The sequence below is a fragment of the Stegostoma tigrinum genome, unplaced genomic scaffold (assembly GCF_030684315.1).
Source record: "Stegostoma tigrinum isolate sSteTig4 unplaced genomic scaffold, sSteTig4.hap1 scaffold_104, whole genome shotgun sequence".
In the NCBI taxonomy this organism is placed as follows: Eukaryota; Metazoa; Chordata; class Chondrichthyes; order Orectolobiformes; family Stegostomatidae; genus Stegostoma; species Stegostoma tigrinum.
In genome coordinates this window covers 202,539-477,500 of record NW_026728056.1, presented here as the reverse complement: position 1 = coordinate 477,500, position 274,962 = coordinate 202,539, and the positions used below count along the sequence as shown (strand labels likewise).

General features: G+C 49.2%; 2 protein-coding genes and 1 long non-coding RNA gene across 5 annotated transcripts in view; all 3 read right to left on the bottom strand.

The window, feature by feature from the left end:
- Positions 1–2,943, bottom strand: part of LOC132207579 (utrophin-like) — a 101,482-nt gene extending 98,539 nt beyond the window's left edge. For 2 of the 3 annotated variants that reach the window (XM_059643538.1, XM_059643535.1), the window contains exon 1: positions 2,795–2,943. The gene's annotated coding sequence lies outside the window, so the exon portion shown is untranslated. Of the gene's footprint in view, positions 1–2,710; positions 2,732–2,794 lie in introns of those variants that run through there. The other variant, XM_059643536.1, reaches the window with a different exon arrangement.
- A 28,490-nt stretch (positions 2,944–31,433) lies between these two features.
- Positions 31,434–194,447, bottom strand: LOC132207582 (utrophin-like). The gene is made up of 5 exons (XM_059643540.1): positions 194,349–194,447; positions 189,829–189,938; positions 50,751–50,887; positions 40,546–40,814; positions 31,434–32,062 (listed from the first exon to the last, which is right to left on the bottom strand). The coding sequence occupies exons 3-5, from the start codon at positions 50,821–50,823 to the stop codon at positions 31,901–31,903; spliced, it is 504 nt and encodes a 167-aa protein (XP_059499523.1). The 5' UTR covers positions 50,824–50,887; positions 189,829–189,938; positions 194,349–194,447; the 3' UTR covers positions 31,434–31,900.
- On the bottom strand, positions 64,155–70,713 carry LOC132207584 (uncharacterized). The gene is made up of 3 exons (XR_009443597.1): positions 70,555–70,713; positions 65,699–65,758; positions 64,155–64,186 (listed from the first exon to the last, which is right to left on the bottom strand). It is a non-coding gene; the product is annotated as an uncharacterized LOC132207584 (long non-coding RNA).
- Positions 194,448–274,962: the final 80,515 nt, after the last annotated feature.

Here is a 274,962-nt window from a genome sequence, read left to right as displayed (position 1 = left end):
ATGGTAGATGCCCTCTCCTTGGCTTTACACATATCTCTGGAACGTCCAGATAACATGGGCATCTACGTCAAGCTCCTACTTATTGACCACGTCTCCACCTTCAACACCCTAATTCCAAACAAACACATCTCCAAGATTGTGAGCAGGATTAATTTCTTAGATTTTTATGCCAATTATATGGCTGAATTAAGTAAGTCGATTTAATTTTCAAACAAGTCTAGGTTCCTTCTTATTTTATCAGAGTCCAAATGTAAATTTATTCACATTAAAATTATTTGTATGTTGAAGCCATTCATCTAAGTTCTTATGACACTGAGAAAACATGATGTAGCAAAGACACCCAACATGTGCTGTCTCTATGATAACAAGGGGTCGAGCTGAATGAGCACAGCAGGCCGAGCAGCATCAGAGGAGTCGGAAAGCTGACGTTTTTGATCTAGATCTTTCATCAGAAAATGGACGCAAAAGAATCTGAGATAACAGGTGTCGAGCTGGATGATGCTGCTTGGCTTGTTGTGTTCATCCAGCTCTACACTTTGTTATCTCAGATTCCCCAGCATCGGCAGTTCCCGCTATCTATGTGGGCCTCCTCCTACGTGGGCGCTCCAGTTTCCTCCCACAGACCAAAGATGTGCAGGCTAGGTGGATTGGCTATGCTAAATTGCCCGTAGTGTTCAGGGGTGTGTGGGTTCGAGGGGGATGGGTCTGGCTGGGATGCTTCGACGGGCGGTGTGGACTTCGTGGGCTGAAGGGCCTGTTTCCACACTGTAGGTAATCTCATCTCTGATCATGCGCCTCTGTCTCAGTTCTGTCACAATTACATTGAGACTTACCCTTCGTATTGGCCCTCTAATAATGGGGCACTTCCTCAAAACTGACCATACAGAATTGAGTCGCTGCCTCAGCATTGACCGCTTGACAACGAGCCACTGGTTCTGAATAGAGCTGCAATACCTCAGTCCTGACCCTCCATTCATGGGGCATGCCTTGAATTCTGACACCTGCATAATGAGGCACTGCCTCTGACAGCAATGCACTCCCTCAGTTCTGACCCACTCAGCACTGAAGATCTAACAGTGCTTCAATATATCAGTGTTGATCCTATGAGAATGAGGCAGGCAGTCAGTGCTGAGCCTCTGATAGAGCTGCATAAAGCTCATTCCTGATGAGTTAAACATGTGCATACCCTCAATTCTGACACTGAGGCACTGCCTCAGAATGGACCATCTGACAATGATGCAATACCTCAGTTCTGACCCTCTGACAGTTCTGCAACACCTCAATCCGCACCCTTCAATCAGTAGGCACTCCCTCAATTATGAGCCCTTTGTGGGCTCGTTCTGTGACAATACCTCATTGCTTCAGTGTCAGTGCTGAGAGAGGGCCTTTTTATTCACTCATCAGTACCTAAGGCACTGGCTAATTGTCAGCAGCTCAGTTCTGAGGCAGCGTCTCTTTGACAGAGTGTCAGCACCAAGGCAGACCGTCACTGTTATGGTGTCAGAATTAAAAGATTGCCATTTAGAGGGTCTAAGAAGTGGTGTTTCAGATTAGTCAGAGGATTTATACTGAGGCATTTCAGATCAGTCAGAGCGTGCCTCATTTTAATGCAGTAAGACTTGAGAGAATGCCTCATTGTGAGAGGGTCAGAACCAAGTCAGTGCCTCATTATTAGACACAGTCCAAAGATGTCAGTCGCTCTGTTATAAGGTGATACCTCAATGAAGGATCATTCTTGAGTGTGTGCCTCATTGTTCATGGGTCAGTACAGAAGGAGTGCCTCAAAACTGGGGAGAGCCAAGTAATTAGAGATTTGGTGCTGAGGTCAGTGCCTCATTGTTACAGGGTAAGTTCTGAGGCAGGCTCACATTGCTAGAGGGTTAGTTCTGAGTGAGTATATTACTTGCACACAGTAAATACTGAGTCAGTACCTCAATGCATTGGGTTCAGAGTTGATGGAGTACAACATGATTAGAAGTTCAGTCCTGAACGATTGCAGCTCTGTCAGAGGGTCAGAACTGAGGGGGCAGTGCTTTACTGTCAGCGGATCAGTTCTGACACAGTACCTCATTGCTGGAGGATCAGATCTGAATGAGTACCACATTGTCAGAAGGTCAGTACTCAGCCAGTGCCTCAAACAGAGAGTACCCATGCAAATAAGCAGTAAAAACACCCATGTAAATTAAATCTTAAAACACAGAGGATCCTGCAAACAAACCCTAAAACAGAGAGCCTCCTGGAAATAAACCCCAAAACACAGAATGCTCTGCAAATAAACTCAAAAACACAGATGGCACTGCAATTAGACCATAAGACACGGAGCTCATTGTTTCAGGGTTTTTTTTAAACAAAGACCCAACCGTAACAAAACCATGAAATGAAGATCCTCCTGTAAATAAATGCTAAAGCCTAGAGCTCACTGGAAATAAATCCTAAACTACACTGCTTTCTGCAAATAAACCTTAGAATACAGCCTTTCTATGTAAATCTTAAATCACAGAGCTCTTTGTAAATAACCCTAAAACACAGGCCTCATTGTAAATAAACCCGAAAACAGGGAACTCCCCCCCGCCAGTGTATAAGCACTGCAACACAGAGCCCCCTGCAAATAAGCCATAAAGCACAGATCTACCCTGTAAATTAAGTCAAAAACATACAGGACACTGTAAAACACAGAGACCCCTACAATTGTACACTCAAACACACAGACCCCTTTAAAAAGAACTCGAACACACATCCCCCAGGAAGTAGACAGGAAAAGACACGGCTGAATAAAGCCGAAAACACAGCGCACCTCTTCATGCACCCGAATACTGAGCCGACCTGTAAACTATCTGTAAGGCAGGGCCCTTCACAAATAAACCCTAAAAGACAGAGCTCGCGATAAATGAAGAGCGCCCTGTAAATAAACCCTAAAACACTGAGTAAAAACCCAAAAAAACTGCGGATGTTGGAAATCAGAAAAAAAATACAAAGTTACTGCAAAAGCTCAGCAGGTCTGGCAGCATTTGTCAGTTGAAAAACAGAGCTAACCGGTTCCGGTTCGGTGACCCTTCCACAGAACCTCCCTCAGTTCTGCTGGGCTTTTCCAGAAACTTTGTTTTTGTTCCTGATTTGCAGCATCCGCAGTTATTTCAGTTTTCAATTCACCAGGCAGTCAGTAACATCAAATGGTGTATCACATATTTACCAGTCAGACTCAAACACGCCAAACTCGTTCGCTCACGTGGTCTGAGAGAACAAGGTGTTGAGCCGGATGAACACAGCAGGCCCAGCAGCAGGAAGGCTGATGGTTCGGGCCTAGACCCTTCTTCAGAAAAGTGGTCACTTGTTAATCTTGTAACCTTTGCCCCTGAATATCCTGTGGTCTGCCCTGTTTACTCATATCGGTTAGCACTTAACAAGGCTTCCGGAGGCTGGCTGGTGTGTCTTTAGTGATACAGGGCCCATCGCCTTCAAATATCCTTTTGTGTGGTTTTTCTGTGACATTATATCATAAGCCTCTTGACTGTTGTACTAAATATCCTCTTCACCGAAGAACCCACAGCGCTCCATGTGACCACGATCGCGCTCTCATTCATTCATAACTTTACTGACCACTCACTAGGGTCCTCTGTTTCCTGTTACGCATTTCATTCATTCATGATCTTGCCATACTTTTCACTCATAAAGGGAGACTATAAATTAAAATGTTCCTTCCACGCATTACTGCCTTTTCACAGTTTGAACTCGTGTTGCTGACAGTGTCCAAACCTGTGTCTACATCAGAGTCAATCCCTGACTATGTTAATTTTCTAATCTATTCAGAACAATATCTTCCCATCCATCGTGTCACCCGAAACTATGAATAATTATAATATTAATCAGCCCTCAACAAACGTCTCCCAGGACTTGAATAGCTGGCGGGACATCAAACAAGTTTCTGCTTTACCACATCTCTGTTAGATACATATTGAATAGGGCCCGCGATCAGTTTCAGAAAGTTCCTACTCTCTCTCAAAACAGCTCTTCCGTGAAATTGAGTGAGAAGAATGAGAAGGTCGGCAAGAGTGAAATCTCAAGTCCCGGCCGCGGTAATCAGGCCACTGACCTTTCTGCTGTCATCAACTGATTGTCAGCCCAATCACATCACATCGGGTTGATAATCTTTCTGGTGTCGTCTAATTTTAAAAAAATAAAAAGGATCCACACCAGTCATTGCCCTATTTCAAATACCTCAGTCCTGTCCCTGTAAGAGCCCTCAATCCTGACCCGATTGGCAGTCAGACAACACTGCACGTCTACGGTACTGACCCTCTGACCATGAGGTACTCTCACAATGAGATGTTATTGTATAACATCCCATTGATTTCTATACTTCTACAAATTAAAGTCTTTTATCTGCCTACGCACAGGGATGCAGGCACTGCCCTGAAGCTTCCTGCCTAGCTAGGAATTCAGTGTAAAACTTTTGTAACTCTTTGTCTTCCCACACATCGGTATGCAGACACTGTCTGAAGCTTCCTGACTGAATACAATTAGAATTAAACTGTGTCAAATAGGGTTCGGTGGGGAACATTTGTAAAGGTGTGAAACTTCTAAAGCATGCAATTTCTGTCGCTGACAAAGGGGCCAGGGCACTGAATTTGTGATTTCAAGTTGCCAGTGTGTCTGGTTAGAACAATCTGTCCGGATAACAACTTGAAATCGCCTCATGCCATCAGCAGCCACTTCAAGAGCAATCGATACTATATCCTGTGAAAATGGGAACTGCAGATGCTGGAGAATCCAAGATAATAAAATGCGAGGCTGGACGAACACAGCAAGTCCAGCAGCATCCTGAGATGTGCTGTGTTCATCCAGCCTCACATTTTATTATCTTCGGGACTACATCCTGGTCTTTCACGTTCTTGATGTAATAATTGTTTGGTATCCTGTCTTTGTCTGTTGTAGTAATTATTTTAGGTATCATGTCATTGTAAAATGTGTAATTATTTTATGTATCATGTATTTTGTAAAGTATGAAGAGCGGGGACTGTCCGCTGCTCGGGGAGAATTACCTGCGAGACTCTGCGCTCTGTGCCGGGTTAAGTACTGTGATTCTCCACAGCTTGTACTTGCTTGGTAATAAAAGGATTCGTGTTTTCCGAAACAGGTCAGTGCCTTGTTATTGCAACAAATCCGTGAGGGTCTCCGAAAACGAACATGACAACAGTACTGATTCGCTGACAGTGAGGTCCTCCATCAGTACTGACCCTCTGACAATGAAGTGCTCCCTCAGTACTGACCCTCTGACAGTGAGGTTCTCCCTCAGTACTGACCCTCTGACAGTGAGGTTCTCCCTCAGTAGTGACCCTCTGACAGTGAGGTTCTCCCTCAGTAGTGACCCTCTGACAGTGAGGTTCTCCCTCAGTACTGATTCTCTGACAGTGAGGTACTGCCTCGGTACTGACCCTCTGACAGTGAGGTACTCCCTCAGTACTGATTGTGTGACAGTGAGGAACTCCCTCAATGCTGACCCTCTGACAGTGAGGTACTCCCACAGTACTGATTCTCTGACAGTGAGGTACTCCCTTAGTAGTGACCATCTGACAGTGAGGTCCTCCCTCGGTACTGATTCTCTGACAGTGAGGCACTCCCTCAGTACTGACCGTCTGACAGTGACGTACTCCCTCAGTACTGATTCGCTGACGGTGAGGTACCCCCTCAGTACTGACCCTCTGACAGTGAGGTGCTCTCTCACTCCAGTACTCTCACAGTGCTGCAATAACCATCATCCAATGGTACTCCCTCAAATCTGACTCTTTGACAAAGAGGCCCTGCCTCAGAACTGACTTGCTGACTGAGGTACTAACTCAATCCGACTAATTCGCAGTGCTGCAGTGGGAGCTGTGTTTTTTCATGTTGATTTACAGTGGGCCTTCTGTTTTAGGCTTTATTAAGTGGAGGTCCTGTGTTTTGGGGTTTGTTTACAGTCGCCTCTGCGAGTTTATTTGCAGGAGGCTTAGTTTAAGGGAGGATTTGCAGGGGGCACTGTGTTTCAGGATTTATTTACTCGGAGCTCTATGTTTTACACTTTATTTACAGGGACTCTGGCTTTTATGGTTTCTTTTACATTTTATTTCCTGAATGACCCTTCTTAGGATTTATTTAAAGGGGTGTCTGTGCTTGAGAGCATATTTACAGGGTTAACAAGGTGTAGAGCTGGATAAACACAGCAGGCCAAGCAGCAGCAAATGAGCAGGAAGGCTGGCGTTTTGGGCGAGACCCTTCTTCAGAAATGGTAGGGGGAGGGGGATCTGAAATAAATAGGGAGAGGGGGGAGGCAGACAGAAAATGGATAGAGGAGAAGATCGGTGGAGAGGAGACAGACAAGCCAAAGAGGCAGGGATGGAGCCAGTAAAGGTGAATGCAGGTGGGAGTTAGGGAGGAGATAGGTCAGTCCAGGGAGGATGGACAGGCCAAGGGGGCAGGATGAGGTTAGTAGGTAGGAGATGGGGCTGGGTTTTGAGGTGGGAGGAATGACAGGTTAGGGACCCTGTACCCCAATGGTGTCAATGTGGACTTGACAAACTTCAAAATCTCCCCTCCCCGACCGCATTCCAAAACCAGCCCAGCTGGTCCCTGCCTCCCTAACCTGTCCTTCCTCCCACCTATCCCGTCCTCCCACTTAATTTCTCCTCTATCCGTCTTCTATCGGCCTCTCCTCTCTCCCTATTTATTTCACAACCCCCTTCCCCTCCCCCATTTCTGAAGAAGGGTCTCGGCCCGAAACGTCAGCTTTCCTGCTCCTCTGTTGCTGCTTTTCCTGCTGCGTTCATCCAGCTCTTCACCTTGTGACCACAGTCACAATGATCTTTAATTGTAAACTAATCTGTCATATTATTTGATCTGTTAAGGTTACAATGGTTCCCGTGCCTCCTATGGAATACACAGATGCTCTCCCTCAGCTCTGTCTCTGGGAATGCAACGCTGCTTTCTTCCACGCTACCCTCAGAGATAACACCAGCTTTAAACCTAAGCCTAGCCTCAGCCCTAATGTTCACACTTGCATAAACATGAAACCTAGCCTCAGCCCTAAATCTTATTTACTGGGGGCTGTGCGTTTATGGTTATGTACTTTATGTACTTGAGCTCTGTGCTTTAGGTTTTATCTAACGTGGGTTCTGTGTTTAAGAAGAACCAAAAGAACTGTGGATGCTGTAAATCAGGAACAAAAACAAAGTTGCTGGAAAAGCTCAGCAGGTCTGGCAGCATCTGTGGAGGAGAAAAACGAGTTCACTTTTCAGGTCCAGCAACCCTTCCTCAGAATGGAAGGGTACCCAGGCTCGAAAAGTTAACTCATTTTTCTCCTCCACAGATGCTGTCAGACCTGCTGAGCTTTTCCAGCAACTTTGTTTCTGTGTTTAATAGTTTATTTACAGAAGGTTCTGTGCTCTAGGTTTTATTTACAGGAGGTTCTGTGTTTTCGGGCTTTTTACAAGGGACTCTGTGTTTTAGGAAAATTTACGAGTGGCTCTTTGTTCTGAGTTTCTTTTTTACAGTGATCTCCGTGTTTTAGGGAATATTTACAGTGAGCTCTGATTTAGAGCTTGTTTACAGAGGGCACTGTGTTTTAGGGTTTATTTACAGCTAGCTTTGCCTTAGGGTTTACTTACAGGGAGCTCTCTGATTGAGGGTTTGTCGGTAGTGAGATCTGTGTTTAGGGTTTATTTACAGTGAGATCTGTGTTTTTAGAGTTTATTCACAGGGTTTTCTGTATTTCATGGTTTATTTACAGGGTTTTCTGTGTCTTTGGGTTTGTTTACAGTGATCTGTGTTTTAGGGTTTATTTGCAGTGAACTCAGCGTTACAGGGCTTATCTTCAGGGCCCTCTCTTTTTTGGGCTGATTTACACGGTACTCTGTGATTTAGGGCATATTTACCGGAAACTCTGTGTTTTAGGGTGTACATACATATTCGAGGGTCAGTATGGAGGGAGTGCCAGGCATCAGCCCTCACCCTAACCTCAGCCCAAACCCTAACCTTCACCATTGGCCTAACCCTAACCAGAACAGGAAAGAGCCTAAGGGGCCAAATTGTGGGTACGCACCCTTAAATGGAAGGAGAGGGGCACCTTCTTCCCCCTCTCCCCCAACCCGACCTACACCCCCACCCCCACACCCACACCCTATCCCATCCCCCATCCCAAAACCCTATTCACACTCCCCCTCTACTTTTTATTCGAAAGAGGAATCCAAAATTAGCGGTGTGCACCCATAATCCCTATTTCTGCGGGTGCGGGAATGCTAGATAACCCCCAGATTAGGGTTGCGCCAAAATAAAAGCAGCCTCTGGCACCCTCTCGCCGTGCCCCCCCCCCCCCACCCCGCAACCTGACCTTTATGATAAGGGGTGGGTGCCTTCCGCCTTTAAAGGGTTGGTTTGTCGGGAGGGCGGAGATGGGGAACCGATGCTGCCTTTCGGGGACCGAGCCGGCAGATCGCAGCAAAGATGAGCACCACCACGGGCGGGCCGCCAGGGGGCTGCAGTCACAAGAAACATCGCATGGGCCCAAGCTATGCCTGCCTTTTTGTGGGTTGCATGGAACAGTCCCTCTTCCGTAGCGACACTGGCCCGAAACCCACCTCTTCCTCAATAACTTAACGACTGTATCGGCGTCGCCTCGTGCTCCCACCAGGAGCTTGAACAGTTCATCCACTTCACCAACACCGTCCACTCCAACCATAAGTTCACCTGGACTATTTCTAATACCTGTTCACCTGGACTGTTTCTAATACCTGTCTCACCTTCCTGGACCTCTCTGTTTCCATCTCCAGCAACCACCTAGAAACTGATATCTATTTCACCGACTCCCACAGCTACCTAGAATACATCTCCTCCCACCCACCTTCCTGCAAAAATAACATCCCCTGTTCTCAATTCCTTCACCTCCACCACACCTGCTCCCAGGATGAGGCATTCCACTCCAATACATCTCAGGTTTCCTAATATTTCAAGGACCGCAAATCCTCCCCACGACTCCCACAGTGGTCGAGAACGCCCTTGACCGCGTCTCCCACATTTCCCGTAATTCATGCCCCCTCTCCGCAATAACAACCAAAACACAATCCCCCTCATCCTCACGTACCACGCCACCAACCTCTGGATCTAACGTATCATCCTCCAACCATCATCTTCAATCCGACTCCACCAAAGACATATCTCCCTCCCCACCCTTATCTGCTTTCTGGAGGGACCACTGTCTCTGTGACTGCCTTGTCTGCTCCGCACTCCCCTCCAGCCCCAATACAGCTGGCACATTGTTCCCTGCAACTGCAAGAAGTGCTCCACCTGCCCCTATACCACTCCCCTCACTCCCCATCCCAGGCCCTAAGAACACTTTCCACCTCAAGCAGATGTTCACTTGCACATCTGCCAATGTGGTCTCCTGCATCCACTGCTCGCGTTGTGGCATCCTCTACATTGGGGAAACCAAGTGGAGGCTTGGGGACCGCTTTGCAGAATACCTACACTTAGTTCGCACTGAACAACTGCGCCTCCCAGTCGCGAACTGTTTCAACACCCCCTCCCATTCCTCAGACGACATGTCCATCTTGAGCCTCCTGCAGTGCCACAACGATGTCACCCAAAGGTTGCAGGAACAGCATCTCATATTCCGCTTGGGAACCCTGCGGCCCAATGGTGTCAATGTGGGCTTCATAAGCTTCAAAATCTCTCCTCCCCCACCGCATCCCAAAACCAGCCCAGCTCGCCCTTGCCTCCCTACCCTTGTCCTTCCTCCTACCTCAAGCCCCAACCTCCGTCTCCTACCTACTAACCTCATCCCGCTCCCTTGACCTGTCCATCCTCCCTGGACTGACCCAGCTCCTTCCTACATCCCCATCTACCCTCACCTTTACTGGCTCCATCCCCACCTCTTTGACCTGTCTGTCTCCTCTCCACCTACCTTCTCCTCTATGTATCTTCTATCCGTCTCGCCCTCTCTCTCGTTATCTCAGAACCTCCTTCCCCTTCCCAATTTCTGAAGAAGCATCTAGGCCTGAAACATCAATCTTCCTGCTCCTCTGATGCTTGACCTGCTGTGTTCATCCACCTCTACACCTTGTTATCTCAGATTCTCCAGCATCTGCTGTTCCTACTATCTCTGCTAATGCAGAAAACTTGTCTGATATCCTGCAAGCTATTCAAGTCCTGGGAGACGGTTGCTGAGGGCTGATTAATATTATGCTTCTTCAAACGATGACACGATGGTATTGTTCTGAATAGGTTAGAAAATTAACATGTACTCAGGGATAGACACTGATGTAGACACACGTTTTGCAGCTGTCAGCAAAATAAAGCCGTGAGGATTAAAACTGTGAAAGGGCTGTAAATGGGGTGGAAGGAGCATTTTAATTCAGCCTCCCTTTCATAGTGAAAGGTATGACTAGCTGGCAATTTTTTGAATGAAATGCGGTAATATTAAACAAGCTATGCCAGTAAGAGGTCAGTAAAGTTATGAATGAATGAGAGCGTGAGAGCGCTAATATGTAGTGCTTGTGGGCGCATTGGTAAAGAGGACCTTTTGTACAACAGTATAGTAAAGAGGCTTGCACCAGTAATTATTTACCAAAATTCACTGGAATCTGGGCTGGTTCCCGCAGATTGTAAACTTCCTTTTTAAACAGTGGTGTCACATTGGCTGTTTTCCAAAAAGCACGTAACTATAGGTCAGTTAGCTTAATTTCGGTTGTTGGGAGAATGCGTGAATCCATCATTAAGGAAGATAATAGCAAGACAACTGGATATAAATTGTCTCATTGGGAACAGCCAGCATGGGCTCATGAAGGGGAGGTCATGTTTAATTAATTTGGTGGAATTCTTTGAGGACATACTTGCATGGTGGACAATGGGGAACCTGTGGATATCATGTATCTGGATTTCAAGAAGGCATTTGACTAGATGCCAAGGCTGCGACATGAGATAAAGTTGCATGACATTACCGGTAATGTATTGGCATGGACAGAGGATTGATTGACTAGCAGAAAACAAAGAGTAGGGGTAAATGAGTGTTTATCTGGTTGGCGGTCAGTGGCTAGTAGTGTGTCTCAGGGATCAGTGTTGGGACTGCAATTGTTTACAATTGATACATATGATTTATAGTCAGGGATGAAGTGTGGTGTGTCAACATTTGCAGATGACACTAAGATGAGTGGTAGAGCAAAGTGTGCAGAAGAACTGAAGGCCTGCAGATGGTTATACAGTCTAAGTGAGTGGGCAATGGTCTGGCAGATGGAGTTCAATGTCAATAAATAGAATTTTGTCTGTCATTGCGAGAAGGATGGAGTTTAAAAACAGGGAGGCTATGCTGCAGCTGTATAGGGTCCTGATGAAGCTCCACCTGGACTACTGTGTGCAGTTTTGGTCTCCTGACTTGAGAAGGGATATACTCTCACTGGAGGGGGCACAGCGGAGACTGACTTGGTTGATTCTAGAGTTGAGAGGGTTGGAATATGAGGAGAGACTGAGTTGGCTGGGATTATACTCAGTGGAATTCAGAAGAATGAGGGGAGAGTTTATAGAAACATACAAGATTATGAAGGGAATAGATAAGGTGGAGACAGGGAGGTTGTTTCCACTGGCAGGTGAAACGAGGAGGAGGCGGGTATAGCTCAAAATAAAAGGAAGCAGATGTCAGACTGAGGACAGGAGGAACTTCTTCACCCAAAGGGTTGTCAATCTGAGAAGTACCCTGCCCAGTGAAGCAGTTGAAACTACCTCGCTGAATGTGTTTAAGGCAAGACCAGATCACGTTATGAACATGAAAGGAATTTAGGCTTATGGTGAGCGAGTGGGTGAGTGGAGCTGAGTCTCAAAAAGATCAGCCAGGATCTTATTGAACAGCGGGGCAGTCTCGAGGGGCCGGATGGCCTACTCCTGCTTAGTTCTGATGTTTTTCTATTATAATGTTATAGAGCCTCACAGAAAAAGGATATTTTAAAGCAATTCACCCTGCATAACTGAAGACGCACCAGCCAGAGGTTCAGAGGAAGGATCACCTGACCCAAAACGTTAACTCTTTCTTTTCCCTCACAGATGCTGTCAGACTTGCTGAGCTTTTCCAGCAACTTTGGATATTTTCCCTGATTTGCAGCATCCACAGTTCTTCCGGTTTTGGTATTTATTTACAAGGGGCTCTTTACTTACAGCCAGCTCTGTCTTTTAGGGTTTATTTGTAAGGGGCCCTGTTTTACGGATAATATACAGGTCGGCTCGATGTTGGGGTGTATTGACAGGTGCTCTGTGCCTTCGGCTTTATTGAGAAGGAGCCCGGTATTTCACCTTTTACTTCCTGGGGGATATGTGTTCGTGTTCATTTAAAGGGGTCTCTGTATTTGAGCGTATAATTACAGGGGGTGAAGTTGATATTGTAGAAGTTTGATTAAACAGGACTCTGTGTTTCAGGGGTTATTTACAGTGAAGCCCGCTTTTTCCGGATGAGAGAAAGGCGTTTGAGGGTCTCTGTGCAGGCGGCTCCGTGTGTGAGGGCGAGGAGTGCGGCTGAAGCTTGGTTTAGTTTGGGCCTGAGGCTCTGCTGAGTGCCGGATTGGGCTAGCGCGAGGGCTGAGCTTTTCCAGCAATTTTGTTTTTGTTCCTGATTTTACTGTATCCACAGTTCCTTTTAGTTTTTACTTTTTTTTAGTGTTTATCTACAGGGGGCTCTGAATGTCAGGGTTAATACACTGGGGTTCCTGTGTTTTCGGCTTTATTTCACGGGTGCTGTTTGTTTTAGGAGGCTCTATTCTTGAGTGTTCATTTACAGGGCCATCTGTGTTTGGGGTTTATTCACAGTGAGCTTCGTGTTTTAGGAGTAATTTAGTGGGTTCTGTGTGTTCGGACTTAGATACGGGGGCTCTGTTTTCGGGTTTAGTGAAAGGGGCCTTTTTTTTAAGGAGTTATTTACAGGGCGCTCTATGTTTTAGGGTTGGACATCAGCGACCATCTCACAATGATCACTCCCACAGATCTGACCCGCCGACAGTCCTGCAATCTGTTAGTCCTGAGCATCTAATCATGTAGCACTCCCATCAATTCTGACCCTCTGATAAAGAGGCACTTTCTCAGACCAACACAGTGACAATGCCACAATTCCTCACTACTGACAAAGTACTAACTTCTGACAGAGGTAATTCCTCAGTATTGAGCCTCCAATAGAAATGCAATACTTCCGTACTGACCTTGTGAATGTGTTGCTCACCATTAATTCTGAACCCGTTCCAATGAAGCTCCTCCTCTGTGTTCAGTCTCATAATAATACACTCTGGCTGTTCTGATCCTCTGACAATGCTGCAATTATGTATGAATTATTATCTTGTATTATCAGTACAGGACTCCCTCAATGCTTCCTCCATTACACTGAGGTCTATCGTTTATATCGGCTCCAACAAACCTGCTCTTATTTAACGGGCCAGGCATTGCTTCACTTGTACAGATTTTGTCAAGTCCTGCTGATGTTTCTGGGAGGACTTTTTCTGACACCTCAGAATTGACCCCTGACAATGTTGCACTCCCCCCTCACTTATGACCGCACCTGAGCTGCAATACCTCGGGGCTAACCTCCTAATTATGTAGCACCCATGAATTCTAAGCCCCTAAAATGAGATGCTGCCTCAGTATTGACCCTCTGTTACTAATGCACCAAGTCAGAACAACCCTCCAGCAATGTGACCCTGCCTCAGAACTGACACTGAGAATGAGGCACTCCTTCAGCACTGCATCTCTAATCATACACTACATTGAGACATTCCTTGTGTACTGACCCTTTGAACAATCAGGCATTCCCTCAGTACTGACAGTCTGACGATTGTGCACTCCCTCGGTACTGGACCTCTGATAATGAGGCACTCCCGTAGTACTGACCTCTCATAGACCTGTAACACCTCAGCCCTTCTGCTCTGACAGTGCTGATCTCCTGACAATGAGGAGCTCCATCAGATTTGACCACCTGACAGAACTGAAAGACCTCAGTATTGCCCCCGTAATCAAGTGGCACTCCCTCAATTCTGACCCGATCACAATGAGGCTCTGCCTCGGTACGGAGTGCCTGAAAATGATGAAATCGCTCAGGGCAGACCCTGTGACAATGAGGTCCTCTCTCATTCTGACCATCTCACAATGCTGCAATACATCATTACTGATTGTGTAATGTGTGGGTCTCTCGCAATTCGAACCCATTTTTCATGAGGCACTGCGTCAGTTTTGACGCTGTGACAATAAAACAGCCCCACAGTTCTGATACGCTGACAGTGATTCAATACCTCCGTACTGACCCTCTGACAACGAGTCAGTGCCTCAGAACTGTCCCCCTGTCAATAAGGGAAACCGTCATACTGACCCGCTGCTTCTGAGGCCCTTCCTCCACACTGACATCCCAGTGCAAAACTATTTCAGTACTGGCCCTTGAAATGTGAGCAACTTCCTTAATTCTGTCCCCCTTAAATGGCAGCACTCCCTCAGCATTGACCCTTTGACAATAACGCACTCCCACATTTCTGACCCTGTGACAATGAGGCACTCCCTACCCCTGATGCTCAGACAGCGCTTCAATACCTCAGGACTGATACTCTGGCAATGAGGCACTCTGTCAGGACTGACCCCAGGATAGAACTGTAATATGTCACAACTGACTTGATAATTGTTTAGCAGCCTCTCAGTCTGACCCCACGACAATGAGGCACTGGATCAGTATGGATCGCCTCTGACAAATGCGCTCCATCAGAACTAAACCTCTCACAAAGAGGGACTGCCTCAAGACAATGCTGTGATTGAGTCAATCCCTTAGCCCTGAATCTCTGATCATGTGGCTCTGTCTCAGCTCTGTCACCATTACCTTGAGACTTACCCTCCGTAATGTTCCTCTAACAACGAGGCACTTCCTCAACACTGACCATCCAGCATGGAGTCACTGCCTCAGGACTGACCACTTGACAACGAGACACTGGTTAAGAACTGACCTGCTCACAGAGCTGCAATACCTCAGTACTGACCCTCTCATCAAGGGACACGATCTGAATTCTGACACCTGCATAATGAGGCGCTGCCTCAGCGTTCACCCTCTGACAAACTCCTGACGACCCCCTGTAAAGACTGACAGTCTCCCTGGACGTCCTATAAATACTGACAGTCTCTCCTGGACTCACAATGAACACTGACACACTCCCCAGGGACTCTTTGTAAATACCCACACACACACACACACACACACACATACACAGGGACACCCTGTAAATATTGACACACACACACAACCTGTGACACCCTGTAAATATTGACACACGACCTGGTAATCCCCTGTCAAGACCAACAGAGTCCCCGGGGACACACTGTAAATATTGACACATCTGTGTGACCCCCTGGAAATACTGACAAAGCCCCTGAAATCACCTGTCAAACTGACACACTCCGTGGGACCCCCTGTAAATATTGACACAGTCCCAGCAAATCCTGAAAATACTGACAGTCCCTGGGACCCTCTGCAAAGACTGACGCATTTCCCGGGGCCTCCTTTAAATACTGAAAAATTCCCGCGACCGACAGGGGTTCAGGGACTGTGTCAGTATTGACAGGGGCTCTTGGTGAGAGTGTCAGTATTTACAGGGTGTTCCGGGGAATTTGTAATTATTTACAGGTGCTCCCGGGAGTGTGTCAGTAGTTACAGGCGGTCCCATGGAGGGTCAGTATTTACAGGGCATCTCAGGGATTGTGTCAGGATTGACAGGGAGACTTGGGGAGAGCGTCAGTAGTTACAGGGGGGCCCGTGGACTTTGTTTTTTCAGCGGGTGTTAGGGAGAGCTACAGTATTTCAAGGTGGTCCCAGGGAGTGTGCCAGTGTTTACAGGGATTCCAGGGGAGTGTGTCAGTATGCACCGAGCCCCTATAAATTCTGACACGCTCCGCAGGACTCCCTGTAAATACTGACATAGCACCTGAGAATCCCTGAAAATGCCACCACACTCCCAGGGACCCTCTGTGAACGCTGACACATTTCCCAGGGCCCGCTTTATACACTGAAAAATTCCCTCGGCCTCCTCTGTATACTGACACACATACCCGGACCCTTGTACGTATAGACACACTCTGCGCAACTAACCACAAATACTGGGATATCCCGTAAATACCGACACACACCTCACGACACACTGTAACTACTGTCACATTCCCTGGAATCCGCTGTGAATACTGAGAAACTCCCTGGGGCTGCATGTAAATACGGACACATTTCCCAAGGACCCCTCTAAACACGAACACATTCCCTGGGACTTCACCGAAACACTGACACATTCCACGCAACCCCCGTGAACACTGATAAACTCCCAGGACCCCCTGGAAATAATTACACATTCCCCATTCCCCCTGTAAATACCGATACACAGCCCGGAACTCCCGTAAACACTGACACACTCCACCCCCGGATACCGATACTCTCCCTGGGACACCCTGCAAATACTGATGCAATCACCGGGACCCCTGTAAATTCTGTCACACTCCTCGGGAAGCCCTCTAAATACTGACATATTCCCTCGACACCCTTTAAATACTGGCAAAGTCCCAGAGAACCCCTGAAAATACTGCCACACTCCCCAGGACCCTTTGTAAATACTGATATATTCCCCGGGACCAGCTGCAAATATTGACACATTCCCTGTCCCCGCTTTTAGTACTGAGAAACTCCCTGGGACTCCCTGTATATAATGACACATTTCCCAGGGTCCCCTCTAAACACTGACACATTCCCCAGGAGCTCCTCGAAATACGGACACACAGCCCCAGATCCCTGTACAGACAAACTCCCTGCGACCCACTGTAAGTCTTGACATACTCCCTGAGACCCCCTGGAAATACCGACACACCACCCCTCCCGGGACCCCCTGGAAATACCAAAACACTGTAGGGATTCTCTGATTCTATTCTATGATGCCCTTGTCCTGTGAATGAATAAAGAAAGAAACCTGGTGAAGCCGCCAAACAGCATAGCCAGCAAGTGATAGACACAGCAAAGTGATCCCACCATCAATAGATCAAATCTGAGCTCTGCAGTCCTGCCACATCTTGTCATTTACTGTGGTGCACAATTAAACAACTGAATGGACGTGAAGACTCTACACATATCCCCATCCTCAATGATGGAAGAGCCCAGCACATCAGTGCAAAAGATAAGGCTGAAGTATTCATAGCAATCTTCAGCCAGAAGGGCCAAGTGGATGATTCATCTCGGGCTCCGCCAGCATCACAGATACCGGTCTTCAGGAAATTCAATTCACCCCACGTGATGTCAGGAAACACTTGCAGACACTGGATACTGCAAAGGTCACAGGCCCTGACAATATTCTGGCAATAATACTGAAGACTTGTGCTCCAGAACTTGCCGCTCCCCGTGCCAAGCTGTTGCAGTGCAGTTTCAACACTGGTATCTACCCGACAATGTGGAAAATTGCCCACGTATGTGCTGTATTTAAAACATAGGACAAATCCAACCTGGCCATATACTGCCCTATCAGGCTGTACTCAATCATCAGGAAAGTGATAGAAGGTGTCAGAAACATTGTTATCAGGCAGCACATGCTCAGCGACGGCCAGTTTGGGTTACGTCAGGGCAGCTCAGCTCCTGACCTCATTACAGCCTTGGTTCAAACATGGACAATACAGCTGCATTCCAGAGAGGAAGTGAGAGCTCCAGCCCTTTACAACAAGACTACATTTGACCAAGTGTGGCATCAAGAAGCCCGAGCAAAACTGGACTCAATGGGTATAAGGGGACAAATTCTCCACTTGCTGGAGTCATACCTGGCACGCAGAAAAATGAACGATCTTATTGGAGGTCAGATATCTTCGCTCCAGGGGATCCCTGCAGGAGTTTCTCGTGGCAGTGTCCGATATAACCATCTTCAGCTGCTTCATCAATGAACTTGCGTTCATCATAAGGCCAGAAGTTGGGATGTTCCTGATGATTGCACAATGTTCAGCATCATTCATGATTCCTCAAATCCTAAAGCAGTCCTTGTCCAAATGCAACTAGATCTGGGCAATACCCAGGCTTGGTCAGACAAGTGGAAGTTACATTCACACCACAGAAATACCAGGCAATGACCGTCACCAACAAGAGACAACCACCCCTTGACAAACAATTTGTTACATTCACTGCATCCCACACTGTCACCGTCGTGGGTGAGCTTTGAACAAAAACTGAACCAGACTCACCACATAAACACAGTGACTACAAGAGCAGGTCAGAGGTGAGGAATGCTGCGGCAGCTAACCCACCTCCTGATTCCCCAGAACGTGTCCACTGTCTACAAGGCATAAGTCAGGACTGTGATGGAACGCTCCCCATTTTCCAGGATGGCTGCATCTGTAACAACATGCAAGAAGCTTGACTCCATCCAGGACAAAGCAGCCCAGTTGACTGACACGATATCGACAATCATCCACTCCCTCCACCACCAATGATGAGCGGCCTCAGCAGCACTGTGTACGATCTACAAGATGCACGGCAGAAATTCGCCAAAGCTCCTCATGCAGTCCCTTCCAAACCCATTAGAGCTTCCATCTCGAAGGACAAGGGCATCAAGTACACGGGAACACCTCCTTCAATCCCACTCCAAGCCACTCGTGATTCTGATTTAGAAATATATCCGGAATCCTTCACTGCGACTGTTCAAAAGATGGGAATTCCCTCCCTCATGGCACTGTGGGGGCAACCCACAACAGGCGAACTGCAGCGGTTCGAGGAGGCAGCTCACCACCAACATCTCCAGGGCAATTAGGGATGGGCAATAAATGCTGGACCAGTCAGTGACACACACATCCAACAAATAATTGAAGAAACAAACTCTTATTAATTACAGTGATTTTTCACAGTCTCACAGCCAGCCATGCCTCATATACACACATCTTAGTGACAATGTGGTGACCGTAACCAGACCCACAGTGAGCATGGGCTCATCCACACTCCTCCCAGTCACATTTCTGATTTGAAAAATACACCTTTTTCACAAGAAATCTCTTTGTATATGTACAATGTCACAACTGCAGTTGCGTTCTGTCCAGCTGCATATCAAATAAACAAATAAAGCATTGGACTTTGGCTCCACCCAATGAACCAAAGACCTCTCATAGACATACAACAAAAATATTTACATACATGTGAGACACGGGGAGGGTCCGATAACTAAATGGACCCTCATTTCCCTTCAGCAGGAAAACCTCAGACAGTGGTCCTTCCCGACTGTGCCTCGGCAGCAGCAGCCCCATCGTCCCAGTTATGCCCCAAGCTTTTAGTGCATCCCAGTTATGCCTCGTGGACACACCACCTGGCTACTGACAGGGAGCCTGGCAGCATCTACACGCTTCCGCGTCATGATGCGGTGACTGTAAATGACAGTGGCCCTGGCCTCATTCGCACAACTCACAGGAAGTCCTACTTGACTGTAAACGGTCTGACAATTGCCCTCACCTCATTGACACACCTCCAGTAATTATACAGGGACACAAAACAGTCTCACACCGAGCATGGCCTTATTTACACTCCTCCCAGAAACTAAACAGTGATTGTAAACAGTATCACAGTGGGCCTGGCCTCATCTCCATGCTTCCGACTTACTATACGGTGACTGTGAACAGTCTCACAGCAAGTCTGTCCTCATCCGTGCACCTCCCAATAACTTTTTGCTGAAGGTAAACATTGAGCCTGGCCTCATCCACACACTCCCTGTAACTATACGGTAACTGTAAAAGGTCTCACACTGAGCCGAGAGAGAGTAGGAACTGCTCATGCTGGAGTCTGCGATAACTAGGTGTGAGCTGGATGAACACAGCACGACAGGCAGCATCAGAGCAGCAGGAAAGCTGATGTTTCGGGTTTCACCCACAGCCACTTCCAGGGCAGTGTACTGTGGCACAGGCCAACAAGGTGTGCATAAACAATCTGACAGGATTCTCACCACCCGCCAATCTATGTTTTGTTGTTTGTTGGAAAGTTCTGATGATGACACATTGTACCAAATGACTTTGTCAGTCTGCTCTGGGAACTACACGACAGGATCCAGCCTCTCCTTTTCCCACAGGGTCTCGAGCATGCTGCGTGCTGACCACGACCTGATGGACTGGAGGTCAGAGGTTTGTTTCTTTGCAAATTTCACAACAAAGGACATATGTTATAGAACGGTCCAACTACTTGGAGCTTTCCGTGGCAGAGAGGCCAGTCCCTTCGTTCGCAACACTGGGATCAGGTCGGACCTCAGGACATAGTGACACTTGGTCTTTACGTACTGAGAGTCTACACACAGCTTAATGCACAACAAGGTGGACATCAGGATGAGGGTGACATTGGGTACGTTCTTCCCCCACTTAGCCAGAGCTTAGTACATGGAGTTGTTGCAGGCACGGTCTATCTTAGGCTTCCAGTAGGAATGGAAGATGGCTCGGATGAGGGAAACAGTGCAGTGTGGGTGATGGGCCAGAACTGTGCCATGCACAACAACAGAGAGAGTGCCTCACACCTGATGACCAGGATTTTACCCACAATGTGCACCTAGAACATAGAACATAGAACAGTACAGCACAGAACAGGCCCTTCAGCCCACAATGTTGTGCCGACCATTGATCCTCATGTATCCACCCTCAAATTTCTGTGACCATATACATGTCCAGCAGTCTCTTAAATGACCCCAATGACCTTGCTTCCACAACTGCTGCTGGCAACGCATTCCATGCTCTCACAACTCTCTGCGTAAAGAACCTGCCTCTGACATCCCCTCTCTACTTTCCACCAACCAGCTTAAAACTATGATCCCTCGTGCTAGCCATTTCTGCCCTGGGAAATAGTCTCTGGCTATCAACTCTATCTATGCCTCTCATTATCTTGTATACCTCAATTAGGTCCCCTCTCCTCCTCCTTTTCTCCAATGAAAAGAGACCGAGCTCAGTCAACCTCTCTTCATAAGATAAGCCCTCCAGTCCAGGCAGCATCCTGGTAAACCTCCTCTGAACCCTTTCCAAAGCATCCACATCTTTCCTATAATAGGGCGCCCAGAACTGGACGCAGTATTCCAAGTGCGGTCGAACCAAAGTTTTATAGAGCTGCAACAAGATCTCACGACTCTTAAACTCAATCCCCCTGTTAATGAAAGCCAAAACACCATATGCTTTCTTAACAACCCCCCTGTCCACTTGGGTGGCCATTTTAAGGGATCTATGTATCTGCACACCAAGATCCCTCTGTTCCTCCACGCTGCCAAGAATCCTATCCTTAATCCTGTTCTCAGCTTTCAAATTCGACCTTCCAAAATGCATCACCTCGCATTTATCAAGGTTGAACTCCATCTGCCACCTCTCGGCCCATCTCTGCATCCTGTCAATGTCCCGCTGCAGCCTACAGCAGCCCTCTACACTGTCAACGACACCTCCGACCTTTGTGTCGTCTGCAAACTTGCTGACCCATCCTTCAATTCCCTCGTCCAAGTCATTAATAAAAATTACAAACAGTAGAGGCCCAAGGACAGAGCCCTGTGGAACTCCACTCACCACTGACTTCCAGGCAGAATATTTTCCTTCTACTACCACTCGCTGTCTTCTGTTGGCCAGCCAATTCTGTATCCAAGCAGCTAAGTTTCCCTGTATCCCATTCCTCCTGACCTTCTGAATGAGCCTACCATGGGGAACCTTATCAAATGCCTTACTGAAGTCCACATACACCACATCCACAGCTCGACCCTCATCAACCTTTCTAGTCACATCCTCAAAAAACTCGATAAGGTTTGTATGGCATGACCTACCCCTCACCTCCCAAGGCTTTCTGCACGCCCCAGGCTCTCTGAACTGTGTGCCCAGCACTTTTGGGTAATCTGCCCTGACGGTGAAGGGAATGAAGGATCATTCAGGCCAGATCCCAAAGAACATGGCCTCACTCTTGTCTCGATTTACCGTGGCTCCCGAGGCCAGTTTGAAAGGGTCACAGCTGCTCATGAACCTGCGCACTGACACTGGGGCTGAGCAGAGATTGGTGACATCGTTATCTTACAGGGACGCTTTGACCTGCAGGCCCGCTCTACCTGGAATAATCACACTTCTCAGGCTCACATCCTTACTGATGGACTCAGCAAAGGGCTCGATAGAGTGGGCAGCCCTGCCAGACCCTGGATCTGATGGGTAAGCTCTGTGATTCCCATACGCAGATTGAGACTGCGCGAATGATGTCGGTGTAGATCTGTCGGGCCCAATTGCAGATTCTCTCCCCAAAGCCCATTTTATAAAGCACATCCCACATGTTGGTATGCAATATCCTGCCAAAGGCCTTCTCTTGGTCCAGGCTGATGAGGCAGGTATCCACCCCTCTGTTCTGCCTGCCGGTGATCGTATCCCTAGGAGCGCGAGGCTCTCAGAGATCGTCCTGTCCGCTGCAGCACAGGTTTGGTCAGGGTCAATCACCAATCGCAGAGCAGACCTGACCCAGTTACACATGACTGAGACAGGATTTTGTAGGCTACATTCGCCAATTATCTTGGTCGCTGATTTCTAACTTCCTCCCTCACTCCCTTCCACTTGTAGGTCAGGGTGATGATACCATTCCTCATGGATTTGCGCATAGTACCTGACAGAAGCATACTGTCGTACAGCTCCAGCAGCCTGAAGGATGAGCAGAGCTCGATACGTTTGTCTCAATCTGACATCCTGACAACACCAAGCTCCAGCAGGCCCTGGCCACTCAACCCCCAAAGAGCTGAATACAACTCAGCTGGAAAGGCATCACCTCCCACAGTTTTATTCTTTTCTAAGGACTCGAAGGCCTTCCCCAGCTCATCCAGAGATAATGGTCAGTCCAGGCTCCCCTGCTTGGTGTTGTCAAAGACCCCCAGGATCGAGGACAGGAATGACTGGGAGTCACGGCACTGTCTGTGGGCATCGTGTCATAGGGACTGGCTTAAAAGGATTTGCTGAGCTTCAGGATGTCAGATTGAGACAAACTTATCGAGCTCTGTTCATCCTTCAGGCTACTGAGCACAAGGCTCTCCTTTAGCCTCTTCAAGAAGGAATGTGAACACATCTCATTCGGTCACATGCAGCTGTAAAGGACACTGATTAGGCCTCCATTGGAATACCGTTTCTAATTCCAGTCTCCCTGCTGTCGGAAAGATGTTGTGAAACCGGAAAGGATTCAGAAAAGATTTACAAGGATGGTGACTGGGTTGGAGGGTTAAAGCTAAAGGACGAGGCTGAACAGACTGGGGCTATTTTCCCTGGAGCATCAAAGGCTGAGGGATGACCTGATAGAGATTGGTAACCGCATGAGAGGCATGGATAGGGTTTATAGACATTGTCTTTTCCCTGGGGTGGGAGAGTCCATAACTGAAGGGCATAGGTTTAAAGTGACAGGGGAAAGATCTAAAAGGGATTTCAGGTACATTATTTTCATGCAGAGGGTGGTGCATGCGTGCAATGAGCTGCAAGAGAGGGGACGAGAAGCTGGTACAATTTCAACATTTAAAAGCCATCTGAATGGGAAAATGAATAGGAAGAGTTTAGAGGGATATGGGCCAAATCCTGGCAAATGGGACTACATTTATTTAGGATATCAAGTCAGCATGAACAAGTTGGACCAAACCGTCTGTTTAAGTGCTGTCTGTCTCTGACTGTTATGATCTCTTGCTGCACAGTGCAGACCCTGAACCGCAAGATTATCTTGGAGGCCTCCGAGGCAGAGAGTGGGGATTGCTGCCTCGACACCTCCTGGGGCTCCTCGGCGACATTGACCCGATTGTCTGTAGTAAGAGTAGGTTTTGCACGGGTTTCTGGAGTTTGAACAGTTTTGCCCAACTCTCTCTCATCTTCTGAACACTTTTCAGGACAAAGAACTTCTTGATGTTCCCTTTGACTGCCTCCCACCAAGTGCAAAAAGGGTCTTCATCCTTCTCCAACCTGTGTGCTCTCTTTTGAGCTTCTTAATGATTTTTCTGGGGTCAACAGTTTCACATTCAGCTTCCATGTTCCCTTGCCAGCCCACTGGTCATCCTGTAGGTGACAGTCAGCCAGCAGGAGGCAGTAGTCAGAGAAGAACACCGGCTTGACTTCAATGGATACGATCGAGGACGTGTGGGCGCAAACAGGAAATCTGTCCAATGGGTGTATAGACACATCTGGCTATGACCAGGTGTTTCTACTCTGTGCTCAGTCTGCAGGGGTGCTGAAGATGTTATGCAGCTTGGCAACTTCAACCGTTTCCATCAGAAATCTGGACGTCGAGTCCAGTTCACTGTCATACCCTCCATATTGTTCATTCGTGCCGATGATGCAGCTGAAGTCTCTGGCCAGAGTGACTGGCCTGGACATGACCAGCAGCAGTGGAAGCAGGACGGCCAACCCCTCACTCTTTCCCAGTGGGGTCTCCATGTTAATTACTCCGGGAAGCGTTTCTATATGAGCCTGGCCTGATCTGCACATCTCCCAGAAACTATATGGTAACTGTAAACAGTCTTAAAGTGAGCCCGATTGATTCACCCTCCTATCAGTAACTTGCCAATGATTATTGCCTGTTTCACAATCAGTCTAGTCTGATCTTCTGTTCCTCTGAGTGAATCCTCTGTCCTCTTCCATTCAGCCCGTGCCTTTGAGAATACAGCCAGATTCCCCTTCAGGCTGCATTTCATTCTCCTCACTGTCTCGGTGCTGCCACATACATCACCTGTCTCTCCATTTCCGTCTGCAATAGTTCTGTGAAACCCATCCCCCTCCCCGCCCCACCTTCCAGCTGCAATGTTGGAACATCACCACATTGGGCATTGCCATTAGTGGTCCAGCTCATTCATATTTCTTCACAAAACAGAAACACAACTCATCAACAAGACTAAGTGGCAGGCAAATGAGATACATCATACATCTAAAAACAGTTTGTTCTTCAAAAGTGGAACTAACTTTAATTTGTATGCGTACAATAGAATCAGGAAGAATAATACATATATAGCATGCAACTCATTTCACTGAACACATTTGTGCAAATAAATGATATCTCTGCAGTTCAACCAATTCCAACAGCATAACATTAGAGACAGAGCATTTGGAAATGATACAGAAATTTCAGATACTAATGATTTGAAGAGGAGCACAGATCGGGGAAACTGAACATGGTGTACACACAAAAATCCATTTCGCAATTGCAATGCCTCATTCAGGCAATTACATCTCTCTCCCTCAGTCTCAAATGGTCATCTTCCCATTCGATTTTCTTCGACTCTCTGGGCCACCCCCACTTAGCAGTTCCCTTCTCTCCCCAGTTTAGCGTCATGCCTTCCTTTACACGAGTATGTAATGGTACCTTTCTAGTACATGTTTGATTTTCGATGAACACACCGCACTGGTTTGTGACCAGGTCGGCCAGTTGAACCTCTCAGAATGAGAGTTGACTGATTGCTCCATATGAACAGCCCAAATCAGGGAGCCCTGGCTGACAGATAAGAAGTGTGAGGGTCAGAGACGCTGACACCCTGGCAACTATCTCTGAATGAGGCAGTGCTAAAGTTGAAGACAGATCATTTGTAAATAAAAGTTGAATTGAAGATCGACACTGGCCTCTGTATTTCAAATACTCATTTAAATTACATTTCCAGCACTGGGTTTGAATATTATTGTTATCCTTTTGTTATCAAACATCTCTGTGTGCAGTGATCAGCAGGGTTATAACATGGAGGTGTCGGAACAGGATTGTTTAGATTCCCTACAGTGTGGAAACAGGCCCTTTGGCCCCACAAGTGCACACCAAACCTTGGAGCATCCCATCCAGACCCACGCCCCTGAACACTATGGGCAATTTAGCATGGCCAATCCACCTAGCGTGCACATCTTTGGACTGTGGGACGAGACTGAAACACCTGGAGGAAACCCACGCAGACACAGGGACAAGGTGCAAATTCCACACAGACAGTTGCCTGAGGCTGGAATTGAACCTGGGTCCCCAGTGCTGTGAGGCTGCAGTGCTAACCGCTGAGCCACCGTCTCGCCCCATATCGTGTTGCTTTTGCACAAACTTTGATGAAGAGGAAAATGCCACTGATAATGGGAACCGCAGATGCTGGAGAATCCAAGATAACAAAGTGCGGAGCTGGATGAACACAGCAGGCCAAGCAGCATCTCAGGAGCACAAAAGCTGACATTTTGGGCCTGGACCCTTCATCAGAGACGGGGATGGGAGAGGGAACTGGAATAAATAGGGAGAGGGGGGGATGCGGACCGAAGATGGAGAGAAAACAAGATAGGTAGAGAGGAGAGTACAGGTGAGTAGGTAGGGAGGGGATAGTTCAGTCCAGGGAAGATGGACAGGTCAAGGAGGCAGGATGAGGTGGTAGGTAGGAAATGGAGGTGTGGCTTGAGGTGGGAGGAAGGGATGGGTGAGAGGAACAACAGGTTAAGGAGGCGGAGACAGGCTGGGCTGGTTTTGGGAAGCAGTCGGCGGAAGGGAACGGCTGGGCTGGTGTCGGGGGAAGGGAACGGCTGGGCTGGTTTTGTGATGCAGTCGCGGGAGGGGAAGAACTGGGCTGGTTTTGGGATGCAGTTGGGGAGGGGGAGTTTTTGAAGCTTGTGAAGTCCACATTGATACCATTGGGTTGCAGGGTTCCAAAGCGGATTATGAGTTGCTGTTCTTGCAACCTTCGGGTGGCATTATTGTGGCACTGCAGGAGGCCCATGATGGACATGTCGTCCAAGGAATGGGAGGGGGAGTTAAAATGGTTCGCGACTGGGAGGTGCAGTTGTTTGTTGCGAACCGAGTGGAGGTGTTCTGCAAAGCGGACCCCAAGCCTCTGCTTGGTTTCCTCAATGTTGAGCGGGTCAGGAGTGAGGGGGCAGGTCACTGTGTCGGGGCCAGGACTGCAGGGGCAAGTCACTGTGAGCGGGTCAGCACGGAGGGGGCAGGTTGCTGTGAGCGGGTCAGCACGGAGGGGGCAGGTTGCTGTGAGGGGGTCAGCACGGAGGGGGCAGGTTGCTGTGAGGGGGTCAGGACAGAGGGGGGAGGTCGCTGTGAGTGGGTCAAGACTGAGGTGGCAAGTCGCTGTGAGGGGCTGAGGACTGAGGGGGCAAGTCGCTGTGAGCGGGTAAGGATGGAGAGGGCAAGTCCTTGTGATTGGGACAGGACTGAAGGGGCGAGTCTCTGAGAGGGGGTCAGGACTGCAGGGGCAAGTCGCAATGAGCGGGTCAGGACTGCAGGGGTAATTCGCTGTGAGTGGGTCAGGTCTGCAGAGAGAAGTCGCTGTGAGCGGGTCAGGACTGCAGGGGCGAGTCACTGTGAGCGGGTCAGGACTGCAGGCGCTAGTCGGTGTGAGCGGGTCACGATTGTAGGGGCAGGTCGCTGCGAGTGGGTCACGATTGTAGGGGCAGGTCGCTGCGAGTGGGTCAGAACGGAGGGGACAATTCGCTGTCAGCGGGTCAGGACGGATGGGGGCAAGTTGCTGAGAGCGGGTCAGGACTGGAGGGGGCAATTCGTTGTGAGCATTTCACTGAGGCACTGTATCCCATTTCCATCTGTCAGTGCATCCCATTTGTCTCAGTCACTGCATCCCTATTTCACTCAGTCACTGCATCCCTATTTCACTCAGTCACTGCATCCCTATTTCACTCAGTCACTGCATCCCTATTTCACTCAGTCACTGCATCCCTATTTCACTCAGTCACTGCATCCCTATTTCACTCAGTCACTGCATCCCTATTTCACTCAGTCACTGCATCCCTATTTCACTCAGTCACTGCATCCCTATTTCACTCAGTCACTGCATCCCTATTTCACTCAGTCACTGCATCCCTATTTCACTCAGTCACTGCATCCCTATTTCACTCAGTCACTGCATCCCTATTTCACTCAGTCACTGCATCCCTATTTCACTCAGTCACTGCATCCCTATTTCACTCAGTCACTGCATCCCATTTCACTCAGTCACTGCATCCCATTTCACTCAGTCACTGCATCCCATTTCACTCAGTCACTGCATCCCATTTCACTCAGTCACTGCATCCCATTTCACTCAGTCACTGCATCCCATTTCACTCAGTCACTGCATCCCATTTCACTCAGTCACTGCATCCCATTTCACTCAGTCACTGCATCCCATTTCACTCAGTCACTGCATCCCATTTCACTCAGTCACTGCATCCCATTTCACTCAGTCACTGCATCCCATTTCACTCAGTCACTGCATCCCATTTCACTCAGTCACTGCATCCCATTTCACTCAGTCACTGCATCCCATTTCACTCAGTCACTGCATCCCATTTCACTCAGTCACTGCATCCCATTTCACTCAGTCACTGCATCCCATTTCACTCAGTCACTGCATCCCATTTCACTCAGTCACTGCATCCCATTTCACTCAGTCACTGCATCCCATTTCACTCAGTCACTGCATCCCATTTCACTCAGTCACTGCATCCCATTTCACTCAGTCACTGCATCCCATTTCACTCAGTCACTGCATCCCATTTCACTCAGTCACTGCATCCCATTTCACTCAGTCACTGCATCCCATTTCACTCAGTCACTGCATCCCATTTCACTCAGTCACTGCATCCCATTTCACTCAGTCACTGCATCCCATTTCACTCAGTCACTGCATCCCATTTCACTCAGTCACTGCATCCCATTTCACTCAGTCACTGCATCCCATTTCACTCAGTCACTGCATCCATGCTGCATGGTATATGCTATGTATAAATGTGGCATAAAATCCTGACTTGTATGTTCATTTCCTCTTGTAATAAAATGTGGCATCATTAGCATCCTTAATCACTTGCATTTAATCGGAAAGCCTGGTACAAACACCAGATAACATGACAGTCCGAACAGAACGCATTTTCCAATGCTTTAAACATATAGTCATGTGTGTCTCAGTGAATAAAAATCCTCCTCATTTTACCGCAATTAAATTTCATAATAAAGGGAGTATGTCTGAAAGTCGTCTCATCCGAAGGAAACCAGACTTGCTCCAGGAAAGCTGCGAAATATATCAAGAAAAATAGAGATGAAATGATTCTAGAAATTTCTGCAACACAAAGATCAAAGGAAACAATAGTTTGATGAACACACTGTTAAGTGTTGCACTTACACATCACATTTTGGAAAACAAACCACACTGATTTTCTACTTTATAAAAAAAAAATTGTTCCAAGTCTTCATTATGCAGCACTGCAGTGAACTGAAAATGTGTAGAATTTTAACATGCATAGAAAGTATGTGCACAAGTCAAAGCAAACAAAAAAAAGCCACTTCTGTCCTAAAAAGACAATATTATATGACAAAAAGGCAGGGAAGTTTGAGAACACAGCATCATGCTTCCTGCAGAGATAGAGTTTTGCCTGCGTCATAGGGCCGATCAGGGATGGCATAGGGAACTTGTGTGTGGAGCCTGAGGAGGTAGGGGAAGCCCTAAATGAGTTTTTTGCTTCTGTCTTTACGAAAGAAACCAACTTTGTAGTGAATGAAACCTTTGAAGAGCAGGTGTGCATGCTGGAATGGATAGAGATAGACGAAGCTGATGTGCTGAAAGTTTTGTCAAACATTAAGATTGACAAGTCGCCAGGCCCGGATCAGATTTGTCCTCGGCTGCTTTGGGAAGCGAGAAATGCAATTGCTTCGCCACTTGCGAAGATCTTTGCATCCTCGCTCTCCACTGGAGTCGTACCTGAGGACTGGAGAGAGGCAAATGTAATTCGTCTCTTCAAGAAAGGAAATAGGGAAATCCCTGGCAATTATAGACCGGTAAGTCTCACGTCTGTCGTCTGCAAGTTGTTAGAAAGGATTCTGAGGGATAAGATTTATGACCATCTGGAAGAGCATGGCTTGATCAAATACAGTCAACACGGCTTTGTGAGGGGTAGGTCATGCCTTACAAACCTTATCAAGGTTTTGAGGATGTGACTAGAAAAGTTGATGAGGGTCGAGCTGTGGATGTGGTGTATATGGACTTCAGTAAGGCATTTGATAAGGTTCCCCATGGTAGGCTCATTCAGAAGGTCAGGAGGAATGGGATACAGGGGAACTTAGCTGCTTGGATACAGAATTGGCTGGCCAACAGAAGACAGCGAGTGGTAGTAGAAGGAAAATATTCTGCCTGGAAGTCAGTGGTGAGTGGAGTTCCACAGGGCTCTGTCCTTGGGCCTCTACTGTTTGTAATTTTTATTAATGACTTGGACGAGGGAATTGAAGGATGGGTCAGCAAGTTTGCAGACGACACAAAGGTCGGAGGTGTCGTTGACAGTGTAGAGGGCTGCTGTAGGCTGCAGCGGGACATTGACAGGATGCAGAGATGGGCTGAGAGGTGGCAGATGGAGTTCAACCTTGATAAATGCGAGGTGATGCATTTTGGAAGGTCGAATTTGAAAGCTGAGTACAGGATTAAGGATAGGATTCTTGGCAGCGTGGGGGAACAGAGGGATCTTGGTGTGCAGATACATAGATCCCTTAAAATGGCCACCCAAGTGGACAGGGTTGTTAAGAAAGCATATGGTGTTTTGGCTTTCACTAACAGGGGGATTGAGTTGAAGAGTCGTGAGATCTTGTTGCAGCTATATAAAACTTTGGTTAGACCGCACTTTGAATACTGCGTCCAGTTCTGGGCGCCCTATTATAGGAAAGATGTGGATGCTTTGGAGAGGGTTCAGAGGTGGTTTACCAGGATGCTGCCTGGACTGGAGGGCTTATCTTATGAAGAGAGGTTGACTGAGCTCGGTCTCTTTTCATTGGAGAAAAGGAGGAGGAGAGGGGACCTAATTGAGATATACAAGATAATGAGAGGCATAGATAGAGTTGATAGCCAGAGACTATTTCCCAGGGCAGAAATGGCTAGCACGAGGGGTCATAGTTTTAAGCTGGTTGGTGGAAAGTAGAGAGGGGATGTCAGAGGCAGGTTCTTTACGCAGAGAGTTGTGAGAGCATGGAATGCGTTGCCAGCAGCAGTTGTGGAAGCAAGGTCATTGGGGTCATTTAAGAGACTGCTGGACATGTATATGGTCACAGAAATTTGAGGGTGCATACATGAGGATCAATGGTCGGCACAACATTGTGGGCTGATGGGCCTTTTCTGTGCTGTACTGTTCTATGTTCTATGTTCTAACTGTGGGCACTGTAAATCAGCAACCAAAGCAGAAGTTGCTGGAAAAGCTCAGCAGGTCTGGCAGCATCAGTGAAGAGTGAGATCTGAGGAAGGGTCACAGGACGCGAAACATTAACTCTGACATTGTCTATGTCATAGTGAGTTATGTCTATTGCTTCAGCAAAATCCAACCAACTCTGAATGAAAATCAATGCTTAAGAAATATCCAAAACATCCGCTGTCCCCGTTGTGGCTTCCTCCACATTGGGGAAACGATGCAGAGGCTTGGGGACCACTTTTCAGAACACCTACGCTCAGTTTGCAATAAACAACTGCACCTCGCAGTCACGAACCATTTCAACTCCCCCTCCCATTCCTGAGAGGACATGTCCAACCTGGACCTCCTGCAGTGCCATAATGACGCCACCCGAAGGTTGCAGGAACAGCAACTCATATTCTGCTTGGGAACCCTGCAGCCCAATGGTATCAGTGTGGATTTCACAAGCTTCCAAATCTCCTGTCCTCCCACTGCATCCCAAAACCAGCCCAGCTCGTCCCTGCCTCCCTAACCTATTCTTCCTCTCACCCATCCCCCCTCCCACCTCATGCCGCACCCCTATTTCCCCTCATCCCGCTCCCTTGACCTGTCCGGCCTCCCCAGACTGACCTATCCCCTCCCTGCCTCCCTACCCATACTCTCCTCTCCACCTATCTTCTCCTCCATCCATCTTCCATCCGCCTCCCCCTCTCTCCCTATTTATTCCAGAACCCGCACCCCCTCCCCATTTTCTGAAGAAGGTTCTCGGCCCGAAACGTCAGCTTTTGTGCTCCTGAGATGCTGCTTGGCCTGCTGTCTTCATCCAGTTCCACACGGTGTTATCTCGCGTTCTCCAGCATCTGCAGTTCCCATTATCTCTCCAAAACAAAGGCTGCAGTCTTTCAAAACCCAATCTCAGATTTTGCAGATAGTCCTTACCCTGAAAAAATACCAAATATGTATAAACAGGAAAACTGGAGGTGAAACCATTCAAAAAATTTTCATTGGCACAACAAATGTTCCAACTGTAAAAGCAGGTTAAGCACCTGTATATAAGGAAACTTTAAACAGACACTTACAGCCAACAAATGTGAGAAATTTCCATTTCTTGCTGGATTACCAATTTTGCTGTTGGGAAAATAGGCCTCGGCTTAGCAATGTAAATTCAAACAAGATAGCCCCCTCTCAGAACTCAACACTCTCAGTCGTAGAGTTCTGTTTTCACAGGTTGGCGTATAATAGCATCAAGCACAATACACCAAATCTTCTTTGGTACCTTTTCCTTCCATAAAACTGCTTTTAGTAGATGCACACAGAAATCATTTCATACACGTTGAACAGTTGGTAAGTTCAAGAGGCCAGTTCCAGCACTTCGACTTGCATCTGCTTCATCATCAAAACAGAACAAAATAAAGACCCACTCTTTGTGAGTCACATTTTCCATTTTTAGTGACGAGGTGAAGTGCGAGAACTGCTCACTTGATGTTAAAATCTCCTAAATATGTACCTATATATTTCAATTCTGTGAAATATGTGGAATGAGTTCGAGAGAAGGATTAATTTTCTTGTGCTGGGAGAGAGCTGGGACAGATAAAATAGGTTGAATGGCCTCCTCCCATGCTAAAAATGTCCATAACTGTTCTTGGCCCTGCGAAATTGAAGTGGCCATCCTTTCATTATGACTGTGAGACGCAGCATGTTACGATAGATGGTACAATGAAGAAATCCTTTGTTATTAATGAATTTTTCAGCACTAGGCATTCTTCCGAAGTCAAATGTTCGATATGTACCTGTTGCACTGACTTGGTTCCAAACAGCTATAATGTGGAGGTGCTGGTGTTGGACTAGGATAGACAAAGTCAGAGCTCACATGACATCAGGTTATAATCTGACAGGTTTATTTGAAATCACACAAGCTTTGGGAGTGCAGTCCCTTCATCAGGTGCGGTCAGGGAGGTAAACACACAGACACACAATTGAGAAGCAGACAGATCAAAACATCAGCTTTTTGAGTGCGAGCAGCAGCGGAGGCAAGACGGACCCGGAAGACTGCAGCTAAGGTAAAGCAGTTTATTTTTAAAATTACTTACCGGTAGCGGGCAGCGGTGTTTTTTTTTCCTCTTTCAGAGAAGGAGCGGGAGCATCAGAGCAAGTGACGAGGACCAGAGGGGCAGCCGGGAAGGAAAGCAGTGAGTATAAATACTCACCCTTCGACGCCAACGGCCTTTTTGAGTGCGAGCAGCAGCGGAGGCAAGACGGACCCGGAAGACTGCAGCTAAGGTAAAGCATTTATTTTTAAAATTACTTACCGGTAGCGGGCAGCGGTGTTTTTTTTTCCTCTTTCAGAGAAGGAGCGGGAGCATCAGAGGAAGTGACGAGGACCAGAGGGGCAGCCGGGAAGGAAAGCAGTGACCATATATATCAGCAAGGTGGCTTTCTGCTTTAGTATTGAGTGGGTGTTCAGATAAGTGGGGTATGGATGCTAGGGCAGTTGCTTGCTCCTCCTGCAAAATGTGGCAGTTGGGAGATGTGGCACACGTCTCCGCTGGCTACATCTGCGGGAAGTGCACCCAGCTACAGCTCCTTGAAAACCGTGTTAGGGAAATGGAGCTGGAGCTGGATGAACTACGGATCATTCGGGAGGCAGAGGGGGTAATTGAGAGGAGTTATCGGGAGTTGGTCACTCCTAAGGCTCAGGGCGAGGATAGATGGGTTACAGTTAGGGGGAGGAAAGGGGACAGACAGACAGTGCAGAGATCCCCTGTGGGCATTCCCCTCAGCAATAAGTATACCGTTTTGGATACTGCTGGGGGGGTTGACCTACCAGAGGAAAGCCATAGTAGTCAGTTCTCTGGCACTGAGCCTGACACTGTGGCAAAGAAGGGAAGGGGGCAGAATAGAAAAGTACTCGTGGTAGGGGACTCGATAGTTAGGGGAATCGACAGGAGATTTTGTGGGCAAGATCGGGATTCCCGGAAGGTATGTTGCCTCCCTGGTGCCAGGGTCCGGGACGTCTCCGATCGGGTGTATAAAGTTCTGAAAGGGGAGGGTGAACAGCCAGAAATCGTGTTACATGTTGGCACAAATGATATAGCCAGAAATAGGTTTGAGGATATAAAAAGTGATTTGCTGCAGAGCAGGACGAACAGAGTAGTGTTCTCTGGTTTACTACCGGTGCCACGAGATAGCGAGGTGAGGAACAGGGAGCGGGCGCAGCTGAACACGTGGCTACGCAGCTGGTGTAGGAGGGAGGGTTTCAGATATGTTGATAATTGGGATGCCTTCTGGGGAAGGTGGGACCTGTACAAGAAGGACGGGTTGCATCTGAACTGGAAGGGGACCAATGTCCTGGGTGGAAGGTTTGCTCGAGTAGTTCGAGAGGGTTTAAACTAGTATGGCAGGGGGGTGGGAACCTGAGCTGTATACCAGAGGTGAGCGTTGATGCAGGTGAGGCAGTAGCAAGAGGTAGACCAGCTAGTGGGAAGGATTTTCCTGGGAAGGAACCAAGGGATCGGTTAAAGTGTGTTTGCTTTAATGCAAGGAGTATCAGGAATAAAAGTGATGAACTTAGAGCATGGATCAGTACCTGGTGCTATGATGTTGTGGCCATAACAGAGACATGGGTTTCTCATGGGCTGGAATGGTTGCTGGATATTCCACGGTTTAGAACATTTAAAAAGAATAGGGAGGGGGGAAAAAGAGGAGGGGGTGTAGCACTACTAATCAGAGAGGGTATCACAGCTACAGAAGCTTCCATTGTCGAGGAAGATCTGCCTACTGAGTCAGTATGGGTGGAAATTAGGAACAGCAAGGGAGTAGTCACCTCGTTAGGGGTTTACTACAGGCCCCCCAATAGCAGCAGGGAGATTGTAGAAAGCATAGGTCGACAGATTTTGGAAAAGTGTGGACGCAGTAGGGTTGTTGTAATGGGTGACTTTAACTTTCCTAATATTGATTGGAACCTCCTTCGAGCAGAAGATTTGAATGGAGCTGTTTTTGTAAGGTGTGTTCAGGAGGGTTTCCTAACGCAGTACGTTGACAGGCCGACGAGGGAAGAGGCCATTCTAGACTTGGTGCTCGGAAACGAGCCGGGGCAGGTATCAGATCTTGTGGTGGGAGAGCATTTTGGTGATAGTGACCATAACACTCTCTCATTCTACATAGCTATGGAGAAGGAGAGGATTAGGCAGAATGGGAGGATATTTAATTGGGGAAGAGGAAACTATGATGCGATTAGACACGAGTTAGGAAGCATGGACTGGGAGCAGTTGTTCCATGGTAAGGGAACTATAGACATGTGGAGATGGTTTAAGGAACAGTTGTTGGGAGTGATGAGTAAATATGTCCCTCTGAGACAGGCAAGAAGGGGTAAGATTAAGGAACCTTGGATGACGAGAGCGGTGGAGCTTCTAGTGAAAAGGAAGAAGGTAGCTTACATAAGGTGGAGGAAGCTAGGGTCAAGTTCAGCTAGAGAGGATTACATGCAGGCAAGGAAGGAGCTCAAAAATGGTCTGAGGAGAGCCGGGAGGGGGCACGAGAAAGGCTTGGCAGAAGGAATCCGGGAAAACACAAAGGCATTTTACACTTACGTGAGGAATAAGAGAATGGTCAAAGAAAGAGTAGGGCCGATCAGGGATAGCATAGGGAACTTGTGTGTGGAGCCTGAGGAGGTAGGGGAAGCCCTAAATGAGTTTTTTGCTTCTGTCTTTACGAAAGAAACGACCTGTGTAGTGAATGAAACCTTTGAAGAGCAGGTGTGCATGCTGGAATGGATAGAGATAGAGGAAGCTGATGTACTGAAAATTTTGTCAAACATTAAGATTGACAAGTCGCCAGGCCCGGATCAGATTTGTCCTCGGCTGCTTTGGGAAGCGAGAAATGCAATTGCTTCGCCACTTGCGAAGATCTTTGCATCCTCGCTCTCCACTGGAGTCGTACCTGAGGACTGGAGAGAGGCAAATGTAATTCCTCTCTTCAAGAAAGGAAATAGGGAAATCCCCGGCAATTATAGACCGGTAAGTCTCTCGTCTGTCGTCTGCAAGGTGGTAGAAAGGATTCTGAGGGATAAGATTTATGACCATCTGGAAGAGCATGGCTTGATCAAATACAGTCAACACGGCTTTGTGAGGGGTAGGTCATGCCTTACAAACCTTATCGAGTTTTTTGAGGATGTGACTAGTAAGGTTGATGAGGGTCAAGCTGTGGATGTGGTGTATATGGACTTCAGTAAGGCATTTGATAAGGTTCCCCATGGAAGGCTCATTCAGAAGGTCAGGAGGAATGGGATACAGGGGAACTTAGCTGCTTGGATACAGAATTGGCTGGCCAACAGAAGACAGCGAGTGGTAGTAGAAGGAAAATATTCTGCCTGGAAGTCAGTGGTGAGTGGGGTTCCACAGGGCTCTGTCCTTGGGCCTCTACTGTTTGTAATTTTTATTAATGACTTGGACGAGGGAATTGAAGGATGGGTCAGCAAGTTTGCAGATGACACAAAGGTCGGAGGTGTCGTTGACAGTGCAGAGGGCTGTTGTAGGCTGCAGCGGGACATTGACAGGATGCAGAGATGGGCTGAGAGGTGGCAGATGGAGTTCAACCTGGATAAATGCGAGGTGATGCATTTTGGAAGGTCGAATTTGAAAACTGAGTACAGGATTAAGGATAGGATTCTTGGCAGCGTGGAGGAACAGAGGGATCTTGGTGTGCAGATACATAGATCCCTTAAAATGGCCACCCAAGTGGACAGGGTTGTTAAGAAAGCATATGGTGTTTTGGCTTTCATTAACAGGGGGATTGAGTTTAAGAGTCGTGAGATCTTGTTGCAGCTCTATAAAACTTTGGTTAGACCGCACTTGGAATACTGCGTCCAGTTCTGGGCGCCCTCTTATAGGAAAGATGTGGATGCTTTGGAGAGGGTTCAGAGGAGGTTTACCAGGATGCTGCCTGGACTGGAGGGCTTATCTTATGAAGAGAGGTTGACTGAGCTCGGTCTCTTTTCATTGGAGAAAAGGAGGAGGAGAGGTGACCTAATTGAGGTATACAAGATAATGAGAGGCATAGATAGAGTCGATAGCCAGAGACTATTTCCCAGGGCAGAAATGGCTAGCACGAGGGGTCATAGTTTTAAGCTGGTTGGTGGAAAGTATAGAGGGGATGTCAGAGGCAGGTTCTTTACGCAGAGAGTTGTGAGAGCATGGAATGCGTTGCCAGCAGCAGTTGTGGAAGCAAGGTCATTGGGGTCATTTAAGAGACTGCTGGACATGCATATGGTCACAGAAATTTGAGGGTGCATCCATGAGGATCAATGGTCGGCACAACATTGTGGGCTGAAGGGCCTGTTCTGTGCTGTACTGTTCTATGTTCTATGTTCTATGTTCTATCATACAACTGGTGTGAGTGGAGTGTCAGATAATAAGTCTTCATCCAGGATGTTTGTTTGTTTGCAGATATTTTGTTGAAGAAACACACAACTTGTCGTTACAGTCAGTGTGGTATCTTATAAATTCTTGCTTTTGAAATAAAGGTTAAAACTCTAAGACAGATTCTGAACACAAGCCTCGAAACTACAAGTCAGAGTCTGACCTGAGATGCCACCTTTTGTACATTCCTGTTGCGCTGCCTGATTATCATGACAACACAGCACTGACATGGACTTTATAAACGCTTTACTTGCCTCTAACACTCTTGGTCACCTGTATAGAGTTATTATCTGACACTCCACTCACGCCAATTCTATGATCTTTTGATCTCTCTGCTTATAAGCTGTGTCTCTCTGTGGTCACCTCACTAACTGCACCTGATGAAGGGGCTGCACTCCAAAAGCTTGTGTGATTTCAAATGAACCTGTTGGACTATAAGCTGGTGTCATGTGACTTCTGACTTCAAACACTTACAGAATGTGTCTTCAATCCTACCGTGACTTGACAATAAGTCAACTTCTTAAAATTTATAAAATGAGAATGTCAAGTGAAGTATGTCTAACCTTGAGCGTTTAAAAAAGGAAATATTACAACCACAGTCCAGTCAGACAGTAAAGACAGAAGGAATGATTGAATCGACTGTGTCTGACACCACACAATTAATCCCCCTGATGGAAGAAAGGTTGGCTGCGTTCTCTTTCTTCAGGAATGTCCAGCTAATACCACCTTACTACTGCTTGTTTTATTCATCTCATGTTCCATCTAATTCCTTGCAGTCTTGGTCAAACCTTCATGTAATTTATTCAAATTTTCAAAGAAATAAATTTAACTTTATATTCCACAATTTTAACATCTCCTTTTAAGGTTTGAACAGTTCAGTTCGTACAGTGCACATCTTGTGTTATTAACTGGAGAACATGGTGGAAAAATCAAGATATATTGACAAGTAAACAAATGGCTAACTTCTGTTTCCTTGTCAGTAATGCCTTTTGAACAGAACATTAAGTTGTGCAACTATGTAGAGATAACAATTTAAAACTGGGAAGACCACTTTGTGGTCCCCACACCAATCTCTATTCACGACCTACTGATTGCATTACTCCGCCTTGGCAACAATGTAATATTACGCTTGTCTCAGCACAACCTTCGCATCTTGTTTATCCCATGATGAACGTCCGACCACACATTCATGCAATCCCTAAAGCTGTCTCTTAACATCTTTTCAATTCTGCCTACCTGTCTCTTGTCTTGGCTCATTAGCAGTGAAACCTTCATCTGGAACTACTTCACTTCTGGACCTGACAATTCCAATGCATTCCCTGTTGGAGTCCCACATTTGCCCATTGAAAACTTGACGTCGTCTAAAACTCCACTGCCCGAGTCTCACCTTGAACCAAATCCTCTTCTCTGTACTTTCGACCTGACTGATACTATTAACAGTAATTTTATTAAATTCTCATTTTTGTTTACAAATCGTTCCTTGGCTATGCCTATCGCTATTTTCGTAATCTCCACCAGTCCAACCATACTTCAGGATATCTGCACTCGTCTAATTATGTCCTCTTGCCCACTCTTGATTTTAAACGGCCCACTACTAGTTGCCAAACATTTAATTGTGTCGGCTTCAAACCCAAGAAGAGACTTCCTACACCTTCAGCGAGCAAACTCACATCCCGAACCTCAACCCGAGCAACAAATCTTCTCAAAACTCGCTAACTTCCTACACCTCTTAGCCTCTGTACGTTTTCTCTTTTAAGGCACTTTTTAAAACAATCCTCTTTCATCAAGCTCTTGACCGTCAGAACTAACAACTTAATAAGGCTCAGTTGTATTCTGGGATTGTGAATACTCCTTTCAGACGCCTTCAAAGTTTCCCTCCATTAAAGAGATTTTATAAGTGGTTCAAGTCATTGCCAAGCAGAGGGGGACGAATTGGGGAGTTACTTCAAAGAGCTATGATATGCCAAACGACCTCCTTCCACACTGGCCAACTCTGATTCTACAAAAACAAAAATGATTTTCAGACTTGGGAAGATCCCTCAAAAATGTCACATCTAACCAGCTTATGGGCAGAGTCGAGCTGCTGAGATGATAGACCAGGATTTAGGGGTACCAGGAGTGATAATATGCTGAACACAATCAAATTTTGAGGTTGTAGAATGATGTGGTCTTCATCATTTTTGACACTTGGACCATTTTCCTTCCTTTCCACAGAACAAGTCAAATAGCGGCAGCACAATGTTGCATGGCCGCTCAAGCATGCTCCACCGTCGATGATGATTGTGGCTGGTCTTCCACATCAATTAAACTTTTGCTCATATCTCATCCTCTTCTCAAAACATCGATCTATTCACGTGTAGTATCCCTCTCGCTAACTTCATGAGAATTCATTCCAATCACTGAACTCCTAACGCTGACCCACCCCAGGTCAAAAAATTCAGCTGAGATCAGGAACTGATCTCGCCTGTATGGCTGAGCTGGCTTTTAAAAAGTTTGCCGGTGAGAAAGTCCCAGTGAGAAACATTCATTAAAAAAAATAATTGCATGGATTGCTCTCCAATCCTAAACTCTATTCAAATTCAGTTGGTTTGTGATGCAGAGTGATGCCCTGCAGAGAGGGCTCAATTGCCATACCAGTGAGCTGACCACAAAGGGTCTTCGCCTCAACCGCTCTACTTGGCTGAGGCGTGGTGATCTTCAGGTTAAATCATAACCAGTTGTCTCTCTCTAAGGAGTCGCCAAATGGCGTGCTAAGACTTTACCTTTAACCCTGATAACATGGCAACAAGCAGATAACTCAGCTGATGTCACTGACTAATAGAATCCTCAATTATACTGATATTCATGTTGTGATATCATCAGAAGGCATGCTCAACTAACTTTTAATTTGCAAATTCAGTTAACAACCATTCAATCAATATTACTGAATACTCATATTACTGATCGTCTCGATACAACATTCTGGTTACATCTGTTCATAAGTGAAGTGTAATGTAATTGCACTTACTGTGGTTTTATCAATGTGATCCTGCAATGAGTCAAGAAGCAGGTCACCCACAGGTTGCCAATCAGTGTGGACCCCCTCAGCTGTTATCACATGAGCCTCAAGATCATCCAGCGCTTTCTGCAGTTCTTGAAGTTTCTCCAACGCCTTTTCCACCTGTTTCTGCCAGTTGCTCGCACGGGTTTTCAATTGCTCCCAATTTTCCTTCACTTCTGTTGACTGTTTGCGGACAGCTTTGGCAATTCTCTGGGCTCTCTCTTCCGGGGTAGGTTCTGGAAATATGAAGTGCAAATAATTTATCAACTGTTCATGATTTTGATCGATAGATTTTCTTTCTAAACCCCTTTCCTTTAAAAGGTCTCTCTGGACTTTCTCCTGAAATTGGGATATATAAGACTGAAGCACATCAATGATAAATTCTGTAATTAGCTAGCAGGTCGTGGAGCCATGAACAGAGAATCACAGAGAACCAATCCAAAGCCAAATAAAATTTCGCAGATATTTGAAATTTGTCACTACCAAGGAAGCTTTACTAAATGGGTACAATTCTCAACAAAAGATTTGAAAAATCCTTTCAGTGTATCTTTCGTAGCTATGAGACAAACATCCAACACAAACCAACTTTCATCTTTCAGGACTGGCAAGTTAGAATGATAAACCCAAAGTCTACCCTGCATGGTTCGCTCTAGAACTCACTTAATGAGGTTGTTAAGAGATGTAGAGATAACAAAGTGTGCAGCTGGATGAACACAGCAGGCCAAGCAGCATCTGAGGAGCACAAAAGCTGACATGTTGGGCCGAGACCTTTCATCAGAAAAGGGGGAGGGGGAGAGAGTTCTGAAATAAATAGTGAGAGAGGGGGAGGCGGATCAAAGATGGATAGAGGAGAAGATAGGTGGAGAGGAGACAGACAAGTTAAAGAGGTGGGGATGGAGCCAGCAGAGGTGAATGTAGGTGGGGAGGTAGGGAGGGGAGAGGTCAGTCCGGGGAGGACGAACAGGTCTCTGGGGCGGGAAGAGGTTAGGAGGAAGGAAATGGGGGTGGGGTTTGAGGTGGCAGGATGGGATAGATGGGCTGGTTTTGGGATGCGGGAAGGGGAGGGGTGATTTTGAAGCTTGTGAAGTCCACATTGATACCATGGAGTGCAGGGTTTCCAAGCGCAATATGAGGTGCTGCTCCTGCAACCTTCAGGTGGCATCGTTGTGGCACTGCAGGAGGCCCAGGATGGACATGTTACCTGAGGATTGGTAGGGAGAGTCGAAACAGTTCACGACTGGGAGGTGCAGTTCTTTAGTGCAAACTGAGCACAGGCGAAGCGGTCCCCAAACCTGTTTGGTTTCCCCGATGTAGAGGGGGCCACAATGGCAACAGTGGATACAGTCTACCACATTAGCAGATGTGCAGGTAAACATCTGTTTGCTGAGGAAATTCTTCCTGGGGCCTGGGATGGGGGGGGAGGTATCGGGACCAGTGAATTTTAAACGTTTTGATGACAACATTTATGGATATGCAGGGAAAAGTGCTGGGTGTCGGGAGTGCTAGAGGGGAGTGTGGAGCGGATAAGGGGGTCACCTAAGGGTGGTGGGAAAAACGTCTTTGGTGGTGGGGTCGGATTGCGGATGGCAGAAGGGTCGGAGGACGACGCATTGAATCCAGATGTTGGTGGGGTGGTACGTGAGGGCGACGAGGACACTGTTTTGGTAGTTATTATGGGGTGCGGGTGAGAGGGATGAGTTGTGGGAAACGCGGGTGACACGGTCGAGGGTGTTTTTGACCACTGAGGAGGGGTAAGTTCCGGTCCTTGAACAACCCTCAACAGTTTCTCTTTCAATTCCTCCCACTTCCTGCAGTCAAAGAGGGTGGCCAGGGTAGCCAAATGGGCCCAAGCTATGCCTGCCTCTTTGTAGGTTACATGGAACGCTCCCTCTTCCGTACCTACACTGGCCCTCAACCCCACCTCTTCCTCCGTTACATTGATGACTGTATCGGCACCGCCTCGTGTTCCCACAAGGGGCTCGAACAGTTCATCCACTTCACCAACACCTTCCTCCCGAACTTGAAGTTAACCTGGACAATCTCTGATACCTCTCTCTCCTACCTGGACCACTCTATTTCCAACCACTGAGAAACAAATATCCATTTCAACTCCACCAATTCCCACAGCTACCAAGATTACACCTCCTCCCACCATATTCCTGCAACAATTCATCCCCTATTCCCCATTCCTTTGCCTCTGCATCTGCACTCACAGGATGAGGTATTCTATTCCTGTATATCTCAGATGTCCTCATTTTTCAAGGACCACAACTTGCCCCGCTCTGTGGTTGATAACGCCCTCGATCGTGTCTCCAGCATTTCCTGCAACAAATCCCTCTCACCCCACCCCGCAACAACAACCAAAACAAAGTCTCCCTCGTCCTAACGTACCACCCCACCAACCTCCGGATACAACGCAGCATCCTTCGAAACTTTCAGATTCTCTGGGAGGCTACGGAGGTGGTGACGGAGCCTTTGGCCTTGATCTTGGAATCCTCATTGTCTACAGGTTTAGTACCAGAAGGCTGGAGGGTTGCAAATGTTGTGCCCTTGTTCAAAGAGGGCAGTAGAGATGATCCAGGTAATTATAAACCCAGTGAGCCTTCCGTCTGTTGCAGGAAAAGTTTTGGAAAGGATTATAAGAGATAGGATTTATAGTCATCGAGCAAGCACCAATTTGATGGGAGATAGTCGACATGGATGTGTCAAGGGCAGGTCGTGTCTCACAAGCCTCATTGAGTAATTTTGGAAGGTGACCAAGCACGTGGATGAGGGTCGGGCAGTTGACGTGGTGGACATGGACTTCAGTAAAGCCTTCGATAAGGTTCCACATGGTAGGCTATTGGAGAAAACATGGAGACATGGGATTGAGGGAGATTTAGCAGGTTGGATTAGAAACTGGCTTTGGCTAAGGCGGCAACCATTGGTGTTTGATAGAAAATATTCAGCCTGGAGTCTGGTGACTTCTGGTTTGTCTCAAGGATCTGTTTTGGGACCACTGCTGTTTGTCATTTTAATAAATGACTTGGACGGAGGCATTGGGAGATCGGTTAGTAAGTTTGCAGATGACACTCAAGTCGGTGGAGTGGTGGACAATGTGGAAGAATGTTGCAGGTGACAGGTAGACTTGGATGAACTGCAGAATTGGGCAGAAAGGTGGCAGATGGAGTTCAATGCGGATAAATGTGAGGTGATTCACTTTGGGATGAATAATAGGAAGGCAGAATATTGGGTCAATGGAAAGATTCTTGGTAGTGTTGCTGTGCAGAGGGTGTCCATCTATGTCGATCCCTGAAAATTGCCATCCAGGTTGATAGTGCTGTGAAGGCGGCTTCCGGTGTTTTAGGTTTTATTGGCAGTGGGATTGAGATCCAGAGCAACTGTCCAAAAAACTGGTGCGGTCTCATTTGGAATATTGCGTACAGTTCTGGTCGCCCCATTACAGGAAGGATGTGGAAGCATTGGAAAAGGTGCAGAGGAGATGTTGCCTGGTCCGGAGTGAAGGTCTTCTGAAGAAAGGCTGAGGGACTTGGGTCTGTACTCATTGGAGAGAAGGTGGTTCAGAGGGGATTTAATAGAGACATACAAGATGATCAGTGGATGAGACAGGGTGGACAGTGTGGGTCTTTTTCCGAGGATGATGACGTCAGCTTGTATTCGGGGGCACAGCTTAACAGTGAGGGATAATAGATTTGAGATAGATATCAGAGGCAGGTTCTTTACTCAGAGAGTGGTAAGGATGTGGAACCCCCTGCCAGACAATGCAGTTAGCTCAGCCACATTCGGGGCATTTCAACAGTCCTCGGATAAGCATATGGATGATAATGGGATCGTGTAGGGGGATGGGCTTAGATTAGTTCAGTGGTCCATCCACATCATCGCAATGAGCAAAAAAGCACACCGTTGTCTCTACTTCACAGGAGGCTAAGGCAATTGCGTGTGCCCACAAGGGCAACTTTCATTGATGTACCACAGAAAGCATCCTATCTGGATGCATATCACAGCACGGTTCCTCTAGCAAAACAATCCCTAATTATTATGGCTCCTGCCTTTCTTCTTCCAGGCAGAATTGGTTCGGCTTTGTCATAACTAATTTGGGAGAAAATCCACGCTCAGTCTAAGTTAATACTTCCAACAATTCAGATACCATGGAATACTGAGCAATGAGTTGGTGTGTGAGAAAAAGAGAGAGAGAGAGAGAGAGAGAGAGAGAGAGAGAGAGAGAGAGAGAGAGAGAGAGAGAGAGAGGGAGAGGGAGAGGGAGAGGGAGAGAGCCAGAGAGGTTGGGGGGTGGGGGAGGAAGAGAGAGACAGCGCGAGAGAGAGAGACAGCGCGAGAGAGAGAGACAGCGCGAGAGAGAGAGACAGCGCGAGAGAGAGAGACAGCGCGAGAGAGAGAGACAGCGCGAGAGAGAGAGACAGCGCGAGAGAGAGAGACAGCGCGAGAGAGAGAGACAGCGCGAGAGAGAGAGACAGCGCGAGAGAGAGAGACAGCGCGAGAGAGAGAGACAGCGCGAGAGAGAGAGACAGCGCGAGAGAGAGAGACAGCGCGAGAGAGAGAGACAGCGCGAGAGAGAGAGACAGCGCGAGAGAGAGAGACAGCGCGAGAGAGAGAGACAGCGCGAGAGAGAGAGACAGCGCGAGAGAGAGAGACAGCGCGAGAGAGAGAGACAGCGCGAGAGAGAGAGACAGCGCGAGAGAGAGAGACAGCGCGAGAGAGAGAGACAGCGCGAGAGAGAGAGACAGCGCGAGAGAGAGAGACAGCGCGAGAGAGAGAGACAGCGCGAGAGAGAGAGACAGCGCGAGAGAGAGAGACAGCGCGAGAGAGAGAGACAGCGCGAGAGAGAGAGACAGCGCGAGAGAGAGAGACAGCGCGAGAGAGAGAGACAGCGCGAGAGAGAGAGACAGCGCGAGAGAGAGAGACAGCGCGAGAGAGAGAGACAGCGCGAGAGAGAGAGACAGCGCGAGAGAGAGAGACAGCGCGAGAGAGAGAGACAGCGCGAGAGAGAGAGACAGCGCGAGAGAGAGAGACAGCGCGAGAGAGAGAGACAGCGCGAGAGAGAGAGACAGCGCGAGAGAGAGAGACAGCGCGAGAGAGAGAGACAGCGCGAGAGAGAGAGACAGCGCGAGAGAGAGAGACAGCGCGAGAGAGAGAGACAGCGCGAGAGAGAGAGACAGCGCGAGAGAGAGAGACAGCGCGAGAGAGAGAGACAGCGCGAGAGAGAGAGACAGCGCGAGAGAGAGAGACAGCGCGAGAGAGAGAGACAGCGCGAGAGAGAGAGACAGCGCGAGAGAGAGAGACAGCGCGAGAGAGAGAGACAGCGCGAGAGAGAGAGACAGCGCGAGAGAGAGAGACAGCGCGAGAGAGAGAGACAGCGCGAGAGAGAGAGACAGCGCGAGAGAGAGAGACAGCGCGAGAGAGAGAGACAGCGCGAGAGAGAGAGACAGCGCGAGAGAGAGAGACAGCGCGAGAGAGAGAGACAGCGCGAGAGAGAGAGACAGCGCGAGAGAGAGAGACAGCGCGAGAGAGAGAGACAGCGCGAGAGAGAGAGACAGCGCGAGAGAGAGAGACAGCGCGAGAGAGAGAGACAGCGCGAGAGAGAGAGACAGCGCGAGAGAGAGAGACAGCGCGAGAGAGAGAGACAGCGCGAGAGAGAGAGACAGCGCGAGAGAGAGAGACAGCGCGAGAGAGAGAGACAGCGCGAGAGAGAGAGACAGCGCGAGAGAGAGAGACAGCGCGAGAGAGAGAGACAGCGCGAGAGAGAGAGACAGCGCGAGAGAGAGAGACAGCGCGAGAGAGAGAGACAGCGCGAGAGAGAGAGACAGCGCGAGAGAGAGAGACAGCGCGAGAGAGAGAGACAGCGCGAGAGAGAGAGACAGCGAGCGCGAGACAGAGAGAGAGAGCGCGAGACAGAGAGAGAGAGCGCGAGACAGAGAGAGAGAGAGCGAGACAGAGAGATGGGCGATGAGGGAGAGACAGACAGACAGAATAGGTGACAGAATGTGAGTGTGTGAGCGCCTGCATCAGACACAGAGAGATGTTGCTGAGGTGGAGATAGTTGAGAGTGTCGATCACCAACAATCTCTCCTGGTCCACCCAGATCGTCGCAATGGGCAAAAAAGCACACCAAATGTCTCTATTTCCCCAGCAGGCTAAGGTAATTTGGAGTGTCCGCAAGGTCAACTTTCATTCATGTACCAGAGAAAGCATCCTATCTGGATGCATGTCACAGCATGGTTTGGCAACAGCTCTTCCTAAGATCACAAGAAACTGCAGAGTCATGAACACAGCATAGTCCATCATGCAAACCAGCCTTCCATTCGTTGATTCCACCTCTATTTCCCGCTGCCTCGGGAAAGAAACTGACATAATAAAAGGCCCTTCTCACCCGCCAATTACACTCTCTTCTCCCTTTTTCTGAAGGGAAGATGTAAAAAAAGTTTGTATACATGCGTGAAAAGATTCAAGAACAGCTTCTTCACTGCTGTTATTGGACATCTGAATAGGACACTGAAAAGCTTAAATCTAATTTTGATCTTGCTCTCTGTGCATCTTCTCTGTAGCTGTCACTATGTTCCGTTTCACTAATGCGCCTTGTATGATATGACCTGTCTATACTGCATGCAGAAGAAAACTTTTCACTGTACCTGGGCACATGTGACAATTATGACTCAAATCAAGATAATAAAATGTGAGGCTGGATGAACACAGCAGGCCAAGCAGCATCACAGGAGCACAAAAGCTGACGTTTCGGGCCAAGACCCTTCATCAGAGATGCTGCTTGGCCTGCTGTGTTCATCCAGCCTCACATTTTATTATCTTGGATTCTCCAGCATCTGCAGCTCCCATTATCTCTGACTCAAATCAAATTGACTGTGTGCAAGAGAGAGGTGAGCATATGATTGTGCTCAAGAGTGCAAAGACAGTGCATGAAAGTGTGTGTGTGCGCACGACAGAATGTGTGTGCCAGTGACTGTGCTTGAGAGTGTGTGAAAGGGAGTTAGCACAAGAAGGGAGTGTTACAGCATGCATGAGGGAGTGAGTGTGTCTGTAAGTGTGAGTGAGCTTGACAGCAAGTGAATTTGCAAACCTAAGTGTGTGAGGGAGAGATTTGTGGTAGTATGTGTGTACTTGAGAGTGAGAGCATTGGCAAAAGATCCTGCAACAGTGCATGCAAGTGTGCCACAGAATGTGTGCAAGACCGTGTACGACTGTGTGACGGTATGGAGTATGAATGAGTGAGAATGTGACAGAGTGTGTTCGTGAGAGACTGTGTTCCTGACTTTTTTTTGTGTGTGTGTAGTGTGTTTGTGCATGAGGGACAGAATATGCATGTGCAACATAGTGTGACTGTGAACCTCTGTTGGTGCCTGTGAGTGAAGTGATGGGGGAGAACAGGGAGAGGAGAGATAAAGACAGAGAGAGAGAGAGACAGAGAGAGAGAGACAGAGGGAGAGAGAGAGAGACAGAGGGAGAGAGAGAGAGACAGAGGGAGAGAGAGAGAGAGAGAGAGCGCATGAGAGAGAGAGAGAGAGAGAGAGAGCGCATGAGAGAGAGATGAGATGAGGAATTAGAAATGATGGGTGGTCAATACCTGGAGGAAAAAAAGAACAGTGTGTGAGTGTTAAGAGAAGCCGCTGGATGTAATATGGAGGCTATTGTTTTTTTTATTGTACTAAATGAAAAGCAAGTGTCACCTCTCAGTGTTGGGGGACAGGGGATGTGCATTCGAGAAGGAGATATCGTCAGCCTTGTCAGAGACAGCAGACAAGTTGCAAATGCATAGAAACTGACATTAAAGCTTTCTTATCAATGTGTAAAGAGGTGAGACAAATATGACGAGTCAATATTGTACCTTTGCGCTCAGTAAAATCATGGAATCATGAATCAGAGAACCCTTACAGTGTGGAAACAGGTCAGTCAGCCCAACATGTCCACACTGCCCCTCACAGCATCCCACCCAGACCCATCCACCTATAACTCACCTAACCTACACATCACTGAACACCTTGGGAAATTTAGCACGGCCAATCCACCGACCTTGCACATCTTTTGACTGTGGGAGCAAACTCGAGCACCCAGAGAAAACCCATGCAGGCACATAGAGAATGTGCAAACTCCACACAGAAAGTCACCAAAGGGTGGAATTGAGACAGTGGTGTTAACCAGAGCCACTGTGCTCTATATTATGCGAATTCAGCTGCAAGCATTTTTTTTTAAAGAAGGGAAACTTACCATCGTCACAGGATTAGAGTGGTTTCAATCTTCTATCAGCTTTGAGAACCTTATCCATATCTGCCTTCACAAGGGCAAGGTGATGGTAATGGTGTGAGACCGGTTAGTGTGCAGCAGCTCGCCGTGCAAAACATTAACGGCACTTTCATTGCTTTTTTCCTAGGGGCATAACAGAAAGACAAGAACATGAAAAAATCCTGAAATCTTTCTCCAATTTCAATCTCAAAGGGACCATCCGTTCCTCAAAAGTCATAACCAAACTGAACATGGGCCTCCTGCAGTGCCACAAATGATGCCACCCCAAAGTTGCAGGAACAGCAACTCATATTCCGCTTGGGAACCCTGCAGCACAATGGACGTGGCTGACAGCTCTGTCAACCACGAATGCAAGGAATGCTCAGTTGAGGAAGAATGCAGACATTTCGGAATCCCTCCAGCAGAAGATGATATCATTAGAACAAATCGATCTGTCTGGACAGTCCTGTTTGTAGATTTTGGGAAGTAAGACTCTATTGTTTGTCATCAAGGATATGGTTGAGTGATCATATTCAGACTGAAGAGACCAAGAATGTGAGGCTGGAGAACGGGTGCAGAACCATGCCTCTCGGAATTCCTGTGCGTGTCTATGCTTGGCTTGGGCTACTACGGTTACCTTGTCGCAGTGTCCTCTGAGAGGCGTGATTCTCCACCCATAATGCAACCAACAAACAGATACAATTGGACCCCCACACACAAACCCATACAGATCAAAACCGGAAATGACAGTACTCATGGTAACAGACCGGACAGTGTCAATTCCAGACAGAGTAGAATAACATCGTTTCATTGGAGGCTGTACCCATGATGTCACCGATCATGGTGACGAAACGTCTGAATGAGAAGAAGCCAGCTCGGCGAGCAAGTTCACAACCTCAATCAGAGAACTGGCTGTTTTGAACGACCTTGTTCAAGAGTTTCAGTTTTGATTTTGAATGTTAAATCTCGCTCCCACATAGGGATGGAGGATTACTGTTAACAGCTGCATTCTAACTAATTCATATCGAATCATTATTGTTTTGACCAGTCTTCGGGTCAGGCTCCCTCGGTGACTGAGTCTCCCAAATTGTTAAGTTCCCTCGTGAAAGACTCCCCTTCTTTACACACCCAACTAGATCTACCTCAGTTGGTATGAATTAAGCTGACTAAAAAGGATCTTTGTCTTGTGGATACCTTCCTATGTTTCAGAAGGAGTCAAGATAACTCAGGGTGACACGGTGACTCAGTCGTTAATACTGCTACCTCACAGCACCAGGGACCTGAGTTCCATTCCAGCCTCCGATGACTGTCTGTGTCGAGTTTGCACATTCTCCCCTTGTCTGTGTGGGTTTCTGCTGGGTGCTCTGGTTTCCTCCCACAGTCCAGAGATGTGCAGGTTAGGTGGATTGGCAATGCTGAATTACCCACAGTGCCCACGGATGTCTAGGTTAGGTACATTAGCCATGGGAAATGCAGGCTGACAGGGATAGAGTAGGGGAATGGGGATGGGTCTAGGTGGGATGCTCTTTGGAGGGTTGCTGTGGGCTTGTTGAACTGAGTGGCCTGTTTCCACACTGGGGATTCTATAAAACTAGCTTCTCCTGAACTCGTGAGAGAGTGAGTTTTATCAATTGCTAAATGCAAGAAGTCATAAGGCACCACAAATATGCACAAGTTAGAAACAAGAAATTAGCTCAAAAACCATAAAAGTTAAGAGGGATACGGATACTTCAGCCTTTGGATTGTTTGTGAAGAATAGAAAGTGGGATGTTGTGGCCACTAAGTTGGGCGATGCCCGTAATGTTGATATGAATTCAGCAGTTAATTTTGAGATTCTTGTTGAAATTCTTTTGACCTTGTTTCCCTTTTGACATTGCCCAGGTTTGCAGAGCTCAGAGCAAGAGATTTTCTTTTCTTCTTACCTGCAGCATAGAGCGATGAAACGGCTGTCCCAGAGCCGTGACCTCCGCAACTCCTGAGACCACACGAGCACATTCGCCCAGGAATACACACGGACTGATACGAAAGAACTATCGGGATAACAATACTCAGCGTGCTACTGGAAAAGACAGCATGTACAAACAGAAAACAGCTGTAAATAGTGTCAAGAGGTGAAATCAAGTGATAAAGCTAAATTCATGGCTCTTTGCTTGCGTGCTCATTGTATTCAGAACAAAATCAACAAATTAATAGCACATTTCTAGGTTGACGGGCATGATTTTATAGCTATTACAAAGACATGGTTACAAGGAGATCAACACTGGAGCTAAGTGCGCAGGGCTATACGGCACTCCAAAAAGACAGGCAGGAGGGAAAGTGACTGTAAGCGAAGAAATTAGTATGAGAGCAAGAAACGATCTTGGATCGGAAGATCTAGAATCCAATTTTATTTATTTGTTAATGGGAGGAGGACATCCCGAGCTACGCAGTGTTTATTGTCCATCCCTAATTGCCCAGGGGACAGTTCAAAGTCAATCATATTGCTGTGGGTCTGCAGTCACATGTAGGCCAGATCATGTAAGGGTGGCAGTTTCCTTGCCGAAAGCACATCAGTGAACCAGGTGAGTTTTTCTGACATTTGGCAATGAATTCATGGTCATCATTATATTCTTAATTCATGATTTTCTTTTATATTGAATTCAAATTCCACCATCTTCTGTGCTGGGATTTGAACACAGGTCCCCAGAATGTTATCTCAGTCTCTGAATTAACAGTCCAGCAATAATACCACGAGGCCATTTCCTCCCCCATCGTGGAACAAGAAAGCCTGTAGCTGATTCCCACTTGGGAAAAACAGTGAACCAGGAGCTTCTTAAATGGGCGATCGTATCTCCTTACATTTTAAGACAGCCATGGATAATCAGGACCTTGTGGGAAGGGACGAAATTGGGGGAGGGAAAATTACATCAGTGTTAGGTAGGAGCTGAGCAGTATTAATTGGGAGGAGCTTTTATTGAACAAGTCAACATTTGATACGTGGGAGTTATTTAAAGACCTACTGATCAGCGTTCAGATCTGGCCTATTCCAGGGAAGGAGGAATGACAAGGATGGCAATCTAAGGACGTACGGACATAAGAAATAAAACAGGAGTAGGCCATCTGTCTCTTCCAGCTCGTTCCGCTGATCTTTTTTGCGGACTCAGCTCCACTTACCCTCCCATTCACCATAACCCTCAATTCCTTTCCTGTTCAAAGATCTATCTGTTTTGGCTTTCAAAACATTCAACAAGGGAACCTCAACTGTTTCAGTGGGCAGAGAATTCCACAGATTCACAACCCTTTGGATGAAGAAGCTCATCCTCAACTCAGTTTTAAATCTGTTCACACTTATTTTGAGGCTGTGCCCCCAAGTTGGAATTTCGCCCATCAGTGGAAACAATTTCCGATCCATTTGTTTCATAATTTTAAAAGTTTCTATTAGATCACCCCTCATTCTTCTAAATTCCAGTGACTGCAATCGGAGTCTACTCAATCTCTCCCCAGACAGCAACATTTTTAATTCTGGAATCAACCTCGTGAACCTCCTTCGCACCCCCTCCAGTGCCAGTACATCCTTTCTCAAGTGAGGAGACTAAAACTGTACAAACTACTCCACACCAAGCCTCACCAGCACCCTATACAACTGTATACACCCATTTCCATCAGACACCGCATCCCACCTCCCGCAGACACCGCATCCCACCTCCCGCAGACACCGCATCCCACCTCCCGCAGACACCGCATCCCACCTCCCGCAGACACCGCATCCCACCTCCCGCAGACACCGCATCCCACCTCACGCAGACACCGCATCCCACCTCACGCAGACACCGCATCCCACCTCACGCAGACACCGCATCCCACCTCACGCAGACACCGCATCCCACCTCACGCAGACACCGCATCCCACCTCACGCAGACACCGCATCCCACCTCACGCAGACACCGCATCCCACCTCACGCAGACACCGCATCCCACCTCACGCAGACACCGCATCCCACCTCACGCAGACACCGCATCCCACCTCACGCAGACACCGCATCCCACCTCACGCAGACACCGCATCCCACCTCACGCAGACACCGCATCCCACCTCACGCAGACACCGCATCCCACCTCACGCAGACACCGCATCCCACCTCACGCAGACACCGCATCCCACCTCACGCAGACACCGCATCCCACCTCCCGCAGACACCGCATCCCACCTCCCGCAGACACCGCATCCCACCTCCCGCAGACACCGCATCCCACCTCCCGCAGACACCGCATCCCACCTCCCGCAGACACCGCATCCCACCTCCCGCAGACACCGCATCCCACCTCACGCAGACACCGCATCCCACCTCACGCAGACACCGCATCCCACCTCACGCAGACACCGCATCCCACTTCACGCAGACACCGCATCCCACTTCACGCAGACACCGCATCCCACTTCACGCAGACACCGCATCCCACTTCACGCAGACACCGCATCCCACTTCACGCAGACACCGCATCCCACTTCACGCAGACACCGCATCCCACTTCACGCAGACACCGCATCCCACTTCACGCAGACACCGCATCCCACTTCACGCAGACACCGCATCCCACTTCACGCAGACACCGCATCCCACTTCACGCAGACACCGCATCCCACTTCACGCAGACACCGCATCCCACTTCACGCAGACACCGCATCCCACTTCACGCAGACACCGCATCCCACTTCACGCAGACACCGCATCCCACTTCACGCAGACACCGCATCCCACTTCACGCAGACACCGCATCCCACTTCACGCAGACACCGCATCCCACTTCACGCAGACACCGCATCCCACTTCCCGCAGACACCGCATCCCACTTCCCGCAGACACCGCATCCCACTTCCCGCAGACACCGCATCCCACTTCCCGCAGACACCGCATCCCACTTCCCGCAGACACCGCATCCCACTTCCCGCAGTCACCGCATCCCACTTCCCGCAGTCACCGCATCCCACTTCCCGCAGTCACCGCATCCCACTTCCCGCAGTCACCGCATCCCACTTCCCGCAGTCACCGCATCCCACTTCACGCAGTCACCGCATCCCACTTCCCGCGTCACCGCATCCCACGTCCCTCAGTCACCGCATCCCACGTCCCTCAGTCACCGCATCCCACTTCCCGCGTCACCGCATCCCACGTCCCTCAGTCACCGCATCCCACGTCCCTCAGTCACCGCATCCCACTTCCCGCGTCACCGCATCCCACGTCCCTCAGTCACCGCATCCCACGTCCCTCAGTCACCGCATCCCACTTCCCGCGTCACCGCATCCCACGTCCCTCAGTCACCGCATCCCACGTCCCTCAGTCACCGCATCCCACTTCCCGCGTCACCGCATCCCACGTCCCTCAGTCACCGCATCCCACGTCCCTCAGTCACCGCATCCCACGTCCCTCAGTCACCGCATCCCATGTCCCTCAGTCACCGCATCCCATGTCCCTCAGTCACCGCATCCCATGTCCCTCAGTCACCGCATCCCATGTCCCTCAGTCACCGCATCCCATGTCCCTCAGTCACCGCATCCCATTCCACTCAGTCACCGCATCCCATTCCACTCAGTCACTGCATCCCATTCCACTCAGTCACCGCATCCCATTCCACTCAGTCACTGCATCCCATTCCACTCAGTCACCGCATCCCATTCCACTCAGTCACTGCATCCCATTCCACTCAGTCACCGCATCCCATTCCACTCAGTCACTGCATCCCATTCCACTCAGTCACCGCATCCCATTCCACTCAGTCACTGCATCCCATTCCACTCAGTCACTGCATCCCATTCCACTCAGTCACTGCATCCCATTCCACTCAGTCACTGCATCCCATTCCACTCAGTCACTGCATCCCATTCCACTCAGTCACTGCATCCCATTCCACTCAGTCACTGCATCCCATTCCACTCAGTCACTGCATCCCATTCCACTCAGTCACTGCATCCCATTCCACTCAGTCACTGCATCCCATTCCACTCAGTCACTGCATCCCATTCCACTCAGTCACTGCATCCCATTCCACTCAGTCACTGCATCCCATTCCACTCAGTCACTGCATCCCATTCCACTCAGTCACTGCATCCCATTCCACTCAGTCACTGCATCCCATTGTCCTCAGTCAGTGCATCCCATTGTCCTCAGTCAGTGCATCCCATTGTCCTCAGTCAGTGCATCCCATTGTCCTCAGTCAGTGCATCCCATTGTCCTCAGTCAGTGCATCCCATTGTCCTCAGTCAGTGCATCCCATTTCGCTCAGTCACTGCATCCCATTTCACTCAGTCACTGCATCCCATTTCCCTCAGTCACTGCATCCCATTTCCCTCAGTCACTGCATCCCATTATCCCTCAGTCACTGCATCCCATTATCCCTCAGTCACTGCATCCCATTATCCCTCAGGCACTGCAGCCCATTTCACTCAGGCACTGCAGCCCACGTACCTCAGTCACTGCGTCCCATTTCACTCAGGCACTGCGTCCCATTTCACTCAGGCACTGCGTCCCATTTCACTCAGGCACTGCGTCCCACTTCAGTCAGTCACTGCCTCCCATTTCAGTCAGTCACTGCGTCCCACTTCAGTCAGTCACTGCATCCCATTTCAGTCAGTCACTGCGTCCCATTTCAATCAGGCACTGCATCCCTATTAAGTCAGTCACTCCTTCCCAGTACCTCCGACACAGCATCCCGTTTCCACCAGTCACTGCATCCCGTTTCCACCAGTCACTGCATCCCGTTTCCACCAGTCACTGCATCCCGTTTCCACCAGTCACTGCATCCCGTTTCCACCAGTCACTGCATCCCGTTTCATTACCCAATGCATCTCATTTCCCTCACTCAGTCTCAGCGTCCCACTGCACTCAGACAGTGAGTCTCATTGAACTGTGCCACCGCGTCCCGTTTCCACTCAGACAGTGAGTCTCATTGAACTGTGCCACCGCGTCCCGTTTCCACTCAGACAGTGAGTCTCATTGAACTGTGCCACCGCGTCCCGTTTCCACTCAGACAGTGAGTCTCATTGAACTGTGCCACCGCGTCCCGTTTCCACTCAGACAGTGAGTCTCATTGAACTGTGCCACCGCGTCCCGTTTCCACTCAGACAGTGAGTCTCATTGAACTGTGCCACCGCGTCCCGTTTCCACTCAGACAGTGAGTCTCATTGAACTGTGCCACCGCGTCCCGTTTCCACTCAGACAGTGAGTCTCATTGAACTGTGCCACCGCGTCCCGTTTCCACTCAGACAGTGAGTCTCATTGAACTGTGCCACCGCGTCCCGTTTCCACTCAGACAGTGAGTCTCATTGAACTGTGCCACCGCGTCCCGTTTCCACTCAGACAGTGAGTCTCATTGAACTGTGCCACCGCGTCCCGTTTCCACTCAGACAGTGAGTCTCATTGAACTGTGCCACCGCGTCCCGTTTCCACTCAGACAGTGAGTCTCATTGAACTGTGCCACCGCGTCCCGTTTCCACTCAGACAGTGAGTCTCATTGAACTGTGCCACCGCGTCCCGTTTCCACTCAGACAGTGAGTCTCATTGAACTGTGCCACCGCGTCCCGTTTCCACTCAGACAGTGAGTCTCATTGAACTGTGCCACCGCGTCCCGTTTCCACTCAGACAGTGAGTCTCATTGAACTGTGCCACCGCGTCCCGTTTCCACTCAGACAGTGAGTCTCATTGAACTGTGCCACCGCGTCCCGTTTCCACTCAGACAGTGAGTCTCATTGAACTGTGCCACCGCGTCCCGTTTCCACTCAGACAGTGAGTCTCATTGAACTGTGCCACCGCGTCCCGTTTCCACTCAGACAGTGAGTCTCATTGAACTGTGCCACCGCGTCCCGTTTCCACTCAGCCACCGCGTCCCGTTTCCACTCAGCCACCGCGTCCCGTTTCCACTCAGCCACCGCGTCCCGTTTCCACTCAGCCACCGCGTCCCGTTTCCACTCAGCCACCGCGTCCCGTTTCCACTCAGCCACCGCGTCCCGTTTCCACTCAGCCACCGCGTCCCGTTTCCACTCAGCCACCGCGTCCCGTTTCCACTCAGCCACCGCGTCCCGTTTCCACTCAGCCACCGCGTCCCGTTTCCACTCAGCCACCGCGTCCCGTTTCCACTCAGCCACCGCGTCCCGTTTCCACTCAGCCACCGCGTCCCGTTTCCACTCAGCCACCGCGTCCCGTTTCCACTCAGCCACCGCGTCCCGTTTCCACTCAGCCACCGCGTCCCGTTTCCACTCAGCCACCGCGTCCCGTTTCCACTCAGCCACCGCGTCCCGTTTCCACTCAGCCACCGCGTCCCGTTTCCACTCAGCCACCGCGTCCCGTTTCCACTCAGCCACCGCGTCCCGTTTCCACTCAGCCACCGCGTCCCGTTTCCACTCAGCCACCGCGTCCCGTTTCCACTCAGCCACCGCGTCCCGTTTCCACTCAGCCACCGCGTCCCGTTTCCACTCAGCCACCGCGTCCCGTTTCCACTCAGCCACCGCGTCCCGTTTCCACTCAGCCACCGCGTCCCGTTTCCACTCAGCCACCGCGTCCCGTTTCCACTCAGCCACCGCGTCCCCGGTCACTCAGCCACCGCGTCCCCGGTCACTCAGCCACCGCGTCCCCGGTCACTCAGCCACCGCGTCCCCGGTCTCTCAGCCACCGCGTCCCATTTATCTCAGCCACCGCATCCCATTTATCTCAGCCACCGCATCCCATTTATCTCAGCCACCGGATCCCATTTATCTCAGCCACCGCATCCCATTTATCTCAGCCACCGCATCCCATTTATCTCAGCCACCGCATCCCATTTATCTCAGCCACCGCATCCCATTTATCTCAGCCACTGCATCCCATTTATCTCAGTCACTGCATCCCATTTATCTCAGTCACTGCATCCCATTTCACTGAGTCACTGAATCGCATTTGTTGTTCTCACTTGAATGCAATGGTCATGAATCTCCTCCAATGGCTGGTCATGTATTTCCAATGCAAAATTTTACCAAGTTTTGATTTTCAATTTTGATTACCTGTGTCTCCTCTAATCTATAAGATGCTGCAATAAACTCAAATTTGATCAATCATAATTCAACCACCATTACCTACAGAGTTAATTTCATCAAACAGATCCAATTAGAATTGTCACATTCCCAAATCCTGATTCAAGTTTTTCTAATTATGGGCCACGTGGTTCAGAAAAAAGACACATAGAGTCAGAGAGATGTACAGTAGGGAAACAGATCCTTTGGCCCAATTTGTCTATGTTGACCAGATATCCTAAATTAATTTAGTCCCATTTGCCAGCATTTGGCCCATATTCCTCTCAACCCATCCTATTATTGTACCCATCCACATGCCTTTTAAACGTACAAGCCTCCACCACTTCCTCTGGCAGCTCATTCCATACATGCACCACTATGAAAAAAATCCGGTCCATTTTAAATCTTCCCTCTCTCATTTTCAACCTATTCTCTCCAGTTTTGGATTCCAGCAACCCGGGGAAAAGATCTTGGCTGTTCGCTCTATCCACGTCCCTCGTAATTGTACAAACTTCTATATGGTCAGCCCTGAACTCCAAAGTTCCAAGTAATCGCTGCCTGTTCAAGCCCACGGTATACCTTCAACCTCCGATGCTGGTAACATCCTTGTAGATCTTCTCTGAACCCTTTCAAGTTTACAACATACAACAATCCAGCGCAGAACAGGCCCTTCGGCCCTCAATGTTGCGCCAACATCCTTCCTCTCGCAAGGAGACCAAAAGCGATTGCAGTATTCCAAAAGCAGCCGAACCAACATCCTATATGGCTGCTAAGTGATCTCCTAACTCCTATTCTAAATGCACTGACCGATAAAGGCGAGCACACCAAATGCCTCCTCAATATCCTTTTTACCGGTGGCTGTACTTTGATGGAACTACGAAACTGCACTCCAGCGTCTCTTTATTAAGCAACACTCCCCACAACCTTCAGTGGATACGTGCTGCCCTGATTTGCCTTTCCAAAATGGAGCACCTCACATTTGTCTAATTTCAACTCCATCTGCCACTCCTCAGTTTATTGGCCCTTGTCAATGTCCCATTGCATTCTGAGGTGACCTCCTTGGCTGGCTACTACACCTTCAATCATTGGGCAACTTACTAACCACACCTGTTTTCATATCCAAATCATTGCATCACTTCAACTCCCCCTCCCATTCCCTGGACGACATGTCCATCCTGGGCCTCTTCCAGTGTCACAACCAGACCACCCAGAAACTGGAGGAGCAGCACCTCATATTCCGCCTCGGGAGCTTCCAACTCAATGGCCTCAATATGGACTTGGCCACCCTCAAAATCTCCCCACCCGCCAGCCTCATCCCAAGACTAGTTCCTCCACTCATCCCCGCCTCCATGACCTGTCCGCCTTCTCTCCCACCTATCCACTCCTCCCACCTCACTGACCAACTCCCACCACTGCTTGGAATTATTCTTCTTTTCACACTTCATCAGCTCGATGTTATTTCTAAAATCTATTTTCCAATTTTGGAAAAAGTGAGATAAAGAGAAGTAAAAGAAGTGACATTCTTACCACTTGTGAAATCTCTGAATATTCTTCTGTTGAAAGGCCGCCAAGGAACAATGCAGCTCTTTTGTCACAAACGCTGTGAGGGAGACATCTTTTTCGGTTCCACTAACTCCACCCTAAGGAAGACAAACCCACGTAACATATCTAGTGACTTAAAACATACTCTATTGTTGCCCAAGGTGGAGAGCTGGATGAACACAGCAGGCCAAGCAGCATTAGAGGAGCAAGAAAGCTGATGTTTCGGGACGAGACCCTACTTCAGAAAATTGGCGCTGGAGAATTTGAGATAACAAGGTGTAGAGCTGGATGATACTGCTTGACCTGCTGTGTTCATCCAGCTTTACACCTTCTTATCTCAGATTCTCCAGCATCTGCAGTTCCTACTGCCTCTATTGTTGCCCTTTCACTTTACTGAACTAATATGAGCCAGTAGTTTTGTTTAGGCCCGTGTAATCTTACAGTTATTGGCCTGTACAAAATTCTGAATTAATTTTGATCGACTGACGGGAGGAGAGATTAATTTTAAAGAAATTTTTGTTTTCTACCAATTTGCAGAGGGCATCGTGGGCGATTGAAGGACAGTGTTATTATCCTCCAGGTCTGTGGACTGCATCATTACCAACTTGTCCATTTGCATATACATACAATATTCATTATGTACCAATGAAACATAATAAACCATTACTGTGTACGAAAAACAACGCTCACATATCAATGGAAATTTAAATATTTATCATAGAGTTTGAAGGATTGAATTCAATGATACAAAGCAAAAACCAGTGAAGATGAGTGCAGTTGGTCAGCACTTTTGCCACTAAGTGGAGGTTGGCAGTTTGAGGCCACCCAAGAACAAGCAAGCTCTGTCTAACTCCAAGGGCAGCACGGTGGCTCAGTGGTTAGCACTGCTGACTCACAGCGCCAGGGACCCAGGTTCGATCCCACCGTTGCGTGATTTTCTGTGCAGAGTTTGTACATTCTGCCCATGCCTGCATGGGTTCCTGCTGGGTGCTCTGGTTTCCTCCCACTGTCCAAAGATGTGCAGGCTAGTTGTATGGGCCATGCCAAACTTGCCCATTGTGTTTCGGGATGTGTAGATTAGGTGTGTTAGTCATGGGAAATGTAGGGTTACTGAGGAAAGGGTCGGGGAATGAGTCAGGGTGAGATGCTCTTTGGAGGGTGGCTGTGGACTTGTTGGGTCAAAAGGGGCTTGTTTCCACACTGTAGGGATTCTATGATATGGAAGTATCTTTTGAAGTGGGCATTCATGGGTATGCTGTAACAGAGACCTTGTAATACTACACAACAAATATTTGGAACTAGACTGTCAATTCAGACAGAGCATCAAAAAAGGTCATGGAAGTTGTCACCGATATAAAGCAGGATTGATGAAAATCCAGCAGGAAATGGTGTCAAAAGGCACAGTATCTTTTATTCATCTCCAGTTATTTTGTCCAAGGCACTGGATGCTGGCAGGATTGAAACATTTAAGAAATGCTTCACAAATCACATATAAGGACCTGCACATCTTTGAACAATGGGAGGAAACTGCAGCACCTGGCGGAAGCCCCTCGCAGACGCGGGGAGGACATGTCAATTCCACACAGATCGTTACCCAAGACTGGAATCTCAATTGGCTCCCCAGTGCATGAGCAGCTCTAACCACTGAGCAATTACCTTGCCCAGAAGGGGTTTTATAAGCGCATACATTATTTCCATTAATAGTTGGGGTAAGACAGATCCAAACCTCTTTGTCCAATCAAAATAACATATCGTAGATATCATGACAACAATCATAAATGATTTTGAATAAGTAAATCAAAAAAATAGAAATTGTTTCCAAGCCTAAATACGAGATAAGGTGCAGTTAAGATGAACAGCGCAACAACAAAAAGGCCATATTTTATGTGACCATCGGTAACACTTGAAAACTTGCAACAATATAGTCACCAGTAGAGATCTGGAGTGGTTTGATGATGCACTCCTTCATACACTGGAATGAAACTCCAAAGATCACAAATTCTCCTTCAATACCGTGTTATAACAGTGACTGCATCAACCTGTGTTTATGGGCCTGACTGGAAACCCACACAACACGCACAAACAAAAATATAATCTAAGGTGATAGGAGAAATAAATGTATGTATGCAACGTCTTTGAAAAGCAATCATTTCTAGCGGATGCAAGCCCATAAGGAATCTCGTTTCGCAGATTATATTCATTTGCACTGCAGTTCACGCCAGTCAGAATCAGTTTCGTTTCATGACAGGTAACTAAAATGTCCAAAACAATGAACTTTGTTTGATCAGAAGATTTTAAGTAAGGACTATGTCTTGTGTGAGCTAACGGCATTAGGGGATGGAGAAGGTACACTCACTGCTGGCATCTTGACACCATTGAATGAGCAAGCGTGGACGCAAAGGTTGTAACAGGTAACAATTGTACAGGCAATATCTTTTGAGCTCCTTCCGAGCAGGCCTGTAATACTCTAAAGCTGTGCTAGACCCTCACTTCCTCCACCTTACGTACGCTGCCTTTTTCTTTTCGACAAGAAGCACCTCTGCACCCGTCATCCAAGGCTCCTTAATCTTACCCCTTCTTACCTGTCTCAGGAGGAACAAATTCATACATCACTCGCAACAACTGCTCCTTGAACAGCTCCACATGTCTGCTGTGCCCTTTCTGTGGAACAATTGCTCCCAATCTGTACTTCCCAACTCCTGTCTGATAGCATCATAGTTTCCTTTTCCCCAGTTAAATATCTTCCCCTGGTAACTGCTCCTTTCCCTTTCCATGGCTATGGTAAATGTGAGGCTGTTGTAGTCACTGTCGCCAAAGTGCTCTCCCACCACGATATCTGACACCTGTCCTGGCTCATTGCCGAGCACCAAATCCAAAATGGCCGGCCGCCTCGTCGGCCTGTCCACGTACTGAGTAAGGAAACCCTCCTGAACACACCTGACAAAAACGGCACCATCCAAACCATCTGCACTCAGGAGGTTTCAATCTATATTGGAAAAGTTGAAGTCACCCTGAACAATAACCCTGCTATGTTTGCACTTTTCAACTATCTGCCGGCCAATGAGTTCTTTGATCTCCCAACTGCTATTTGGGGGCCGTAGAAAACCCCCAGTGAGGTGACTGCTGCCTTGCTGTTCCGAACTTCCACCCATACTGACTCAATCGACAAACCTTCCTTGGCAACCTCAGCCCATACCACCTCGGTAGACGAGTCCTCAAAGGTTCTTTCAGCCGCCGTTATACTGTCCTTGACCAACAAAGCCACACCTCCCCCTCTTTTACCACCTTCCCAGACCTTAATCAAAGATCTAAACCCTGGAACCTGCAACATCCATTCCTGACTCTGCTCTATCCATGTCTCCGAAATGGCCACAACATCGAAGTCCCAGGTACCTATCCAAGCTGCAACCTCACCTAACTTATTCCGGATACTCCCGGCATTAAAGTCGTCACACTTCAATCCAGCTTGCTGTCTGCCAGCACACTCCTGTGACAGTGAGGTCCTGACCATGTCCTCCCTACGCTCATCCTCCCGTGTACTAGGACTACACCTCAGTTTCCCATCCCCCTTCTGAGCTCGTTTAAATCCACCCGAATGGCACTAGCCAATTTCCCACCCAGGATATTTGTGCCCCTCTGGTTCAAGTGGAGACCGTCCTGTTTGTCCAGGTCCCACCTTCCCCAGAATGAGCCCCAATTGTCCATGTACCTGAAGCCCTCCCACCTGCACCATCCCTGCAGCCACGTCTTCAGCTGAAATCTCTCCCTGTTCTTTGCCTCGCTATCACGTGGTACGGGTGACAAACAGAGATGGCCACGCTCTTTGTTCCAGCTCTCAGCTTCCACCCTAGCTCCCTCAAATCCTGCCTGGCATCTCTATCCCTCTTTCTACCTACGTCGCTGGTGCCTACGTGGACCACGACTTGGGGCTGGTCACCCTCTCCCCTCAGGACCCTAAACACACTATCCGAGACATCACGGACCCTGGCTCCTGGTCGGCAACACACCAATCGTCAGTCTCTTTCGTTCCCGGCAAATCTTCTATCAGTCCCTCCAACTATTGAGTCCCCAATGACTATCACTCTCTTCCTATCCCCGCTTCCCTTCTGTGCAAGAGGGACAGACTCTGTGCCAGAGACCTGCACCCTACTGCATACCCCTGCTAACTCGTCCCCCGGAACAGTATCCAAAATGGTATACTTGTTTTTCAGGGGAGCGACCGCAGGGGATTTTAGGGGAACGACCACAGGGGAAGGTTGGTCGAGCTACACCGGGTAAACGTACATTTTTGGCTGAAGAAACATGTGTTTCAATGTGAGCTAATGGAAGAAGCCATGGAGTCAAAGCTAAACATTTCGACAGTAAGACAACCATTCTTAAAAGCAGCAGACAGCATGAAAAAGAAATCAGCGGCTTTAATATCCACTTAAAATTTGTGGAATATCAGATGGAATTTTCTTATTGACTCCATTGTGCAATCATATCGATCTAAAAATGTTAACTGCATTAATTAATACTAACCAGAAACGGACTTTGTAGTAAATGGTTTGACTATTTTCTCTATCTGGAACATCCAGATGTTTTTGGTCACAGAAATTTGAGGGTGCATACATGAGGATCAATGGTCGGCACAACATTGTGGGCTGAAGGGCCTGTTCTGTGCTGTACTGTTCTATGTTCTATCCCTTTTCCTTCTCCAACGAAGATCGTACCAACCTATGGTACCAAACTGTGAGTCAAACGGACGGGACTCTTAATCTTTAAGTTCCTCATCAAAACAGTCTAATTGTATGGTTCTGTGCAATAAAAGAGAAAGAATAAACATGTTTCCCACAATTTTGCTGATGTTTACGAACAGAATGCACAAATTCAACAAGTTTGAGCTGGCATGTCTGCTTCCTCCAGCCTGTTTAAACTGTTCCATTCAATGTGAAATTTGTCATAAGTTTTAGCACACAGGTCTACTTGATCTGTGCCACCACCTTCTATTAGTCATACATGCTTTCCCCACCTTCCTGTAATACATTCCTTGAAGTGTTCAATGAGATTTTGATTTTAAATCTTATCGTCATATTCTTTTGATTCTCAAGCATCAATGAATCTGATGTCGCCACCATTCCATGCAGTGCATAGCACGTCAAACAGGAGTCTTACTCTTGCCATGAGCACTGAGGGAGTACGGGATCATAACTGTCTCATAGTTCAGAACAAAATTCTACATATAGGGCTATGTAGAGTCATGCAGTTAATTTTATTTGACATGCTATTTCTTTTTTTCACAAATATGCTGGATTTAAAGTGATCTTCACCCTCATTTAAAATGAATCCAATATCCAACCATGTGTAAAACAAGCAGATCCAAATTTTAATTGGAGTTTAGTGTTTCACAAATATATTACTTTCTTAAAAATTCTATTTGAGTCAACATTATCATTTCATTCCCTGACAGCGGGTGAACTTACTTTTAAACTCCAATTTTCCTTCGGTATTAACGGAGAGGTGAGCCTTTTTGCAAGCACCGAAAGGCTGCACCAGTTTATGCTAAAACTTACGGAACTGTAAGTTTCACAAATATGTTCCTATTAAACACTAATTCCTATTGAAGCAGTATGAAGCTAAATTCATTCAACTGGACAGCAAAAATGGTCAAGATTTTAAAAGCAAGCAACGATTTTGAAGTCACTCTTTGAACTAAATTCCATCTTGGTGTGTGAGAGTCCATAGGTTCCTCACTCTCAAAGAACCATTCAAACTGTCATGCAATTACTGAAACACACAGACAAAAAACATGAATGTTAACAGTCACTAAGATTTTGAGAGTGATTTGGAATTCATATTCAATACCCGCTGGGGGAAATCTGTTCCAATCTGGATAGTACTCACTTATCACCATCCCACCTACCTTCCCCAGCACCTCCTCCCACTCCACACTGTTTGTTTCTGAGCTCCCTTCCACCCTCCATTTCTGAGGAAGGGTCCTGACCCAAAACCTCACCTTTGTTGAGCCTCTGATGCTGCCTGCCCTGCTGTGTAACTCCAGCTCCACAATGTGTTATCTCAGACACCAACATTGGCAGTTCTTACTATCTGGATAACTCATTCTCACCTTGTAACAAGTGATTTATACTCATTATCTTTTCAGATTACGCATGTACATGTATATACTTAAATATACATATTGCACTTTTATGCCTGAACCACTAACCTAGAGGATATTTTAAAAGAGTCTCTTCATATCTGCATGAAAGAGAAATCATCAAGGTCATAACTTTCATTTTAGGAATAACTCGAACATTCAAAGTACTCACAGTCAGTGTCCCATTTACTTGACCAGTCAACTTGATGTGAATCTTTCTTCCAAGCGGAAGCTATAACAACAATTATATTTGAGAATCAAACTCTTCATTGCATCACCAATATTTCCTTGTCTGTTTGAAACATAAGATAATGAAATAATCATGGACAGATTGGCCAACAGTGTAATTTAATGCGTGTTACAACCATTGAAGTGATCTTTAAAAAGCTGTTGTCACACAACACACCACTTTTTGAGATGCAGTGATGAACATACTTCCTGAGATGTAAATAATATATGCCGAATTAATTCCAAAGAATACATTTACAATTAAAAAGAAGCTAAAAATCTCTTTACATTGTGATGCTTGTCAGATTGCTATTCGTCAATGGAAATCGTTCAGAACAGTTATTTATTCCCAGATGAAAAGGAAGCGTATACATTTCATTTTCAAATCTTATCCAAGAGAGAAAAAAAAACGCCTTCATGAATGCATTGTCAAACAAGAAGACTCAGAAAAAAAGTCATTTGGCCCATTGAATTTCCTCCATCATTCGCTGAGATCATGGTTGATCTCATTATATTTATCACGACACAACATTTCCACCAAACCCACCTTACAGCTAATACATTCCGATCCAAGTCACATCCTGGTAAATCTCTGTTTCTGTGCCATGCCTTGTCTTTCTAAATATTTTTTCAGTCATCTACAAATTTAGCCACAGCACATGCACCGCTTTCCTCCAAGTCATTAATAAACAAGCACAAGAGCTGTGGTTCCTTCAGCGCGACCTCATTTCTTACTGACAAGCCAACCCTGGCATCTCTGTCCATTTGTATCGGAGATAATGGGAACTGCAGATGCTTCAGAATCCAAGATAACAAAGTGTGGAGCTGGATGAACACAGCAGGACGAACACACAGAAGTAGAAGGGTCTCGGCACGAAACGTCAGCTTTTACGCTCCTGAGATGCTTCTTGGCCTGTTGTGCTCATCCAGCTCCACGCTTTGTTATCTCTGTCCACTTGCCTGTTCTTTCTATCGGACATGAATCATTGGATATTTCGTTCCCAACACTTATCCCCTAACAACCACCTCTCTGTGATACCCAGAGTGATGTATCTGTCAATTTCAATCTGCTCCACAAACTCATTCACTTTGTTTCATACACTCCCTGCAATTCAATACAAGATCTTCAGTCTGGCATTTACAGCCACCCTTCTTATCTGCTGCAGCTGAAGTGAGATTCCAGACCATTTCGATACTTTTTGTCCTATTACTTGCTCTGGAAACTTTGCTGAGCACTTACCAGCTTCTAACTCTTTCCACAATTTTCCATGCAACTGAGCTCACCCGCTCCACACTTTTTATTTTAACGCCCTACCCCAAGACCGAGCTCTGTATTTTGCCAGGATACTTGTCCCAAAATGATTCTCGTCGAGCCTATAACAACAGAACGACTCCCTCCTTCCCCATACCGATGCCAATGTCCCATGAATTCAAACACATTTCTGCCATGCCACCATTTGAACAATGCATTTGCATCTATAATGATGCTCACACCGTGCCAAATTGCTCAGATAATAATCCAGAGATTATTACCATTCTGGTTCTGCTTTCTCATTCAGCACCTCAGTGCTCATAATCCCTCAGCAGAACCTCTTTCCTCTTTCTTCCATATCAATGGTACCTGTGTGGACCACAAAAGCTGGATTTCTACTCCTCCCACTTCAAGTTCCTTTGTAGCCGAGATGGAATATCCTGAACCTGGGCACCAGGCAGGCAACACTACTTTCGAGACTCTCGATCCTAGTCACAACGAACAGTGTTCATTCCCCAAACTACACTACCTCTGATTATAACTACATTTCACTTTTTATCCCCTCCTGAATGTCCCCCCTGTACCACAGTGCTACAGTCAGTTTACTCATCTTCCCTATACCCTGCACTCTCATCCACACACGAAGAAAGAATCTCAAACCTGTTCGATAAGATCAAAGGCCAAGGTTCCTTCTGCACTACATCCTGGATCCTTCCACCTGCCCTCTTCTTTGTCACACTCTCACGTCTCTGGCCACTGACCGAGTTTCAGCTAGTTAATCTAAGGTGTGTGACTGCCTCCTGAAGCACAGCATTCCCTGGTAACTCTGCCCCACATGATTTGTTGATTGGTCGAAACTGAGATTCCAGTTCATCAACCCTGAGCTGGAGTGTGGGGTCTGACCACTCGCCCGTCATGTAGGAATAAATCATCATCTGGCCTGGCATCTCCATTTCAATTACTTGGATCTTAATTTGATTTGAAAACATTCTGGTCTTTTAGTTTGTAGCCTGTAAATATTTCTCCGATTTACTTTCAATCTGAAAGCTACCGATAATAGATTCTTAAACCAGTAGCGATCACCAACCAATGAACCTGGTTCACCCTCTCGGTCCCTGATTATGGCTTCAATTCACCCTGTCTCAACAAAAACTGCTTACGAACTATCAGGCAAAAAAAAGCAAGCAAATGGCACCTCTTACCCTCTGCGCTGACTTGCCACATTGCCACCAAGTTCCCCAAAATATATATTCATTTCGTGCATTTCACTCGAGATGTGATCTCTCCTTCCAGAACGTGCAAAGCATACTGAACCATCGCAATGTACTACCTTCAAAACCTCAGCTCTCAGCTTATTACTTTTGAGTACATTCTCAAATGCTTTCTCCAAGTCCAAACACAACACATTTACTGGTTTTCCTCTATTAATTCTCCTTCCAAAACTTCCTCCAAAAACCAAAACAAATTAGCCAGACATAATTTCTCTTTCAGCAGGCTGTGGTGATTCTGTTTGATTAGATTCTGATTTTCCAAATGTCCTGCTATTATTTACTTCACAGTTGATCACCACATATTTCCAACAATAGATGTTAGGCTGGTTCGGTTGTAGTTATCTTCTTTTTGCCTCTCTCCTTTTTAAATAGGAATGTCACATCAGCATTTTTCCAGCCCTCAGATGCTACTCTCGAATCTAAAACTTTTTGGGAAATTACAATCAATGCATACACCGACTCTGAAGCTCATTGTTCAGAATCTTAGAAAGTAAACCATCACGGCAAAGAGTCTAATCTGCTTTTACTCCATTAGATTGTCTACTACAACTTCTCTCATGGTAGTGATGGTGTGGTAGTGATGTGTTTAATTCCTCCCTGTATTCTTTAGTAATAAGGGGATCCTTGAAGTATCTTCCGCTGTAAAGACTACCCTTTTCTCATTGTCGTTGTTCCTTGATTTAACAATTAACCTGGCCATCTCAGCCGAGCATATAATTAATGGCATTACCTCTAAAACCTTCTCTGCCAAAGTGTTCAATAGATTGCTACAACCTGAAAGAAGTAATTCTTCCCCTAAATTAATAGGCAACCAATTTGAAAATGTGGCCTCTGGTCGTAAAATCTTTCACAATGGGAGTAATCTCTACGGATATACACTATCAAGCCTCTTCAGCATCTTAAATGTTGAAAAAATAAGATTTGTTTCAATCTTATAAACTCCAATGAATGTCGTCCCAGCCCGCCCAGCTTTCCTAAGCATGGCAATCCCCTACGCCATTTCCGAAATCAACCCAGTCAACATGAGGTGTATGGCATCCGCGGCATTCGCTCTGTGGCCGTACATGACTTGTCAGTTACCATCTTGCTGCTACGACTCTACTTCTATGTACGATGCAGTCCTCTGTCCATCCTAACATACTACTCTTGAACACGTGGGCTCTTTTCTTTTGAGACACCTTATGAGCTGTACCTTATCAAATGCTTTGTTGAAATCTCAATGTACGACATCAACTGGTGTTCCTTCGTCAGTAATGTTTGTTTCCTTCTCAAAGCACTGTAGCAAGTTTGTCAAGTATTATTTCCCCTTTCTGAAAGGATGTTAACTCTGTAGGATGTTATAGCACACTCAGTACCCTGTTATTTCATCTTTCATTGCCGGCATGAACATCTTCCCAGGTTGACCTAAATTGGCAATACTTGCTCACTATTTTATTGAAGTATCTTTGTAATAAAGGTGTTATGTTCACAATCTTTCAATCCTCTGAGAATTTTCCACAATCTAAGGATTCTTGGAAGATTATCATCAGTGCCTCCATTGTATCTGTAGCTGCATTGTTCAACATGAGAGGATACAACTCATCATACCCCTTGGATATTTTCTCGACTGATTGGAGTCATGTTTGGAATTCTGTGCAGTGACATTCACTTTTAACAGTTTGCTAAATACTACCAGGAACAGAAATTGTGATCCAGCTGCAACTAAGCTAAAGCTTTCAGCACAGAAGAAAGTCTTTGAATTCATTTTGACCCAAATAACTCCTGAAAAGGGCAATACAATTTGCCTCAGTCCATAAATGTTCTTTCTCCAACATCCTGAGATGCATTATCTGTATTTCTTCAAATTTACCACAGAATCTGTTTCAATCACCCTTTCAGCAATACGCATGACAACAATTCGGCATTCTTAGTCCCCCTGTAGCCTCCGTTGCACATGTGCATTGTTAGCTGATTATTTGTTTGTGTGCCTGCTTTTTTGCTCAAATGGATCAAGTTAAGTTCGTGTTCTTTTGTCAGCAGAACTCTTGCCTCCTCACTCTCATCTTCCTTGTTTTATCCCTCTGCTGGAATATTTAATTTGTCGACATATCTGAAATATGTTGTCGAATGGATTGGGTTTTGTGCCATTGCATTCCCCATAGCCCATCTACCCATCCTGTTGCTTGTTCTAACAGTTATTATCTTGCAGAGTGGAAAATGCAGTTTGAAAGCAATGGAACATTACTGATGAAGAAGTTGATGCATAAATTGCTGCGATCTTCCAAACTACAAACTCACCTTCGATTCTTTCTCGGTCAGAGCATTATGCCAGCGCACATGAATCGTGTTCTCAATGGGACTTCCAAAACCATGGAATTGAATTTGCATGTTGATTTCTTCTTCCCTCTTCAGAAATGCAAAGTAGTATCGTGATGAAGCTTCCAAGGCAATGATTGTGTCCTTCAATGAAGGGAAAAGTGACTTTTAGATTCATGGAAGTATTTCAGTACTTCCACATACATGAAATGCAAACATTCTCCCTGCATGCTGACCCAACTCCGCAAGACTAGGGCATGACCCAGTCTCATTTTATCGAATCTTTCTGATTTTACATGCCACGGGATAATCATTGCAGTGGAACAGAAATGTTGATCATGGAAATTTATCAGTGTTTTAATAAATAATGGCAAATTTTCAACATCTTGCAAGTGCATGAAGGCTCAATCTCATGACACCTTGCCTGCTGCACAAAGACATTCTTACACTGCTTTGAATGTTAGGACTCAAACAAAACACAATCATTACACAAATGCATCAACACGCTACTTTCAATAGGATCTGGCGCAGGCTTGGAGGGCCGAAGCGCCTGTTCCTGTGCTGTAATTTCCTTTGGTCTTTGACCAGATAAAAAGGAATAGGGAGGTGTATAACAGTCATCAAGGGAACAAGAGCCCCTGTGGACGCACTAACGTCAACCAGGCCAACATCCCCAGCACTGAGGCACTGACCATCCTCGATCAGCTACAATGGGCTGGACACTTCATCTCTATGACTGACACGAGACTCTCCCCATGTTCTCATCCCAGCTTCAAAAAAGCAGGCGAGACCCAGATGTGCAGAGGAAGCACTCGGTGATAAACTCAAGTCCTCAATGGTGAAGTGCGACATTCCTGCAGACACCTGGGAATCGCCGGCCTAAGACGGCCCAAAGCCTGAAGAGCACCTGGGAAGGCATCAAACACTTTGCGGCTTGCCTTTGGAAGCAGCGGAAGCCATGCAGCCACACCAACACCTCCCTCACCCCTTCCCACGACTGCCTTCTGCCCCGAGTGCAACAGAGCCGACGGTAGCTGCATCGGTCTGTGCAGCCGGCGGTCAATTCAGCCTGAGAGTGGGAGAGTGTCATCCATATCTGCGAGAAACCACCATGATGATGATGATGTATAGTGTGCAGGGGCATCTCGTCACAGCAAATCAGAGAACAAATACAGGGCAACAGAACACTGGTGACCAAGATTAGGATGAGGGAGAATCTCAAAATCTTCTACAAGTGTCTCAGAGGGAAAGAGAAAACCCAGGGAAAACCAGGTCTCATTAGGGATGAAGAGGCAAACGAACGGTTTGAACTGGAGGGCAATGTCAGGTGTTAAACGAGAATTTCACATCAGCTTTTACATGTGAGAAGGAGCACACAATTCTCGGACAGAATTAACAGAGACTGGGGAGATGTTAGGTGTTTTGGTGAATTTAAAATTGGACAAATCCCAGGTTTGGATGAGGTGTATGCCACGATGCCCAGGGAGATGAGAGAAAAAATTCCACTCGCCCTCATACAGAGCTTTCAAAAGTACCAAAGGACTGGAGAACAGGTAACATAGTTCCACTTATCAAAATGCGTGACAAACAAAAAGCAGAGTATTACAGACCAGTGAGTATCACATCAGTAGATAGGAAAATATTGGAGAAAATTCTGAACGGCAGACGTAATTTGCATTTCAAGAAGTGGGGTCTGATCAGCGACCGTCAGCATAGCTTTGTCAGAGGGAGGTCACGCCTCACAAACTTAGATGATCCTTTCAAAGAGGTGACAGAGTGTGCAGATGGGAGTTGATGTAGTGAAAATAGATTTCAGCAAAGACTTGGACAGGGTCCCAAATGGGAGCGTGGCAAAGAAGGTAAAGCTCGGGGGGTCCAGGAAAATACAGCAAGTTGAATCCAAAGTTACAGATTGGTCAAATGGGCAGGTCAACGGTAGATGGAATGTTAACCCTGATCAATAAGGCAATTTGGACAAACTAACAAGGCAAGGAATCATTCAAAGAAATGCCAGGACACTAGGAAGATCAGAGGAATGGTGTGATCTTGGGGTGCTTGTACACAGATTCCTGAACATGGAATGGCAGCTTAAAGGGACAGTTCAGAAAGCATCTGGCTCAAGAGCTGTACAGGACTTTTGTTAGGCCCCAGCTGAAGTGCTCAGTGCAGTTCTGGTCTCTCCATTATAGAAAGGAGGTGTTTGCATTTGAGCATGTGTGGAGGACATTCATCAGGATGTTCTGAGGGGGTGAAGCATTTTAACTCTTTGGAGAGTCTGGATAAGTTTGCGTTAGCAATAACTGCCAATGCTGGAGTCTGAGACCACACAGTGCGGAGCTGGAGGAACACTGCAGGCCGGGCAGCATCACTGTTGCCGATCTCTGATTAAAGGTCTAGGCCTGAAACATCAGCTTTTGTGCTCCCGAGATGCTGCTTGGCCTGCTGTGTCCAGCCAGCTCCACACTTTCTTCTCTTGGATTCTCCAGCATCTGCAGTTCCCATTGTCTCTAGCATCACTGTTTTATCTGGATAAGGTTGGATTGTTTTCTTTCGAGTAGAGAAGGTTGAAGGAGGTCCTGAAAAAATTGTTTAGATTAATATGGGTAGGGGCGAGGTAAAAAGAAGGTCCATAATGGGGTCGGTCGGGGGGCGGTGGTGGTAGAGGAAGAGATACATACATTTAAGCTAAAAGCTCAGAAGGAATTTCAGGAAAGAAAAGACACCCAGAAGGTGCTGGGGGGTTGGAATTCATTGTCTGGGACTTCAGTTGAGGTGGATAATCTTTTCACATGAAAGAAAAAGGGTTGGTACAGCACGTAAAATGAAATAACATTCAAGGCAATAGGCCTATTGCTAGAACATGAGCCGAATGTGAACTTAGTGTGGCTTCAGTGGTTACAGACACAATGGAATGAAGTGCTTGTTCAATTCTGTACAAATCTCTGATTCTATGATTCTGGAGCAGGGGACAGTGAGTGGACAGCACGGGACAGTTCACCTATCTTCTACTTTCTCCATCTTCTGTCTGCCGCCCAACTTCTCACTATTTTTTACAGAATCCCCTTCTCCTCCCCCATTTTTGAAGAAGGGTCTCGATCTGAAACGTCAGCTTTCTTGCTTCTCTGATGCTGCTCGGCCCGCTGTGTTCATCCAGTTCGACACCTTGCTCTCTCAGATTCTCCAGCATTGGCAAGTTCCTACTATCTCTTGAGGAAACTTACTTGTTTCTGCACCCAACCTGTGGTGAGAATGTGGAACGCACCGACTGTGTGGGTGGTAGAGGCAGAAACCGTGATAACATTTAACAAGTCTGTGATTGGGCATTTGCGATGCCAAGGCATACAAGGCTCTGGGTCGAGTGCTGGGAAATGTGATGAGAATAGTTCGGGACTTGCATCTTGTGAGGGCACATACAATTTGCTGAAGGGTCTGTTCCATTGCCATAGCACTCTATTATGCTGTCCCTCAATGATCCTGTGACAAGCAAGTGAAGGTTTACAGAAACAGGCACTTTTCAAGGACAATGCCAAAAGGAAAAGTGATGCACAGGCAAAGTGCATGTCAGAATTTAACCAAGGATTAACACCACTGAAGAACTGGAATTTGTGCCAATGCACCAAACCTGCAGATGAAAATGCAGTGTCCAGTTTGATTGCAAACAGCAACAACCACCAGTTAGTAACATGATCCATGGAAATATCTGAATGCCTGTTCTTGTGATCTCAAGCATTTACCTGCGTCGAGTGAAATCCACCACCATAGTTCTGTTGCATCGTTGGCCACCTCGCAATCGGTGTTGCATAGTCAATATCATTCCTTCACAATGCTTGAAGCAAGGCATAAGCAGTGGTTTCCACAGTCATCGCAGAAGCCTGTGCTGCTTCAAGTGGATACGGCTTCTCGTCCTCCAACAATGGAGGCTTTCCAGGAACCAACATCACAATCTGTCATTTGAGAAAGGGATTGGCTGAGAATAAAGTTTACATCATATAGATTTTTGTTTGCATTTCACCAACATAACAATGGTTTTCTGGTCAAGATCCACCATTGTCTCACCACTGATGTCAAGAACATGCTCCATACTTCCCACTCAGTGATGGGTCCTTTTGTTTGTGAAAAATAGGCACCTTCGAATGCAAATGAATCAAGATGAGCTTTAGTTTCTCATCAGGCTACATGGCAGTTATTACAAGATGTTACGAACAAAAGGTGAAGAGGCAGATGAAACCATTCAGAGCATCAGTCTGGATGATCTTCTTGCCCTCATCCTGAGGAGGCATCACAGATCTTAACTTACACGCAATTCAAGTTATTTCACGCAATGACAAAACTGAATGTTCTGGATACTGCAAATGCCATGGCACCTGGCAGCATCCGACAAACTGTATTGGAACAATGTGCCCCAAGGTCAGCACACCAACAGTAAATGTTTTCCAGTACATTTTTAAACACTTGCGACACTCACATTTCAGAGAAAGATGACCTATCACGTAATAGTCAGACAAATTGTGCTGACCAATTATGGCCTCAATGTATTCTCAATCATCAGCAAAGTAATGCAACATCTGGATGACAGTGCTGTCAAACAGTTGCACACTAAGGCTCAGTTTACTTTTCGTCAGGCTCACACTTCTCGTAACCTCATTCAGGATTTACCACAAATACGATCAGAGATCCTGAGCTTGAAAAGGAAGGAAACTGCAATCTGTCATTTCCACCAAGCCAACTTCTGATTGAATGTGGTGTGAAGCAGACGAATAGAAAATTGAGTCAGTGGCATTCACTGGATACCTGCACTGGTTGAAGTCATGTCTTCATTTGAACCAAAGTGAAGACATGAATGTTCATTGAATATTGTCCAGGTGTCCAGCAGAATTCATGACTTTTCCAACAGTGAAATCAACGATGAGAAAATACAGTGAGACTTGCACAACGATCAGGCTTGGCCTGATAAACGATAAGTAACATTTGCACCACACAAGTGCTAAGCAGCAATCAGCTCCAACAAGAGAGAATATGACCACATGACAAAATTCCATGTCCTTACCTGAACATCATCCTTACATTTTTGTTTTAAATGTACAAGTGCTATCCAAGCCATGCAAGGCTATGCGCCAGGTGTTGGAAATGAGGTTAGAAAAATTCACTGCTTCTCTTTGACTGTCACAGAATCCGTGAGCTTAAGAATTTAATTAAGTCTATCCAAGAGAGTTTCTTGACACAGTATATGGATAGAAGATGGGCCATGCTGGACTTTGTCCTGGTCAGGTAACTGGTGAGAAGTGTGGGAAAGCATTTTGGAAATAGTGATCACAACTCCTTCAATTTTAAGATTGCTATGAAGAAGGATAAGTCAGGACCTTGGGGGAGAGTAAATTATATCAATTTTAGGTAGGAGCTGGGGAGTGTTAATTGGGGGGAGCTGTCACATTTGCCATATGGGAATTGTTTAAAGGCCTGCTTATGAGTTTAGGATCAGGAAGGAGGAAGGACAAGGATGGCGAGGTAAAGACCCTTGGATAATTGGGGAGGTTGTGAAGTTAGTCAAAAGGGACAAAAACAGAAATATGTCAGGTTTAGGAAACTAAAATCGAACAGGGTCGACATTAGAAAAAGCAGAAAAAGAAAGGGCGATGAAATGACCTTGGCAAGGAGGGTTGAAGGAAATCCCAAGGCATTCTGTGCATACATCAAAAACAAGGGGATAAATAGTGAGAAAGTAGGATCATTCAGGATAAAGGAGGGAACTTGTGTACGGAAGCAGAGGATATGGGCAAGATCCGAAATGAGGACTGTGCATCACTATTCACTCAGGCGAAGGGTGTGGAGGATAGTGGGATTTGTGTGGAGCATGCTCATACGATAACAGCATTTTGAGATCAAGAAAGAGCATTAAGGTGGATAAGTCCTCAGGACCCAATGGTATCTACTCAAGGATTTTGAGCGAGGTGAGAGAGGAGATTGTCGGGGCATTCAGCAATATCTTTGTATCCTTGGTAACCACTGGAGATGTACTGAGGACGAGCAAGTTGCCAAATGTTCTTCTTCTGTTCAAGAAGGTAAATCGGGTCAATCCAGGAAACTATAGACTAGAGAGTCTCTCATCGTTCATTGGGAAGCTATTGGACAGAATTCTTAGGGATTGTATTTATCTGTATTTGGAACAGCATGGCCCAATTAGGGACAGTCAGCATGGCTTTGTGCAGGGCAGGTCATGTCTTAGTAAATTGATTGAATTTTTTGAGGAGGTAACTAATGTGATCATTGAAGATAGAGTGGTGGATATTGTTGACATGGATGTTAGCAAGGCTTAAAACAAGGCGCTTCACCGTAGGATCATCCAGAAGATTAAGATCCATGGGGTCCGTGGTCACTTAGCTGCTTGGATTCACAACTGGCTTGCCCAGAGAAGGCAGAGGGTGGTGGTGGAAACGTGCTTTTTAGGCTGCAGATCCAGGACTATTGTGTTCTGCAGGGATCTGTACTGGGACCTCTGCTGTTGTGGTATATATATAAAATGACTGAGGTGACAAGATAGATGGATGGGTTAGTAAGTTTTTAGACGATAGAATGATTGGTAGAGTGGTAGTTAGGGTAGAAAGTCATAAAAGGATACAGAAGGATACAGATCCGTTGCAGAAATGGCAAGTGAATTTTAATCCATTAAGTGTGAAGTGCTCCACTTTGGGAAATTAAATGTTAAGGAAAAATATACAGTTAATGGCAGGACCCTGAGCAGCATTTGTGGACACAGGGATCTTGGGATTCAGTTCATAGCTCCCCGAAAGGGGCCACACAAGTTGATAGAGTGGCAAAGAAGACGCATGGCATGCTTGCCTTTATTAGTTCGGGAGTCGAGCACAAGAATCAGGATGTCATGTTCCAGCTTTAGAACACTTTGGTTCGGCCTTAAGTATTGCACTCTTAAGAATTGTATCCAATTCTGGTCGTCATGTTACAGGAAGGACGTGGAGGTTTTGAATAGGGTGCAAAAGAGGTTGCCTGGATTTGAGGGCTTGAGCTAGAAAGGAGAGGCTGGAAAGACTCAGGCTGTTTTCTCTGCAGTGGCAGAGGTTGAGGGAAGACTTGATAGAGGTTTACAAATTTATGACATGCATAGACAGATTCTGACTGTAACCCTTCTCCCAGATTTGAAATGTCTAAAACTGGGGGCATGTATTTAAGGTGAGAGCAGGAAAGTTCAAAGGAGATGTCAGAGACAATTCTTATATACAGAGAGTGGTAGGAGTCTGAAAAGCACTGCCGGGGTGGCTGTGGAAGCAGATACAATAGGGCCGTTTAAGACACTTTTATATACGTACATGAATATACAAGGAATGTAGGGATATGAATCAAGGACATTCAGAAGGCTTTAGCTAAATTTGGCATCATGTTTAGCACAACATTGCATGCCAAAGGGCCTGTTCCTCTGCTGAAGTGTTCTCGGATCTATGTTAATCAATGTGACTGGAACCGTAGATCAGAGACAATAGATTCTACAGCAAGTGGACTTCTCAACATCTGTCCACTGCCGATAAACTCCAAATCCGGGTGTCAATGAAATACTCTTCACTCAGCTGAACGAGTGCGACTCCGACAACACTATCGATAAACGACAGCAATGCAGTCAAATCATCCCACTGATTGATCCCCCTTCTTACGTAAGGATATAGGAAAACAAGTCAGCCATTCAACCCTTCAAACACTTTCTACCATCCAATGAGGTCATAACTTAATTGTGGCCTACCTCCATATTGCCTTTGGTCCATATCCCTCAATACTGTTCTTCCTTTCGGTCGAACTGAAAATTTACAATTAACAATGGATCTAGAATGAACTGTTGTTTGAGATGGGGAGTTACAATGAGACAATGTACCAATTCATCAAACTCCTTCCACAGTACCTGATAATTGTGTGAACCCTACCACCCAAAAATATTTAAACAGCAGCTCCAGAATCTGCATGTTCCCTGTCAAAATCAGCAGAATCCTGATCTGGAACTGTATGACTGTTACTTCATTTCCACTGAGTAAAAGCAATTCATCTCCTGTCCTCAGTAGTTCATTGATATATTCATACCACGTGCATTGCAGCTATTCAACAGGCCAATTCTCCACAACCTTCTCAACAGCAATTCTGGATGGATAGCAAATGCAGCCCAAGAAAGCAACATCAATGACATGCTCGTGAATTTTAAAAATTATGACAATATTTGCGGATTATAACAAATCTCCGACTTCATGACGTCTCAAATCCATTCTCACCCTCTCCCCACTGCTTGGATGTGCATTCATGATTGTGATTTACAAAGAACAGCAACTAATTTGAAACAATTCACTTGCAAAAATAGAACAGAAATCTAGTTTTGTGCAAAACCGATGCAAAACAGATAGTAGCGGATAGCGAAGGGGACTGTTGGACAATGCAGAATATAGACAGATTGGAGAGTTAGGTGGAGAAATGGCAGATGGAGTTCAATCCGGGCAAATGCGAGGTGATGCATTTTGGAAGATCCAATTCAAGAGCGAACTGTACGGGAAATGGAAAAGCCCTGGGGAAAATTGATGCACAGAGAGATCTGGGTGTTCAGGTCCATTGCACCCAGACGGTGGCAACGCAGGTCAATAGAGTGGTCAAGAAGGCATACGGCATGCTTTCATTCATCAGACGGGGTATCAAGTATAAGAGTTGGCATGTCATGTTGCAGTTTTATAGGACTTGGATTCACATTTGGAATACGGCGTACAGTTCTGGTCGCCACATTACCAATAGGACGTGAATACTTTGGAGATGGTGCAGAGGAGGTTCACCAGGATGTTACCTGGTATGGAGGGCACTAGCTCTGAACAGAGGTTGAGTAGATTGGGATTATTTACATGAGAAACACGGAGGTTGAAGGAGGGGACCTGATTGATGTCGAGAAAATCATGAGAGGTATAGGCAGGGTGGATAGCAAGAAGCTTTCCATCTCAGAGTGGGGGGATTACTAGACGTCACAATTTCAAGGTGAGAGGGGAAAAGTTTAAGGTATATGAGTGGAAAGTTCTTTATGCAGAGAGTCGTGGGTGCCTGAAACGCGTTGTCAACGCAGGCGTTCGAGGCGGGCACAATAGCGTCATTTAAGATGTATCTAGACAGAAACATGAATGGGCAGGGAGCAAAGGGAACAGATCCTTGGAAAACAGGCGACAGGTTTACATAAAGGATCTGGAACGGCGCATGCTTGGAGGGCCAAAAGGCCTGTTCCTGTGCTGTAATTTTCTTTGTTCTTTTCCTCTTTGAAACAGTTTGAAGGCTGGCTATCAGCTAGACAACAGCAGCGAAACCTGGGATTCGTCATTAGAAACATGAAGGAGTTTCCAACATCAATTGGAGAGAGAGCGTACTTGAAGATTCAAGTCACTATTTCATCTTCAACTTTCCACTCACACCGGTGAAATGCCCTTTCAGAACTACAGTGCACGTTAGTCCAGAACCTGCTGCACTCAAGCCACTTCCATTTTTCCACTTCCTGAACTACAATTTGATCCCTTCATTTCCTGCTTTGTTTGCTTTTAATGTTTTTCTCGTCTTGAAGATTTCTACAGTACAAATTTACAGTTGCCCTATTTTAGAAGGATATTATTAAGCAAGAGTGGGCACAGAAGAAATTTACCAGATTGTTGCTGAGCATGGAAGGTTTCAGTGATAAAGGAAGGTTGGGTCAGCTGGAACTTTTTTCACTGGAGCAAAGGGGATAAAAGGTGACCTGATCGAGGTTTATAAATAGGACAAGGCTGAAGGGATATGGGCCACGAAGAGGCAGTTGGGACTAGTTTAGTTTGGGATTATGTTGGACCTAAGGGCCCATTTCCACGCTGTACGACTATGACTCTATAAAATAGGCTGACAAGGTCAGGTAACACATACCGTACCAAAACGAGAAAAAAAAAGCACAGCATCACCTCCAGTGGAATTGAATAGTTTTGCATTTATCTTGATCAGTCAAACCACATTCTGTTCTCCAACCCTCTGGTACTTCCCTTGTGAGAGGAATTGAAAAACTGGTCAGGGCCACTGAGATTTTCTTTGAGGTAACAAGGTGTACAGCTGGACGAAAACAGCCGGCCAAGCAGCATCAGAGCAACAGGAAGGCTGACGTTTCAGGCCTAGACACTTCTTCAGAAATGGAGGAGGGAGAGGGGGTTCTGAAATAAATAGGGAGAGAGCGGGAGGCGGATAGAAGTTGGTTAAAGGAAAAGATAGGTGGACAGGAGACAGGCAGGTCAAAGAAGCATGGATGGAGTGCAGGTGGGAAGTTAGGGAGCAGACAGGGCAGTCCAGAGAGGACGAACAGGTCAAGGGGGCGGGAAGAGGCTAGTAGGTAGGAGGTGGGGGTGGGGCTTGAGGTGGCAGGATGGAATAGGTGGGTTGGTTTTGGGTTGCGGGAGCAGGAGGGCAGATTTTGAAGCTTGTGAAGTCCACATTGATACCACTGAGCTGCAGGGTTCCCAAGCGGAATATGAGGTGCTGCTCCTGCAATCTTCTGGTGGCACTGCAGGAGACCCAGGATGGACATATAATCTGAGGATTGGGAGGGAGAGTTGAAACGGTTCGCAACTGGTAGGTGCAGTTCTTTCGTGCATTAGTGACTTGCAAAGGTCCCGAAGCCTCCGCTTGGTTTCCCCGATGTAGAGGCGGCTACAATGGGAACAGCGAATACAGTATATCACATTAGCAGGTGTGCAGGTGAACATCTGCTTGATGTGGAAATTTCTTCTTGGCCCCTGGGATGGGGGTGAGGGGGGAGGTATCGAGACAGGTGAAGCACTTCCTGCAGTTGCAGGGAAAAGTGCCGCGTGTACGGGGTGCTGGAGGGGAGTGTGGAGCGCATAAGGGAGTCACCTAAGGGTGGCGAGGGAAAAAATGTCTTCGGTGGTAGGGTCAGAGTGCAGATGGCAGAAGTGTCGGCGATGATGCATTGAATCCGAAGGTTGGTGGGGTGGTACGTGAGGGCGAGGAGGACTCTGTTTTGGTTGTTGTTACGGGGAGCGGGTGTGAGGGGTGAGTTGTGGGAAATGTGGGTGACCCGGTCTAGGGTGTTTTCGACCACTGCGGGGGGGTGGGGGGTAGTTGCGGTCCTTGAAAACTAAAACTTCTCTTTCAAATCCTCCCACCTCCTACAGGCAAAGTGGGTGGCCAGGGTATCCACATGGGCCCAAGCTATGCCTGCCTCTTTGCAGGTTACATGGAACGATCCCTCTTCCATACCTACACTGGCCCTAAACCCCATCTCTTCCTCCGTTACATTGATGACCGTATCGGCGCCACTAATGTGGTATGCTGCAAAATGTGCTATGTGGTAATCCTTTCACCATGTATATTTCGTAATCAAACAACAAACTAAAGGAAGACAACAAAATGTGGGGCTGGATGAACACAGCAGGCCCAGCAGCATCTCAGGAGCACAAAAGCTGACGTTTCGGGCCTAGACCCTTCATCAGAGAGGGGGATGGGGAGAGGGCTCTGGAATACATAGGGAGAGAGGGGGAGGCGGACCGAAGATGGAGAGAAAATAATATAGGTGGAGAGGAGAGTATAGGTGGGGAGGTAGGGAGGTGATAGGCCAGTCCAGGGAAGACGGACAGGTCAAGGAGGTGGGATGAGGTTCAGAGGCAGAAAATGGAGTTGCGGCTTGAGGTGGGAGGAAGGGATGGGTGAGAGGAAGAACAGGTTAGGGAGGCAGAGACAGGCTGGGCTGGTTGTGTGATGCAGTGGGGGGAGGGGACGAACTGGGCTGGCTTTGGGATGCGGTGGGGGAAGGGGAGATTTTGAAGCTGGTGAAGTCCACATTGATACCATTGGGCTTCAGGGTTCCCAAGCGGAATACGAGTTGCTGTTCCTGCAACCTTCGGGTGGTATCATTGTGGTATTGCAGGAGGCCCAGGATGGACATGTCGTCTGAGGAACGGGAGGGGGAGTTAAAATGGTTCGCGACTGGGAGGTGCAGTTGTTTATTGTGAACCGAGCGGAGGTGTTCTGCAAAGCGGTCCCCAAGCCTCCGCTTGGTTTCCCCAATGTAGAGGAAGCCACACAGGGTACAATGGATACAGTATACCAACTGCACCTCCCAGTCGCGAACCAATTTAACTCCCCCTCCCGTTCCTCAGACGACATGTCCATCCTGGGCCTCCTGCAGTGCCACAATAATGCCACCCCAAGGTTGTAGTAACAGCAACTCATATTCCGCTTGGGAACCCTGCAGCCCAATGGAATCAACGTGGACTTCACCAGCTTCAAAATCTCCTCTTCCCCCACCGCATCCCAAAACCAGCCCAGCTCATCCCCTCCCCCCACTGCAACCCAAAACCAGTCCAGCCGGTCTCCGCTTCCCTAGCCTGTTCTTCCTCTCACCCATCCCTTCCTCCTACCTCAAGCCGCACCTCCATTTCCTACCTACTACCTCATCCCGCCTCCTTGACCTGTCCGTCTTCCCTGGACTGACCTATCCCCTCCCTACCTCCCCACCTATACTCTCCTCTCCACCTATCTTCTTTTCTCTCCATCTTCGGTCCGCCTCCCCCTCTCCCCCTATTCATTCCCGAACCCTCTCCCCATCCCCCTCTCTGATGAAGGGTCTACACCTGAAACGTCAGTTTTTGTGCTCCCGAGATGCTGCTCGGCCTGCTGTGTTCATCCAGCTTCACACTTTATTATCTTGGATTCTCCAGCATCTGCAGTTCCCATTATCTCCTGGGGGTTACCACTGACTAGAAACTCAACTAGGCTTGGCACACAAATAGATTGGCTACAAGAGCACATCAGAGGCGAGGAATACTGTGGTGAATAATTTACCTCTTGACTCCCTAAAGCCTGTGCATCGTCGACAAGACACAAGTCAGGAATATGATGGAATACACCCTTCTCGCCTGGACAGGTGCAGCTCCAACATTCAAGAAACTTGACACCTTCCAGGACAAAGCGGCATGCTTGATTGGTCCCATATCCTTTCCCACGACTACTGACACTCAGTAGCAGCACTCTGTACTATCTACCAGATGCACTGCAGAAATTCACCAAAGACTCTCAGACAGCACCTTCCAAATCCACTACCAATTCCATCTAGGACAAGCACAGCAAATACATGGGAACACCACCACATGCCTGTTCCCCTCCGAGCCACTCAGCATCCTGACTTGGAAATATATCACTGTTTTTTTTCCACTGTTGCTAGGTCAAAAGCCTGGAATTCCCTCCCTAACAGCATTGTGGGTCAACCTACAGCATGCGGATTGCAGTGGTTCAAGAAGGCAGCTCACCACCACCTTCCCAAGGGCAACCAGGGACGGGCAATAATGCTGACCCAGATAGTGATGGCCCACGTCCCACAACTGAATAAAAATAAACAAAAGAACACACACACACAGTAACATGACAACGACTAGAAAATCTGTTTTTTTTTGTTTGCTTTCATGATACTTATTGTGGGAATAAATCCCAGCCAGATTAGCAAGAAGAATGTCCATGATTACATGTGGGATTTTTTGCATCGAGCTGAGAGGGTTAATGTTTCATCTTAATTACAATACCTCAGGCAGTGTAGCACTCTATATGTCGTCCCCTGCTGTGGGATTTGAACCCCTGAACTACCAGGCAATATATCTCATAAATTTCACTTCTGAGGGTAGGAGATAATAACTTGCAGAAACTATCCTGATGTATCAATGGATTTCCCCTTAGACACAGAACCTTTTCATCATGTTTGTGCAGAAATGACCAAGTTTCTGCATTCAAAGGACAAGCAACAGCTAACACTGCTGGAGAGACTCAGAGAGAGAGAGAGAGAGAGAGAGAGAGAGAGAGAGAGAGAGAGAGAGAGAGAGAGAGAGAGCACCAAAAGATGAAAGCGCCATGCGAAGAAATTTCAGTGAGAAATGCAAAAACGTTCGAAATGAAAATTCAAACACAGAAAGCACAATTGCAGTATTATACTGAACGCTGAATTTAATGGAAGTGATGGACATTAGGCGAAGAAAAAAAAACAACACTGAACGGTTTGTGTCTTGTATTTTATAGCTGTACTAGCATGATAGATTTTCATACAGCTCCTGGTCCATTATTAGAACATAGAACATAGAACAGTACAGCACAGAACAGGCCCTTCAGCCCACAATGTTGTGCCGACCATTGATCCTCATGGATGCACCCTCAAATTTCTGTGACCATATGCATGTCCAGCAGTCTCTTAAATGACCCCAATGACCTTGCTTCCACAACTGCTGCTGGCAACGCATTCCATGCTCTCACAACTCTCTGCGGAAAGAACCTGCCTCTGACATCCCCTCTATACTTTCCACCAACCAGCTTAAAACTATGACCCCTCGTGCTAGCCATTTCTGCCCTGGGAAATAGTCTCTGGCTATCGACTCTATCTATGCCTCTCATTATCTTGTATACCTCAATTAGGTCCCCTCTCCTCCTCCTTTTCTCCAATGAAAAGAGACCGAGCTCAGTCAACCTCTCTTCATAAGATAAGCCCTCCAGTCCAGGCAGCATCCTGGTAAACCTCCTCTGAACCCTCTCCAAAGCATCCACATCTTTCCTATAATAGGGCGCCCAGAACTGGACGCAGTATTCCAAGTGCGGTCTAACCAAAGTTTTATAGAGCTGCAACAAGATCTCACGACTCTTAAACTCAATCCCCCTGTTAATGAAAGCCAAAACACCATATGCTTTCTTAACAACCCTGTCCACTTGGGTGGCCGTTTTAAGGGATCTATGTATCTGCACACCAAGATCCCTCTGTTCCTCCACGCTGCCAAGAATCCTATCCTTAATCCTGTACTCAGCTTTCAAATTCGACCTTCCAAAATGCATCACCTCGCATTTATCCAGGTTGAACTCCATCTGCCACCTCTCAGCCCATCTCTGCATCCTGTCAATGTCCCGCTGCAGCCTACAACAGCCCTCTACACTGTCAACGACACCTCCGACCTTTGTGTCGTCTGCAAACTTGCTGACCCATCCTTCAATTCCCTCGTCCAAGTCATTAATAAAAATTACAAACAGTAGAGGCCCAAGGACAGAGCCCTGTGGAACCCCACTCACCACTGACTTCCAGGCAGAATATTTTCCTTCTACTACCACTCGCTGTCTTCTGTTGGCCAGCCAATTCTGTATCCAAGCAGCTAAGTTCCCCTGTATCCCATTCCTCCTGACCTTCTGAATGAGCCTTCCATGGGGAACCTTATCAAATGCCTTACTGAAGACCATATACACCACATCCACAGCTCGACCCTCATCAACCTTCCTAGTCACATCCTCAAAAAACTCGATAAGGTTTGTAAGGCATGACCTACCCCTCACAAAGCCGTGTTGACTGTATTTGATCAAGCCATGCTCTTCCAGATGGTCATAAATCTTATCCCTCAGAATCCTTTCTAACACCTTGCAGACAACAGACGTGAGACTTACCGGTCTATAATTGCCGGGGATTTCCCTATTTCCTTTCTTGAAGAGAGGAATTACATTTGCCTCTCTCCAGTCCTCAGGTACGACTCCAGTGGAGAGCGAGGATGCAAAGATCTTCGCAAGTGGCGAAGCAATTGCATTTCTCGCTTCCCAAAGCAGCCGAGGACAAATCTGATCCGGGCCTGGCGACTTGTCAATCTTAATGTTTGACAAAATTTTCAGTACATCAGCTTCCTCTATCTCTATCCATTCCAGCATGCACACCTGCTCTTCAAAGGTTTCATTCACTACACAGGTCGTTTCTTTCGTAAAGACAGAAGCAAAAAACTCATTTAGGGCTTCCCCTACCTCCTCAGGCTCCACACACAAGTTCCCTATGCTATCCCTGATCGGCCCTACTCTTTCTTTGACCATTCTCTTATTCCTCACGTAAGTGTAAAATGCCTTTGTGTTTTCCCGGATTCCTTCTGCCAAGCCTTTCTCGTGCCCCCTCCCGGCTCTCCTCAGACCATTTTTGAGCTCCTTCCTTGCCTGCATGTAATCCTCTCTAGCTGAACTTGACCCTAGCTTCCTCCACCTTATGTAAGCTACCTTCTTCCTTTTCACTAGAAGCTCCACCGCTCTCGTCATCCAAGGTTCCTTTATCTTACCCCGTCTTGCCTGTCTCAGAGGGACATATTTACTCATCACTCCCAACAACTGTTCCTTAAACCATCTCCACATGTCTATAGTTCCCTTACCATGGAACAACTGCTCCCAGTCCATGCTTCCTAACTCGTGTCTAATCGCATCATAGTTTCCTCTTCCCCAATTAAATATCCTCCCATTCTGCCTAATCCTCTCCTTCTCCATAGCTATGTAGAATGAGAGAGTGTTATGGTCACTATCACCAAAATGCTCTCCCACCACAAGATCTGATACCTGCCCCGGCTCGTTTCCGAGCACCAAGTCTAGAATGGCCTCTCCCCTCGTCGGCCTGTCAACGTACTGCGTTAGGAAACCCTCCTGAACACACCTTACAAAAACAGCTCCATTCAAATCTTCTGCTCGAAGGAGGTTCCAATCAATATTAGGAAAGTTAAAGTCACCCATTACAACAACCCTACTGCGTCCACACTTTTCCAAAATCTGTCGACCTATGCTTTCTACAATCTCCCTGCTGCTATTGGGGGGCCTGTAGTAAACCCCTAACGAGGTGACTACTCCCTTGCTGTTCCTAATTTCCACCCATACTGACTCAGTAGGCAGATCTTCCTCGACAATGGAAGCTTCTGTAGCTGTGATACCCTCTCTGATTAGTAGTGCTACACCCCCTCCTCTTTTTCCCCCCTCCCTATTCTTTTTAAATGTTCTAAACCGTGGAATATCCAGCAACCATTCCAGCCCATGAGAAACCCATGTCTCTGTTATGGCCACAACATCATAGCACCAGGTACTGATCCATGCTCTAAGTTCATCACTTTTATTCCTGATACTCCTTGCATTAAAGCAAACACACTTTAACCGATCCCTTGGTTCCTTCCCAGGAAAATCCTTCCCACTAGCTGGTCTACCTCTTGCTACTGCCTCACCTGCATCAACGCTCACCTCTGGTATACAGCTCAGGTTCCCACCCCCCTGCCATACTAGTTTAAACCCTCTCGAACTACTCGAGCAAACCTTCCACCCAGGACATTGGTCCCCTTCCAGTTCAGATGCAACCCGTCCTTCTTGTACAGGTCCCACCTTCCCCAGAAGGCATCCCAATTATCAACATATCTGAAACCCTCCCTCCTACACCAGCTGCGTAGCCACGTGTTCAGCTGCGCCCGCTCCCTGTTCCTCACCTCGCTATCTCGTGGCACCGGTAGTAAACCAGAGAACACTACTCTGTTCGTCCTGCTCTGCAGCTTCCATCCTAACTCCCTGAAATCACTTTTTATATCCTCAAACCTATTTCTGGCTATATCATTTGTGCCAACATGTAACACGATTTCTGGCTGTTCACCCTCCCCTTTCAGAACTTTATACACCCGATCGGAGACGTCCCGGACCCTGGCACCAGGGAGGCAACATACCTTCCGGGAATCCCGATCTTGCCCACAAAATCTCCTGTCGATTCCCCTAACTATCGAGTCCCCTACCACGAGTACTTTTCTATTCTGCCCCCTTCCCTTCTTTGCCACAGTGTCAGGCTCAGTGCCAGAGAACTGACTACTATGGCTTTCCTCTGGTAGGTCAACCCCCCCAGCAGTATCCAAAACGGTATACTTATTGCTGAGGGGAATGCCCACAGGGGATCTCTGCACTGTCTGTCTGTCTCCTTTCCTCCCCCTAACTGTAACCCATCTATCCTCGTCCTGAGCCTTAGGAGTGACCAACTCCCGATAACTCCTCTCAATTACCCCCTCTGCCTCCCGAATGATCCGTAGTTCATCCAGCTCCAGCTCCATTTCCCTAACACGGTTTTCAAGGAGCTGTAGCTGGGTGCACTTCCCGCAGATGTAGCCAGCGGAGACGTGTGCCACATCTCCCAACTACCACATTTTGCAGGAGGAGCAAGCAACTGCCCTAGCATCCATACCCCACTTATCTGAACACCCACTCAATACTAAAGCAGAAAGCTCACTTCAAGTAATAATAACAAATTAATAACAAACTTATGTTCAATAGAGAAAGTTTAGAATGAACCTTACCTTATTAACTAGGTGAGAGGAGGAGGGCGGGTGGGAGACTCTACAGTTGTAGAGGCTCGGGTTAAGCCGCCTTGCTGATATATATGGTCACTGCTTTCCTTCCCGGCTGCCCCTCTGGTCCTCGTCACTTCCTCTGATGCTCCCGCTCCTTCTCTGAAAGAGGAAAAAAAAACACCGCTGCCCACTACCGGTAAGTAATTTTAAAAATAAACTGCTTTACCTTAGCTGCAGTCTTCCGGGTCCGTCTTGCCTCCGCTGCTGCTCGCACTCAAAAAGGCCGTTGGCGTCGAAGGGTGAGTATTTATACTCACTGCTTTCCTTCCCGGCTGCCCCTCTGGTCCTCGTCACTTCCTCTGATGCTCCCGCTCCTTCTCTGAAAGAGGAAAAAAAAACACCGCTGCCCGCTACCGGTAAGTAATTTTAAAAATAAACTGCTTTACCTTAGCTGCAGTCTTCCGGGTCCGTCTTGCCTCCGCTGCTGCTCGCACTCAAAAAGGCCGTTGGCGTCGAAGGGTGAGTATTTATACTCACTGCTTTCCTTCCCGGCTGCCCCTCTGGTCCTCGTCACTTCCTCTGATGCTCCCGCTCCTTCTCTGAAAGAGGAAAAAAAAACACCGCTGCCCGCTACCGGTAAGTAATTTTAAAAATAAACTGCTTTACCTTAGCTGCAGTCTTCCGGGTCCGTCTTGCCTCCGCTGCTGCTCGCACTCAAAAAGGCCGTTGGCGTCGAAGGGTGAGTATTTATACTCACTGCTTTCCTTCCCGGCTGCCCCTCTGGTCCTCGTCACTTCCTCTGATGCTCCCGCTCCTTCTCTGAAAGAGGAAAAAAAAACACCGCTGCCCGCTACCGGTAAGTAATTTTAAAAATAAACTGCTTTACCTTAGCTGCAGTCTTCCGGGTCCGTCTTGCCTCCGCTGCTGCTCGCACTCAAAAAGGCCGTTGGCGTCGAAGGGTGAGTATTTATACTCACTGCTTTCCTTCCCGGCTGCCCCTCTGGTCCTCGTCACTTCCTCTGATGCTCCCGCTCCTTCTCTGAAAGAGGAAAAAAAAAACACCGCTGCCCGCTACCGGTAAGTAATTTTAAAAATAAACTGCTTTACCTTAGCTGCAGTCTTCCGGGTCCGTCTTGCCTCCGCTGCTGCTCGCACTCAAAAAGGCCGTTGGCGTCGAAGGGTGAGTATTTATACTCACTGCTTTCCTTCCCGGCTGCCCCTCTGGTCCTCGTCACTTCCTCTGATGCTCCCGCTCCTTCTCTGAAAGAGGAAAAAAAAACACCGCTGCCCGCTACCGGTAAGTAATTTTAAAAATAAACTGCTTTACCTTAGCTGCAGTCTTCCGGGTCCGTCTTGCCTCCGCTGCTGCTCGCACTCAAAAAGGCCGTTGGCGTCGAAGGGTGAGTATTTATACTCACTGCTTTCCTTCCCGGCTGCCCCTCTGGTCCTCGTCACTTCCTCTGATGCTCCCGCTCCTTCTCTGAAAGAAGAAAAAAAAACACCGCTGCCCGCTACCGGTAAGTAATTTTAAAAATAAACTGCTTTACCTTAGCTGCAGTCTTCCGGGTCCGTCTTGCCTCCGCTGCTGCTCGCACTCAAAAAATTAATTGGTGGGTTTTCAGTGATGGTAGCTATACCCATATTTAAAGCCCACCTCTAGCTGCCCGCAGTGAATTGTATTGAATTATTTATTGTCACTTGCAGTGAATAATACGGTAAGATACAGTGAAAAGCTCCAACTGTTTCCGCAATACAGTGCCATTATGGATGGTCTGAGACTAAAAAGAGTAAAAAGAAAGTTTTTGTTCCACTGCCTCCAGGATGACTCTGAGCCGGCTCACCAAAGACATCTGCACTGCCAGCCCTCTTGCGCCGTCTTGCACCATCTGTGCCAGGTCCACCAACATAGGTGTCGCCACTCTTCAGGAGCCTTGCCACGGGGCTCACATCACTGTCACCAAGTCCCGTGCTCAACACATAATCGCCCCACATACGGGAATTCCCGATTGCAATCCGTCGCCACCTTGCCAATAACCAGGGGTCCCTGCTCCAGGCCTGCAATCAGCGGTGCCTGCCCGCACTGCCACCTTGATGATGCCAGGAGTTCCCACTCTAGGCCCACCACATCCAGGAGTCCCTGGCTCTGCTGGCGACCACCTCGCCAAGAGCCTCGCTCTGGCTGCCTTCACCCAAGGTGTTCTCTTGCCGGTGCCGCCATCTTGAAGCGTGCACAGCAGCTGCTGGCCCCACGTGAGGACGTCCCTGATGCCATTGCCATGGTTTCTGACTGCCAGGAAGCAGCTACCAGTCTTCACGTGGCCCGTGCTCACTGCAACGTCAATCCGGGTGACTCACACGTCAAAAAGATAATCCAGGAAAAAAAAGCAGAAATAAAAAGAATAAAAAGTGAAAGAAAACAGATGGGAGTGGGTGAGCCCCAGGCAAGAGCCCAGACACAACCCTGCTACTCCCTCCTACAAGCAGTGCAGTGGTTTCAGGCACTTGAAGAGTTTGAGTAACAGGCTGAGGTCCAGTTCCTGTTCCTATCTCAGCCAGAGATCACAAGGTGTAGAGTTGGATGAACACAGCAGGCCAAGCAGCATCATAGGAGCAGGGAAGCTGACGTTTTGGGCCTAGGCCCTTCTTCAGAAATTTATGAAGAAGGGCCTAGGCCCGAAACATCAGGTCTCCTGCTCCTATGATGCTGCTTGGCCTGCAGTGTTCATCCAGCTCTACACCTTGTTATCTCAGATTCTCCACCATCTGCAGTTCCTACTGCTTATGTCAACCATCTTGTGTGGAAATGTTGTTCACTGCAGAAAATACAACAAATGCAGACTAGCGTGGTGGCTTGCCTGACAGATATCAGGATGCCATTTAGGAGTTTGCGACAAACCAAAAGCTTTTGTCGTCATTTCCTGATGCTAGTCTGTTGTTTCCAGCATGCACTGAGAGACCACTTACTTACTGATTTTCAATCATGAAGGAGCCACGGGTTTCCATGAAAGACACTTGGAACATTGAAGGCAATGCCAGAGGCAGTCATGTCTAAAATAGACCAGCAGGTGAAGCAAAGTGATAATGGGAACTGCAGATGCTGGAGAATCCAAGATCATAAAATGTGAGGCTGGATGAACACAGCAGGCCCAAGCAGCATCCTGAGATGCTGCTGGGTCTGCTGTGTTCATCCAGCCTCACATTTTATTATTAAGGTGAAGCAAAGGGCAGTTTTCAACCTTAAAAGCTCCAACACGCAGCCACAATCAGCAGCTCTCACTGCACAATGGACGGTTCCTGCTTATTATTTCACGTTTGGAGTGCGCTCTAATGAGTACAGTTCATTTTTAATACACGAATTATTTCAAACATCAATTCAGAATGCGTAAACATTTTTGCATTAATTCAGCTTTAATTGGCCAATTTGCTCTCATAACAAGCATTGTTGCAAAACAATCTGACCCAGATCTGAAAGATTAAAACATCCTGTAAAAGCCAACACATGAGAATTGTTAAGAATGATATTTACTCGTTCACATCACCCATTTGGATCTTTGCAGCTCTTAAAAAGGTGAATCCTGCTCTCTGTGTTTAAATAGGTTTCCAGTGGATGCTTCTGTTGCTGGTCATGAATGCCTCTGTTGGCATTGCAGAGATTTGACTGCTCTGCGCTAACCCTCTACTAATTTTGCATTTATGGGCCTTATATCATACTAATGTACCTATCACAGCAACTTTATTCAGAACTGCAGATCATCCAGCTTGTTTAAATCTGAGCAAGGTGAAGAACTTTGAATATGGGAAAAGAAAAGCATACTTTGTGTATCATTGTCAGCTGTTTATCTCTAGCATTAGAAAGTTAGGCAGTTCTGAACAGTTTGATTAGAAAAGTAGGTCAATCATAATTTCTATTTAAAAAATGGACCGAAAGAGTGGGCACTGCAGGGGATAGGGTGCTTTATTTCCCCATGAGAAGAAAGAAAGCAAAAAGGGGAAAAAATCTCGGCAGTTATGATTCCATTATTTCCCACTCCCAGACTTAGAGTTCCACTACCTTGAATCAGTATTCAACAACCTTTTGTCATCCAACCATCCTGAGAGACTAATTGGAACAGTCTTAAAGAAAAACTGCATTAGTGCAATGCTTTTCACAAGTTCAGGGCATCTCAAAGCAATCAAAGCCAATGAAATACTTTCTGAATTGTAGTCACCACTGTAAAGTAGAAAACAGCAAACTACTGCAAGCAACAATGTAACTATGTTTTGGCCATGAAAACACAAATTTTGATTGTATTATGATAACTGTTGAGCTCAATGACATTCAAAAAGAAAGCCAGAATTCCATTTAATAGTTAAAAACAGTAACACTACTGAAACTTATATTTTAAAACCTGTACTGCAACAGATGACCAAAACACCATTGATTAAGCATTATTATGAAAGACAACTTAGATTTTGAACTACAAAAAGGATCATTTGCCTTTTAAACTTACCCACACATTGCACATTCCATGCACATTGTAAACCATATGCAGTAGCTCCAACCCTACAATGGATTTGTATTTCCATGTTTTACATTCTAGCAGCTTCAAGTGGCCCTCTCCATGTACTTCCCTCAATTTTTATAGTTTCCTAATCCACCAGGAGTAGTAAAGTCTATCTCAATGGATTTTCTTCCCCGACCATGTCGAGACAAATCTCCTGCAATCTTTATATCTCTATGCCTATGAAATGCATCTCTTCAACTAGAGTTGGTCTCATACCACAGCCAGTTCACAAAGTCAAGTGATAATGGGAACTGCAGATGTTGGAGAATCCAAGATCATAAAATGTGAGACTGGATGAACACAGCAGGCCCAGCAGCATCTCAGGAGCACAAAAGCTGACGCTTTGGGCCTAGACCCTTCATCAGAGAGGGGGATGGGGTGAGGGTTCTGGAATAAATAGGGAGAGAGGGGGAGGCACACCGAAGATGGAGAGAAAAGAAAATAAGTGGAGAGGAGAGTATAGGTGGGGAGTTAGGGAGGGGATAGGTCAGTCCAGGGAAGACAGACAGGTCAAGGAAGTGGGATGAGGTAAGTAGGTAGGAGATGGAGGTGTGGCTTGGGGTGGGAGGAAGGGATGGGTGTGGTGCAGTCGGTGGAGGGGACGAACTGGGCCCAGTTCGTCCCCTCCCCCCACTGCACCACACAACCAGCCCAGCTCTTCCCCTTCACCCACTGCATCCCAAAAGTTTAGGGAGGCAGAGACGGGCTGGACTGGTTTTGGGATGCAGTGGGTGGAGGGGAAGAGCTGGGCTGGTTGTGTCGTGCAGTGGGGGGAGGGGACGAACTGAACTGGTTTTGGGATGCGGCGGGGAACTAAAAAAAATTATACAGGTTTTAATCAAACAGAGACACAAAAAAGGAGTGGGTTGGAGGTGACGTTGGTGGTAGGAAAGAGCTCAGAGGGGCAAAATCAAATGATGTTACAAAGGGGGAATTGGGCAGGTCTGACTCTACGTTGTGGATAAGTGATTGGAAGCTCATCTCAGAGTCACATATGACACCACCGAATGCGCAAACAGGCTCCAGCCTCTGACAGATGCCAGGAAAAGGAATCTGTGGCCAGGAAGCGTAGTTTGTTTTGGGTTTGAAGATAATGGTTTGCAATACAGAATAGAATCACGACAAAAGGGAGATGAAAAATCGAGCACAATATCAGATTCCTCATATAACGAAAATCTCATAACAATGACGTGATTGCAAGCTTTCAGGATCTCTGCCATATATTCATTAAGTGGTCATGGAAAACAATGTTGCATTGTTTGGATACTAGTGCATTTTTACAGTAGAAACATTAGAAAAAAAATTATACTGCAATATAGACAGATTAGAGAGAAGTTAAAAATAGTCTTCTGAACTTAAGTTGATGAAAGCTCCGTTAAGCCGATGGTTATGGATCTGTGCCGTTCTTTGCATTAAATCTGTCAGTGCTGGAATTTCACAGAATCTCAAACAGGGCTTTGGGTCAGCTTGGATTGAGGTGAAGTCCAAGACAAATATACAGCTATTATCACAATTCTCCAGCACAAAATAGCCACAAAACATTTGGAAGCAAACAAGACCCCATTTTCTGTTGTCAAAATTGGTTCTGCACCAACAGAATATACAGATGCAAAGACGGCATTCTGAAAAGATTCAACACTGACCAGTGGGCCGTCTAAAAACTGGATTGAGGCCATTGGCTGTTGTGTGTGAACAGTCCTTCCACCTCTCTGGAAGAAACTTGTGAAAATGGCAAAGGAAATGAGAATGCTTCTTGGCCTGTAGCAATGTAGAACCAATGAGATAAAGGAGAAAAATTGGGTTTCTGATATACAGCGGAAGGGGCAGTATGGTGACTCAGTGGTTAGGCCTCAAGTGCCAGAGACCCAGGTTCGCAGATGAGTGTCTGTGTGCAGTTTGCACGTTCTCCCTCTGTCTGTGTAGGTTTCCTCCAGGTGCTTTGGTTTTCTCCACAGTTCAAACAAGTGCAGGTTAGGTGGATTGGCCATGCTAAATTGTCCATAGTGTCCAGGGATGCGCAAGCTGGGTGGGTTAACCATGGGAAATGCAGGGTGACGGTGATAGGGGGTTGGGTTTGGGTGGGATACTCTTTGGAAGGTCAGTGTGAGCTCAATGGGTCGCATGGTCTGCTTCCATTCTGTGGGGATTCTACGAACTGAATTATCAGTGAGGAGGACCTGATCTTCAAACTTTACATGAGACAAATCAAAATATCTTCCAGCCACACTCTGATAAATGAGCACATATTAGAAATCAGCATTTAGCATACAAGAGCAGCTACAGCTAAATGCATTGTTACTGTTGATTACTGGCTTTAGATATGTAGAAGTAGTACATCCAACAGATTTTCATGTAGGCAGTGTGGTATTCTGCAAAGCTGCATTTGGTCAGTTGATGAGGACACTACTTCTACAACCTCCTCTTAAACAAGCAGATCTCTGATCTCCTACAACTCAGGCCTTGTGTGCAAGCCTTACTCCTTTGACCCATTGCTGGTCAAGCATTTAGCCATTTCCAACCCGAGGTTTGGAATTCATTCCAGAGACCTCTTTATCCCTGTCTCCTCCTATAAGATACTTCTCAAACACTTTCTTTCACTCAGTATGGCTCCCTGTTTGATTCTGCTCCTCTGACATACCTTGGGGCTTGGTAGCTATGGCAAAGGCACTATACAAATGCAACTTTGATTACAGATGACAAGTGAATGTGAAGTGTACAGAATCTGTTAGTTTGTGCCAGTTTTAGCAGCTCTGCTGATAGGTTCCTAAAGATAGGTTCCTTAGGATCATCCAGACACTTGACTGCATTTACTTAATCCTGGAAAGCATCATTTTGGTCCACTTATCAATAACATTCACACTCGGAGAGAAACAAAAAAAGTTGCCAAACCAGAAGTTTGTTGATTTAACAAAACAGAAATAAATCAAGAGTTAAAGAAAAATCTGCTCTCATAAAGACAGATCAGAATATCTGTTTATTTGACAATCATCCAGGACACTAAGGGCAGAGATCTTCACCTCGTCATTGAGCTAGCTAGGAAAACACATTGCATTGAACGGAACTAATTACAATGGGAAACAAAAACACTTGTCAATAGAAGGGTGACAACTGATAGTCGGCATGTGACATTGCTGTGTTGCTGTTGCCAGGTCTATTTAAGTCACCGTAAACCTTTAGGCTCCTTGTGTCTTAGAAACAGCAGCAGCTTTCCTGAATAAAATACTATATCAAAGTCATTACATTTCTGACAGCCTGGAACAGTAGCAAGGCCAGATTTGAAACAATAGCTGGTTGAAAATAGGCCACATAACAATCTATGCATGAGGTTTTTCTGTACTTGGGATGAAAATCTAATGTCTCATTTAGTTAAAGAACTAAGCAAAACAAAGGTCATTTTAAAAAATTTAAAAATGCAATCAAAGTTCAACAATGAAGAGAAGGAACACTTGCACTCAAACAGGGAAGTTGGTGCTTAATTGTACAAATTGATTGCTTTGGTTTTGTGTGAATTATAATGGCACTTTTACTTCACACTTAATTTTCAACCTTTTGACTGAGGCGGTCAGTCATATCCAGGAAAGTTGAGTTGTGTGTGCACGTGCTCTGTTTTATCTGTCCAGAAAATAAGAACAGGAGGCCATTCAGTCCTTGAACTTCTTCCACTGTTCAATTACATCATGACTGTTCTCTGATTTAACTCCAAAAGCCCAACTTGCTTCAATAAGACTCTTATAAAATCTCAATCACCTTCCAAACTGGTGATCACTACTATTTAGATAAACAAGGAGAACTGACTCATGGGAGCACCACCTTAAAATCACTCACTATACGTACTTGGAACTATATCGCTGCTTCTTTGCTGCTGAGTCAGATCCTTCAAACTCCCTCCCTGACAACACTGTGATGTCCTACACCACATCAAAAGCAGACGTTCAAGAAGGCAGTTCATGACCTTTTTCTCAAGCGCAGATAGGGATGAACAATAAATATGCATTCCAAACTCAAACAGACAAAAAGGATTGATCTCCCACCTCGATAGGTTTTGAGGGGAAGAGCTTTCCAATGCTTTCAGCAACCTTTGTTCAAGAAGTACGTCTGGAACAGCCTAGCTCTGATTTCAAGGTTACACGCTCCTTGAGCTGCAATAGGATGAAACTGACATTGAGGGTCCTGAGCTCGCTGGGCCTGACATCAGTGAGTTCCAGCTGGTTTCAGAGCTCCATGTGTAGAAATTGCATTGTAAATGCATGTTTTGCAATGAGTTCGGAAACCACCCCATCTATCAGCATCACTGAGAGCACTTTCACTGCACAAACTGCCAGCAATTCAGCAAGGCAGCCCCTTTCGCAAGTTCAATAAACAATGATCAGCAAATGTCGACTTTGTCACCAACATCCCATGAGTTATTTTTTTACAAAAACACATTGCAAAACATTGAAATTTCTTTTACCAAGATAAAGATCTTTTACCGCATGACTGTCAACCGGAATTGCCACTGAACATATTCTTGGACTATAATCACACAAGATGTCCAAGTATTGGACTGTTTTCCTCTATTTCCAAAATTTGTTTAATTAAGAAATTGAAGTATTTAAAGAAACACCATTTTCAACGTCCCTGGATTTTTCTCTCACAATCTTCAATCCTCAAGGAATTCCAGAGAAATCCGAGAAGGTTGGAAATCCTACTCTAAGCCATGTTGATTACAGTTCAGCCACATGAAGACCCACAGCAGAAATTTGCAATCCTGAGTAGACATCATCCTCAAATGCAGGGATAGCTGATGATGGTGACTGACAATGGTGGGCTTACAATGGAAGTTAGACAAGTACATGAATAAAAAAGGAGCAGAAGGACGTGCTGATAAAGTGAAGATGAGGAAGGTATGAGGACTCATACGAAGTATAAATAGCAGCTTACCCTAGTTGAGCAGAATGGCCTGTTTCTGTGCTGTCAATTCAACATAATTCTACACAGGAGTCAGGAAATATATCCTATACGATGAAACATTGAGAAGGCCATGATGAGACTGAGCTGGCAAAAACCAATTCTATCATACTCCCATATTAAAAAAACCTGAAGAGTTCTGAGGAATGGTCACTGGACCCGAAACATTAACTCTGTTTTTCCCTTTGCAGATGCTGCCAGACCTGCTGAGCTTTTCCAGCATCTTTGTTTTTGTTCTATTATACCCTTTCTGGAGAGAAACACAAAAAAATAGGAATAGGAGTAGGCCATTCAGCCCTTTGAGCCAGCTCTGCCATTATGATCGTGCTGGTCATCCAACTCAAGTACCCTGTTCCCTCTTTTAACTATACTGTCTCATCCCTTTCACTGCAGGAACTATGCTTGTCTCCTTCTTGAAAATATTCAATGTATTGGCCCCAGCTGATTTCTTTGGCAGTGAATTCCACAGGCTCACCACTCTCTGCGTGAAGGAATCTCTCCTCATCTAAGTCCTAAATGGCCTACCCATATCTTTACATTATCATTCCTGGTTCTGAACTCCCCACTCCTCAGAAATATCCTTTCTTGGGTTTACTCTGCCTATTCCAGTTAGAATTTTACAGGTGTTTCGGACGCACCCCTCCCCCCCCCCCAACCCCCAATCTGCTGAACAGCACTGAATACAGTTCTAATTGATCTTGACTCTCTTCATACAACAATCCTGCCATCCCAGGAATCAGTCAATTTCAACCTCAACATTGGATTGAATATTTCATGGTATTATTTCAAGAAATTCAGTAGCAGTGCCCAAGTTTGAATACAGTGTAGGTCAATATTTTTCTCTCAGCTTTGCTTAACAATTCCAGATTATCAGAGGGTATTTGGGATGTTTTTGTCTGCACAATGATATTGGGGCTACAAGAGTTAAAGTGTGGGGCAGGCTGCAAAAACTTGGCTTAATTCCCAAATTTAGAAGATTAGGGAGTTTACAAATTGATCTGCTTAAAATGATTTGATGAGGTATATGAAGAGAAACTATTTTTTTCTGGTCATACAGTCTGAAATAAGGGAATATAATGTTAAACTTAGAGCTAGGCTGTTCAGGCTGATGTCAGAAAGCATTTCTTCACCCACTGCAGAGTTGAATCCTGAAATTGGGACCTCACCCCCACCAACTCAAACCCCCTCAAAAAGCTGTTAAATGTGAGGATCAACTGAAAATCTCAAATCTGAGTTTATTTATTTAGGTAAGGGTAGTAAGGAATACAGAATCAAGTTAGGAAATCTATTTTTTTAAAATTCATTCACGGGACCTGGGAATCTCTGGCTACATTAACATTGATTGTTCATCGATAATCACCTTTGACTACCAGCGAAGGTAGTGAGAAGCATTTTTTGAATCACTGCATGTTCTGAAATGTAGAAACACCACATGAAAGGAATTTCCAGGATTTTGCCCCAGTTGACAGTGAAGGAATAATGATAAATATTTCTGAGTCAGGATCATGTGTGACTCGGAGGGGAACCTGCAGGTGGTGGTGATCCTATGTATCTACTGGCCCAATCCTTCGAGCTGGGAGAGGTCGCAGATTTGGAAGGTACTGTCAAAGGAGCTATAGAGAGTATTTCACTGCTTTTTCCACATGGTAGCTGTCACTGTCCATCCTGTGGTTGGAGGGCATGACTGTTGAAGTTGGTGGATGGGGTACCAATCAAGTGGGTTGTTTTAGCTGGGCTGGAGTCACACTGCTCAAGTATTGTTGGGGTTATACTAATCAAGACAGTGGCCCCAGTTTGCTGTTAGCTGTTTGAATGTGCTGGGAAAGCAGGGCTTAGAGCTGATTTGTTTCTGGGCTGACCTTAGCTCTGTCTATCACTGAATGGCATGCAAGTAGTCCCATGTTGTGGCTTCATCAGGTTGACACCTCATTTTTAGCTATGTCTGGCATTGCTTCTAGCATGTCCTCCTGCCCTTTTCACGGAAGAAGGGTTGTTGCCCTAGTTTGATGGTAAGGGTAGAGTGGGGGATATGTCTGGATGTGATTATGTAAGAGTAAAATTCCGCTGCTGTTGATGCCCCTTCTGAATGCCCAATCTTGAGCTGATGCCCCTTCTGAATGCCCAGTCTTAAGCTGATGCCCTTTTGGAATGCCCAGTCTTGAGCTGCTAGATGTGTTTGAAGCCTGTCCCATCTACCATGGTGTTAGTGCCACATGACAAAATGGAGGGTACACTCAAAGCCAAAACAAGACTTTGTCTCCGCAAAGACTGTGCAGTGGTCTCTCTCACCAATACAATCAGGGACAGACACATCTTGGTGAGAACAAGATCAAATAGATTTTTCCCTCTTGTTGGTTCTTTCAGCACCTGCCGCAGATCCAGTCAAGCAGGCTCATCCTTTCAGACTTGACCAATTCGATCAGGAGGGTACTTAATGAAACAGTCCAGAGCAGAGTTAGTAGTGAAGTCCGTCACCCAGAGAGCCCTGTGTGCCTTTAACACCCTCAATGCCACCTCCAAGTGATGTTCAACATGGAGCAGCTGTGGAGAAAGGGTGAGGAGTGGTTGTAGGGAGTAATCAGTGGGATGTTTCCTTGCTCATGTTTGATTTGACGCCATCAGACTTCATATGGGCTAGAATCAAAACCAGGGACTCGCAGGGTAATTGCTTCTTGGCTGTAGTTTCTGTGCTACCATCTCTGTCAGGTCTGTCCTGTTGGACCGGGCACACCCACGGTGGTAATGGTGGTGTCTGGGTTATTGTCTGTCCGCTATGACTCAGTGAGCATGAGAATGACAGGTTGTTGATTGCCTCGTTTGTGGAACAGCTCTCCCTATTTTGGTGCAGATGTTAATAAGGAAGGCTTTGCAGCGTCAGGGGGGGTTAGGTTTACCATTGGTTTGACGCTGACCAGTCAATCTACTTTAGTCCCTTTGTATGGGCTTTGTAGTAGTTTGACTGGCTTGCCGAGCCATTTCAGGGGGCAGTCAAGAGTGAACCATATTGCAATGGGTCTGGAGTCACATGTAAGCCAGTCCAGGTAAAGACAGCAGATGTCGTATCCTAAAGGACACTGGCAAACCAGCTGAATTTTCATGACAATTAGCAATAATTTGATTGCTGCCATTAGTCTCTTTTTTATCTCCAGATTTTATTGAATTAAAATTTCACCATCTGCTGCCTTGGGATTTAAGGCCAATCAACCTTAATCTAACTGCATAATAGCACCAGCTTTAGAATGATGTGTCTTCTAGATATGATATGGTCTGAGTGCTGTCCTATATGTTAGCTCACATAACATTTACCACAAAGACTGGGTACTCCTTGAGACAGATGTCTTGAAGTTCATTAACAACACTAACTATTTACACTGCTATAGCATCTCGTACTCATAGTCTGGTTTCAGTGCTTATTGATGTAACTACAAATTACATGCACGTAGCTGACTGAACATGCCAGACTGACCTAATTGTCTGAGAGCTTGACTGAAGGTGAGGTGGGTATCTTTATGCAAGAGTGTTACACATGATGTCAAGTAACTGTTTTAAAGGTACACTGCCTGTCTGCGCTGGAATCTCTGTAATAACAAACAGAAAAGCTGATTGGCCTACACCAGTTCATATGTCAGACAAGGAAAGGCAGCAAGTTAGCCATGATTTGAGGTTTTTTAGTCAATATGCATCTAGCAGTGCAGTGTAGGCACAGCCATTATACAAAAGCAGTGTTGCACTCCAGTATCCCACAAAGTCTTTAACAGGCTGGTAGAGCTTATAGGCACCACTGCAAAGTATTTAATTTCCATCAGATGGTGTCCTTTCAAGTGCAAGAATTTGTTTGCAGACCATCAGTCAAACCTGGCTGTTAAAATTATCCCCATTACTACAAAACACCAATTCTGCAACACTCTTTAAAAGAACTGCTGAGGTGGGAGATCAGCATTTATTCATAGTGATAATGGGAACTGCAGATGCTGGAGAATCCAAGATAATAAAATGTGAGGCTGGATGAACACAGCAGGCCAAGCAGCATCTCAGGAGCACAAAAGCTGACGTTTCGGGCCTAGACCCTTCATCAGAGAGCATTTATTCATACATCTGTTTAAGGTCACGAGTGAGCCGAGTCGAAAAACATCAGGCTCCAAGGTTGGGTACACATAATTCTATGTTTCTTCCCAAATCTGTCCTCCCCGCTACGTCTGCAAAACTATAATTATTCTTGGCATTTAAAAGCCGGAAGAAAAGAGTGGTGTTTAGAAAGGTGGGGGGACGGGGGGGAGAAAGAGGGAGAGCTGCACATCTTATTTGTCATGAAAGGAGAAGCTTCAATTTGTAATTAGATTCAGTGACAGCAGTCGCAAATATGACCATTCTTATCAACAACTCCTCAAGTCAATTAGCTGTAGAGAGCTCTTTTCCAATCGAGTGCTGGAGAGAAAGAGTGATAAAAAGCTGCTTCATTAAAAAAAAGACAGAATTTTAATAGCCTGCCAGAGAAGAGTGGACTCACCTCTTAAAGGAACAATGGCAAACATGGACAGATGATTTTTTTTCAGGCAACTTTAGTTCGTGGGAGTTGTCATGTATTAGAGTGTCATCCCAAACCCTGCAGTAGGTACATTTTTGTTTATTTAAAAATATAATGCTGCTTTATTTGAAATGAAATGTCTGTGTGGATTTCCTCCAGGTGCTCCAATTTCCTTCCACAAGATGTGCAGGTTAGGTGGACTGGCTATTCTACGTTGCCCATAGTGTCCAGGGGTGTGTGGGCTAGCCATGGGAAATGCAGGGTTATAGGGATAGGATGAATTGGGTGGGATGCTCTTTGGAAAGTCGGTGCAGATTCACTAGGCAGAATCTTGTAGGGATTCTATGATTCTAGGAAATTCCAACAAAAGTGAAGTTGTGGTTGATCTGAAGTCAAGGACAATGATGTTGTTGTCAGCAAATATGGCTGCAAGAGAAGTCACCCTTTAAAATGAAATAGCCTTTCTGCCAGCATGAAGCTTATTTCTGAATAGAACAATTAAAACTAATAGCAAACTTGCATAAGTATTGCTTAAGAATGTATTTCTTCAGGAGGGAAGTTTCAAATTGACAGTGTACTTGGCAACATTTCTCAGAAATTATTATGTTTTCTATATGCCAGGATGTCTCAGGTGAGAAAAGGAAAGGCTTTCCAGACCTTGCATCTTGTACCAATATCAAGCACTCCTAGGTCAGGTAGAATATGGGTTGATAGTAGGGAATTGGTCCCATACTGAAAATGTATGACATTATCCATCACATGAACTATTGTTTTCGAGATTCTAAGACTGCCAATGCCGTGCCAAGTAATTCCAAATCAGAATTACAGCAGCAATGGTTTACTTTATGTGGACCAATGAATAATCTAATTGCATATATTTGGTGGTTTTCACCACTGTTCTTTTTCAACGAGCATCCTATCCTCCCCATCTGAAATAAGCATCAACCAAATGCACCAAAATGGACCACATCAGCTGAATAGTTAGTTTCTATGCTGTAAAAATCTATGTAAATGTGAAATCACTCCATTCCCTATTTGTGGGATCTTTCTGTGCATGGGTAGCCACCAGCTTTGTCTACGAATTGTCATTGTACTGTAAGATGATATACTCTAAGAGTTACTTTGAAGGATTTCTGAGGGCTAGGCATGTTTTTTTTTCTTTCGAAACTGGCTGGCTCGATGGAAGACATTGGAACATATTCATTGGCTTCCATCATTGTAAAAGATTTCTGACTTCCCGTTGCTCACTGAGGACAACTAGTGGCAGAAACTCAGTGCTGCAGCTTTAGCACAGCACTCCATGTGATCTTTCCCAAAATGATCTGAAATGTTGAGGCCACAAGTTCTGAGGTAGGAATGATATTCACAAAGTTCTGACCATGTTCTATCAACTGTGTGCCTATTCTAACAGTTTCCTGTTCTCACAGGCCACCCAACAACTCACAACTTCCCCCAATGACCCGCACCCATACATGCCTCACAGAGGGGATGCAAGATGTTTTAGGCCTCAAAATGGGTCACAGTGGCAAGATGTTTAAGGAGCACTGGCTCATTGGATCCTAACTCAGTTCCCAGTGTGTACACCAGCCACAGACTCCAGTTTTAGACAAATGTGGCTATCTGACATCACTATTAATATGGCACAGTGGCTCAGTGGTTCGCACTGCTGCCTCACAGCACCAGGGACCCAGTTCAATTCTAACCTCTGGCAAATGTCTGTGTGGAGTTTGCACATTCTGCCCTTTGTCTGCGTGGGCTTCCTCTAGGTGCCCCAGCTTCCTCCCACAGTCCAAAGATGTGCAGGTCGGGTGGATTGGCCATGGTAAATTAAGACCGTAAGACCATAAGACATAGGAGTGGAAGTAAGGCCATTCGACCCATCAAGTCCACTCCGCCATTTAAATCATGGCTGATGGGCATTTCACCTCCACTTCCCTGCACTTTCCCCGTAGCCCTTGATTCCTTCTGAGATCAAGAATTTGTCGATCTCTGCCTTGAAGGCATTCAACGTCCTGGCCTCCACTGCACACCGTGGCAATGAATTCCACAAGCCCACCACTCTCTGGCTGAAGAAATGTCGTCTCATTTCAGTTTTAATTTTACCCCCTCTAAGTTTAAGGCTGTGCCCACCGGTCCTAGTCTTCCCACCTAACGGAAACAACTTCCTAGCGTCCACCCCTTCTAAACCACACACTATCTTGTAAGTTTCTATCAGATCTCCCCTCAACCTTCTAAACTCTAATGAGCACAATCCCAGGATCCTTAGCCGATCACCATATGTTAAACCTACCATTCCAGGGATGATCCGTGTGAATCTCCGCTGGACACGCTCCAGGGCTAGTATGTCCTTCCTGAGGTGTGGGGGCCAAATTGACTGTCGTGTCCAGAGATGAGCAGGCTTCGTAAATGCTGGGTTACAGGGATAAGGCAGGTGCGATACTCTGCAAAGAGTTGGTGCTGACCTGATGGGCTGAATAGCCTCTATCAGTACCGTAGGGATTCTGTGGTATCAATTACAAAACTTACACTTCTAAGGGGTTAAGTACAGTAGCTATCTTGAGTTGGACAAGGGACTGAAATTTTGTGCCTTTCTATTTTCAAGGAACTGCCAGAAAACCAGCCCCATTTTACCTCAGTACCAATCACAGACATTAATGCTTTGCTCTGACGTGTTGAAAGAACAAATCAAGTCCTGCTCGGCCCTCTGCAAGTATAGGCAGAATGGTTTTGATCCAGATAGGGAGACCCAGAAACAGTCCAGGGTTCGTTGTTTTGACCATACAGTGGTCTATTCTTTTCTTTAGGTTTTGTCAAATTTTGATGTAACTGGGTGCCTTGCTAAGCCACCCCAGAGAGCAGGCACCCATCGCTGTGGGTATCAAGTCACAAGCAGGGGGCAAGTGACCAGCTAAGAATAGCAGTTAAAGGGTACTAGTGAACCAAATGAGTTTTCACAACATTCAACGTGGTTGCCACTAATTCCATTTCAGTTACTGCCATGGCAGGGTTTGAACCAACGACCTCAGTACATTGCCCTCGTCCTCGGGACTCCTCAGACAGTAAGACTGTCTTCGCATTGCCGCCTCCCCATTTTCTCAGCACTTCTGTATGATGATGCTTGGCATAAAGGATCCCATGGCTGCTGTTGTCAAGTTTTTCCTGGTATCCTTGCTATTACTGGGATCTTGCTGTGTGCAGCCCTGTCAACCTACATTTCCTCCATCACAACCGCACCTACACTTCAGAAGTGTCTCTTAGGTTGTAACACATCCCAAAATAATGAAATATGCCAAATAAATGCAAGAATTGTCATTTTTTCATCTTTTTGTATAAGGCTAAAACCATGATAAAAGTAAAAGTAGAGGCAAGCTCAAATTAACTTAACTACAAAAGGTTCTGACTACGAGAAGCCACATTGATGCATTGATTAAAATGAATGGCTAGGTCATCAAGCAATAAGGTGAAACACACAAGAATCATGGAGCCAATTAAATTTGTGTTGCATGTGTGACAGGGTCACGGGATCATAACACACTCCTTTACAATGGGCACATATTTCACAGAATGTTACCCGATCAAAATAAGTCAATTTTTTCTCAGATTGATGCTGCATATAATTAACACAATGGTTTCCATCTGGAAGTGTTTTAACACATGAACATTCTATTTTAATATGGGACGGGAGACAAGAACTTCAATAAAGCCAGTCCATACTGGATGTAAATGCTGTTAAATACAACAAGAATAACTTGTTAATAAAATGTGAGACTGGATGAACACAGCAGGCCCAGCAGCATCTCAGGAGCACAAAAGCTGATGTTTCGGGCCTAGACCCTCCTGAGATGCTGCTGGGCCTGCTGTGTTCATCCAGCCTCACATTTTATTATCTTGGATTCTCCAGCATCTGCAGTTCCCATTATCACTCAAGAATAACTTGTTAATATGTAGTGTTTTTAGAGTCCCAAGTTGCTTCACGAGAAGTCATTGGGTAATTTTTGACATTGAGCTACATCGTGATATATTAGGACAAGTGACCAAAAGGTGAGCACTTTAAGTGAGCAGAAACAGATAGTGGAGATTCAGAGAGAGGTTTGTGAGGGAATTACAATGGTAAGGCAGTAGGAACCTGAAGCTAAAACTGCTGGAACAGTGAAGACAAAGCAAAGTTAAGTACATTTAAGACGTCATTGGACAAGCATATGGAATAGTGTAGGTTAGATGGGCTTCAGATTGGTCTGGCTGGTCGGCACAACATCAAGGGCCGAAGGGCCTCTACTGTGCTGTAATGTTCTATGTTATATTCTATGAAATTAAGGATGTGGAAGAAGCCAGATTTGAAGGAATGAAAGAATCACAGAGAGTTTTAGATTTGGAGGGATTGACCAAGATAAGGAGGAATGGGGCCAAGGAGGGCCTTGGACTGTGTAGCCAAAGACCCGAGTAATATTCTGGGCACCTGGATTCATATCCTGCCGTGACAGACGGTGGAATTTGAATGTAATTTAAAAATCTGGAATTAAGAGTCTAAACAATGACCACGAATCCATCGTTGATTGTCGGAAAAAGCCGTCTGGTTCACACATGTCATTTAGGGAAGGAAACTGCTTTCCTTACCTGGTCTGGCCTACACGTGACTTCAGACCCACAGCAACATGGTTGACTCTTAACTGGCCTCTGGGCAAATAGGGAAGGGCAATAAATACTGGCTTAACCAGCAACGCCCCCACCCTGTGAATGAATAAATAAAAATTTTGTTTCCCGAATCCTTCAGTTCTCTGATCTTTCTTTGTGTTTCCTTCACTGCTTCATAGGAGGCACAGAGTGACCAGTTCACAAATTACAAAGTCTTTGGCTTATCGGTTAAAAGCAACAGCTTACAACAAGTGTTGAGCGAAACAACTGGTTTTCTTTTAGTTCCAAGTATTATTTACTGCAGAGACAAAGAGAGACTCTACCTTCCATTTCTGAGGCCTGAAGGCTTCCACGGTATCATTCACACCCACAAGCTGTTCACTTTCCCAGGAACCAGAGAGCTGTCGTCAGGCTGATGACCTGTAGCATCCACAACTAGTCACAATTCCACAAACCAATCAGCAACCACAGCATGTACTGCATGATACGGCCCAGGCCATAAGCAGCAGGAGGCTGACTTGGGTTTTCAACTTGTGAAAGAAATAGAAAACTGGGAAAGCTAAAGACAATTTAATTGCATTGAAGAGGGAGTGAATTAGCTGAGAGAATGTGTTTTGAACTTTAATTTCAAAAAGAGGCAAATTATTCCACAAGTAAGTCCATGTAATGGACATAACATTACAGGTTCAATATCTGCCTCAGTTTCGAATACCTTCTACCCCAAGGTACCAACCTGAGGCAAGACATTTTGCTGAGGGGAATCAACAGATCTCCCATTGCTTCCTGGTATGTATGGTGATTAAAGCACTCTATTGGGTAGACAGGGGAAAATGAAATAATTGAATAGGCTAATGGCCTTACTAGAATGCAACATGATAGAAATCATGCTTCAGTGATATGAAGCTCCAGACAGACCACATCTCAAGAGGAGTTTTGGACACCATGTCTTAGAAAGGATATTCTAACCTTGTAAATGTAGGTTTATCAGAATAATACTTCTAAAAACCGACAAGGGTGAAATAATGAAGAGAGATTACACAAACAAGGGCTGTACCTGCTATAATTCAAAAATATTAAGGCATAAATTGATTGAAGATTTTAAAATAATAAGGGGAAAAGTCGTAAAAAGATGTTTCTGCTCATTTGAAAGTCTACGGCGGCGAGCGTCTTCAAAAAATTTGAGTCAGGCCTTTCAGGAATAATTGTTTTATACAAAGGGTGGCTGCATTTAGACCTTACTTCACAATTGTCAATTTTTTTTAAAAAATGATTGATTTATTTTTGTTAGCTGAGGGTATCAAAGAACATAGAGCAAAGGTGGCAAGACAGAGTTGGGTCACATGTTGGCTATGATCTCACAAAGTGGCAGAACAGGCTTGAGAGACTAAATGGCCTCTTCCTGTTCCAATGTTCCGGCTGTTTCATTTGGTTTGGGAATTCTGAACAACACAGCATAAACGTAACATCAGGGCTAGGCCGATCTTGGGCACCGTCAGGAAGCAGCGTTGTACACAGTGTGACGGAAATCTGGAACTCTTACATCCAAAAAGGTTAAATTTCAATTGAAAGTTTCAGAACTGAGAGACTGGTAGATTTTCATTTGGCAAAATGAAGCAATATGGAATCAGGGCAGGTCAATGGAGTTCGGATTCAGTTTGTCCGTTATCTAAGTTAAAGGTAGAATAAGCTTAAGGAGCTGTAAGGCCTCCCATGATACAGAAACACCAGTTTGTGTGTGTCTGAGCAGTTTGCCTTCCTGCCATTACCTGTTCAATTGATTCAGTGATCCACTGGGGTTTAAATGAACAGAGAACAGTAAAATAATGTGAGAATTCATAGTGATAAGGAGATAGAGCCTTACAGTCATTACAAATGAGGGGGGCGTTCCATCAATAGTACTTAATCATCATCCATGAGTAATTCCTTCAATCTATATAAATATCATACTGAACAACAGTTAGATTGTCCTATTCCTATTAATAAAATATAATACTTGAGGCATTTGGAGCCTGAAGAGCATATGAAGCAGACACAGGGCACACAGTAATTCCATCAGAATTATAAAGCAATCAAATAGAGAGAAAATAACATCTAAAATCCAGGTTCACCTATTTTAGTTCCACTGTAAAAATTTGGCCCAATATAATTTTAAAAATTAATATAACGAAAAGCATCATATTAAGTTGTCAAAACATAGTCTTTGAAATTAACCTCGAGCTACAGCTTTGAGAGGTTGACTGAGCTCGGTCTCTTTTCATTGGAGAAAAGGAGGAGGAGAGGGGACCTAATTGAGGTATACAAGATAATGAGAGGCATAGATAGAGTTGAAAGCCAGAGACTATTTCCCAGGGCAGAAATGGCTAGCACGAGGGGTCATAGTTTTAAGCTGGTTGGTGGAAAGTATAGAGGGGATGTCAGAGGCAGGTTCTTTACGCAGAGAGTTGTGAGAGCATGGAATGCGTTGCCAGCAGCAGTTGTGGAAGCAAGGTCATTGGGGTCATTTAAGAGACTGCTGGACATGTATATGGTCACAGAAATTTGAGGGTGCATACATGAGGATCAATGGTCGGCACAACATTGTGGGCTGAAGGGCCTGTTCTGTGCTGTACTGTTCTATGTTCTATGTTCTACAGGGAAACTTTGGCAATATTCTGCAGTGGTGTATGAATAATATGTTTTCCAGGAGCAAAGCAGAGTCCTCCCACTGAAATACTAATGCACACCTTTTTTTTTATCTTTTCTGAATAAAGGCAAAAGTCTATGGTATTTGCATGCAAGAGAAAACACCCTGACCTCTGTATCGTACACACATTGTTTGTGCATCTTATATCATTAAAAAACAAATACTTTATTCTTCCTGTAATTTAAGGTATTATAACGGGCACCCTTGCATTTAGTCTTCACATCGTCAACTTTTTCACTCCTCACCAGTGATTTCTTTGCTGACATTTACAGTAGCATGTAGATGTCCTTTGGTTTCCTACTAATCGGAAACAAAGGCACCAAATGACATGAATCAGTTTCAATTGTGGGTTGACTGTTGATCACAAGTTTTATTGACCATAACTGATATGTGTCAGAGTCGTCAGTTCATCTTATGTCCGTTGAGATTATCGTGGGTTTCATATCACATTGATGTTGCCAATTGAAAATACTATTGTATCTGAGCCCGAGTACATACTGAGTTAATTTGGTTACATTGCTTTATTTTAAAGTTCTGTCTTTCTCAGTTTGAAGAGATTAAAGCAAGACATCATCACCTTGAAACCTCTATGTGATGTACACGCTTCACAAATAATGTTCATTAAAACATTCAAATAGGCCGGCTCCATCATTCAGTTGGATTATTGATGATCCCAGCTCAACTTCATCTTCCCACGCTTTGCTCTAAATTCCTTCAAAACCTCACTGAACAAAAGAAAACTATCAGAAAATTTATACAGAGATAGTAGGAACTGCCGATGCTGGAGAATCTGCTGTGTTCATTCAGCTTCACACCATGTTATCAGAAAATTTAAAATGATGCACAAACACAGCCTTCTGGAGAGAATTTCAGATTTCCCCTGTCTTCTGTATAGACAGCTGCTCCTGCTCAGCTTGGGTTCCAATATTAAGTATTAATCTTTTGTTCTGGATTCACCCCAAGAGGAAACAGTTCCTCTATATTTATCCTAATGAATCTATTCATCATGTTAAATATTTTGTTGAGATCAATGTGGACCATCTAAACTGAAGAGATAAGCTATGTCCAGACAACCTGTCTCCATAACTTAACTCTTTAAGCCCTGCTATCATTCTGGTGAATCTACAATTTACCTCCTCAAAAGGCCTTCTCTGAGGCATGCTGACCAAAACTGAACATTGAATTCCAGATGCAGTCTGGCCAAGCTTCATGAATTTGAACTGCCTTGAGATAAAAGCAATCTTTTCTACTTGAAATCTATCCTGTAATGGTCTGTTTGTCTTGACACACCAATCTTTTAAAGCTCCTGGTCTCATCATTAAGGAGATCGGCCTCAGACTTGTCCACATTGCGATGCTTTGACCCATTCCCCTTCTTTTTGTTTCTGCGCTGTATCCTCCTGACTTTTGAAGAGATAACTCGGTGAAAATGCAGAATTTCCTATTGACAGCTTTGTTTTTTCAAATATTATTGAAATTACAACTTCTCCCTGGCATACAGTCCTTCACGGTAAACTCAGCCGGTACAAGAATCGGACTCACACTATTGGTATCATTTTGCATCCCAAACCAGCAATCCAGCCAACTCAGCTAACCAACCAAGTATATGCTGAAATATTTCAAGTTGAATGTTATGGAAAGTGCATTAGAATTCAACTTTCCTCCTTACAACATATTCCGCTCTGAGGCATCTCAGAGAGCAATTTCCGTACTATTAGTATTTACTGCATACATACCATGCCAAACGTACAACCTTCGGGAATCTATGTCGTTTTGGCCACTAGGGTAGAATAGCTAAATGGCTATGGTGATCCTTCCCCAGTACCATCTTTATTTTATATCCACCAAAGGCTCAGGCAGTACAAAAACTGTCTGGTTTGGAATTGAATGACACAGACCAGTCTGTGATATGTTATCTGATCTAAGTGATGAAGAAGACATTACTAGTAATCTCTGCATGCCAGATTTAAAGGAAGGAATGGGAATCAGAGCTACCCACAACCGCTGCTCATAAGTGATATCTCTTTTCAAAAGGTTGCTATGCACAGTCACTCGGAGATATCAAGAGCTGCAGATGTTGGAGTCAGAGTCAACACAGTGTGGAGCTGGAGGAACATGACAGGTCGGGCAGCATAAGAGGAGCAGAAAAATTGACGTTTCAGATTTACAGCCCTGATAGAATGTATGGTCACTATTCTGTGCCCTGTGATGCTCCCACTGAGAACAAGTCAATTCTTGGTCTCATGACACTCCTGCAAATAGTGGGTGCTCAATTGGAGAACCAAATCCTGGCAGCTGGTGTTCTTTCTCAAATGTTGGCCTCATATAAGATGTGTGAAAGATATGTGAGCCCTCCGATGTTTGCTGGATGATTGTGCATTCTGCTACATTCAAATACCATGCCTCTTAACCTTAATCTTGAATAGCTTATACAAAGGAATAATGCAATGATGCACATTAGTATTTAAGACTGCAGACTCAGCTTTACTCGTGAAAAAATACATTGCTCATACTTTGCAGTACTGCCTCATTTTAGTTTGTAATTTAATTGTAAAAGGCTACGTTTTGACTAATCATCGTTTCTTAACATAGAACTTCTATTTCACTCCACAAGAAAGGATCTTCAATGCAGCTGAAAGCTGGGTGAACTTCGCTTTGAAATGGTATTATTTCTCTGTCATTTGATAGTGATTGGTTCATCATGAACCACAGCTCTGGTAAATGCCAGTGTCTTCAGTCAGGGAAAAGGATTGGTTTTGTGCCTTCATACATGTGTTCCAATATGGTTATGAAATGCAATTGCGATATTAAAAAGAAACATCCACCAGCTCTGACTATTGGATGTCACAGTCATTCAAATTCACTCACAAGTAATTGGCTACAGCCAGTCATCAAGCATCAATGGGCAGGAGTCTCTTGCTTCTGTCAGGGAGGATCATTCACTCTTCAAACACCAATAAAACATGTCACTCAATGATACAAACTCATCTGATGTTTGTCTGATAGTTCAATAGAATAAAGCACTTTGTTTTCTTTGCCAGAAATTCTTCACTGAACTATAACCCACATTAACCATCAGGATTGTGAGAGTGTGGGGTAGAAATTACATGTAATTCATTCATTTTATTACAGCATCTGGTACTTTCATAACTTTTCTTTCCACTGGTAGATAGGTCAACACATTGAAATATCAAGCACTACTCTGGTTTGATAAGCTCCAGGCTTCTGGAAATAATAATAAATACAGATAAAATAAGGCCAGCCTCCTCCTCCCATCCAATCGCCACTCCAAATACAATGAGCATCTCTGTATTTTAGATCATAGGAGGACTCTGTAAAGCTGCACCTACTCATCCAAATTACACTTAACTGCTCGATGTACCCCACATTATTAAAAAGCACCTAATTTGTATTATCATGACTTCTGCAAAGTGAAGCATGGTGTTTAGTTATTAAATATGGTTGTAATCTCATCATTTTTCTAAATGAAATTATACTATGTCCAATATTATAGAAGCCACTGGAGAATCCTCATGCAACAGAATTCCTCTTCTTTCGTTTTTAAAAAGATGAACAATACATAGTGCCTTATAGTGCATCAAACATTTCAGGAATAGATTGTAAAATTTGAAAGTTACGAATATTAGCTTCAAATCACACAGAAGAATGAGCTGTTGAGAAAATATAACTGGAGCCAACTCTCCGACAGAAATCCACAAATAACTTGCCTTTATATAATCTCTCTCTGAGCTTCAGGACATCTCCAAAGCATTTTTTTCAGCCAAATAAGTACAATATTTGGTGAAGGCCAAACCTTAACTTAATTTCTCACCCAATAAAAAGTACCTCTGACATTGCAGCACTCCTTCAATACTGCAGTGAAACGTGCTCATATCTCTAGAAAGTGACTGAATCCACAACCTTTTGACTCAATGGTGATATTTCTACTAAGCCAATACAGTAACAATGGAATCTGTCATGTACCTTCACATCACAGCTATTTCTTTTCTCCGTGACTTCATCTTGATTGGCAGCTTGTAAAAGTCAGCACCATGCAAAACTAGCATAGTAAGTGGCTCCCTACACTCAGAATAGAGAATCTCGAATGAGGATGCAAGTAGATGCCTTAAAGTGGATGCTCCAACTGGAATCTACAAGATACAGTGCAGTAATGCAACAACATTTCTTCAAAGGTTTCTCCAGAACCCACAACATCTACCAACCAGCAGGGCAAGGACAGCAGGCACATGGGGGCATCACTTCTCAGTTTCCCTCCAATCTTCGGATGTACACACAATCCTGACATGAAAATGTTGCCATTCCATCATCTTTACTGATTGAGAATTCTGCAGCTCCCTCCTTATCATCGCTTTGGGAATACTGTGGTTTTGGAAGGCAGCTCAGGAGCATCTGCTCATGAGCAATTAATGATGCCCACATTCAATAAATAAATAATATTTTAAAAAGAGGCATTCAGAATGAATCACCTCTCTTGCCACCTACTTTGCCAATAGTGTTTCTAGGGCAACCCAAGCAGCACAATGAAAGCAAGATGCTCTGAGGCAGGAGGAATGAAGTAGTTTAAAATGGGAAATATTTGCAGTGGTGCAGAGAAAAGACTGGCAAGTGGGGCAGATCAGAAATCTCTTTCCGCCAGTCAACCCAGGCATAATGGATTGAATGGACTCATTCTGTGCTGTACAATTTAATGATTTTAACCATTGTGGGAAGTGGATGGCAAAGCACAAAGCCATCTATACAAAGTCTAAGTGCTTCAACAAGCAGCTAGGCTGCCACATTACTTTCTGATTTATTGTGCAATTCCATTTCTTTGGTTTAATAGCTTTTTTAAAAAATAAATCTGTATGTACTTACAATGTGTTCTGCAAAACCCACAGCAATTGCTATTCTCCTTCCTTGAAGTTATAAGCAGTTTTACGACAAGGTACGAGAGGCAAGCAAAATCAATAAGGCCATACAAAGCAACCAATTCTGTTCAGGCCAGCATTCATTTCCTCAATCTGAATACACCTTTTACTTTCCCTCACCATGATACAGTACATTCCACATGCACCCACAAAAAAACTATTCATTTCCTGAGTTAGATGCTATAACACTTAAAAGACACTTAGAATCGTACATGAACAGGAAAGATTTGGAGAGTTATGGACCAGGAGCAGGCAGGTGGGACTAGTTTAGCTCGAAAATATGTTTGGCACGGGCTGGTTTGACTGAAGAATCTGTTTCCATGCTGTATGATTCTATGACTCTGTTTCTCAAGCAGTTCTCAGAAATATTATAAAAAGATTGAATCTAAAATGAGAAGAACAAAAGGTACTCACATACTCCTTTTTCCTCTCTCCAAGTTTAATAAGTGACACCCAGAAAAAAAAGAGTCACAACTTTGGCTATTTGATCTGAGCTTACAAGCTAAGAGATTCTGGACAGCAGCAGGAAGAGGGGTCAACCTATGTGCAGTTGGATGATGGATGTTAGAACGGAATATAGGAACATGTCATTTGAGAGCAACAGAAAGCCATTCAGCCCTTTAACTCTGCTCCACCATTCAGTGGCTGATCTGCTTGTGGACTCAAGCCCCGCTGTCCCTTTTCCCCAAGCCTTCGTCTCCCACATCTATCAAAAAACCATCTAACTCAACCTAGAATAAAGTCAATGGTACAGCCGCCAATACTTTTTGGGGAAGAGAATTCCACAGACCCATACCCCTCTGATGGAAATCCTCCTCGTCTCCATCATAGAAAGAAGACCTCCTGTTCTTAAATTGTACCCCCTTTTTTGAGATTCCCTCACAAGAGGAAACATTTTCCCTGTACACAATGTATCAAGTCCCCTCAGGATTTTATATATTGCCATAGGGTCAATTCTCATTCTTCTAAGTTCCAACCGGTACAGATCCGATCATTCCTCACAGGAGAACCCTATCTTCCCAGGAACAGGTCACAGAGTGGTGTCACAGAATGGCTGCCAACAAACCACAACCGATGTATGAGGGTGGCATAAGACAGACAGAATTGGCACACCATGACAGCAGGTCTCCTGGCAGGAGCGGCTACAAGCAGCAGCTTAATAAGAAGGTGCACTCACAATCTACTGGCAAGTTTCTGAAAATTTGCTCCGAGTGAGTGAATGAGAGCAGGCTGCACAGTGTGGTGTTTACACCATTTTCCTTTCACTCACTATACAGATCAATCATTGGATATTAGCTGCAGCTCAGTGGGTTTCACTCCAACCGTTAAGACAGAATGTCATTGTTCAAGTCAGGATCTATCGACCTGAGAAGAAAATCTCGGCTAACATACCCAGTGCTCCATTGTTGGAGGTGCTGACCTTTGGATGATACCATTCGAACCAACACTCTACCCTTGGAAATTGTGGCTTCAGGTGTCTAGTTGTTCAATACTCGTATTCCCTCTCAGGTAATATAATGCCTCTGTTGTCAAGCAGAGTTATCCTGGTGTTTTGGTCAATACTAAGCTCTGAACTGATATTACTGAAGGGGTTTTCTGGTCACTGTGATGTTGCCGTTTGTGAGATCTCACTGTGCACAAATGGACTGCCATGTTTCCACATTACGACAGTGACTCCAATTCTCAACTATTCTCTTGGCCAGAAGTTGTTTGGGATATCCTAAAGCTGTGAAATGCACAATGTTAAGAAAGAAAGCCTTCTCTTTCTTCCCTTTCATGACCTCAGGACATTCCAAAGCACTTTACAGCCAATGAAGTATTTTGGCAGTCATCAGTTGGTAATACAGAACTTGAAAAATATACATTTTGTTTATCCTTTTCATCTTGCACTTATTGGGGCAATTTGCAAGAAGTGAAGGGAAAAGCTGTACACAAAGAGAGTGCTGATTCATTTGGAAGTGGAACCACATCAATATTTAGGAACAGGTACAGCAAATGGTTGAAGTAAAGATGAATAAAGCAATTACAGTGGACTCTGAGGTGTTTCCACAGGGAAAACACCAGGACTCACTTCTTATTTACTATAATAGTTGATCCTTTTACATTGTATTTGATGTGAATTGTCCTGTTAAGTGCAAGTTGAAAAACTGGAGCAATATATGCCTTTTCTCAGCAGTATTCATATTTTGGAAGTGTAGTCACTATTGCAATGTCAGGAAATGCAGCAGTCAATTTAGGCACAGCAAGCTGCTACAGTTAACAAAGCAATAGCGAGAAAAATTCATTCCCTCCACCAGTGATGGGAAGTAGCAGCTGTGCACATCATCTACAAAATCCCCTGCATAAATTCACCAAGGCTCTTTAGAAACCAACACTTTCATAAATACTACCATCTAGAAGGATAAGGGCAGCAAATTTATGGGAATACCACCACCTGCAAGTTGCCCTCCAAGCCATGGTTCAAGAAGGCAGCTCACCAACACCTTGTCAAGGGCAGCTATGAGTGGGCAATAAATACTGGCCAGCCAGCAGCAGCTCCATTCTAAGAATGAATACAAAAAAACCCCAGGTAATTTATTCAGTGCCAGTTCTTCCTTTCTTTAATGACTATTTAAAGTCTCTATTGATGGTATAACTAAAGCAGCACAAGCCCTTGTTTCCAACTGCTGCATCAAACACATAGAGTTCAAAACGTGCAACCAGAATTAATGACTGAACAGGCAGCCAAGTCAATATTTAGGAATAGGTTAAGCAAGTGGTCAAAGTAAGGATGAATAAAGCATTCACTGGAACAGAGTGGGCACATGGGATTAAGACTCATGTCCACGTAGAGGGTAAAATCTTTATACAAAAACGTTGGTTAGAGTGAGTGGCAACTGTTTGCCTTTATTCACGTCTTTAATGGATTCTAAGGCATGTCTCAGAAACTGATACTGCAATAACAAGTAGATAGTAGCAAGGGGAAGAGGGAGGTTTTCATCAGACTGATGTTCTATGTCATGAGCGAACTTCTGGAAGAGCTTTACATTCTACTTCAATATTCAAAGGGGAGATCAAAACCTCTCCAAAGTAACGCCACTGATTATATCAAATGATTATATCAAATATCACAAGGTATATACACACACACACACACACACAGTATCCATATTGTAATTTCCACGTCATTTTCATTGTGATTGTGTTGAAGGTCAAAAGGCATGGAATTGTCACAGCAAACCTCAAACTGCTGAAGTCTGGCAGAAATCCAAGAATCATCCCAACTGAAATAAAATGCACCTTTCAATCTGTAAAGACATGTCACAGCACAGGAGTTGACATAGGTGCAGTTGGAATTTTGAGTTTTATCATTAAGAGAATAAAAATGTCTCATCATTTTAATTTGTCAATCACTGTATCCGATTTCTATCAGTCACTGCGCGCATTTCCCTCAGTCACTGCATCTCATTTCACTCATTCACTGCATCCCATTTCACGCAGTTACTGCTTCCCATTCCACTCAGTCACTGCATCCCATTTCCCTCAGTCACTGCATCCCATTGCCCTCAGTCACTGCATCCCATTGTCCTCAGTCACTGCATCCCATTGTCCTCAGTCACTGCATCCCATTTCACTCAGTCACTGCATCCCATTTCACTCAGTCAGTGCGTCACATTTCACTCAGGCACTGTATCCCATTTCCCTAAGTTACTGCACCCCAAGCCCGCTTGGGCACTGCATCCCTATTAACTCAGTCACTCCTTCCCAGTACCTCCGTCACTGCATCCCATTTCACTCAGTCACTGCTTCCATTTCCATCAGTCACTGCATCCCATTACCCTCAGTCCCAGCAGCCATTTCCCACAGACACTGCATTTCATTTCCACCAGACACTGCATCTTATTTCCACCAGTCACTGCATCCCATTTCATTCCCCACTGCATCTCATTTCACGCAGTCACTGCATCACATTTCACTCAGTCACTGCATCCCATTCCACTCAGTCACTGCATCCCATTCCACTCAGTCACTGCATCCCATTTCACTCAGTCAGTGCATCACATTTCCCTCAGTCACTGCATCCTATTTCCTCAGTCAATGCATCTCCTTTCCACAGTCACGGCAATTCCATTTCACTCAGTCACCGCATCCCATTTCCTTCAGCCACTGTGTCCCATTTCACTCAGTCACTGCGTCCCATTTCCATCAGTCACTGCATCCCATTTCCCACTGTCACTGCATCCCATTTCCCAGTCACTGCATCCCATTTCCCTCAGTCACTGCATCCCATTTCACTCAGCCACTGCATCCCAGTTCACATAGTCACCGCATCCCAGTTCACACAGTCACCACATCCCAGTACACAAAGTCACCGCATCCCATTTCCTTGAGTCACTGCATCCCAGTTCCAACAATCACTGCATCCGATTTCTATCAGTCACTGCGCGCATTTCCCTCAGTCACTGCATCTCATTTCACTCATTCACTGCATCCCATTTCACGCAGTCACTGTTTCCCATTCCACTCAGTCACTGCATCCCATTACCCTCAGTCACTGCATCCCATTAACTTCAGTCGCAGCATCCCATTAACTTCAGTCGCAGGATCCCATTTCAAACAGACACTGCATCCCATCTCAGTCAGTCACTGCATCCCATTTCCCTCAGTCACTGCATACCATTTCCATCAGACACTGCATCTCATTTCACTCAGTCACTGCATCCCATTTCCGTCAGTCACTGCATCCCTATTAACTCAGTCACTCCTTCCCAGTACCTCAGTCACTGCATCGCATTTCACTCAGTCACTGCATCCCATTTCACTCAGTCACTGCATCCATTTCCATCAGTCACTGCATCCCATTACCCTCAGTCGCAGCATCCCATTTCCCACAGACACTGCATTTCCTTTCCCTTCGTCACTGCATCTCATTTCCACCAGTCACTGCATCCCATTTCACTCCGCACTGCATCCCATTTCACTCAGCCACTGCATCCCATTTCACTCAGCCACTGCATCCCAGTTCACATAGTCACCGCATCCCAGTTCACACAGTCACCACATCCCAGTTCACACAGTAACCGCATCCCACTTCCGTCAGTCATTGCATCCCAGTTCCATCAGTCACTGTATCCGATTTCTATCAGTCACTGCGCGCATTTCACTCAATCACTGCATCTCATTTCACTCATTCACTGCATCCCATTTCACGCAGTCACTGCATCCCATTTCACTCAGTCACTGCACCCCAAGCCCACTCGGGCACTGCATCCCTATAAACTCAGTCACTCCTTCCCAGTACCTCAGTCACTGCATCGCATTTCACTCAGTCACTGCATCCCATTTGACTCAGTCACTGCATCCATTTCCATCAGTCAGTACATCCCATTACCCTCAGTCACTGCATCCCATTACCCTCAGTCGCAGTATCCCATTTCCCACAGACACTGCAGTTCCTTTCCCCTGGTCATTGCATCTCATTTCCACCAGTCACTGCATCCCATTTCACACCCCACTGCATCCCATTTCACTCAGTCACTGCATCTCATTTCACTCATTCACTGCATCCCATTTCACGCAGTCACTGCATCGCATTTCACTCAGTCACTGCATCGCATTTCACTCAGTCACTGCATCCCATTTCATTCAGTCAGTGCGTCACATTTCACTCAGGCACTGTATCCCATTTCCCTAAGTTACTGCACCCCAAGCCCGCTCGGGCACTGCATCCCTATTAACTCAGTCACTCCTTCCCAGTACCTCCGTCACTGCATCCCATTTCACTCAGTCACTGCTTCCATTTCCATCAGTCACTGCATCCCATTACCCTCAGTCCCAGCAGCCATTTCCCACAGACACTGCATTTCATTTCCACCAGACACTGCATCTTATTTCCACCAGTCACTGCATCCCATTTCATTCCCCACTGCATCCCATTTCACGCAGTCACTGTTTCCCATTCCACTCAGTCACTGCATCCCATTACCCTCAGTCACTGCATCCCATTAACTTCAGTCGCAGGATCCCATTTCAAACAGACACTGCATCCCATCTCAGTCAGTCACTGCATCCCATTTCCCTCAGTCACTGCATACCATTTCCATCAGACACTGCATCTCATTTCACTCAGTCACTGCATCCCATTTCCGTCAGTCACTGCATCCCTATTAACTCAGTCACTCCTTCCCAGTACCTCAGTCACTGCATCGCATTTCACTCAGTCACTGCATCCCATTTCACTCAGTCACTGCATCCATTTCCATCAGTCACTGCATCCCATTACCCTCAGTCGCAGCATCCCATTTCCCACAGACACTGCATTTCCTTTCCCTTCGTCACTGCATCTCATTTCCACCAGTCACTGCATCCCATTTCACTCCGCACTGCATCCCATTTCACTCAGCCACTGCATCCCATTTCACTCAGCCACTGCATCCCAGTTCACATAGTCACCGCATCCCAGTTCACACAGTCACCACATCCCAGTTCACACAGTAACCGCATCCCACTTCCGTCAGTCATTGCATCCCAGTTCCATCAGTCACTGTATCCGATTTCTATCAGTCACTGCGCGCATTTCACTCAATCACTGCATCTCATTTCACTCATTCACTGCATCCCATTTCACGCAGTCACTGCATCCCATTTCACTCAGTCACTGCACCCCAAGCCCACTCGGGCACTGCATCCCTATAAACTCAGTCACTCCTTCCCAGTACCTCAGTCACTGCATCGCATTTCACTCAGTCACTGCATCCCATTTCACTCAGTCACTGCATCCATTTCCATCAGTCAGTACATCCCATTACCCTCAGTCACTGCATCCCATTACCCTCAGTCGCAGTATCCCATTTCCCACAGACACTGCAGTTCCTTTCCCCTGGTCATTGCATCTCATTTCCACCAGTCACTGCATCCCATTTCACACCCCACTGCATCCCATTTCACTCAGTCACTGCATCTCATTTCACTCATTCACTGCATCCCATTTCACGCAGTCACTGCATCGCATTTCACTCAGTCACTGCATCGCATTTCACTCAGTCACTGCATCCCATTTCATTCAGTCAGTGCGTCACATTTCACTCAGGCACTGTATCCCATTTCCCTAAGTTACTGCACCCCAAGCCCGCTCGGGCACTGCATCCCTATTAACTCAGTCACTCCTTCCCAGTACCTCCGTCACTGCATCCCATTTCACTCAGTCACTGCTTCCATTTCCATCAGTCACTGCATCCCATTACCCTCAGTCCCAGCAGCCATTTCCCACAGACACTGCATTTCATTTCCACCAGACACTGCATCTTATTTCCACCAGTCACTGCATCCCATTTCATTCCCCACTGCATCTCATTTCACGCAGTCACTGCATCCCATTTCACTCAGTCACTGCATCCCATTCCACTCAGTCACTGCATCCCATTCCACTCAGTCACTGCATCCAATTCCACTCAGTCACTGCATCCCATTTCACTCAGTCAGTGCATCACATTTCCCTCAGTCACTGCATCCTATTTCCTCAGTCAATGCATCTCCTTTCCACAGTCACGGCAATTCCATTTCACTCAGTCACTGCGTCCCATTTCACTCAGCCACTGCGTCCCATTTCACTCAGTCACTGCGTCCCATTTCCATCAGTCACTGCATCCCATTTCCCACTGTCACTGCATCCCATTTCCCAGTCACTGCATCCCATTTCCCTCAGTCACTGCATCCCATTTCCCTCAGTCACTGCATCCCATTGCCCTCAGTCATTGCATCCCATTGTCCTCAGTCACTGCATCCCATTGTCCTCAGTCACTGCATCCCATTACCCTCAGTCACTGCATCCCATTACCCTCAGTCACTGCATCCCATTAACTTCAGTCGCAGGATCCCATTTCAAACAGACACTGCATCCCATTTCCGTCAGTCACTGCATCCCATTTCCCACAGTCACTGCATACCATTTCCATCAGTCACTGCATCTCATTTCACTCAGTCACTGCATCCCATTTCCCTCAGTCACTGCATCCCATTTCCCTCAGTCACTGCATCCCACTTCCCTCAGTCAGTGCATCCCATTTCAATCAGTCACTGCATCCCATTTCACTCAGTCACTGCATCCCATTTCGCTCAGACACTGCATCCCATTTCCGTCAGTCACTCCATCCCATTTCGCTCAGACACTGCATCCCATTTTCGTCAGTCACTCCATCCCATTTCCCTCAGTCGCAGCATCCTATATCCGACAGACACTGTATTTCCATTCCTTAAGTCACTGCATCGCATTTCACTCAGTCACTGCACCCCAAGCCCGCTCGGGCACTGCATCTCTATTAGCTCAGTCACTCCTTCCCAGTACCTCAGTCACTGCATCGCATTTCACTCAGTCACTGCATCCATTTTCACTCAGTCACTGCATCCCATTACCCTCAGTCACTGCATCCCATTACCCTCAGTCACTGCATCCCATTTCCCACAGACACTGCATTTCCTTTCCCTAAGTCACTGCATCTCATTTCCACCAGTCACTGCATCCCATTTCACTCCCCACTGCATCCCATTTCACTCAGCCACTGCATCTCATTTCACTCAGCCACTGCATCCCAGTTCACAAAGTCACCACATCCCAGTTCCGTCAGTCACTGCATCCCAGTTCCATCAGTCACTGTATCCGATTTCTATCAGTCACTGCGCGCATTTCACTCATTCACTGCATCCCATTTCACTCCCCACTGCATCTCATTCCACTCAGTCACTGCATCCCATTCCACACAGTCACTGCATCCCATTCCACTCAGTCACTGCATCCCATTCCACTCAGGCACTGTATCCCATTTCCCTAAGTCACTGCACTCCAAGCCTGCTCGGGCACTGCATCCCTCTTAATTCAAACACTCCTTCCCAGTACCTGAGTCACTGCATCGCATTTCACTCAGCCACTGCATCCCAGTACACACAGTCACCGTGTCCCAGTTCACACAGCCCCTGCATCCCATTTCAAACAGTCACTGCATCTCATTTCACACATTCAATGCTTCACATTCCACTCAGTCACTGCTTCCCATTTCCCACAATCAGTGCATCTCCTTTCCTCAGTCACTGCATCCCATTTCACTCAGTTACTGCAGGCCATTTCTCTCAGTCACTGCATCCCATGACCATCAGTCACTACATCCCATTACCCTCAGTCACTGCATCACAGTACGCTCAGTAACAGCATCCCATTTCAATCAGTCACTGCATCCCATTACCCTCAGTCACTGCATCCCATTTCACTCAGTCACTGCATCCCATTTCCCGTAGTCACTGCATCTCCTTTCCACAGTCACAGTATCCCATTTCACTCAGTCACTGCATCCCATTCCCCTCAGTCACTACATCCCATTACCCTGAGTCACAGTATGCCATTTCCCACAGTCACTGCATCTCCTTTCCCTCAGTCACTGCATCCCATTTCCCACACTCACTGCATCCCATTTCCAACAGTGACTGCATCCCATTGCCAACAGTCACTGCAATCCATTTCCAACAGTCACTGCATCCCATTTCCAAGAGTCAGAGCATCCCATTTCACTCAGCCACTGCATCTCATTTCCCTCAGTCACTGCATCCCACATCACTCAATCACTGCCGGCCATTTCACTCATTGACTGCATCCTATTTCACTCTGACACTGCGTCCCATTTCCCTCAGTCACTGCAACCCATTACCGTCCGTCACTCCATCCAATTACTGTTAGTCACTGCATCCCATTTCGATCAGTCACAGCATCCCATTTCCACCAGTTACTGCATCCCATTTCACTCAGCCACTGCATCCCATTTCACGAAGACAGTGCATCCCATTTCCCTCAGTCACTGTACTCCAAGCCCGCTCGGGCACTGCCTCCCCATTAACTCAGTCACTCCTTCCCAGGACCTCAGTCACTGCATCCCATGTCCCACAAAAACTGCATCCCATTTCCATCAGGCACTGCAGGTCATGTCACTCTGTCACTGCATTCAATTTCCATCAGTCACTGCATCCCATTTCACTCATTAACTGCATCCCATTTCAATCAGACACTGCATCCCATTTCACTCAGTCAGTGCATCCCATTCCACTCAGTCACTGCATCCCATTCCATTCAGTCACTGCATCCCATTTCACTCAGTCAGTGCATCACATTTCACTCAGGCACTGTATCCCATTTCCCTAAGTCACTGCACCGCAAGCCCGCTCGGGCACTTCATCCCTATTAATTCAGTCACTGCTTCCCAGTACCTGAGTCACTGCATCGCATTTCACTCAGCCACTGCATCCCAGTTAACACAGTCACCGCATCCCAGTTCACACAGCCACTGCATCCCATTTCTAACAGTCACTGCATCTCATTTCACTCAGTCAATGCTTCACATTCCACTCAGTCACCGCTTCCCATTTCCCACAGTCACTGCATCTCCTTTCCTCAGACACTGCATCCCATTTCACTCAGTCACTGCAGGCTATTTCCCTCAGTCACTGCATCCCATTACCATCAGTCACTACATCCCATTACCCTCAGTCACTGCATCACAGTACGCTCAGTCACAGCATCCCATTTCCCTCAGACACTGCATCCCATTTCCATCAGTCACTGCATCTCATTTCACTCAGTCACTGCATCCCATTTCCCACATTCACTGCATCCCATTTCCCTCAGTCACTGCATCCCACTTCCCTCAGTCAGTGCATCCCATTTCACTCAGTCACTGCATCCCATTTCACTCAGTCACTGCAACCTATTTCACTCAGTCACTGCATCCCATTTCATTCAGTCACTGCATCCCATTTCCGTCAGTCACTCCATCCCATTTCCCTCAGTCGCAGCATCCCATTTCCCACAGACACTGCATTTCCATTCCTTAAGTCACTGCATCCCATTTCACTCAGTCACTGCACCCCAAGCCCGCTCGGGCACTGCATCCCGATTAATTCAGTCACTCCTTCCCAGTACCTCAGTCACTGCATCCGTTTCCATCAGTCACTGCATCCCATTACCCTCAGTCGCAGCATCCCATTTCCCACAGACACTGCATTTCCTTTCCCTAAGTCACTGCATCTCATTTCCACCAGTCACTGCATCCCATTTCACTCCCCACTGCATCCCATTTCACTCAGCCACTGCATCCCATTTCACTCAGCCACTGCATCCCAGTTCACATAGTCACCGCATCCCAGTTCACACAGCCACTGCATCCCATTTCACTCAATGCTTCACTTTACACTCAGTCAGGGCATCCCATTTCCATCTGTCACTGCGTCCCATTTCCTCAGTCACTGCATCTCCTTTCCACAGTCACGGCAATCCAATTTCACTCAGTCACTGCATCCCATTGCCCGCCGTCACTGCATCCCATTGTCCTCATTCACTGCATCTGATTCCCCTCAGTCACTGCATCCATTTTCACAAAGTCACTGCATCCCATTCCCCTCAGTCACTGCATCCCATTACCCTCAGTCACTGCATCCCATTACCCTCAGTCACTGCATCCCATTTCCCTCAGACACTGCATCCCATTTCCCTCAGACACTGAATCTGATTTCCATCAGTCACTGCATCCCATTACCCTCAGTCGCAGCATCCCATTTCGCACAGACACTGCATTTCCTTCCCCTTCGTCACTGCATCCATTTCCATCAGTCACTGCATCCCATTACCCTCAGTCGCAGCATCCCATTTCACTCAGCCACTGCATCCCATTTCACTCAGCCACTGCATCACAGTTCACATAGTCACCGCATCCCAGTTCACACAGTCACCACATCCCAGTTCACACAGTCACCGCATCCCAGTTCCCTCAGTCATTGCATCCCAGTTCCATCAGTCACTGTATCCGATTTCTATCAGTCACTGCGCGCATTTCACTCAGTCACTGCATCTCATTTCACTCATTCACTGCATCCCATTTCACGCAGTCACTGCATCCCATTTCCCTAAGTCACTGCACCCCAAGCCCGCTCGGGCACTGCATCCCTATTAACTCAGTCACTCCTTCCCAGTACCTCAGTCACTGCATCGCATTTCACTCAGTCGCTGCATCCCATTCCACTCAGTCGCTGCATCCCATTCCACTCAGCCACTGCATCCCATTTCACTCAGCCACTGCATCCCAGTTCACATAGTCACCGCATCCCAGTTCACACAGTCACCACATCCCAGTACACAAAGTCACCGCATCCCATTTCCTTGAGTCACTGCATCCCAGTTCCAACAATCACTGCATCCGATTTCTATCAGTCACTGCGCGCATTTCCCTCAGTCACTGCATCTCATTTCACTCATTCACTGCATCCCATTTCACGCAGTCACTGTTTCCCATTCCACTCAGTCACTGCATCCCATTACCCTCAGTCACTGCATCCCATTAACTTCAGTCGCAGGATCCCATTTCAAACAGACACTGCATCCCATCTCAGTCAGTCACTGCATCCCATTTCCCTCAGTCACTGCATACCATTTCCATCAGACACTGCATCTCATTTCACTCAGTCACTGCATCCCATTTCCGTCAGTCACTGCATCCCTATTAACTCAGTCACTCCTTCCCAGTACCTCAGTCACTGCATCGCATTTCACTCAGTCACTGCATCCCATTTCACTCAGTCACTGCATCCATTTCCATCAGTCACTGCATCCCATTACCCTCAGTCGCAGCATCCCATTTCCCACAGACACTGCATTTCCTTTCCCTTCGTCACTGCATCTCATTTCCACCAGTCACTGCATCCCATTTCACTCCGCACTGCATCCCATTTCACTCAGCCACTGCATCCCATTTCACTCAGCCACTGCATCCCAGTTCACATAGTCACCGCATCCCAGTTCACACAGTCACCACATCCCAGTTCACACAGTAACCGCATCCCACTTCCGTCAGTCATTGCATCCCAGTTCCATCAGTCACTGTATCCGATTTCTATCAGTCACTGCGCGCATTTCACTCAATCACTGCATCTCATTTCACTCATTCACTGCATCCCATTTCACGCAGTCACTGCATCCCATTTCACTCAGTCACTGCACCCCAAGCCCACTCGGGCACTGCATCCCTATAAACTCAGTCACTCCTTCCCAGTACCTCAGTCACTGCATCGCATTTCACTCAGTCACTGCATCCCATTTGACTCAGTCACTGCATCCATTTCCATCAGTCAGTACATCCCATTACCCTCAGTCACTGCATCCCATTACCCTCAGTCGCAGTATCCCATTTCCCACAGACACTGCAGTTCCTTTCCCCTGGTCATTGCATCTCATTTCCACCAGTCACTGCATCCCATTTCACACCCCACTGCATCCCATTTCACTCAGTCACTGCATCTCATTTCACTCATTCACTGCATCCCATTTCACGCAGTCACTGCATCGCATTTCACTCAGTCACTGCATCGCATTTCACTCAGTCACTGCATCCCATTTCATTCAGTCAGTGCGTCACATTTCACTCAGGCACTGTATCCCATTTCCCTAAGTTACTGCACCCCAAGCCCGCTCGGGCACTGCATCCCTATTAACTCAGTCACTCCTTCCCAGTACCTCCGTCACTGCATCCCATTTCACTCAGTCACTGCTTCCATTTCCATCAGTCACTGCATCCCATTACCCTCAGTCCCAGCAGCCATTTCCCACAGACACTGCATTTCATTTCCACCAGACACTGCATCTTATTTCCACCAGTCACTGCATCCCATTTCATTCCCCACTGCATCTCATTTCACGCAGTCACTGCATCCCATTTCACTCAGTCACTGCATCCCATTCCACTCAGTCACTGCATCCAATTCCACTCAGTCACTGCATCCCATTTCACTCAGTCAGTGCATCACATTTCCCTCAGTCACTGCATCCTATTTCCTCAGTCAATGCATCTCCTTTCCACAGTCACGGCAATTCCATTTCACTCAGTCACTGCGTCCCATTTCACTCAGCCACTGCGTCCCATTTCACTCAGTCACTGCGTCCCATTTCCATCAGTCACTGCATCCCATTTCCCACTGTCACTGCATCCCATTTCCCAGTCACTGCATCCCATTTCCCTCAGTCACTGCATCCCATTTCCCTCAGTCACTGCATCCCATTGCCCTCAGTCATTGCATCCCATTGTCCTCAGTCACTGCATCCCATTGTCCTCAGTCACTGCATCCCATTACCCTCAGTCACTGCATCCCATTACCCTCAGTCACTGCATCCCATTAACTTCAGTCGCAGGATCCCATTTCAAACAGACACTGCATCCCATTTCCGTCAGTCACTGCATCCCATTTCCCACAGTCACTGCATACCATTTCCATCAGTCACTGCATCTCATTTCACTCAGTCACTGCATCCCATTTCCCTCAGTCACTGCATCCCATTTCCCTCAGTCACTGCATCCCACTTCCCTCAGTCAGTGCATCCCATTTCAATCAGTCACTGCATCCCATTTCACTCAGTCACTGCATCCCATTTCGCTCAGACACTGCATCCCATTTCCGTCAGTCACTCCATCCCATTTCGCTCAGACACTGCATCCCATTTTCGTCAGTCACTCCATCCCATTTCCCTCAGTCGCAGCATCCTATATCCGACAGACACTGTATTTCCATTCCTTAAGTCACTGCATCGCATTTCACTCAGTCACTGCACCCCAAACCCGCTCGGGCACTGCATCTCTATTAGCTCAGTCACTCCTTCCCAGTACCTCAGTCACTGCATCGCATTTCACTCAGTCACTGCATCCATTTTCACTCAGTCACTGCATCCCATTACCCTCAGTCACTGCATCCCATTACCCTCAGTCACTGCATCCCATTTCCCACAGACACTGCATTTCCTTTCCCTAAGTCACTGCATCTCATTTCCACCAGTCACTGCATCCCATTTCACTCCCCACTGCATCCCATTTCACTCAGCCACTGCATCTCATTTCACTCAGCCACTGCATCCCAGTTCACAAAGTCACCACATCCCAGTTCCGTCAGTCACTGCATCCCAGTTCCATCAGTCACTGTATCCGATTTCTATCAGTCACTGCGCGCATTTCACTCATTCACTGCATCCCATTTCACTCCCCACTGCATCTCATTCCACTCAGTCACTGCATCCCATTCCACACAGTCACTGCATCCCATTCCACTCAGTCACTGCATCCCATTCCACTCAGGCACTGTATCCCATTTCCCTAAGTCACTGCACTCCAAGCCTGCTCGGGCACTGCATCCCTCTTAATTCAAACACTCCTTCCCAGTACCTGAGTCACTGCATCGCATTTCACTCAGCCACTGCATCCCAGTACACACAGTCACCGTGTCCCAGTTCACACAGCCCCTGCATCCCATTTCAAACAGTCACTGCATCTCATTTCACACATTCAATGCTTCACATTCCACTCAGTCACTGCTTCCCATTTCCCACAATCAGTGCATCTCCTTTCCTCAGTCACTGCATCCCATTTCACTCAGTTACTGCAGGCCATTTCTCTCAGTCACTGCATCCCATGACCATCAGTCACTACATCCCATTACCCTCAGTCACTGCATCACAGTACGCTCAGTAACAGCATCCCATTTCAATCAGTCACTGCATCCCATTACCCTCAGTCACTGCATCCCATTTCACTCAGTCACTGCATCCCATTTCCCGTCGTCACTGCATCTCCTTTCCACAGTCACAGTATCCCATTTCACTCAGTCACTGCATCCCATTCCCCTCAGTCACTACATCCCATTACCCTGAGTCACAGTATGCCATTTCCCACAGTCACTGCATCTCCTTTCCCTCAGTCACTGCATCCCATTTCCCACACTCACTGCATCCCATTTCCAACAGTGACTGCATCCCATTGCCAACAGTCACTGCAATCCATTTCCAACAGTCACTGCATCCCATTTCCAAGAGTCAGAGCATCCCATTTCACTCAGCCACTGCATCTCATTTCCCTCAGTCACTGCATCCCACATCACTCAATCACTGCCGGCCATTTCACTCATTGACTGCATCCTATTTCACTCTGACACTGCGTCCCATTTCCCTCAGTCACTGCAACCCATGACCGTCCGTCACTCCATCCAATTACTGTTAGTCACTGCATCCCATTTCGATCAGTCACAGCATCCCATTTCCACCAGTTACTGCATCCCATTTCACTCAGCCACTGCATCCCATTTCACGAAGACAGTGCATCCCATTTCTCTCAGCCACTGTATCCCATTTCCCTCAGTCACTGTACTCCAAGCCCGCTCGGGCACTGCCTCCCCATTAACTCAGTCACTCCTTCCCAGGACCTCAGTCACTGCATCCCATGTCCCACAAAAACTGCATCCCATTTCCATCAGGCACTGCATCCCATTTCACTCATTAACTGCATCCCATTTCAATCAGACACTGCATCCCATTTCACTCAGTCAGTGCATCCCATTCCACTCAGTCACTGCATCCCATTCCATTCAGTCACTGCATCCCATTTCACTCAGTCAGTGCATCACATTTCACTCAGGCACTGTATCCCATTTCCCTAAGTCACTGCACCGCAAGCCCGCTCGGGCACTTCATCCCTATTAATTCAGTCACTGCTTCCCAGTACCTGAGTCACTGCATCGCATTTCACTCAGCCACTGCATCCCAGTTAACACAGTCACCGCATCCCAGTTCACACAGCCACTGCATCCCATTTCTAACAGTCACTGCATCTCATTTCACTCAGTCAATGCTTCACATTCCACTCAGTCACCGCTTCCCATTTCCCACAGTCACTGCATCTCCTTTCCTCAGACACTGCATCCCATTTCACTCAGTCACTGCAGGCTATTTCCCTCAGTCACTGCATCCCATTACCATCAGTCACTACATCCCATTACCCTCAGTCACTGCATCACAGTACGCTCAGTCACAGCATCCCATTTCCCTCAGACACTGCATCCCATTTCCATCAGTCACTGCATCTCATTTCACTCAGTCACTGCATCCCATTTCCCACATTCACTGCATCCCATTTCCCTCAGTCACTGCATCCCACTTCCCTCAGTCAGTGCATCCCATTTCACTCAGTCACTGCATCCCATTTCACTCAGTCACTGCAACCTATTTCACTCAGTCACTGCATCCCATTTCATTCAGTCACTGCATCCCATTTCCGTCAGTCACTCCATCCCATTTCCCTCAGTCGCAGCATCCCATTTCCCACAGACACTGCATTTCCATTCCTTAAGTCACTGCATCCCATTTCACTCAGTCACTGCACCCCAAGCCCGCTCGGGCACTGCATCCCGATTAATTCAGTCACTCCTTCCCAGTACCTCAGTCACTGCATCCGTTTCCATCAGTCACTGCATCCCATTACCCTCAGTCGCAGCATCCCATTTCCCACAGACACTGCATTTCCTTTCCCTAAGTCACTGCATCTCATTTCCACCAGTCACTGCATCCCATTTCACTCCCCACTGCATCCCATTTCACTCAGCCACTGCATCCCATTTCACTCAGCCACTGCATCCCAGTTCACATAGTCACCGCATCCCAGTTCACACAGCCACTGCATCCCATTTCACTCAATGCTTCACTTTACACTCAGTCAGGGCATCCCATTTCCATCTGTCACTGCGTCCCATTTCCTCAGTCACTGCATCTCCTTTCCACAGTCACGGCAATCCAATTTCACTCAGTCACTGCATCCCATTGCCCGCCGTCACTGCATCCCATTGTCCTCATTCACTGCATCTGATTCCCCTCAGTCACTGCATCCATTTTCACAAAGTCACTGCATCCCATTCCCCTCAGTCACTGCATCCCATTACCCTCAGTCACTGCATCCCATTACCCTCAGTCACTGCATCCCATTTCCCTCAGACACTGAATCTGATTTCCATCAGTCACTGCATCCCATTACCCTCAGTCGCAGCATCCCATTTCGCACAGACACTGCATCTCCTATCCCTCATTCACTGCATCCCATTAACCACAGTCACTGCATCGCGTTGCCCTCAGTCACTGCATCACATTACCCACAGTCAGAGCATCCCATTTCCCACATTCACTGCATCTCCTTTCCCTCAGTCAAGGCGTCACATTCCACTGAGTCACTGCATCCCATTACCCTGAGTCACAGTATGCCATTTCCCACAGTCACTGCATCTCCTTTCCCTCAGTCACTGCATCCCATTTCCATCAGTCACTGAATCCCATTTCCCTCATTCACTGCATCCCATTTCCATCAGTCACTGCATCCCATTTATCTCAGTCACTGAATCCCATTTATCTCAGTCACTGAATCCCATTTCCCTCAGTCACTGCATCCCATTCCCCACAATCACTGAATCCCATTTCCCTCATTCACTTCATCCCATTTCCATCAGTCACTGCATCCCATTTATCTCAGTCACTGCATCTCATTCCCCACAGTCGCTGCACCCCATTCCCCACAGTCACTGCATCCCATTCCCCACAGACACGGCATCCCATTCACTTTAGTCGCAGCATCCCATTTAAAACAGACAATGCATCTCCTTTCCCTCAGTCACTGCATCCCTATTCACACAGCCACTGCATCCCAGTTCACACAGCCACTGCATCCCATTTCACACAGCCACTGCATCCCATTTCACTCAATGCTTCACCTTACACTCAGTCAGGGCATCCCATTTCCATCCGTCACGGCAATCCCATTTCACTCAGTCACTGCGTCCCATTTCACTCAGTCACTGCATCCCATTTCCCAGTCACTGCATCCCATTTCCCTCAGTCACTGCGTCCCATTCCCCATAGTCACTGCGTCCCATTCCCCATAGTCACTGCGTCCCATTTCCCAGTCACTGCATCCCATTGTCCTCATTCACTGCAGCCGATTCCCCTCAGTCACTGCATCCCATTTCACTCAGTCACTGCATCACATTACCCTCAGTCACTGCATCCCATTACCTTCAGTCGCAGGATCCCATTTCACACAGACACTGCATCCCATTTCCGTCAGTCACTGCATCCCATTCCCCTCAGTCACTGCACCCCAAGCCCCCTCGGGCACTGCATCCCTGTTAACTCAGTCACTCCTTCCGAGAGCCTCAGTCACTGCATCCCATGTCCCACAGTAACTGCATCACATTTCCATCTGGCACTGCAGCGCATGTCACTCTGTCAGTGCATCCCATTTCCGTAAGTCACTGCATCCCATTTCCCACAGTCACTGCATCTCCTTTCCCCAAGTCACGGCGTCTCATTTCCATCAGTCACTGCTTCCCATTTCACTCAGTCACTGCATCCCATTTCCCTCAGTCACGGCATTCCATTTCCCTCAGTCACTGCATCCCATTTCACTCAGTCACTGCATCCCATTTCACTCAGTCACTGCATCCCATTTCACAGAGTCACTGCATTTCCTTTCCATCAGTCACTGTGTCCCATTTCACTCAGTCACTGCGTCCCATTTCCCATAGTCACTGCATCTCATTTCCCAGTCACTGCATCCCATTACCCTCAGTCACGGCATCCCATTACCTTCAGTCGCAGGATCCCATTTCCAACAGACACTGCATTCCATTTCCGTCAGTCACTGCATCCCATTTCCCTCAGTCACTGCATACCATTTCCATCAGTCACTGCATCCCAGTTCACTCAGTCAGTGCATCCCATTTCCCTCAGTCACTGCATCCCATTTCCCTCAGTCACTGCAACCCATTTCCTCAGTCACTGCATCTCCTTTCCACAGTCACGGCAATCCCATTTCACTCAGTCACTGCATCCCATTTCACTCAGTCACTGCATCCCATTTCACAGAGTCACTGCATCTCCTTTCCATCAGTCACTGCATCCCATTTCACTTAGTCACGGCGTCCCATTTCCATCAATCACTGCATCCCATTTCCCAGTCACTGCATCCCATTTCCCTCAGTCACTGCATCCCATTCTCCTCAGTCACTGCATCGCATTTCACTCAGCCGATGCATCCCATGTCCCTCAGTCACTGCATCCCATGTCCCTCAGTCACTGCATCCCATTTCCCTCAGTCACCGCATCTCATTTCACTCAGTCACCGCATCCCATTTCACGCAGTCACTGCATCCCATGTCCCTCAGTCACTGCATCCCACGTCCCTCATTCACTGCATCCCACGTCCCTCATTCACTGCATCCCACGTCCCTCAGTCACTGCATCCCATGTCCCTCAGTCACTGCATCCCATGTCCCTCAGTTACTGCATCCCATTGCCATCAGTCACTGCATCTCATTTCACTCAGTCAAAGCATCCCATTTCCCTCATTCACTGCATCCCATTTCCCTCAGTTACTGCATTCCATTTCACTCAGTCAATGTATCTCATTTCACTGAGTCACTGCATCCCATTTCCATCAGTCACTGCATCCCATTTCACTCAGTCACTGCACCCCAAGCCCGCTCGGGCACTGCATCCCCATTAACTCAGTCACTCCTTCCCAGTACCACAGTCACTGCATCCCATGTCCCACAGTAACGGCATCACATTTCCATCAGGCACTGCAGCGCATGTCACTCTGTCACTGCATCCAATTTCCATCAGTCACTGCATCTCATTTCACTAATTCACTGCATCCCATTTCCATCAGTCACTGCATCCCACTTCCCTCAGTCACTGCAACCCAAGCCCGCTCGGGCACTGATTCCCTATTAACTCAGTCACTCCTTCCCAGTACCTCTGTCACTGCATCCCATGTCCCTCAGTCACTGCATCCCATGTCCCTCAGTCACTGCATCCCATGTCCCTCAGTCACTGCATCCCATGTCCCTCAGTCAGTGCATCCCATGTCCCTCAGTCACTGCATCTCATTTCAGTCAGCCACTGCATCCCATTTCCTCAGTCAGCAGCATCTCCTTTCCACAGTCACGGCAATCCCATTTTACTCAGTCACTGCATCCCATTGTCCTCAGTCACTGCATCCCATTTCCATCAGTCACTGCATCCCATTTCCCACAGTCACTGCATCGCCGTTCCTCAATCACTGCATGCCATTTCACTCAGTCTCTGCAGCCCATTTCACCTCAGTCTCTGCAGCCCATTTCACCTCAGTCACTGCATCCCATTACCATCAGCCACTACATCCCATTACCCTCAGTCACTGCATCCCAGTACGCTCGGTCATAGCATCCCATTTCCCTCAGACACTGCATCCCATTTCCCTCAGACACTGCATCTGATTTCCATCAGTCATTGCATCCAATTTCCCACATTCACTGCATCTCCTATCCCTCATTCACTGCATCCCATTAACCACAGTCACTGCATCGCGTTGCCCTCAGTCACTGCATCACATTACCCTCAGTCAGAGCATCCCATTTCCCACATTCACTGCATCTCCTTTCCCTCAGTCAATGCGTCACATTCCACTGAGTCACTGCATCCCATTCCACAGTGTCACAGCATCCCATTTCACTCAGTGACTGCAACCCATTACCCTCAGTCACTGCATCCCATTTCCATCAGTCAATGCGTCCCATTCATCTCAGTCACTGAATCCCATTTCCCTCATTCACTGCATCCCATTTCCATTAGTCACTGCATCCCATTTATCTCAGTCACTGCATACCATTACCTTCAGTCGCAGGATCCAATTTCCAACAGGCACTGCATCCCATTTCCGTCAGTCACTGCGTCCCATTTCCCATCGTCACTGCATCCCATTTCCCAGTCACTGCATCCCATTTCACTCAGTCACTGCATCCCATTACCCTCAGTCACGGCATCCCATTACCTTCAGTCGCAGCATCCCATTTCCAACAGACACTGCATTCCATTTCCGTCAGTCAGTGCATCCCATTTCCCTCAGTCACTGCATACCATTTCCATCAGTCACTGGATCCCAGTTCACTCAGTCTCGGTATCTCATTTCCCTCAGTCACTGCATCCCATTTCCCTCAGTCGCTGCATCCCATTTCCTCAGTCACTGCATCCCATTTCCTCAGTCACTGCATCTCCTTTCCACTGTCACGGCAATCCCATTTTACTCAGTCACTGCATCCCATTTCACTCAGTCACTGCATCCCATTTCACAGAGTCACTGCATCTCCTTTCCATCAATCACTGCGTCCCATTTCACTTAGTCACTGCGTCCCATTTCCATCAATCACTACATCCCATTTCCCAGTCACTGCATCCCATTTCTCTCAGTCGCCGCATCCCATTCTCCTCAGTCACTGCATCCCATTTCACTCAGTCACTGCATCACTTTTCACTCAGTCACTGCATCGCTTTTCACTCAGTCACTGCATCTCATTTCCGTCAGTTACTCCATCATATTTCCATCAAACAAGGCATCTCATTTCACTCAGTCACTGCATCGCATTTCACTCAGTCAGTGCTTCCCATTTCACTTAGTCACTGCATGTCATTTCACTCAGTGACTGCATCCCATTTCCCTCAGTCACTGCGTCCCATTTCACTCAGTGATGCGTCCCATTTCACTCAGTGACTGCAACACATTTCACTCAGTGGCTGCAACACATTTCACTCAGAGACTGCATCCCATTTCCCTCAGTCACTCAGTCACTGCATCACATTTCACTCAGTCACTGCATCACATTTCACTTAGTCACTGCATCACATTTCACACAGTCACTGCATCACATTTCACTCAGTCACTGCATCACATTTCACTCAGTCACTGCATCTCGTTCACCATAGTCACTGCATTCCATTTCCCTCGGTCACTGTTTCCCGTATCTCACAGGCGCTGCATTCAATTTCCCACACTCACTGCATCCCATTTCCCATAGTCACAGCATCTCCTTTCCCGCAGTCTCTGCATCGCATTTCACTCAGTCAATGCTTCCCATTTCCCTCAGTCACTGCATCTCATTTCACTCAGTCACTGCATCTCATTTCACTCAGTCACTGCATCCCATTTCACTCAGGCACTGTATCCCATTTCCCTCACTCACTGCACCCCAAGTCCGCTCAGGCACTGCATTCCCATGAACTCATTCACTCCTTCCCAGTACCTCAGTCACTGCATCCCATTTCACGCAGTCACTGCATCCCATTTCCCTCAGTCACTGCATCTCCTTCACCACAGTCACTGCATCCCATTTCCCTCATTCACTGAATCCCATTTCCCTCATTCACTGCATCCCATTTCCATCAGTCACAGCATCCCATTTATCTCAGTCACTGAATCTCATTTTCCTCAGTCACTGCATCCCATTCCCCACAGTCACTGAATCCCATTTCCCTCATTCACTGCATCCCATTTCCATCAGTCACTGCATCCCCTTTATCTCAGTCACTGCATCTCATTCCCCACAGTCGCTGCACCCCATTCCCCACAGTCACTGCATCCCATTCCCCACAGACACGGCATCCCATTCACTTGAGTCGCAGCATCCCATTTCAAACAGACACTGCATCTCCTTTCCCTCAGTCACTGCATCCCTATTCACACAGCCACTGCATCCCAATTCACACAGCCACTGCATCCCATTTCACTCAATGCTTCACCTTACACTCAGTCAGGGCATCCCATTTCCATCCGTCACGGCAATCCCATTTCACTCAGTCACTGCGTCCCATTTCACTCAGTCACTGCATCCCATTTCCCTCAGTCACTGCATCCCATTTCACTCAGTCACTGCGTCCCATTTCCCATAGTCACTGCATCCCATTTCCTAGTCACTGCATCCCATTTCCCAGTCACTGCATCCCATTTCCCTCAGTCACTGCGTCCCATTCCCCATAGTCACTGCATCCCATTTCCCAGTCACTGCATCCCATTGTCCTCATTCACTGCAGCCGATTCCCCTCAGTCACTGCATCCCATATCACTCAGTCACTGCATCACATTACCCTCAGTCACTGCATCCCATTACCTTCAGTCGCAGGATCCCATTTCCCTCAGTCACTGCATCCCATTTCCCTCAGTCACTGCATCCCATTTCCCTCAGTCACTGCATCTCCTTTCCACAGTCACGGCAATCCCATTTCAGTCAGTCACTGCATCTCCTTTCCATCAGTCACTGCGTCACATTTCACTTAGTCACTGCATCACATTTCCATCAATCACTGCATCCTATTTCCCAGTCACTGCATCCCATTACCATCAGTCACTACATCCCATTACCCTCAGGCCCTGCATCACAGTACGCTCAGTCACAGCATCCCATTTTCCTCAGACACTGCATCCCATTCCCATCAGTCACTGCATCCCATTTCCCACAGTCACTGCATCCCATTTCACTCAGTCACTGCATGCCATTTCCCATAGTCACTGCATCTCCTTTCCTCAGTCACAGGATCCCATTTCACTCAGTCACTGCATCCCATTCCCCTCAGTCACTGCATCCCATTACCCTAGTCACAGTATGCCATTTCGCACAGTCACTTCATCTCCTTTCCCTCAGTCACTGCATCCCATTTCACGCAGTCACTGCATCCCATTTCCCTCAGTCACTGCATCTCCTTCACCACAGTCACTGCATCCCATTTCCCTCATTCACTGAATCCCATTTCCCTCATTCACTGAATCCCATTTCCATCAGTCACAGCATCCCATTTATCTCAGTCACTGAATCTCATTTTCCTCAGTCACTGCATCCCATTCCCCACAGTCACTGAATCCCATTTCCCTCATTCACTGCATCCCATTTCCATCAGTCACTGCATCCCCTTTATCTCAGTCACTGCATCTCATTCCCCACAGTCGCTGCACCCCATTCCCCACAGTCACTGCATCCCATTCCCCACAGACACGGCATCCCATTCACTTGAGTCGCAGCATCCCATTTCAAACAGACACTGCATCTCCTTTCCCTCAGTCACTGCATCCCATTTCACACAGCCACTGCATCCCAATTCACACAGCCACTGCATCCCATTTCACTCAATGCTTCACCTTACACTCAGTCAGGGCATCCCATTTCCATCCGTCACGGCAATCCCATTTCACTCAGTCACTGCGTCCCATTTCACTCAGTCACTGCATCCCATTTCCCTCAGTCACTGCATCCCATTTCACTCAGTCACTGCGTCCCATTTCCCATAGTCACTGCATCCCATTTCCTAGTCACTGCATCCCATTTCCCAGTCACTGCATCCCATTTCCCTCAGTCACTGCGTCCCATTCCCCATAGTCACTGCATCCCATTTCCCAGTCACTGCATCCCATTGTCCTCATTCACTGCAGCCGATTCCCCTCAGTCACTGCATCCCATGTCACTCAGTCACTGCATCACATTACCCTCAGTCACTGCATCCCATTACCTTCAGTCGCAGGATCCCATTTCCCTCAGTCACTGCATCCCATTTCCCTCAGTCACTGCATCCCATTTCCCTCAGTCACTGCATCTCCTTTCCACAGTCACGGCAATCCCATTTCAGTCAGTCACTGCATCTCCTTTCCATCAGTCACTGCGTCACATTTCACTTAGTCACTGCGTCACATTTCCATCAATCACTGCATCCTATTTCCCAGTCACTGCATCCCATTACCATCAGTCACTACATCCCATTACCCTCAGGCACTGCATCACAGTACGCTCAGTCACAGCATCCCATTTTCCTCAGACACTGCATCCCATTCCCATCAGTCACTGCATCCCATTTCCCTCAGTCACTGCATCCCATTTCACTCAGTCACTGCATGCCATTTCCCATAGTCACTGCATCTCCTTTCCTCAGTCACAGGATCCCATTTCACTCAGTCACTGCATCCCATTACCCTAGTCACAGTATGCCATTTCGCACAGTCACTTCATCTCCTTTCCCTCAGTCACTGCATCCCATTTCCATCAGTCAATGCGTCCCATTCATCTCAGTCACTGCATCCCATTCTCCTTAGTCACTGCATCACTTTTCACTCAGTCACTGCATCTCATTTCCGTCAGTTACTCCATCATATTTCCATCAAACAAGGCATCTCATTTCCCTCAGTCACTGCGTCCCATTTCACTCAGTGATGCGTCCCATTTCACTCAGTGACTGCAACACATTTCACTCAGTGGCTGCAACACATTTCACTCAGAGACTGCATCCCATTTCACTCAGTCACTGCATCACATTTCACTCAGTCACTGCATCACATTTCACTCAGTCACTGCATCACATTTCACTCAGTCACTGCATTCCATTTCCCTCGGTCACTGTTTCCCGTATCTCACAGGCGCTGCATTCAATTTCCCACACTCACTGCATCCCATTTCCCATAGACACAGCATCTCCTTTCCCTCAGTCTCTGCATCGCATTTCACTCAGTCAATGCTTCCCATTTCCCTCAGTCACTGCATCTCATTTCACTCAGTCACTGCATCTCATTTCACTCAGTCACTGCATCCCATTTCACTCAGGCACTGCATCCCATTTCACTCAGGCACTGTATCCCATTTCCCTCACTCACTGCACCCCAAGTCCGCTCGGGCACTGCATCCCCATGAACTCAGTCACTCCTTCCCAGGACCTCAGTCACTGCATCCCATTTCCCTCAGTCACTGCATCTCCTTCACCACAGTCACTGCATCCCATTCCCCACAGTCACTGAATCCCATTTCCCTCATTCACTGCATCCCATTTCCATCAGTCACTGCATCCCATTTATCTCAGTCACTGCATCTCATTCCCCACAGTCGCTGCACCCCATTCCCCACAGTCACTGCATCCCTTTCCCCACAGACACGGCATCCCATTCACTTGAGTCGCAGCATCCCATTTCAAACAGACACTGCATCTCCTTTCCCTCAGTCACTGCATCCCTATTCACACAGCCACTGCATCCCAGTTCACACAGCCACTGCATCCCATTTCACACAGCCACTGCATCCCATTTCACACAGCCACTGCATCCCATTTCACTCCATGCTTCACCTTACACTCAGTCAGGGCATCCCATTTCCATCCGTCACGGCAATCCCATTTCACTCAGTCACTGCATCCCATTTCACTCAGTCACTGCATCCCATTTCACAGAGTCACTGCATCACATTACCCTCAGTCACTGCATCCCATTACCTTCAGTCGCAGGATCCCATTTCCCTAAGTCACTGCATCCCATTTCCCTCAGTCACTGCATCTCCTTTCCACAGTCACGGCAATCCCATTTCACTCAGTCACTGCATCCCATTTCACTCAGTCACTGCATCCCATTTCACAGAGTCACTGCATCTCCTTTCCATCAGTCACTGCGTCCCATTTCACTTCGTCACTGCGTCCCATTTCCATCAATCACTGCATCCCATTTCCCAGTCACTGCATCCCATTACCCTCAGTCACTGCATCACAGTACGCTCAGTCACAGCATCCCATTTCCCTCAGACACTGCATCACATTCCCATCAGTCACTGCATCCCATTTCCATCAGTCACTGCATCCCATTTCCCTCAGTCACTGCGTCCCATTCCCCATAGTCACTGCATCCCATTTCCCAGTCACTGCATCCCATTGTCCTCATTCACTGCAGCCGATTCCCCTCAGTCACTGCATCCCATGTCACTCAGTCACTGCATCACATTACCCTCAGTCACTGCATCCCATTACCTTCAGTCGCAGGATCCCATTTCCCTCAGTCACTGCATCCCATTTCCCTCAGTCACTGCATCCCATTTCCCTCAGTCACTGCATCTCCTTTCCACAGTCACGGCAATCCCATTTCAGTCAGTCACTGCATCTCCTTTCCATCAGTCACTGCGTCACATTTCACTTAGTCACTGCGTCACATTTCCATCAATCACTGCATCCTATTTCCCAGTCACTGCATCCCATTACCATCAGTCACTACATCCCATTACCCTCAGGCACTGCATCACAGTACGCTCAGTCACAGCATCCCATTTTCCTCAGACACTGCATCCCATTCCCATCAGTCACTGCATCCCATTTCCCTCAGTCACTGCATCCCATTTCACTCAGTCACTGCATGCCATTTCCCATAGTCACTGCATCTCCTTTCCTCAGTCACAGGATCCCATTTCACTCAGTCACTGCATCCCATTACCCTAGTCACAGTATGCCATTTCGCACAGTCACTTCATCTCCTTTCCCTCAGTCACTGCATCCCATTTCCATCAGTCAATGCGTCCCATTCATCTCAGTCACTGCATCCCATTCTCCTTAGTCACTGCATCCCATTTCACTCAGTCACTGCATCACTTTTCACTCAGTCACTGCATCTCATTTCCGTCAGTTACTCCATCATATTTCCATCAAACAAGGCATCTCATTTCCCTCAGTCACTGCGTCCCATTTCACTCAGTGATGCGTCCCATTTCACTCAGTGACTGCAACACATTTCACTCAGTGGCTGCAACACATTTCACTCAGAGACTGCATCCCATTTCACTCAGTCACTGCATCACATTTCACTCAGTCACTGCATCACATTTCACTCAGTCACTGCATCACATTTCACTCAGTCACTGCATTCCATTTCCCTCGGTCACTGTTTCCCGTATCTCACAGGCGCTGCATTCAATTTCCCACACTCACTGCATCCCATTTCCCATAGACACAGCATCTCCTTTCCCTCAGTCTCTGCATCGCATTTCACTCAGTCAATGCTTCCCATTTCCCTCAGTCACTGCATCTCATTTCACTCAGTCACTGCATCTCATTTCACTCAGTCACTGCATCTCATTTCACTCAGTCACTGCATCCCATTTCACTCAGGCACTGCATCCCATTTCACTCAGGCACTGTATCCCATTTCCCTCACTCACTGCACCCCAAGTCCGCTCGGGCACTGCATCCCCATGAACTCAGTCACTCCTTCCCAGGACCTCAGTCACTGCATCCCATTTCCCTCAGTCACTGCATCTCCTTCACCACAGTCACTGCATCCCATTCCCCACAGTCACTGAATCCCATTTCCCTCATTCACTGCATCCCATTTCCATCAGTCACTGCATCCCATTTATCTCAGTCACTGCATCTCATTCCCCACAGTCGCTGCACCCCATTCCCCACAGTCACTGCATCCCTTTCCCCACAGACACGGCATCCCATTCACTTGAGTCGCAGCATCCCATTTCAAACAGACACTGCATCTCCATTCCCTCAGTCACTGCATCCCTATTCACACAGCCACTGCATCCCAGTTCACACAGCCACTGCATCCCATTTCACACAGCCACTGCATCCCATTTCACACAGCCACTGCATCCCATTTCACTCCATGCTTCACCTTACACTCAGTCAGGGCATCCCATTTCCATCCGTCACGGCAATCCCATTTCACTCAGTCACTGCGTCCCATTTCACTCAGTCACTGCATCCCATTTCCCTCAGTCACTGCATCCCATTTCACTCAGTCACTGCGTCCCATTTCCCATAGTCACTGCATCCCATTTCCTAGTCACTGCATCCCATTTCCCAGTCACTGCATCCCATTTCCCTCAGTCACTGCGTCCCATTCCCCATAGTCACTGCATCCCATTTCCCAGTCACTGCATCCCATTGTCCTCATTTACTGCAGCCGATTCCCCTCAGTCACTGCATCCCATGTCACTCAGTCACTGCATCACATTACCCTCAGTCACTGCATCCCATTACCTTCAGTCGCAGGATCCCATTTCCCTCAGTCACTGCATCCCATTTCCCTCAGTCACTGCATCCCATTTCCCTCAGTCACTGCATCTCCTTTCCACAGTCACGGCAATCCCATTTCAGTCAGTCACTGCATCTCCTTTCCATCAGTCACTGCGTCACATTTCACTTAGTCACTGCGTCACATTTCCATCAATCACTGCATCCTATTTCCCAGTCACTGCATCCCATTACCATCAGTCACTACATCCCATTACCCTCAGGCACTGCATCACAGTACGCTCAGTCACAGCATCCCATTTTCCTCAGACACTGCATCCCATTCCCATCAGTCACTGCATCCCATTTCCCTCAGTCACTGCATCCCATTTCACTCAGTCACTGCATGCCATTTCCCATAGTCACTGCATCTCCTTTCCTCAGTCACAGGATCCCATTTCACTCAGTCACTGCATCCCATTACCCTAGTCACAGTATGCCATTTCGCACAGTCACTTCATCTCCTTTCCCTCAGTCACTGCATCCCATTTCCATCAGTCAATGCGTCCCATTCATCTCAGTCACTGCATCCCATTCTCCTTAGTCACTGCATCACTTTTCACTCAGTCACTGCATCTCATTTCCGTCAGTTACTCCATCATATTTCCATCAAACAAGGCATCTCATTTCCCTCAGTCACTGCGTCCCATTTCACTCAGTGATGCGTCCCATTTCACTCAGTGACTGCAACACATTTCACTCAGTGGCTGCAACACATTTCACTCAGAGACTGCATCCCATTTCACTCAGTCACTGCATCACATTTCACTCAGTCACTGCATCACATTTCACTCAGTCACTGCATCACATTTCACTCAGTCACTGCATTCCATTTCCCTCGGTCACTGTTTCCCGTATCTCACAGGCGCTGCATTCAATTTCCCACACTCACTGCATCCCATTTCCCATAGACACAGCATCTCCTTTCCCTCAGTCTCTGCATCGCATTTCACTCAGTCAATGCTTCCCATTTCCCTCAGTCACTGCATCTCATTTCACTCAGTCACTGCATCTCATTTCACTCAGTCACTGCATCCCATTTCACTCAGGCACTGCATCCCATTTCACTCAGGCACTGTATCCCATTTCCCTCACTCACTGCACCCCAAGTCCGCTCGGGCACTGCATCCCCATGAACTCAGTCACTCCTTCCCAGGACCTCAGTCACTGCATCCCATTTCCCTCAGTCACTGCATCTCCTTCACCACAGTCACTGCATCCCATTCCCCACAGTCACTGAATCCCATTTCCCTCATTCACTGCATCCCATTTCCATCAGTCACTGCATCCCATTTATCTCAGTCACTGCATCTCATTCCCCACAGTCGCTGCACCCCATTCCCCACAGTCACTGCATCCCTTTCCCCACAGACACGGCATCCCATTCACTTGAGTCGCAGCATCCCATTTCAAACAGACACTGCATCTCCTTTCCCTCAGTCACTGCATCCCTATTCACACAGCCACTGCATCCCAGTTCACACAGCCACTGCATCCCATTTCACACAGCCACTGCATCCCATTTCACTCCATGCTTCACCTTACACTCAGTCAGGGCATCCCATTTCCATCCGTCACGGCAATCCCATTTCACTCAGTCACTGCATCCCATTTCACTCAGTCACTGCATCCCATTTCACAGAGTCACTGCATCACATTACCCTCAGTCACTGCATCCCATTACCTTCAGTCGCAGGATCCCATTTCCCTAAGTCACTGCATCCCATTTCCCTCAGTCACTGCATCTCCTTTCCACAGTCACGGCAATCCCATTTCACTCAGTCACTGCATCCCATTTCACTCAGTCACTGCATCCCATTTCACAGAGTCACTGCATCTCCTTTCCATCAGTCACTGCGTCCCATTTCACTTCGTCACTGCGTCCCATTTCCATCAATCACTGCATCCCATTTCCCAGTCACTGCATCCCATTACCCTCAGTCACTGCATCACAGTACGCTCAGTCACAGCATCCCATTTCCCTCAGACACTGCATCACATTCCCATCAGTCACTGCATCCCATTTCCATCAGTCACTGCATCCCATTTCACTCAGTCACTGCATGCCATTTCCCATAGTCACTGCATCTCCTTTCCTCAGTCACAGTATCCCATTTCACTCAGTCACTGCATCCTATTACCCTCAGTCACTGCATCCCATTACCCTGAGTCACAGTATGCCATTTCCCACAGTCACTGCATCTCCTTTCCCTCAGTCACTGCATCCCATTTCCCATAGTCACTGCATCCCATTTCAAACAGTCACTGCATCCCATTTCCAAGAGTCAGTGCATCCCATTTCCAAGAGTCAGTGCATCCCATTTCACTCAGCCACTGCATCCCATTTCCCTCAGTCACTGCATCCCACTTCACTCAATCACTGCAGGACATTTCACTCATTGACTGCATCCTATTTCACTCTGACACTGCGTCCCGTTTCCCTCAGTCACTGCATCCCATTACCGTCCGTCACTCCATCCAATTACTGTCAGTCACCGCATCCCATTTCCCACAGTCACTGCATCCCATTTCCACCAATTACTGCATCCCATTTCACTCAGCCACTGCATCCCATTTCACTCAGCCACTGCATCCCATTTCACTCACCAACTGCACCCCATTTCACTCACCAACTGCACCCCATTTCACTTGGCCACCGCATCCTAGATCACACAGTGACTGCATTACAGTTCGCACAGACACTGCAGCCCATTTCACACAGTCACTGCATCCCGTTTCACACAGTCACTGCATCCCATTACCCTCAGTCAGAGCATCCATTTCCCTCAGTCACTGCAGCCCATTTCACTCAGTCACTGCATCTCCGTTCCCTCAGTCACAGCATCCCATTTCCATGAGTCACTGCATCGCATTCCCCTCAGTCACTACATCGCATTCCCCTCAGTCACTGCATCCCATTTCCATCAGTCATGCATCCCATTTAGCTCAGTCACTGCATCCCATTTCACTCAGTTACTGCATCCCAGGTCACTCAGTCACTGCATCCCAGGTCACTCAGTCACTGCGTCCCATTTCAGACAGTCACTGCATCTCCTTTCCTCAGTCACTGCATCCCATTTCACCAAGTCACTGCTGCCCGTTTCACTCAGTCACTGCGGCCCATTTAACAGTCACTGCATCCCATTTCCACAGTCACTGCATCCCATTTCCCAGTCACTGCATCCCATTACCATCAGTCACTACATCCCATTACCCTCAGTCACTGCATCACAGTACGCTCAGTCACAGCATCCCATTTCCCTCAGACACTGCATCACATTCCCATCAGTCACTGCATCCCATTTCACTCAGTCACTGCATGCCATTTCCCATAGTCACTGCATCTCCTTTCCTCAGTCACAGTATCCCATTTCACTCAGTCACTGCATCCTACTCCCCTCAGTCACTGCATCCCATTACCCTGAGTCACAGTATGCCATTTCCCACAGTCACTGCATCCCATTTCCCATAGTCACTGCATCCCATTTCCAACAGTGACTGCATCCCATTGCCAACAGTCACTGCAATCCATTTCCAACAGTCACTGCATCCCATTTCCAAGAGTCAGTGCATCCCATTTCACTCAGCCACTGCATCCCATTTCCCTCAGTCACTGCATCCCACTTCACTCAATCACTGCAGGACATTTCACTCATTGACTGCATCCTATTTCACTCTGACACTGCGTCCCGTTTCCCTCAGTCACTGCATCCCATTACCGTCCGTCACTCCATCCAATTACTGTCAGTCACCGCATCCCATTTCCCACAGTCACTGCATCCCATTTCCACCAATTACTGCATCCCATTTCACTCAGCCACTGCATCCCATTTCACTCAGCCACTGCATCCCATTTCACTCAGCCACTGCACCCCATTTCACTTGGCCACCGCATCCTAGATCACACAGTGACTGCATTACAGTGCGCACAGACACTGCAGCCCATTTCACACAGTCACTGCATCCCATTTCACACAGTCACTGCAAACATTTCCCTCAGTCACTGCAGCCCATTTCACTCAGTCACTGCATCTCCGTTCCCTCAGTCACAGCATCCCATTTCCATGAGTCACTGCATCGCATTCCCCTCAGTCACTACATCGCATTCCCCTCAGTCACTGCATCCCATTTCCATCAGTCATGCATCCCATTTAGCTCAGTCACTGCATCCCATTTCACTCAGTTACTGCATCCCAGGTCACTCAGTCACTGCATCCCAGGTCACTCAGTCACTGCGTCCCATTTCAGACAGTCACTGCATCTCCTTTCCTCAGTCACTGCATCCCATTTCACCAAGTCACTGCTGCCCATTTCACTCAGTCACTGCGGCCCATTTAACAGTCACTGCATCCCATTTCCACAGTCACTGCATCCCATTCCCCTCAGACACAGCATGCTATTTCCCACAGTCACCGCATCGCCTTTCCTCCGTTACTGCATCCCATTGCACTCATTCACTGCATCCCATTGCACTCAGTCACTGCATCCCATTTCACTCAGTCACTGCAACCCATTTCGCACAGTCACTGCAGCCCACTTCACGCAGTCACTGCATCCCATTTAAGAGTCACTGCATCCCAAAACCGTCAGTCACAGCATGCCATTTCTCTCAGTCACAGCATGCCATTTCCCACAGTCACTGCATCTCCTTTCCCTCAGTCACTGCATCCCATTAACCTCAGTCACTGCATCCCATTAACCTCAGTCACAGCATCCCATTTCACTCAGTCACTGCATTCCATCTCCCACCGTCACTGCATCCCATTCGCCACAGTCACCGCATCCCATTTCCCAAATACACAGAATCACCTTTCCCTCAGTCACTGCCTCCCATTACCCTCAGTCACAGCATCCCATTTCACTCAGTCACAGCATCCCATCTCCATCAGTCACTGCATCCCAGTTCACACATTCACTGCAGCCCATTTCACTCAGTCACTGCATCCCATTTCACTCAGACACTGCAACCCATTTCCCACAGTCACTGGATCCCATTTCCCTCAGTCACTGCATCCCATTAGACAGAGTCACAGCATCCCCGTTTACTCAGTCACTGCAACCCAGTTCAATCAGTCTCGGCATCCCATTCCCCTCAGTCACTGCATCCCATTACCCTCAGACACAGCATGCCATTTCCCACAGTCACTGCATCTCCTTTCCATCAGTCAACGCATCCCATTTCCATCAGTCACTGCATCCCATTTCCATCAGTCACTGTATCCCATTTCCCTCAGTGACTACAACCCATTTCCCGCAGTCACTACAACCCATTTCCCACAGTCACTGTATCCTATTTCACTCAGTCACTGCATCTAATTACCCTCAGTCACTGCATCCCATTACCCTCAGTCACTGCATCCCAGTTCACACAGTCACTGCATCCAATTTCACTGAGTCACTGCATCCCGTTTCACTGAGTCACTGAATCGCATTTGTTGTTCTCACTTGAATGCAATGGTCATGAATCTCCTCCAATGGCTTGTCATGTATTTCCAATGTAAAATTTTACCAAGTTTTGATTTTCAATTTTGATTACGTGTCTCCTCTATTCTATAAGATGCTGCAATAAACTCAAATTTGACGAATCATAATTCAACCACCATTACCTACAGAGTTAATTTCATCAAACAGATCCAATTAGAATTGTCACATTCCCAAATCCTGATTCAAGTTTTTCTAATTATGGGCCACGTGGTTAAGAAAAAAGACACTTAGAATCAGAGAGATGTACAGTCGGGAAACAGATCCTTTGGCCCAATTTGTCGATGTTGATCAGATATCCTAAATTAATTTAGTCCCATTTGCCAGCATTTGGCCCATATTCCTCTCAACCCATCCTATTCATATACCCATCCACATGCCTTTTAAACGTACAAGCCTCCACCACTTCCTCTGGCAGCTCACTCCATACATGCACCACTATGAAAAAAATCCGGTCCATTTTAAAATCTTCCCTCTCTCATTTTTAACCTATTCCCTCCAGTTTTGGATTCCAGCAACCCGGGGAAAAGATCTTGGCTGTTCGCTCTATCCACGTCCCTCGTAATTGTATAAACTTCTATATGGTCAGCCCTGAACTCCAAAGTTCCAAGAAATAGCTGCCTGTTCAAGCCCACGCTATACCTTCAACCTCCGATGCTCATAACATCCTTGTAGATCTTCTCTGAACCCTTTCAAGTTTACAACATACAAGAATACAGCGCAGAACAGGCCCTTCGGCCCTCAATGGTGCGCCGACATCCTTCCTCTCGCAAGGAGACCAAAATCGATTGCGGTATTCCAAAAGCAGCCGAACCAACGTCCTATATGGCTGCTAAGTGATCTCCCAACTCCTATTCTCAATGCACTGACCGATAAAGGCGAGCACACCAAATGTCTCCTTCATATCCTTTCTACCGGTGGCTGTACTTTGATGGAACTACGAAACTGCATTCCAGTGTCTCTTTATTAAGCAACACTCCCCACAACCTTCAGTGTATACGTGCTGCCCTGATTTGCCTTTCCAAAATGGAGCACCTCACATTTGTCTAACCTCAACACCATCTGCCATTCCTCAGTTTATTGGCCCTTGTCAATGTCCCATTGTATTCTGAGGTGACCTTCTTGGCTGGCTACTACACCTTCAATCATTGGGAAACTTACTAACCACACCTTCTATTTTCATATCCAAATCATTGCATCACTTCAACTCCCCCTCCCACTCCCTGAATGACATGTCCATCCTGGGCCTCTTCCAGTGTCACAACCAGACCACCCAGAAACTAGAGGAGCAGCACCTCACATTCCGCCTCGGGAGCTTCCAACTCAATAGCCTCAATGTGGACTTGGCCACCCTCAAAATCTCCCCACCCGCCAAGCCTCATCCCAAGACTAGTTCCTCCCCTCATCCCCGCCTCCGTGACCTGTCCGCCTTCTCTCCCACCTATCCACTCCTCCCACCTCACTGACCTACTCCCACCACTGCTTGGAATTATTCTTCTTTTCACACTTCATCAGCTCGACGTTATTTCTGAAATCTATTTTCCAATTGTTGGAAAAAGTGAGATAAAGAGAAGTAAAAGAAGTTACATTCTTACCACTCGGGAAATCTCTGCATATTCTTCTGTTGAAAGGCCGCCAAGGAACGATGCAATTCTTTTGTCACAAACGCTGTGAGGGAGACATCTTTTTCGGTTCCACTAACTCCACCCTAAGGAAGACAAACCCATGTAACATATCTAGTGACTTAAAGCATACTCTATTGTTGCCCAAGGTGGAGAGCTGGATGAACACAGCAAGTCAAGCAGCATCAGAGAAGCAAGAAAGCTGATGTTTCGGGACGAGACCCGACTTCAGAAAATTGGCGCTGGAGAATCTGAGATAACAAGGTGTAGAAACGGATGATACTGCTTGGCCTGCTGTGTTCATCCAGCTTTACACCTTCTTATCTCAGATTCTCCAGCATCTGCAGTTCCTACTACCTCTATTGTTGCCCTTTCACTTTACTGAACTAATATGAGCCAGTAGTTTTGTTTAGGCTCGTGTAATCTTACGGTTATTGGTCTGTACAAAATCCTGAATTAATTTTGATCGACTGACGGGAGGAGAGATGAATTTTATAGAAATTTTTGTTTTCTACCAATTTGCAGAGGGCATCGTGGGCGATTGAAGGACAGTGTTATTATCCTCCAGGTCTGTGGACTGCATCGTTACCAACTTGCCTATTTGCATATACATAAAATATTCATTATGTACCAATGAAACATAATAAACCAATATTGCGTACTAAAAACAACGCTCACATATCAATGGAAATTTAAATATTTATCATAGAGTTTTAAGGATTGAATTCAATGATACAAAGCAAAAACCAGTGAAGATGAGGGCAGTTGGTCAGCACTTTTGCCACTAAGTGGAGGTTGGCAATTTGAGGCCACCCAGGAACAAGCAAGTTCTGTCTAACTCCAAGGGCAGCACGGTGGCTCAGTGGTTAGCACTGCTGACTCACAGCGCCAGGGACCCAGGTTCGATCCCACCGTTGGACGATCTTCTGTGCGGAGTTTGTACATTCTGCCCATGCCTGCATGGGTTCCTGCTGGGTGCTCTGGTTTCCTCCCACAGTCCAAAGATGCGCAGGCTCAATGTATGGGCCATGCCAAACTTGCCCATTGTGTTTAGGGATGTGTAGATTAGGTGTGTTAGTCATGGGAAATGTAGGGTTACTGAGGAAAGGGTCGGGGGATGAGTCAGGGTGAGACGCTCTTTGGAGGGTGACCGTGGACTTCTTGGGTCAAAAGGGGCTTGTTTCCACACCGGAGGGATTCTATGATATGGAAGTATCTTTTGAAGTGGACATTCGTGGGTGTGCTATAACAGAGACCTTGAAATACTGCACAACAAATATTTGGAACTCGACTGTCAATTCAGACAGAGCATCAAAAAAGGTCATGGAAGTTGTCACTGATATAAAGCAGGATTGATGAAAATCCAGCAGGAAATGGTGTCAAAAGGCACAGTATCTTTTATTCATCTCCAGTTATTTTGTCCAAGGCACTGGATGCTGGCAGGATTGAAACATTTAAGAAATGCTTCACAAATCACATATAAGGACCTGCACATCTTTGAACAATGGGAGGAAACTGCAGCACCATGCAGAAGCCCCTCGCAGACGCGGGGAGGACATGTCAATTCCACACAGATAGTTACCCAAGACTGGAATTTCAATTGGCTCCCCAGTGCATGAGCAGCTCTGACCACTGAGCAACTACCTTGCCCAGAAGGGGTTTTATAAGCGCATACATTATTTCCATTCAGAGTTGGGGTAAGACAGATCCAATCCTCTATGTCCAATCAAAATAACATATTGTAGATATCATGACAACAATCATAAATGATTTTGAACAAGTAAATCAAAAAACTTGAAATAGTTTCCAAGCCTAAATACTAGATATGTTGCAGTTAAGATGAATAGCACAACAACAAAAAGGCCATATTTTATGTGACGATCGGTAACACTTGAAAACTTGCAACAATTTGTCGCCAGTCGTGCTCTGAAGTGGCTTGATGGTGCACGCCTTCATTCACTGGAATGAAACTTCAAAGATCACAAATTCTCCTTCAATACCGTGTTTTAACAGTGACTGCATCAACCTGTGTTTATGCGCCTGACTGGAAACCCACACAACATGCATCAGCAAAAAAAAATCTAAGGTGATAGGAGAAAAAAATGTGTGTATGCAACGTCTTTGAAAAGCAATTATTTGTAGCAGCTGCAAGCCCATAAGGAATCTCGTTTCGCAGATTATATTCATTTGCACTGCAGGTCATGCCAGTCAGAATCAGTTTTCGTTTCATGACAGATAACTAAAATGTCCATTACAATGAACTTTGGTTGATCAGAAGATTTTAAGTATGGGCTATGTCTTGTGTGAGCTGATGGCATTAGGGGATGGAGAAGGTACATGCACTGCTGGCATCTTGACACCATTGAATGAGCAAGCGTGGACGCAAAGGTTGTCACAGGTAAAAATTGGACAGGCAATATCTTTTGAGCTCCTTCCCAGCAGGCCTGTAATACTCTAAAGCTGTGCTAGACCCTCACTTCCTCCACCTTACGTACGCTGCCTTTTCTTTTTGACAAGAAGCACCTCTGCACCCGTCATCCAAGGCTCCTTAATCTTACCCCTTCTACCCTGTCTCAGAGGAACAAATTTATACATCACTCGCAACAACTGCTCCTTGAACAGCCTCCACATGTCTGCTGCGCCCTTTCTGTGGAACAATTGCTCCCAATCTGTACTTCCCAACTCCTGTCTGACAGCATCATAGTTTCCTTGACCCCAGTGAAAGATCTTCCCCTGGTAACTGCTCCTTTCCCTTTCCATGGCGATGGTAAATGGGAGGCTCTTGCGGTCACTGTCGCCAAAGTGTTCTCCCACCACGAGATCTGACACGTGTCCTGGCTCATCCCCAGCAGCAAATCCAAAATGGCCTCCCCCCTCGTCGGCCTGTCCACATACTGAGTCAGGAAACCCTCCTGAACACACCTGACAAAAACGGCTCCATCCAAACCATCTGCACTAAGGAGGTTTCGATCTATATTGGGAAAGTTGAAGTCACCCATAACAACAACCCTGATACGTTTGCACTTTTCAACAATCTGCCGGCCAATGAGTTCTTCGATCTCCCAACTGCTATTTGGGGTCTGTAGAAAACCCCCAGTGAAGTGACTGCTGCCTTGCTGTTCCGAACTTCCACCCACACTGACTCAGTCGACAAACCTTCCTTGGCAACCTCAGCCCATACAACCACAGTAGACGAGTCCTCAAAGGTTCTTTCAGCCGCCGTTATACTGTCCTTGACCAACAAAGCCACACCTCCCCCTCTTTTACCACCTTCCCAGACCTTAATGAAAGATCTAAACCCGAGAACCTGCAACATCCATTCCTGACCCTGCTCTATCCATGCCTCCGAAATGGCCACAACATCGAAGTCCCAGGTACCTATCCAAGCTGCAAGCTCACCTACATTATTCCGGATACTCCCGGCATTAAAGTCGTCACACTTCAATCCAGCTTGCTGTCTGCCAGCACACTTCTGTGACAGTGAGGTCCTGACCATGTCCTCCCTATGCTCATCCTCCTGTGTACTAGGACTACACCTCAGTTTCCCATCCCCCTTCTGAGCTCGTTTAAATCCAACCGAATGACACGAGCCAATTTCCCACCCAGGATATTCGTGACATCACAGACCCTGGCACCTGGTAGGCAACACACCAATCGTGAGTGTCTTTCGTTCCCGGCAAATCTTCTATCAGTGCCTCTAACTATTGAGTTCCCAATGACTATCACTCTCTTCCTATCCCCGCTTCCCTTCTGTGCAAGAGGGACAGACTCTGTGCCAGAGACCTGCACCCTACTGCATACCCCTGCTAAGTCATCCCCCGGAACAGTATCCAAAATGGTATAGTTGTTTTTCAGGGGAGCTACTGCAGGGGATTTCAGGGGAACGACCACAGGGGAAGGTTAGTCAAGCTACACCGAGTAAACGTGCATTTTTGGCTGAAGAAACATGTGTTTCAATGTGAGCTAATGGAAGAAGCCATGGAGTCAATGCTAAACATTTCGACAATAAGACAACCATTCTTGAAAGCAGCATACAGCGTGAAAAAGAAATGAGCTGCTTTAATATCCACTTAAAATTTATGTGGAATATCAGATGGAATTTTCTTATTGACTCCATTGTGCAATCATGTCAATCTAAAAATGTTAACTGCATTAATTCATACTAACCAGAAACGGACTTTGTAGTAAATGGTTTGACGATTTTCTGTATCTGGAACATCCCTTTTCCTTCTCGAACGAAGATCGTACCAACCTATGGTACCAAACTGTGAGTCAAACGGATGGGACACATAATCTTTAAATTCCTCATCAAAACAGTCTAATCGTATGGTTCTGTGCAATAAAAGAGAAAGAATAAACATGTTTCCCACAATTTTGCTGATGTGTACGAACAGAACGCTCAAATTCAAAAAGTTTGGGCTGGCATGTTTAAACTGTTCCATTCAATGTGAAATTTGTGCTAAGTTTTAGCACACAGGTCTATGTGATCTGCGCCACCACCTTCTATTAGTCATACATGCTTTCCCCCTCTTCCTGTAATACATTCCTTGAAGTGTTCAATGAGATTTTGATTTTAAATCTTATTGTCATATTCTTTTGATTCTCAAGCATCAATGAATCTGATGTTGCCGCCATTCCATGCAGTGCACAGCACGTCAAACAGGAGTCTTACTGTTGCCATGAGCACTGAGGTAGTATGGGGTCACAACTGTCTCATAGTTCGGAATGAAATTCTACATATAGGGCTATGAAGAGTCATGCAGTTAATTTTATTTGACATGCTATTTCTTTTCTTCACAAATATGCTGGATTTAAAGTGATCTTCACACTCATTTAAAATGAATTCAATATCCAACCATCTGTAAAACTAGCATATCCAAATTTTAATTTGAGTTCAGTGTTACACAAATATATGACTTTTTTAAAAATTATGTTCGAGTCAACATTAACATTTCATTCCCTGACAGCGGGTGAACTTACTTTTAAACTCCAATTTTCCTTCGGCATTAATGGAGAGATGAGCCTTTTTGCAAGCACCGAAAGTCTCCACCAGTTTAAGCTAAAACTTGCGAAACTGTAAGTTTCACAAATATGTTCCTATTAAACACTAATTCCTATTGAAGCAGTATGAGCTAAATTCATTCAACTGGACAGCAAAAACGGTCAAGATTTTAAAAGCAAGCAACTATTTTGAAGTCACTCTTCGAACTAAATTCCATCTTGGTGTGTGAGAGTCCATAGGTTCCTCACTCTCAACGAACCATTCAACTGTCATGCAATTACTGAAACACACAGACAAAAAACATCAACGTTAACAGTCACTAAGATTTTGAGAGTGATTTGGAATTCGTATTCAATACCCCCTGGGGAAAATCTGTTCCAATCTGGATAGTACTCACTTATTACCATCCCACCTACCTTCCCCAGCACCTCCTCCCACTCCACGCTATTTGTTTCTGAGCTCCCTTCCACCCTCCATTTCTCAGGAAGGGTCCTGATCCAAAACCTCAACTTTCTTGAGCCTCTGATGCTGCCTGCCCTGCTGTGTTCCTCCAGCTCCACAATGTGTTATCTCAGACACCAACATTGGCAGTTCTTACTATCTGGATAACTCATTCTCACCTTGTCACAAGTGAGTTATACTCATTATCTTTTCAGATTACGCATGTACATGTATATACATAAATATACATATCACACTTTTATGCCTGAACCACTAACCTAGAGGATATTTTAAAAGAGTCTCTTCATATCTGCATGAAAGAGAAATCATCAAGGTCATAACTTTCATTTCAGGAATAACTCGAACATTCAAAGTACTCACAGTCAGTGTCCCATTTACTTGACCAGTCAATTTGATGTGAATCTTTCTTCCAAGTGGAAACTATAACAGCAATTATATTTGAGAATCAAACTCTTCATTGCATCACCAATATTTCCTTGTCTGTTTGAAACATAAGATAATGAAATAATCATGGACAGATTGGCCAACAGTGTAATTTAATGTGTGTTATGGCAACTCAAAATCACAACCAGTGAAGTGATCTTTAAAAAGCTGTTGTTATACAACAGAGCACTTTTTGAGATGCAGTGATGAACATACTTCCTGAGATGCAAATAATATATGCCAAATTAATTCCAAAGAATACCTTTACAATTAAAAAGAAGCTAAAAATCTCTTTACATTGCGAAGCTTGACAGATTGCTATTAGTCAATGGAAATCGTTCAGAACAATTATTTATTCCCAGATGAAAAGGAAGTGTATACATTTCATGACAACAAAATGTGAGGCTGGATGAACACAGCAGGCCAAGCAGCATCTCAGGAGCACTTTTGTCCTCCTGAGATGCTGCTTGGCCTGCTGTGTTCATCCAGCCTCACATTTTGTTGTCTTGGATTCTCCAGCATCTGCAGTTCCCATTATCTCGTATACATTTCATTTTCACATCTTATCCAAGAGAGAAAAAAAAAACACCTTCATGAATGCATTGTCAAACAAGAAGACTCACAAAAAAAGCCATTTGGCCCATTGAATATTCCTCCATCATTCGGTGAGATCATGGTTGATCTCATTACATTTATCATGACACAGCACTTCCACCAAACCCTCCTTATAGCTAATACATTCCGATCCAAGTAACATCCCGGTAAATCTCTGTTTCTGGGCCATGCCTTGTCTTTCTAAATATTTTTTCAGTCATCTGCAAATTTAGCCACAGCACATGCACCTCTTTCCTCCAAGTCATTAATAAACAAGCACAAGAGCTGTGGTTCCTTCAGCGCGACCTCATTTCTTACTGACAAGCCAACCCTGGCATCTCTGTCCATTTGTATCGGAGATAATGGGAACTGCAGATGCTTCAGAATCCAAGATAACAAAGTGTGGATCAGGATGAACACACAGAAGTAGAAGGGTCTCGGCACAAAACGTCAGCTTTTACGCTCCTGAGATGCTGCTTGGCCTGCTGTGCTCATCCAGCTCCACACTTTGTTATCTCTGCCCATTTGCCTGTTCTTTCTATCGGACATGAATCATTGGCTATTTTGTTCCCAACACTTATCCCCTAACAACCACCTCTCTGTGATACCCAGAGTGATGTATCTGTCAATTTCAATCTGCACCACAAACTCATTCACTTTGTTTCATACACTCCCTGCAATTCAATACAAGATCTTCAGTCTGGCATTTACAGCCACCCTTCTTATCTGCTGCAGCTGAAGTGAGACTCCTGACCATTTCCATACTTTTTGTCCTATTACTTGCTCTGGAAACTTTGCTGAGCACTTACCAGCTTCTAACTTTTTCCACAATTTTCCATGCAACTGAGCTCACCCACTCCACACTTTTTATTTTTACGCCCTAGCCCCAGGCCTAGCTCTGTATTTTGCGAGGATACTTGTCCCAATATGATTCTCGTCGAGCCTATAACACCAGAACGACTCCCTCCTTCCCCGTACCGATGCCAATGTCCCATGAATTCAAACACATTTCTGCCATGCCACCATTTGAACAATGTACATCTATAATTATGTTCACACCGTGCCAAATTGCTCAGATAATAATCCAGAGATTATTACCATTCTGGTTCTGCTTTCTCACCTCAGCACCTCGGTGCTCATAATCCCTCAGGAGAACCTCTTTCCTCTTTCTTCCATATCAATGGTACCTGTGTGGACCACGATAGCTGGATTTCTACTCCTCCCACTTCAAGTTCCTTTGTAGCCGAGATGGAATCTCCTGAACCTGGGCACCAGGCAGGCAACACTACTTTCGAGACTCTCGATCCTGGTCACAACGAACAGTGTTCATTCCCCTAACTATACTACCTCTGATTATAACTACATTTCACTTTTTATCCCCTCCTGAATGTCCCACCTATACCACAGTGCTACAGTCAGTTTACTCATCTTCCCTATACCCTGCACTCTCATTCACACACGAAGAAAGAATCTCAAACCTGTTCGATAAGATCAAAGGCCAAGGTTCCTTCTGCACTACATCCTGGATCCTTCCACCTGCCCTGTTCTGTGTCATTGGCCACTGACCGAGTTTCAGCTAGTTAATCTAAGGTGTGTGACTGCCTCCTGAAGCACAGCATTCCCTGGTAACTCTGCCCCACATGATTTGTTGATTGGTCAAAACTGAGATTCCAGTTCATCAGACGGAAGCTGGAGTATGGGGCCTGACCACTCGCCCGTCATGTAGGTACAAATCATCATCTGGCCTGGCATCTCCATTTCAATTACTTCGATCTTAATTTGATTTGAAAACATTCTGGTCTTTTAGTTTGTAGCCTGTAAATATTTCTCCGATTTACTTTCAATCTGAAAGCTACCGATAATAGATTCTTAAACCAGTAGCGATCACCAACCAATGAACCTGGTTCACCCTCTCGGTCCCTGATTCTGGCTTCAATTCACCCTGTCTCAAAAAAAAATGCTTATGAACTATCAGGCAAAAAAAGCAAGCAAATGGCACCTCTTACCCTCTGCACTGACTTACCGCATTGCCACCAAGTTCCCCAAAATATATATTCACTTGGTGCATTTCACTCGAGATGTGATCTCGTCTTCCAGAACATGCAAAGCATACTGATCCATAGCAATATACTACCTTCAAAACCTCAGCTCTTAGCTTATTACTTTTGTGTACATTCTCAATGCTTTCTCCAAGTCCAAACACAAAACATTTACTGGTTTTCCTCTGTTAATTCTCCTCCCAAAACTTCCTCCAAAAACCCAAATTAGCCAGACATAATTTCTCTTTCATCAGGCTATGGTGATTCTGTTTGATTAGATTATGATTTTCCAAATGTCCTGCTATTATTCTCTTCATAGTTGATTGCCACATATTTCCAACAATATTAGACTGGTTCGGTTGTAGTTATCTTCTTTTTGCCTCTCTCCTTTTTAAATAGGGACATCACATCAGCATTTTTCCAGCCCTCAGATGCTTCTCGAGAATCTGAACCTTTTTGGGAAATTACAGTCAATGCATATACCGACTCTGAAGCTCATTGTTTAGAATCTTAGAAAGTCAACCATCACGGCGAAGAGTCCAATCTGCTTTCACTCCATTAGATTGTCTACTACAACTTCTCTCATGGTAGTGATGGTGTGGTAGTGATGTGTTTAATTCCTCCCTGTATTCTTTAGTAATAAGGGGATCCTTGAAGTATCTTCCACTGTAAAGGCTACCCTTTTCTCATTGTCGTTGTTCCTTGATTTAAAAATTAACCTGGCCATCTCAGCCGAGCATATAATTAATGGCATTACCTCTAAAACCTTCTCTGCTAAAGTGTTCAATAGATTGCTACAACCTGAAAGAAGTAATTCTTCCCCTAAATTAATTGGCAACCAATTTGAAAATGTGGCCTCTGGTCGTAAAATCTTTCACAATATTAAGGGAGTGCTGCACTGTCACTGGAGGCCCCAAACCCCACCTCTTCCTCCGGTACATTGATGACTGTATCGGTGCCGCCTCTTGCTCCCCAGAGGAGCTCAAACAGTTCATCCACTTCACCAACACCTTCCACCCCAACCTTCAGTTCACCTGGGCCATCTCCAGCACATCCCTCACCTTCCTGGACCTCTCAGTCTCCATTTCAGGCAACCAGCTTGTAACTGATGTCCATTTCAAGCCCACCGACTCCCACAGCTACCCAGAATACACCTCCTCCCACCCACCATCCTGCAAAAATTCCATCCCCTATTCCCAATTCCTCCGCCTCCGCCGCTTCTGCTCCCACGATAAGACATTCCACTCCCGCACATCCCAGATGTCCAAGTTCTTCAAGGACCGCAACTTGCCCCCCACAGTGATCGAGAACGCCCTTGACCGCATCTCCCATATTTCCCGCAACACATCCCTCACACCCCGCCCCCACCACAACCGCCCCAAGAGGATCCCCCTCGTTCTCACACACCACCCCACCAACCTCCGGATACAACGCATCATCCTCTGACACTTCCGCCATCTACAATCCGACCTCACCACCCAAGACATTTTTCCATCCCCACCCCTGTCTGCTTTCCGGAGAGACCACTCTCTCCGTGACTCCCTTGTTCGCTCCACACTGCCCTCCAACCCCACCACACCCGACACTTTCCCCTGCAACCGCAGGAAAGGCTACACTTGCCCCCACACCACCTCCCTCACCCCTATCCCAGGCCCCAAGATGACATTCCACATTAAGCAGAGGTTCATCTGCACATCTGCCAATGTGGTATACTGCATCCACTGTACCCGGTGTGGTTTCCTCAACATTGGGGAAACCAAGCGGAGGCTTGGGGACCGCTTTGCAGAACACCTCCGCTCAGTTCGCAACAAACAACTGCACCTCCCAGTCGCAAACCATTTCCACTCCCCCTCCCATTCTTTAGATAACATGGCCATCATGGGCCTCCTGCAGTGCCACAATGATGCCACCCCAAGGTTGCAGGAACAGCAACTCATATTCCGCCTGGGAACCCTGCAGCATAATGGTATCAACGTGGACTTCACCAGTTTCAAAATCTCTCCCACCACATCCCTAAACCAGCCCAATTCGTCCCCTCCCCCCACTGCACCACACAACCAGCCCAGCTCTTCCCCTTCACCCACTGCATCCCAAAACCAGTCCAACCTGTCTCTGCCTCCCTAATCTGTTCTTCCTCTCACCCATCCCTTCTCCCACCCCTAGCCGCACCCCCATCTACCTACTAACCTCATCCCACCTCCTTGACCTGTCCGTCTTCCCTGGACTGACCTATCCCCTCCCTACCTCCCCACCTATACTCTCTCCACCTATCTTCTTTTCTCTCCATCTTCAGTCCGCCTCCCCCTCTCTCCCTATTTATTCCAGAACCCTCACCCCATCCCCCTCTCTGATGAAGGGTCTAGGCCCGAAACGTCAGCTTTTGTGCTCCTGAGATGCTGCTTGGCCTGCTGTGTTCATCCAGCCTCACATTTTGTCATCTTGGATTCTCCAGCATCTGCAGTTCCCATTATCTATGGTGATTCTGTTTGATTCGATTCTGATTTTCCAAATGCCCTGCTATTATTTTCTCCATAGTTGATTGCCACATATTTCCAACAATTGATGTTACGTTGTTTCGGTTGTAGTTATCTTCTTTTTGCCTCTCTCCTTTTTAAATAGGTATGTCACATCGGCAGTTTTCCAGCCCTCAGATGCTTCTCTGGAATCTAAACCTTTTTGGGAAATTACAATCAACGCAGACACCGACTCTGAAGCTCATTGTTGAGAATCTTAGAAAGTCAACCATCACGGCAAAGAGTCTAATCTGCTTTCACTCCATTAGATTGTCTACTGCTACTTCTCTAATGGTAGTGATGGAGTGGTAGTGATGTGTTTAATTCCTCCCTGTATTCTTTAGTAATAAGGGGATCCTTGAAGTATCTTCCACTGTAAAGACTACCCCTTTCTCATTATCACTGATAATGGGAAGCTCAGATGCTGGAGAATCCAAGATAACCAAGTGTGAAGCTGGATGAACACAGCAGGCCAAGCAGCATCTCAGGAGCACAAAAGCTGACGTTTCAGGCCTCGACCCTTTTCTCATTATCATTGTTTCTTGATTTAAAAATTAACCTGGCCGTTACAGCCTAGCATATGATTAATGGCATTACCTCTAAAACCTTCTTGGCTAAAGTGTTCAATAGAGTGCCACAACCTGAAAGAAGTAATTCTTCCCTGAATTAATAGGCAACCAATTTGAAAATGTGGCCTCTGGTCGTAAAAATCTTTCACAAATGGGAGTAATCTCTACGGATATACACTATCAAGCCTCTTTAGAATCTTACATGTTGAAAAAATAAGATTTTTTCAATCTTATAAACGCCAATGAACGTAGTCCCAGCCTGCCCAACTTTCCTAAGCATAGCAATCCCCTACGCCATTTCCGAAATCAACCCAGTCAACATGAGGTGTATGGCATCCGCGGCATTCGCTCTGTGGCCGTACATGACTTGTCAGTTACCATCCTGCTGCTACGACTCTACTTCTATTTACGATGTAGTCCTCTGTCCATCCGAACAAACTACCCTTGAACACATGGGCTCTTTTCATTTGAGACACCTTATGAGCTGTACCTTATCAAATGCTTTGTTGAAATCTCAATGTACTACATCAACTGGTGGTCCTTCATCAGTAATGTTTGTTTCCTTCTCAAAGCACTGTAGCAAGTTTGTCAAGTATTATTTCCCCTTTATAAAAGGATGTTAACTCTGTAGGATGTTATAGCACACTAAGTACCCTGTTATTTCATCTTTCATTGCCGGCATGAACATCTACCCAGGTTGACCTAAATTGGCAATACTGGCTTACTATTTTGTCGAAGTATCTTTGTAATAATGGTGTTATGTTCACAATCTTTCAATCCTCTGAGAATTTTCCACAATCTAAGGATTCTTGGAAGATTATCATCAGTGCCTCCATTGTATCTGTAGCTGCATTGTTCAACATGAGAGGATACAACTCATCATACCCCTTGGATATTTTCTCTACTGATTGGAGTCATGTTTGGAATTCTGTGCAGTGACATTCACTTTTAACAGTTTGCTAAATACTACCAGGAACAGAAATTGTCATCCAGCTGCAACTAAACTAAAGCTTTCAGCACAGAAGGAAGTCTTTCAATTCATTATGAACCTAATAACTCCTGTAAAGGGCAATACAATTTGCCTCAGTCCATAAATGTTCTTCCTCCAACATCCTGAGATGCATCATCTGTATTTCTTCAAATTTACCACAGATTCTGTTTCAATCATCCTTTCAGCAATACGCATGACAACAATTCGGCATTCTTAGTCCCCCTGTAGCCTCCGTTGCACACGTGCATTGTTAGATGATTATTTATTTGTGTGCCTGCTTTTTTGCTCGAATGGATAAAGATAAATTTCTGTTCTTTTGTCATCAGAGCTATTGCCTCCTCACTCTCATCTTCCTTGTTTTATCCTGTGCTGGAATATTTAATTTGTTGACATATCTGAAATATGTGGTTGAATGGATTGGGTTTTGTAACATTGCATTCCCCATAGACCATCTACCGATACTGTTGCTTGTTCTAACAGTTATTATCTTGCAGAGTGGAAAATGCAGTTTGAAAGCAATGGAACATTATCGATGAAGAAGTTGATGCATAAATTGCTGCGATCTTCCAAACTACAAACTCACCTTCAATTCTTTCTCAGTCAGAGCATTGTGCCGGCGCAAATGAATCGTGTTCTCAATGGGACTTCCAAAACCATGGAATTGAATTTGCATGTTGATTTCTTCTTCCCTCTTCAGAAATGCAAAGTAGTATCGTGATGAAGCTTCCAAGGCGATGATTGTGTCCTTCAATGAACGGAAAAGTGACTCTTAGATTCATGGAAATATTTCACTACTTCTATAGACATGAAAGGCAAACATTCTCCCTACATATGACCCAGTCTCATTTTATCGTATCTTTCTGATTTTACATGCCACGGGATAATCATTGCAGTGTAACAGAAATGTTGATCATGGAAATTTATCACTGTTTTCATAAATAATGGCAAATTTTCAACATCTTGCACTTGTATGAAGGCTCAGTCTCATCACAACTTGCCTGCTGCACAAAGACATTCGTGCACTGCTTTGAATGTTAGGGCTGAAACAAAACACAATCATGACACAAATGCATCAACACCCCACTTTCAACAGGATCTGATATCCTTGCCAGGCACTGGAGGGGTTGCGGAGACTGGTGAGTGGATAAAGTCGTTCCTCTGTTCAAGCAGGAAAACAGGAACTTTCCAGCAAACTACAGACTGGTGAGTGTCTCATGTCTCAAAGGTATGGGCTAATAAGGGACAGCCAGCATGGCATTATGCGGGGCAGGTTATGTCTTACCAAGTCAGTTGAAGTTTTCAAGGAGGTGACAAGGGTGATCAATTAGGGCAGAACAGTTGATAACATATACATGGATTTTACCAAGGTTTTCAACAAGGTCCCTCATGGTATGCTCATCCAGAAGATTAAGATCCATGAGATCCGTGGTGACTTGGCCTGCCCATATAAGGCAGACGGTAGCGGTGGAAGGCTAACAAAGAGAACACAGCAGGCCAGGCAGCATCAACAATGTCAGCTTTCCTGTTCCTCTGATGCAGCCTGACCTGCTGCGTTCCTCAAGCTCCACACTTGGTTATCTCTGATTCCAGCATCTACAGTTCTTGCCGTCTCAGTGGTGGAAAGCTGTTTTTCTGGCTGCAGCTCAGTGACGAGTGGTGTTCCGCATCGATGTGACTTCTGCTGTTTGTGATATGTGTAAATGACTTGGTTGCAAATATAGATGGGGGATTCGTAAGTTTGCAGATGATATAAGGACCAGTGGACTTGTGGACAGCATGGAAGGTTGTCAAAGGACACAGCAAGATACAGACCAATTGCAAACACGAGCGGAGAAATGGCCGATGGAATTTAATCTGGGCAGGCATGAGGTGTTGCATTTTAGGAGACCAAGTGTTAAGGAAAGGGATACACAGTTAATGGCAGGACCCCAAACAGCAGTGATGTCCAGAGGGATCTTGGGGTCCTAGACCATAACTCCCTGACAGTAGCCACACAAGTAGATAGGGTGGTCAAGAAGGCATATCGCATTGCTTGCCTTTATTCATAGGGGAACTCAGTGCAAGAGTCAGGATGTCACATTGCAGCTTTACAAGACTTTGGTGAGACCACACAGAGTATTGCATTCAATTCTGGCCGCCACATTACACTAAGGACGTGCAGGCTTTGGACAGGGTGCAGAAGAGATTTACCAGCATGCTGACTGGAATAGAGGGTATGAACGAGAGGGAGAAGCTGGAAAAACTCTTCGTTTTCTCTGGAGCAGTAGAAGCTGAGGGCAGGCTTGATAGAAGTCTACAAAATTAGGAGATACATAAATACAGCTAACGGTCAGAAAATTTCTCCCCCGGAGTTGAAGTGTCCACTATTAGGGGGCATGCATTTAAGCTGAGAGGGGGGAAGTTCAAAAGAGATGTGAGGGGCAAATATTTCACACTGAGCATGTTAAAAGTGTGGAATACATTGCCCGGGGTGGTAGTGGATGCAGATACGATGAAAGCATTTAAAAGGGACTTTTAGTTAAGTGCACGAATATGCAAGGAATGGAGGACTATGGATCAAGGACAGGCAGAAGGGATTATTTCATTTGTTGTCATGTTTGGCCCAACATGGTGGGCCAAAGGGCACATTCCTGTTGCTGTCGTGTTCCAAGTTTTATGCTCACCTGTGTCATGATTGCAAAAAGTAGGATTGGGAAGAATTTTTGAGAAGCGTTTGTGAACATTATTTCATGTAAGGACAAATGGGATAAGGATTAGGTGACACAGCACAATCAGATCTTGGAGCCCATGATGAATCATAGGGACCTCACAAGCACCAATGATCAGAGGGATCTCAGGATCTTGATGTGCATGCCTGTTGATCCCCCAATGTAATGGACCAGGTCGTTGAAGTGGTTTGGAAGGCAGATTGGATACTTGTCTTTATTAGACTTAATATTAAGTGGTAGAGTTTCAGAATAGGCAGGGTATGTACAACACTGTTGGGCCGAACCAACATTAAGTCAACGATGAGAAAATACAGTGAGACTTGGACAACGATCAGGCTTGGCCTGATAAAGGATAAGTTACATTTGCACCATACAAGTGCTAAGCAGCAATCAGCTCCAACAAGAGAGAATATGACCATATCAAAAAAATTCCATGTCCTTACCCTCACATCATCGTTACATTTATTTTTTTTTGATGTGCAAGTGCAATCCAAGCCATGCAAGGCTACGGGCCAGGTGTTGGAAATGAGGTCAGAACAATTCAGTGCTTGTTCTTGACTGTCACAGAATCTGTCAGCTTATAATGTATTTCTCCTGTATTGTAGACTACTGAGGTGCTTGGCTATCCACTAAACCAAGGTTAACACTGATCTAAAACTAAACTGGGTCAGTTATATAATCAGCAGTAGCCAGGTCCATCGTACAAACCACCCTGCTGTGGGACAGAGTAAGGCAAATCCAAGTGAGCGAACGTGGTTGGAGACTCATTCGTTGGGGGCATAGATTCTGTTGCCACATTTGAGACACAAGGGCCGCGTGTTGCTTCCCTGGTGCCAAGGTCAAGGACATCTCTGAGTGGTTGCAACAAATTCTTAAAGGGGAGGGTGAGCAGCCAGAGGCCACGGGGCACGTTGGTACCAATGACATAGGCCGAAAGAGGGATGACATCCTGCGGACTATGTGCAAGGAGTTAGCAAAGAGGCTGAAAGGCAGGACCGAGAGGGTAATAATTTATGGGTTGCCATGAGTGCCACATGTTAGTGAGCTAAGTCATAGAAAGATAGGTGAGATGAATGCATGGTTAAGGAGCTGGCACAGGGGGCAGGGTTTCCGGTTCATGGATAATTGGGACCGTTTCTGAGCAAGGGGTGACCTGTCTAAGAGGGATGGGAGGCAAGACGCTGTCAGCGGGTCAGGACAGAGGGGGCAAGTCGTTGTGAGCGGGTTACGACGGAGGGAACAAGTGCCTGTGAGCAGGACAGGAAGGAGGGGCAAGTCGCTGTGAGCAGGTCAGGGCTGCGGGGGCAAGTCCCTGTCAGCGGGACAGGTCTGCGGGGGCCAGTCCCTGTCAGCGGGAGAGGGCTGCGGGGGTCAGTCCCTGTCAGCGGGAGAGGGCTGCGGGGGCCAGTACCACTGAGCGCGACAGGACTGCAGGGGGCAAATCGCTGTGAGCGGGTCAGGGATCGGGGGCCAGTCCCTCTGAGCGGGTCAGGACTGCAGGGGGCAAATCGCTGTGAGCGGGTCGGGGCTGCGGGGGCCAGCCGCTGTGAGTGGACAGGGCTACGGAGGCCAATCCCTGTGAGCGGGACAGGGCTGCGGGGGCCAGTCCCTGTGAGCGGGTCAGGGCTGCGGGGGGGCAGTCCCTGTGAGCGGGTCAGGGCTGTGGGGGCCAGTCCCTGCGAGCGGGTCAGGACTGCGGGGGCCAGAGCCTGTGAGCGGGTCAGGGCTGCGGGGGCCAGTAACTGTGAGGGGGTCAGGGGTGCGGGGGAAAATCGCTGTGACCGAGGGGGCTGCAGGGGACAGTCCCTGTGAGCAGGTAATGGCTGCGGGGGCCAGTGCCTGTGAGAGGGTCGGGGCTGCGGGGGCCAGTGCTTGTGAGCGGGTCAGGGCTGCGGGTCCAGACCGTCTGAGCGGGTCAGGGCTGCAGGGGGCCAGCCCCTGTGAGCGGGTCAGGGATGTGGGGGCGAGCCCCTGTGAGCGGGTCAGGGCTGCGAGGGCAAGTCCCTGTCAGCGGGACAGGACTGCGGGGTAAATCGCTGTGAGCGGATAAGGGCTGTGGGGGCCAGTCCCTGTCAGCGGGACAGGACTGCAGGGGGCAAATCGCTGTGAGCGGGTCAGGGCTGCAGGACCCAGTCCCTGTGTGCGGGTCAGGGCTGCGGGGGCCAGAGCCTGTGAGCGGGTCAGGGCTGCGGGGGGCCAGTCCCTGTGAGCGCGAAAGGACTGCAGGGGGCAAATCACTGCGAGCGGGACAGGGCTGCGGGGGCCAGTTCATGTGAGCGGGTCTGACTGCAGGGGGCCAGTCCCTGTGAGCGGGTCAGGGCTGCGGGGGCCAGTAACTGTGAGGGGGTCAGGGGTGCGGGAGAAAATCGCTGTGACCGGGAGAGGCCTGCGGGGGACAGTCCCTGTGAGCAGGTCATGGCTGCGGGGGACAGTTCCTGTGAGCGGGTCAGGGCTGCGGGGGCCAGTGCCTGTGAGCGGGTCGGGGCTGCGATGGGCCAGTGCTTGTGAGCGGGTCAGGGCTGCGGGTCCAGTCCCTGTGAGCGGGTCAGGGCTGCAGGGGGCCTGCCCCTGTGAGCGGGTCAGGGATGTGGGGGCGAGTCCCTGTGAGCGGGTCAGGGCAGTGGGGGCCAGTCCCTGTGAGCAGGTCAGGGCTGCGGGGGCCAGACCCTGTGAGAGGGTCAGGGCAGCGGGGGCGAGACCCTGTGAGCGCGAAAGGACTGCAGGGGGAAAATCACTGCGAGCGGGTCAGGGCTGTGGGGCGAACCCCTGTGAGCGGGTCAGGGCTGCGGGGGCCAGTCCCTGTCAGCGGGACAGGTCTGCGGGGGCCAGTCCCTGTCAGCGGGAGAGGGCTGCGGGGGTCAGTCCCTGTCAGCGGGAGAGGGCTGCGGGGACCAGTACCACTGAGCGCGACAGGACTGCAGGGGGCAAATCGCTGTGAGCGGGTCAGGGATCGGGGGCCAGTCCCTCTGAGCGGGTCAGGACTGCAGGGGGCAAATCGCTGTGAGCGGGTCGGGGCTGCGGGGGCCAGCTGCTGTGAGTGGACAGGGCTACGGAGGCCAATCCCTGTGAGCGGGACAGGGCTGCGGGGGCCAGTCCCTGTGAGCGGGTCAGGGCTGTGGGGGCCAGCCGCTGTGAGAGTGACAGGAATGCAGGGGCCAGTCGCTGTGAGCGGGTCAGGGCTGCAGGGGCCAGTCGCTGTGAGCGGGTCAGGGCTGCGGGGGCCAGTCCCTGTGAGGAGGTCAGGGCTGCGGGGGCCAGTCCCTGTCAGCGGGACAGGACTGCAGGGGGCAAATCCCTGTTAGCGGGTCAGGGCTGCGGGGGCCAATAACTGTGAGGGGGTCAGGGGTGCAGGGGAAAATCGCTGTGACCGGGAGAGGGCTGCAGGGGACAGTCCCTGTGAGCAGGTAATGGCTGCGGGGGCCAGTGCCTGTGAGAGGGTCGGGGCTGCGGGGGCCAGTGCTTGTGAGCGGGTCAGGGCTGCGGGTCCAGTCCCTCTGAGCGGATCAGGGCTGCAGGGGGCCAGCCCCTGTGAGCGGGTCAGGGCTGCGAGGGCAAGTCCCTGTCAGTGGGACAGGACTGCGGGGTAAATCGCTGTGAGCGGATCAGGGCTGTGGGGGCCAGTCCCTGTGAGCGGGTCAGGACTGCGGGGGCCAGTCCCTGTGAGCGGGTCAGGGATGCGGGGGCCAGTCCATGTGAGTGGGTCAGAGCTGCGGGGGCAAGTCACTGGGAGCGGATCAGGGCTGTGGGGGCCAGTCCCTGTGAGCGGGTCAGGACTGCGGGGGCCAGTCCCTGTGAGCGGGTCAGGGCTGCGGGGGCCAGTCCATGTGAGTGGGTCAGAGCTGCGGGGGCAAGTCACTGGGAGCGGATCAGGGCTGCGGGGGCCAGTCCCTGTGAGCGGGTCAGGGCTGCGGGGGCCAATCCCTGTGAGCGGGTCAGGGCTGCGGGGGCCAGTCCCTGTGAGCGGATCAGGGCTGCGGGGGCCATGCCCTGTCAGCGGGACAGGGCTGCGGGGGCCAGTCATTGTCAGCGGGACAGGGCTGCGGGGGCCAGTCCCTGTCAGCGGGAATGGACTGCAGGGGGCAAATCACTGTGAGCGGGTCAGGGCTGCAGGGGGCAAGTCGCTGTGAGCGGGTCTGGGCTGCGTGGGCCAGTCCCTGTGAGCGGGTCAGGGCTGCGGCAGCCAGTCCCTGTGAGCGGGTCAGGGCTGCGGGGGGAAGTCCCTGTCAGCGGGACAGGACTGCAGGGGGCCAGTCCCTGCGAGCGGGTCAGGACTGCGGGGGCCAGTCCCTGTGAGCGGGTCAGGGCTGCGGGGGCAAGGCCCTGCGAGCGGGTCAGGACTGCGGGGGCCAGTCCCTGTGAGCGGGTCAGGGCTGCGGGAGCCAGAGCCTGTGAGCTGGTCAGGGCTGCGGGGGCCAGTCCCTGTGAGAGGGTCAGGGCAGCGGGGGCCAGTCCCTGTGAGAGGGTCAGGGCAGCGGGGCCAAGTCACTGTGAGCGGGAAAGGACTGCGGGGGACAGTTCATGTGAGCGGGTCTGACTGCAGGGGGCCAGTAACTGTGAGGGGGTCAGGGGTGCGGGGGCCAGTCCCTGTGAGCGGGTCAGGGCTGCGGGGGCCAGTGCTTGTGAGCGGGTCAGGGCAGCGGGGGCCAGTCCCTGTGAGCAGGTCAGGGCTGCGGGGGCAAGTCGCTGTGAGCGGGTCAGAGCTGCGGGGGGCAAGTCGCTGTGAGCGGGTCAGGGCTGCGGGGGCCATTCGCTGTGAGCGGGTCAGGGCTGCGGGGGCCATTCCCTGTCAGCGGGACAGGGCTGCGGGGGCCAGTCACTGTCAGCGGGACAGGGTTGCGGGAGCCAGTCCCTGTCAGCGGGACAGGGCTGAGGGGGCCAGTTGCTGTCAGCTGGACAGGGCTACAGCGGCCAGTCCCTGAGAGCGCGACAGGACTGCAGGGGGCAAATCGCTGTGAGCCGGTCAGGCCTGCGGGGGCCAGCCGCTGTGAGAGCGACAGGAATGCGGGGGCCAGTCCCTGTGAGCGGATCAGGGCTACAGCGGCAAGTCGCTGTCAGCGGGACAGGGCTGCGGGGGGCAAGTTGCTGTGAGCGGGTCTGGGCTGCGTGGGCCAGTCCCTGTGAGCGCCAAAGGACTGCAGTGGGCAAATCGCTGTGAGCGGAACAGGGCTGCGGGGGGCAAGTCCCGTGCGCGGGTCAGGGCTGCGGGGTCAGTCCCTTTGAGCGGGTCAGGGCTGCGGGGGCCAGTTCCTGTGTGCGGGTCAGGGCTGCGGGGGCCAGAGCCTGTGAGCGGGTCAGGGCTGCGGGGGCCAGTAACTGTGAGGGGGTCAGGGGTGTGGGGGAAAATCGCTGTGACCGGGAGAGGGCTGCGGGGGACAGTGCCTGTGAGCAGGTCATGGCTGTGGGGGCCAGTGCCTGTGAGCGGGTCGGGGCTGTGGGGGCCAGTTCCTCTCAGCGGGTCAGGGCTGCAGGGGGCCAGCCCCTGTGAGTGGGTCAGGGATGTGGGGGCGAGCCCCTGTGAGCGGGTCAGGGCTGCGAGGGCAAGTCCCTGTCAGCGGGACAGGACTGCGGGGTAAATTGCTGTGAGCGGATCAGGGCTGTGGGGGCCAGTCCCTGTGAGCGGGTCAGGACTGCAGGGGGACTGTCCCTGTCAGCGGGACAGGACTGCAGGGGGCAAATCGCTGTGAGCGGGTCAGGGCTGCAGGACCCAGTCCCTGTGTGCGGGTCAGGGCTGCGGGGGCCAGTTCATGTGAGCGGGTCGGACTGCAGGGGGCCAGTCCCTGTGAGCGGGAGAGGGCTGCGGGGGCCAGTCCCTGTGAGCGGGTCAGGGCTGCGGGGGCCAGTAACTGTGAGGGGGTCAGGGGTGCGGGGGAAAATCGCTGTGACCGGGAGAGGGCTGCGGGGGACAGTGCCTGTGAGCAGGTCATGGCTGCGGGGGCCAGTGCCTGTGAGCGGGTCGGGGCTGCGGGTCCAGTTCCTCTGAGCGGGTCAGGGCTGCAGGGGGCCAGCCCCTGTGAGCGGGTCAGGGATGTGGGGGCGAGTCCCTGTGAGCGGATCAGGGCTGCGGGGACCAGTCCCTGTGAGCGCGAAAGGACTGCAGGGGGCAAATCGCAGTGAGCGGAATAGGGCTGCGGGGGCCAGTCCATGTGAGTGGGTCAGGGCTGCGGGGGCCAGTGCCTGTGAGCGGGTCGGGGCTGTGGGGGCCAGTGCCTGTGAGCGGGTCGGGGCTGCGGGTCCAGTCCCTGTGAGCGGGTCAGGACTGCAGGGGGCCAGCCCCTGTGAGCGGGTCAGGGCTGTGGGGGCGACCCCCTGTGAGCGTGTCAGGGCTGCGGGGACCAGTCCCTGTGAGTGGGTCAGGACTGCAGGGGGACAGTCCCTGTCAGCGGGACAGGACTGCAGGGGGCAAATCGCTGTGAGCGGGTCAGGGCTGCAGGGCCCAATCCCTCTGAGCGGGAGAGGGCTGCTGGGGCCAGTCCGTGTGAGCGGGTCAGGGCTGCGGAGGCCAGGCCCTGTGAGCGGGTCAGGGCTGCGGGGGCCAGCCGCTGTGAGCGGGGCAGGGCTGCGGGGCCAGTCCCTGTGAGCGGGAGAGGGCTGCTGGGGCCAGACCGTGTGAGCGGGTCAGGGCTGCGGGGGCCAGGCCCTGTGAGCGGGTCAGGGCTGCGGGGGCCAGCCGCTGTGAGCGGGGCAGGGCTGCGGGGCCAGTCCCTGTGAGCGGGAGAGGGCTGCTGGGGCCAGACCGTGTGAGCGGGTCAGGGCAGCGGAGGCAAGGCCCTGTGAGCGGGTCAGGGCTGCGGGCGCCAGTCCCTGTGAGCGGGGGTCAGGGCGGCGCGGGCAAGTCCCTGTGAGTGGGTCAGGGCTGCGGGGGAAAGTCCCTGGGAGCGGGTCAGGGCTGCGAGGGCAAGTCCCTGTTAGCGGGACAGGACTGCGGGGTAAATCGCTGTGAGCGGATCAGGGCAGTGGGGGCCAGTCCCTGTGAGCGGGTCAGGACTGCAGGGGGACAGTCCCTGTCAGCGGGACAGGACTGCAGGGGGCAAATTGCCGTGAGCGGGTCAGGGCTGCAGGGCCCTATCCCTGTGAGCGGGTCAGGGCTGCGGGGGCCAGTCCGTGTGAGCGGGTCAGGGCTGCGGGGGCAAATCGCTGTGAGCGGGTCAGGGCTGCGAGGGCCAGGCCCTGTGAGCGCGAAAGGACTGCAGGGGGCAAATCGCTGTGAGCAGAATAGGGCTGCGGGGGCCAGTCCCTGTGAGCGGGTCATGGCCGCGGGGGGCCAGTCCCTGTGAGCGGGTCAGGGCTGCGGGGGCCAGTGCCTGTGAGCGGGTCGGGGCAGTGGGGGCCAGTGCCTGTGAGCGGGCCGGGGCTGCGGGTCCAGTCCCTGTGAGCGGGTCAGGGCTGCAGGGGGCCAGCCCCTGTGAGCGTGTCAGGGCTGTGGGGGCCAGTCCCTGTGAGCGGGTCAGGGCTGCGGGGGCCAGTCCCTGTGAGTGGGTCAGGGCTGCGGGGGCAAGTCCCTGTGAGCGGGTCAGGGCTGCGAGGGCAAGTCCCTGTCAGCGGGACAGGACTGCAAGGGGCAGGTCCCTGTCAGCGGGACAGGACTGCGGGGGGCAAGTTGCAGTGAGCGGGTCAGGTCTGCGGGGGGCAAGTCACTGTGAGCGGGTCAGGGCTGCAGGGGGCAAGACGCAGTGAGCAGGTCAGGGCTGCGGGGGCAAGTCCCTGTCAGCGGGACAGGACTGCGGGGGGCAAGCCGCAGTGAGCGGGTCAGGGCTGTGGGGGCCAGTCCCTGTCACCGGGTCAGGGCTGCGGGGGCCAGTCCCTGTGAGTGGGTCAGGGCTGCGGGGGCAAGTCCCTGGGAGCGGGTCAGGGCTGCGAGGGCAAGTCCCTGTCAGCGGGACAGGACTGCAAGGGGCAGGTCCCCGTCAGGGGGACAGGACTGCGGGGGGCAAGTCGCAGTGAGCGGGTCAGGGCTGCGGGGGCAAGTCGCAGTGAGCGGGTCAGGGCTGCGGGGGCCAGTCCCTGTGAGCGGGTCAGGTCTGCGGGGGCCAGTCCCTGTGAGCGTGTCAGGGTTGCGGCGGGCCAATCCCTGTGAGCGGGTCAGGGCTGCGGGGGGCATGTTGCAGTGAGCGGGTCAGGGCTGCAGGGGCCAGTCCCTCTGAGGGGGTCAGGACTGCGGGGGCAAAGTCGCACTGAGTGGGTCAGGACTGCGGGGGGCCAGTTCCTGTGAGCGGGTCAGGGCTGCGGAGGACAGTTCCTGTGAGCGGGTCAGGGTGTGGGGACCAGTCCCTGTGAGTGGGTCAGGGCTGCGGGGGAAAAGTCGCAGTGAGTGGGTCAGGGCTGCGGGGGGCAGTGTCGCAGTGAGCTGGTCAGGGCTGCGGGGGGCCAGTCCCCGTGAGCGGGTCTGGGCTGCGGGGGCAGGTCGCAGTGAGCGGTTCAGGGCTGCGGGGGGCAGGTCGCAGTGAGCGGGTCAGGGCTGCGGGGGGCCAGTCGCAGAGAGCGGGTCAGGGCTGCGGGGGCAAGTCCCAGTCAGCGGGACAGGACTGCGGGGGTCAAGGCGCAGTGAGCGGGTCAGGGCTGCGGGGCCAGTCGCAGTGAGCGGGTCAGGGCTGCGGGGGCCAGTCGCAGTGAGCGGGTCAGGGCTGCGGGGGCAAGTCAATGTGAGCGGGACAGGACTGCGGGGGCAATTCCCCATGAGCGGGTCAGGGCTGCAGGGTGCAAGTCGCAGTGAGCGGGTCAGGGCTGCGGGGGCCAGTCCCTGTGAGCAGGTCACGGCTGCGGGGGCCAGTCACTGTGAGCAGGTCACGGCTGCGGGGGCCAATCCCTGAGAGCAGGTCAGGGATGCGGGGGCCAGTCCCGGTGAGCGGGTCAGGGCTTCGAGGGCATGTCCCTGTCAGCGGGACAGGACTGCAGGGGGGCAGGTCCCCGTCAGCGGGACAGGACTGCAGCGGGGCAGGTCGCAGTGAGCGGTTCAGGGCTGCGGGGGCCAGTCCCTGTGAGCGAGTCAGGGCTGCGGCTGAGAGTCCCTGTGAGCGGGTCAGGGCTGCGGCGGGCCAGTTCCTGTGAGCGGGTCAGGGCTGCGGGGTGCAAGTCGCAGTCAGCGGGTCAGGGCTGCGGGGTGAAAGTCGCAGTGAGCGGGTCAGGGCTGCGGGGGGAAAGTCGCAGTGAGCAGGACAGGGCTGCAGGGGCAAGTCCCTGTCAGTGGGACAGGACTGCGGGGGGCAAGTCGCAGTGAGGGGGTCAGGGCTGCGGGGTGCAGTGTCGCAGTGAGCGGGTCAAGGCTGCAGGGGCAAGTCCATGTCAGTGGGACAGGACTGCGGGGCGCAAGTCGCAGTGAGGGGATCAGGGCTGCGGGGTGCAGTGTCGCAGTGAGCGGGTCAGGGCTGCAGGGGCAAGTCCCTGTCAGTGGGACAGGACTGCGGGGGGCAAGTCCCCGTCAGCGGGTCAGGGCTGCGGGGTGCAAGTCGCAGTGAGCGGGTCAGGGCTGCGGTGCCAAGTCCCTGTCAGCGGGACAGGACTGCGGGGGGCAAGTCGCAGTGAGCGGGTCAGGGCTGCAGGGGGCAGTGTCGTAGTGAGCTGGTCAGGGCTCTGGGGGGCAAGTCGCAGTGAGTTGGTCAGGGCTGCGGGGGGGCCAGTCGCAGTAGGCGGGTCAGGGCTGTGGGGGCCAGTCCCTGTGAGCTGGTCAGAGCTGCGGGGGCCAGTCCCTTTCACCGGGTTAGGGCTGCGGGGGGCAGTGTCGCAGTGATGCGGTCAGGGCTGCAGGGGCAAGTCCCTGTCAGCGGGTCAGGGCTGCGGGGGGCAAGTTGCAGTGAGCAGGTCAGGGCTGCGAGTGGCAGTGTCGCAGTGAGCGGGTCAGGGCAACGGGGGGCAAGGCCCCGTGAGCAGATCAGGGCTGCGGGGTGCGAGTCGCAGTGAGCGGGTCAGGGCTGCGGGGGGGCCAGTCACAGTTAGCGGGTCAGGGCTGCGGGGGGCCAGTCGCAGTAGGCGGGTCAGGGCTGTGGGGGCCAGTCCCTGTGAGCTGGTCAGAGCTGCGGGGGCCAGCCCCTTTCACCGGGTTAGGGCTGCGGGGGGCAAGTCGCAGTGAGCGGGTCAGGGCTTGGGGGACCGGTCCCCGTAAGCGGGTCAGCGCTGCGGGGGGCCGGTCCCCCTGAGCGGGTCAGGGATGCGGGGGGAAGGTCGCAGTGAGCGGGGAGGTCTGCGGGGGGCAAGTCGCAGTGAGCGGGTCAGGGCTGCGGGGGGCAGTGTCACAGTGAGCAGGCCAGGGCTGCGGAGGCCAGAACCTGTGAGCGGGTCAGGGTGCGGTGACCAGACCCGGTGAGTGGGTCAGGGCTGCGGGGAGAAAGTCGCAGTGAGTGGGTCAGGGCTGCGGGGGCCAGGTCGCAGTGAGCGGGTCAGTGCTGCGGGGGACCAGTGGCAGTGAGCGGTCAGGTCTGCGGGGGGCCAGTCGCAGTGAGCGGGTCAGGTCTGCGGGGGGCCAGTCGCAGTGAGCGGGTCAGGGCTGCGGGGGGCATTGTCGCAGTGAGCGGGTCATGGCTGCTGGGGGCAAGTCGCAGTGAGCGGGTCAGGGCTGCGGGCGGCAAGTCGCAGTGAAATGGGTCAGGTCTGCGGGGGGCAAGTCGCAGTGAGCGGGTCAGGGCTGCGGGGGCTCGTCCCTGTGAGCGGGTCAGGGCTGCGGGGGGCAAGTTGCAGTGAGCGGGTCGGGGCTGCAGGGGACAGTCCCTCTGAGGGGGTCAGGGCTGCGGGGGGCAAGTCGCAGTGAACGGGTCAGGGCTGCGGAGGACAGTTCCTGTGAGCGGGTCAGGGCTGCGGGGGAAAGTCGCAGTGAGCGGGTCAGGGCTGCGGGGGCAAGTCCCTGTCAGCGGGACAGGACTGCGGGGGTCAAGTCGCAGTGAGCAGGTCAGGGCTGCGGGAGGGCAAGTCGCAGTGAACGGGTCAGGGCTGCGGGGGCCAGTCCCTGTGAGCGGGTCAGGGCTGCGGGGGCCAGTCGCAGTGAGCGGGTCAGGGCTGCGGGGGCAAGCCAATGTGAGCGGGACAGGACTGCGGGGGCAATTCCCCATGAGCGGGTCAGGGCTGCGGGGTGCAAGTCGCAGTGAGCGGGTCAGGGCTGCGGGGGGGGCCAGTCGCAGTGAGCGGGTCAGGGCTGCGGGGGCAAGTCCCTGTCAGCGGGACAGGGCTGCGGGGTGCAAGTCGCAGTGAGCGGGTCAGGGCTGCGGGGGCCAGTCGCTGTGAGCGGATCAGGGCTGCGGGGGGCAAGTCGCAGAGAGCAGGTCAGGTCTGCGGGAGGCAAGTCGCAGTGAATTGGGTCAGGTCTGCGGGGGGCAAGTCGCAGTGAGCGGGTCAGGTCTGCGGGGGCCAGTCCCTGTGAGCGGGTCAGGGCTGCGGCGGGCCAGTCCCTGTTAGCGGGTCACGGCTGCGGGGGCCAGTCCCTGTGAGCGGGTCAGGGCTGCGGGGGGAAAGTTGCAGTGAGTGGGTCAGGGCTGCGGGGGGCAAGTCGCAGTGAGCGGGTCAGGGCTGCGGGGGGGCCAGTCACAGTTAGCGGGTCAGGGCTGCGGGGGGCCAGTCGCAGTAGGCGGGTCAGGGCTGTGGGGGCCAGTCCCTGTGAGCTGGTCAGAGCTGCGGGGGCCAGCCCCTTTCACCGGGTTAGGGCTGCGGGGGGCAAGTCGCAGTGAGCGGGTCAGGGCTTGGGGGACCGGTCCCCGTAAGCGGGTCAGCGCTGCGGGGGGCCGGTCCCCCTGAGCGGGTCAGGGATGCGGGGGGAAGGTCGCAGTGAGCGGGGAGGTCTGCGGGGGGCAAGTCGCAGTGAGCGGGTCAGGGCTGCGGGGGGCAGTGTCACAGTGAGCAGGCCAGGGCTGCGGAGGCCAGAACCTGTGAGCGGGTCAGGGTGCGGTGACCAGACCCGGTGAGTGGGTCAGGGCTGCGGGGAGAAAGTCGCAGTGAGTGGGTCAGGGCTGCGGGGGCCAGGTCGCAGTGAGCGGGTCAGTGCTGCGGGGGACCAGTGGCAGTGAGCGGTCAGGTCTGCGGGGGGCCAGTCGCAGTGAGCGGGTCAGGTCTGCGGGGGGCCAGTCGCAGTGAGCGGGTCAGGGCTGCGGGGGGCATTGTCGCAGTGAGCGGGTCATGGCTGCTGGGGGCAAGTCGCAGTGAGCGGGTCAGGGCTGCGGGCGGCAAGTCGCAGTGAAATGGGTCAGGTCTGCGGGGGGCAAGTCGCAGTGAGCGGGTCAGGGCTGCGGGGGCTCGTCCCTGTGAGCGGGTCAGGGCTGCGGGGGGCAAGTTGCAGTGAGCGGGTCGGGGCTGCAGGGGACAGTCCCTCTGAGGGGGTCAGGGCTGCGGGGGGCAAGTCGCAGTGAACGGGTCAGGGCTGCGGAGGACAGTTCCTGTGAGCGGGTCAGGGCTGCGGGGGAAAGTCGCAGTGAGCGGGTCAGGGCTGCGGGGGCAAGTCCCTGTCAGCGGGACAGGACTGCGGGGGTCAAGTCGCAGTGAGCAGGTCAGGGCTGCGGGAGGGCAAGTCGCAGTGAACGGGTCAGGGCTGCGGGGGCCAGTCCCTGTGAGCGGGTCAGGGCTGCGGGGGCCAGTCGCAGTGAGCGGGTCAGGGCTGCGGGGGCAAGCCAATGTGAGCGGGACAGGACTGCGGGGGCAATTCCCCATGAGCGGGTCAGGGCTGCGGGGTGCAAGTCGCAGTGAGCGGGTCAGGGCTGCGGGGGGGGCCAGTCGCAGTGAGCGGGTCAGGGCTGCGGGGGCAAGTCCCTGTCAGCGGGACAGGGCTGCGGGGTGCAAGTCGCAGTGAGCGGGTCAGGGCTGCGGGGGCCAGTCGCTGTGAGCGGATCAGGGCTGCGGGGGGCAAGTCGCAGAGAGCAGGTCAGGTCTGCGGGAGGCAAGTCGCAGTGAATTGGGTCAGGTCTGCGGGGGGCAAGTCGCAGTGAGCGGGTCAGGTCTGCGGGGGCCAGTCCCTGTGAGCGGGTCAGGGCTGCGGCGGGCCAGTCCCTGTTAGCGGGTCACGGCTGCGGGGGCCAGTCCCTGTGAGCGGGTCAGGGCTGCGGGGGGAAAGTTGCAGTGAGTGGGTCAGGGCTGCGGGGGGCAAGTCGCAGTGAGCGGGTCTGGGCTGCAGGGGCAAGTCGCAATGAGCAGGTCAGGGCTGCGGGGGGCCAGTCCCTCTGAGCAGGTAAGGGATGCAGGGGCCAGTCCCTGTGAGTGGGTCAGGGCTGCGGGGGCATGTCCCTGTCAGCGGGACAGGACTGCCGGGGGGCCAGTCCCTGTGAGCGAGTCAGGGCTGCAGCAGGCCAGTCCCTGTGAGCGGGTCAGGGCTGCGGGGGGCAAGTCGCAGTCAGCGGGTCAGGGCTGAGGGGGGCAAGTCGAAGTGAGTGGGTCACGGCTGCGGGGGGCGAGTCCCTGTGAGCGAGTCAGGGCTGCGGCGGCCAGTACCCGTGAGCGGGTCAGGGCTGCGGGGGGCAAGTCGCAGTGAGCGGGTCAGGGCAGCGGGGGCAAGTCCCTGTCAGCGGGACAGGACTGCAAGGGGCAGGTCCCTGTCAGCGGGTGAGGACTGCGGGGGGCAAGTCGAAGTGAGCAGGTCAGGGCTGCGGGGGACAAGTCGCAGTGAGCAGGTCAGGGCTGCGGGGGGCCAATCGCAGTGAGCGGGTCAGGGCTGCGGGGGGCCAGTCCCTGTGAGCGGGTCAGGGCTGCGGGGGCCAGTCCCTCTGAGCGGGTCAGGGCTGCGGGGGCCAGTCCCTCTGAGCGGGTCAGGGCTGCGGGGGCCAAGACCTCCGAGCAGGTCAGGGCTGCGGGGTCCAGTCCCTCTGAGCGGGTCAGGGCTGCGGGGGCCAGTCACTCTGAGCGGGTCAGGGCTGCGGGGACCAAGTCCTCTGAGCGGGTCAGGGCTGCGGGGGCCACGCCCTCTGAGCGGGTCAGGGCTGCGGGGAACAGTCCCACTGAGCGGGTCAGGGCTGCGGGGGGCAGTGTCGCAGTGAGCGGGTCAGGGCTGCGGGGGCCAGTCCCTGTCAGCGGGACACGACTGCGGGGGGCAAGTCAAAGTGAGCAGGTCAGGGCTGTGGGGGGCAAGTTGCAGGGAGCGGGTCACGGCTGCGGGGGGGCAGTGTCGCACTGAGCGGGTCAGGGCTGCGGGGGGCAAGTGGGGGACAGTCCCTCTGAGCGGGTCAGGGCTGCGGGGGACAGTCCCTCTGAGCGGGTCAGGGCTGCGGGGGCCAATCCCTCTGAGCGGGTCAGGGCTGCGGGGGCCAGTCCATCTCAGCGGGTCAGGGTTGCGGCGGCCAGTCCCTCTGAGCGGGTCAGACCTGCGGGGGCATGTCCCTGTCAGCAGGACAGGACTGCGGGGGGGCAAGTCCCTGTCAGCGGGACACGACTGCGGGGGGAAAGTCGCAGTGAGCGGGTCAGGGCTGCGGGCGGCCAGTCGCAGTGAGCGGGTCAGGGCTGCGGGCGGCAAGTCCCTGTCAGCGGGACAGGACTGCGGGGGGCAAGTCGCAGTGAGCGGGTCAGGCCTGCGGGGGTCAAGTCGCAGTGAGCGGGTCAGGGCTGCGGGGGGCCAGTCCCTGTGAGCGGGTCTGGGCTGCGGGGGGCAAGTTGCAGTGAGCAGGTCAGGACTGTGGGGGGCAAGTCACAGAGAGTGGGTCAGGGCTGCTGGGGGCCAGTCCCTGTGAGCGGGTCTGGGCTGCGGGGACCAGTCCCTGTGAGCGGGTCAGGGCTGCGGGGGGCCAGTCCCTGTGAGCGGGTCAGGGCTGCGGGGGGCAAGTGACAGTGAGTGGGACAGGACTGCGGGGGGCAAGTCCCTGTCAGCGGGTCAGGACTGCGGGGGGCAAGTCGCAGTGAGAGGGTCAGGGCTGCGGGGGGCAAGTCGCAGTGAGCGGGTCAGGGCTGCGGGGGGCAAGTCGCAGTGAGCCGGTCAGGGCTGCGGGCGGCCAGTCCGCGTGAGCGGGTCAGGGCTGCGGGGGGCAAGTCGCAGTGAGCCGGTCAGGGCTGCGGGCGGCCAGTCCGCGTGAGCGGGTCAGGTCTGCGGGGGCAAGTCCCTGTCAGCGGGACAGGACTGCAAGGGGGAAGTCCCTGTCAGCGGGTCAGGTCTGCGGGGGGCAAGTTGCAGTGAGCGGGTCAGGACTGCAGGGGGCAAGTCGCAGTGAGCGGGTCAGGACTGCAGGGGGCAAGTCGCAGTGAGCGGGTCAGGGCTGCGGGGGCTAGTCCCTCTGAGCGGATCTGGCTCGGGGGCCAGTCCCTCTGAGCGGGTCAGGGCTGCGGGGGCCAGTCCCTCTGAGCGGGTCAGGGCTGCGGGGGCCAGTCCCTCTGAGCGGGTCAGGGCGGCGGGGGCCAGGCCCTCTGAGCGGGTCAGGGCTGCGGGGGCCAGTCCCTCGGAGCAGGAGACAGTGACACCTGTCCAAGTCAGGCAGGGAATCCACTTCCATCAGTCACCACACCCTATTCCCCACAGTCACTGCATCCCATTTCAGTCAGTCACTGCATCCCATTACACTCAGTCACTGCATCCCATTTCACTCAGTCACTGCATCCCTTTTCTCTCAGTCACTGCTTCCCATTTCCCTCAGTCACTGCATCCCATTTCATGGAGACAGTGAATCCTATTCAACTGTGACAGTGAATCCATTTCCATCAGTCACCGCACCCTATTCCCCACAGTCACGGCATCACATTACACTCAGTCACTGCATCCTATTTCACTCAGTCACTGCGTCCCATTTCACTCAGTCACTGCGTCCCATTTCCCTCAGTCACTGTATCCCGTTTCTCACTGACGCTGCATTCAATTTCCGTCAGGTACTGCAACCCATTTCCTCAGTCACTGCCTCCCATTTTCCACATTCACTGCATCTCCTTTCCCACATTCACTGCATCTCCTTTCCCTCACTCACCGCATCGCATTTCGCTCAGGCACTGCATCGCGTTTCCCTCAGTCACTGCATCCCATTTCCCTCCGTCACTGCGTCCCATTTCACTCCGTCACTGCGTCCCATTACCCTCAGTCACTGCGTCCCATTTCACTCAGTCACGGCATCCCATTTCACTCAGTCACTGCCTGCAATTTCCTCAGTCACTGCCTCCCACTTCACTCAGTCACTGCCTCCCATTTCACTCAGTCACTGCCTCCCATTTCACTCAGTCACTCCCTCCCATTTCACTCAGTCACTCCGTCCCATTTCAGTCAGTCACTCCCATTTCAGTCAGTCACTGCATCCCATTTCACGCAGTCACTGCATCCCATATCCCATAGTCACTGCATCTCCTTTCGTCAGTCACTGCATCCTATGTCACTCAGTCACTGCATCACATTTCCCACGTTCACTGCATTTCCTTTCCCTCAGTCACTGCATCCCAATTCACTCAGCCACTGCATCCCATTTTACTCAGCCACTGCATCACATTTCACTCAGCCACTGCATCCCATTTCACTCAGCCACTGCATCCCATTTCACTCAGCCACTGCATCCCATTACCCCAGTCACTGCATCCCATGTCCCCACAGTCACTGCATCTCATTTCCCTCAGTCACTGCATCCCATTTCAATCAGTCACTGCCTCCCATTTCACTCAGTCACTGCCTCCCATTTCACTCAGTCACTGTTTCCCATTTAACAGAGACAGTGAATCCTATCCAAGTGAGACAGTGAATCCATTTCCAACAGTCACCGCACCCTATTCCCCACAGTCACGGCATCACATTTCCCTCAGTCACTGCGTCCCATTTAACTGAGACAGTGAATCTCATTGAACTGAGACAGTGCATCCCATTACCCTCAGTCACTGCATCTCTTTTCCCTCAGTCACTGCATCTCTTTTCCCTCAGTCACTGCATCTCATTTTCCTCAGCCACTGCATCTCATTTTCCTCAGCCACTGCATCCCATTTCACTCAGCCACTGCATCCCATTTCACTCAGCCACTGCATCCCATTTCACTCAACCACTGCAACCCATTTCACTCAGTCACTGCATCCCATTTCACTCAGCCACTTGATCATATTCACTCAGTCACTGCATCCCATTTAACTGAGTCACAGCATCCCATTTGACTCAGTCACGACATCCTATTTAACGGAAACATTGAATCCTATTCAACTGGGATCGTGCATCCATTTCCCTCAGTCATCGCACCCTATTCCCCACAATCACCGCATTCCATTTCCCTCAGTCACCACATCCCATTTCCTTCAGTCATTGCATCCCATGACCCTCGCTCACTGCATCCCATGACCCTCACTCACTGCTTCCCATTTCACTCAGTCACTGCGTCCCATTTCACTCAGTCACTGCGTCCCATTTCACTCAGTCACTGCCTCCCACTTCACGCAGTCACTGCCTCCCACTTCACGCAGTCACTGCCTCCCACTTCACGCAGTCACTGCATCTCCTTTTGCCATTAACTGCATCGCATTTCACTCAGTCACTGCATTACATTACCCTCAGTCACAGCATCCCAATTCACTCAGTCACTGCCTCCCATTTCACTCAGTCACTGCATCCCCTTACCCACAGTCACTGCATCACATTACCCTCAGTCACAGTATCCCATTTCCATCAGTCACAGTATCCCATTTCCATCAGTCACAGCATCCCATTTCACGCAGTCACTGCATCCAACTTCACGCAGTCACTGCCTCCCACTTCACGCAGTCACTGCCTCCCACTTCACGCAGTCACTGCCTCCCACTTCACGCAGTCACTGCATCTCCTTTTGCCATTAACTGCATCGCATTTCACTCAGTCACTGCATTACATTACCCTCAGTCACAGCATCCCAATTCACTCAGTCACTGCCTCCCATTTCACTCAGTCACTCCCTCCCATTTCAGTCAGTCACTCCCTCCCATTTCAGTCAGTCACTCCCTCCCATTTCAGTCAGTCACTCCCTCCCATTTCCCTCAGTCACTGCATCCAATTTCCCACATTCACTGCATGTCCTTTCCCTCAGTCACTGCAGCCCATTTAACGGAGACAGTGAACACTATTCAGCTGAGACAGAGCATCCGTTTCCGTCAGTCACCGCACCCTATTCCCCACAGTCACCGCATTCCATTTCCCTGGTCACTGCTTCCCATTTCACTCACTCACTGCATCCCATTTCACTCTGTCACTGCACCCATTTCAGTCAGTCACTCCCTCCCATTTCAGTCAGTCACTCCCTCCCATTTCCCTCAGTCACTGCATCCAATTTCCCACATTCACTGCATGTCCTTTCCCTCAGTCACTGCAGCCCATTTAACGGAGACAGTGAACACTATTCAGCTGAGACAGAGCATCCGTTTCCGTCAGTCACCGCACCCTATTCCCCACAGTCACCGCATTCCATTTCCCTGGTCACTGCTTCCCATTTCACTCACTCACTGCATCCCATTTCACTCTGTCACTGCACCCATTTCAGTCAGTCACTGCATCCCATTTCAGTCAGTCACTGCATCCCATTTCAGTCAGTCACTGCATCCCATTTCACTCAGTCACTGCATCCCATTTCACTCAGTCACGGCATCCCATTTCACTCAGTCACGGCATCCCATTTCACTCAGTGACTGCGTCCCATTTCACTCAGTGACTGCGTCCCATTTCACTCAGCCACTGCCTCCCATTTCACTCAGTCACTGCCTCCCATTTCACTCAGTCACTGCCTCCCATTTCACTCAGTCACTGCCTCCCATTTCACTCAGTCACTGCATCCCATTTCACTCAGTCACTGCATCCCATTTCACTCAGTCACTGCATCACATTACCCTCAGTCACAGTATCCCATTTCCATCAGTCACAGCATCCCATTTCACTCAGTGAGTGCATCCCATTTCACTCAGTCACTGCCACCAATTTCACTCAGTCACTGCCTCGCACTTGACTCAGTCACTGCATCTCCTTTTACCATTAACTGCATCGCATTTCACTCAGTCACTGCATTACATTACCCTCAGTCACACCATCCCAATTCACTCAGTCACTGCCTCCCATTTCAGTCAGTCACTCCCTCCCATTTCAGTCAGTCACTCCCTCCCATTTCCCTCAGTCACTGCATCCCATTTCCCTCAGTCACTGCATCCCATTTCCCTCAGTCACTGCATCCCATTTAACGAAGACAGTGAACACTATTCAGCTGAGACAGTGCATCCGTTTCCGTTAGTCACCACACACTATTCCCCACAGTCACCGCATTCCATTTCCCTCGGTCACTGCTTCCCATTTCACTCACTCACTGCATACCATTTCAGTCAGTCACTGCATCCCATTTCACTCAGTCACTGCATCCCATTACCATCCATCACTGCATCCCATTTCACTCAGTGACTGCATCCCATTTCACTCAGTCACTGCATCACATTTCACTCAGTCACTGCATCACATTTCACTCAGTCACTGCTTCCCATTTCACTCAGCCACGGCATCCCATTTCACTCAGCCACGGCATCCCATTTCACTGAGCCACTGCATCCCATTTACATCAGTCACTGCATCCTATTTCACGCTGTCACTGCATCCCATTTCACGCAGTCACTGAATCCCATTTCCCTCAGTCACTGCATCACATTCCCCACAGTCACCGCATCCCGTTTCCCACAGACACGGGATCCCATTTCACTCAGCCACTGCGTCCCATTTCCCTCCGTCATTGCATCCCATTTCCCACAGTCACTGCATCTCCTTTCCTCAGTCACAGCTTGCCATTTCTCACAGTCACTGAATCACCTTTCCCTCAGTCACTGCATCCCATTCCACTGAGGCACAGCATCCCATTTCACTCAGTCACTGCATCCCATTTCACTCAGCCACTGCATCCCATTCCACTCAATCACTGCTACCTATTTCACTCAATCACTGCAACCCGTTTCCAAAAGTCACTGCGTCTCCTTTCCTTCAGCCACTGCATCCCAATTCCCTCAGTCACTGCATCCCATTTCACGCAGTCACTGCATCCCATTTCACTCAGTCACTGCATCCCATTTCACTCAGTCACTGCATCCCATTTCACTCAGTCACTGACTCCCATTTCACTCAGTCACTGACTCCCATTTCACTCAGTCACTGACTCCCATTTCACTCAGTCACTCCATCCCATTTCACTCAGACACTCCATCCCATTTCAGTCAGTCACTCCATCCCATTTCATTCAGTCACTGCACCCCATTTCACCGAGTCACTGCCTCCCACTTCACACAGTTACTGCCTCCCACTTCACACAGTCACTGCCACCCATTTCACTCAGTCACTGCATCTCCTTTTGCCATTAACTGCATCTCATTTCCCTCAGTCACTGCATCCCATTTCCATCAGTCACTGCATCCCATTTCACTCAGTGACTGCCTCCCATTTCACTCAGTGACTGCCACCCATTTCACTCAGTCACTGCCTCCCACTTCACTCAGTCACTGCCTCCCACTTCACTCAGTCACTGCCACCCATTTTACTCAGTCACTGCATCTCCTTTTGCCATTAACTGCATCTCATTTCCCTCAGTCACTGCATCCCATTTCCATCAGTCACTGCATCCCAGTTCACTCAGTCACTGCATCCCAGTTCACTCAGTCACTGCATCCCATTTCCCTCAGTCACTGCATCCCATTAACTTCAGTCGCAGGATCCCATTTCAAACAGACACTGCGTCCCAGTTCACAGTCACTGCATCCCATTTCACACAGCCACTGCATCCCATTTCACTCAGTCACTGCAGCTCATTTCACTCAGTCACTGCATCCCATTACCATCAGTCACTGCATCCCATTTCCCTCAGTCACTGCATCCCATTACCCTCAGTCACTGCATCCCATTTCCCGCAGTCACTGCATCCCATTTCCCGCAGTCACTGCATCCCATTTCCCGCAGTCACTGCATCCCATTTCGCTCAGTCACTGAATCCCAGTTCACTCAGTCACTACATCTCCTTTCCATCAGCCACTGCATCCCATTTCCCACAGTCACTGCATCCCATTTCCCTCAGTCACTGCATCCCATTTCCATCGGTCACTGCCCCCATTTCCTTCAATCACTGCATCCCATTCCACTCAGTCACTGCATCCCATCTCACTCAGTCACTGCATCTCCTTTCCCTCAGTCAGTGCATCTCCTTTCTCGCAGTCACTGCATCTCCTTTCCTGCAGTCACTGCATCTCATTACCCTCAGTCACTGCATCCCATTACCCTCAGTCACTGCATCCCATTACCCTCAGTCACTGCATCCCATTACCCTCAGTCACTGCATCCCAGTACCAAGAGTCACTGCATCCCATTTCCCACAGTCAGTGAATCTCCTTTCCCTCAGTCACTGCATCCCATTTCCCTCAGTCAGTGCATCCCATTTCCATAAGTCACTGCATCCCATCTCCACAAGCCACTGCATCCCATTTCACTGAGTCACTGCATCCCGTTTCACTGAGTCACTGAATCACATTTGTTGTTCTCACTTGAATGCAATGGTCATGAATCTCCTCCAATGGCTGGTCATGTATTTCCAATGCAAAATTTTACCAAGTTTTCATTTTCAATTTTGATTACATGTGTCTCCTCTATTCTATAAGATGCTGCAATAAACTCAAATTTGATAAATCATAATTCAACCACCACTACCTACAGAGTTAATTTCATCAAACAGATCCAATTAGAATTGTCACATTCCCAAATCCTGATTCAAGTTTTTCTAATTATGGGCCACGTGGTTCAGAAAAAAGACACTGAGAATCAGAGAGATGTACAGTCGGGAAACAGATCCTTTGGCCCAATTTGTCTATGTTGACCAGATATCCTAAATTAATTTAGTCCCATTTGCCAGCATTTGGCCCATATTCCTCTCAACCCGTCTTATTCATATACCCATCCACATGCCTTTTAAACGTACAAGCCTCCACCACTTCCTCTGGCAGCTCATTCCATACCTGCACCACTATGAAAAAAATCCGGTCCATTTTAAATCTTCCCTCTCTCATTTTTAACCTATTCCCTCCAGTTTTGGATTCCAGCAACCCGGGGAAAAGATCTTGGCTGTTTGCTCTATCCACGTCCCTCGTAATTGTATAAACTTCGATATAGTCAGCCCTGAACTCCAAAGTTCCAAGAAATAGCTGCCTGTTCAAGCCCACGGTATACCTCCAACCTCCGATGCTGGTAACATCCTTGTAAATCTTCTCTGAACCCTTTCAAGTTTACAACAGACAACAATACAGCGCACAACAGGCCTTCGGCCCTCAATGTTGCGCCGACATCCTTCCTCTCGCAAGGAGACCAAAATCGATTGCAGTATTCCAAAAGCAGCCGAACCAACGTCCTACATGGCTGCTAAGTGATCTCCCAACTCCTATACTCAATGCACTGACGAATAAAGGCGAGCACACCAAATGTCTCCTTCATATCCTTTCTACCGGTGGCTGTACTTTGATGGAACTACGAAACTGCATTCCAGCGTCTCTTTATTAAGCAACACTCCCCACAACCTTCAGTGGAAACGTGCTGCCCTGATTTGCCTTTCCAAAATGTAGCACCTCACATTTAGCTAACCTCAACACCATCTGCCATTCCTCAGTTTATTCGCCCTTGTCAATGTCCCATTGTATTCTGAGGTGACCTTCTTGGCTGGCTACTACACCTTCAATCATTGGGAAACTTATTAAACACACCTTCTATTTTCATATCCAAATCATTGCATCACTTCAACTCCCCCTCCCACTCCCTGAATGACATGTCCATCCTGGGCCTCTTCCAGTGTCACAACCAAACCACCCAGAAACTGGAGGAGCAGCACCTCATATTCTGCCTCGGGAGCTTCCAACTCAATAGCCTCAATATGGACTTGGCCACCCTCAAAATCTCCCCACCCGCCAGCCTCATCCCAAGACTAGTTCCTCCCCTCATCCCCGCCTCCATGACCTGTCCGCCTTCTCTCCCACCTATCCACTCTTCCCACCTCACTGACGAACTCCCACCACTGCTTGGAATTATTTTTCTTTTCACACTTCATCAGCTCGACGTTATTTCTAAAATCTATTTTCCAATTGTTGGAAAAAGTGAGATAAAGAGAAGTAAAAGAAGTTACATTCTTACCACTCGGGAAATCTCTGAATATTCTGTTGAAAGGCCGCCAAGGAACGATGCAATTCTTTTGTCACAAACACTGTGAGGGAGACATCTTTTTCGGTTCCACTAACTCCACCCTAAGGAAGACAAACCCACGTAACATATCTAGTGACTTAAAGCATACTCTATTGTTGCCCAAGGTGGAGAGCTGGATGAACACAGCAGGCCAAGCAGCATCAGAGAAGCAAGAAAGCTGATGTTTCGGGACGAGACCCTACTTCAGAAAATTGGCGCTGGAGAATCTGAGATAACAAGTTGTAGAGCCGGATGATACTGCTTGGCCTGCTGTGTTCATCCAGCTTTACACCTTCTGATCTCAGATTCTCCAGCATCTGCAGTTCCTACTGCCTCTATTGTTGCCCTTTCACTTTACTGAACTAATATGAGCCAGTAGTTTTGTTTAGGCTCGTGTAATCTTACGGTTATTGGTCTGTACAAAATCCTGAATTAATTTTGATCGACTGACGGGAGGAGATGAATTTTATAGAAATTTTTGTTTTCTACCAATTTGCAGAGGGCATCGTGGGCGATTGAAGGACAGTGTTATTATCCTCCAGGTCTGTGGACTGCGTCATTACCAACTTGCCCATTTGCATATACATAAAATATTCATTATGTACCAATGAAACATAATAAACCAATACTGCATACTAAAAACAACGTTCACATATCAATGGAAATTTAAATATTTATCATAGAGTTTGAAGGATTGAATTCAATGATACAAAGCAAAAGCCAGTGAAGATGAGTGCAGTTGGTCAGCACTTTTGCCACGAAGTGGAGGTTGGCAGTTTGAGGCCACCCAGGAACAAGCAAGCTCTGTCTAACTCCAAGGGCAGCACGGTGGCTCAGTGGTTAGCACTGCTGACTCACAGCGCCAGGGACCCAGGTTCGATCCCACCGTTGGGCGATCTTCTGTGCGGAGTTTGTACATTCTGCCCATGCCTGCATGGGTTCCTGCTGGGTGCTCTGGTTTCCTCCCACAGTCCAAAGATGTGCAGGCTAGGTGTATGGGCCATGCCAAACTTGCCCATTGTGTTTAGGGATGTGTAGATTAGGTGTGTTAGTCATGGGAAATGTAGGGTTACTGAGGAAAGGGTCGGGGGATGAGTCAGGGTGAGATGCTCTTTGGAGGGTGGCTGTGGACTTCTTGGGTCAAAAGGGGCTTGTTTCCACACTGGAGGGATTCTATGATATGGAAGTATCTTTTGAAGTGGACATTCATGGGTATGCTGTAACAGAGACCTTGAAATACTGCACAACAAATATTTGGAACTAGACTGTCAATTCAGACATAGCATCAAAAGAGGTCATGGAAGTTGTCACCGATATAAAGCAGGATTGATGAAAATCCAGCAGGAAATGGTGTCAAAAGGCACAGTATCTTTTATTCATCTCCAGTTATTTTGTCCAAGGCACTGGATGCTGGCAGGATTGAAACATTTAAGAAATGCTTCACAAATCACATATAAGGACCTGCACATCTTTGAACAATGGGAGGAAACTGCAGCACCTGGCAGAAGCCTCTCGCAGACGCGGGGAGGACGTGTCAATTCCACACAGATAGTTACCCAAGACTGGAATCTCAACTGGCTCCCCAGTGCATGAGCAGCTCTAACCAGTGAGCAACTACCTTGCCCAGAAGGGGTTTTATAAGCGCATACATTATTTCCATTAAGACAGATCCAATCCTCTATTTCCAATCAAAATAACATATTGTAGATATCATGACAACAATCAGAAATGATTTTGAATAAGTCAATCAAAAAACTTGAAATAGTTTCCAAGCCGAAATACTAGATATGGTGCAGTTAAGATGAATAGCGCAACAACAAAAAGGCCATATTTTATGTGACCATCGGTAACACTTGAAAACTTGCAACAATTTGTCGCCAGTAGTGCTCTGAAGTGGCTTGATGATGCACTCCTTCAGACACTGGAATGAAACTCCAAAGATCACAAATTCTCCTTCAATACCCTGTTGTAACAGTGACTGCATCAACCTGTGTTTATGGGCCTGACTGGAAACCCACACAACATGCAAAAACAAAAAAAAATCGAAGGTAATAGGAGAAAAAAATGTATGTGTGCAACGTCTTTGAAAAGCAATTATTTGTAGCGGCTGCAAGCCCATAAGGAATCTCGTTTCGCAGATGATATTCATTTGCACTGCAGGTCATGCCAGTCAGAATCAGTTTTCGTTTCATGACAGATAACTAAAATGTCCATTACAATGAACTTTGGTTGATCAGAAGATTTTAAGTAAGGACTATGTCTTATGTGAGCTGACAGCATTCGGGGATGGAGAAGGTACACTCACTGCTGGCATCTTGACACCATTGAATGAGCAAGCGTGGACGCAAAGGTTGTAACAGGTCACAATTGTACAGGCAATATCTTTTGAGCTCCTTCCCAGCAGGACTGTAATACTCTAAAGCTGTGCTAGACCCTCACTTCCTCCACCTTACGTACGCTGCCTTTTCTTTTTGACAAGAAGCACCTCTGTACCCGTCATCCAAGGCTCCTTAATCTTACCCTTTCTTACCTGTCTCAGAGGAACAAATTTATACATCACTCGCAACAACTGCTCCTTGAACAGCCTCCACATGTCTGCCGCGCCCTTTCTGTGGAACAATTGCTCCCAATCTGTACTTCCCAACTCCTGTCTGATAGTATCATAATTTCCTTGACCCCAGTGAAATATCTTCCCCTGGTAACTGCTCCTTTCCCTTTCCATGGCTATGGTAAATGTGAGGCTCTTGCGGTCACTGTCGCCAAAGTGTTCTCCCACCACGAGATCTGACACCTGTCCTGGCTCATCGCCGAGCACCAAATCCAAAATGGCCTCCCCCCTCGTCGGCCTGTCCACATACTGAGTCAGGAAACCCTCCTGAACACACCTGACAAAAACGGCTCAATCCAAACCATCTGCACTGAGGAGGTTTCAATCTATATTGGGAAAGTTGAAGTCACCCAAAACAACAACCCTGCTACGTTTGCACTTTCCAACAATCTGCCGGCCAATGAGTTCTTCGATCTCCCAACTGCTATTTGGGGTCCGTAGAAAACCCCCAGTGAGGTGACTGCTGCCTTGTTGTTCCGAACTTCCACCCACACTGACTCAGTCGACAAACGTTCCTTGGCAACATCAGCCCATACCGCCTCAGTAGACAAGTCCTCAAAGGTTCTTTCAGCCGCCGTTATACTGTCCTTGACCAACAAAGCCACACCTCCCCCTCTTTTACCACCTTCCCAGACCTTAATGAAAGATCTAAACCCGAGAACCTGCAACATCCATTCCTGACCCTGCTCTATCCATGTCTCCGAAATGGCCACAACATCGAAGTCCGTGGTACCTATCCAAGCTGCAAGCTCACCTACATTATTCCGGATACTCCCGGCATTAAAGTCGTCACACTTCAATCCAGCTTGCTGTCTGCCAGCACACTTCTGTGACAGTGAGGTCCTGACCATGTCCTCCCTACGCTCATCCTCCTGTGTACTGGGACTACACCTCAGTTTCCCATCCCCCTTCTGAGCTCGTTTAAATCCAACCGAATGGCACTGGCCAATTTCCCACCCAGGATATTAGTGCCCCTCTGGTTCAAGTGGATATCGTCCTGTTTGTACAGGTCCCACCTTCCCCAGAATGAACCCCAATTGTCCATGTACCTGAAGCCCTCCCACCTGCACCATCCCTGCAGCCACGTCTTCAGCTGAAATCTCTCCCTGTTCTTTGCCTCGCTATCACGTGGTACGGTGACAAACTAGTGACGACCACTCTGTTTGTTCTCGCTCTCAACTTCCACCCTCGCTCCCTGAAATCCTGCCTGACATCCCTATCCCTCTTTCTACCTATGTCGTTGGTGCCTACGTGTCCCACGACTTGGGGCTGGTCAACCTCTCCCCTCAGGACCCTAAACACATGATCCGAGACATCACAGACCCTGGCACCTGGTAGGCAACACACCAATCGTGAGTCTCTTTCGTTCCCGGCAAATCTTCTATCAGTCCCTCTAACTATTGAGTCCCCAATGACTATCACTCTCTTCCTATCCCCGCTTCCCTTCTATGCAAGAGGGACAGACTCTGTGCCAGAGACCTGCACCCTACTGCATACCCACTGCCAACTCGTCCCCCGGAACAGTATCCAAAATGGTATAGTTGTTTTTCAGGGGAGCGACCGCAGGGGATTTCAGGGGAACGACCACAGGGGGAGGTTCGTCAAGCTACACCGGGTAAACGTGCATTTTTGGCTGAAGAAACATGTGTTTCAATGTGAGCTAATGGAAGAAGCCATGGAGTCAAAGCTAAACGTTTTGACAATAAGACAACCATTCTTAAAAGCAGCAGACAGTGTGAAAAAGAAATGAGCTGCTTTAATATCCACTTAAAATTTATGTGGAATATCAGATGGAATTTTCTTATTGACTCCATTGTGCAATCATGTCGAGCTAAAAATGTTAACTGCATTAATTAATACTAACCAGAAACGGACTTTGTCGTAAATGGTTTGACGATTTTCTGTATCTGGAACATCCCTTTTCCTTCTCCAACGAAGATCGTACCAACCTATGGTACCAAACTGTGAGTCAAATGGATGGGACACATAATCTTTCAATTCCTCATCAAAACAGTCTCATCGTATGGTTCTGTGCAATAAAAGAGAAAGAATAAACATGTTTCCCACAATTTTGCTGATGTTTACGAACAGAATGCTCAAATTCAAAAAGTTTGGGCTGGCATGTCTGCTTCCTCCAGCCTGTTTGAACTGTTCCATTCAATGTGAAATTTGTGTTAAGTTTTAGCACACAGGTCTAATTGATCTGCGCCACCACCGTCTATTAGTCATACATGCTTTCCCCCTCTTCCTGTAATACGTTCCTTGAAGTGTTCAATGAGATTTTGATTTTAAATCTTATCGTCATATTCTTTTGATTCTCAAGCATCAATGAATCTGATGTTGCCGCCATTCCATGCAGTGCACAGCACGTCAAACAGGAGTCTTGCTCTTGCCATGAGCACTGAGGTAGTATGGGGTCACAACTGTCTCATAGTTCGGAACGAAATTCTACATATAGGGCTATGAAGAGTCATGCAGTTAATTTTATTTGACATGCTATTTCTTTTCTTAACAAATATGCTGGATTTAAAGTGATCTTCACCCTCATTTAAAATGAATCCAACGTAAAACCAGCAAATCGAAATTTTAATTTGAGTTCAGTGTTACACAAATATATGACTTTTTAAAAAATTATATTCGAGTCAACATTAACATTTAATTCCCTGACACCGGGTGAACTTACTTTTAAATTCGAATTTTCCTTCGGTATTAACGGACAAGTGAGCCTTTTTGCAAGCACCAAAAGGCTGCACCAGTTTATGCTAAAACTTGCGGAACTGTAAGTTTCACAAATATGTTCCTATTAAACACTAATTCCTATTGAAGCAGTATGAAGCCAAATTCATTCAACTGGACAGCAAAAACGGTCAAGATTTTAAAAGCAAGCAACTATTTTGAAGTCACTCTTCGAACTAAATTCCATCTTGGTGTGTGAGAGTCCATAGGTTCCTCACTCTCAACGAACCATTCAACTGTCATGCAATTACTGAAACACACAGACAAAAAACATCAACGTTAACAGTCACTAAGATTTTGAGAGTGATTTGGAATTCGTACTAATTCCCCCCTGGGGAAAATCTGTTCCAATCTGGATAGTACTCACTTATTACCATCCAACCTACCTTCCCCAGCACCTCCTCCCCCTCCACGCTATTTGTTTCTGAGCTCCCTTCCACCCTCCATTTCTCAGGAAGGGTCCTGACCCAAAACCTCAACTTTCCTCAGCCTCTGATGCTGCCTGACAAAACGTCAGCTTTTACGCTCCTGAGATGCTGCTTGGCCTGCTGTGCTCATCCAGCTCCACACTTTGTTATCTCTGTTCATTTGCCTGTTCTTTCTATCGGACATGAATCATTGGCTATTTCGTTCCCAACACTTATCCCCTAACAACCACCTCTCTGTGATACCCAGAGTGATGTATCTGTCAATTTCAATCTGCACCACAAACTCATTCACTTTGTTTCATACACTCCCTGCAATTCAATACAAGATCTTCAGTCTGGCATTTACAGCCACCCTTCTTATCTGCTGCAGCTGAAGTGAGACTCCTGACCATTTCCATACTTTTTGTCCTATTACTTGCTCTGGAAACTTTGCTGAGCACTTACCAGCTTCTAACTTTTTCCACAATTTTCCATGCAACTGAGCTCACCCACTCCACACTTTTTATTTTTACGCCCTAGCCCCAGACCTAGCTCTGTATTTTGCGAGGATACTTGTCCCAATATGATTCTCGTCGAGCCTATAACACCAGAACGACTCCCTCCTTCCCCATACCCATGCCAATGTCCCATGAATTCAAACACATTTCTGCCATGCCACCATTTGAACAATGTACATCTATAATTATGTTCACACCGTGCCAAATTGCTCAGATAATAATCCAGAGATTATTACCATTCTGGTTCTGCTTTCTCACCTCAGCACCTCGGTGCTCATAATCCCTCAGCAGAACCTCTTTCCTCTTTCTTCCATATCAATGGTACCTGTGTGGACCACGATAGCTGGATTTCTACTCCTCCCACTTCAAGTTCCTTTGTAGCCGAGATGGAATATTCTGAACCTGGGCACCAGGCAGGCAACACTACTTTCGAGACTCCCGATCCTGGTCACAACGAACAGTGTTCATTCTCCTAACTATACTACCTCTGATTATAACTACATTTCACTTTTTATCCCCTCCTGAATGTCCCCCCTGTACCACAGTGCTACAGTCAGTTTACTCATCTTCCCTATACCCTGCACTCTCATCCACACACGAAGAAAGAATCTCAAACCTGTTAGATAAGATCAAAGGCCAAGGTTCCTTCTGCACTACATCCTGGATCCTTCCACCTGCCCTGATCTTTGTCATTGGGCACTGACCGAGTTTCAGCTAGTTAATCTAAGGTGTGTGACTGCCTCCTGAAGCACAGCATTCCCTGGTAACTCTGCCCCACATGATTTGTTGATTGGTCAAAACTGAGATTCCAGTTCATCAACCGTAAGCTGGAGTCTGGGGCCTGACCACTCACCCGTCATGTAGGTACAAATCATCATCTGGCCTGGCATCTCCATTTCAATTACTTCGATCAGCGGGGGGCCAGTCGCAGTGAGCGGGTCAGGGCTGCGGGGACAAGTCCCTGTCAGCGGGTCAGGGGTGCGGGGGGCAAGTCGCAGTGAGCGGGTCAGGGGTGCAAGGGGCAGTGTCGCAGTGAGCGGGTCAGGGCTGCGGGGGCAGTGTCGCAGTGAGCGGGTCAGGGCTGCGGGGGGCAAGTCGCAGTGTGCGGGTCAGGGCTGCGGGGGCAAGTCGGAGTGAGCGGGTCAGGGCTGTGGGGGGCCAGTGACAGTGAGTGGGTCAGGGCTGCGGGGGCAGTGTCGCAGTGAGCGGGTCAGGGCTGCGGGGGACAAGTCGCAGTGAGCGGGTCAGGGCAGCGGGTGCAAGTCCCTGTCAGCGGGACAGGACTGCAAGGGGCAGGTCCCTGTCAGCGGGACAGGACTGCGGGGGGCAAGTCGCAGTGAGCGGGTCAGGTCTGCGGGGGGCAAGTCACACTGAGCGGGTCAGGGCTGCGGGGGGCAAGTCGCAGTGAGCGGGTCAGGGCTGCGGGGGGCCAGTCGCAGAGAGCGGGTCAGGGCAGCGGGTGCAAGTCCCTGTCAGCGGGACAGGACTGCAAGGGGCAGGTCCCTGTCAGCGGGACAGGACTGTGGGGGGCAAGCGGCAGTGAGCGGGTCAGGGCTGTGGGGGCCAGTCCCTGTCACCGGGTCAGGGCTGTGGAGGGCCAAGCCCTGAGAGCGGGTCAGGGCTGCGAGGGGCAGGCCGTCTGAGCGGGACAGGGCTGCGGGGGGCAAGTCGCAGTGAGCGGGTCAGGGCTGCGGGGGGCCAGTCCCGGTAAGCGGGTCAGGGATGCGGGGATCAGTCCCTGTGAGCGGGTCAGGGCAGCGGGGGCAACTCACAGTGAATGGGTCAGGGCTGCGGGGGCAAGTCCCTGTCAGCGGAACAGGACTGCGGGGGGCCAGTCCCTGTGAGCGGGTTAGGGCTGCGGGGGCCAGTCCCTGTGAGCGGGTAACAGCTGCGCGGGCCAGTCCCTGTGAGCGGGTCAGGTCTGCGGGGGGCAAGTCGCAGTGAGGGGTCAGGGCTGCGGGGTGCAAGTCGCAGTCAGCGGGTCAGGGATGCGGGGGTCAGTCCCTGTGAGCGGGTCAGGGCAGCGGGGGCAACTCACAGTGAATGGGTCAGGGCTGCGGGGGCAAGTCCCTGTCAGCGGAACAGAACTGCGGGGGGCCAGTCCCTGTGAGCGGGTTAGGGCTGCGGGGGCCAGTCCCTGTGAGCGGGTAACAGCTGCGCGGGCCAGTCCCTGTGAGCGGGTCAGGTCTGCGGGGGGCAAGTCGCAGTGAGGGGTCAGGGCTGCGGGGTGCAAGTCGCAGTCAGCGGGTCAGGGCTGCGGGGGGAAAGTCGCAGTAAGCGGGACAGGGCTGCAGGGGCAAGTCCCTGTCAGCGGGACAGGACTGCGGGGGGCAAGTCGCAGTGAGGGGGTCAGGGCTGCGGGGTGCAGTGTCGCAGCGAGCAGGTCAGGGCTGCGGGGGCAGGCCCTCTGAGCGGGTCAGGGCTGCGGGGGGCAAGTCGCAGTGAGCGGGTCTAGGGTGCAGGGGGCATTGTCGCGGTGTGAGGGTCAGGGATGCAGGGGCCAGTCCCTGTGAGCGGGTCAGGGCTGCGGCGGCATGTCCCAGTCAGCGGGACAGGACGGCAAGGGGGCAGGTCCCTGTCAGCGGGACAGCAGTGCAGGGAGGCAGGTCGCAGTGAGCGGGTCAGGGCTGCGGGGGGCCAGTCCCCCTGAGCGGGTCAGGTCTGCGGGGGGCAAGTCGCAGTGAGGGGTCAGGGCTGCGGGGGGGCAAGTCGCAGTGAGCGGGTCATGTCTGCGGGGGGCAAGTCCCTGTCAGCGGGACAGGACTGCGGGGGGCAAGTCGCAGTGAGGGGGTCAGGGCTGCGGGGTGCAGTGTCGCAGCGAGCAGGTCAGGGCTGCGGGGGCAGGCCCTCTGAGCGGGTCAGGGCTGCGGGGGGCAAGTCGCAGTGAGCGGGTCTGGGGTGCAGGGGGCATTGTCGCGGTGTGAGGGTCAGGGATGCAGGGGCCAGTCCCTGTGAGCGGGTCAGGGCTGCGGCGGCATGTCCCAGTCAGCGGGACAGGACGGCAAGGGGGCAGGTCCCTGTCAGCGGGACAGCAGTGCAGGGAGGCAGGTCGCAGTGAGCGGGTCAGGTCTGCGGGGGGCAAGTCGCAGTGAGCGGGTCAGGGCTGCGGGGGGCCAGTCCCCCTGAGCGGGTCAGGTCTGCGGGGGGCAAGTCGCAGTGAGGGGTCAGGGCTGCGGGGGGCAAGTCGCAGTGAGCGGGTCATGTCTGCGGGGGGCAAGTCGCAGTGAGCGGGTCAGGGCTGCGGGGGGCAAGTCGCAGTGAGCGGGTCAGGGCTGTGGGGGCCAGTCCCTGTCACCGGGTCAGGGCTGCGGAGGGCCAATCCCTGTGAGCGGGTCAGGGCTGCGAGGGGCAGGCCGTCTGAGCGGGTCAGGGCTGCGGGGGGCAAGTCGCAGTGAGCGGGTCAGGGCTGCGGGGGGCCAGTCCCGGTAAGCGGGTCAGGGATGCGGGGGTCAGTCCCTGTGAGCGGGTCAGGGCTGCGGGCGGCAACTCGCAGTGAGTGGGTCAGGGCTGCGGGGGCAAGTCCCTGTCAGCGGAACAGGACTGCGGGGGGCAAGTCGCAGTGAGCGGGTCAGGGCTGCGGGTGGCCAGTCCCTGTGAGCGCGTCAGGGCTGCGGCGGGCCAGTCCCTGTGAGCGGGTTAGGGCTGCGGGGGCCAGTCCCTGTGAGCGGGTCACAGCTGCGGGGGCCAGTCCCCCTGAGCGGGTCAGGTCTGTGGGGGGCAAGTCACAGTGAGGGGTCAGGGCTGCGGGGTGCAAGTCGCAGTCAGCGGGTCAGGGCTGCGGGGGGAAAGTCGCAGTAAGCGGGACAGGACTGCGGGGGGCAAGTCGCAGTAAGCGGGTCAGGGCTGCAGGGGCAAGTCCCTGTCAGCGGGACAGGACTGCGGGGGGCAAGTCGCAGTGAGGGGGTCAAGTCGCAGTGAGGGGGTCAGGGCTGCGGGGTGCAGTGTCGCAGCGAGCGGGTCAGGGCTGCGGGGGCAGGCCCTCTGAGCGGGTCAGGGCTGCGGGGGGCAAGTCGCAGTGAGCGGGTCTGGGGTGCGGGGGGCATTGTCGCGGTGTGAGGGTCAGGGATGCAGGGGCCAGTCCCTGTGAGTGGGTCAGGGCTGCGGGGGCCAGTCCCTGTGAGCGTGTCAGGGCTGCGGCGGCATGTCCCAGTCAGCGGGACAGGACTGCAAGGGGGCAGGTCCCTGTCAGCGGGAGAGCACTGCAGGGGGGCAGGTCGCAGTGAGCGGGTCAGGTCTGCGGGGGGCAAGTCGCAGTGAGCGGGTCAGGGCTGCGGGGGGCCAGTCCCTCTGAGCGGGTCAGGTCTGCGGGGGGCAAGTCGCAGTGAGGGGTCAGGGCTGCGGGAGGCTGGTCGCAGTGAGCGGGTCAGCTCTGCGGGGGGCAAGTCGCAGTGAGCGGGTCAGGGCTGCAGGGGCCATTCCCTGTGAGCAGGTCAGGGCTGCGGGGGCAGGCTCTCTGAGCGGGTCAGGGCTGCGTGGGGCAAGTCGCAGTGAGCGGGTCTGGGGAGCGGGGGGCAATGTCGCACTGAGCGGTTCAGGGCTGCGGGGGGCCAGTGCCTGTGAGCGGGTCAGGGCTGCGGGGGCATGTCCTTGTCAGCGGGACAGGACTGCAGGGGGGCCGGTCCCTGTCAGCGGGTCAGGGCTGAGGAGGGCAGTGTCGCAGTGAGCGGGTCAGCTCTGCGGGGGGCAAGTCGCAGTGAGCGGGTCAGGGGTGTGGGGGGCCGGTCCCCCTGAGCGGATCAGGGCTGTGGGGGGCAGTGTCACAGTGAGCGGGTCAGGGCTGCGGGTACCAGTCCCTGTCAGCAGGACAGGACTGCAGGGGGCAAGTCGCAGTGAGCGGGTCAGGGCTGCGGGAGGCTGGGTAGCATTGAGCGGGTCAGGGCTGCGGGGGGTCAGTACCTGTGAGCGAGTCAGGGCTGCGGCGGCCAGTCCCTGCGAGCGGGTCAGGGCTGGGGGGGGCAGTGTCGCAGTGAGCGGGTCAGGGCTGCGGGGGGCAGGTCGCATTGAGCGGGTCAGGGCTGCGGGTGGCAGTGTCGCAGTGAGCGGGTCAGGACCGCGGAGGGCAAATGGCACTGAGCGGGTCAGGTCTGTGGGCAACAAGTCGCAGTGAGCGGGTCACGGCTGCGGGGGCCAGTCCATGTGAGCGGGTCGGCGCGGTGGGGGCCAGTCCCTCTGAGCGGGTCAGAGCTGCGGGGCCAAGTCGCAGTGAGCGGATCAGGGCTGTCGGGGGCAGTGTCGCAGTGAGCGGGTCAGGGCTGCGGGGGGTAGTTCGCAGTGAGCGGGTCAGGGCTGCAGGGGGCCATTCGCAGTGAGCGGGTCAGGACTGCGGGGGGCAAGTCGCAGTGAGCGGGTCAGGACTGCGGGGGGCAAATCGCAGTGAGCGGGTCAGGTCTGCGGGGGGCAAGTCACAGTGAGCGGGTCAGGGCTGCGGGGGACCGGTCGCCCTGAGCGGGTCAGGGCTGCCGGGGGCAAGCCGCAGTGAGCGGGTCAGGGCTGCGGGGGGCCAGACGCAATGAGCGGGTCAGGGCTGCGGGGGCAAGTCCCTGTCAGCGGGACAGGACTGCAGGGAGCAAGTCGCAGTGAGCGGGTCAGGGCTGTGGGGGCCAGTCCCTGTGAGCTGGACAGGGCTGCGGGGGCCAGTCCCTGTCACCGGGTCAGGGCTGCGGGGGGCGAGTCGCAGTGAGCGGGTCAGGGCTGTGGGGGGCCGGTCCCCGTGAGCAGGTCAGGGCTGCGGGGGGCCGGTCCCCCTGAGCGGGTCAGGGCGGCGGGGGGCAAGTCGCAGTTAGTGGGTCAGGACTGCGGGGGGCAAGTCGCAGTGAGCGGATCAGGTCTGCGGGGGGGCAAGTCGCAGTGAGCGGGTCAGGTGTGCGGGGGGCAAGTCGCAGTGAGCGGGTCAGGGCTGCGGGGGGCCAGTTCCTGTGAGCGGGTCAGGGCTGCAGGGGCCAGTCCCTGTCACCGGGACAGGACTGCAAGGGGCAGGTGGCAGTGAGCGGGTCAGTGCTGCGGGGTGCCGGTTTGCGTGAGCGGGTGAGGGCTGCGAGGGGCCGGTCCCCCTGAGCGGGTGAGGACTGCGGGGGTCAGTGTCGCAGTGAGCGGGTCAGGGCTGCGGGGGGGCAGGTCGCAGTGAGCGGGTCAGGGCTGCGGGGGGCCATTCGCAGTGAGCGGGTCAGGGGTGAGGGGGGCAGTGTTGCAGTGAGCGGGTCAGGACTGCGGGGGGGGGCAGGTCGCAGTGAGCGGGTCAGGACTGCAATGGGCATGTCCCTTTCAGCGGGACAGGACTGCGGGGGCAGGTGGCAGTGAGCGGGTCAGGACTGCAAGGGGCAAGTCCCTGTGAGCGGGTCAGGGCTTTGGGGGGCAAGTCGCAGTGAGCAGCTCAGGGATGCGTGGGGCAAGTCGCAGAGAGCGGTTCAGGGCTGCGGGGGCCAGTCCCTGTGAGTGGGTCAGGGCTGCGGGGGCCAGTACCTCTGAGCGGGTCAGGGCTGCCGGGGCAAGTCCCTGTCAGCGGGACAGGACTGCAAGGGGCAGGTCACTGTGAGCGGGTCAGGACTGCGGGGAGCAGGTCGCAGTGCGAGGGTCAGGACTGCAAGGGGCAAGTCCCTGTGAGCGGGTCAGGTCCGCGGGGGTCAAGTTGCAGAGAGCGGGTCAGGGCTGCGGGGGCCATTCCCTGCGAGCGGGTCAGGGCTGCAGGGGCAGGCCCTCATAGCGGGTCAGGGCTGCGGGAGGCAAGTCGCAGTGAGCAGGTCTGGGGTGCGGGGGGCAATGTCGCATTGAGCGGGTCAGGGTTGCGGGGGACCAGTCCCTGTGAGCGGGTCACGGCTGCGGGGGCCAGTCCCTGTGAGCGGGTCAGGGCTGCGGGGGGCAAGTCAACGAGAGCGGGTCAGGGCTGCGGGGGGCAGTGTCGCAGTGAGCGAGTCTGGGCTGCGTGGGGGCCGGTCCGCGTCAGTGGGTCAGGGCTGCGGGGGACCGGTCCCCCTGAGCGGGTCAGGGCTGCGGGGGGCAAGTCCCTGTCAGCGGGTCAGGGCTGCGGGGGTCAGTCGCAGTGAGCGGAACAGGGCTGCGGGGGGCAAGTCGCAGTGAGCAGGTCAGGGCTGCGGGGGGCAAGTCGCAGTGAGCGGGTCAGGGCTGTGGGGCGCCGGGACCCCTGAGCGGGTCAGGGCTGCGGGGGGGCAAGTCGCAGTGAGCGGGTCAGGTCTGCGGGGGGCAAGTCGCAGTGAGCGGGTCAGGGCAGTGGGGGGCCAGTCGCTGTGAGCAGGTCAGGGCTGCGGGGTCAAGTCCCTGTCAGCGGGACAGGGCTGCGGGGGGCAAGTTGCAGTGAGCGGGTCAGGGCTGCGGGGGGCCGGTCCCCCTGAGCGGGTGACGACTGCGTGGGGCAAGTCGCAATAAGCGGGTAAGGACTGCGGGGGGCCAGTCGCAGTGAGCGGGTTCGGGCTGCGGGGGCAATTCCCCGTCAGCGGGTCAGGGCTGCGGGGGGCAAGTCGCAGTGAGCGGGTCAGTGCTGCGGGGGAGTCGGTCCCCGTGAGTGGGTCAGGGCTGCGGGGGGCCGGTCCCCAAGAGCGGGTCAGGGCTGCAGGGGGCTTGTCGCAGTGAGCGGGTCAGGTCTGCGGGGGGCAAGTCGCAGAGAGCGGGTCAGGGCAGCGGGGGCCAGTCCCTGTCAGCGGGACAGGGCTGCGGGGGCAAGTCCCCGTGAGTTGGTCAGGGCTGCGGGGGGGCAAGGTGCAGTGAGCGGGTCAGTGCTGCGGGGACCCAGTCCCTGTGAGCGGGTCAGGGCTGTCAGCGGGACAGGACTGCGGGGGGCTAGTCGCTGTGAGCGGGTCAGGGCAGCGGGGGGCCATTCCCTGTGAGCGGGTCAGGGCTGCGGGGGCCAGTCCCTGTGAGCGGGTCAGGGCAGCGGGGGCCAGTCCCTGTCAGCGGGACAGGACTGCGGGGGGCAAGTTGCTGACAGCGGGACAGGACTGCGGGGGGGCAACTCGCAGTGAGCGCGTCAGGACTGCTGGGGGCAAGTCGCAGTGAGCGGGTCAGGGCTGCGGGCGGCAAGTCGCAGTGAGCGGGTCAGGGCTGCGGGGGGCAAGTCGCAGTGAGCGGGTCAGGGCTGCGGGGGGCCAGTCGCAGAGAGCGGGTCAGGGCAGCGGGTGCAAGTCCCTGTCAGCGGGACAGGACTGCGGGGGGCAAGCGGCAGTGAGCGGGTCAGGGCTGTGGGGGCCAGTCCCTGTCACTGGGTCAGGGCTGCGGAGGGCCAATCCCTGTGAGCGGGTCAGGGCTGCGAGGGGCAGGCCGTCTGAGCGGGTCAGGGCTGCGGGGGGCAAGTCGCAGTGAGCGGGTCAGGGCTGCGGGGGGCCAGTCCCGGTAAGCGGGTCAGGGAGGCGGGGGTCAGTCCCTGTGAGCAGGTCAGGGCTACGGGGGCCAGTCCCTGTGAGCGGGTCACAGCTGCGCGGGCCAGTCCCTGTGAGCGGGTCAGGGCTGCGGGGGGCAAGTCGCAGTGAGCGGGTCAGGGCTGCGGGGGCCAGTCCCCCTGAGTGGGTCAGGTCTGCGGGGCGTAAGTCGCAGTGAGGGGTCAGGGCTGCGGGGTGCAAGTCGCAGTCAGCGGGTCAGGGCTGCGGGGGCAAGTCCCTGTCAGCGGGACAGGACTGCGGGGGTCAAGTCGCAGTGAGGGGTTCAGGGCTGCGGGGTGCAGTGTCGCAGCGAGCGGGTCAGGGCTGCGGGTGGCCAGTCCCTGTGAGCGCGTCAGGGCTGCGGCGGTGAGTCCCTGTGAGCAGGTCAGGGCTGCGGGGGACAGTCCCTGTGAGCGGGTCAGGACTGCGGGGGCCAAGCCCTCTGAGCGGGTCAGGGCTGCGGGGGACAGTCCCTCTGAGCGGGTCAGGGCTGCAGGGGAACGGTCCCCCTGAGCGGGTCAGGGCTGCGGGGGGCAGGTCGCAGTGAGCGGGTCAGGTCTGCGGGGGGCAGGTCGTACTGAGCGGGTCAGGGCTGCGGGGGCCAGTCCCCGGGAGCGTGTCAGGGCTGCGGGGGCCAGTCCCTCTGAGCGGGCGAGGGCTGCGGGGGCCAATCCCCGGGAGCGGGTCAGGGAGGCAGTCCCTCTGAGCTGGTCAGGGCTGCGGGGGCAAGTCCCTGTCAGTGGGTCAGGGCTGCAGGGGCAAGTCCCTGTCAGCGGGTCAGGGCTGCGGGGGCCAGTCCCTCTGAGCGGGTCAGGGCTGCGGGGGCCAGTCGCTGTCAGAGGGTCAGGGCTGCGGGGGCCAGTTCCTGTGAGCGGGTCAGGGCTGCGGGGGCCAGTCCCTGTCAGCGGGACAGGGCAGCGGGGGAACAGTCCGCGTGAGTGGGTCAGGGCTGCGGGGGGCAGTGTCGCAGTGAGCGGGTCAGGGCTGCGGGGGGCAAGTCGCAGTGAGTGGGACAGGACTGCGGGGATCAAGTCGCAGTGAGCGGAGTCAGGGCTGCGGGGGCCCAGCCCTCTGAGCGGGTCAGGGCTGCGGGGGCCAGTCCCTCTGAGCGGGTCAGGGCTGCGGGGGCCAGTCCCTCTGAGCGGGTCAGGGCTGCGGGGGACAGTCCCTCTGAGCGGGTCAGGGCGGCGGGGGACAGTCCCTCTGAGCGGGTCAGGGCTGCGGGTCCAGTCCATCTCAGCGGGTCAGGGCTGCGGCGGCCAGTCCCTCTGAGCGGGTCAGACCTGCGGGGGCATGTCCCTGTCAGCAGGAAAGGACTGCGGGGGGAAAGTCGCAGTGAGCGGGTCAGGGCTGCGGGGGCCAGTCCCTGTGAGCGGGAGAGGACTGCGGGCGGCAAGTCCCTGTCAGCGGGACAGGACTGCGGGGGGCAAGTCGCAGTGAGCGGGTCAGGTCTGCGGGGGCCAGTCCCTGTGAGCGGGTCTGGGCTGCGGGGCCCAGTCCCTGTGAGCGGGTCAGGGCTGCGGGGGGCCAGTCCCTGTCAGCGGGTCAGGGCTGCTGGGGGCAAGTCGCAGTGAGCGGGTCAGGGCTGCTGGGGCCAGTCCCTGTGAGCGGGTGAGGTCTGCGGGGGGCCAGTCCCTGTCAGCGGGTCAGGGCTGCGGGGGGCAAGTCGCAGTGAGCGGGTCAGGGCTGCGGGGGACAGTCCCTCTGAGCGGGTCTGGGCTGCGGGGGCCAGTCCCTGTGAGCGGGTCAGGTCTGCGGGGGCCAAGTCGCAGTGAGCGGGTCAGGGCTGCGGGGGACAGTCCCTCTGAGCGGGTCAGGGCTGCGGGGGCCAGTCCCTGTGAGCGGGTGAGGTCTGCGGGGGGCCAGTCCCTGTGAGCGGGTCAGGACTGCGGGGGGCAAATCGCAGTGAGCGGGTCAGGGCTTCCGGGGGCAGTGTCGCAGTGAGCGGGTCAGGGCTGCGGGGGGCAAGTCGCAGTGAGCGGGTCAGGGCTGCGGGGGGCAGTGTTGCAGTGAGCGGGTCAGGGCTGCGGGGGGCAAGTCGCAGTGAGCGGGTCAGGTCTGCGGGGGGGCAAGTCGCAGTGAGCGGGTCAGGACTGCAGGGGGCAAGTCGCACTGAGCGGGTCAGGGCAGCGGGGGCTAGTCCCTCTGAGCGGCTCTGGCTGCGGGGGCCAGTCCCTCTGAGCGGGTCAGGGCTGCGGGGGCCAGTCCCTCTGAGCGAGTCTGGGCTGCGGGGGCCAGTCCGTCTGAGCAGGAGACAGTGAATCCTATCAAGTGAGACAGTGAATCCATTTCCATCAGTCACCGCACCCTATTCCCCAGTCACGGCATCACATTTCCCTCAGTCACTGCGTCCCATTTCACTGAGACAGTGAATATCATTGAACTGAGACGATGCATCCCATGACCCTCAGTCACTGCATCTCTTTTCGCTCAGTCACTGCAACTCATTTTCCTCAGTCACTGCATCCCATTTCACTCAGCCACTGCATCCCATTTCACTCAGCCATTGTATCCCATTTCACTCAGCCACTGCATCCCATTTCACTCAGCCACTGCATCCCATTTCACTCAGCCACTTCATCATATTCACTCAGTCATTGCATCCCATTTCCTTCAGTCACTGCATCCCATGACCCTCGCTCACTGCATCCCATGACCCTCACTCACTGCTTCCCATTTCACTCAGTCACTGCTTCCCATTTCACTCAGTCACTGCATCCCACTTCACTCAGTCACTGCATCCCATTTCACCGAGTCACTGCCTCCCAATTCAACACAGTCACTGCCTGCCACTTCACACAGTCACTGCCTGCCACTTCACACAGTCGCTGCCACCCATTTCACTCAGTCACTGCCTCCCACTTCACTCAGTCACTGCCTCCCACTTCACTCAGCCACAGCATCCCATTGCCCTCAGTCACAGCATTCCATTTCCAAGTCACTGCATCTCTTTTCGCTCAGTCACTGCATCTCATTTCCCTCAGTCACTGCATCTTATTTCCCTCAATCACTGCATCCCATTTCACTCAGTCACTGCATGCCATTTCACTCAGTGACTGCATCCCATTACCGTCAGTCTCAGCCACCTATTTCACTCAGTCACTGCATCCCAATTCACTCAGTCACTGCATCCCATTTCACTCAGTCACTGCATCCCATTTCACTCAGTCACTGCATCCCATTTCACTCAGTCACTGCATCCCATTTCACTCAGTCTCAGCACCCCATTTCACTCAGTCACTCCATGTCCCTTCCTCAGTCACAGCATCGCATTTCACTCAGTCACTGCATCACATTACCCTCAGTCACTGCATCTCATTTCCCTCAGTCACTGCATCCCATTTCACTCAGTCACTGCATCCCATTTCACTCAGTCACTGCATCCCATTATGCTCAGTCACTGCATCCCATTATGCTCAGTCACTGCATCCCATTACGCTCAGTCACTGCATCCCATTCCCCTCTGTCACTGCATCCCATTACCCTCAGTCACTGCCTCCCACTTCACTCAGTCACTGCCTCCCACTTCACTCAGTCACTCCCTCTCATTTCACTCAGTCACTACCTCCCATTTCAGTCAGTCACTGCATCTCCTTTCCCTCAGTCACTGCATCACATTTCACTCAGTCTGAGCACCCCATCTCATTCAGTCAGTGCATCCCATTTCCCAGAGTCACTGCCTCCCATTTCCCTCAGTCACTGCTTCCCATTTCCCTCAGTCACTGCCTCCCATTTCCCTCAGTCACTGCCTCCCATTTCACTCAGTCACTGCCTCCCATTTCACTCAGTCACTGCCTCCCATTTCACTCAGTCACTGCCTCCCATTTCACTCAGTCACTGCATCCCATTTAACTGAGACAGTGAATCTCATTGAACTGAGACAGTGCATCCCATTACCCTCAGTCAGAGCAATCCATTTCCCTCAGTAACGGCACCTCCTGTCCCTCAGTCACTGCCTCCCATTTCCCTCAGTCACTGCGTCCCATTTCACTCAGTCACTGCATCCCATTTCACTCAGTCACTGCATCCCATTTCACTCAGGCACTGCATCCCATTTCACACAGGCACTGCATCTCATTTCCCTCAGTCACTGCATCTCCTTTCCCGCAGTCACTGCATCTCATTTCCCTCAGTCACTGCGTCCCATTACCCTCAGTCACTGCGTCCCATTACCCTCAGTCACTGCATCCCTTTTCACTCAGTCACTGCATCCCATTTCACTCAGACACTGCCTCCCTTTTCCCACAGTCACTGCAAACTTTTCTCACAGTCACTGCAACCCATTTCCCAATGTCACTGCATCTCCTTTCCCACAGTCACTGCATCTCATTTCCCACAGTCATGGCATCTCCTGTCCCTCAGTCACAGCACGTCCTGTCCCTCAGTCACGGCACCACCTGTCCCTCAGTCACGGCACCACCTGTCCCTCAGTCACTGCACCACCTGTCCCTCAGTCACTGCATCTCATTTCCCTCAGTCACTGCATCTCATTTCCCTCTGTCACTGCATCTCATTTCCCTCTGTCACTGCATCTCATTTCCCTCTGTCACTGCATCTCATTTCCCTCTGTCACTGCATCTCATTTCGTTCAGTCACTGCATCTCAATTCCCTCAGTCACTGCATCCCATTTCCATCAGTCAATGCATCCCATTATCCCTCAGGCACTGCAGCCCATTTGACTCAGGCACTGCAGCCCATTTCACTCGGGCACTGCAGCCCACGTACCTCAGTCACTGCATCCCATTTCACTCAGGCACTGCAGCCCATTTCACTCAGGCACTGCAGCCCATTTCACTCAGGCACTGCATCCCATTTCACTCAGGCACTGCATCCCATTTCCCTCAGTCACTGCAATCCATTTCCCACGGTCACTGCATCTCCTTTCTCTCAGTCACTGCATCTACTTTCCCTCAGTCATGGCACCTCATTTCATTCATTCACGGCACCTTCTGTCCCTCATTCACTGCATCTCATTTCCCTCTGTCACTGCAACTCATTTCGATCAGTCACTGCATCCCATTTCAATCAGTCACTACATAACATTTCACTCAGTCACTGCATCCCATTTAAGGGAGACAGTGAATCCTGTTCAACTGAGACAGTAAATCAATTTCCATCAGTCACCACACCCTACTCCCCACAGTCCCGGCACCCCATCTCACTCAGTCAGTGCATCCCATTTCCCATAGTCACTGCATGTCCTTTCCTTTGTCACTGCATCGCATTTCACTCAGTCACTGCATCGCATTTCATTCAGTCAGTGCACCCCCTTACCCTCAGGCACTGCGTCCCATTTCACTCAGGCACTGCATCCTATTTCACTCAGGCACTGCATCCCATTTCACTCAGGCACTGCGGCCCATTTCACTCAGGCACTGCGGCCCATTTCACTCAGGCACTGCGGCCCATTTCACTCAGGCACTGCGGCCCATTTCACTCAGGCACTGCGGCCCATTTCACTCAGGCACTGCGGCCCATTTCACTCAGGCACTGCAACCCATTTCCCACAGTCACTGCATCTCCTTTCCCTCAGTCACTGCATTTCATTTCACTAAGTCACTGCATCCCATTTCCCACAGTCACTGCATCGCATTTCATTCAGTCACTGCGTCTCATAACCCTCAGTCCCTGCATTTCATTTCCCTCAGTGACTGCTTCCCATTTCACTCAGTGACTGCATCCCATTTCACTCAGTGACTGCATCCCATTTCACTCAGTCACTGCATCACATTTCACCGAGTCACAGCACCCCATTTCACTCAGTCACTGCATGTCCCTTCCGCAGTCACAGCATCGCATTTCACTCAGCCACTGCATCACATTACCCTCAGTCACTGCATCCCATTTCCCTCAGTGAATGCATCACATTTCACTCAGTGACTGCATCACATTTCACTCAGTCACTGCATCCCATTTCACTCAGTCACTGCATCCCATTTCACTCAGTCACTGCATCCCATTACCCTCAGTCACTGCATCCCATTACCCTCAGTCACTGCAACCTTTTCCTATAGTCACTGCAACCCAATTCCCACAGTCACTGCATCCCATTTCCCTCAGTCACTGCATCCCATTTCACTCAGTCACAGCATCCCATTTCACTCAGTCACAGCATCCCATTTCACTCAGTCACAGCAGCCCATTTCACTCAGTCACTGCAGCCCATTTCACTCAGTCACTCCCTCCCATTTCAGTCAGTCACTACCTCCCATTTCAGTCAGTCACTGCATCTCCTTTCCCTCAGTCACTGCATCACATTTCCCTCAGTCACTGCCTCCCATTTCCCTCAGTCACTGCATCCCATTTCCCTCAGTCACTGCAACCTTTTCCTATAGTCACTGCAACCCAATTCCCACAGTCACTGCATCCCATTTCCCTCAGTCACTGCATCCCACTTCACTCAGTCACAGCATCCCATTTCACTCAGTCACTGCAGCCCATTTAACTGAGACAGTGAATCTCATTGAACTGAGACAGTGCATCCCATTACCCTCAGTCACAGCATTCCATTTCCCACAGTCACTGCATCTCCTTTCCACAGTCACTGTATCTCCATTCCCTCAGTAACGGCACCTCCTGTCCGTCAGTCACTGCATCCCATTGCCCTCAGTCACTGCGTCCCATTACCCTCAGTCACTGCATCTCATGTCCCTCAGTCACTGCATCCCATGTCCCTCAGTCACTGCATCCCATTTCACTCAGTCAGTGCGTCCCTTTTCGGTCAGGCACTGTATCCCATTTCCCTCAGTCACTGCATCCCATTTCAATCAGTCACTGCATCCCATTTCCCTCAGTCACTGCAACCTTTTCCTATAGTCACTGCAACCCAATTCCCACAGTCACTGCATCCCATTTCCCTCAGTCACTGCATCCCATTTCACTCAGGCACTGCAGCCCATTTCCCCCAGTCACTGCAACCCATTTCCCCCAGTCACTGCATCACATTTCAATCAGACACTGCATCTCATGTCACTCTGTCACTGAATCCAATTTCCATCAGTCACTGCATCCCATTTCAAGCAGTCACTGCATCGCATTTCACTCAGTCACTGCATCACATTGCACTCAGTGACTGCATCGCATTTCGCTCAGTCACTGCATTCCATTACACGCAATCACTGCATCCCAATTCCCTCAGTCACTGCATCCCATGTCCGTGTGTCACTGCATCCCATGTCCCTCAGTCACTGCATCCCATGTCCCTCAGTCACTGCATCCCATGTCCCTCAGTCACTGCATCCCATTTCACTCAGCCACTGCATCCTATTTCACTCAGTGACTGCATCACAGTTCACTCAGTGACTGAATCACAGTTCACTCAGTGACTGAATCACAGTACACTCAGTGAGTGCATCATATTTCACTCAGTGACGTAATCACATTTCACTCAGTGACGGAATCACATTTCACTGAGTCACTGCGTCCCATTTCACACAGTCACTGCATCCCATTTCACACAGTCACGGCATCGCATTTCACTCCGCCACTGCATCGCATTTCACTCCGCCACTGCATCGCATTTCACTCCGCCACTGCATCGCATTTCACTCAGTCACTGCATCACATTTCAATCAGACACTGCATCTCAATTCACTCAGTCACTGGACCTCATGTCACTCTGTCACTGCATCCAATTTCCATCAGTCACTGCATCCCATTTCACTCAGTGATGCATCCCATTTCACTCAGTGACTGCATCCCAATTCACTCAGTGACTGAATCACATTTCACTCAGTCACTGCATCGCATTTCACGCAGTCACTGCATCCTATTTCACTCAGTCACTGCATCCCATTTCACTCAGGCACTGCATCTCCTTCAACACAGTTACTGCATCCCATTTCCATCAGTCACTGTTTCCCGTATCTCACAGACGCTGCATTCAATTTCCCATACTCAGTGCATCCCATTTCCCACAGTCACAGCATCACCTTGCCCTCAGTCTCATCATCTCATTTCACTCAGTGATTGCATCCTTCTTCCCACAAATACTGCACCCCATTTCCCTCAGTCACTGCATCCCATTTCCGTCAGTCACTGCATCTCATTTCACTCGGTCAGTGCATCCCATTTCCCTCAGTCACTGCATCCGATTTCACTCAGTCACTGCATCCCATTTCATCCAGTCACTGCATCCCATTGTACTCAGTAATGCATCCCATTTCACTCAGCGGCTGCATCCCATTTCACTCAGTGACTAAATCACATTTCACTCAGTCACTGCATCCGATTTCACTCAGTCACTGCATCCCATTTCCCTCAGTCACTGCATCCCATTTCAAGCAGTCACTGCATCACATTTCAAGCAGTCACTGCATCACATTTCAAGCAGTCACTGCATCTCCTTCACCACAGTCACTGCATCACACTTCCATCAGTCACTATTTCCCTTATCTCACAGACGATGCATTCAATTTCCCACACTCACTGCATCCCATTTCCCATATTCACAGCATCTCCTTTCCCTCAGTCTCTGCATCGCATTTCACTCAGTGATTGCATCCTCCTTCCGACAAGTACTGCATCCCATTTCCCTCAGTCACTGCATCCCATGTCTGTGTGTCACTGCATCCCATGGCTCTCAGTCACTGCATCTCATGTCCCTCAGTCACTGCATCCCATGTCCGTCAGTCACTGCATCCAATTTCACTCAGTCAGTGCGTCCCTTTTCGGTCAGGCACTGTATCCCATTTCCCTCAGTCACTGCATCCCATTTCAATCAGTCACTGCATCCCATTTCCCTCAGTCACTGCATCCCATTTCACTCAATCACTGCATCTCCTTCACCACAGTCACTGCATCACATTTCCATCAGTCACTGTTTCCCGTATCTCACAGACGATGAATTCAATTTTCCACACTCACTGCATCCCATTTCCCTCAGTCACTGCGTCCCATTTCCCTCAGTCACTGCATCACATTTCCATCAGACACTGCAGCTCATGTCACTCTGTCACTGCATCCAATTTCCAGTCACTGCATCCCATTTCACCCAGTCACTGCATCCCATGTCCGTGTGTCACTGCATCCCATGTCCCTAAGTCACAGCATCCCATGTCCCTAAGTCACAGCATCCCATGTCCCTCAGTCACTGCATCCCATTTCGCTCAGCCACTGCATCCTATTTGACTCAGTGACTGCATCACAGTTCACTCAGTGACTGCATCACAGTTCACTCAGTGACGTAATCACAGTTCACTCAGTGACGTAATCACATTTCACTCAGTGACGTAATCACATTTCACTCAGTGACGGAATCACATTTCAGTGAGTCACCGCGTCCCATTTCACGCAGTCACTGCATCCCTTTTCACTCAGTCACTGCATCCCATTTCACTCTGCCACTACATCACATTTCACGCAGTCACTGCATCCCATTTCCATCAGTCACTGCATCCCATTTCACACAGTCACTGCATCGCATTTCAGTCAGTCACTGTATCCCATTTCACTCAGTCGCTGCATCCCCTTCACCACAGTCACTGCATCCCATTTCCATCAGTCACTGTTTTCGTATCTCACAGACAGTGCATTCTCAGCTTCTCATTTCACTCAGTCACTGCAGCTCATGTCGCTCTGTCACTGCATCCAATTTCCATCAGTCAGTGCATCTCATTTCACTCAGTCACTGCATCCCATTTCCCTCACTCACTGCATCACATTTCAATCAGGCACTGCATCTCATTTCACTCAGTCAGTGCACCTCATGTCACTCTGTCACTGCATCCAATTTCCATCAGTCACTGCATCCCATTTCACTCAGTGACTGCATCCCAATTCACTCAGTGACTGAATCACATTTCACTCAGTCACTGCATCGCATTTCACGCAGTCACTGCATCCCATTTCCCTCAGTCACTGCATCCCAATTCCCTCAGTCACTGCATCCCATGTCCGTGCGTCACTGCATCCCATGTCTCTCAGTCACTGCATCTCATGTCCCTCAGTCACTGCATCCCATGTCCCTCAGTCACTGCATCCCATTTCACTCAGTCAGTGCGTCCCTTTTCGCTCAGGGACTGTATCCCATTTCCCTCAGTCACTGCACCCCAAGCCCGCTCGGGCACTGATTCCCGATTAACTCAGTCACTCCTTCCCAGTACCTCTGTCACTGCAGCTCATGTCACTCTGTCACTGCATCACATTTCCATCAGACAGTGCATCTCCTTTCAGTCAGTCACGGCATCCCATTTCCCTCAGTCACTGCATCCCATGTCCCTCAGTCACTGCTTCCCATGTCCCTCAGTCACTGCATCCCATTTCACTCAGTCACTGCATCCCATTTCACTCAATCACTGCATCCCATTTCACTCAGTCACTGTATCCCATTTCCTTCAGTCACTGCATCTCCTTCACCACAGTCACTGCATCCCATTTCACGCAGTCACTGCATCACATTTCACTCAGTCACTGCATCACATTGCACTCAGTGACTGCATCGCATTTCACTCAGTCACTGCATCCCATTTCACGCAGTCACTGCAACCCAATTCCATCAGTCACTGCATCCCATGTCCGTGTGTCACTGCATCCCATGTCCGTGTGTCACTGCATCCCATGTCCGTGTGTCACTGCATCCCATGTCCCTCAGTCACTGCATCACATGTCCCTCAGACACTGCATCTCATTTCCCTCAGTCACTGCATCCCATTTCCCTCAGTCACTGCATCCCATGTCCCTCAGTCACTGCATCCCATGTCCCTCAGTCACTGCATCCCATTTCACTCTGTCACTGCATCTCATTTTTGTCAGTTACTGCATCATATTTCCATCAAACAAGGCATCTCATTTCACTCAGTCACTGCATCGCATTTCCCTCAGGTCACTGCATCCCATTTCACGCAATCACTGCATCCCATTTCCCTCAGTCACAGCATCTCATTTCACTCGGTCACTGCATCCCATTTCCCTCAGTCATTGCATCCCAATTCTCTCAGTCACTGCATCCCATGTCCGTGTGACAGTGCATCCCATGTCCGTGTGTCACTGCATCCCATGTCCCTCAGACACTGCATCACATGTCCCTCAGACACTGCATCACATGTCCCTCAGTCACTGCATCCCATTTCCCTCAGTAACTGCATCCCATGTCCCTCAGTCCCTGCATCCCATGTCCCTCAGTCACTGCATCCCATTTCACTCTGTCACTGCATCTCATTTCCGTCAGTTACTGCATCATATTTCCATCAAACAAGGCATCTCATTTCACTGAGTCACTGCATCGCATTTCACTCAGTCAGTGCTTCCCATTTCACTCAGTCACTGCATCCCATTTCCCTCAGTCACTGCATCCCATTTCCCTCAGTGATGCGTCCAATTTCAGTCAGTGACTGCAACACATTTCGCTCAGAGACTGCATCCCATTTCACTCAGAGACTGCATCCCATTTCACTCAGTCACTGCATCCCATGTCCCTCAGTCACTGCATCCCATTTTACTCAATCACTGCATCCCATTTCACTCAGTCACTGTATCCCATTTCACTCAGTCACTGCATCCCATTTCACTCAGTCACTGCATCCCATTACCCTCAGTCACTGCATCCCATTACCCTCAGTCACTGCATCCCATTACCCTCAGTCACTGCAACCTTTTCCTATAGTCACTGCAACCCAATTCCCACAGTCACTGCATCCCATTTCCCTCAGTCACTGCATCCCATTTCACTCAGTCACAGCATCCCATTTCACTCAGTCACAGCATCCCATTTCACTCAGTCACTGCAGCCCATTTCACTCAGTCACTCCCTCCCATTTCAGTCAGTCACTACCTCCCATTTCAGTCAGTCACTGCATCTCCTTTCCCTCAGTCACTGCATCACATTTCCCTCAGTCACTGCCTCCCATTTCCCTCAGTCACTGCATCCCATTTCCCTCAGTCACTGCAACCTTTTCCTATAGTCACTGCAACCCAATTCCCACAGTCACTGCATCCCATTTCCCTCAGTCACTGCATCCCATTTCACTCAGTCACAGCATCCCATTTCACTCAGTCACTGCAGCCCATTTAACTGAGACAGTGAATCTCATTGAACTGAGACAGTGCATCCCATTACCCTCAGTCACAGCATTCCATTTCCCACAATCACTGCATCTCCTTTCCACAGTCACTGTATCTCCATTCCCTCAGTAACGGCACCTCCTGTCCGTCAGTCACTGCATCCCATTGCCCTCAGTCACTGCGTCCCATTACCCTCAGTCACTGCATCTCATGTCCCTCAGTCACTGCATCCCATGTCCCTCAGTCACTGCATCCCATTTCACTCAGTCAGTGCGTCCCTTTTCGGTCAGGCACTGTATCCCATTTCCCTCAGTCACTGCATCCCATTTCAATCAGTCACTGCATCCCATTTCCCTCAGTCACTGCAACCTTTTCCTATAGTCACTGCAACCCAATTCCCACAGTCACTGCATCCCATTTCCCTCAGTCACTGCATCCCATTTCACTCAGGCACTGCAGCCCATTTCCCCCAGTCACTGCAACCCATTTCCCCCAGTCACTGCATCACATTTCAATCAGACACTGCATCTCATGTCACTCTGTCACTGAATCCAATTTCCATCAGTCACTGCATCCCATTTCAAGCAGTCACTGCATCGCATTTCACTCAGTCACTGCATCACATTGCACTCAGTGACTGCATCGCATTTCGCTCAGTCACTGCATTCCATTACACGCAATCACTGCATCCCAATTCCATCAGTCACTGCACCCCATGTCCGTGTGTCACTGCATCCCATGTCCCTAAGTCACTGCATCCCATGTCCCTCAGTCACTGCATCCCATGTCCCTCAGTCACTGCATCCCATTTCACTCAGCCACTGCATCCTATTTCACTCAGTGACTGCATCACAGTTCACTCAGTGACTGAATCACAGTTCACTCAGTGACTGAATCACAGTACACTCAGTGAGTGCATCATATTTCACTCAGTGACGTAATCACATTTCACTCAGTGACGGAATCACATTTCACTGAGTCACTGCGTCCCATTTCACACAGTCACTGCATCCCATTTCACACAGTCACGGCATCGCATTTCACTCCGCCACTGCATCGCATTTCACTCCGCCACTGCATCGCATTTCACTCCGCCACTGCATCGCATTTCACTCCGCCACTGCATCGCATTTCACTCCGCCACTGCATCGCATTTCAATCAGACACTGCATCTCAATTCACTCAGTCACTGGACCTCATGTCACTCTGTCACTGCATCCAATTTCCATCAGTCACTGCATCCCATTTCACTCAGTGATGCATCCCATTTCACTCAGTGACTGCATCCCAATTCACTCAGTGACTGAATCACATTTCACGCAGTCACTGCATCGCATTTCACGCAGTCACTGCATCCTATTTCACTCAGTCACTGCATCCCATTTCACTCAGTCACTGCATCTCCTTCAACACAGTTACTGCATCCCATTTCCATCAGTCACTGTTTCCCGTATCTCACAGACGCTGCATTCAATTTCCCATACTCAGTGCATCCCATTTCCCATAGTCACAGCATCACCTTGCCCTCAGTCTCATCATCTCATTTCACTCAGTGATTGCATCCTTCTTCCCACAAATACTGCACCCCATTTCCCTCAGTCACTGCATCCCATTTCCGTCAGTCACTGCATCTCATTTCACTCGGTCAGTGCATCCCATTTCCCTCAGTCACTGCATCCGATATCACTCAGTCACTGCATCCCATTTCATCCAGTCACTGCATCCCATTGTACTCAGTAATGCATCCCATTTCACTCAGCGGCTGCATCCCATTTCACTCGGTGAATAAATCACATTTCACTCAGTCACTGCATCCGATTTCACTCAGTCACTGCATCCCATTTCCCTCAGTCACTGCATCCCATTTCAAGCAGTCACTGCATCACATTTCAAGCAGTCACTGCATCACATTTCAAGCAGTCACTGCATCTCCTTCACCACAGTCACTGCATCACACTTCCATCAGTCACTATTTCCCTTATCTCACAGACGATGCATTCAATTTCCCACACTCACTGCATCCCATTTCCCATATTCACAGCATCTCCTTTCCCTCAGTCTCTGCATCGCATTTCACTCAGTGATTGCATCCTCCTTCCGACAAATACTGCATCCCATTTCCCTCAGTCACTGCATCCCATGTCTGTGTGTCACTGCATCCCATGGCTCTCAGTCACTGCATCTCATGTCCCTCAGTCACTGCATCCCATGTCCGTCAGTCACTGCATCCAATTTCACTCAGTCAGTGCGTCCCTTTTCGGTCAGGCACTGTATCCCATTTCCCTCAGTCACTGCACCCCAAGCCCGCTCGGGCACTGATTCCCTAATAACTCAGAAACTCCTTCCCAGTACCTCTGTCACTGCAGCTCATGTCCCTCAGTCACTGCATCCCATGTCCCTCAGTCACTGCATCACATTTCACTCAGTCACTGCATCACATTTCACTCAGTCACTGCATCACATTTCACTCGGTCAAAGCATCCCATTTACTAAATCACTGCATCTCCTTCACCACAGTCACTGCATCACATTTCCATCAGTCACTGTTTCCCGTATCTCACAGACGATGAATTCAATTTTCCACACTCACTGCATCCCATTTCCCTCAGTCACTGCGTCCCATTTCCCTCAGTCACTGCATCACATTTCCATCAGACACTGCAGCTCATGTCACTCTGTCACTGCATCCAATTTCCAGTCACTGCATCCCATTTCACCCAGTCACTGCATCCCATGTCCGTGTGTCACTGCATCCCATGTCCCTAAGTCACAGCATCCCATGTCCCTAAGTCACAGCATCCCATGTCCCTCAGTCACTGCATCCCATTTCGCTCAGCCACTGCATCCTATTTGACTCAGTGACTGCATCACAGTTCACTCAGTGACTGCATCACAGTTCACTCAGTGACGTAATCACAGTTCACTCAGTGACGTAATCACATTTCACTCAGTGACGTAATCACATTTCACTCAGTGACGGAATCACATTTCAGTGAGTCACCGCGTCCCATTTCACGCAGTCACTGCATCCCTTTTCACTCAGTCACTGCATCCCATTTCACTCTGCCACTACATCACATTTCACGCAGTCACTGCATCCCATTTCCATCAGTCACTGCATCCCATTTCACACAGTCACTGCATCGCATTTCAGTCAGTCACTGTATCCCATTTCACTCAGTCGCTGCATCCCCTTCACCACAGTCACTGCATCCCATTTCCATCAGTCACTGTTTTCGTATCTCACAGACAGTGCATTCTCAGCTTCTCATTTCACTCAGTCACTGCAGCTCATGTCGCTCTGTCACTGCATCCAATTTCCATCAGTCAGTGCATCTCATTTCACTCAGTCACTGCATCCCATTTCCCTCAGTCACTGCATCCCATTTCAAGCAGTCACTGCATCACATTTCAAGCAGTCACTGCATCACATTTCAAGCAGTCACTGCATCTCCTTCACCACAGTCACTGCATCACACTTCCATCAGTCACTATTTCCCTTATCTCACAGACGATGCATTCAATTTCCCACACTCACTGCATCCCATTTCCCATATTCACAGCATCTCCTTTCCCTCAGTCTCTGCATCGCATTTCACTCAGTGATTGCATCCTCCTTCCGACAAGTACTGCATCCCATTTCCCTCAGTCACTGCATCCCATGTCTGTGTGTCACTGCATCCCATGGCTCTCAGTCACTGCATCTCATGTCCCTCAGTCACTGCATCCCATGTCCGTCAGTCACTGCATCCAATTTCACTCAGTCAGTGCGTCCCTTTTCGGTCAGGCACTGTATCCCATTTCCCTCAGTCACTGCATCCCATTTCAATCAGTCACTGCATCCCATTTCCCTCAGTCACTGCATCCCATTTCACTCAATCACTGCATCTCCTTCACCACAGTCACTGCATCACATTTCCATCAGTCACTGTTTCCCGTATCTCACAGACGATGAATTCAATTTTCCACACTCACTGCATCCCATTTCCCTCAGTCACTGCGTCCCATTTCCCTCAGTCACTGCATCACATTTCCATCAGACACTGCAGCTCATGTCACTCTGTCACTGCATCCAATTTCCAGTCACTGCATCCCATTTCACCCAGTCACTGCATCCCATGTCCGTGTGTCACTGCATCCCATGTCCCTAAGTCACAGCATCCCATGTCCCTAAGTCACAGCATCCCATGTCCCTCAGTCACTGCATCCCATTTCGCTCAGCCACTGCATCCTATTTGACTCAGTGACTGCATCACAGTTCACTCAGTGACTGCATCACAGTTCACTCAGTGACGTAATCACAGTTCACTCAGTGACGTAATCACATTTCACTCAGTGACGTAATCACATTTCACTCAGTGACGGAATCACATTTCAGTGAGTCACCGCGTCCCATTTCACGCAGTCACTGCATCCCTTTTCACTCAGTCACTGCATCCCATTTCACTCTGCCACTACATCACATTTCACGCAGTCACTGCATCCCATTTCCATCAGTCACTGCATCCCATTTCACACAGTCACTGCATCGCATTTCAGTCAGTCACTGTATCCCATTTCACTCAGTCGCTGCATCCCCTTCACCACAGTCACTGCATCCCATTTCCATCAGTCACTGTTTTCGTATCTCACAGACAGTGCATTCTCAGCTTCTCATTTCACTCAGTCACTGCAGCTCATGTCGCTCTGTCACTGCATCCAATTTCCATCAGTCAGTGCATCTCATTTCACTCAGTCACTGCATCCCATTTCCCTCACTCACTGCATCACATTTCAATCAGGCACTGCATCTCATTTCACTCAGTCAGTGCACCTCATGTCACTCTGTCACTGCATCCAATTTCCATCAGTCACTGCATCCCATTTCACTCAGTGACTGCATCCCAATTCACTCAGTGACTGAATCACATTTCACTCAGTCACTGCATCGCATTTCACGCAGTCACTGCATCCCATTTCCCTCAGTCACTGCATCCCAATTCCCTCAGTCACTGCATCCCATGTCCGTGCGTCACTGCATCCCATGTCTCTCAGTCACTGCATCTCATGTCCCTCAGTCACTGCATCCCATGTCCCTCAGTCACTGCATCCCATTTCACTCAGTCAGTGCGTCCCTTTTCGCTCAGGGACTGTATCCCATTTCCCTCAGTCACTGCACCCCAAGCCCGCTCGGGCACTGATTCCCGATTAACTCAGTCACTCCTTCCCAGTACCTCTGTCACTGCAGCTCATGTCACTCTGTCACTGCATCACATTTCCATCAGACAGTGCATCTCCTTTCAGTCAGTCACGGCATCCCATTTCCCTCAGTCACTGCATCCCATGTCCCTCAGTCACTGCTTCCCATGTCCCTCAGTCACTGCATCCCATTTCACTCAGTCACTGCATCCCATTTCACTCAATCACTGCATCCCATTTCACTCAGTCACTGTATCCCATTTCCTTCAGTCACTGCATCTCCTTCACCACAGTCACTGCATCCCATTTCACGCAGTCACTGCATCACATTTCACTCAGTCACTGCATCACATTGCACTCAGTGACTGCATCGCATTTCACTCAGTCACTGCATCCCATTTCACGCAGTCACTGCAACCCAATTCCATCAGTCACTGCATCCCATGTCCGTGTGTCACTGCATCCCATGTCCGTGTGTCACTGCATCCCATGTCCGTGTGTCACTGCATCCCATGTCCCTCAGTCACTGCATCACATGTCCCTCAGACACTGCATCTCATTTCCCTCAGTCACTGCATCCCATTTCCCTCAATCACTGCATCCCATGTCCCTCAGTCACTGCATCCCATGTCCCTCAGTCACTGCATCCCATTTCACTCTGTCACTGCATCTCATTTTTGTCAGTTACTGCATCATATTTCCATCAAACAAGGCATCTCATTTCACTCAGTCACTGCATCGCATTTCCCTCAGGTCACTGCATCCCATTTCACGCAATCACTGCATCCCATTTCCCTCAGTCACAGCATCTCATTTCACTCGGTCACTGCATCCCATTTCCCTCAGTCATTGCATCCCAATTCTCTCAGTCACTGCATCCCATGTCCGTGTGACAGTGCATCCCATGTCCGTGTGTCACTGCATCCCATGTCCCTCAGACACTGCATCACATGTCCCTCAGACACTGCATCACATGTCCCTCAGTCACTGCATCCCATTTCCCTCAGTAACTGCATCCCATGTCCCTCAGTCCCTGCATCCCATGTCCCTCAGTCACTGCATCCCATTTCACTCTGTCACTGCATCTCATTTCCGTCAGTTACTGCATCATATTTCCATCAAACAAGGCATCTCATTTCACTGAGTCACTGCATCGCATTTCACTCAGTCAGTGCTTCCCATTTCACTCAGTCACTGCATCCCATTTCCCTCAGTCACTGCATCCCATTTCCCTCAGTGATGCGTCCAATTTCAGTCAGTGACTGCAACACATTTCGCTCAGAGACTGCATCCCATTTCACTCAGAGACTGCATCCCATTTCACTCAGTCACTGCATCCCATGTCCCTCAGTCACTGCATCCCATTTTACTCAATCACTGCATCCCATTTCACTCAGTCACTGTATCCCATTTCACTCAGTCACTGCATCCCATTTCACTCAGTCACTGCATCCCATTTCACTCAGTCACTGCATCCCATTACCCTCAGTCACTGCATCCCATTACCCTCAGTCACTGCATCCCATTACCCTCAGTCACTGCAACCTTTTCCTATAGTCACTGCAACCCAATTCCCACAGTCACTGCATCCCATTTCCCTCAGTCACTGCATCCCATTTCACTCAGTCACAGCATCCCATTTCACTCAGTCACAGCATCCCATTTCACTCAGTCACTGCAGCCCATTTCACTCAGTCACTCCCTCCCATTTCAGTCAGTCACTACCTCCCATTTCAGTCAGTCACTGCATCTCCTTTCCCTCAGTCACTGCATCACATTTCCCTCAGTCACTGCCTCCCATTTCCCTCAGTCACTGCATCCCATTTCCCTCAGTCACTGCAACCTTTTCCTATAGTCACTGCAACCCAATTCCCACAGTCACTGCATCCCATTTCCCTCAGTCACTGCATCCCATTTCACTCAGTCACAGCATCCCATTTCACTCAGTCACTGCAGCCCATTTAACTGAGACAGTGAATCTCATTGAACTGAGACAGTGCATCCCATTACCCTCAGTCACAGCATTCCATTTCCCACAATCACTGCATCTCCTTTCCACAGTCACTGTATCTCCATTCCCTCAGTAACGGCACCTCCTGTCCGTCAGTCACTGCATCCCATTGCCCTCAGTCACTGCGTCCCATTACCCTCAGTCACTGCATCTCATGTCCCTCAGTCACTGCATCCCATGTCCCTCAGTCACTGCATCCCATTTCACTCAGTCAGTGCGTCCCTTTTCGGTCAGGCACTGTATCCCATTTCCCTCAGTCACTGCATCCCATTTCAATCAGTCACTGCATCCCATTTCCCTCAGTCACTGCAACCTTTTCCTATAGTCACTGCAACCCAATTCCCACAGTCACTGCATCCCATTTCCCTCAGTCACTGCATCCCATTTCACTCAGGCACTGCAGCCCATTTCCCCCAGTCACTGCAACCCATTTCCCCCAGTCACTGCATCACATTTCAATCAGACACTGCATCTCATGTCACTCTGTCACTGAATCCAATTTCCATCAGTCACTGCATCCCATTTCAAGCAGTCACTGCATCGCATTTCACTCAGTCACTGCATCACATTGCACTCAGTGACTGCATCGCATTTCGCTCAGTCACTGCATTCCATTACACGCAATCACTGCATCCCAATTCCATCAGTCACTGCACCCCATGTCCGTGTGTCACTGCATCCCATGTCCCTAAGTCACTGCATCCCATGTCCCTCAGTCACTGCATCCCATGTCCCTCAGTCACTGCATCCCATTTCACTCAGCCACTGCATCCTATTTCACTCAGTGACTGCATCACAGTTCACTCAGTGACTGAATCACAGTTCACTCAGTGACTGAATCACAGTACACTCAGTGAGTGCATCATATTTCACTCAGTGACGTAATCACATTTCACTCAGTGACGGAATCACATTTCACTGAGTCACTGCGTCCCATTTCACACAGTCACTGCATCCCATTTCACACAGTCACGGCATCGCATTTCACTCCGCCACTGCATCGCATTTCACTCCGCCACTGCATCGCATTTCACTCCGCCACTGCATCGCATTTCACTCCGCCACTGCATCGCATTTCACTCCGCCACTGCATCGCATTTCAATCAGACACTGCATCTCAATTCACTCAGTCACTGGACCTCATGTCACTCTGTCACTGCATCCAATTTCCATCAGTCACTGCATCCCATTTCACTCAGTGATGCATCCCATTTCACTCAGTGACTGCATCCCAATTCACTCAGTGACTGAATCACATTTCACGCAGTCACTGCATCGCATTTCACGCAGTCACTGCATCCTATTTCACTCAGTCACTGCATCCCATTTCACTCAGTCACTGCATCTCCTTCAACACAGTTACTGCATCCCATTTCCATCAGTCACTGTTTCCCGTATCTCACAGACGCTGCATTCAATTTCCCATACTCAGTGCATCCCATTTCCCATAGTCACAGCATCACCTTGCCCTCAGTCTCATCATCTCATTTCACTCAGTGATTGCATCCTTCTTCCCACAAATACTGCACCCCATTTCCCTCAGTCACTGCATCCCATTTCCGTCAGTCACTGCATCTCATTTCACTCGGTCAGTGCATCCCATTTCCCTCAGTCACTGCATCCGATATCACTCAGTCACTGCATCCCATTTCATCCAGTCACTGCATCCCATTGTACTCAGTAATGCATCCCATTTCACTCAGCGGCTGCATCCCATTTCACTCGGTGAATAAATCACATTTCACTCAGTCACTGCATCCGATTTCACTCAGTCACTGCATCCCATTTCCCTCAGTCACTGCATCCCATTTCAAGCAGTCACTGCATCACATTTCAAGCAGTCACTGCATCACATTTCAAGCAGTCACTGCATCTCCTTCACCACAGTCACTGCATCACACTTCCATCAGTCACTATTTCCCTTATCTCACAGACGATGCATTCAATTTCCCACACTCACTGCATCCCATTTCCCATATTCACAGCATCTCCTTTCCCTCAGTCTCTGCATCGCATTTCACTCAGTGATTGTATCCTCCTTCCGACAAATACTGCATCCCATTTCCCTCAGTCACTGCATCCCATGTCTGTGTGTCACTGCATCCCATGGCTCTCAGTCACTGCATCTCATGTCCCTCAGTCACTGCATCCCATGTCCGTCAGTCACTGCATCCAATTTCACTCAGTCAGTGCGTCCCTTTTCGGTCAGGCACTGTATCCCATTTCCCTCAGTCACTGCACCCCAAGCCCGCTCGGGCACTGATTCCCTAATAACTCAGAAACTCCTTCCCAGTACCTCTGTCACTGCAGCTCATGTCCCTCAGTCACTGCATCCCATGTCCCTCAGTCACTGCATCACATTTCACTCAGTCACTGCATCACATTTCACTCAGTCACTGCATCACATTTCACTCGGTCAAAGCATCCCATTTACTAAATCACTGCATCTCCTTCACCACAGTCACTGCATCACATTTCCATCAGTCACTGTTTCCCGTATCTCACAGACGATGAATTCAATTTTCCACACTCACTGCATCCCATTTCCCTCAGTCACTGCGTCCCATTTCCCTCAGTCACTGCATCACATTTCCATCAGACACTGCAGCTCATGTCACTCTGTCACTGCATCCAATTTCCAGTCACTGCATCCCATTTCACCCAGTCACTGCATCCCATGTCCGTGTGTCACTGCATCCCATGTCCCTAAGTCACAGCATCCCATGTCCCTAAGTCACAGCATCCCATGTCCCTCAGTCACTGCATCCCATTTCGCTCAGCCACTGCATCCTATTTGACTCAGTGACTGCATCACAGTTCACTCAGTGACTGCATCACAGTTCACTCAGTGACGTAATCACAGTTCACTCAGTGACGTAATCACATTTCACTCAGTGACGGAATCACATTTCAGTGAGTCACCGCGTCCCATTTCACGCAGTCACTGCATCCCTTTTCACTCAGTCACTGCATCCCATTTCACTCTGCCACTACATCACATTTCACGCAGTCACTGCATCCCATTTCCATCAGTCACTGCATCCCATTTCACACAGTCACTGCATCGCATTTCAGTCAGTCACTGTATCCCATTTCACTCAGTCGCTGCATCCCCTTCACCACAGTCACTGCATCCCATTTCCATCAGTCACTGTTTTCGTATCTCACAGACAGTGCATTCTCAGCTTCTCATTTCACTCAGTCACTGCAGCTCATGTCGCTCTGTCACTGCATCCAATTTCCATCAGTCAGTGCATCTCATTTCACTCAGTCACTGCATCCCATTTCCCTCACTCACTGCATCACATTTCAATCAGGCACTGCATCTCATTTCACTCAGTCAGTGCACCTCATGTCACTCTGTCACTGCATCCAATTTCCATCAGTCACTGCATCCCATTTCACTCAGTGACTGCATCCCAATTCACTCAGTGACTGAATCACATTTCACTCAGTCACTGCATCGCATTTCACGCAGTCACTGCATCCCATTTCCCTCAGTCACTGCATCCCAATTCCCTCAGTCACTGCATCCCATGTCCGTGCGTCACTGCATCCCATGTCTCTCAGTCACTGCATCTCATGTCCCTCAGTCACTGCATCCCATGTCCCTCAGTCACTGCATCCCATTTCACTCAGTCAGTGCGTCCCTTTTCGCTCAGGGACTGTATCCCATTTCCCTCAGTCACTGCACCCCAAGCCCGCTCGGGCACTGATTCCCGATTAACTCAGTCACTCCTTCCCAGTACCTCTGTCACTGCAGCTCATGTCACTCTGTCACTGCATCACATTTCCATCAGACAGTGCATCTCCTTTCAGTCAGTCACGGCATCCCATTTCCCTCAGTCACTGCATCCCATGTCCCTCAGTCACTGCTTCCCATGTCCCTCAGTCACTGCATCCCATTTCACTCAGTCACTGCATCCCATTTCACTCAATCACTGCATCCCATTTCACTCAGTCACTGTATCCCATTTCCTTCAGTCACTGCATCTCCTTCACCACAGTCACTGCATCCCATTTCACGCAGTCACTGCATCACATTTCACTCAGTCACTGCATCACATTGCACTCAGTGACTGCATCGCATTTCACTCAGTCACTGCATCCCATTTCACGCAGTCACTGCAACCCAATTCCATCAGTCACTGCATCCCATGTCCGTGTGTCACTGCATCCCATGTCCGTGTGTCACTGCATCCCATGTCCCTCAGTCACTGCATCACATGTCCCTCAGTCACTGCATCACATGTCCCTCAGACACTGCATCTCATTTCCCTCAGTCACTGCATCCCATTTCCCTCAATCACTGCATCCCATGTCCCTCAGTCACTGCATCCCATGTCCCTCAGTCACTGCATCCCATTTCACTCTGTCACTGCATCTCATTTTTGTCAGTTACTGCATCATATTTCCATCAAACAAGGCATCTCATTTCACTCAGTCACTGCATCGCATTTCCCTCAGGTCACTGCATCCCATTTCACGCAATCACTGCATCCCATTTCCCTCAGTCACAGCATCTCATTTCACTCGGTCACTGCATCCCATTTCCCTCAGTCATTGCATCCCAATTCTCTCAGTCACTGCATCCCATGTCCGTGTGACAGTGCATCCCATGTCCGTGTGTCACTGCATCCCATGTCCCTCAGACACTGCATCACATGTCCCTCAGACACTGCATCACATGTCCCTCAGTCACTGCATCCCATTCCCCTCAGTAACTGCATCCCATGTCCCTCAGTCCCTGCATCCCATGTCCCTCAGTCACTGCATCCCATTTCACTCTGTCACTGCATCTCATTTCCGTCAGTTACTGCATCATATTTCCATCAAACAAGGCATCTCATTTCACTGAGTCACTGCATCGCATTTCACTCAGTCAGTGCTTCCCATTTCACTCAGTCACTGCATCCCATTTCCCTCAGTCACTGCATCCCATTTCCCTCAGTGATGCGTCCAATTTCAGTCAGTGACTGCAACACATTTCGCTCAGAGACTGCATCCCATTTCACTCAGAGACTGCATCCCATTTCACTCAGTCACTGCATCCCATGTCCCTCAGTCACTGCATCCCATTTTACTCAATCACTGCATCCCATTTCACTCAGTCACTGTATCCCATTTCACTCAGTCACTGCATCCCATTTCACTCAGTCACTGCATCCCATTTCACTCAGTCACTGCATCCCATTACCCTCAGTCACTGCATCCCATTACCCTCAGTCACTGCATCCCATTACCCTCAGTCACTGCAACCTTTTCCTATAGTCACTGCAACCCAATTCCCACAGTCACTGCATCCCATTTCCCTCAGTCACTGCATCCCATTTCACTCAGTCACAGCATCCCATTTCACTCAGTCACAGCATCCCATTTCACTCAGTCACTGCAGCCCATTTCACTCAGTCACTCCCTCCCATTTCAGTCAGTCACTACCTCCCATTTCAGTCAGTCACTGCATCTCCTTTCCCTCAGTCACTGCATCACATTTCCCTCAGTCACTGCCTCCCATTTCCCTCAGTCACTGCATCCCATTTCCCTCAGTCACTGCAACCTTTTCCTATAGTCACTGCAACCCAATTCCCACAGTCACTGCATCCCATTTCCCTCAGTCACTGCATCCCATTTCACTCAGTCACAGCATCCCATTTCACTCAGTCACTGCAGCCCATTTAACTGAGACAGTGAATCTCATTGAACTGAGACAGTGCATCCCATTACCCTCAGTCACAGCATTCCATTTCCCACAATCACTGCATCTCCTTTCCACAGTCACTGTATCTCCATTCCCTCAGTAACGGCACCTCCTGTCCGTCAGTCACTGCATCCCATTGCCCTCAGTCACTGCGTCCCATTACCCTCAGTCACTGCATCTCATGTCCCTCAGTCACTGCATCCCATGTCCCTCAGTCACTGCATCCCATTTCACTCAGTCAGTGCGTCCCTTTTCGGTCAGGCACTGTATCCCATTTCCCTCAGTCACTGCATCCCATTTCAATCAGTCACTGCATCCCATTTCCCTCAGTCACTGCAACCTTTTCCTATAGTCACTGCAACCCAATTCCCACAGTCACTGCATCCCATTTCCCTCAGTCACTGCATCCCATTTCACTCAGGCACTGCAGCCCATTTCCCCCAGTCACTGCAACCCATTTCCCCCAGTCACTGCATCACATTTCAATCAGACACTGCATCTCATGTCACTCTGTCACTGAATCCAATTTCCATCAGTCACTGCATCCCATTTCAAGCAGTCACTGCATCGCATTTCACTCAGTCACTGCATCACATTGCACTCAGTGACTGCATCGCATTTCGCTCAGTCACTGCATTCCATTACACGCAATCACTGCATCCCAATTCCATCAGTCACTGCACCCCATGTCCGTGTGTCACTGCATCCCATGTCCCTAAGTCACTGCATCCCATGTCCCTCAGTCACTGCATCCCATGTCCCTCAGTCACTGCATCCCATTTCACTCAGCCACTGCATCCTATTTCACTCAGTGACTGCATCACAGTTCACTCAGTGACTGAATCACAGTTCACTCAGTGACTGAATCACAGTACACTCAGTGAGTGCATCATATTTCACTCAGTGACGTAATCACATTTCACTCAGTGACGGAATCACATTTCACTGAGTCACTGCGTCCCATTTCACACAGTCACTGCATCCCATTTCACACAGTCACGGCATCGCATTTCACTCCGCCACTGCATCGCATTTCACTCCGCCACTGCATCGCATTTCACTCCGCCACTGCATCGCATTTCACTCCGCCACTGCATCGCATTTCACTCCGCCACTGCATCGCATTTCACTCCGCCACTGCATCGCATTTCAATCAGACACTGCATCTCAATTCACTCAGTCACTGGACCTCATGTCACTCTGTCACTGCATCCAATTTCCATCAGTCACTGCATCCCATTTCACTCAGTGATGCATCCCATTTCACTCAGTGACTGCATCCCAATTCACTCAGTGACTGAATCACATTTCACGCAGTCACTGCATCGCATTTCACGCAGTCACTGCATCCTATTTCACTCAGTCACTGCATCCCATTTCACTCAGTCACTGCATCTCCTTCAACACAGTTACTGCATCCCATTTCCATCAGTCACTGTTTCCCGTATCTCACAGACGCTGCATTCAATTTCCCATACTCAGTGCATCCCATTTCCCATAGTCACAGCATCACCTTGCCCTCAGTCTCATCATCTCATTTCACTCAGTGATTGCATCCTTCTTCCCACAAATACTGCACCCCATTTCCCTCAGTCACTGCATCCCATTTCCGTCAGTCACTGCATCTCATTTCACTCGGTCAGTGCATCCCATTTCCCTCAGTCACTGCATCCGATATCACTCAGTCACTGCATCCCATTTCATCCAGTCACTGCATCCCATTGTACTCAGTAATGCATCCCATTTCACTCAGCGGCTGCATCCCATTTCACTCGGTGAATAAATCACATTTCACTCAGTCACTGCATCCGATTTCACTCAGTCACTGCATCCCATTTCCCTCAGTCACTGCATCCCATTTCAAGCAGTCACTGCATCACATTTCAAGCAGTCACTGCATCACATTTCAAGCAGTCACTGCATCTCCTTCACCACAGTCACTGCATCACACTTCCATCAGTCACTATTTCCCTTATCTCACAGACGATGCATTCAATTTCCCACACTCACTGCATCCCATTTCCCATATTCACAGCATCTCCTTTCCCTCAGTCTCTGCATCGCATTTCACTCAGTGATTGCATCCTCCTTCCGACAAATACTGCATCCCATTTCCCTCAGTCACTGCATCCCATGTCTGTGTGTCACTGCATCCCATGGCTCTCAGTCACTGCATCTCATGTCCCTCAGTCACTGCATCCCATGTCCGTCAGTCACTGCATCCAATTTCACTCAGTCAGTGCGTCCCTTTTCGGTCAGGCACTGTATCCCATTTCCCTCAGTCACTGCACCCCAAGCCCGCTCGGGCACTGATTCCCTAATAACTCAGAAACTCCTTCCCAGTACCTCTGTCACTGCAGCTCATGTCCCTCAGTCACTGCATCCCATGTCCCTCAGTCACTGCATCACATTTCACTCAGTCACTGCATCACATTTCACTCAATCACTGCATCACATTTCACTCGGTCAAAGCATCCCATTTACTAAATCACTGCATCTCCTTCACCACAGTCACTGCATCACATTTCCATCAGTCACTGTTTCCCGTATCTCACAGACGATGAATTCAATTTTCCACACTCACTGCATCCCATTTCCCTCAGTCACTGCGTCCCATTTCCCTCAGTCACTGCATCACATTTCCATCAGACACTGCAGCTCATGTCACTCTGTCACTGCATCCAATTTCCAGTCACTGCATCCCATTTCACCCAGTCACTGCATCCCATGTCCGTGTGTCACTGCATCCCATGTCCCTAAGTCACAGCATCCCATGTCCCTAAGTCACAGCATCCCATGTCCCTAAGTCACAGCATCCCATGTCCCTCAGTCACTGCATCCCATTTCACTCAGCCACTGCATCCTATTTGACTCAGTGACTGCATCACAGTTCACTCAGTGACGTAATCACATTTCACTCAGTGACGGAATCACATTTCAGTGAGTCACCGCGTCCCATTTCACGCAGTCACTGCATCCCTTTTCACTCAGTCACTGCATCCCATTTCACTCTGCCACTACATCACATTTCACGCAGTCACTGCATCCCATTTCCATCAGTCACTGCATCCCATTTCACACAGTCACTGCATCGCATTTCAGTCAGTCACTGTATCCCATTTCACTCAGTCGCTGCATCCCCTTCACCACAGTCACTGCATCCCATTTCCATCAGTCACTGTTTTCGTATCTCACAGACAGTGCATTCTCAGCTTCTCATTTCACTCAGTCACTGCAGCTCATGTCGCTCTGTCACTGCATCCAATTTCCATCAGTCAGTGCATCTCATTTCACTCAGTCACTGCATCCCATTTCCCTCACTCACTGCATCACATTTCAATCAGGCACTGCATCTCATTTCACTCAGTCAGTGCACCTCATGTCACTCTGTCACTGCATCCAATTTCCATCAGTCACTGCATCCCATTTCACTCAGTGACTGCATCCCAATTCACTCAGTGACTGAATCACATTTCACTCAGTCACTGCATCGCATTTCACGCAGTCACTGCATCCCATTTCCCTCAGTCACTGCATCCCAATTCCCTCAGTCACTGCATCCCATGTCCGTGCGTCACTGCATCTCATGTCCCTCAGTCACTGCATCTCATGTCCCTCAGTCACTGCATCCCATGTCCCTCAGTCACTGCATCCCATTTCACTCAGTCAGTGCGTCCCTTTTCGCTCAGGGACTGTATCCCATTTCCCTCAGTCACTGCACCCCAAGCCCGCTCGGGCACTGATTCCCGATTAACTCAGTCACTCCTTCCCAGTACCTCTGTCACTGCAGCTCATGTCACTCTGTCACTGCATCACATTTCCATCAGACAGTGCATCTCCTTTCAGTCAGTCACTGCATCCCATTTCCCTCAGTCACGGCATCCCATTTCCCTCAGTCACTGCATCCCATGTCCCTCAGTCACTGCTTCCCATGTCCCTCAGTCACTGCATCCCATTTCACTCAGTCACTGCATCCCATTTCACTCAATCACTGCATCCCATTTCACTCAATCACTGCATCCCATTTCACTCAGTCACTGTATCCCATTTCCTTCAGTCACTGCATCTCCTTCACCACAGTCACTGCATCCCATTTCACGCAGTCACTGCATCACATTTCACTCAGTCACTGCATCACATTGCACTCAGTGACTGCATCGCATTTCACTCAGTCACTGCATCCCATTTCACGCAGTCACTGCAACCCAATTCCATCAGTCACTGCATCCCATGTCCGTGTGTCACTGCATCCCATGTCCGTGTGTCACTGCATCCCATGTCCCTCAGTCACTGCATCACATGTCCCTCAGACACTGCATCTCATTTCCCTCAGTCACTGCATCCCATGTCCCTCAGTCACTGCATCCCATGTCCCTCAGTCACTGCATCCCATGTCCCTCAGTCACTGCATCCCATTTCACTCTGTCACTGCATCTCATTTTTGTCAGTTACTGCATCATATTTCCATCAAACAAGGCATCGCATTTCCCTCAGGTCACTGCATCCCATTTCACGCAGTGACTGCATCCCATTTCCCTCAGTCACAGCATCTCATTTCACTCGGTCACTGCATCCCATTTCCCTCAGTCATTGCATCCCAATTCTCTCAGTCACTGCATCCCATGTCCGTGTGACAGTGCATCCCATGTCCGTGTGTCACTGCATCCCATGTCCCTCAGACACTGCATCACATGTCCCTCAGACACTGCATCTCATTTCACTCAGTCACTGCATCCCATGTCCCTCAGTAACTGCATCCCATGTCCCTCAGTCCCTGCATCCCATGTCCCTCAGTCACTGCATCCCATTTCACTCTGTCACTGCATCTCATTTCCGTCAGTTACTGCATCATATTTCCATCAAACAAGGCATCTCATTTCACTGAGTCACTGCATCGCATTTCACTCAGTCAGTGCTTCCCATTTCACTCAGTCACTGCATCCCATTTCCCTCAGTCACTGCATCCCATTTCCCTCAGTGATGCGTCCAATTTCAGTCAGTGACTGCAACACATTTCGCTCAGAGACTGCATCCCATTTCACTCAGTCACTGCATCACATTTCACTCAGTGACTGCATCCCATTTCGCTCAGAGACTGCATCCCATTTCACTCAGAGACTGCATCCCATTTCACTCAGTCACTGCATCCCATGTCCCTCAGTCACTGCATCCCATTTTACTCAATCACTGCATCCCATTTCACTCAGTCACTGTATCCCATTTCCCTCAGTCACTGCATCTCCATCACCACAGTCACTGCATCCCATTTCACGCAGCCACTGCACCACATTTCACTCAGTCACTGCATTGTATTTTACTCAGTCACTGCATCCCAATTCACTCAATCACTGCATCTCCTTCACCATAGTCACTGCATCCCATTTCCATCACTCACTGTTTCCCTTATCTCACAGACGCTGCATTCAATTTCCCACAGTCACTGCATCCCATTTCCCATCGTCACAGCATCTGCTTTCCCTCAGTCTCTGCATCTCATTTCAATCAGTGATTGCATCCTACTTCCCAAAAATAATGCATCCCATTTCGCTCAGTCACTGCATCTCATTTCACTCAGTCACTGCATCCCATTTCCCTCAGTCACTGCATCCCATTTTCCTCAGTCACTGCATCGCACTTCCCTCAGTCAGTGCATCCCATTTCACTCAGTCACTGCAACCCATTTCACTCGTCACTGCCACCCATTTCGCTCAGTCACTGCATCCCATTTCCGTCAGTCACTCCATCCCATTTCCCTCAGTCGCAGCATTCCATTTCCCACAGACACTGCATTTCCTTTCCTTAAGTCACTGTATCCCATTTCACTCAGTCACTGCACCCCAAGCCCGCTCGGGCACTGCATCCCTATTAACTCAGTCACTCCTTCCCAGTACCTCAGTCACTGCATCTCATTTCACTCAGTCACTGCATCTCATTTCACTCAGTCACTGCATCTCATTTCACTCAGTCACTGCATCCCATTTCACTCAGCCACTGCATCCCATTTCACTCAGTGACTGCATCACAGTTCACACAGTGACTGAATCACAGTACACACAGTGAGTGCATCATATTTCACTCAGTGACGAAATCACCTTTCACTCAGTGAGTGAATCACATTTCACTGAGTCACTGCGTCCCATTTCACGCAGTCACTGCATCCCATTTCACGCAGTCACTGCATCCCATTGCACTCAGTCACTGCATCCCATTGCACTCAGTCACTGCATCCCATTACACTCAGTCACTGCATCACATTTCACTCAGTCACTGCATCACATTTCACTCAGTCACTGCATCCCAATTCACTCCATCACTGCACCTCCCTCACCTCAGTCACCGCATCCCATTTCGATCAGTCACTGCATCCCATTTCCACCAGTTACTGCATCCCATTTCACTCAGCCACTGCATCCCATTTCACTAAGACAGTGCATCCCATTTCTCTCAGCCACTGTATCCCATTTCCCTCAGTCACTGTACTCCAAGCCGGCTCGGGCACTGCATCCCTATTAACTCAGTCACTGCATCCCATTTCACTCAGTCACTGCATCTCATTTCACTCAGTCACTGCATCGCATTTCCCTCAGGTCACTGCGTCCCATTTCACTCAGTCACTGCATCCCCATTTCCCTCAGTCACTGCGTCCCATTTCACTCAGTGATGCGTCCAATTTCAGTCAGTGACTGCAACACATTTCGCTCAGAGACTGCATCCCATTTCACTCAGAGACTGCATCCCATTTCACTCAGAGACTGCATCGCATTTCACGCAGTCACTGCATCCCATTTCACTCAGTCACTGCATCTCCTTCAACACAGTTACTGCATCCCATTTCCATCAGTCACTGTTTCCCGTATCTCACACACGCTGCATTCAATTTCCCACACTCAGTGCATCCCATTTCCCACAGTCACACCATCTCCTTGCCCTCAGTCTCATCATCTCATTTCACTCAGTGATTGCATCCTTCTTCCCACAAATACTGCATCCCATTTCACACAGTCACTGCATCACATTTCCCTCAGCCACTGCATCCCATTTCACTCAGTGACTGCATCACAGTTCACTCAGTGACGGAATCACATTTCACTCAGTGACTGAATCACATTTCACTGAGTCACTGCATCCCATTTCCCACCGTCACAGCATCTCCTTTCCCACAGTCTCTGCATCTCATTTCAATCAGTGATTGCATCCTCCTTCCCAAAAATAGCGCATCCCATTTTGCTCAGTCACTGCATCTCATTTCACTCGGTCATTGCATCCCATTTCCCTTAGTCACTGCATCCCATTTCACTCAGTCACTGCATCCCATTTCACTCAGTCACTGCATCTCATTTCCGTCAGTTACTGCATCATATTTCCATCAAACAATGCATCTCATTTCACTCAGTCACTGCATCCCAATTCCCTCAGGTCACTGCATCCCATGTCCATGTGTCACTGCATCCCATGTCCCTCATTCACTGCATCCCATTTCCCTCAGTCACGGCATCCCATGTCCCTCAGTCACTGCATCCCATTTCCCTCAGTCACTGCATCTCATTTCCGTCAGTTACTGCATCATACTTCCATCAAACAATGCATCTCATTTCACTCAGTCACTGCAGCTCATGTCACTCTGTCACTGCATGCAATTTCCATCAGTCAGTGCATCTCATTTCACTCATTCACTGCATCGCATTTCACTCAGTCACTGCATCGCATTTCACTCAGTCAAAGCATCACATTTCACTCAGTCAAAGCATCACATTTCACACAGTCACTTCATCCCATTTCACTCAGTCACTGCATCCCATTTCCATCTGTCACTGCATCCCATTTCACTCAGTGATGCATCCCATTTCACATGCATCCCATTTCACGCAGTCACTGCACCGCATTTCACGCAGTCACTGCACCACATTTCACGCAGACACTGCACCACATTTCACGCAGACACTGCATCTCCTTCACCACAGTCACTGCATCCCATTTTCATCACTCACTGTTCCCCGTATCTCACAGACGCTGCTTTCAATTTCCCACACTCACTGCATACCATTTCCCATAGTCACAGCATCTCCTTTCCCTCAGTCTCTGCATCGCATTTCACTCAGTGATTGCATCCTACTTCCCAAAAATACTGAATCCCTTTTCCCTCAGTCAGTGCATCTCATTTCACTCAGTCCCTGCATCCCATTCAACTCAGTGATGCATCACATTTCACTCAGAGACAGCAACAGATTTCACTCAGTGACTGCAGCCCATTTCTCAGTCACTGCAGCCCATTTCACGCAGTCACTGCAGCCCATTTCACTCAGTCACTCCATCTCATTTCATTCAGTCACTGCATCTCATTTCACTCAGTCACTGCATCTCATTTCACTCAGTCACTGCATCTCATTTCACTCAGTAACTGCATCACAGTTCACTCAGTGAATGAATCACAGTACACTCAGTGAGTGCATCGTATTTCACTCAGTGACGGAATCACATTTCACTCAGTCACTGCGTCCCATTTCACGCCGTCACTGCATCCCATTTCACGCAGTCACTGCATCGCATTTCACGCAGTCACTGCATCGCATTTCACGCAGTCACTGCATCGCATTTCACGCAGTCACTGCATCGCATTTCACTCAGTCACTGCATCACATTTCACTCAGTCACTGCATCCCCTTCACCACATTCGATGCATCCCTTTCCATCAGTCACTGTTTTCGTATCTCACAGACAGTGCATTCTAAGCTTCTCATTTCACTCAGTCACTGCATCCCATGTCGCTCTGTCACTGCATCCAATTTCCATCAGTCACTGCATCACATTTCATTCAGTCACTGCACCTCATGTCACTCTGTCACTGCATCCAATTTCCATCAGTCACTGCATCCCATTTCACTCAGTGGTCCATCCCAATTCACTCAGTGACTGAATCACATTTCACTCAGTCACTGCATCGCATTTCACGCAGTCACTGCATCCCTTTTCACTCAGTCACTGCATCTCCTTCAACACAGTTACTGCATCCCATTTCCATCAGTCACTGTTTCCCGTATGTCACACACGCTGCATTCAATTTCCCACACTCAGTGCATCCCATTTCCCATAGTCACAGCATCTCCTTGCCCTCAGTCTCATCATCTCATTTCACTCAGTGATTGCATCCTTCTTCCCACAAATACTGCACCCCATTTCCCTCAGTCACTGCATCACATTTCCGTCAGTCACTGCAGCTCATTTCACTCAGTCAGTGCATCTCATTTCACTCAGTCACGGCATCCGATTTCCCTCAGTCACTGCATCCCATTTCCCTCAGTCACTGCATCCCATTTCCCTCAGTCACTGCATCCCATTTCCCTCAGTCACTGCATCCCATTTCAAGCAGTCACTGCATCACATTTCACTCAGTCACTGCATCACATTTCACTCAGTCACTGCATCTCCTTCACCATAGTCACTGCATCACATTTCCATCAGTCACTATTTCCCGTATCTCACAGACGATGCATTCAATTTCCCACACTCACTGCATCCCATTTCCCATATTCACAGCATCTCCTTTCCCTCAGTCTCTGCATCGCATTTCACTCAGTGATTGCATCCTCCTTCCTACAAATACTGCATCCCATGTCCCTCAGTCACTGCATCCCATGTCCTTCAGTCACTGCATCCCATTTCACTCAGTCAGTGCGTCCCTTTTCGGTCAGGGACTGTATCCCATTTCCCTCAGTCACTGCACCCCAAGCCCGCTCGGGCACTGATTCCCTATTAACTCAGTCACTCCTTCCCAGTACCTCTGTCAGTGCAGCTCATGTCACTCTGTCACTGCATCACATTTCCATCAGACAGTGCATCTCCTTTCACTCAGTCACTGCATCCCATTTCCATCAGTCACGGCATCCCATTTCCCTCAGTCACTGCATCCCATGTCCCTCAGTCACTGCTTCCCATGTCCCTCAGTCACTGCTTCGCATTTCACTCAGTCACTGCATCCCATTTCACTCAGTCACTGTATCCCATTTCCCTCAGTCACTGCATCTCCTTCACCACAGTCACTGCATCCCATTTCACGCAGTCAATGCATCACATTTCACTCAGTCACTGCATTGTATTTTACTCAGTCACTGCATCCCATTTCCCTCAGTCACTGCATCTCCTTCAACACAGTCACTGCATCCCATTTCACGCAGTCACTGCATCCCATGTCCCTCAGTCACTGCATCCCATTTCACTCAGTCACTGCTTCTAATTTCACTCAGACACTGCATCTCATTTCACTCAGTCACTGCATCCCATTTCACTCTGCGACTTCATCCTATTTCACTCAGTGACTGAATCACAGTTCACTCAGTGACTGAATCACAGTACACTCAGTGAGTGCATCATATTTCACACAGTGACGGAATCACAATTCACTCAGTGACAGAATCACATTTCACTGAGTCACTGCGTCCCATTTCACGCAGTCACTGCATCCCATTTCACTCAGTCACTGCATCGCATTTCACGCAGTCACTGCATCCCATTTCACGCAGTCACTGCATCCCATTTCACGCAGTCACTGCATCCCATTTCACGCAGTCACTGCATCCCATTTTACTCAGTCACTGCATCCCATTTCACTCAGTCACTGCATCACATTTCACTCAGTCACTGCATCACATTTCACTCAGTCACTGCATCACATTTCACACAGTCACTGCATCCCATTTCCCTCAGTCACTGCATCCCATTTCACTCAGTCACTGCATCACATTTTACTCAGTCACTGCATCCCATTTCACTCAGTCACTGCATCACATTTCACTCAGTCACTCCATCCCATTTCACTCAGTCACTGTATCCCATTTCCTTCAGTCACTGCATCTCCTTCACCACAGTCACTGCATCACATTTCACTCAGTCACTGCATCACATTTCACTCAGTCACTGCATCACATTTCACTCAGTCACTGTATCCCAATTCACTCCATCACTGCATCTCCTTCACCACAGTCACAGAATCCCATTTCCATCAGTCACTGTTTCCCGTATCTCACAGATCATGAATTCAATTTCCCAGACTCACTGCATCCCATTTCCCTGAGTCACTGCATCCCATTTCCCTCAGTCACTGCATCACATTTCCTTCAGACACTGCAGCTCATGTCACTCTGTCACTGCATCCAATTTCCATCAGTCACTGCATCCCGTTTCACCCAGTCACTGCATTCCATTGCACTCAGTGATGCATCCCATTTCAAGCAGTCACTGCATCACATTTCACTCAGTCACTGCATCACATTGCACTCAGTGACTGCATCGCATTTCACTCAGTCACTGCATCCCATTTCACGCAGTCACTGCAACCCAATTCCATCAGTCACTGCATCCCATGTCCGTGTGTCACTGCATCCCATGTCCGTGTGTCACTGCATCCCATGTCCCTCAGTCACTGCATCACATGTCCCTCAGACACTGCATCTCATTTCCCTCAGTCACTGCATCCCATTTCCCTCAATCACTGCATCCCATGTCCCTCAGTCACTGCATCCCATGTCCCTCAGTCACTGCATCCCATTTCACTCTGTCACTGCATCCCATTTCCCTCGGTCACAGCATCCCACTTCCCTCAGTCACTGCATCCCATTTCACTCAGTCACTGCATCCCATTTCACTCAGTCACTGCATCCCATTTCACTCAGCCACTGCATCCCATTCCACACAGTGACTGAATCACAGTTCACTCAGTGACTGAATCACAGTACACTCAGTGAGTGCATCATATTTCACTCAGTGACGGAATCACCTTTCACTCAGTGAGTGAATCACATTTCACTGAGTCACTGCGTCCCATTTCACGCAGTCACTGAATCCCATTTCACGCAGTCACTGCATCCCATTTCACGCAGTCACTGCATCCCATTGCACTCAGTCACTGCATCCCACTTTCCTCAGTCACTGCATCCCATTTCACTCAGTCACTGCATCCCATTTCACTCAGTCACTGCATCCAATTTCCGTCAGTCACTCCATCCCAATTCCCTCAGTCGCACCATCCCATTTCCCACAGACACTACATTTCCTTTCCTTAAACCACTGCATCCCATTTCACTCAGTCACTGTACCCCAAGCCCGCTCGGGCACTGCATCCCTATTAACTCAGTCACTCCTTCCCAGTACCTCAGTCACTGCATCACATGTCACTCAGTCACTGCATCACATTTCAGTCAGTCACTGCATCCCAATTCACTCCATCACTGCATCTCCTTCACCACAGTCACAGCATCCCATTTCCATCAGTCACTGGTTCCCGTATCTCACAGACGCTGAATTCAATTTCCGACACTCACTGTATCCCATTGCCCATAGACACAGCATCTCCTTTCCCACAGTCTCTGCATCTCATTTCAATCAGTGATTGCGTCCTACTTCCCAAAAATAGTGCATCCCATTTCGCTCAGTCACTGCATCTCATTTCACTCGGGCACTGCATCCCACTTCCCTCAGTCACTGCATCCCATTTCACTCAGTCACTGCATCCCATTTCACTCAGTCACTGCATCCCACTTTCCTCAGTCACTGCATCCCATTTCACTCAGTCACTGCATCACATTTCACTCAGTCACTGCATCGCATTTCACTCTGTCAGTGCTTCCCATTTCACTTAGTCACTGCATCCCATTTCACTCAGTCACTGCATCACATTTCACTCAGTCACTGCATCACATTTCACTCTGTCAGTGCTTCCCATTTCACTTAGTCACTGCATGTCATTATACACAGTCACTGCAACCCATTTCCCTCAGTCACTGCGTCCCATTTCACTCAGTGATGCGTCCAATTTCACTCAGTGGCTGCAACACATTTCACTCAGAGACTGCATCCCATTTCACTCAGTCACTGCATCCCATTTTCCATCGTGACAGCATCTCCTTTCCCTCAGTCACTGCATCACATTTCACTCAGTCACTGCATCACATTTCACACAGTCACTGCATCACATTTCACACAGTCACTGCATCCCATTTCACTCAGTCACTGCATCACATTTTACTCAGTCACTGCATCCCATTTCACTCAGTCACTGCATCACATTTCCCTCAGTCACGGCATCCGATTTCCCTCAGTCACTGCATCCCATGTCCCTCAGTCACTGCATCCCATGTCCCTCAGTCACTGCTTCCCATGTCCCTCAGTCACTGCTTCCCATGTCCCTCAGTCACTGCTTCCCATTTCACTCAATCACTGCATCCCATTTCACTCAGTCACTGTATCCCATTTCCCTCAGTCACTGCATCTCCTTCACCACAGTCACTGCAACCCATTTCACGCAGTCACTGCATCATATTTCACTCAGTCACTGCATTGTATTTTACTCAGTCACTGCATCCCATTTCACTCAGTCACTGCATCACATTTCCCTCAGCCACTGCATCCCATTTCACTCAGTGACTGCATCATAGTTCACCCAGTGACTGCATCACAGTTCACTCAGTGACTGAATCACAGTGTACTCAGTGAGTGCATCATATTTCACTCAGTGACGGAATCACATTTCACTCAGTGACTGAATCACATTTGACTGAGTCACTGCATCCCATTTCACACAGTCACTGCATCCCATTTCCCACCATCACAGCATCTTCTTTCCCACAGTCTCTGCATCTCATTTCAATCAGTGATTGCATCCTACTTCCCAAAAATAGTGCATCCCATTTTGCTCAGTCACTGCATCTCATTTCACTCGGTCACTGCATCCCATTTCCCTCAGTCACTGCACCCCAAGCCCGCTCGGGCATGGATTCCCTATTAACTCAGTCACTCCTTCCCAGTACCTCTGTCACTGCATCACATTTCCATCAGACAGTGCATCTCCTTTCACTCAGTCACTGCATCCCATTTCCCTCAGTCACGGCATCCCATTTCACTAAGACAGTGCATCCCATTTCTCTCAGCCACTGTATCACATTTCCCTCAGTCACTGTACTCCAAGCCGGCTCGGGCACTGTATCCATATTAACTCAGTCAGTGCATCCCATTTCACTCAGTCACTGCATCGCTTTTCACTCTGTCACTGCATCTCATTTCCATCAGTTACTGCATCATATTTCCATCAAACAAGGCATCTCATTTCACTTAGTCACTGCATCCCATTTCACTCAGTCACTGGATCTCCTTCACCATAGTCACTGCATTCCATTTCCATCAGTCACTGTTTCCCGTATCTCACAGGCGCTGCATTCAATTTCCGACACTCACTGCATCCCATTTCCCAGAATCACAGTGACTCCTTTCCCTCAGTCACTGCATCTCATTTCACTCAGTCACTGCATCCCATTTCCCGCAGTCACTGCATCCCATTTCCCTCAGTCAATACATCACATTTCCCTCAGTCACTGCATCCCATTTCACTCAGTCACTGCAGCTCCTTCGCCACAGTCACAGCATCCCATTTCAAGCAGTCACTGCATCACATTTCACTCAGTCACTGCATCGTATTTTACTCAGTCACTGAATCCCATTTCACTCAGTCGCTGCATCCCCTTCACCACAGTCACTGCATCCCATTTCCATCAGTCACTGTTTTCGTATCTCACAGACAGTGCATTCTAAGCTTCTCATTTCACTCAGTCACTGCAGCTCATGTCGCTCTGTCACTGCATCCAATTTCCATCAGTCAGTGCATCTCATTTCACTCAGTCACTGCATCGCATTTCACTCAGTCACTCCTTCCCAGTACCTCAGTCACTGCATCCCATTTCCCTCAGTCACTGCATCACATTTCAATCAGGCACTGCATCTCATTTCACTCAGTCAGTGCACCTCATGTCACTCTGTCACTGCATCCAATTTCCATCAGTCACTGCATCCCATTTCACTCAGTGACGCATCCCATTTCACTCAGTGACTGCATCGCATTTCACGCAGTCACTGCATCCCATTTCACTCAGTCACTGCATCTCCTTCAACACAGTTACTGCATCCCATTTCCATCAGTCACTGTTTCCAGGATCTCACACACGCTGCATTCAATTTCCCACACTCAGTGCATCCCATTTCCCATAGTCACACCATCTCCTTGCCCTCAGTCTCATCATCTCATTTCACTCAGTGATTGCATCCTTCTTCCCACAAATACTGCATCCCATTTCACTCAGTCACTGCATCACATTTCCCTCAGCCACTGCATCCCATTTCACTCAGTGACTGCATCACAGTTCACTCAGTGACTGCATCACAGTACACTCAGTGACTGAATCACAGTACACTCAGTGAGTGCATCATATTTCACTCAGTGACGGAATCACATTTCACTCAGTGACTGAATCACATTTCACTGAGTCACTGCATCCCATTTCCCACCGTCACAGCATCTCCTTTCCCACAGTCTCTGCATCTCATTTCAATCAGTGATTGCATCCTCCTTCCCAAAAATAGCGCATCCCATTTTGCTCAGTCACTGCATCTCATTTCACTCGGTCACTGCATCCCATTTCCCTTAGTCACTGCATCCCATTTCCCTCAGTCACTGCATCTCATTTCCGTCAGTTAATGCATCATATTTCCATCAAACAATGCATCTCATTTCACTCAGTCAGTGCATCCCATTTCCCTCAGTCAGTGCATCCCATTTCCCTCAGTCAGTGCATCCCGTTTCACTCAGTCACTGCATCCCATTTCACTCAGTGACTGCATCACAGTTCACTCAGTGACGGAATCACATTTCACTCAGTGAGTGAATCACATTTCACTGAGTCACTGCGTCCCATTTCACGCAGTCACTGCATCCCATTTCACTCAGTCAGTGCATCACATTTCACTCAGTCAGTGCATCACATTTCACTCTGTCACTGCATCCCATTTCACTCAGTCAGTGCATCACATTTCACTCAGTCAGTGCATCACATTTCACTCAGTCACTGCATCACATTTCACTCAGTCACTGCATCACATTTCACTCAGTCACTGCATCCCAATTCACTCCATCACTGCATCTCCCTCACCTCAGTCACCGCATCCCATTTCGATCAGTCACTGCATCCCATTTCCACCAGTTACTGCATCCCATTTCACTCAGCCACTGCATCCCATTTCACTAAGACAGTGCATCCCATTTCTCTCAGCCACTGTATCCCATTTCCCTCAGTCACTGTACTCCAAGCCGGCTCGGGCACTGTATCCCTATTAACTCAGTCACTGCATCCCATTTCACTCAGTCACTGCATCGCTTTTCACTCTGTCACTGCATCTCATTTCCATCAGTTACTGCATCATATTTCCATCAAACAAGGCATCTCATTTCACTCAGTCACTGCATCGCATTTCACTCTGTCAGTGCTTCCCATTTCACTTAGTCACTGCATCCCATTTCACTCAGTCACTGCATCCCATGTCCCACAGTCACTGCATCACATTTCCATCAGTCACTACATCTCATTTCACTAATTCACTGCATCCCATTTTACGCAGTCACTGCATCCCATTTCCCTCAGTCACAGCATCTCATTTCACTCGGTCACTGCATCCCATTTTCCTCAGTCATTGCATCCCAATTCTCTCAGTCACTGCATCCCATGTCCCTGTGACAGTGCATCCCATGTCCGTGTGTCACTGCAACCCATGTCCCTCAGTCACTGCATCACATGTCCCTCAGTCACTGCATCACATTTCACTCGGTCACTGCATCCCATTTCCCTCAGTCATTGCATCCCAATTCTCTCAGTCACTGCATCCCATGTCCGTGTGACAGTGCATCCCATGTCCGTGTGTCACTGCATCCCATGTCCCTCAGTCACTGCATCACATGTCCCTCAGACACTGCATTTCATTTCACTCAGTCACTGCATCCCATTTCCCTCAGTCACTGCATCCCATGTCCTTCAGTCACTGCATCCCATGTCCCTCAGTCACTGCATCCCATGTCCCTCAGTCACTGCATCCCATTTCACTCTGTCACTGCATCTCATTTCCGTCAGTTACTGCATCATATTTCCATCAAACAAGGCATCTCATTTCACTGAGTCACTGCATCGCATTTCACTCAGTCAGTGCTTCCCATTTCACTCAGTCACTGCATCCCATTTTCCTCAGTCATTGCATCCCAATTCTCTCAGTCACTGCATCCCATGTCCGTGTGACAGTGCATCCCATGTCCGTGTGTCACTGCATCCCATGTCCCTCAGTCACTGCATCACATGTCCCTCAGTCACTGCATCTCATTTCACTCAGTCACTGCATCCCATTTCCCTCAGTCACTGCATCCCATGTCCCTCAGTCACTGCATCCCATGTCCCTCAGTCACTGCATCCCATTTCACTCTGTCACTGCATCTCATTTCCGTCCAATTACTGCATCATATTTCCATCAAACAAGGCATCTCATTTCACTCAGTCACTGCATGTCATTTCACTCAGTCACTGCATCCCATTACCCTCAGTCACTGCATCCCATGTCCTTCAGTCACTGCATCCCATGTCCCTCAGTCACTGCATCCCATTTCACTCTGTCACTGCATCTCATTTCCGTCAGTTACTGCATCATATTTCCATCAAACAAGGCATCTCATTTCACGCAGTCACTGCATCGCATTTCACTCAGTCAGTGCTTCCCATTTCACTCAGTCACTGCATCCCATTTCCCTCAGTCACTGCGTCCCATTTCACTCAGTGATGCGTCCAATTTCACTCAGTGAATGCAACACATTTCGCTCAGAGACTGCATCCCATTTCACTCAGAGACTGCATCCCATTTCACTCAGAGACTGCATCCCATTTCACTCAGAGACTGCATCCCATTTCACTCAGTCACTGCATCCCATTTCCCTCAGTCACTGTATCTCATTTCACTAAGGCACTGTATCCCAACTCCCTCACTCACTGCACCGCAAGTCCGCTCGGGCACTGCATCCCCATGAACTCAGTCACTCATTCCCACTACCTCAGTCACTGCATCACATTTCGCTCAGGTACTGCATCACATTTCCATCAGACACTGCAGCTCATGTCACTCTGTCACTGCAGCTCATGTCACTCTGTCACTGCATCCCATTTCCCTCAGTCACTGCATCCCATTTCCCTCAGTCACTGCATCCCATTTCCCTCAGTCACTGCATCCCATTTCCCTCAGCCACTGCATCCCATTTCACTCAGTGACTGCATCACAGTTCACTCAGTGACTGAATCACAGTACACTCAGTGAGTGCATCATATTTCACTCAGAGACGGAATCACATTTCACTCAGTGACTGAATCACATTTCACTGAGTCACTGCATCCCATTTCACACAGTCACTGCATCCCATTTCCCACCATCACAGCATCTTCTTTCCCACAGTCTCTGCATCTCATTTCAATCAGTGATTGCATCCTACTTCACAAAAATAGTGCATCCCATTTTGCTCAGTCACTGCATCTCATTTCACTCGGTCACTGCATCCCATTTCCCTCAGTCACTGCACCCCAAGCCCGCTCGGGCACTGATTCCCTATTAACTCAGTCACTCCTTCCCAGTACCTCTGTCACTGCAGCTCATGTCACTCTGTCACTGCATCACATTTCCATCAGACAGTGCATCTCCTTTCACTCAGTCACTGCATCCCATTTCCCTCAGTCACGGCATCCGATTTCCCTCAGTCACTGCATCACATGTCCCTCAGTCACTGCTTCCCATGTCCCTCAGTCACTGCTTCCCATGTCCCTCAGTCACTGCTTCCCATTTCACTCAGTCACTGCTTCCCATTTCACTCAGTCACTGTATCCCATTTCCCTCAGTCACTGCATCTCCTTCACCACAGTCACTGCAACCCATTTCACGCAGTCACTGCATCATATTTCACTCAGTCACTGCATTGTATTTTACTCAGTCACTGCATCCCATTTCACTCAGTCACTGCATCCCATTTCACTCAGTCACTGCATCACATTTCCCTCAGCCACTGCATCCCATTTCACTCAGTGACTGCATCACAGTTCACCCAGTGACTGCATCACAGTTCACTCAGTGACTGAATCACAGTGTACTCAGTGAGTGCATCATATTTCACTCAGTGACGGAATCACATTTCACTCAGTGACTGAATCACATTTCACTGAGTCACTGCATCCCATTTCACACAGTCACTGCATCCCATTTCCCACCATCACAGCATCTTCTTTCCCACAGTCTCTGCATCTCATTTCAATCAGTGATTGCATCCTACTTCCCAAAAATAGTGCATCCCATTTTGCTCAGTCACTGCATCTCATTTCACTCGGTCACTGCATCCCATTTCCCTCAGTCACTGCACCCCAAGCCCGCTCGGGCATGGATTCCCTATTAACTCAGTCACTCCTTCCCAGTACCTCTGTCACTGCATCACATTTCCATCAGACAGTGCATCTCCTTTCACTCAGTCACTGCATCCCATTTCCCTCAGTCACGGCATCCCATTTCACTAAGACAGTGCATCCCATTTCTCTCAGCCACTGTATCACATTTCCCTCAGTCACTGTACTCCAAGCCGGCTCGGGCACTGTATCCATATTAACTCAGTCAGTGCATCCCATTTCACTCAGTCACTGCATCGCTTTTCACTCTGTCACTGCATCTCATTTCCATCAGTTACTGCATCATATTTCCATCAAACAAGGCATCTCATTTCACTTAGTCACTGCATCCCATTTCACTCAGTCACTGCATCTCCTTCACCATAGTCACTGCATCCCATTTCCATCAGTCACTGTTTCCATTATCTCACAGACGCTGCATTCAATTTCCCACACTCACAGCATCCCATTTCCCATCGTCACAGCATCTCCTTTCCCTCAGTCACTGCATCTCATTTCACTCAGTCACTGCACCCATTTCCCTCAGTCACTGCATCCCATTTTCCTCAGTCAATGCATCCCATTTCACTCAGTCACTGCAACCCATTTCACTCGTCACTGCCACCCATTTCGCTCAGTCACTGCATCCCATTTCACTCAGTCACTGCATCACATTTCACTCAGTCACTGCATCACATTTCACTCAGTCACTGCATCCCAATTCACTCCATCACTGCATCTCCCTCACCTCAGTCACCGCATCCCATTTCGATCAGTCACTGCATCCCATTTCCACCAGTTACTGCATCCCATTTCACTCAGCCACTGCATCCCATTTCACTAAGACAGTGCATCCCATTTCTCTCAGCCACTGTATCCCATTTCCCTCAGTCACTGTACTCCAAGCCGGCTCGGGCACTGCATCCCTATTAACTCAGTCACTCCTTCCCAGGACCTCAGTCACTGAATCCCATGTCCCACAGTAACTGCATCCAATTTCCATCAGTCACTGCATCTCATTTCACTCATTAACTGCATCCCATTTCAATCAGACACTGCATCCCATCTCACTCAGACACTGCATCCCATCTCACTCAGTCACTGCATCCCATTTCCCTCAGTCACTGCATCCCATTTCCATTCGTCACTGGTTCCCGTATCTCACAGGCGCTGCATTCAATTTCCGACACTCACTGTATCCCATTTCCCATAGACACAGCATCTCCCTTCCCTCAGACTCTGCATCTCACTTCAATCAGTGATTGCATCCTACTTCCCACAAATACTGCATCCGATTTCGCTCAGTCACTGCATCTCATTTCACTTGGTCACTGCATCCCATTTCCCTCAGTCACTGCATCCCATTTCCCTCAGTCACTGCATCCCATTTCCCTCAGCCACTGCATCCCATTTCACTCAGTGACTGCATCACACTTCACCCAGTGACTGCATCACAGTTCACTCAGTGACTGAATCACAGTACACTCAGTGAGTGCATCATATTTCACTCAGAGACGGAATCACATTTCACTCAGTGACTGAATCACATTTCACTGAGTCACTGCATCCCATTTCACACAGTCACTGCATCCCATTTCCCACCATCACAGCATCTTCTTTCCCACAGTCTCTGCATCTCATTTCAATCAGTGATTGCATCCTACTTCACAAAAATAGTGCATCCCATTTTGCTCAGTCACTGCATCTCATTTCACTCGGTCACTGCATCCCATTTCCCTCAGTCACTGCACCCCAAGCCCGCTCGGGCACTGATTCCCTATTAACTCAGTCACTCCTTCCCAGTACCTCTGTCACTGCAGCTCATGTCACTCTGTCACTGCATCACATTTCCATCAGACAGTGCATCTCCTTTCACTCAGTCACTGCATCCCATTTCCCTCAGTCACGGCATCCGATTTCCCTCAGTCACTGCATCCCATGTCCCTCAGTCACTGCATCCCATGTCCCTCAGTCACTGCTTCCCATGTCCCTCAGTCACTGCTTCCCATGTCCCTCAGTCACTGCTTCCCATTTCACTCAATCACTGCATCCCATTTCACTCAGTCACTGTATCCCATTTCCCTCAGTCACTGCATCTCCTTCACCACAGTCACTGCAACCCATTTCACGCAGTCACTGCATCATATTTCACTCAGTCACTGCATTGTATTTTACTCAGTCACTGCATCCCATTTCACTCAGTCACTGCATCACATTTCCCTCAGCCACTGCATCCCATTTCACTCAGTGACTGCATCACACTTCACCCAGTGACTGCATCACAGTTCACTCAGTGACTGAATCACAGTGTACTCAGTGAGTGCATCATATTTCACTCAGTGACGGAATCACATTTCACTCAGTGACTGAATCACATTTCACTGAGTCACTGCATCCCATTTCACACAGTCACTGCATCCCATTTCCCACCATCACAGCATCTTCTTTCCCACAGTCTCTGCATCTCATTTCAATCAGTGATTGCATCCTACTTCCCAAAAATAGTGCATCCCATTTTGCTCAGTCACTGCATCTCATTTCACTCGGTCACTGCATCCCATTTCCCTCAGTCACTGCACCCCAAGCCCGCTCGGGCATGGATTCCCTATTAACTCAGTCACTCCTTCCCAGTACCTCTGTCACTGCATCTCATTTCACTCGGTCACTGCATCCCATTTCCCTCAGTCACTGCACCCCAAGCCCGCTCGGGCATGGATTCCCTATTAACTCAGTCACTCCTTCCCAGTACCTCTGTCACTGCATCACATTTCCATCAGACAGTGCATCTCCTTTCACTCAGTCACTGCATCCCATTTCCCTCAGTCACGGCATCCCATTTCACTAAGACAGTGCATCCCATTTCTCTCAGCCACTGTATCACATTTCCCTCAGTCACTGTACTCCAAGCCGGCTCGGGCACTGTATCCATATTAACTCAGTCAGTGCATCCCATTTCACTCAGTCACTGCATCGCTTTTCACTCTGTCACTGCATCTCATTTCCATCAGTTACTGCATCATATTTCCATCAAACAAGGCATCTCATTTCACTTAGTCACTGCATCCCATTTCACTCAGTCACTGCATCTCCTTCACCATAGTCACTGCATCCCATTTCCATCAGTCACTGTTTCCATTATCTCACAGACGCTGCATTCAATTTCCCACACTCACAGCATCCCATTTCCCATCGTCACAGCATCTCCTTTCCCTCAGTCACTGCATCTCATTTCACTCAGTCACTGCACCCATTTCCCTCAGTCACTGCATCCCATTTTCCTCAGTCAATGCATCCCATTTCACTCAGTCACTGCAACCCATTTCACTCGTCACTGCCACCCATTTCGCTCAGTCACTGCATCCCATTTCACTCAGTCACTGCATCACATTTCACTCAGTCACTGCATCACATTTCACTCAGTCACTGCATCCCAATTCACTCCATCACTGCATCTCCCTCACCTCAGTCACCGCATCCCATTTCACTCAGTCACTGCATCCCATTTCCACCAGTTACTGCATCCCATTTCACTCAGCCACTGCATCCCATTTCACTAAGACAGTGCATCCCATTTCTCTCAGCCACTGTATCCCATTTCCCTCAGTCACTGTACTCCAAGCCGGCTCGGGCACTGCATCCCTATTAACTCAGTCACTCCTTCCCAGGACCTCAGTCACTGAATCCCATGTCCCACAGTAACTGCATCCAATTTCCATCAGTCACTGCATCTCATTTCACTCATTAACTGCATCCCATTTCAATCAGACACTGCATCCCATCTCACTCAGACACTGCATCCCATCTCACTCAGTCACTGCATCCCATTTCCCTCAGTCACTGCATCCCATTTCCATTCGTCACTGGTTCCCGTATCTCACAGGCGCTGCATTCAATTTCCGACACTCACTGTATCCCATTTCCCATAGACACAGCATCTCCCTTCCCTCAGACTCTGCATCTCACTTCAATCAGTGATTGCATCCTACTTCCCACAAATACTGCATCCGATTTCGCTCAGTCACTGCATCTCATTTCACTTGGTCACTGCATCCCATTTCCCTCAGTCACTGCATCCCATTTCCCTCAGTCACTGCATCCCATTTCCCTCAGTCACTGCATCCCATTTCCCTCAGTCACTGCATCCTATTTCCGTCAGTTACTGCATCATATTAACATCAAACAATGCATCTCATTTCACTCAGTCAGTGCATCCCATTTCCCTCAGTCACTGCATCCCATTTCACTCAGTCACTGCAACCCATTTCACTCAGTCACTGCAACCCATTTCACTCAGTCACTGCAACCCATTTCGCTCAGTCACTGCATCCCATTTCCGTCAGTCACTCCATCCCATTTCCCTCAGTCGCAGCATCCCATTTCCCACAGACACGGCATTTCCTTTCCTTAAGTCACTGCATCCCATTTCCCTCAGTCACTGCATCTCATTTCACTCGGTCACTGCATCTCATTTCACTCGGTCACTGCATCCCATTTCCCTCAGTCACTGCATCCCATTTCCCTCAGTCACTGCATCCCATTTCACTCAGTCACTGCATCACATTTTACTCAGTCACTGCATCCCATTTCACTCAGTCACTGGATCTCCTTCACCATAGTCACTGCATCCCATTTCCATCAGTCACAGTTTCCCGTATCTCACAGGCGCTGCATTCAATTTCCGACACTCACTGCATCCCATTTCCCAGAATCACAGCGACTCCTTTCCCTCAGTCACTGCATCTCATTTCACTCAGTCGCTGCATCCCATTTCCCTCAGTCAATGCATCCCATGTCCCTCAGTCACTGCATCCCATTTCACTCAGTCAGTGCGTCCCATTTCGCTCAGGCACTGTATCCCATTTCCGTCACTCACTGCACCCCGAGTCCGCTCGGGCATTGCACCCCGATGAACTCAGTCACTCCTTCCCGTTACCTCAGTCACTGCATCCCATGTCCGTGTGTCACTGCATCCCATGTCCCTCAGTCACTGCATCCCATTTCCCTCAGCCACTGCATCCCATTTCACTCAGTGACTGCATCACACTTCACCCAGTGACTGCATCACAGTTCACTCAGTGACTGAATCACAGTACACTCAGTGAGTGCATCATATTTCACTCAGAGACGGAATCACATTTCACTGAGTCACTGCATCCCATTTCACACAGTCACTGCATCCCATTTCCCACCATCACAGCATCTTCTTTCCCACAGTCTCTGCATCTCATTTCAATCAGTGATTGCATCCTACTTCACAAAAATAGTGCATCCCATTTTGCTCAGTCACTGCATCTCATTTCACTCGGTCACTGCATCCCATTTCCCTCAGTCACTGCACCCCAAGCCCGCTCGGGCACTGATTCCCTATTAACTCAGTCACTCCTTCCCAGTACCTCTGTCACTGCAGCTCATGTCACTCTGTCACTGCATCACATTTCCATCAGACAGTGCATCTCCTTTCACTCAGTCACTGCATCCCATTTCCCTCAGTCACGGCATCCGATTTCCCTCAGTCACTGCATCCCATGTCCCTCAGTCACTGCATCCCATGTCCCTCAGTCACTGCTTCCCATGTCCCTCAGTCACTGCTTCCCATGTCCCTCAGTCACTGCTTCCCATTTCACTCAATCACTGCATCCCATTTCACTCAGTCACTGTATCCCATTTCCCTCAGTCACTGCATCTCCTTCACCACAGTCACTGCAACCCATTTCACGCAGTCACTGCATCATATTTCACTCAGTCACTGCATTGTATTTTACTCAGTCACTGCATCCCATTTCACTCAGTCACTGCATCACATTTCCCTCAGCCACTGCATCCCATTTCACTCAGTGACTGCATCACACTTCACCCAGTGACTGCATCACAGTTCACTCAGTGACTGAATCACAGTGTACTCAGTGAGTGCATCATATTTCACTCAGTGACGGAATCACATTTCACTCAGTGACTGAATCACATTTCACTGAGTCACTGCATCCCATTTCACACAGTCACTGCATCCCATTTCCCACCATCACAGCATCTTCTTTCCCACAGTCTCTGCATCTCATTTCAATCAGTGATTGCATCCTACTTCCCAAAAATAGTGCATCCCATTTTGCTCAGTCACTGCATCTCATTTCACTCGGTCACTGCATCCCATTTCCCTCAGTCACTGCACCCCAAGCCCGCTCGGGCATGGATTCCCTATTAACTCAGTCACTCCTTCCCAGTACCTCTGTCACTGCATCACATTTCCATCAGACAGTGCATCTCCTTTCACTCAGTCACTGCATCCCATTTCCCTCAGTCACGGCATCCCATTTCACTAAGACAGTGCATCCCATTTCTCTCAGCCACTGTATCACATTTCCCTCAGTCACTGTACTCCAAGCCGGCTCGGGCACTGTATCCATATTAACTCAGTCAGTGCATCCCATTTCACTCAGTCACTGCATCGCTTTTCACTCTGTCACTGCATCTCATTTCCATCAGTTACTGCATCATATTTCCATCAAACAAGGCATCTCATTTCACTTAGTCACTGCATCCCATTTCACTCAGTCACTGCATCTCCTTCACCATAGTCACTGCATCCCATTTCCATCAGTCACTGTTTCCATTATCTCACAGACGCTGCATTCAATTTCCCACACTCACAGCATCCCATTTCCCATCGTCACAGCATCTCCTTTCCCTCAGTCACTGCATCTCATTTCACTCAGACACTGCACCCATTTCCCTCAGTCACTGCATCCCATGTCCGTGTGACAGTGCATCCCATGTCCGTGTGTCACTGCATCCCATGTCCCTCAGTCACTGCATCACATGTCCCTCAGTCACTGCATCCCATGTCCCTCAGTCACTGCATCCCATTTCACTCTGTCACTGCATCTCATTTCCGTCCAATTACTGCATCATATTTCCATCAAGCAAGGCATCTCATTTCACTCAGTCACTGCATGTCATTTCACTCAGTCACTGCATCCCATTTCCCTCAGTCACTGCGTCCCATTTCACTCAGTGATGCGTCCAATTTCACTCAGTGACTGCAACACATTTCGCTCAGAGACTGCATCCCATTTCACTCAGTGACTGCAACACATTTCGCTCAGAGACTGCATCCCATTTCACTCAGTCACTGCATCCCATTTCACTCAGTCACTGCATCCCATTTCACTCAGTCAGTGCTTCCCATGTCACTCAGTCACTGCATCCCATTTCCCTTAGTCACTGCATCTCATTTCACTCAGTCACTGCATCCCATTTCCCTCAGTCACTGCATCCCATTTCACTAAGGCACTGTATCCCATCTCCCTCACTCACTGCACCCCAAGTCCGCTCGGGCACTGCATCCCCATGAACTCAGTCACTCATTCCCACTTCCTCAGTAACTGCATCCCATTTCCCTCAGGTACTGCATCACATTTCCATCAGACACTGCAGCTCATGTCACTCAGTCAGTGCATCCCATTTCCCTCAGTCACTGCATCCCATTTCCCTCAGCCACTGCATCCCATTTCACTCAGTGACTGCATCACAGTTCACTCAGTGACTGAATCACAGTACACTCAGTGAGTGCATCATATTTCACTCAGTGACGGAATCACATTTCACTCAGTGACTGAATCACATTTCACTGAGTCACTGCAGCCCATTTCACACAGTCACTGCATCCCATTTCCCATCGTCACAGCATCTCCTTTCCCACAGTCTCTGCATCTCATTTCAATCAGTGATTGCATCCTCCTTCCCAAAAATAGTGCATCCCATTTTGCTCAGTCACTGCATCTCATTTCACTCGGTCACTGCATCCCATTTCCCTTAGTCACTGCATCCCATTTCCCTTAGTCACTGCATCCCATTTCCCTCAGTCACTGCATCTCATTTCCGTCAGTTACTGCATCATATTTCCATCAAACAATGCATCTCATTTCACTCAGTCACTGCATCCCAATTCCCTCAGGTCACTGCATCCCATGTCCGTGTGTCACTGCATCCCATGTCCCTCATTCACTGCATCCCATTTCCCTCAGTCACGGCATCCCATTTCCCTCAGTCACGGCATCCCATTTCCCTCAGTCACGGCATCCCATGTCCCTCAGTCACTGCATCCCATGTCCCTCAGTCACTGCATCCCATGTCCCTCAGTCACTGCATCCCATTTCACTCAGTCACTGCATCCCATTTCACTCAGTCACTGCATCTCATTTCACTCAGCCATTGCATCCAATTTCACTCAGTGACTGCATCACAGTTCACTCAGTGACTGAATCACAGTACACTCAGTGAGTGCATCATATTTCACTCAGTGACGGAATCACATTTCACTTCGTCACTGCGTCCCATTTCACGCAGTCACTGCGTCCCATTTCACGCAGTCACTGCATCCCATTTCACTCAGTTACTGCATCACATTTCACTCAGTCACTGCATCACATTTCACTCAGTCACTGCATCACATTTCACTCAGTCACTGCATCCCAATTCACTCCATCACTGCATCTCCTTCTCCACAGTCACAGCATCCCATTTCCATCAGTCACTGGTTCCCGTATCTCACAGACACTGCATTCAATTTCCGACACTCACTGTATCCCATTTCCCAAAGACACAGCATCTCCTTTCCCACAGTCTCCGCATCTCATTTCAATCAGTGATTGCATACTACTTCCCAAAAATACTGCATCCCATTTCGCTCAGTCACTGCATCTCATTTCATTCGGTCACTGCATCCCATTTCCCTCGGTCACTGCATCCTATTTCCCTCGGTCACTGCATCTCATTTCCCTCGGTCACTGCATCCCATTTCCCTCGGTCACTGCATCCCATTTCCCTCAGTCACTGCATCCCATTTCCAACAGTCACTGCATCGCATTTCACTCAGTCACTGCATCGCAGTTCACTCAGTCACTGCATCCCCTTTCACTCAGTGACTGCAACACATTTCACTCAGTGACTGCAACACATTTCACTCAGTGACTGCAACACATTTCACTCACTGACTGCATCCCATTTCACTCAGTCACTTCATCCCATTTCACTCAGTCACTGCATCCCATTTCCGTCAGTCACTGCATCCCATTTCACTCAGTGATGCATCCCATTTCACTCAGTCACTGAATCCCATTGCACTCAGTCACTGCATCCCATTTGAAGCAGTCACTGCATCCCATTTCACTCAGTCACTGCATCCCATTTCACTCAATCACTGCATCTCCTTCACCACAGTCACTGCATCCCATTTTCATCACTCACTGTTCTCCGTATCTCACAGACGCTGCTTTCAATTTCCCACACTCACTGCATACCATTTCCCATAGTCTCAGCATCTCCTTTCCCTCAGTCACTGCATCCCATTTCACTCAGTCCCTGAATCCCATTCAACTCAGTGATGCATCACATTTCACTCAGAGACAGCAACAGATTTCACACAGTGACTGCAGCCCATTTCTCTCAGTCACTGCAACCCATTTCACGCAGTCACTGCAGCCCATTTCACTCAGTCACTCCATCTCATTTCCGTCAGTTACTGCATCATATTTTCATCAAACAATGCATCTCATTTCACTCAGTCACTGCAGCTCATGTCACTCTGTCACTGCATCCAATTTCCATCAGTCAGTGCATCTCATTTCACTCATTCACTGCATCGCATTTCACTCAGTCACTGCATTGCATTTCACTCAGTCACTGCATCCCATTTCCCTTAGTCACTGCATCCCATTTCCCTCAGTCACTGCATCTCATTTCCGTCAGTTACTGCATCATATTTCCATCAAACAATGCATCTCATTTCACTCAGTCACTGCACCCCAATTCCCTCAGGTCACTGCATCCCTTGTCCGTGTGTCACTGCATCCCATGTCCCTCATTCACTGCATCCCATTTCCCTCAGTCACGGCATCCCATGTCCCTCAGTCACTGCATCCCATGTCCCTCAGTCACTGCATCCCATGTCCCTCAGTCACTGCATCCCATTTCACTCAGTCACTGCATCCCATTTCACTCAGTCACTGCATCCCATTTCACTCAGCCATTGCATCCAATTTCACTCAGTGACTGCATCACAGTTCACTCAGTGACTGAATCACAGTACACTCAGTGAGTGCATCATATTTCACTCAGTGACGGAATCACATTTCACTCAGTGACGGAATGACATTTCACTTCGTCACTGCGTCCCATTTCACGCAGTCACTGCGTCCCATTTCACGCAGTCACTGCATCCCATTTCACGCAGTCACTGCAGCCCATTTCACTCAGTTACTGCATCACATTTCACTCAGTCACTGCATCACATTTCACTCAGTCACTGCATCCCAATTCACTCCATCACTGCATCTCCTTCTCCACAGTCACAGCATCCCATTTCCATCAGTCACTGGTTCCCGTATCTCACAGACACTGCATTCAATTTCCGACACTCTCTGTATCCCATTTCCCAAAGACACAGCATCTCCTTTCCCACAGTCTCTGCATCTCATTTCAATCAGTGATTGCATACTACTTCCCAAAAATACTGCATCCCATTTCGCTCAGTCACTGCATCTCATTTCATTCGGTCACTGCATCCCATTTCCCTCGGTCACTGCATCCTATTTCCCTCGGTCACTGCATCTCATTTCCCTCAGTCACTGCATCCCATTTCCCTCAGTCACTGCATCCCATTTCCAACAGTCACTGCATCGCATTTCACTCAGTCACTGCATCGCATTTCACTCAGTCACTGCATCCCCTTTCACTCAGTGACTGCAACACATTTCACTCAGTGACTGCAACACATTTCACTCACTGACTGCATCCCATTTCACTCAGTCACTTCATCCCATTTCACTCAGTCACTGCATCCCATTTGAAGCAGTCACTGCATCCCATTTCACTCAGTCACTGAATCCCATTGCACTCAGTCACTGCATCCCATTTGAAGCAGTCACTGCATCCCATTTCACTCAGTCACTGCATCCCATTTCACTCAATCACTGCATCTCCTTCACCACAGTCACTGCATCCCATTTTCATCACTCACTGTTCCCCGTATCTCACAGACGCTGCTTTCAATTTCCCACACTCTCTGCATACCATTTCCCATAGTCTCAGCATCTCCTTTCCCTCAGTCACTGCATCTCATTTCACTCAGTCCCTGAATCCCATTCAACTCAGTGATGCATCACATTTCACTCAGAGACAGCAACAGATTTCACACAGTGACTGCAGCCCATTTCTCTCAGTCACTGCAACCCATTTCACGCAGTCACTGCAGCCCATTTCACTCAGTCACTCCATCTCATTTCCGTCAGTTACTGCATCATATTTTCATCAAACAATGCATCTCATTTCACTCAGTCACTGCAGCTCATGTCACTCTGTCACTGCATCCAATTTCCATCAGTCAGTGCATCTCATTTCACTCATTCACTGCATCGCATTTCACTCAGTCACTGCATCACATTGCACTCAGTCACTTCATCCAATTTCAATCAGTCACTACATCCCATTTCACTCAGTCACTGCATCTCATTTCACTCAGTGATGCATCCCATTTCACTCAGTGATGCATCCCATTTGAAGCAGTCACTGCATCCCATTTCACGCAGTCACTGCACCGCATTTCACGCAGTCACTGCACTGCACTTCACGCAGACACTGCATCCCATTTCACTCAATCACTGCATCTCCTTCACCATAGTCACTGCATCCCATTTTCATCACTCACTGTTCCCCGTATCTCACACACGCTGCATTCAATTTCCCACACTCACTGCATCCCATTTCCCACAGTCACAGCATCTCCTTTCCCACAGTCTCTGGATCGCATTTCACTCAGTGATTGCATCCTACTTCCCAAAAATACTGAATCCCTTTTCCCTCAGTCACTGCATCTCATTTCACTCAGTCCCTGCATCTCATATCCCTCAGTCACTGCATCCCATTCAACTCAGTGATGCATCACATTTCACTCAGTGACTGCAACACATTTCACTCAGTGACTGCATCTCATTTCACTCAGTCCCTGCATCTCATTTCACTCAGTCCCTGCATCTCATATCCCTCAGTCACTGCATCCCATTCAACTCAGTGATGCATCACATTTCACTCAGTGACTACAACAGATTTCACTCAGTGACTGCAGCCCATTTCTCTCAGTCACTGCAGCCCATTTCTCTCAGTCACTGCAGCCCATTTCAATCAGTAATGCATCCCATTTCACTCAGTGACTGCATCCCTTTTCCCGCAGACACTGCATCCCATTTCACTCAGTCACTGCATCCCATTTGAAGCAGTCACTGCATCGCATTTCACGCAGTCACTGCATCGCATTTCACGCAGTCACTGCATCCCATTTCACTCAGTCACTGCATCACATTTCACTCAGTCACTGCATCCCAGTTCACTCCATCACTGCATCTCCTTCACCACAGTCACAGCATCCCATTTCCACCAGTCACTGGTTCCCGTATCACACAGACGCTGCATTCAATTTCCGACACTCACTGTATCCCATTTCCCATAGACTCAGCAACTCCTTTCCCACAGTCTCTGCATCTCATTTCAATCAGTGATTGCATCCTACTTCCCAAAAATACTGCATCCCATTTCGCTCGGTCACTGCATCCCATTTCCCTTGGTCACTGCATCCCATTTCCCTCAGTCACGGCATCTCATTTCCGTCAGTTACTGCATCATATTTCCATCAAACAATGCATCTCATTTCACTCAGTCACTGCAGCTCATGTCACTCTGTCACTGCATCCAATTTCCATCAGTCAGTGCATCTCATTTCACTCATTCACTGCATCGCATTTCACTCAGTCACTGCATTGCATTTCACTCAGTCACTGCATCACATTTCACTCAGTCACTGCATCCCATTTCACTCAGTCACTGCATCCCATTTCAATCAGTCACTGAATCCCATTTCACTCAGTCACTGCATCCCATTTCACTCAGTGATGCATCCCATTTGAAGCAGTCACTGCATCCCACTTCACGCAGTCACTGCACCGCATTTCACGCAGTCACTGCACCGCATTTCACGCAGACACTGCATCCCATTTCACTCAATCACTGCATCTGCTTCACCATAGTCACTGCATCCCATTTTCATCACTCACTGTTCCCCGTATCTCACACACGCTGCATTCAATTTCCCACACTCACTGCATCCCATTTCCCACAGTCACAGCATCTCCTTTCCCACAGTCTCTGGATCGCATTTCACTCAGTGATTGCATCCTACTTCCCAAAAATACTGAATCCCTTTTCCCTCAGTCACTGCATCTCATTTCACTCAGTCCCTGCATCTCATATCCCTCAGTCACTGCATCCCATTCCACTCAGTGATACATCACATTTCACTCAGTGACTGCAACACATTTCACTCAGTGACTGCATTTCATTTCACTCAGTCCCTGCATCTCATATCCATCAGTCACTGCATCCCATTCAACTCAGTGATGCATCACATTTCAGTCAGTGACTACAACAGATTTCACTCAGTGACTGCAGCCCATTTCTCTCAATCACTGCAGCCCATTTCTCTCAGTCACTGCAGCCCATTTCTCTCAGTCACTGCAGCCCATTTCTCTCAGTCACTGCAGCCCATTTCAATCAGTAATGCATCCCATTTCACTCAGTGACTGCAACACATTTCACTCAGTGACTCCATCCCATTTCACTCAGTGACTGCAACACATTTCACTCAGTCACTGCATCCCATTTCACTCAGTCACTGCATCCCATTTCACTCAGGCACTGCATCCCATTTCACTCAGGCACTGCATCCCAATTCCCTCAGTCAAAGCGTCCCTATTCCCTCAGTCAAAGCGTCCCATTTCCCTCAGTCATTGCGTCCCATTTCCCTCAGTCATTGCGTCCCATTTCACTCAGTCACTGCAGCCCATTTCAATCAGTAATGCATCCCATTTCACTCAGTGACTGCATCACATTTCACTCAGTGACTGCAGCCCATTTCTCTCAGTCACTGCAGCCCATTTCTCTCAGTCACTGCAGCCCATTTCAATCAGTAATGCATCCCATTTCACTCAGTGACTGCATCCCATTTCACTCAGTGACTGCATCCCATTTCACTCGGTCACTGCATCCCATTTGAAGCAGTCACTGCATCCCATTTGAAGCAGTCACTGCATCGCATTTCACGCAGTCACTGCATCGCATTTCACGCAGTCACTGCATCGCATTTCACGCAGTCACTGCATCGCATTTCACGCAGTCACTGCATCCCATTTCACTCAGTCACTGCATCACATTTCACTCAGTCACTGCATCCTATTTCACTCAATCACGGCATCTCCTTCACCATAGTCACTGCATCCCTTTTTCATCACTCACTGTTCCCCGTATCTCACACACGCTGCATTCAATTTCCCACACTCACTGCATCCCATTTCCCATAGACTCAGCAACTCCTTTCCCACAGTCTCTGCATCTCATTTCAATCAGTGATTGCATCCTACTTCCCAAAAATACTGCATCCCATTTCGCTCGGTCACTGCATCCCATTTCCCTTGGTCACTGCATCCCATTTCCCTCAGTCACGGCATCTCATTTCCGTCAGTTACTGCATCATATTTCCATCAAACAATGCATCTCATTTCACTCAGTCACTGCAGCTCATGTCACTCTGTCACTGCATCCAATTTCCATCAGTCAGTGCATCTCATTTCACTCATTCACTGCATCGCATTTCACTCAGTCACTGCATTGCATTTCACTCAGTCACTGCATTGCATTTCACTCAGTCACTGCATCACATTTCACTCAGTCACTGCATCCCATTTCACTCAGTCACTGCATCCCATTTCAATCAGTCACTGAATCCCATTTCACTCAGTCACTGCATCCCATTTCACTCAGTGATGCATCCCATTTGAAGCAGTCACTGCATCCCACTTCACGCAGTCACTGCACCGCATTTCACGCAGTCACTGCACCGCATTTCACGCAGACACTGCATCCCATTTCACTCAATCACTGCATCTGCTTCACCATAGTCACTGCATCCCATTTTCATCACTCACTGTTCCCCGTATCTCACACACGCTGCATTCAATTTCCCACACTCACTGCATCCCATTTCCCACAGTCACAGCATCTCCTTTCCCACAGTCTCTGGATCGCATTTCACTCAGTGATTGCATCCTACTTCCCAAAAATACTGAATCCCATTTCCCTCAGTCACTGCATCTCATTTCACTCAGTCCCTGCATCTCATATCCCTCAGTCACTGCATCCCATTCCACTCAGTGATACATCACATTTCACTCAGTGACTGCAACACATTTCACTCAGTGACTGCATTTCATTTCACTCAGTCCCTGCATCTCATATCCATCAGTCACTGCATCCCATTCAACTCAGTGATGCATCACATTTCAGTCAGTGACTACAACAGATTTCACTCAGTGACTGCAGCCCATTTCTCTCAATCACTGCAGCCCATTTCTCTCAGTCACTGCAGCCCATTTCTCTCAGTCACTGCAGCCCATTTCTCTCAGTCACTGCAGCCCATTTCAATCAGTAATGCATCCCATTTCACTCAGTGACTGCAACACATTTCACTCAGTGACTCCATCCCATTTCACTCAGTGACTGCAACACATTTCACTCAGTCACTGCATCCCATTTCACTCAGTCACTGCATCCCATTTCACTCAGGCACTGCATCCCATTTCACTCAGGCACTGCATCCCAATTCCCTCAGTCAAAGCGTCCCTATTCCCTCAGTCAAAGCGTCCCATTTCCCTCAGTCATTGCGTCCCATTTCCCTCAGTCATTGCGTCCCATTTCACTCAGTCACTGCAGCCCATTTCAATCAGTAATGCATCCCATTTCACTCAGTGACTGCATCACATTTCACTCAGTGACTGCAGCCCATTTCTCTCAGTCACTGCAGCCCATTTCTCTCAGTCACTGCAGCCCATTTCAATCAGTAATGCATCCCATTTCACTCAGTGACTGCATCCCATTTCACTCGGTGACTGCATCCCATTTCACTCGGTCACTGCATCCCATTTGAAGCAGTCACTGCATCGCATTTCACGCAGTCACTGCATCGCATTTCACGCAGTCACTGCATCGCATTTCACGCAGTCACTGCATCGCATTTCACGCAGTCACTGCATCCCATTTCACTCAGTCACTGCATCACATTTCACTCAGTCACTGCATCCTATTTCACTCAATCACGGCATCTCCTTCACCACAGTCACTGCATCCCATTTCCATCAGTCACTGGTGCCCGTATCTCACAGACGCTGCATTCAATTTCCCACACTCACTGCATCCCATTTCCCATAGACACAGCATCTCCTTTCCCTCATTCTCTGCATCTCATTTCAATCAGTGATTGCATCCTACTTCCCACAAATACTGCATCCCATTTCCCTCAGTCACTGCATCTCATTTCAATCGGTCACTGCAACCCATTTACAACAGTCACTGCATCCGATTTCCTTCAGTCACTGCATCCCACTTCCCTCAGTCAGTGCATCCCATGTCCCTCACTCACTGCATCCCATGTCCCTCACTCACTGCATCCCATTTCACTAAGACAGTGCGTCTCATTTCTCTCAGCCACTGTATCCCATTTCCCTCAGTCACTGTACCCCAAGCCCGTTCGGGCACTGAATCCCTATTAACTCAGTCACTCCTTCCCAGGACCTCAGCCACTGCATCCCATGTCCCACAGTAACTGCATCGCAATTCCATCAGGCACTGCAGCTCATGTCACTCTGTCACTGCATTCAATTTCCATCAGTCACTGCATCTCATTTCACTCATGAACTGCATCCCATTTCACTCAGACACTGCATCCCATCTCACTCAGACACTGCATCCCATCTCACTCAGACACTGCATCCCATCTCACACAGCCACTGCATCCCATTTCACTCAATGCTTCACTTTACACTCAGTCAGAGCATCCCATTACCATCCGTCACCGCGTCCCATTTCCTCATCACTGCATCTCCTTTCCATCAGTCACTGCGTCCCATTTCACTCAGTCACTGCGTCCCATTTTCCATAGTCACTGCATCCCAATTACCAGTCACTGCATCCCCTTTCCCTCAGTCACTGCATCACATTTCCCTCAGTCACTGCATCACATTCCTCTCAGTCACTGCATCCCATTGTCCTCAGTCACTGCATCCCATTGTCCTCATTCACTGCATCCCATTCCCCTCAGTCAGTGCATCCCATTTCACTCAGTCACTGCATCCCATTTCACTCAGTCACTGCATCCCATTACCCTCAGTCACTGCATCCCATTACCCTCAGTCACTGCATCCCATTACCTTCAGTCGCAGGATCCCATTTCCAACAGACACTGCATCCCATTTCCGTCAGTCACTGCATCCCATTTCCCTCAGTCTCGGCATCTCATTTCCCTCAGTTACTGCATCCCATTTCACTCAGTCACTGCATCCCATTTCCCTCAGTCACTGCATCCCATTTCACTCAGTCACTGCATCACATTTCCCTCAGTCACTGCATCCCATTTCACTCAGTCACTGCATCCCATTTCACTCAGTCACTGCATCACATTTCCCTCAGCCACTGCATCCCATTTCACTCAGAGACTGCATCCCATTTCACTCAGTCACTGCATCACATTTCACTCAGACACTTCATCCCATTTCCCTAAGTCACTGCATCCCATTTCACTCAGTGATGCATCCCATTTCACTCAGTGATGCATCCCATTTCACTCAGTCACTACATCCCATTTCCCGCAGACACTGCATCCCATTTCACTCAGTCACTGCATCCCATTTCACTCAGTGATGCATCCCATTTGAAGCAGTCACTGCATCCCATTTCACGCAGTCACTGCACCGCATTTCACGCAGTCACTGCACTGCATTTCACGCAGACACTGCATCCCATTTCACTCTGTCACTGCATCCCATTTCACTCAATCACTGCATCTCCTTCACCATAGTCACTGCATCCCATTTTCATCACTCACTGTTCCCCGTATCTCACACACGCTGCATTCAATTTCCCACACTCACTGCATCCCATTTCCCACAGTCACAGCATCTCCTTTCCCACAGTCTCTGGATCGCATTTCACTCAGTGATTGCATCCTACTTCCCAAAAATACTGAATCCCTTTTCCCTCAGTCACTGCATCTCATTTCACTCAGTCACTGCAGCCCATTTCTCTCAGTCACTGCAGCCCATTTCAATCAGTAATGCATCCCATTTCACTCAGTGACTGCAACACATTTCACTCAGTGATTGCATCCCATTTCACTCAGTGACTGCAACACATTTCACTCAGTGACTGCAACACATTTCACTCAGTGACTGCAGCCCATTTCTCTCAGTCACTGCAGCCCATTTCTCTCAGTCACTGCAGCCCATTTCAATCAGCAATGCATCCCATTTCACTCAGTGACTGCAACACATTTCACTCAGTGATTGCATCCCATTTCACTCAGTCACTGCATCCCATTTCACTCAGGCACTGCATCCCATTTCACTCAGTCACTGCATCCCATTTCCCTCAGTCAAAGCGTCCCAATTCCCTCAGTCAAAGCGTCCCATTTCCCTCAGTCAAAGCGTCCCATTTCACTCAGTCACTGCATCTCATGTCCCTCAGTCACTGCATCCCATTTGACTCAGTCACTGCATCACATTTCACTCAGACACTGCATCACATTTCACACAGTCACTGCATCCCATTTCACTCAGTCACTGCATCACCTTCACCATAGTCACTGCATTCCATTTCCATCAGTCACTGTTTCCCGTATCTCACAGGCGCTGCATTCAATTTCCCACACTCACTGCATCCCATTTCCCATAGTCAGAGCATCTCCTTTCCTTCAGTCTCTGCATCACATTTCACTCAGTCAGTGCTTCCCATGTCACTCAGTCACTGCATCCCATGTCACTCAGTCACTGCATCCCATTTCACTCAGTCACTGCATCCCATTTCCCTCAGTCACTGCATCCCATTTCACTAAGGCACTGTATTCCATCTCCCTCACTCACTGCACCGCAAGTCCGCTCGGGCACTGCATCCCCATGAACTCAGTCACTCATTCCCACTACCTCAGTCACTGCATCCCATTTCCCTCAGGTACTGCATCACATTTCCATCAGACACTGCAGCTCATGTCACTCTGTCACTGCATCCCATTTCCCTCAGACACTGCATCCCATTTCCCTCAGTCACTGCATCCCATTTCACTCAGTGACTGCATCACAGTTCACTCAGTGACTGCATCACAGTTCAGTCAGTGACTGAATCACAGTACACTCAGTGAGTGATTCATATTTCACTCAGTGAGTGAATCACATTTCACTGAGTCACTGCATCCCATTTCACACAGTCACTGCATCCCATTTCCCATCGTCACAGCATCTCCTTTCCCACAGTCTCTGCATCTCATTTCAATCAGTGATTGCATCCTACTTCCCAAAAATAGTGCATCCCATTTCGCTCAGTCACTGCATCTCATTTCACTCGGTCACTGCATCCCATTTCCCTCAGTCACTGCATCCCACGTCCCACAGTCACTGCATCCCACGTCCCACAGTCACTGCATCCCATTCCACTCAGTCACTGCGTCCGATTTCACTCAGTCAGTGCGTCACATTTCACTCAGGCACTATATCCCATTTCCCTAAGTCACTGCATCCCAAGCCCGCACGGGCACTGCATCCCTCTGAACTCAGTCACTCCTTCCCAGTACCTCAGTCACTGCATCGCATTTCACTCAGTCACTACATCCCATCACCCTCAGTCGCAGCATCCCATTTCCCACAGACACTGCATTTCCTTTCCCTAAGTCAGTGCATCTCATTTCCACCAGTCACTGCATCCCATTTCACACAGCCACTGCATCCCATTTCACACAGCCACGGCATCCCATTTCACTCAAAGCTTCACTTTACACTCAGTCAGAGCATCCCATTTCCATCCGTCACCGCGTCCCATTTCCTCAGTCGCTGCTTCTCCTTTCCACAGTCACGGCAATCCCATTTCACTCAGTCACTGCATCCCATTTCAATCAGTCACTGCACCTCCTTTCCATCAGTCACTGCATCTCCTTTCCATCAGTCACTGCGTCCCATTTCACTCAGTCACTGCGTCCCATTTCACTCAGTCACTGCGTCCCAATTCCCAGTCACTGCATCCCATTTCCCTCAGTCACTGCATCCCATTCCCCTCAGTCACTGCATCCCATTGTCCTCAGTCACTGCATCCCATTGTCCTCAGTCACTGCATCCCATTGTCCTCAGTCACTGCATCCCATTTCACTCAGTCACTGCATCCCATTGTCCTCAGTCACTGCATCCCATTGTCCTCATTCGCTGCATCCCATTTCACTCAGTCACTGCATCCCATTACCCTCAGTCACTGCATCACATTTCAATCAGTCACTGCATCCCATTTCACTCAGTCACTGCATCCCATTACCCTCAGTCACTGCATCCCATGTCCCTCAGTCACTGCATCCCATTTCCCTCAGTCACTGCATCCCATTTCCCTCAGTCACTGCATCTCATTTCACTCAGTCACTGCATCTCATTTCACTCAGTCACTGCGTCTCATTTCACTCAGCCACTGCGTCTCATTTCACTCAGCCACTGCATCACAGTTCACTCAGTGACTGAATCACAGTTCACTCAGTCACTGCATCCCATTGTCCTCAGTCACTGCATCCCATTTCCATCAGTCAGTGCATCCCATTTCCCACAGTCACTGAATCTCCGTTCCTCAATCACTGCATGTCATTTCACTCAGTCTCTGCAGCCCATTTCACCTCAGTCACTGCATCCCATTACCATCAGTCACTGCATCCCAGTACGCTCAGTCACTGCATCCCAGTACGCTCAGTCACAGCATCCCATTTCCCTCAGACACTGCATCCCATTTCCCTCAGACACTGCATCTGATTTCCATCAGTCACTGCATCCCATTTCCCTCAGTCATTGCATCCCATTTCCCACAGTCATTGCATCTCCTATCCCTCATTCACTGCATTCCATTAAACACAGTCACTGCATCGCGTTACCCTCAGTCACTGCATCACATTACCCACATTCACTGCATCTCCTTTCCCTCAGTCAATGCTTCACATTCCACTGAGTCACTGCATCCCATTCCACAGTGTCACAGCATCCCATTTCAAACAGACACTGCATCCCATTTCCCTCAGTCACTGCATCCCATTTCCATCAGTCACTGCATCCCATTTCCATCAGTCTTGGCATCCCATTTCCCTCAGTCACTGCATCCCATTTCCCTCAGTCACTGCATCCCATTTCCCTCAGTCACTGCAGCCCATTTCCCTCAGTCACTGCAGCCCATTTCCCTCAGTCACTGCAGCCCATTTCCCTCAGTCACTGCATCGCATTTCACTCAGTCACTGCATCGCATTTCACTCAGTCACTGCATCACATTTCACTCAATCACTGCATCCCATGTCCCACATTCACTGCATCCCATTTCCATCAGCCACTGTTTCCCCTATCTCTCAGACGCTGTTTTCAATTTCCCACACTCACTGCATGCATTCCCCTCAGTCACTGCATCCCATGTCCCTCAGTCACTGCATCCCATTTCCCTCAGTCACTGCATCTCATTTCACTCAGTCACTGCATCTCATTTCACTCAGTCACTGCGTCTCATTTCACTCAGCCACTGCGTCTCATTTCACTCAGCCACTGCGTCTCATTTCACTCAGCGACTGAATCACAGTTCACTCAGTCACTGCATCCCATTGTCCTCAGTCACTGCATCCTATTTCCATCAGTCAGTGCATCCCATTTCCCACAGTCACTGAATCTCCGTTCCTCAATCACTGCATGTCATTTCACTCAGTCTCTGCAGCCCATTTCACCTCAGTCACTGCATCCCATTACCATCAGTCACTACATCCCATTACCCTCAGTCACTGCATCCCAGTACGCTCAGTCACTGCATCCCAGTACGCTCAGTCACAGCATCCCATTTCCCTCAGACACTGCATCCCATTTCCCTCAGACACTGCATCTGATTTCCATCAGTCACTGCATCCCATTTCCCTCAGTCATTGCATCCCATTTCCCACAGTCATTGCATCTCCTATCCCTCATTCACTGCATTCCATTAACCACAGTCACTGCATCGCGTTACCCTCAGTCACTGCATCACATTACCCTCAGCCAGAGCATCCCATTTCCCACATTCACTGCATCTCCTTTCCCTCAGTCAATGTTTCACATTCCACTGAGTCACTGCATCCCATTCCACAGTGTCACAGCATCCCATTTCACTCAGTGACTGCAACCCATTACCCTCAGTCACTGCATCCCATTTCACTCAGTCACTGCATCCCATTAACTTCAGTCGCAGGATCCCATTTCAAACAGACAATGCATCCCATTTCGCTCAGTCACTGCATCCCATTTCCCTCAGTCACTGCATCCCATTTCCATCAGTCACTGCATCCCATTTCCATCAGTCTTGGCATCTCATTTCCCTCAGTCACTGCATCCCATTTCACTCAGTCACTGCATCACATTTCACTCAATCACTGCATCCCATGTCCCACATTCACTGCATCCCATTTCCATCAGCCACTGTTTCCCCTATCTCTCAGACGCTGTATTCAATTTCCCACACTCACTGCATGCATTCCCCTCAGTCACTGCATCCCATTTCCCTCAGTCACTGCATCCCATTTCCCTCAGTCACTGCATCCCATGTCCCTCAGTCACTGCATCCCATTGTCCTCATTCACTGCATCCCATTTCACTCAGTCACTGCATCCCATTACCCTCAGTTACTGCATTCCATTTCACTCAGTCACTGCATCCCATTTCACTCAGTCACTGCAATACATTTCACTCACTGACTGCATCCCATTTCCGTCAGTCACTGCATCCCATTTCCCTCAGTCACTGCATCCCATTTCCAACGGTCACTGCATCCCCTTTCACTCAGTCACTGCATCACATTTCACTCAGTCACTGCAACACATTTCACTCACTGACTGCATCCCATTTCACTCAGTCACTTCATCCCATTTCACTCAGTCACTGCATCCCATTTCCCTCAGTCACTGCATCCCATGTCCCTCAGTCACTGCATCCCATTGTCCTCATTCACTGCATCCCATTTCACTCAGTCACTGCATCCCATTACCCTCAGTTACTGCATTCCATTTCACTCAGTCACTGCATCCCATTTCACTCAGTCACTGCAATACATTTCACTCACTGACTGCATCCCATTTCCGTCAGTCACTGCATCCCATTTCCCTCAGTCACTGCATCCCATTTCCAACGGTCACTGCATCCCCTTTCACTCAGTCACTGCAACACATTTCACTCACTGACTGCATCCCATTTCACTCAGTCACTTCATCCCATTTCACTCAGTCACTGCATCCCATTTCCGTCAGTCACTGCATCCCATTTCACTCAGTGATGCATCCCATTTCACTCAGTCACTGAATCCCATTGCACTCAGTCACTGCATCCCATTTGAAGCAGTCACTGCATCCCATTTCACTCAGTCACTGCATCCCATTTCACTCAATCACTGCATCTCCTTCACCACAGTCACTGCATCCCATTTTCATCACTCACTGTTCCCCGTATCTCACAGACGCTGCTTTCAATTTCCCACACTCACTGCATACCATTTCCCATAGTCTCAGCATCTCCTTTCCCTCAGTCACTGCATCCCATTTCACTCAGTCCCTGAATCCCATTCAACTCAGTGATGCATCACATTTCACTCAGAGACAGCAACAGATTTCACACAGTGACTGCAGCCCATTTCTCTCAGTCACTGCAACCCATTTCACGCAGTCACTGCAGCCCATTTCACTCAGTCACTCCATCTCATTTCCGTCAGTTACTGCATCATATTTTCATCAAACAATGCATCTCATTTCACTCAGTCACTGCAGCTCATGTCACTCTGTCACTGCATCCAATTTCCATCAGTCAGTGCATCTCATTTCACTCATTCACTGCATCGCATTTCACTCAGTCACTGCATTGCATTTCACTCAGTCACTGCATCCCATTTCCCTTAGTCACTGCATCCCATTTCCCTCAGTCACTGCATCCCATTTCCCTCAGTCACTGCATCTCATTTCCGTCAGTTACTGCATCATATTTCCATCAAACAATGCATCTCATTTCACTCAGTCACTGCACCCCAATTCCCTCAGGTCACTGCATCCCATGTCCGTGTGTCACTGCATCCCATGTCCCTCATTCACTGCATCCCATTTCCCTCAGTCACGGCATCCCATTTCCCTCAGTCACGGCATCCCATGTCCCTCAGTCACTGCATCCCATGTCCCTCAGTCACTGCATCCCATTTCACTCAGTCACTGCATCCCATTTCCCTCAGTCACTGCATCCCATTTCCCTCAGTCACTGCAGCCCATTTCCCTCAGTCACTGCAGCCCATTTCCCTCAGTCACTGCATCGCATTTCACTCAGTCACTGCATCGCATTTCACTCAGTCACTGCATCACATTTCACTCAGTCACTGCATCACATTTCACTCAATCACTGCATCCCATGTCCCACATTCACTGCATCCCATTTCCATCAGCCACTGTTTCCCCTATCTCTCAGACGCTGTATTCAATTTCCCACACTCACTGCATGCATTCCCCTCAGTCACTGCATCCCATGTCCCTCAGTCACTGCATCCCATTTCCCTCAGTCACTGCATCCCATTTCCCTCAGTCACTGCATCTCATTTCACTCAGTCACTGCATCTCATTTCACTCAGTCACTGCGTCTCATTTCACTCAGTCACTGCGTCTCATTTCACTCAGCCACTGCGTCTCATTTCACTCAGCCACTGCATCACAGTTCACTCAGTGACTGAATCACAGTTCACTCAGTCACTGCATCCCATTGTCCTCAGTCACTGCATCCCATTTCCATCAGTCAGTGCATCCCATTTCCCACAGTCACTGAATCTCCGTTCCTCAATCACTGCATGTCATTTCACTCAGTCTCTGCAGCCCATTTCACCTCAGTCACTGCATCCCATTACCATCAGTCACTACATCCCATTACCCTCAGTCACTGCATCCCAGTACGCTCAGTCACTGCATCCCAGTACGCTCAGTCACAGCATCCCATTTCCCTCAGACACTGCATCTGATTTCCATCAGTCACTGCATCCCATTTCCCTCAGTCATTGCATCCCATTTCCCACAGTTATTGCATCTCCTATCCCTCATTCACTGCATTCCATTAACCACAGTCACTGCATCGCGTTACCCTCAGTCACTGCATCACATTACCCTCAGCCAGAGCATCCCATTTCCCACATTCACTGCATCTCCTTTCCCTCAGTCAATGCTTCACATTCCACTGAGTCACTGCATCCCATTCCACAGTGTCACAGCATCCCATTTCACTCAGTGACTGCAACCCATTACCCTCAGTCACTGCATCCCATTTCACTCAGTCACTGCATCCCATTAACTTCAGTCGCAGGATCCCATTTCAAACAGACAATGCATCCCATTTCCCTCAGTCACTGCATCCCATTTCCCTCAGTCACTGCATCCCATTTCCATCAGTCACTGCATCCCATTTCCATCAGTCTTGGCATCTCATTTCCCTTGGTCACTGCATCCCATTTCACTCAGTCACTGCATCACATTTCACTCAATCACTGCATCCCATGTCCCACATTCACTGCATCCCATTTCCATCAGCCACTGTTTCCCCTATCTCTCAGACGCTGTATTCAATTTCCCACACTCACTGCATCTCATTTCACTCAGTCACTGCATCCCATTTCCCTCAGTCACTGCATCCCATTTCCCTCAGTCACTGCATCCCATGTCCCTCAGTCACTGCATCCCATTGTCCTCATTCACTGCATCCCATTTCACTCAGTCACTGCATCCCATTACCCTCAGTTACTGCATTCCATTTCACTCAGTCACTGCATCCCATTTCACTCAGTCACTGCAATACATTTCACTCACTGACTGCATCCCATTTCCGTCAGTCACTGCATCCCATTTCCCTCAGTCACTGCATCCCATTTCCAACGGTCACTGCATCGCATTTCACTCAGTCACTGCATCGCATTTCACTCAGTCACTGCATCGCATTTCACTCAGTCACTGCATCCCCTTTCACTCAGTCACTGCATCCCCTTTCACTCAGTCACTGCATCACATTTCACTCAGTCACTGCAACACATTTCACTCACTGACTGCATCCCATTTCACTCAGTCACTTCATCCCATTTCACTCAGTCACTGCATCCCATTTCCGTCAGTCACTGCAT

Coding starts and splice junctions, on each gene's coding strand:
- LOC132207582 (XM_059643540.1), bottom strand. CDS start 50,823: ATGTGCTCGTGTGGTCTCAGGAGTTGCGGAGGTCACGGCTCTGGGACA. Junction 40,815..50,750: donor TTCATCGCTCTATGCTGCAG/GTAAGAAGAAAA, acceptor TCATATTTCCAG/AACCTACCCCGGAAGAGAGA. Junction 32,063..40,545: donor ATCACATTGATAAAACCACA/GTAAGTGCAATT, acceptor GTATTTTTTCAG/GGTAAGGACTATCTGCAAAA.